This window comes from Erpetoichthys calabaricus, chromosome 3 (assembly GCF_900747795.2).
Source record: "Erpetoichthys calabaricus chromosome 3, fErpCal1.3, whole genome shotgun sequence".
Classification (NCBI taxonomy): Eukaryota; Metazoa; Chordata; class Cladistia; order Polypteriformes; family Polypteridae; genus Erpetoichthys; species Erpetoichthys calabaricus.
In genome coordinates this window covers 307,062,955-307,306,701 of record NC_041396.2, presented here as the reverse complement: position 1 = coordinate 307,306,701, position 243,747 = coordinate 307,062,955, and the positions used below count along the sequence as shown (strand labels likewise).

The 243,747-nt window shown below is 49.1% G+C and overlaps 5 protein-coding genes and 1 long non-coding RNA gene across 7 annotated transcripts; 3 read left to right on the top strand and 3 right to left on the bottom strand.

The window, feature by feature from the left end:
* Positions 1–16,206: 16,206 nt before the first annotated feature.
* LOC114649223 (NADH dehydrogenase [ubiquinone] 1 alpha subcomplex subunit 4-like 2) lies at positions 16,207–25,674 on the top strand. The gene is made up of 4 exons (XM_028798711.2): positions 16,207–16,355; positions 25,174–25,262; positions 25,385–25,445; positions 25,568–25,674. The coding sequence occupies exons 1-4, from the start codon at positions 16,314–16,316 to the stop codon at positions 25,622–25,624; spliced, it is 249 nt and encodes an 82-aa protein (XP_028654544.1). The 5' UTR covers positions 16,207–16,313; the 3' UTR covers positions 25,625–25,674.
* Positions 25,675–26,500: 826 nt separating this feature from the next.
* Positions 26,501–42,426, bottom strand: shmt2 (serine hydroxymethyltransferase 2 (mitochondrial)). 2 transcript variants are annotated; one of them, XM_028798708.2, is made up of 12 exons: positions 42,285–42,426; positions 40,663–40,839; positions 30,279–30,358; positions 29,760–29,960; positions 29,543–29,624; positions 28,957–29,079; positions 28,438–28,577; positions 27,779–27,944; positions 27,386–27,485; positions 27,149–27,304; positions 26,954–27,061; positions 26,501–26,862 (listed from the first exon to the last, which is right to left on the bottom strand). In XM_028798708.2, the coding sequence occupies exons 1-12, from the start codon at positions 42,315–42,317 to the stop codon at positions 26,735–26,737; spliced, it is 1,494 nt and encodes a 497-aa protein (XP_028654541.1). In that variant the 5' UTR covers positions 42,318–42,426; the 3' UTR covers positions 26,501–26,734. The 2 variants fall into 2 exon arrangements, with proteins under 2 accessions (XP_028654541.1, XP_051781356.1); XM_051925396.1 differs by lacking the exon at positions 42,285–42,426 and adding an exon at positions 41,000–41,026.
* Positions 42,427–45,289: 2,863 nt separating this feature from the next.
* On the bottom strand, positions 45,290–56,389 carry LOC114649222 (neurexophilin-4). The gene is made up of 2 exons (XM_028798709.2): positions 55,798–56,389; positions 45,290–46,262 (listed from the first exon to the last, which is right to left on the bottom strand). Exons 1-2 carry the CDS (start codon positions 55,849–55,851, stop codon positions 45,522–45,524), a joined length of 795 nt encoding a protein of 264 aa, XP_028654542.2. The 5' UTR covers positions 55,852–56,389; the 3' UTR covers positions 45,290–45,521.
* A 3,067-nt stretch (positions 56,390–59,456) lies between these two features.
* Positions 59,457–200,886, bottom strand: LOC114649218 (low-density lipoprotein receptor-related protein 1-like). Its single transcript, XM_028798706.2, has 89 exons — positions 200,606–200,886; positions 196,962–197,084; positions 194,937–195,074; positions 193,934–194,053; positions 193,626–193,754; positions 193,279–193,542; positions 181,056–181,218; positions 180,459–180,681; positions 180,180–180,369; positions 179,938–180,081; positions 179,568–179,804; positions 179,248–179,428; positions 178,871–179,093; positions 158,582–158,771; positions 158,365–158,487; positions 158,123–158,263; positions 157,911–158,036; positions 153,533–153,649; positions 153,369–153,449; positions 152,283–152,450; positions 152,011–152,193; positions 151,724–151,924; positions 135,859–136,104; positions 135,569–135,766; positions 135,275–135,482; positions 115,466–115,630; positions 114,434–114,678; positions 113,974–114,105; positions 113,670–113,897; positions 113,419–113,593; positions 105,996–106,090; positions 105,709–105,858; positions 105,484–105,624; positions 105,188–105,313; positions 104,882–105,013; positions 104,650–104,784; positions 104,438–104,567; positions 104,212–104,338; positions 98,615–98,766; positions 98,405–98,529; positions 97,941–98,309; positions 78,200–78,389; positions 77,895–78,099; positions 77,609–77,801; positions 77,241–77,366; positions 77,022–77,150; positions 76,805–76,924; positions 76,614–76,727; positions 74,592–74,741; positions 74,386–74,508; positions 72,819–72,935; positions 72,600–72,728; positions 72,394–72,516; positions 72,173–72,313; positions 71,898–72,085; positions 71,634–71,817; positions 69,371–69,456; positions 69,167–69,286; positions 68,329–68,516; positions 68,031–68,236; positions 67,757–67,945; positions 67,146–67,294; positions 66,967–67,060; positions 66,766–66,882; positions 66,561–66,680; positions 66,243–66,365; positions 66,030–66,155; positions 65,822–65,938; positions 64,928–65,034; positions 64,709–64,841; positions 64,489–64,611; positions 64,279–64,401; positions 64,053–64,190; positions 63,827–63,958; positions 63,633–63,752; positions 63,271–63,542; positions 63,006–63,184; positions 62,802–62,908; positions 62,609–62,728; positions 62,345–62,521; positions 62,109–62,249; positions 61,806–61,979; positions 61,552–61,713; positions 61,304–61,478; positions 61,119–61,223; positions 60,962–61,032; positions 60,784–60,877; positions 60,558–60,702; positions 59,457–60,419 (listed from the first exon to the last, which is right to left on the bottom strand). Exons 1-89 carry the CDS (start codon positions 200,700–200,702, stop codon positions 60,282–60,284), a joined length of 13,644 nt encoding a protein of 4,547 aa, XP_028654539.2. The 5' UTR covers positions 200,703–200,886; the 3' UTR covers positions 59,457–60,281.
* On the top strand, positions 95,780–97,040 carry LOC114649220 (kappa-type opioid receptor). The gene has a single exon (XM_028798707.2). It carries the CDS (start codon positions 95,927–95,929, stop codon positions 96,899–96,901), a length of 975 nt encoding a protein of 324 aa, XP_028654540.1. The 5' UTR covers positions 95,780–95,926; the 3' UTR covers positions 96,902–97,040.
* Positions 199,386–199,720, top strand: LOC127527179 (uncharacterized). Its single transcript, XR_007934482.1, has 2 exons — positions 199,386–199,519; positions 199,554–199,720. It is a non-coding gene; the product is annotated as an uncharacterized LOC127527179 (long non-coding RNA).
* Positions 200,887–243,747: the final 42,861 nt, after the last annotated feature.

Below are 243,747 nucleotides of genomic sequence, written 5' to 3'. Positions count from 1 at the left end.
GAGCCTTGCTTTATAGAGCGCCTTTTATACCGGGAGGTTTCTTGTCCAGTTGGTTAGTTAGCCAATCAACCAGGCATAACGTGGGAACCAAGCGTGAACGCAGTGCCAGTCTGCCACAGGGCACACACACAGAGCCAATCAGAAAGTTCAAAGTGACCGAACACCTGAATTTAGGATAAAAACCTGCAAAGCCCACCTGGACAAAGGGGAAGAAGCAGACAGTGACTGGGCTTGGATTTCCAGCTTCTACAGGGATGAGGGTCTCAGGGGGTGGCGTCCAATCAACTTATGTGCAGCTGGAAGCAGAAGGCACAAGGTGGAAACCAAACCTGGATGTGGTGCCAGCCTGCCACAGGGCACCCACACACCACACAGCCAATCAGAAGTCCCAAAATGACTGAACACACATCTTTGGGATTAAAAACCAGCAAATCTCGGAAAGGCCGACATGGACTATAATGGCTGAGTTTAGATTTCCATCAGGCATCTAGAAGCTGTGAGATATCCATCCATCCATCTATGGTGACGCCTGTTTGCGCCATGTCCTGGTGATAGAAGTGGGCAGGAAGCTACCAGCATGGCGTGCCCATTCAAATAACATTCCATGGCACCTTCCAGAGTGAGGAGCCCATCAGGCTGATTGGCACTTCTTTTCCTGCCAAAGACACCCCTGGCTCAAACAGTCAGACGCCACAATTCAAGTCCATCCATCCATCCATTTTCCAACCCGCTGAATCTGAACACAGGGTCACGGGGGTCTGCTGGAGCCAATCCCAGCCAAAACAGGGCACAAGGCAGGAACCAATCCCAGGCAGGGTGCCAACCCACCGCAGACAATTCAAGTCAATCTTTATTAAATATATAGCGCCTTTCACACTCGGAGAGATGAGGGTCCTAAAGTGAGTTGGTGTCCAGGCAGCTAAGTAATTAACCAGTTAATATGGAGCCAGCAAACCAAACCTGGATGTGGTGCCAGTCTGCCACAGGGCACCCACACACCACACAGCCAAACAGGAGTCCCAAAGTGATGGCACACACGTCTTTGGGATTATAAAGCCGCAAACCTTTGGAAGTCCACATGGACAACAATGGCTGGGCCTGAGTTTCCATCCTGCATCTTGGAGATGTGAGATGTCCATCCGTCCATTTTAAAGCCCATATAATCCAGGTCAGGTGATGGATGTGGGCAGGAAGCTACCAAGATGGGATGCCCATTCAAATAACACACACGTCACTGAAGAACCCCACACAGACATGGGGAGAACATGCCAACCACACAGAGATTGTGATCAGGTCAGGATTTGAACCCGGGGCTCTGCTGCCCTCTAACCACATGGGTGACACAGTGGCATGCCCAACCCACCCTAACTTTCCTTAGTGAAGTGCCAATCAGGGTTATTGGTGATTCTTTGTTTTATATAGCACCTTTCACACTTGAGGGATGGGGGTCTCGAGGGTGTTTGTGTCCAGATGGTCAAATAGAAGGAACGCATCAGAATGGGAAACAGACCTGGATGTGGTGCCAGTGTGCCACAGGGCACTCACACATATGGCCAACCACAAGTCCTAATTTGACTCCACGCATGTCTTGGGGTAAACACCAGCAGACCTGGCGATGTGAGATATCCGTCCACCCATCGGTCCTTTTTAAACACCTGTGTGATCCAGGTGGCAGTGATGGAAGTTGGCAGGAAGCCATTTGGGTGGCGTGCCCATTCAGATAACATGCATGTCACCCAAGTACCCCACAGAGACATGAGGGGGAGATTGCAATCTGGCCAGGATTTGAACCCAGGCCACTGCTGCCCTCTAACTACAGGGGTGACCCACTGGCATGCTCACCTCACCCTTACTTTCCATGCCACCTTCCTGAGTGAGGAGCCTGTCGGGTGGTCACTGATTCTTCTCCTGTCACAGACCCCCCAGATGAAGCAGACTGATGGCACAATTCAGAGCAATGGTTATTTATACAGTGCCACTCAGCAAGTCACCCATCACCCCTGCCAGGCCAGTCTGCCACTCAATACAGAGGACCATAACAAGTCAGTTTTCAACGTGCCTGGCAGTATATAGTGCCTTTGAGATTGAGCATTATGCACTCACGGTCCCCAAGCAGGATGCCAAGTGAACGCCCCCTCCCTTTGCCAGCTTTGCTGCCCGTTTCACGCTGCCAGGTTCCACTTTGCAGATGTTTAGCACAATTTGTCATCGGCGCGGCACTTCTGTCACACGGCAAGTCTCCGCGCTTTGATCACAATGAATGTAGAAAGCTGGCAGAGCAAAGAACATTTTACTATCAAAGCGAGTGGCGGGCGCGCGGATCGACTCATCTCCTCACGCGGGCGCCTGCTAAGTGCTTAAAAGCTCAGGGTGCTGCTGCAGCTGCCATAAACACACACTGTCGTCGATCAAGGAAAGGCTGGCAGGGTGCCAGGCAGGAGCATTGTGCCACCTGTGCCAAGACAAGCATGGCCATTGCACAGCTGGGCCATTCAGGAAGCCTCCACGACCTGCAGGGCTGCTGTTTTCCTGTTGACACGCCAGCTCCACACCATCAGTGCCCATCATGTGCCCAACCCACAAGGCCTTCTCAGAGGTTCAGGTGTAGTTTGTGGTGGGCCGCTCCCCTCAGTGCCCCAGTGTGCTCTTTGTGTTTAAAGGGTCTTACATTAGACAGGTCACTCTTACACCCTAGTGGTGCCCCCTAATATCAGGGTAAAAAACGACATGTGCCACCAGGTGGCTTCAGTGGTTCAAAGTGGGCAGTGCCCGCTGGCCAGCAGCCACACTGTGTCTGTAGATGCCTTAGTTATCCCACTGCTGACTCCATCATTGTTGACTTAAACCCCAGCAATAGACTCTGAAGTGAAGGCTTTCCCCAGGCAGCGGGCACCACCAGGCCAGTTCAGCCACACGAGACTCAGCAGCCAACATCGAGCAAAATTGTTCACTTAGCAGGGTGCGTCTCTCCAATAAATTCTACTTTGTTCCCCAGTCAAGTGAGCTCCTTTCGTAACTCGACCCAAAATGAAGAGTAATGACTCGCGTGCAGCGCCAGGCACTTCTGCTGCGTCGATTGGCGCGGTGCAAATGAGCTGCTGGACTTAAATGCTGAATGTGGAAAAAGCTCTTTATATCAGCAAATTGTCACTTGATTAAGAAAAGAAGGGGAGCATTCATCTAGGAGTACGCCGAGCCTGGCAGGTGCCAGCAGAGGGCAGTGGCGGCCCGCTGCCTGGTCGAGACAGAAGAGCCTGGTCACACCCTCCAGGACGGGCAGCAATTGGACAGTTTGCAGTCACCTGTAGGTGGCACTGCATCGCCTCTTCTGATCTGGGTGGCTCAATGGCACACGGGCTCGGCCAGCTCCCTGTGATCGTCCCCCTTCTGAACTGCAAGCCCCCCATTCTGGTCTCCCCCTGGCGTTACCCTTTTTAGGTTTGAGGTTGCTCTGTTTTTAGACCGTCTCTCATTCTCTTCGTCTCCTGTTTTGTCACAAGGGGATGCAGTGACCTCCTACTGGGTCAAGTCAGAAGAAAGGGTCACACCCTCCAGGACTGGCAGCAATTTGACCTCAAGATGGCACTGCCCATCCACTTCTATACCTGGTCCTGCTAGCTCCCTGTGATTGTCCTTTTACTGCACTGCAAACCCCCCCATTCTGGACTCCCCTGGGCATTGGCGTTTATGTTTGTGGCTCTCAGTTTTTAAATTGTCTCTCATCTACTTCACCTCCTCCTTCTTCTCAGGGAGCACACCCATGACATTGAGTGCCAGCCTGTGCCAGGCCTAGGCTTTCTGCCTCCTAGAAGGTCTCAGATAACCTGGCAGATGCCAACAGTTTACTTGTGCCAGTTCCAGGCTCTCCTTCCGTCCCAAAGCAGGGCGCATTAGGTCACCTTCATTAGACTTGTTGAACAGCAGAGGGCAGCAGAGGGTTCGAGTTTACTGTCATTCAAACAAACAGCTTCGTATTCTATATGGCGCCTTCCTAGCTTTTTACATCTGGGGCACCAACGGGTACGCACTGGCGTTTTTGGTTTGTGCCCACTTAGTTTTTAACTGCAGGACCCCCATTCTAGCCTCCTTCTTTTTTACCTTGTCTCTCTCATCCTCTTCATCATCTCCTTCTTCACAGAGGGCAGCTGCAGGGTGTCGCATTGCCACCTGGTGGAGCCCGTGGCACGGCGCCACTCAAAGTCTGGCTGGCCAGCGCCCCCTTTCTCTCCTTTTTGTATTCCTTTTTTTTTTCAGACGCCTGCCTTTGGGGTGAACGCCATGCTATTTGTAATTTTATGAAGTGCACGAGAATTGATTTTGCGATCTATGATTCAATCAAACGCAATTATGGATTGTTCCGCGCTCCGCTTATTCTGATCCTGCCGTTTTGCTTTTCCTAACTTGATTAAAATGAGCAAAGACCGCAAAATACCTGCAGCAAACCGCGGAGGAGCGCGGGGTCATATCGATCGCCGCACGAGGGCGCTAGAGCGCTCGCCGGACAGACGGACACGCGGCCTGCCGTGCCGCACCTGCGCGCTCAGGACCGACGGCTTCGCCGAGCGCGACTCGGGAAAAAAAAAAAAAAAAAGCATAATTCAGGGGCGATCGATAGCGGGGGGCAGGCACCAATATATTTTTTAATTTTCTATAAGATTTGGTGCGCTGCCTTCAGGCGTTTTCATTAAAATGACAATAAAAATGTTCTTGACTGTCATTGTAAACATCTAGGCTTACATTAAGCAAATGGGGTCAGGGGCCGGCGCAGAAATGCTGAGGCACACAGGAAGAAAGCTCTAATTGTTTTTCCTTTTAATAAAAAGAAGCTGCTTCGACAATAAAAAGGCCGTTTTCCGCGCTTCTTCATTTATTTTCATGAGCGATAAAAATCATTATGGAGGAATCGCTTTGAAAAAAAAACAAGAAGGCTCGTCGCCAGGGCCAGGAGCGCGAGGTGTCACATGCAGGTAGGACTAAGGCACCCAGGCACACCCCAGCCGTGTGATATCCGGACATGGGGCACACCCTTGGGGCAGAGTGCCAACTTATGCCAGGCCTAGGCTGCTTGCCTCCTCGGAGATGCCAGCACTTCAAGTCTTGTGTCAGTGCCAGGCTCTCCTTCTGTGCCATGTCTCTAACAGAGGAGGGTGGCCCCACTGTCATTCAACCAACAAACAACTCTGTACTGTAAGGTGACCCTTCATACCTTGAGTGCCACCACCCTGGAGGATATACTGTATATATCAGGAATGTTTGGCATCTGGGGCACTGAAAGGTAAGCAGTCAGTGGAAAGTGGAAATGGAGCTGGCATTCTTGTCCAACATGCAGGCACACCCCATATGACATCAAGACATTGGGCACACCCTTTAGGCAGAGTACCAACTTGTGCCAGACCTAAGCTTCCTGTAGCACTCAGAGGCGATGCCAACACTTCAGGACTTGTGCCAGGTCCGGCATCTCCTCCTGTCCCAAAGCTGGTGGGCATTAGGTCACCTTCATGAGACTTGTCTAACAGTAGGGGGTGGCAGAGGGTGGGTCTGCTGTCATTCAACCAACAAACAATTTTGCACTCTGTATAGCGCCCTTTCTACCTTGAATTCCACCCCCCAGGCAGTTACATGTTATGAATTTTTGCAGTTGGGGCACCAAAAGGTAAGTAGTGGGTGGAAAGTGGAAATGGAGCTGGCATCCTTGTCCTTCAGAATTCTGCAGCTCAGCCATTGAGGTACAGTGCCAGTTTGTGCCAGACCTGGGAAAGCACAGAGCTGCCTGTCTCATGCAGCACTCGGAGGACCTGGGAGATGCCAATGCTTCAGAATGGGTGGCACTCATCTTCTGCCAGGCTTGGGTGCTCCTTCTGTCCCAGTTGTCTCTCACGCTCTTCATCTCCTCATTCTTCATGGGGGCATAGGAGACCTCCTATCTGGTCAAGACATGAACACACCCATAACATAGAGTGCCAGCTTGTGCCAGGCCTAGACTGCTTGACTACTGCAGCAGATGCCAGCAGTTTAAGGCTTGTGCCAGTTCTGTCCCAATGCTGGTGTGCACTAGGTCCCCTTCATGAGGCTCGTCTAACAGTAGGGGGCAGCAGACAGGGTGTAGCCAGTCATTCAGACAACAAACAATTTTGTTTTCTATATTTAGCGCCTTTCTATTTTTAATACCAACCTTAGGTGGTTACACGTGGTGTATGTGTACAGTTGGGGCACCAACAGCTAATCAGGTGGTGGAAAGCAGAACTGGAACTGGTGTCCTTGTTTAACATGCAGATGAGACAATGGCACCTGGGTACACCCCATATCAGATGCAATCCCTTAAAGTGGAATGCCAACATGTGCCAGGCCTTGGCTGTCTATATCCTGCTGCAGTTTGAGTTGCTGGGAGATGCCAACACTAAGCAGTTACCGTCATGGGACTTTTCCAACAGCAGGGAGCAGCAGAGGGCAAGTCTGCTGTCATTTAAACTACAAAAAAGATTGTTTTCTATATAGCGCCTTTCAGCCTTACTTTATGTTTATTTTATGTATTATGACAGTTGGGACACCAATGGGTAAGAGTCAAAGGAAAGTGGAACTGGAACTAGCATTCTTGTGCTTTACACTTCAGTTACTCAGCTCAACAGGATGCATCTGGAAGATGGCACCCAAAAGTGGGCACTGTGGGTGACGCACCTCACATCAAGGCTGTAGGATTCTGTGCCCATGTCCCCCAAAGCCTGTCAGGGTCAGCAGCACAAGTTATGGATAGCTGGAGCTTCCGCACAAGGCCTGTTACTGCAGTTGGCATAGGTACCCCAGTCTGAGGCTGGGCTCAGGTGCCCGGTGATACACTGGCAGCTTGGCCTTGAACACAATCTAGGCAGTGTTGCTGCGGGTCTGGCAATTTGGGCCTTTGATGCCGCTTTTTGAATCACTGCACTCGAGGGGCTCATAGCTCGGTCAGAGAGGTCAACGGGCCTAAAGGGCCCAATGGAGGCTGGCAAATGATTGAGTTAAGTCACTGGCTCTGCATCAAGAAGATGGCACTGACAGGTGAGAAGAGGAATGGGGGGGGAGGCAAAGGGTCTCACAGCAAGGTACAACGGCCCCCAAAACCAGACACCAGGCTCGACATGGAGGAGTCGGCCAATTGATTTATTTACTGGCAGAAGAGGGAGCAGCGGGGAGCCATTCGCCCGTCGTCGTGCCCGCGCCTCTAATCCTGCCTTTGTTCCTCGTTCACGGAAACGGCGGATTGGCACTCCACGAAACAGAAGCTGATGTGCCGTCACCTCCTCACACGCCCAATTAGCGCCTTGATTTTATTAACCTTCTCAGGCGAGCGTTAAGATTCATTAGAGACGGCGCGAGCGCAGCGGGGCCGCCCAGTCGATTCGTGTAATGGATGTTCCTCTCCCGTATCAATTAAGTGATCTTTGATTAATTTGAATTAGCGCGGCTTATTGGCCGCTTCGCTCCCACGCAATTAAAACTGCAGCCGAGTGCCGAAGAGACGCCAGCAATGAAACGCCGAGGGTCTATTGATTACCCATTAATGGGAGGGCGCCCCCTGCTGGGTCTCTCTGCACCCTGCTGCCTGACCTCCACCGCCCTGCACTCCTCCCCTCCAGCCATCCAAAACTTTGAACCAAAGCAACTTACAAAGCACTTCAGGCATCTTCAGCTTTCAGGCACAGGCATGGAGGAGATGCTCCATCTTTATAGCGCCTTTCACAGTTAGCACTGAGTGCTGAAGGGACTCGGACCGGGATCACCTCTCACAAGTGCTTGGAGTGAAATCACATAACTGGTGGGGCTCCGTGTGCTAAGTGCATTCAAATGAACAGTGAATGGGGGGGGTCCCCCTTGAGCGACACGATGCCCGACCCTAACCCTAACCTATTAGACGGTGACAGATGCATTATAATACATTCAATCAAGGAATGGGGGTGAGTGGGATGTTGTCCCCCTCAATTCAAGCCCGGGGGGGGCAGGGGGTCTTTAAAACAGTGATGATATCCCATGAATCTTCAAGAGCCACATTCATCAAATAGCAAGGTGGGAGGGGGGGGGGCATGATTCAATGATAACCTATCATCCAATAGTATTCATTCATGGGGGGGTCCCCCGAGAAAATACACTTGTGATGGTAACCTTGTGAAACTACAAGTGCCACGTTATGCTACAGGGGGGTGGGGGTGGGATGTTGTCCCCCTCAATTGAAGCCCGGGGGGGTGGGGGGGTCCTCTCTTGCAACTTTAAAAAAGTGATGATATCCCATGAATCTTCAAGAGCCACATTCATCAAATAGCAAGGTGGGGGGGGGGGTGCATCATGCAATAGTATTCATTCATGGGGGGGTCCCCCCAGAAAATACACTTGTGATGGGACCCTTGTGAAACTACAAGTGCCACGTTATGCTACAGGGGGGTAGGTGGGATGTTGTCCCCCTCAATTGAAGCCCAGGGGGGCAGGGGGTCTTTAAAAAAGTGATGATATCCCATGTATCTTCAAGAGCCACATTCATCAAATAGCAAGGTGGGGGGGGTGCATGATTCAAAGATAACCTATCATCAAATAGTATTCATTCATGGGGGGGTCCCCCCAGAAAATACACTGGTGATGGTAACCTTGTGAAACTACATGTGCCACGTTATGCTACAGGGGGGTGGGGGTGTGATGTTGTCCCCCTCCAGTGGATCCCCTCCTGCAATGATACCTCAGGTAAGACCCCCATGAATCTTCATGAGCCACACTATAATACATTCAATCGAGGAACGGGGAGGTGGGACGTTATCCCCTTCAAGTGCCTTTGATGCCATAACATTCACAGATTGAAGAGATGGGCCCCCCCATGACACTTGAAATGTCGCGGTACACTGAGACGATAAGAAAAGGTGACAATACCCCAGGTGGGACCTCCGTGAATCTTCAAGAGCCACATTCATCAAATAACATGGGGGAGGGGGTGGGGGGAGGTGATTCAATGATTACCCATGATCCAATAGTATTCATTCAAGTGACACTATGAATCACAGAATCTTCAAACAGCACAAAACTTCAAGTGTCACGTTATGCTTCAGTCAATTCGAGGAACAGGGGGGGGGTGTTGCCCCCCCACAAGCAAAGTGATACAGTAAAATTCATGAGATTGAAGTGCAGGGGGGTCCCCCGTGAAACTTGAAATACTGTGGTACACAGGATTGATAAGAAAAGGTGACAGTACCCCAGGTGGGACCCCCGTGAAGGTTCAAGAGCTGCATTATAATACATTCAATCTGGGAATGGGGGGGGGGCCTTCATATCATAACATTCACTAGACTGAAGAGCTGGGGGCGGCCCCCCATGACAATCGAAATATCGCGGTACACTGAGAGGGTAAGAAAAGGTGACGGTACTCCAGGTGAGTCCCCCGTGAAACGTCAGGAGCGGCAGGGTGGTCCCCACCGAGTGCCACGTCACAATGACATTCCTTAAGAAAAGTTGCCGTTAGTGGGTATCGCTGAGTCCCTGCCCACTTCAGCAGCGGGCACCACGTTTCTACAAGGCTGAACTGGCACCGCCCAGTCCAATTTCTACAGTGGCATGCACTGCGAACTGGTGTGGCTTTGAAGGCGCGACCCCTGGTCTGCTGGTCCTGAGGGTCCTGAGACTCCTCTTGTGATTCACACCCCCACCGTGGCGGCACACAAACGCATTATCGCCCTCGTGTACACGCAGCTCTGGAATTGCTTTTGCTTCCAGCGGCGGCTCCTCCATTACGTCTCACTTTGTTAGCGGCTCATTTTCTCGTGTCCTATTATTTTTAATCTGACATTCGAGTGTGCAATCCGAGTAATGAAGTCTGTCTCCTGCCGGAGAGGAATCACTGTCCGTTTAATTGCCGGGGTCAGGAGGCCAGAATCCCTGGAGTCACACGACAGACAAGGCGGGCGACACTTGGCACATGCTGTGCTGGGGTGCCCCCTGGCCCTGTCATCATGTTAGGGTTATGGAGCTCCACTATGAGGCTGGCACTCTCAGATCTCAGCACTTCACCGGCTTGCTTGGTCCTCACAGGAGCAGCTCACCAATGCTGGGGCGGTGTGGTGGTGTGCGTTTTGGCTCATGGGTGGGTCACTGTGGTCAGCAGATAATTGGGTCAAGTCACGCTGTCCACCCGTTCCTTCCGCCTGTCCTCTTTATCCCACCGTGTCACTCAAGCTGCCCGCCCCGTGGCCACACCCACCCACCCGGACACGCCCCCACGCGTAGCCCCACCCTTTCCCAGAAGCCCCAGGCCTCACAAACGAGCTGTGAGGTGCAGAGCGGCGTCTCCGAGCCCCTCAGCCGTCTCCTCGCCTGCGTGACTGCAGCTCGTTAGGCAGCTGAGGACCACATGAAGCAGAATAGAGAAGGAGCAGAGCGCCTTTCATTGTGAAGAGAAGCTCTGGCAGGTAGACGCCGAAGTGAGCTCAGGCTGACTGCTGAGGGAAATAAGAGGAGAGGAGAGCAGTTTGAGCATCGTGATAGCAAAGCACAAAGTTTCTCACCGAGAAGAGGAGGAGGAAAAAAGAGAAAGTCAAGTCTGTCATAGCTTTCTGCTGGCTGAGCGCATCTTCAGCATCCGTAACTGCAGCTCCAGGCACGTGAGAAAGGGGCTCAGGCAGGGAGGACAGGTGCCCATCCAGGTCACGGACACGTGTCGCCAAGTACAAGGGCAGCTGTGGCGCCCTCAACAAACCCAGGCGGAGTCGAGTAAACCCCTGGCACTCAGGTGCCCATCCAGGTCACGGCCAGTGTGCCTGCATGTGGTACCAAATACGAGCGCGGACTCCTCACTGAAACTAAAGGCTGACTACATCCCTGACACTCAGATGCCCATCCAAGTGAGAGCCACTGCGCCCACATCACAGCACGTGGCATCAGATATGAGTGAAGCTGCAGCCTCCTCAATAAGGCTGAGTACACCCTGGCACACCCAGGATGTGACCTGGCACGGCGCCCCCCAAATAAATGACAATAAACCGGCACCGATCCCGTTCTCTTTCTCGTTTTACCCGTAAGTGCAGCCTGCCTGCCATGGAGACAGGTACAGAAGACACATCCATAAATTTGAGCTAAAATGCGACAGAAAGAAGATCCAGCTAACTAGCCACTCTCTTTTGTATAGCGACTTTCCCAGCGGCTCCTGTCACACTAAGCGATGACAGCGCAGTGCTCACTGAAATCAAACAATGAAACGCTGCCCGCCTTTAAGAGTGCAGTGACTGGCAAGGACAGATAGAGGCGACCGCGACGAAGACCCAGAAAATGAAGTGTCACAGATAAAGGATGAGAGTGGCAGTTGTGACTGCGGCAGGGAGGTGGCGGCGCTCCCTGCTTCTGAGTGATGAGACTCCGCTGATAAAAATAAAAAAAAAAAGAGGCGCTCAAAGAGGACTGTAGATAGGGGGCGCCCTAACACCCCTTAAACGTGCCTGGCCCAACCAGTCAGAGCCGCAGAGCGGGGAAGGGGGGAATGAGGGGGGCCGTGTCCGTGACAGTACGAGCGCCACCACGGAGGGCGGGCAGTCCCGACAGGGGGGTTAACGGGGAGTGGCGCTCATTTCGACAGGATGTTCAACATAAAAGCCGCTCAGCGCCCTAATGGAAAAGAAAATTACATTGGAAAAGACTTCGGACAAGTCCGATATCGATTAAGGGGGAGCATAAACGATGATGAATGGCGAGCGCGGGGACCGGCGGTCGTGCGACTCGACACCTGACAGCAAGGGGACTCGCCCAGATCCTCGTTCCCGTGCACTTGGCCCCGGGGGTCGGCCTCGGAGGAGGACTGAAGACAAGGGGATGATGAGTGGCGCACGGGGGCTCAGTTAGCTGACAGGGTCGCGCTGCCAGTAGGATCTCAGGTGACAATAAGCTAAGCCAGAAATCGAGCCAACGTCTGTCAAAGGCAAGGAGCGAAAACCAAACACCTCTGTGCGAGGCGCTATATCCCTCCGGGGTCCTATTTACTCCAGAGCCCCCCCATCTCACTCGTCTGTTTGTGTATCTTGGCGCGCAGCACTGAATTAACGGCAATGCTTATAATTACATGCAGTTGATATAGCGCCTTTCAAAAGAGGCCCATTTCAGGTAGTGTGGCGTAGTGCTTAAAGCTTTGGACTTGAAACCCTGAGGTTGTGGGTTCAAATTTGACACTTTGTGACCCTGAGCAAGTCACTTCACCTGCCTGTGCTGGTACTGGAAAAAGAAAACAAAAGAAATGCAACCAATTGATTGTCAGATGTTGCAGGTCACTTTGGATAAAGGTGTCAGCCAACGAATAAGTAATAATATGAAAAGCACTCTATAATAAATCGATCGATGTGAAAGGCGCTATATGATAGATAGATAGATAGATAGATAGATAGATAGATAGATAGATAGATAGATAGATAGATAGATAGATAGATAGATGTAGTGGTTAAGGCTTCGAACCTCAAACCATGAGGTTGTGGGTTCAAATGTGACACAGTGTGACCCTGAGCAAGTCACTTCACCTACCTGTGCTGGTACTGGAAAAAGAAAGCAAAAGAAATGCAACCAATTGTATCTCAAATGTTGCAAGTCACCTTGGGTAAAGGTGTCAGCCAATGAATAAGTAATAATATGAAAAGCACTATAATAAATCGATCGATGTGAAAGGCGCTATATGATGATAGATAGATAGATAGATAGATAGATAGATAGATAGATAGATAGATAGATAGATTCAAACCTCAAACCATGAGGTTGTGGGTTCAAATGTGACACAGTGTGACCCTGAGCAAGTCACTTCACCTACCTGTGCTGGTACTGGAAAAAGAAAGCAAAAGAAATGCAACCAATTGTATCTCAAATGTTGCAAGTCACCTTGGGTAAAGGTGTCAGCCAATGAATAAGTAATAATATGAAAAGCACTATAATAAATCGATCGATGTGAAAGGCGCTATATGATGATAGATAGATAGATAGATAGATAGATAGATAGATAGATAGATAGATAGATAGATAGATTCAAACCTCAAACCATGAGGTTGTGGGTTCAAATGTGACACAGTGTGACCCTGAGCAAGTCACTTCACCTGCCTGTGCTGCAACTGGAAAGACTACAGAAATGGAACCAATTGAATGCCAGATGTCATAAGTCGCCCAATAATAATAAATTAACAGATTAAACCTGCAGCCCAGAGGGCTTCCCAGGGCCACGCCCACCCTCAGCACAGGTCATAAGCCCCTCCCACTCGAGGAGGGCCAAGCCCCTTTCCGTACACGGAAGAGGTGCCCTCTTGAAGCCCACTTCACTATCCGCCCCCCACAAAGAGCCATCACGGGTGGGCACGTGCCATGTGCCGCTTGTTTGCTGCACGCTTGGATGAGTCGCGCGTCTCGGGGACAATATCAAGAAGACTTGATGTGACAAAGAAAGGCAGGCGGCGGCGGTGGCGCGCATGGCGGCACATCAGCGCGTGGAGACGCCTGACACGCTCGCTGCCTTCTTGTGTGCGCGAACATGCAAAAGGAAGCCGCGTCTGATCCGCCATCCCGGCCGGCCAGCTAATGAGTGACAGGCACTGTGCTGTCACCCCTGTCACCAGGGCCGACGTCTGTTCGGAGAGCTCAGTCTCTCATGGGCGACTACCGAAGAAAAGCGAGGCGCTGCCATTGTTTGTGTTGACAGGCTGTGTGAGTGTGGGCAGTGCTGGCCATCAGCCGTACAGCCCCCCCCCCCCCCCACTGCCCCCAACAACACACCCCCCCTTGGCTCTGCTGCCCAAATTCGATTTCTGTTCTCCAGGCCGCTCTGTTTCCAAAAGCAGCTGCTCCTTAATTCAGTTACCGACATAGCAGGCTGGTCTCAGGTGCTCCTGGACGGTCACGTCATTGTCACTGTGGGTGCCATATAGCGCCTTTCACAATGGATTTCAGCTTCTGAAGAGTTGTGAATGAACACTTACCTGCCACTCCGTTACTCGTATAGCGCCTTTTGCAGAGAACAACGGCCTCAAAGTATTTCATGTCTCACCTCCGGAGGTAATGAAGGACTGGCCATTTTCTTACCCGCTTCAAGGCTACAGTTGGCCGGTGCCAGGAAATGCTTAGAAAATGTTGAGGAAAAGTGTCACCAGCCAGTAGCGCCAGTCAAGGTTAAGTTTATATAGTGCCTTTCACAGTCATGGGGCACACACACGTACCTCACAAAACAAACCCACTGACTGTATAGCTTGAACTTGCGGGTGCCATAAGCCTCCCCTAACTTTATATGATGGACGAGCCACAGCCCATGCCACCCTGGCAGAACCTCCTGGTCACTCCTGCCTGGCATCGTCTGTTCTCTTTTGACTGGCAGTAAGCTTCAGTGAACTCTGGGGGGCGCTGCTGCTGACTATGGGCAATTTCACTTGCTGATAAGGACCCTGTATCACTTAACCCCCAAACCCCCCTCCAATTTGTGCCCAGGAGTGCCATTCACTTACAGACAAGGCAGCTTTGTTTAGCTCTCAATTGCCATGTCACACGATTCAGACTGGGAACAATGGGGCAGATCAGGTGACAGGGGGCCGGAAACACAGACTGGCCTGGCACTGTACACGGTGGTGGCGGGGGGTGTGAGAGGGCATGTTGTTTATGAACACATGTGAATGTGTGTGAGGGCACAGCTGAATGGAGATGCACACGTGACAGTGTGTGTGTGTGTGTGTCGATTGTGTGTGTGCTTGTGAACGCGCCTGTGTGTGTGTGTGTGTATACCTGACAGAGTGTGTGTGCAGGATGGGTTGAACAGTGTGCATGCGTGTGTGTGATCACGAGGAGTGAAGGTGTGTGTGTGTGTGTGTGAGCACAGCTGACAGAGGACCTGCATGTCAGTGGACATAAGCACCACTGAGTGTGTGTGTGAACGTCCTCATTGAATGGCAGCTGTCAACTGGTGATCTGACATGACGATGATGACTGGCTCCTGTGTGACGCTCTATGTCACCATGTCCTTTACCCCCCCCCCCCCAAAGGCGGCAGTGTGCCAGCAGTAATGTGAGTTGAGTTTGCCACCCTCTTTAAGGTCCTGTGCCCCTGGACTGAGCAGGTGCCCCTCCAGGATGTGAGGGCAGACACCAACTCTGTGCCTATAGACGTCAGCAGATGGCATCCTCACTGAACTTGCATTCATGTGCACTTGTGTTGACATCAACAGGCATGAGCCTGCCACTCGGGTCTTCGGGGGTCCAAGTTGGGGGCAGTGCTCAGATACAGCACTGGCAGAATGAATTTGAGGGGCCCACCAAGCGCTTTGTGCCTCTCGTCTCCTGTGTGACGCTTCATCGCCTTCCTCTAATCGCATTAAAATGCCAGCTTTTCACAAAGCCTTTGTAGAAAATAAATTCGGGACCTCCTTAAGGCGTGTGACAAACAAAACAATCAAACAAAAGGCTTGACAAGCCCAAGAGAAGGAGGCACCTGGTGATGTGACAGCAAGGCTTAGCAGAAGCCCCAGCGCCAGCAGCTCACCTGCGTGATGCTGTGGTGACCATCTGAGAGTGAGGGTTCAAGCAGCAGGCAACACCTGTGGCTACAAAGGAAGCATCTAGGGCCTCGGCACTGGGCACTTTGCCAACCAGGAAGACAGCGTGGGCACAGAGATCCCCTCCCTGTGGACTCCTTATGTGTGTGTTGCCCTTTGTTGTCCACATACACTGCTCTTTCTGCTATCGTCACACTGTCACTCAACTATGCCATCCCTCACTGTTCCGGTCTCCTACCCCTCCCTTGCTGTGGCAGAGTGACTTGCAATGGAATGCCCCTTGGTCACTTTATGTCCTGCCATGTCCTGATGTGCCATTTGGGACCTCCTGCCCTAGCTCTCATCACTCTGGCTTACATGCTGAGTCCCATCCTTCAGTGGATCAGCCTCTTTTGAATGTCACCCTGGTGTCCCCATTGCCACCATGTTACAAGTGAAGAATCAAACTGAGCAGATTTCAACACGCCCCCAGGTGACCACACGAAGGCCATTGCTTAGGTAACATTCTCCATGGCTGTTTGCAACTGGCCCGGACCGGATTCCCAGTGTCCACAGGAGCAACTCGATGGCGCCGCACGTGCCCCCTAGATCGACCACTTTAGGTGTCCATTGGCAACAGCGAGGCGTATGGGGGGGCGGGCCGAGTCAGCACGGGGAGGCCCCGTGAGCGTCCAGATGAAGCCAATTAGAGGCGCGCAGCTCGCAGGCTCCGCCGCCAGGGGGCGTACGGATACGCAACAGGTCCGACCACCGCGTCAGCGAGAAGACGACCGGAGGAAAGTTCGTGACCACATTCACGGAAAAGTAAAAGATGTTGCGTGTGCTCAGCCGACAGGCCCGGAAGAAGCCCGGAGTAAGTGAGCGCGCCCTCTCCGTGTCGCCGTGTCGCCTTCCGTGCACTTTCAGGCTCTTCTTTCACTTGCAGCTCTTCGGGATTCGCGTCGCTCTGGCGTTCTGGGAAAATCTGCGTGGCCGACTTAACGACATTAATGTGACAGAGAGATACCAGGGGTCGGGGTGGGCACTTCTGGAGACAGTATAGCGCCGCACACTGCGGCGCCTGCACGAGCACCCTTACCGGCGGTGCCATTTCCAGGCTTTCAGGGGGCGACACCATAACGGGAGTGTCATTTGTAACGGGAATTCATGTCCGTCAAACGCATTCGTTGTTCCGTCTTATCAAAGCCAATGTCGATGGCTTCGTTTGAATAAAAAGCTGAAAACAAAAAAATGAGACAAATAGAAAGGGGGGCTGGTGGAGGGGGGCACGAAATTAAGCAGATGGAGACGAGCCCTTCCTCTGTCAGACGGGGAAATAAACAGAGCACTTCCTAAGAAAAATTAAATAATAGGAAAAACGTGAAACAAATTACACGGGGGGGCAGGCGGTGGGTGATGGGCGATGGGCTTCAACCCGCGTTACAGGACCCCTCTGTGAAAGTCGAGCGTCTGTGACTCGGAGGAGCAGCCGAGCAAAGAAAGTACACGAGAAACGCGACACGCACACACACACACACACACAAAAATAACGAAATAAAATAAAGAACAGCCGACAGAGGCGACAGGCGACCACGAATAGAAAGGATGACAAGAAATGGCGGGGCGCAGCGAGACGGACAGAGAAACGAAGAAAAGCGGAACCGCACAGCCCGCCCAGCTCGGCTCGACATCAAACCGGGGGGGGCTGTCTGTGGGGGTCCCTAAAAGTCCCTAAAAGTCGACACGTCCTAGGAAACCGGTGTGTGTGTGTGTGTGTGAGTGTGTGCGCCCTTAGAATGACTCGTACATTATATCCTCGTCTACCTCTACATTTATATGTGCAGTACATCGGTGTCTGTCGCCATATCTGCGTCTTTAGCGTCTCTCTCTGTCTGTATCTACGTGTGTGTCTGGATCTCTCTAGCCATATCTATCTCCGTTCATATTTACATCTCTATATCCATATCTCTCTATCTAGTCTGAGATCTATAGCCATATCTTTATCCATATCTAGGTGTACATCTTGTCTATATCTGCTTTTATATCTATATCCTTAATCTGTAGCCACATCTATATTGATATCGATATCCATCTCTATATCTTTATACCCATATCTCTATATCTAGTTTAATATCTAGATCCATATCTTTATTCATATCTATATCTCTATATATCTCCATATCTATGTTCGTATTAATGTCTCTGTCTCTATCCTAATCTATGTCTCCATATCTTTATTCAGATCTCTATAGATCTACATACACATCTCCATATCTATATTCGTATTGATGTCTCCATATGAACGTCTTTGCTGTATGTGCCCATCAACGCGCCACACCTCGCCAGTCTCTGGTGCCATGATGGCTGAGTGGAGCTCCTCACCTCCAATCTTTTGTCTTCTTCACGCGAAATGTATGGCAAAGTGTGAAGGCGCTATAAAGGGCACCTGGCCAGCTTAGTAGGTGAGAAGGACAAAAAAATAAACACGACAACGGGGGCTTTCGCAATCAGCAGGCCACTGTGCCATCTTTAGTTTTTGATTCTCCCCGCTGTCTTTTTAATAAGTTGTGTTTGTTTTATTTGTATTTATATAAAACACGGGCAATCCCCCCGCAGGCAAACACAGAAATGTAATAAAACAATAATAATGGGGACTTGTGGCACGAGCCACATCCGCATAGGTGTAGTGCAGCAAGCGTAAAGAGTGTCAAACTTGGTAACATAATTAATAATAATAATAATAATAATAATAATAATAATAATCCATCCATTTTCCAACCCGCTGAATCCGAACACAGGGTCACGGGGGTCTGCTGGAGCCAATCCCAGCCAACACAGGGCGCAAGGCAGTGAACCAATCCCAGGCAGGGTGCCAACCCACCACAGAATAAATAATAATAATAATAATAATAATAATAATAATAATAATAATAATAATAATAATAATGGGATTAACCATTACGCAAAATAAGCTCGTGCGTAGGGCATCAAGGTTAGGGGGCTCCGCAAAAATTTTCCATTGCCGGCTTTGCCATGGACCAGAGGATGCCAGACTTCAAAATAAACATTATTTTCCATCTTGCGGTAAGTTTTGTTTCATTTCGAAAAATAAAATTTTATTTTACGGTTTATTATTGTTGATTGAATTAGATCGAAATATATAGGGACATCCTAATCTTTTAATTGCTTAGGGCCTTCTTAATAAATAAATAATAATAATAATAATAGTAATAATAATAATAAATGGGTCGTAGTGGCCCAGGGTTTGATCTCCTGCCAGCTGGTCCTTGTGTAGCTCACGCTCTCCCCCTGTGTCCCAACCTGATTTTTTTCACTCCCACCTTGCCCAGCTGTGTGTGGCTAAATGCCCATAATGGTCCTTTACCCACTTCCCGACCCTCAGCCGCTCATGACGATACTTCAACCTCTATATCTCCCACTCCTATTTGCAATGCGCCGGTCTGACAGTGTTCTCCCATTTTGTGTGTTGTTATTATTGGCGTTACTGTTAATGTTAATAACATCGAGACACCCCGCATGCGCGCTCCCGGAAGGCCTGCCAATGGCTACGCATCGCCTTTTGTTTCCGAACAGCTGATCGCTGCAGGCGGTCTGACGTGCTAGTTAAAATTTTGGACCTCAGACCCTGAGGTTGTTGGTTCAACTCCCACTATTGACTCCGCTGTGTGACCCTGAGCAAGTCGCTTCACCTGCCTGGGCTCCAATTGAAAATGGTATGTCAGATAAAGGCGTCAGCCAAGTATTAAATAATAAGTAAGACAACGGGGACGCGGTGCCAGGCTTGCTGAGCCGAACCGGACATCCCTTATGCCGCAATTAGTCCTCGTGACGTCAGAGCGGGGACTCCAACCTAATAAAATTATGTAGAAGAGTTTGGGGAAGGGGGACGCCTGGACCCCCGGTTTCAAATGTCCACCCCGCCCACTTCTTTCTCCTTGGCTGTCCGTCACGCGGGTTTGGCGCAGGCTCACCGAGATCTCCAAATTCCGATGACGCCAGCAGTTTTCTCACCTTGTGGGGAAAAAAAAGCGAAAACGAAACGTGCGCGCCGCCGTTTCGGGAGAATCGGAGCTGCTCAGGTCCAGGCTGCAGGTGTCGCTGTGGCCCCGCCCCTTTTAGAGATGGAACCCCAGCATACTGTATGCGGCTCGGCGAATCAGATTTGGAGTTGCGTCGCACTGAGCGGGGGGCTCGTCGAGGCGGCTGATCTCATCGCGAGTCACTTCGGCACAATGGCTGTTGTTACAAATGAAGATGTGTGTGTGTGTGTAAAGGGGCACTTGGGGTGCAGGGATCTCCTCAGGTGGTCCAAGACCCACGAGGTCTTCAAAGGCGCTGATGACCGAGCTACACCGCCTTCATTATTCATTCCTCACTTTATGTATGCTCGGCTCTCCAGAACGTGTTTTAAAAAGGCGCACCGGCAATAAATCAATCGATCTTTGTTCGGGGGGGCGCGGCTTCAAATCGCTGAACAGACGAATTAACGAGAGCGGCAATCAAAGAAAGAGGAGAAGGCGCGAGTCACGTGGAAAGAGCCACCTCGCTTGATGACAGCCGCCCGACTGGGGGACTGTGCCGTCCAATGCCTGGTGCACCCCGGGCACACACCCGAGTCTCTAAGTTCAACGACGGTGGCGCCCTCCGTGTCCGCGCCGAGGAGTGAAGCAGTCGCCTCTGTCACATTAGGGCTGATAACGCGGCGTCCCGCAAGTGTGACACAGTGCACATGACGCGGCTTAGACGACATGTTTGAATTATTGAGGACTTCGTGTTTAACCCAAACTGCACCTATCGCTTGGCACCACAAGGCATTTAACATCATAAATAGTCAGCGCTCAACTGGGAGCAACGAAGTGGCGTAGTGGTTAAGGCTTTGGACTTCAAATGGTTTCAATTCCACTGTGTGACCCTGAGCAAGTCACCTCACTCGCCTGGGCTCCAATTGTTGAAATAAATAAATAATGCAACCGATTGTGCCTCAAATGAGGTAAGCTATCCTGGGTAAAGTCATATAATAAGCTATAATACTCATAATAATAATTCACAAACTAACAAGCTGAGCAATGGGGACCCACAAAGAAGACAACGTATATGCCCACACTGGCAATCACCTCGGTGGGCAAGAAAGCCCCTCGGTGCGTCTAGAACTGATCCATTTCAATCTCAAAATTACAAACGTGAAAGGCGCTGTATTGAGATTGATACTCTTCCCTCTTTGTGCATCGTGCCGTATAACCAAATGTCCCGCTTTTAACCGGCTGGTCATTCAATAACCGCTCACGAACCGCCAAGGGGGACCCCCAGACCCCAAACAATTCCATTCAATGTACGTCTGTAATATGTATTAACCCATTCTAGCTCGCTTCATTAATTAAGTTGTGTCCCGTTATGAGAATGTGGCGCGCGGGGAGAGGAGAAGCCTGCCGAGTTGCTGGCAGACTGCCGGTGGTCTGAAACGAGGCGGAGTCGGGGCGGCCAGGCTAGTGGGGTCCTCCGCTTGCTCGTCCCCGTATTAATAGCGCGTGCGGCTCCAACTCGGTGTTTTGAACGTGTGACTCCGCGAGGCCAGCCAATCAGAGCCGAGAGCGTCACCGAGGACCTTGCCAGCAGAATGAACGCGGGTTCAAGAGTGGGAGGGGGCCAAGAGGTTGGGATTGAGAAAGCAGAACCGAGTCAAGGCATATTAAAGCGCCTTTCATTGAGGGCGGGGGTCACGGGAGCGGGCGGTGCAGGTTTTGGACCTTTGACTTATAGTCACGCGGAAGGTGCTTGGCTGGAGAAGGCGCTATATACATCTAGGGTCTCCGCGGGGTTCATTTCACCCGTTAGTTCCCACTGCTCCCAGTCCCTGTGTACAGACGATCGGATGTCGCGGCGCGCATGGTCGCCCCCCTGCCGTGCGCCTTTCATTTTCAATTCATGTTTATAGACAGGCGGCTCTTCCTGCGTGTGATGTTCAATTAGTGAAACGTGCGCGCTTTTTATTTCCCCCAGCCATGTTTAACAAATTGCCGCATTTCAGGTAAGAGACAGTTTTTAAACAGTCGCTAATTACACGCATTTATGGTAATTGCCAAAAAATATATTTACTTTGCATTTATAATACGTTCGTCGTCGCCGAGCAAGCCTGGGATGACCGGACGAGGCGCGTGCTCGCCACGACCTTCGCCCTGAGGCACTTCAGGCCGGGACTTCACACACGCCCCAGGCTACCCCTCCCTTACAGACCCTCATAATTATGTAAATATTGTAGCATAAAGATAGAGGATCGTGCGCGTGTCTTCTATTAAACAGCTCGGGCACAAAGCGAGTGTGAGAGGCAGCCGAAGTCGAGCAGGAGACCACCGGGAGACCACCGACGAGGAGGGGATCCAAACTGACGGGCGGCAAAAGCCAAAAAGAAAAGAGAATTCCAACTTCAGAGAAAGTGCGAATTTCTGGAGGTGAAAGTAAAAGCCGGCTGGCTGCTGTTCCTGTTATCTTTCTCTGCAGTTGTTAGAAATAAAAACTACAGGCGGGCAAACGACGGACTGGAAAGTTAAAAAGGCGCAGGTGGAGTGTGGGGGTCTGGGACAGGTGGTGGGGGGGGGGGGGGGGTCAGCAGAGAAATAAAAGGAACAAGCAGAGAGTACAGGAGCCCACACGGGGGGCTCAGATGGACTTGGTAAGGGCAGACCTCCCTTGGCCGCAGCCCCACTTACCTCCTTAGAAAGCTGTCCGACCCCTTCAAGGCGCTTCATGGGAACTTCAAAGCGCAGCCTTGCTTCTCGAGCTTTCCTGAAGGCCACTTGCTTCGCGGGGCGGGCACCGGGGGTCCTGTTTTGATTTGCAGCCTGCCATGAGCACACGCATGAAGGCGAATGAAAGGTCTGCGTAGCGCTGCCACCTAACGGAACACTCGTCCACCAGGTGCAGCCACCCGACGCATTTAGAGTAAGAGGTGTGCACCTGGGCACTTCATATTCTGCCAGCTGGGCCTCCTGTCCAGTTCATGTCCACATCGGTGTCCTTCCTGCACTGGCCGTTCTCCAAGTTTGGTCCTCCTTCCACTACAGAAAGAGATGGACCAGGATGCAGGTAAGATGTGGCTAACGGGGGGCAAAGTCAGGTGTGTTGATCTGTAAGTCACATGCCCGTAGTCAATGCCAGAAGATCCACTGGCTATACAAAGCTGGGATCTCATGCTGTACAGTGCCTTTCATGTTGCCCCTATCATCGAAATCATTTAGAAAATCACAAAAAGCAAATGCCCAGTCAACGTGGGGAGGGCACCAGCTGCCCTCAGTCTTCACATAGCACCTTGAGGTGCAACCAGGTGAGAAAGTGAAGAGGACAAAAGGGAGGAAAAGGAGTCCAACTGGAAAGGCTCAGGAAAGGAGAAGGAAAAGAGGCGACGAAACAAACGGGCAAAGGCCAAGTCGAGAGTGACCAGGCCAGTCTGACCACCCATGACTAAAGTTACTTAACGAGTCCAGCAGGTCGGAGCCGAACGAGGTGTCCACGTAGACCGGGGGTCTCCATCTCAGACCCCGGCGTTCATGAAACACATGCGGTCTTTGGTTCAGTGGCTCACGGACGCCACGTTCTTCGGAGCACTTTGTCCGCCAGAGAGGCTTGTTGTCTCTCGGAGTGTTTTTGTGAAACACACGGGGGTGCAAACGACCTGGGACTGCCATCTTATTCACATCTCGTTCGCAGACTCCAGATGCGGCTGTTTGACAGAAGAAGTGACGAAGGGTTCAAAATGTGAACGTGCGAGCCCACTGAAATGAATACAATGACCCGCAATTGGTGACAATAATGGAGTGACAAACTGCAGGCCTCCAGGAAGAGAAGACACCTGAGATGAACAGGAGGAGGAGGTGGAGGAACAGCCATGACGGGACAGAGGACAGTGAAATACTGACTGGCGAACCAAACACATGAGATGAAAGGCGCTATACGATACGAAATGGAGCTCTGCATGTTACCACATTCTTATGAATCAATTGAAATAGCACACTTCACGTGTTCTGCTCTCCAACATCCTGCCGTTCACTTCTAAACCCCTGGCAGCAGGACTCGCTCCTTGTCCTACGGGGACACTGAGATCCCTCCTTGGGTGTCTGACCGACGCGCAGCACGCCGCCACTTTCTGGCGCCGTGACAGACAAGAATGGATTGAAATGCAGCGTTTCATTTAGTAATATATGGTGTCTTTCATATCTCTGTCTATAATGGAGTTCCTTTGAAATCTTTTACACTTTTCATCCTATTATATAGTGCCTTTAACATCTATGTGTTAATAGTATTGTCCCATGTGCTGAGTCCAGGGAAATTCATCGGTGACTGCCTGACCAACATGAAGCACTGTAATGTGCCGAGACAGACAAGAACGGGTTAAAATACAGCACTCCATTTAGTATTATATAGCGCCTTTCTCTTTCATCCATCCATCCATTGTCCACCCCGCTGAATCCGAATACAGGGTCACGGGGGTCTGCTGGAGCCAATCCCAGCCAACACAGGGCACAAGGCAGGAACCAATATTGCTCTAGTATATAGCGCCTTACCTATCTAGCATTACACTAATGAATTCAAGTCTGTTTTAGTTTAGGGCTTCTCATACACTTAATGTCTCTAATATTCAGTGCCTTTCACATCTCTTTTATATTTTTTATTCCGTATTTTTCTATGATGTAGTGCCTTTCCTATCTATCAAGAGTTTAAAGCCTAGTTTATGGTATTTTTCAAGTTAATCTTATATAATAGCGTCTTTCACATCTATCATTAATAATGATGATCTATTTTTTCGAGCTTTTGTTATTTTTCTGTTATATGGTGTCTTTCCAAACTATCGTTAATTAGAATTCTTTCGTAATGCTTTTCATATTTTTCAATTATATAGTACCTTTACGTCTGCCTCCCCAACTATTTTGTAGTGCTTTGCACATTTGTCCATTATATAGCGTCTTCCCTGTCTATCATACATACCATGCCTGTATTTCACAATTCATATTTTGCTATTATATAGCGCCTTCAAGTCTATTTTATAGTGCCTTGCACATTTCTTGTATGGTGGTTTTAATAATTTTCTATTAGATGGTGCCTTTTCTGTCTATCATTCATTAATATAGTGCCTTTAACGCCTCTTTCACAGTTCTTTTTCATATTTTTCGATTTAAATATCTTTCCAGTCGGCCATTAATTTAATGCCTTCCAGTCTATTTTATAGTGCCTTACACATTTCTTATGTGGTGATTTGAATACTTTTCTAGTATATAGTGCCTTTTCTGTCTATCATTCATTAATATAGTGCCTTTAAAGCCTCTTTCACAGTTTTTTTTTTTATTTAAATATCTTTCCAGTCGGCCATTAACATAGTGCCTTTTCTATCAACACATCTTTTAGTCTGCGGTGGGTTGGCACCCTGCCCGGGATTGGTTCCTGCCTTGTGCCCTGTGTTGGCTGGGATTGGCTCCAGCAGACCCCCGTGACCCTGTGTTCGGATTCAGCGGGTTGGAAAATGGATGGATGGAGTCCTGCTCTGTCTGACTGGACTAAGGGCGCCCGTCTCAGTACCGCTGAGCGAGGGGTCGGCCCCATGGCCTCCTCGGAAAGCTCAAATAGACACGAGGCCCCCACTAATGGTGGTCTTCTTCTTCTTCTCCTCCTCTCTTCCCTTGCAGCTCATTCCGCTCTTCTTCTTCATCAGCCTGGGGATGGGGGGAGCGGGCCTGTACCTCCTGCGCCTGGCGCTGCGCCACCCCGAGTGCAGGTAAGGCCATATTGCTTTATGACAGAGAGCTGCCGTGATGGCTGCCTGCCACCGGGCAGACAAAGCGGCCATTGAGCTTTTACTCACAGGCTTCGCTTGTTGTCGCTTCTTTTGAATGGCAGCTGGGACAGGAAGAACAACCCGGAGCCGTGGACCAAGCTGAGTCCGTCACACCAATACAAGGTAAAGCCCGACGTCACTCTTACTAACCCCCCCCCCCCCCGGCAGATCACCAGTACCTAAAGGGCAAGGTGGGCAGGCGGCACCCCTTATGACCTCTTGGGTCTTCACTTTCTCTCTTTCAGTTCGTCGCCATCAACACGGACTACAAGAAGCTGAAGAAGGAGGGCCCCGACTTCTGAGTTGGAGGGGCTCATGTGTCAATGCCAATAAACACGAGTGCCCAACCTCAGCTGTGCCCCACCTCTCTTCTCTTTTCCCACGACTCCGCTGGCCTCGTCTCCCGGGCACCCGCATAAAGGAGGCTCTGTATGTACAGACGAGAGCCAACGGGAGTGAGCCGAGCGAGAGCCCCCCGTCCCCCCCCACCTTGCCACGCAAATGAGGCTTCAGCTGGACACTCCATGGTGCACAATGGCGTCCGTGCCGCTGCAGCGATGCGCTCAATCAGCCAGCCTTCGGGCGGCCCGCCACGGCTCCAGTTACTATGACAAACTCATCTCGGGGCTAAATATGAAATAAAGCGCCCCGATGGGGGGCTGGCAGGGGATCCGCCGGTCTAGCGCCACTCATCAAGCATACGAGGGGTGTGCGGGGCTCAGAGTAAGACAGGCAGCCGTCAGTCACACCTTGGGGGGGGGGGGGGAGAGGGGGGTTGCTGTCCTGGGACTAAAAAGTTCGTCAATGCGGTACAGGGGAGGGGCATCGCACACGAAAGGCACTACATCAACACAAAGCACGTGACCGAGTCCCCTGTGCAGGGACAGGCGGCCGTCAGCAGAACAAAAATAAACTGAAGGTCATGGGAAAGAAGCGGGGGCCAACTTCTCAAGGAGCGCGCATCGTGCACGCGCTCCGAGCCTCCCTGTGGCCCTCGGGGACCCCCTCGCTACACGCGTTTGGCACCTGCGACACAGCTGGCGCAGTCCGTGCCGGGCGCAGCAGGACCTCCCTCGTCATAGGGTGTGGTGTGGTGTCGGACTTCGCTGAGCCACAAGGGGGCACTGTGTGCAGCAGAATGAGGAGACTCGTGCAACAAGTGGAAGGCTGCCAGCGACGCGTTTATTAAAGGCCTGCCGCCTCCGCTCCGTAATTTATATGCAGGATTTCTACAAGTTAAGAATAGAAGGAATGAAGAAGTCCAGCCATGATGGGGCCCTCACCGAGAAGCCATCACTCAGCCTTTCCGCTCACATGAGTGCTTTGCTGTTATTTACATGTAAAGAGCCATCAATACGCCATGATCTCTTGGGCGAGGCTACCACAGGTCACCGGTCAGTCCCTGCAGGCAGCTAGCGCTCGTCAAAACCTGGCATGGGGAAGCCTCGGGCAAAGGACTCGACCCGGTGCCGCACTTCAGCCACTCGCGCTTTGGTCTCTTCATCGGTCAGCAGGAAAGATTTGAAGTCCTGGAGCTTGGCTGAAACACAAGTGGTCACAGAGGTGGTCAAACTTGGACCATGAACTCGTTAACGCAACAGTATGTTGTTCTTTTTAAAAAATACACTCACTCGTTTTCTTCTTCACATCCAAAGCAATCTTGATGCCCTCGTCTATGAAATCCACAACTTTCTCAAAGTCGGCTTCGTTGAAGTGCCGAGACGTGAGGGCCGGGGCGCCTACAAGGGACGAGAGCAGTGGAGATGCTCAGGGCTGACCACAGTAAAGTGGGCCAGGAGACGGTGAGCGCACAAAGGGGACCTTACCGAGTCGAAGGCCGCCGGGCGTCAGTGCGCTCTTGTCTCCGGGGCAGGTGTTCTTGTTGGCGGTGATGGACATCAGCTCCAAGACACGTTCAGCTCGAGCTCCATCCATCCCCTGGGGTCGCAGGTCCACCAGCACCAGGTGGTTGTCAGTGCCACCTGCAAGGAGCACAGCTGAGCAGTCAGAAGGCCCACCAACCCACAGGCCCAGACCCTGCGTGGGGGGACCCCCTCATATACCTGACACCAATGTGTAGCCCTTCTTCAGGAGGGCCCCGGCCATGGCTTTGGAATTCTTCAGCACTTGGGTGGCATACTGCTTGAATGCTGGCGCAGATGCCTGAAACAACGAAGCTGGTTAGGACCCCAGCAAACTCCACCACCTCACCGTCACCTGAACGACACGACACAACTCAACCCGCCTTGTGGCACCCCCTGCCGTGACAAGCTTAACGGTGGCAGCTGGCATTCGACGAGCTCTTGCTGCTGCTTGCCGGGGTTTAAAGGATCACAAGTGTGTAGTAATTTAAAAAACAAGTGGACATTTAAAGACAGTCGGCGGCACTAATCGCCAGCTGGAGTCGCCTTCGTGTGTGTGGGGGGGGTTGGCATTGCACGGTCCCACTCACTCACCTGCTTGAGTGCCACTGCGACCGCAGCAATGGCGTGGTTGTGCGGACCACCCTGCAGGGACGGAAACACAGCAAAGTTGATGCGGTCCTCAAAGTCGTACAGGAGCTCCTTCCCCGTCTTCTTGTCCACAGATCTGACGCCTTTGCGGTAGAAGATGAGTCCGGCCCTGCAGCGGAGAAGGAAGGAAGGGTCAGAGAAGGCCGCTCAGCTTTGGGGTCTGCTCACTAATCAGTTCAAACTTTGGGGTCCCAAAAGGGAAAGTTAGTTTGTCAGCAGGCTGTGGAGACCACAAGGTAAAAGGCACCCAAAAATAAATCAATAGAATCGAACAATGAAGAGAAGACTTAGTGAAACCATACGAGGGCCGGGGCCGAGGGACACACAGGGTGGCTCCCTTCAGGGAGCGGGCAGTTTGTCAGCCACGGGCCGACGCTTGTGATCTAATGTGCCACCATACTAGACATAAAAATGAAACCACCATTTTAGATAGTGGGGTGCAACTTACTGCTGGGCACACTTTCCATATTGCGAGTTCAGGCTTTCATTTCTGCCACTTCAGGTGTGAACAAACGCCACGTGGGGGACCCTGGCACCTGCTAATGCCCTGTCCTTTCCGAGGTCGTCATGCACACTCGCCACCTACTGGAAGCCCATCTCACCTTGCCCCACGCAGGGTCTTGTGTGTCGTACTGGTCACCAGGTCTGCATACTCAAATGGTGATGGGATGACCTTCGCTGCCACTAAACCACTGATGTGAGCCATGTCAGCCAGAAGGTGCGCCCTGACCTCCGTGCAGATCTGATGGAGAAACAAAATGGACACTCGGACGTTAAGAAGCCCCCCGTCGGGCCTTACACATTTACTTGCTTGGCTGAAGCCTTACAACATTTGAAGTACAACGGCTTACATTTTGATTTGTCTTTTCCAATTACAGCACAGGTAGGCGGGTGGGCAGCATTTAAATTCACAGCCTCAGGGTTCCAAGTCCAAAGCCTTCACCACCACGCCACACCAGGCCACAGACAGGTCACACCTGACCACTCACCTTTGCAACCTGAACATCCTAATACATCTGCGAGTCAAGGCACCCTGGGTTTGCTGGGGTCAGACTGGACGAAACCAAAAACCCCAAGTGGTGACCACTAAAGCACTAAAGCTGACAAGTCAGGCCACTTACCTCCTTCATTCTGGCGTAGTCAATCAGGCGGGCATAGGCACTGGTGCCCGCGATGATGAGGCGGGGCCGAAAAAGACGTGCAGTCACCTCCAGCTGCTGGTAGTCAATGAGTCCAGTTTGAGGCTGTGTGGACAGACACAACACATCAGGCCTTGTTGCAATGCTTGCTTTCCTCAACCCGCCTCCGCCTATCGCGCCAACACTGAAGTATTCCCCTAAATTCTAAAAGTCTGCCTGTGGGTCAGCGTCCACCCCAAGACTGGCCGGACCGCCGTTTCCACCACAACCTCAAACCACACGAGGGCCAGTGCCTAGGAACGCACTCGGCAACAATCGAAATGGCAAGAATCCCAAGTTGGCGGCCTTGTGGCCAGTGGCTCCCTTCAGGGAGCGGGCGGTTTGTCAGCCACGGCCAGACGCTTGTGATTAACGGCTCCTCGCTGCACGCTTAACATTAAGCAGATCAATCTTTGCAGCGAGGCCCATTGTTCACAAGCGCCTGTCGATTTTCTATTAGTGGCCGCTCCCGTGCCGCCTCTGTTTCCAGCGTGCGCGTTACCAAGGCTCCGTCGTAAATCATACTCACATTTAACTTGTATGGCATGGACTCGAAGAAAATGGATGTGGCCGAGATCCGCTTGATGTCAGACATGTATCCATGGGTCAGGCTGAAAAAGAGCAGCGCTTTTTGACGTACTCACTAGACACCCCGGCCTGGTCTCGCCTACTGGGCCGCCCAGGTCCGATCCCCTCACTACCCACAGAGTCACGCGACGTTAGCAAGAGGAACAAACTTAACGCACTGTCCACCATCCGGCAGGTCCAAGCCCATAATGCGCTCGTGGGGCTGCAGCAGCGCCGTGTAGGCAGCGAAGTTGGCCGGGGAGCCCGAGTAGGGCTGAACATTCACTCCCCAGCGCTCGGGGTCCAAGTCGAAGGCTTCCAGAGCCCGCTTCTGGCACAGCAACTCAATCTGGTCAACAACTTCAGCTCCCCCATAGTACCTGTCACAAAAAAAAAAGGAGACCGCGGGTTAGAAGGGGCAGCTTCTGTGCCAGAAGGGTTAACCTCGGGGGCCCCCCCCCCACACCCCCTGCATGCCAATTTCTCAGAGTATTTAATCCAGGATTCCTGAAGCTTTGAAAGGTATTAAGGATCCAAATCTTCAGGCCGTAAATAAAAGCCTCACTTTAATGGGGTCTGTGAAACAACAGGATTAAGAAAAATTGGATATGTGGCCTTCCCTCGGCTAATCCTGCCAGATAAGCAAACAAGCGCATTTACATGAAAGAGCGGCTGGGCGACAAGACGGCCGACCTTACCTCTTCCCGGGGTAGCCTTCCGAGTACTTGTTATTGAGGCACGAGCCCAGCGCCTCCAGGGCTGCCTTGCTGCAGAAGTTCTGTGGAGAGGCAACAAGTGAGCGGTCAGTCAGTCAGTCAGTCATTACCCAACCTGCTATCTCCTAACACAGGGGGGGGGGGGGGGGGGTCTGCTGGAGCCAATACCAGCCAGCACAGGGCGCAAGGCAGGAACAAATCCCTGCCAGCCCACCGCAGGACACACACACACACACCCCAAGTACACACTAGGGACAATTTGATGAGCGGATGTGCAAAAATACGAGAGCCGGCCCACCGAGCCTTAAAAGCGGAGTGGCGTCCGAGGAACAGGCGCACTACTGAGGCATGCTGGGTGCGTCCTGAGCGGAGAAGGGAGCGACAATGTGAGTGCAATGAGAGATAAGGAGTGCCACAAAACCAGTGAGGGTGGGGCAGGCTGGCATTACAAGGTCACATCTGCCCCACTGGCACTGGACACCCACGAAGGGGCAGCAGGACTTCTTTACATTTATTTTCTTGACAGACACTCCCCCCCCCCCCCCCTCAAAGTGCCTTATAAAAGAAGTCCACACCACTGAGTAAACATCAGCCAGGGGCACTGATTTGTAATCTTATCCTGTAACAATTCTTCCAAAATTGAAAATACATTTTCCTGTTATGTTGTTGGGATTGGCATGTCCCATGTGACTGGTACCTCCTCGTTTTTCATTACTCTGCCTGGGCTCTGGTCCCAGGGTCTCTCTAGTGCTGGAATGCTGTATATTTGTATGCCGATATATACGATTAGGAAACTGGCAACTCGGGAGGGGTTCTACTCCCACCAACACAAAACGCAGCCATCACCACTTCACACAGGACAACACAGCCAGAGTCGTCACCTGCAGGGCCATCAGACAGAAGCGGAAACAGAAAGAGAGATAAATGCCACCTCTGCCCAGCCTCTTGTGGCTGTTACGACTGCCCATGTTTGAACATCCTCTGCTGAATCCATCACAACCATATGCGCGTTCGCTTGGGGTTCATTTCTCAAAATGTTCGGAGTGTGCTTTCTATCAACGCAGGAGTGCGCCTCCCTCTTTAGTCAGGACAGTCTGGCTGTGCGCCTTTATTTCTGAATCCCCTACGTTTGCAGGGAGGGTCCGGTGTATCACCTGCGCCGTTCCCAATTAGGCTTCTTGTTGTAATTTATACGGAATGATGCTAATTGGTAGGATATGTCAAGATGGGCCCGAGACGTTCCCTCCACTATGAATTCATATGTGGGTCTGAAGATGGCTCAGGGCTGAGAATTTCTTGCCATTTCAGAAGAACAATTGAGTCTCTGAGCAGTTTGGAGTCTGAAGTTGGCTCTTCTGTGATACTGCTTTGGCTCATTTGGGGTTTCATTTCTCAAACTGGTCTTGGTGTTTCTATCAAAACAGGAGTGACCCTCACTCTTTAGCCGAATTGCACCGCTTCACTTCGTACTCCCTTAAGTGTGCAGCCCCTGCATTGTTCCCAATAAGGCACGGGTGTCGAACTCCGGGGCTGGAGGGCCGCAGGTTTTCATTCTAACCGTCTTCTTCATTAGTGACCAGCTTTTGCTGCTAATTAAGTTCTTTTGCTTTAGTTTTAATTGACGTGACTCAGGCCGCTTAGCGGTTTCTTTTTTCCTTAATTAGCAGCCAAGTAGATAGATAGATAGATAGATAGATAGATAGATAGATAGATAGACAGACAGACAGACAGACAGACAGACAGACAGACAGACAGACAGACAGACAGACAGACAGACAGACAGACAGACAGACAGACAGACAGATAGATAGATAGATAGATAGATAGATAGATAGATAGATAGATAGATAGATAGATAGATAGATACTTTATTAATCCCAATGGGAAATTCACATTCTTCAGCAGCAGCATACTGATACAATAAATAATATTAAATTAAAAAATGATAACAATGCAGGTGAAAAACAGAAAAACAGACAATAACTATGTATAATGTTGAATGTAAATGTTTACCCCTCTGGGTGGAATTAAAGAGTCGCATAGTTTGGGGGAGAAACGATCTCCTCAATCTGTCAGTGGAGCAGGACAGTGACAAGTAATAATGAGACACAAAACGAGCCGCCACCTGTGCCCATCACACAATATCTGAAAATAAAGAAAGGTGAAGGTCTCAGTAAGGCTGATCTCTCAGGTCACCAAAACGTTTTGAGGGTGTTCTTAGTGAAAAAACAGAAAATCAACGCTTTTGGAAATATCTGCTGTGGCAGAATGGGAGCAGCAACAAGACGTGGAATTAAATAACGGGTTTCATTAGCAGCAAGAATCAGCTTCTCATTAAGAAAATGGTTGGAGTTTGAAGCCCCAGTTTAGCTGGTCATCTGTTGGCTCGTTTCACGTCTCATTTCTGTTTGGCTGCCATTTAATGAAGAAAAGAAATCAATCAGAGGACTGAATCCTTAAAAACAGGGCGCTATTAAAATGAAGGGAAAAGAAGTTAATTAGCAGTGAAAACTGGTGACTGATGAGGAATGAATACCTGCAGCCACTGCGGCCCACCAGGCCCGGAGCTCGACACCCCTGCAATTAGGCTTCATTTTGTAGTTCATATGGACTGACAGATCAAGTTGGGGAGCCTGCACTGGTACAGCATGTTGCCACTCCCACCACACGACCAAACAGCTTGGGGTCCTGGTTGGCAACTCTCCAGGCAGTACTCTCCAAAAATGCCGCAGCTAGGTGTTACGTGGGCGCCCCCCTTGGCCTGGTCCAGCCAGTCGGGTCCTTTCAGCCGGATCACCATCATGGAATGGTGCCGTAAACCTCACAATGCAGGTCATGTGCCTCATCTGGGACTCAAACACTAAGTCAGACCAGCGGTACCCGGGGACACACATGAAGGAGTCCGGTCCACATCTCAGGTCACTGGATAGCGTCCATGTCTCACAAACAGGACTCTAAAGACTTGGAACTTTGTCCTTTTGCAGATATCAGGAACGCCACACACCCCGTTCCAGTGACCTCATGAATGCTCTCCCAGTTTGTCTACCGACTTCATAGGAAGAGTCACATGAATGTCTCTGCCGAGGTCGGTAGACCCCTCTCCGCAGACAGACACACTTTAGGTTTCTCTTTACTAGTCCTCCTGATCCCAGACCTCCTCAGTGTGAATTCTTAAGTGGATCTCAAGATGGCATCTAATGGAAAAATTGTTTACCACATCTGCGGTGGGCTGGCGCCCTGCCCGGAGTTTGTTTCCTGCCTTGTGCCTTGTGTTGGTTGGCATTGGCTCCAGCAGACTTCCCCGTGACCCTGTAGTTAGGATATAGCGGGTTGGATAATGGATGAATGGATGTTTACCACATTCTGATCATGGTGCTGGAGAGTGGTGACATGTTGATTAGCATATGCCAAGTGACAGGGTTAATCCTGGCACGTGTGTAGAGTCCAGTGAAAGTTCCAAGAAGCCTCACAAGCCACATTTGATCAGCGGTGTTGGACAGGGCACTCCATGAGGGCTGTCAACTGATGACCCCTCCATGCACATTAAGGTGTACACAAAGACGCTTTCTCTGGCCTGCCCGATGGTCACTTGCACTGCCTAGTCATGCCAGTGTTGGGTGGAGGGCATAAGAATGCAGTCCCTGTTGTCCTGTACAATCACTTGTGTCAGGTTAGGACTGGCAGTGGACCTCCTAGTTATGCCAGTCATCTCCATTTTGCATAGCACCATTGCTAAAGCCCACCATCATCAGGGGCTCTACAAGGCCAACAAGGGCGTATTTGAAAATAAGCTGCAAACACAGGAAGGAGTTGCGACCACAGGCTCGAGCATCCAAAAGGACGGCCCGTCGTAACAATTCAGTTGAATTAGGAGAAATAAAAAGTGTTAGTGATACGGTCAAGAAGATGAAAGGACTCGCCGCTTGGCAATCCGTGGAGTGATAAGAACAGAGTGAAGGGAGGGCCGTCCACAGAGCCAAATGGGCATAAAGAGAGAGAGTCACAAAACGAGGCTGTGGAATCGGTGCCCTCCTGCCAGCACTTCAAGTGCCTTTACCCCACAGACACAGCAGCGGCCGAGGGACTATGTACTTACGATGTGCACCGCCCATACAGGGGGCATGGTGCAGGCATGGAGATTTCAAGGGCATACAAAGCAGAAGTGAAAGCTGCCAGCATTTCGCAACACTTTCCACAAGTCAGCAAGTCCCAACTGCTGACCACACAGTCCAGAGGATGGTTCTGTGTGGGTTACCGAGATGGCAGACTCATGCACAGCAGCACCCTAGACGTGTGGCATCTGTCACCCCATGGCAATAATTGGTCGCCGAACACCCGCCGTCTCAAGACACTTACAACTCCACAGATGAAAACCAGAATTATGCCGCTGTCTTCTCATTTATTTTTGATGGAATTAATATTCGCATTTGTAGAGCGGCACACAGACAATCCTCGCAGCCGCTGGCGCGAGAAGTTGGGCTCCGCACACTGATGATGGGAAGACAGACGCCAGTGTGTAATTAATGTTTCATGTCTGATGCACATCACTTACAATAAATGCAGGTCCTCCACGGTACACCCACCCACACCAAAGAGATTTGAGGAGACGCCTGACACTCTTAATTAGTTAGCATGGCACCTTCCACCACCTCAGGGTGGCTCCCTCAGTTTGCAAACGCACCGTGGGGTGAGGCAAATGAGTCAGTGAACCCAAAAGGCGTCAGAGGACCAACCACGCAAGACCCTCAAGACCCTTAACCCGCCAAAGCATAAAGCCGGACGGACGTGTTACGACAAGAATCAGGAATCAACTGGCTGCCTGACAGCCTCACTTTGGACATCAGGGCCAAGTGAGTACTTCTCCGTCATTGGAACACATCTCACACAAATCGAAAGTGCCAACAGCCGAGAGGGGGTCATGGATCACCAGGCCCGGTGACAGATAAGGAGAGCGATCTGCGCGGCTTAACAGACTCAATGACTTCAGGGCTGGGCCGTCGAGACAAGTCAGCAGCCAAGAGAGCTTCTGCACTTGAGAAATGACCCATCATGCACATCTGTGGGACCTTCTGTACCAGTCATACCCACTACATCGTAACGCTGAGTCACCACCGCAGAGTGGCGGGGTGTTCATGGTGAGGGGAAAGAATATGAAATGAAGGTGGAATGTAAAATAAGATGGAAACCTAGCAGCAGAACACTGGTGGAGGTGGCGCTGGCAACCCATTAGCAGGTCACAGCTGCCTCACCGGTGACAGACACACCCAAAGAAGCAGCAGGATTCCAGAGATACTTGTTCCTGAAGGCACTGGGGAGTGGAGACATATTGATTAGCACAAACGAGTGAGAATTTCACGGGACAGCATCAGCCCTACACTGGTGCACATTTTGGACGAGAGCCTCACAAGCCACATTTTGTAAGCTGTGTTTAACAACAGGGCACTCCAAGGAGGCTGTCAACTGGTGATGGTGCACTGTGAACATTCGAGAGCTACAAGACGACACCTGAATTTGGAAATGGCGCTCATTCTCTGGCCTGCCTGCCAGTCACCAAGACATCCTTAGTTATGCTAGTGTTGGGTGGAGGGCCTAACAATACAGCGCCCATATTGTCCTGCCCAATGTCTTCTGTCAGGTTAGGACTGGTAGTGGACCTCCTAGTTATGCCAGTCACCTCCATTTTACATAGCACCATTACAAGGTGCTCTACAAGGGCATATTTTAAAATAAACTGGTAACACGAGAGGTTTCAATTCTGTGTTACAATTAAAGGCTAAAGCATCCAAAAGGCCAGCCTGTGATGGAATAGGTGAGGGTTAGTAACAAATTCTAACTGTTTCTCTTCTCGGTACTCAAATGTGCCACTTGGTGCCACTGTCCACCTGCCTGCCTACCTAAGGTAAAGTCATCTGTGATGGAGGATCGTAGGAATCGTCGGGTAGAGGGGTCCTTTCATCGGATTGGCTGACTCAGCAGTGGAATGGCCAATAGGGGGAGGCAGCTTGATGGCCGAGGTCTCCAGGACTCTCAACAAATCCAAATCCTATTATGGGGTATCATCTACTGTGGAGTTCTGCTCTATACTTGTAATATTTCTATTGCACTATTATATTGTATTGAGGAGGACTTGTGTTCTGTTCTGTGTATTCTATTGACCCCCACTGTGTGCCCAACCTACCTGTAAAGGGGTCTCTCCTTGAACTGCCTTTCCAAAGGTTTCCTCCATTTCTTTTCCTACTAGAGGTTTTTTTTGGGAGTTTTAACTTTTCTTCTAGAGGGGCTGTCAAAAGGCAGGGCCTGTTAAAGTCCACTGCGGCACTTCTTGTGTGATTTTGGGCTACACAAAAATAAATTGTTTTGTATTGTAATTATATAACGATCTGCTTGTGTCTGACAGGGCACTATAAGGTGATGCTGCACCATAAAAGCATTAAGGGCTACAAGAGGACGCCTGAATTTGGAACGCTGTTCATTCTCTGGCCTGCTCGCTGGTCACTCGCGCATCCTTAGTTATGCTAGTGTTGGGTGGAGAGAAGAACAATGCAGTCCCTATTGTCCTGTCCAAGGTCTTCTGTCAGGTTAGAACTGGTAGTGGACCTCCTAGTTATGCCAGTCACCTCCATTTAACAAAGCACCATTACGAGGCGCTCTACAAGGCCAACAAGGGTGTATTTCAAAATAAACTGCTAATTATATTGAGGATAATAATAATAATAATAATTCATTACATTTATATAGCGCTTTTCTCAGTACTCAAAGCGCTAATGACTTGTGTTCTGTTCTGTGTATTGTATTGACCCCCACTGTGCCCCCAACCTACCTGTAAAGGGGTCTCTCTTTGAACTGCTTCTCCCAAGGTTTCCTCCATTTCTTTCCCTACTAGAGGTTTTTTTTGTTGGGAGTTTTTCCTTATCTTCTTCTAGAGGGGCTGTTAAAAGGCAGGCCCTCAACCCTCTGCAGTTCGCATACCAGGAGAAGTTGGGAGCTGAGGATGCCACCATCTTCTATATGCTACACCGATCCCTCTCTCACTTGGACAGAGGCAGTGGTGCTGTAAGAATTATGTTTCTAGACTTCTCTAGCGCCTTCAACACAATCCAACCTCTGCTCCTCAGGGACAAGCTGACAGAGATGGGAGTAAATTCATACCTGGTGGCATGGATCGTGGACTATCTTAAAGACAGACCTCAGTATGTGCGTCTCGGGAACTGCAGGTCTGACATTGTGGTCAGCAACACAGGAGCGCCACAAGGGACTGTACTTTCTCCGGTCCTGTTCAGCCTATATACATCGGACTTCCAACACAACTCGGAGTCCTGCCATGTGCAAAAGTTCGCTGACGACACTGCTATTGTGGGCTGCATCAGGAGTGGGCAGGAGGAGGAGTATAGGAACGTAATCAAGGACTTTGTTAAATGGTGCGACTCAAACCACCTACACCTGAACACCAGCAAAACCAAGGAACTGGTGGTGGATTTTAGGAGGACCAGACCCCTCACGGACCCCGTGATCATCAGAGGTGACTGTGTGAAGAGGGTGCAGACCTATAAATACCTGGGAGTGCAGCTGGATGATAAATTAGACTGGACTGCCAATACTGATGCTCTGTGTAAGAAAGGACAGAGTCGACTATACTTCACTAGAAGGCTAGCGTCCTTCAACATCTGCAATAAGATGCTGCAGATGTTCTATCAGACGGTTGTGGCGAGCGCCCTCTTCTACACAGTGGTGTGCTGGGGAGGCAGCATAAAGAAGAGGGACGCCTCACGCCTGGACAAACTGGTGAGGAAGGCAGGCTCTATTGTAGGCACGGAGCTGAACAGTCTGACATCTGTGGCAGAGCGACAGGCGCTGAGCAGACTCCTGTCAATCATGAAGAATCCACTGCATCCACTGAACAGGATCATCTCCAGACAGAGGAGCAGCTTCAGAGACAGACTGCTGTCACCGTCCTGCTCACTGACAGACTGAGGAGATCGCTTCTCCGCCACACTATGCGACTCTTCAATTCCACCCAGGGGGTAAATGTTAACATTATACAAAGATATTGTCTGTTATACTAGCATTGTTATCAATCTTTAATTTAATATTGTTATTATCAGTATGCTGCTGCTGCTGGAGTATGTGACTTTGCCCCTTGGGATTAATAAAGTATCTCTCTCTGTTAAAGCCCACTGCGGCACTTCTTGTGCCATTTTGGGCTACACAAAAATAAACTGTCTTGTATTGTAATTATATAACGATCTGCTTGTGTCTGACAGGGCACTCTAAGGTGATGCTGCACCTTAAAAGCATTAAGGGCTACAAGACGACGCCGGACTTTAAAAGGCCGCTCATTCCCTGGCCTGCCCGCTGGTCACTCGCACATCCTTAGTTATGCTAGTGTTAGGTGGAGTGTTTAACAACAACGCAGCCCCTGCTGTCTTGAGTAATGACTTGTGCCAGTTCATGTTCACCCTGGCAGTGGTCGTCCAAATCATGCTACTGGTCAGCAGCCCGCCTGTCACTTGGTGCCCGACCAGGCTAACGAGCGTAGATTTCAGAATAAACTAAACGCAAGTGTGCTGTGGCCCACAAGGGCTGGGTGTTCATGAGGAGGCGAAGGACAGGAAATTAATGAGGACGCTGCTTTGGACTGATGGGAAAATTCAAATATTGCGCCTGTGAAGAGGTATTTGTATTATATAAAATTTATGAAACTCAGGAGGGTGCAAAGTTTTTAAACAAACTTGTTTTAACAAAGTCAATCAACTAATCAGCCACACCTATATATTGTACATGATTCTATTTGTTTAAATGTTTATGCCTGTTGTTTACTTTATGTAAAGCACGTTGACTACAGCATTGCCGACATTAACGTGCTCTCTAAATAGACATCGACATATCACTCATGTGAAAAAGTAATTGCCCCATAAGTCACTCAGTCAACCAAGGGTCCAAATTTAAATGATTAGACGCACCCAAGCTGGACTGCTGCCAGCCCTACTGAATCCAGACATCACTATCACAGGATGTTTCCGGCAATGTGAAGTTGGCTAAACGGTCTCGACAAGTGCGACACCGTGCCTCAATCAAAAGAAACTCCAGAAGATCCGAGAAAGAAAGTTACTAAAGTATACGAGTTGGGAATGGATGACAAAGCAGCCTCTAACACCCTCAGACTCCAGCATGCAACCATGAGAGCCTTCATTTTAAAATGGAGAAAACGCGGAGCAGTGGTAAATGTGCCCAGTCTAGGAATGTTACCCTACGAGTACATGGAATGCCAATCTGGGAAGTCACAGAACAATTCAGACAAATCATTTATGGATCTGCAGGCCACTCTCTCATCTCAGTTAGTGTCAGCCTTCTTTATTCCACCATTTACTAGGACACTGGTATCCATGGAAGAGCTGCAAGGTGAAAACCACAGAAGATAAAGGCTCCTCTAACACCCTCATTACCACCCAAAACTTGTTCTGTAGACTGACGAGTCAAACGTGGAACAATCAGGCGACCCAACATCTGGTGCAAAGCTAAACGCAGCTTTACGCAATAAGGACATCATGTCTACAATCAAACATGGAGGGGGGAGAAGGTCCTGGGTGACTCACGGAAGCCTGAATTTAGGAAGTATGTCCGGTCATCACTGTGTGATCTGAAGCTCAAGCACAATTGGGTTATGCAGCCAGACAACGACCTGAAGCAAAAGAAGCAAGCCTACCTCTGAAAAATGGAGAGAAAATAAATAAATGCCAGCTTTGGAGTGCCCTAATCAAAGTCCTGACTTGAACCCCATTAGGATGCTGTGGCAGGACCTTAAAAATGGAATTTCATAGTTTATGGCTGAATTAAAACAATTCAGCTGAGAAGAGTGGGCCAAAAGTTCTCCACAGTCTGATCTCCTGTTACCAGAAGCATCTCATTGTAGTCGTTGTCATTAAAGGTGGCACAACCAGGTATAAAGGTCAGGGGGCAATTACTTTTTCACACTGCTGACAGAGGTGTTGAATGTTTATCCTTCACTAAATCAAATGATCAGTTACAAGCTGTGTATTGTGTTTACTCGGGTTGTCTTGCATTTGTTTGGACTTTTATGAATAAGCAAATAAAGAAAGAAAATCAGGGAAGGGGGTGAATACTTTTTCACTGCACTGGGACAGAGGTCAGGGGGGCAGTAAAGATAAGCAGGTCTTACAGGGAGCCATCACGCAGGAGTTGTAATCCCAACAGCGGGGAATTAGGACACGGCAGGAAGTAATGGGCACACATGAGCTGGCAAGGGGGGCAGATCTGAATGAAAGAGCAAGCTGCACAGGCTCTGCCAATAGAAACACCGCAGCAGTGAGACTGTAAACCGCCCAAACCCGAAAACGGCCCACCATACCTCAGAGGCAATGAGCTCCAGGCCACGACACTGACGGTCCTTCTCCAGCTGCACCAGTCGCCACATCTCTGCATCGTCCTCTGCCAGGCTCTCCTGGCCTGTCCAGCGACTGAAGTCAGAGGTGTGTGAGGACGCCGACCTCGCACACAGCCCTCGCACCCCACCACATACCAGGGGCTGAAAAGCAAAGAGTGACAATCATATAACACAGAGAGTCGCAACGCTGCCTGCAAGTCTTCAGAAAGCTGACTGCACCCGGCTGTGTGAATTAAATTCAAATGAGTCTTATTTAAGTCAGAAATGCTGATTTGCATAGATTCGAATTGTAAATGAGCACCCATGACAGCATAGCTCCCACGCTGGAGGCCAGGATACAGGGCACTCGGAACCTGTTCAGTGGCGAGGAGCACGGCCCCTCACTTCACGGCGCAGACAAATGGCAGGCAAGGCCCCCGCCAGGCAGAGCCCCAGTGGCACCGCTGCACAAAGTTCTCACAAAGGACCCTGAGCCCACGTCGTGCCCCACCCTCCAGAGGGCTGCCAGATGCCAGTCTGAGCCGAGCGTTATCTCCAGAAATCACACATCCCGAGGGTAGGGGGAAGGGGTGTCCAAACTGAATGAAATGTAGTGGTGCGGGTCTGACAGATCTGTCATACGTGAATTATAATGAAGTCAGTAAAATCCACTGCTTAAAAGTGCCACCAAACCGCACGTCCCTGCCAGCAACATTGGCGTATGGCCAGAGGAATGGCAACTGCCCTTTGGGGAGGTAGGATGGGGACAGTGCGGGGACTTTAATAATAAAAACAAGTCACCAAAGTCATCAGCACTGACCACTGGACAGACCCTGAATAACAACCCACAAAGGGCACTTTAAGTGGTGAAAGAGATAAGAGCCTCGCGAGTCACAGGGTGGCACAGAACTCATTCAGCCCGGCAGATACAACAGAGGGCACAAGGACCACACTTGATATGGCGCCTTTCAATAGCGCACATATAATTCCTCTTACAGAAATTCATTACTTTGTGCATCCAAGCAAGTTAAGGGACCTTAGTGAGGTCTGAAAACTTTCACCGCTTTAACACACAGAAAAAGAAAAGTAGGAAGTCATCTAAGTGACCATCTGTCAGCTGACCTGGCAAAGCACCTCACCATGATGGGCAGGTGGGTCGTGAAGTCTGTGGGCACTGTGCCAAGAGAGACCCCCGCTGCACTCGATCACGAGGGGCCGTACAAAAAAAAAACAAAAAAACGGGGGTCCCCAAATGTGACCGGAGCAGCTGACACTGCCAGCGTAGCGGTGCGTGCCACTCGACAGGGCGCGTGGAGCTCTTGCCACGTCCTCAGTTCGATACCGGGAGGACGCGTTGCCCGACTGTGGCTGTGTTCGTGGCAGTTATCTGTGCCAGGTGCAGCGGCTCTTTGCCCACCCGCGAGGTGCCAGTTTTGTGATTGCACGAGTGTCGTTAGGCCGAAAACTAAGTGCTGGCGTCAACACGTGGCACGTCTCAGGTTGGGGACCTTTGAACCTGTGGACAGCAAAACGGGCTGAGGATGGGAGGGTTTACATATCCCCCTCAGCCTGACTCCCTCCCCTTACCCCTGAGTGGCCCCGCTTACCCGAGACAACTGTCGAAGACCGAAAGCCAGCATCTTCCTCCCCAAAGTGTCAGGCAAGCAGGAAGACAGACGCGCAAACCGCCGTTTTTAAGGCGCACGCAGGCGCGAGGTCGTCCTACGTCTGATCTTTCCCGCTAAAATGCTGGGATTTGTAGTTCTGGGGGAGGGCTCAGCGCACCACGTTCTTCCCGGGCGGTTTCAGTGATTTGTAGTTCTTTATCAAGAAAGGCATGCGCACAGCCTACTCACGTGACGTGACCCAAGCGCTTCTGGAACTTGTAGTGACGTTTCAGTTGGCGGCCTGACTTCAGGCGCGCTGGTAACATGGAGAGCGAAGCGGCGGCGCACTTGTCACTCGTTACTTCTCATGGGCTCCTCCTTGTTGTGAGGCGACCGAAAGATTTCGATCCACGCGCCAGCAGCTGTGCACCGAGTGACGAGAGTGAAAGTGAAAGCGGCCCACCTAGTGCACTGACTCCAGACTCTAACACAGGGAGACACGGGTGACAAAGTAAGGCTCTGTAACTAGCAGCACTGGCTGACACGTCTGGGGACTGAAAACTGGGGAGCGTCCCCATCTGATGTTCTGTCCAGCCATCTCTTCCATACACATGCGCAGTTTCAAGGGGACTATCACAGCAACAGCTACTTTCACTTTCTGCCACAAAAATCTCATGACTGGTCTATGGCTTGCATTGTCCATGCTAGTCGCCATGCTGAAGGGGCCTACTGTATGAGCCAAAATGTGGCAGTCATTAGGGCATGAAGATGCTGACAACAAGCCAGCATGGGCGCTTTCCATTCTGCGGCCTGGACATCGGGCATCTGTAAACTCACTGGGCATACTAGGGATGTGGCTAAGACACAATTCTTAGGGCTTGTTTAGGGGGAGTGGGCTTAGTGCAGGGGGCGGGGCGTGTGTATCATATGTGAGGGGGAGGGAGGAGCATTCAAGGAAGGTGTTTGGGGGCGTGGTTAGGATGCCGTCAGTCAGTGTAGTGGTGGGCACGGCTACGAGGATGCTTCTCAGTTTTGTGAAGGGTGTGGTTGTGAAGGTGCCATGCAGTGTAGTGATGGGCGTGGCTTAAAGGGGTGCCACTCAGAGCTTTGAGGGGCATGGCAACAAGGGTACCATTCAGTTTAGTGATAGGTATGATTTTAGTAGTGGGAGAGGCTATGAGGGCACCACTGAGCTAGTGATGGATGTCGGGCACCATATATTTTATCCGTAGGGTTGACCATGAAAGTGCCATTCAGTTTGTGATGGGTACGGTCATGAGGGTGCCACACAGCTACTGAGGGGTATGGCCATGAGGGTGGCACACAGTTAGCGGTGGGCATGACCATGATGATGCCATTCAGTGAAGGGTGTGACCATGAAGGTGCCACTCATTAAGTAGTGGGAGTGGCTATGAGGGTGCCACTCAGTTAGTGGTAGGCATGACCATGACGATGCCATTCAGTGACAGGTGTGACCATGAAGGTGCCACTCATTAAGAAGTAGTAGTTGCTATGAGGGTGCCACTCAGTTAGTGGTGGGCATGACCATTATGATGCCATTCAGTGAAGGGTGTGACCATGAAGATGCCACTCATTAAGTAGTGGGAGTGGCTATGAGGGTACCATTCAGTTAGTGGTGGGCATGACCATGATGATGCCATTCAGTGAAGGGTATGACCATGAAGGTGCCACTCATTAAGTATTGGGAGTGGCTATGAGGGTGCCACACAGTTAGTAGTAGGCATGACCATGATGATGCCATTCAGTGAAGGGTGTGACCGTGAAGGTGCCACTCATTAAGTATTGGGAGTGGCTATGAGGGTGCCACACAGTTAGTGGTGGGCAGGACCATGATGATGCCATTCAGTGACAGGCGTGACCATGAAGGTGCCACTCATTAAGAAGTAGTAGTTGTTATGAGGGTGCCACTCAGTTAGTGGTGGGCATGACAATGATGATGCCATTCAGTGAAGGGTGTGACCGTGAAGGTGCCACTCATTAAGTATTGGGAGTGGCTATGAGGGTGCCACACAGTTAGTGGTGGGCAGGACCATGATGATGCCATTCAGTGACAGGTGTGACCATGAAGGTGCCACTCATTAAGAAGTAGTAGTTGTTATGAGGGTGCCACTCAGTTAGTGGTGGGCATGACAATGATGATGCCATTCAGTGAAGGGTGTGACCGTGAAGGTGCCACTCATTAAGTATTGGGAGTGGCTATGAGGGTGCCACACAGTTAGTAGTAGGCATGACCATGATGATGCCATTCAGTGACAGGTGTGACCATGAAGGTGCCACTCATTAAGAAGTAGTAGTTGTTATGAGGGTGCCACTCAGTTAGTGGTGGGCATGACAATGATGATGCCATTCAGTGAAGGGTGTGACCGTGAAGGTGCCACTCATTAAGTATTGGGAGTGGCTATGAGGGTGCCACACAGTTAGTAGTAGGCATGACCATGATGATGCCATTCAGTGACAGGTGTGACCATGAAGGTGCCACTCATTAAGAAGTAGTAGTTGCTATGAGGGTGCCACTCAGTTAGTGGTGGGCATGACAATGATGATGCCATTCAGTGAAGGGTGTGACCGTGAAGGTGCCACTCATTAAGTATTGGGAGTGGCTATGAGGGTGCCACACAGTTAGTGGTGGGCAGGACCATGATGATGCCATTCAGTGACAGGTGTGACCATGAAGGTGCCACTCATTAAGAAGTAGTAGTTGTTATGAGGGTGCCACTCAGTTAGTGGTGGGCATGACAATGATGATGCCATTCAGTGAAGGGTGTGACCATGAAGATGCCACTCATTAAGTAGTGGGAGTGGCTGTGAGGGTGGCACTCAGTTACCAGTGGGCGTGGCCTCGAGGGTGCCCCATATTTTATTGGTGGACATGGCCATGACAGTGCCACTCTTTTTACTGATGGGCATTGGTCAATCCACTCCCCTTGCCCACCCAACCCCCCCATTCCCCAGCACAGCCAATGAGCTCGAGACGCAGAGGCAGGCGTGTTTTGGTTTTATTTTACAAAGCAGGCCATCAGCATCGACATGGGCTCTTTCCCAGGGTACATCATTCGTTTGGCTCACGTTGTCCACTCCAGCAGCTCGCGTTTCCGCGTCAAGACTCACAGTCAGGAATTTGGTGGCCGCGCCTCACGGCAGGACAAGCGGCCGAGGGTGGCGTTCCTCGGGGCAGGGCGAGGGGCGTGCCCTCCAAGAGAAAGCGGAGGGCAGGCGTCAGCCGAAGTAGGGGTGGTCATTCTGGAAGTTGTAGTCCGGGCAGACCTTCTGCACCAGCTTGTAGTCGATGCTGAAGAAGGAGATGAAGATGCAGATGACCTTGAAGGGCTTGGCGCACAGCCAGGCGGCGTGGCTCTGCGTGTGCTCCGAGAAGCAGGTCTGCGAGGGGTCATACAGGCATGGCTTGTTCTTGCGGGCCCGGTTGGTCTTCTCGTACTCCACCCGGCAGTTGAAGGTCTTGGACTCCTTTGTGTCCAGCGTGCTCTGGGGGTGGATGATGTCGAACTCGACCAGCTTGGTGGGTGGCACGATGCTCACGGACAGGTTACCCAGGCTGGATGAGTTGTGCCGGAAGTAGACGCTGAAGGTCCCGTTCACGTGGTCCACGATCTTGCCCGTCACCAGGAGGCTGAACTTGATGGTTTTGATGTTGAAGTAGAAGTCGCCCCAGCCAAAGATTTTTTTCGTCCTGGCCGTCTTCAGGGAGGGCTTGCGTTTGGACCGGTAGCCGGTCTGCTCCAGCAGCAGGGTCTGGTTTCGGGCCCATTCGTACGGGTTCAGGAAGCTGTACGTGGGGGGCTTGGACTTGAGGAAGTCGTCGGCCGTGGAGAGGACGCCGGAGGTGTGGAGAGAGGTGCCCGGCTTGACCCCGTAGGAGGAGGTTTTGATGACGGAGCCCGCCGGCCCGAGGTCGAGGTACTCCAGGGCCTTGGCAGCCTGCTTCTCCAGACACGCGGCCTACGGACACAAGGGGTGAGAGAGAGAGAGAGAGAAAAAGTGGGCGTTAGTGCTGGACCAGGCTCGGATGGGCACCGTGCCCATTGGGTCACATGTGGCATACCCCAAAACTCCCCACGCCAGGGGCCCTGATCATGCCGTTTTATTAGAACGAGCAGGTTGAAGTACGAGGCTCAATGTGGACAAGCAGGCACTGCCAGGCATGTGCCACACAGGAGATTCTCGTGGGGTGCCATCCTTCTAAACAATGATACTGCATTTAAAGTCATGGCAAGACTAGTCTATGGCACATTCACAGAGTCAAACGGGCACAACAAGAAGTAATCATGTGGTCTCCTGAAACATCCCGGGTATCAACACTTGGGGTCACCTCACAGTTAGTCAGGAGGGAGATGGTGACAACGAGGCATTGGGGTGACACGGGCCCACCTGCCTGGCCACATGGCTCAAATGGCCTTGTCTTGTTCAGGCTTTCATCAAGGTCTCCCTGCTCTAGAAGGATGTCTCCTGGGCTATCTGCTGGGCACATTGAAGGGTAGTGCCATGAGAGCAAGAAACTCACCTGGCATTGGCACCTTTGGGCCACCTGAGTCAGCATGAATCTGAGTGTCATAAGGTCACTTGAAAGTGGAGGTGACACCCCTTGGTGGGAGACCCCGCCCTTCTCCCGTCATCATCAGTACTGTGGGGGTGTGACCACGGCCTGGCGTATGACCAGGCGCTCTGCTGTTACCCACCTGAGACCCTGAAGGGGCATCTCCTGGCCATGCCAATTGACAGTGGCACGACTGCTCTAGTGATAGACATTGGCTGACCGATGTCCGCAGGATGATGGATCACGGGACTGTGCCAGCCTCACTGTGCGTATGCCAGGCTCAACTAACAGGTAGTCATGGCCTATTTAAGGGATGTGCCAGCTCTGATGGGTTATCCTGGTTATTCTTGATCTGTCTGCCTCACCTAGAGACCTGGACAACTGGGCATGCCAATTGGCAGAATAGCCAACATTTACTGTCTTGTCTCTGTAGAGATCTTTTATTGGTGCCCACCGGCATGCAGAGGGACGTTTTGCCCGCCCACCAACAGTTTCTGTCATCCCGTCCCACATGACTGCTGCCAGGCATTGCGATTATTAAAGAAATACAATATATATGGAAATGGGGCTCAACGCTGGCGTCGCCAACATGGTGAGGGAGGAGGTGCCAGGCAGGGATCTGCACTCTGAAGTCCCAAAGTTGATTTTTGCAGCTATCATACAAATGAGAGATCACTGGCAGCAACTGGCCCATGTGCCAAATCTGTCCTGGCATGTGGCAGCCTCATCCAGACAGAAACACAATAAAACGCCTTTCAGGACAGACAGAATGCCAGCAGCCTCTTCGACTGGCACTACCTTAGAGAAGTGCACATTGATCCTCACAGGAGAAACTGAAGCCATGCCCGTGGAGGATGCGGGCACAACTGCAAGCCCCTACCAGTTGGCACCAAAATGGGCACAGACAGTGAGGTTTATTGTGTGCCAAAGCTGCATTAAGGACATGTGCTGTTCGTGCCCGCTATAGTGTGTGGCAGATGTAGCGGGCACATGCCCGGGGTTTTTACACTGAAGGCTGAGGCTGGCGTCTTGGTGATGTTTTTGTTATTTTTACGCCTGGGCTGAGCTGGCATTTGCCTACATGTACAGAAGTTTGTATGTGGGATATTCGAGGGCTGTGTGAGGTGGGAGGCGCTATATAAGTTTGGAGGTCCGACACAAACCCTCTGATGTAACCAAGACGTTGGCAGCATCCCAGAAGGACTGGGGAGCGCATGGCACATCGGCAGCGCCAGCTGGAGTCTTGGGGGTGGCACGGTGAGCCCTCTGCAGTGCCCCCTGCCGGCCGCTCTAGTGGTGACAGCGAGTGTCAATGTGAGAGGCTGCTTTACATTTTCGTAGCCTGCAGACCGCGAGTCAAAATTAAATCCGGGGGCCCGCGCCGCGCTCCTCGCCTTTCTGTATTTTATTAATCCGCAAGAAGGTCAGCGGGCGCCATGCTCGCCGAGAAATACAGTGACACGTGCGAGGGGAGGGGGGGGGGACCCCCCCAGTCACGAGGCAGACCCCACCCGGGCGGCACCTTCCAGTCGGGTCTGTCAGCCATCAATCACTGCCACTTAGGAGCCGCCGCTCGCCGGGAATTTTAACTCAATAAACGCACGGGGGCGCAGAGTTCAGCGCGCCGGTATGCAGATGAGAAATGAGAATCGAAGGCGCGCTTAAGCAGACCCCCCGGGGGGGCGCCGCCGCCTTTATTTAGATAAATGATTAAAGTTAAAGCACAGCTGGGCGGCTCGTCCTTCTTATTTACAGGCGAGCGGAGCTGTCAGCGCGTGATGCATTGCTGGCGTGAGCGCGCGGCTCGCCCCCCATGAGGGGCCCCCCGGAGGCCCGCGCCCACTCGCACGCTGCTCAGCTGGGCTCGTAATGAAGCGCCGCTCGCTGCCCATCCGCCGCGCGTGCCGGCCCGTTAATGTCCCTCATTAGCGCTCTCCGGCGCCACAGCGCCCCCCAACTGTGGCGGCGACAGAACGAAGTGGGGAGGGGAGCGCGCTCGCGCGGGAACCCCCCAACAACACACACACACACCTCCAAACAAACTGGCACAGCTGCCAAGCCCGCAAAGGGTTAAACGCCGAGCGCCGCCGCCAGCCGCGTCTCGTTTCGTGGCAGTCGGCAGAAATAAAACGGGAGGCTGAAGAAAGAAAATTGGGGAAGAAAAATGACAAAGATGGAGCGCCGTAGGTGGAGGGGACTTGAGAAGTGGCAGATTAAAAAAGAGACGAGAGAACAAAAATTCAAATTAAATTTCACGGAGCTGTTTAATGCAAAAATATACGGCGAGCGGGCGAGCGAGTGGGGGGGGGGGACCAGGCCTGCTGCAGAGGTGACCACAGCTGTTAAGGAGGACCACCACTCTGAGCGGACAGTCCAACCTTATTCATCAGTCACTTGTGCCCTCCGTCCGCCCGGTCTAACGGGTACCAGTCGCTCACACCTGCCCTCTGCCCAGTGCCACTGGTATTAATCCTTCTCTTCTGCTCTCTGCCCAGTCTACTGATTGGTGACACCTCCCTCTGACGAGTCCAGTAGGCACTAATCAGTCGCACCTGCTCTTTACCCAGTCTACTGATCGGTCACACCTGCCCTGTGCCCAGTCCTACTGCCATTAATCAGTCACTTCTACCCTCTGCCCAGTCAACTGGGTACTGATTGGTTACACCTGCTCTTCCAGCAGTCTAGCGAGAATTAATCAGTCACTTCCACCTTCTGCCCAGTCTACTGGTTGGTCACACCTGCCCTCTGCCCAGTCCAGCAGGCACTAACCATTCACACCTACTGTACTCTTTGCCCACTGCTATTGGTATTCATCAGTTACTTCTGCCCCCTGCCCAGTCTAGCAGGTTTTAATTGTTTGCAGCTGCCCTCTACCCAGTACTTGGATTGGTCACACCTTCACTCTGCCCAGTTGAGGGGGTTCTGATTGGTCATTTCTGCCCAGTGTTATTGGTATTAGTCAGTCTCTTCTGCCCTCTGCCCAGGTGAGTGGTACTGATTGGTCATATCTGCCCTCTGTCCCAGTCTACTGATTGGTCACACCTTGCTTCTTGACCCATCAAGCGGGTACTGATTGGTCAGCAGGTGACTCTTCACAGCCTCTCTGCCAGTCCCGGCTCCAGATGAAAATGGCAAATAAAGAGGGGCACTTGAAATTCCAGAAGGGCCAGGGCATGAAAATGACCCAGAAAAGTGGTATTTGGGGGGGTCTCAGCCCAGCTCAATGACCTCTGCCCAGGGTGACCCCCCAGCTCTGCTCCTGTTGGTCATTTTACTTTCCACTCTCAGACTTCAAACATCCAAGCTGGCATTCTGGCCACTGGTAAAGATGCCACTTGGGTGCCTTGGCACGGACACCAGTGTAGTGTCCTGGCCTGGATTCTAAGGTCAACGCATTCAGTGCAGTGCCCACCTCCTCTTTGAGTCTGAACTCCCACACAGTGCCAATGAGTGCCCGGGCAGAGCGCAGCACCGGCGGGTTCGCACATCCTGCCTGGCTTGAGACAAAGAGGCCTGATTACGGCGTACGGCCTGATTGGAGCCGGCGGGCACCCCGCCGTGCCGCTCCCCAGAGAACAAAAGGCTGCTGATGGGTGCAGAGTCTCCCTGCGGTGCCCGCTGCGCCTCCAGCTTTGCGTGAGAAGCCCGGGGGCACCACTGGAGCTGACGGCGAGTCATCGGGACACACGCAGAGCGCACGGTGCCAACTTTGCTTCGTTTTATTTGGTCGACTCCTGTGAAGGGCGCTATACAGACTGTGACCTATGGTGGGGTGACAGACTCGGTGACAGTACAGCTCTCCGTGCCTTGTGCTGTCCTACTTCAAAGTGCAGGCCTGTCATGTGTGGCACACGGCCCATCGCTCCACCTGGCACAACTTTAAACAAAATGAGGGGGCGCATCCTGAGGAGCTGCCCGTGCGGGTGGTGGCACATCACATGTCTGTCACTTGGGGCTGGAAACCCACCTCATAGGAGAACTTGGAAAGAATCGAAGGCGCGCTTAACTGCTGACCATGAGACTCCTCGTGTCCCTGAGGCTGAGTGGACAGTGACCACCCAGACAAGTGACCTCCTCAAACTGTGACCATCCCATACTGCTGACTTTCCTAAGACCCTGTGAGAAGTGACCGCTCTAAACCATTAACTCTGATGAGTGACCACCCAAACAGCGGACCCCGACGCTCCTCATGTCACGTGTGACCACCCTGCATCCTTCACCCTGACACTCCCTGTGTTCCTGGGACCCTGATAAGAAGTGCCCGCCCCAGACTGCCAACCTCTGTGTTTCTGGAACTTTGTGAGAAGTGACCACCCAAAATCACTGACCCTGCGGTGCGCTATAAGTGTGACCACCGTGACATCGTTGACCCCCCCGCTCCTCCTCGTGCTCCACGCCCCCTAGCGGAGTTTTTCTTTTTCTTCTTCTTTTTTTAATAAGCGCCGAGCGGCCGCAGAATTAACGGGCCCCGCAAACGGCGCCGCTGCCTTATTAGAAAACTAATCCGCGCGCACACGGCCAAGCGGCACGACAACACCTGTGCGGCGCCGGTGACTTATGGCGGAGCCGCGCCGCCGGATTTCTGTTTCATATTTCATAACGCGCAGAAAATCCTCTGCTTAGGGCTCGGCGAGCGCGGGGCGCCACGGCCGCTTTTAATCAAAGTTGTAGAGGAGGAAATGCCAGGCTCGGGCCTCGTGCCCCCTCGGTGCCCGCCACGTCTCCCGAGCCTCCGTGCGTCACGGCGTGTCACGTTCACAGGAGCTGGCAGAGGCGCTGCCGCTGTTTACCGAGCCGGCTGACATGTTGTTGTCTTTCCGAGCCGCGCGTCCTCCTGAATTTTTAAAAAGACTCGAAGGTGGAAGACGAGGAGGCCGCCAGACCGGGTGCGCGTGCACGCTGTCTCGTGTGTGTGTGAGAGAGAGTGAGTGTGTATACACGAGTGACAAAAACGTGCGACACGTGGAGGTGCGCGTGTGTGTTAAGTGTGTCAACGACGGGTCTGCGCCAGTGACAGTGCACGTGTGTGTCAAGCATCGACGGCACAGTGAGAGTGTGTGTGTGTGTGTGTGTGTGTGTGTGAGTGAGGTGCATCAACGTAACGAACAAGTGGAGGTGCAATGTGAGTGTGTCAAGAAGCGAAGGCGGTGTGTGTGTGTGTGATCGAGTGACAAGTGTGCGCGCGTGAACGTGACAAACCACTGAGAGTGTCCACCTGCCTTGGCGTGCGCGCTCGTGTGTACAGGTGTGAGTGCGCGTGTGCGCGCGTGCCTTCCAGTGATGGCCGTGCGCGTCACTTAACACAGCAGGTGTGTGAAAAACGTCAGTCAGCGATGGTGGTGCAAGTGCCCGGCGGGTGGGTGGGTGCGTGTGCCACCATAACGAACAAGTGCCATGGACGTGGAGGGTGTCAGGCAGGCAGTCAGTCAATGTGTGAGTGCCAGATAAGGGGGTCGCTAGTGATGGGCATGTGAATGCGAGTGACCCCACGCAGGTGTGTAAATCCACGCGGGTGAATCTGAGGAATGAAGGTGGACAAGGCTCCTCACCTGTCGTACCCACTCAAGGCCGCTCTCAGTTGGTTGCCAGGCCTCGCTGGACTCCATCGCCCTCAATGGCTCGCCCGTCTGCCCTCAGATTCTTCATATTTGGGGGTCGTCACCCACCTGTCCCGGGTAAGAATGTTGCGGTTGTTCTTCCGTGCGGCTACTGCGCCATGTCAGCCCACAGGCGACGAGTGGCATCAGCGTTCCGTTTTACTTCAGGCCCGCCACCCCAAAGTGGTTTCAGATGCCCAGTGCCCCCCCAAACTCCCCTTTCCCCTGCCAACCCGAGTCTCCCCTCGCGATCGGCCTACGCAGAGCTTCACTCAGACTAACGCGTGGCGGCGCACTTCGACGAGGTCACTCCGGTTTCCCGTGGAGATGTCGGCCATGTCAGCCATGGCCTTGACCCCCTTCGGACGAGCTGGCACATGGTGCCCGGGCCGCGCACGTGCTGGCAGGCTGGCAGGCAGGCAGGCAGACTCGGAGGTGTCGGCTGCGCTTCACACATCTGCCAGGCAGGTGCACAACTGCGAGCGGCGCATCCTAATCAGCACCTCGGCGAGGCAAAGGCTGCCACTCGGAGCAGCGGGCGGTGGGCGGTGGGCAGCGCCGACTGTGAACTAACAAACCGACTCGATCCTGGACCGGGGGCGGGGCCTCCTTGACTGGCGGGGTCACTGGGGGCTAACCTGCCAACGCGACCCCCGAGCGGACGGCGCATTTGAGGGCGAAGGGATGAGCGGTTCGATGCGGCGCTAATGACAAGGGTGCACGGTGGGGCCAACGGCCTAAAGCATGCGGGGGCACCGGGGGGCTGGCACTGTTTAAATTCAAGCGACAGACAGACTGACAGACAGACGCCAGCGCCTCGCAGTAAGACGGGACGGTCAGACGAACAACAACGGCGTGGAAAATGTCGCACCGTTCTTTGTTTTGCCAGTCGTTCTAAATTGTTGGCTTGGGGAGAACACACGAATAAATAAAAATAGAAATAAAAATACAAATAGAAATAAAAATACAAACACAAATACAAATAGAAATAAAAATACAAATAAAAATAAAAGCAGACTTCGTCTATTCGACGCGCTGGTTTCCCTTCTTTCTTCGCGTAGGCTGGCAATGCCAAGCGAGCTTGTGGACGGGCAGCACTCCGGACTTCCCGTTGTGGATACGCCGAGGTGGCAGCGCCCATCGCGGCTCCCCATCTTAGTTTTATCTACTCAGGTGCCCACTGCCCTGGCACCACAGCCCACCCTGCCCTCAGGAATGACGAGACAGTCGAGGGTCCCACGATTTGTATTCTCCTCGTTCGCTTCACACTTCCAATGCACGTATAGTGAAATGTGTCACCTCTGCCGTGTGGGCTTTAGAGACGCCGGCAGTTCGACAGTTTGCCCCCTTTATGTGCCACTGGGTATTTTTATTATTTTTTTGTTCCCAGCTGCGTTTATTTTGCCAAGTTGGGCCGAAATTCTCCGCACCGCCCGCGTTCTTCGACCGCACACTTCAGCACCACAGCCGTGGAAAGCTCCGCGTCGGCCTCCGGCTGCGCTTACCGAACGTGCTGAAGTTGGGGGGCTTGACGAGCTCAGGGGGGAGCTGCTATTGAACCCATGACTTGCTTATGGTAGGTGGACTTTATTATCCCAGAAGAGAGCCACCAGGCAGCTCCGGGTTTGTGGAGACCCTCCATTCAGGGAGGTCAGCTGGGTGGCGTCACTTGGTGAGGATGAGGCGGGCATTATGGCGTAGTGATGAAGGTTTCAGACTTCACACCCCGCTGCTGACACTTGATGTCCCTGAGCAAGTCACTTCACCTCCCTGTGTCCCCACTGGAAACACAAAAAAGAAATTGCATCTCGAATGTTGAGAGTTGCTTTGGACAAACGACTTGAGTATGGGGACAAGATGGTGACACTGCTGACAAACACGAAGAGGTGGCACTTTACACGATGAAGGCAATAATCAGGTATGCGGAGTGGGCTCGAAGTCGGACCGCTAGAACAAGTCGTGGTGACATCTCGAGTGTGTGCGTGAATTTGTCCCCCACTGGGTGTCCATCGTCCCCTGACCCCATACCTTTTGGAAGTCGTCCCCAACATCTAAAGAGAATGAAGGAGCGCGTGCAGTTCTGAGTCACCACGTAGAAGGGACGAGCACAGGGGGACGGGCGAGCTGGCAGGGCTTCTGCTTGTCCCAAACCCTTAAAGTCACTTTGTGCCACCTCAGACACAGCAAATCATAGTCCTTCATCACCGTCGTCGTCTTCCTCATCTTTAGTCACAAGCCAGCCCGGAGCGCGACGTCTCTAGTCCTACCCTATATAGCGCACTCCCTAAAGGCGACGAGCGCGACAATCGAGGGCTTCGATCGATGTGAGCAAAAACGCAAAGGCGCAGAAATGTGCCAAGGAGAAGAATAAACTGGCATGGATAACTGAGCCCACCGTGTGTTGGGGATTCAGGGGTAAATAAGTCCTTCACCCGTGCCACCAAATCGCCAGCGTCACATCCACACCTCGAGTGCCCCTCTGCCAACACAACGCTACGGGGACCCGTGTAACGCTGCCCACTAGTGAGGTTTTTACCCCCCACCCGCCTCAGATCAAAGGCCCTCCTGGTCCATTACCGACGACCACCAAACCCTTCCGAAAAACGGAGGCTGAACGGCGGGAGGCGGCAGGCAGTGTGGCGTAGCGGGTACGGCGTTGGACTTCAGAGCCAGGGTGTGACCCTGAGCTGTCACTTCACCTGCCAGCCTGCGCTCCGATTGGAAAAACAAAAAAGAACTGCAGCCAATCGTACGTCAAGGGCGTCGGCCAAACAATAAGGCAGCAGCAGCAGAAGAAGAAGAAGAAGAGCCGCCGTGATACTCCTGGCACCGGGCATGGCACGGCACGTTACATCAGGTGTTATGGCACAAGACACGAGAGCCTGCCACGCGGATTAAAAATAAATACGCAACATGCGAAAGGCGCTATACACGAGTGCCCGTCAAGAACAGGACGAGTAAAGCGGCTGGTCGCCCCGCGCCGAGGGGGCTCTCGAAGAGGCTGCGGCTGCAGGTGGAACGGGAAGATCACCGGCAGCGCCTCTCAACTCCACTCCAGTTTTAACGGGAGCCCCGTCAGGTAGACACCGAGGAGCAGAAGCGCAAGGTGGGCATGTGAGGAGCTGCGGGTCACTCGGGGTCGACGGAACTCAGAAGATGCGGGGACGTGTGGCGCAGGTGGCAGCGCGCAGAGTTCGGCGTGGGACATGTCTGCCTATTTACTGCCCACCCTGCCCCGCGACGGTCTCCGCGCCCGACCCCCGCAGGTGAGCCCCCTCACGGCACAGGTGCAGCCCTCGCGAGGCGGCGGGCAAGGCAACTTGTGCGCAGCGCCTCCTCTTACCTCGTGTAGGATCCACTGCAGGAGGAGTGCCAGGCTCCAGTGCAGAAACTTCATGGTATCTCCCAGGAGCGCCGCAGGACGAGCTACAGCCCCGCGCTGGACATAAAGGTCGCAGGTGGACGAGCGCTCGAGCGTCCCCAAAAGCGGCGGCTTATCTTAAAGGGGCCGCGCCGTGCGAGGGGCCCTCCAATCCGCGAGCAGCTGCTGACGTCTGGAAGAGGGGCAGATAGGAGAGTGAGAGAGCCGGCGGTGGGCGAGCCTCAATAAGCGCCCCCCACCGCGGGGACACTCTCTCTCTCTCTCTCTCTCTCTCTCGCTCGCTCACTCGCGTTAGCTCTGAAACGCGCACGCGCATGCGCGCGGCCGCTCACCGAAACGGCCTCGACACACGTGGGACCTTCGCGAGGTGGACCCCGCCAAGCCCTCGTTTTTTGTGGGGCGGTGGAAAGAAGCCAGCGACACGTCACCGACCCGGGACAGCCGCTGTACCGGGGCGCAATAAATCGGGGCGGATGCCCGCCTCATACAAAACGGAAGAGGAGCCTCCATCTGACACCAAGTCAACTTTGACGCTCCCCACTTCACCGGACAGCGGCCAGCTAGTCGAAGGGGTCTCAGTGATCCCCTCCTCGTTGAATCGGCCGGACTTGCGTGACCTGTCAAAGGGGCAATCGGACCCACGAAGGCTGGCGTCTTCTCGAATCCGAGGATAGCAGGTGAATTGTGACCAGGGGGCTGTGTCCAGTTCGGCCTTGGCCTGTAGCCTTGAAGACAGCGCCTCCTGCTGGCTGGAACTGGAGCAACACACGGCAGGAATGACCGGCAGCACTGTGCGTGGATTTGTCGCGTGTCAGAAAGAACACCGTGGCAGCAATACCGGGGCAGACCTAACAGAGGAGCCCACCAGCACCTCACAGAGACCATCGGGCACCGCGAACGCTCTCAAGGCTGCCCACCGTCGATGCTCTGAGAGACCCGCGCCTGTCCGACCGGCGAGCCGCCGCGAAGTTTCAGCGCAAGACGGAGATGCGCGCGTCTCTGCTGCCACCTAGTGCTCGAGAGCCGAATGGCAGGCGGCGCAAACAGTCCTAGTGAAGGTAAGAAAAGAACATCTTGGGGTTACCAAGGAGGAGGGCGGGGGGTCCAGGCTAGCGGTGCTGAGGGCTTCAAGGTCTTGGGTGAGGTGGTCCCGCTCATTCCTCAATGCTCCAGCTTCTTATTGAATTAAGGCACGTTTCTGACCTGCATCAGGGGGACGCTAAAGAGGGTCTTGGAACTCATTGGTCTTTGCCAGCTGCTAGTGTGCGTCCAGTTCAGGCGCTGGCCACCGGTCCATCACGTGTGATCTGGGCCTTGGTGTGATGCTGCACATCTGCGAGGTCACAAGTCATGGGGACCCTCATTCACAATCCCACTTAACAAACTGGTGGTAAGCAGCACTGGGGCACCAAACCATTCCGAGGATCCACTGAGTTTGGACCCCAATTAACCACAGAGGTCCATCTCTGGGAATGTTGGGGGAAAACCACAAAAATTCAGAACAGAAACAGACACAGGAGTGGAAGTGAGTGAGTGGTGCCCACCCTGAGGCCAAGACCAAGGAGGACACGTCAGTGGGGTCCTCACCAAGTACTGGGATTAATAGTAGAGGTGGGAATTGGGAAAGGCAGTGGAACTGGTGGGTGCACAGACCAGCTGTGGGGACCGAAGCAAGATCTTCTGACAGGAAACAGAAGTCACATCGGTGGGAACCGTGGGGGTAGAGGGGGTTAGATCTTCAGACAGGTTGGGTGGGGGAACCGAACTGCGATCTTCAGCTGAAGGAGACGGTCGGGTATTGTAGTCACATCAGTGTAAGTTGGCAGAGGAGGAGGAAGAGGCGGCCCATTGTCCCATCAGAGGGAAGAAGGCACTGACCTTGGATCTTCAGATATTTGGTGGGCTGCAGAAATTTCAGACACATGGGTGGAAACAGGAGATGGAACTCTGATCTTAAGATAGAAGAACGGGGTACGTGGGCTCTGGAAATTGTATTCACATCAGAGGAAGGTGGGATTTGGACTTGAATCTTCAGATGGTGGTCACATTGGAGGGAACTGGGGGGGGGGGTTAGATCGTCAGACAGGTTGGGTGGGGGAATCAAACTGTGATCTTCAGCTAAAGGAGATGGTCGGGTGTTGTACCCACATCAGTAGGACTTGGTGGAGGAAGAGGAGGAAGAAGAGGCCCATTGTCTCATGAGCTCTAGACATTATACTCACATCAGAGGAAGATGGGATTTGGACTTGAATCTTCAGATGGTGGTCACATTGGAGGGAACTGGGGGGGGGGGTTAGATCTTCAGACAGGTTGGGTGGGGGAACTGAACTGTGATCTTCAGCTGAAGGAGACGGTCGGGCGTTGTACCCACATCAGTGGCACTTGGCAGAGGAGGAGGAGGAAGAAGAGGCCCATTGTCTCGTGAGCGCTAGACATTATACTCACATCAGAGGAAGGTGGGATTTGGACTCGAATCTTCAGACAGGAAATGGTGGTCACATCAGAGGGAACTGGGGGATATTCTGATAGATGAAGGGGGGCCCATAGGCTGTGGGACTTGCATTCACATTAGTGGGATCTTTAAAGAGAAGTGGACCTGTAGGGTGTGGCAACGGTGGTCCTGTCAGTAGGAACTGGGGGGACGAACCCAGATGTGGATCTTCAGACAGAAGGAAATCGTTGAGTGTAGAAACTGCCATCCAAACAGTGGGGAGGTGGGCACTGATCTCAGATCTTCAGGTATTTGGTGGGCTGATAAAATTTCAGACACATGGGTGGGAACAGGAGATGGAACTCTGATCTTTAGATGGAAGAACGGGGTACGTGGGCTCTGGAAATTGTATTCACGTCAGAGGAAGGTGGGATTTGGACTTGAATCTTCAGATGGTGGTCACATTGGAGGGAATTGGGGGGGGGGTTAGATCTTCAGACAGGTTGGGTGGGGGAACTGAACTGTGATCTTCAGCTAAAGGAGATGGTTGGGTGTTGTACCCACATCAGTAGGACTTGGTGGAGGAGGAGGAGGAAGAGGAGGAAGAAGAGGCCCATTGTCGCATGAGCTCTAGACATTATACTCACATCAGAGGAAGGTGGGATTCAAATCGGAAATGGTGGTCACATCAGAAGGAACTGGGGGATATTCTGATAGACGAAGGGGGGCCCATAGGCTGTGGGACTTGCATTCACATTAGTCAGTCATTATCCAAACTGCTATTTCCTAACACAGGGTCACGGGGGTCTGCTGGAGCCAATCCCAGCCAGCACAGGGCACAAGGCAGGGTGCCAATATTAGGGGGCCTGTGGGGTGCGGCAACGGTGGTCCCATCGGTAGGAACTGGGGGGACAAACCTGGACGTTCATTGAGTGTAGAAACTGCTGTCCGATCAGCAGGGAGGTGGGCACTCAGCCGGAAAGGGGGGCGGCTTGTGGGGTGTAGGAACTGAAGGATGAACAGATAGAAGGGCCCCCCCCCTCTCATAGGCCTTGAGATTTGGAGCTGAACCTTTAAACAGATATGCGGGGGGGGGGGCTTGTGGTGGCAGCCCCCCCAGTGGCGGACTAAAAGAAATAAAAAACAAAAGCAAAGACAGAAAGATGGAGACGAGAGGCGCAGGGCAAAGTCTGTACAGTTTTTAAAATTTTATTTATAACAATATCTGTTTAGTTGTAAAGTACTCCAGCAAAAAAAATATTAAAACATTGTTCTCTTCCCAAAATAGGACCGAGCCACATGCATTTCTACTATAAAAGCCGTTTCTGTAGTCTTTATTAAAAAAAAAAAAACAAACCCTTAAAAAAATGCATGTCGAGTGAAGCTGATTGGACGCCGGGGTGCGGCTGTTACGTTGTCCGAGGTGCATGCATTGAAGGTGGGCAGCAGCACTTGGCCGAGTCGAGGCGCGCGCGTCCAGCGGGACGAAAAAACCAAAAATTCAAAAACCAAAAAAAAAAAAAAAAAATAAAATAAAAATAAACCCGAACCCAACCGGTCGAAGAAAGACGCCCAAGTCTACGTAGCCAGCCGGCCGGCCCTTACCGATCAAGTGAGTGCGACCCCTCGGGCGCCCGCCTGCCCCTCGCCCGCCGGGGAAGCCCAGGTGTTGAGTTAACAGTCGGCGGCTCCAGTGTCCAGCCCTGGGGGGTGGGGGTGGGGGGCTCTGTCGGTGGCACCCGCTGGCATGTGGACGTCTCGCCAGGCTCCCGGACGCTGCAGGCACAGAGGTAGTGGGCATCTGGGATGGGAGGAGGGCCGAGTCGGTAGAACAAAATCCAACACTGCAGCCACATACAAAAGTAGTCCTTCATTTGTACATTTTATACATTTGTCCGTGTTGCCTTTTTTTTTGCTTTTTTAAATTTTTTTCTTAAATCTTTTTTTTTTTGTAAAAGAGAAATTAAAAGAAATGCCAATCTGGCAGCGGTTGGCGGGGGGGGGGGGCACTTGTCTATGCCAGGGGGTCTCCGAGGTCATCGTCAGCCCGGGAGAGCAGCTCCTTCTTCTCGTCTGTGCTGGCCAGTGAGTTTCGGCTGCTGTGCGCGCCCATGTAGAGGGTGGCATACACCGGGTTGGTGAAGTTCGTAGGCTGCAGGCACAGAAATGAGAGAGGGTGAGAGAGGGACAGGTTGGCCGTGCCCACAAGGAGCGTTTCCAGGCCGCCCGCAGTAAATGACACATTGTGCCCCCTTGAGGTGGCGCTCCACAAGCTCAAGCCCCTTCCTACCTTGTCCGGATCGAGGTTGAAGTCCGCGTCAAGCAGCTCCCCGACATCATCGTCGGGCTCCCCCTCGTACATTTTGTAGGTGGGGTTCCCGATCTCCACATTCATGGCACCGTTCGTCATGCGCTGGTGCTGGAAGCCCTTTGCCCTGCAGAGAGAGACAGAGACTGGTAAGACCAAGGCATGTGCCAGCATGGCTACCCCATGGCACCCGGATGCCAGCGCTCACCCTCGCATCCTCCTCTTGTACCAGAACACGGCCCCCGTGATCAGCAGGATAATCAGGAGCAGCACAATGATGGGAACCACGATGGACGCCGTTTCTACGGGAAAGAAATAGAATAAGGGCGAGCACGGGCACCCAAAACCCCAACCCGAGACCCCCATACTCGATGCCAAATACTTACTTCCCGACGTCTTGGCCATTTCGACGTCACTGTACTTCTCGCACCGAGGCCCGGCCCAACCCTTCTGGCACCTGAAAGGCAGAAGCGGCATTTGAGTGTTGGCAAAGGGGCACACAAGCGTGGCACACAAAAGAATCCCCGCCAGGCTGGCTCTTACTTGCACTCGGGCATCTGCATCTGTGGGTTCATGGAGCACTCGCCGTCGTTCAGGCAGTATTTGTCGCAGGTGAAGCAGCTGGGGGCAATCCTGCCGTTAGTGCAGCTGCAAGCAAAGGGAGGGGGGTGTGTGAGAGGGCACTGCCCATGGGCATGTCCCAGTGTGGCGTGTTGCTGCATACTTACTTGCAGGTGACCTCACCACTCTGCTTGTTGAGGTTGCAGGTGCCATCTTTGCAGCGGTCACACTTGTTCTGCTTGCAAAGCTCACCGTCGTACTGCGGGGGGCATCGGCAGAGTTTGGTGTTGTTGGATGCCAGCTGGCACGTGCCACCATTCAGGCAGTAGTTGTAGCATTTACCTGCAGGTGAGAGGACATGAGAATGGTACCAACCTGGCGACTGTCTGACCCCATCTGGGTCTCTGGGACTTACGGTACTGGCACTTGTCCCCACTGAAGTTCTCCAGGCACTGGCAGCTGGGTTGGTTGCCCTGGTTGACCATGCAGCTGGCATTGTTCTGGCAGTAGCCCTTGCAGACCTTCTGATTGCAGTTGGGTCCGGTGAAGCCGTTGGGGCAGCGGCAGGTTGGGGTCCCTTGACAGAGAGAGAAATGACAGTGGAGGTCAGACGGACTGGCAGGGGAGAGGCGAGGGTGGGGGGGTGTAGGTGGCGGGGGCTCGTGTTACCCGTAGGGGACGCTGTGCAGGTTCCTCCGTTGAGGCAGTAGTCTCGGCACTGGTCCGTCTCGCACTTCTCTCCGGTGTAGCGAGGCTGGCAGCGGCACTTGGGCTGCTTGCGGGCGTTCAGGAAGCAGCTCCCTCCATTCAGACACTGAAGGCTGCAGGTTCCGGAGGTGGGCGCTGTTTTTGGGGGGGTTACAAAAATGAGAGTTAGGCAGAGATCAGCGAGCAGGTGGGCACAGTGACAGGGCACTGAGGCGGGTCTTAGAGCCTCACAAGACCCAGACGGCTCCTGCGTCAGATACTTACAGACGGGAGACAGGGTGGGCACGGGGATCTCGACGCAAGTCCCGTTGTCCAACCTTCGGCCATTGGGACACGTGCAGACGGGCCCACTGGGGCTCAGCAGGCACAGCCACTCACACTTCTTGCGATCGCAGGGATTGGTCACTGCAGGAGGGAACAAGAGGCAGACGAGGGGTCACGTTGGTCATCGCCAGCCCCCTCCACACGCGCCAATGCCGCCGAGGCGTCGCCAGGCTTACCTTCGGCCTGCTTGTACTGGTGGTAGAGGACGACGTCCGTGGCGTGGTTGAGCCCCGAGCTCAGGAAGTCCACTCGGCCGTGGCCAAACTTGTTGACCCTGAAGATGCTGTTGTTGGTGTAGGTGACCCCATAGATGTAGTCCTCAAAAATGTCAATGCTGAACGGGTGGCTGAGACCTGGAAGTGGGGCGAGAGAAGGGGGCTCAGCGGGAGGACAGTCCGGGGGAGGGGAGTGGGGGGACGCGGCTGTCACACGATACCCACCATGCTTACTGCTGCTGATGGCAATCACGGGGTCGGCCCCGTTGAGTCTCACGCTGCCGATGACCGAGAGCTTGGCGTCCGCCCAGTAGAGCCTCTCGTTGAAGTAGTCCACCGCCAGACCTGCGCAAAGAGGAGATGGCATCACTCGCGTGTCACAACTCACTGCCATTTGTCACACTGCGGCGCCCCCAACCTGTTGGCCACTGGATGTTGTCCTGCACCAGTGTCTCCCTCATCGTGCCGTCCATGGCGGCGGTCTCGATCTTGGGGTGGTTGCCCCAGTCCGCCCAGTACATGATTCTGTTGGCAAAGAAGTGAGAGAGAGAGCGAGCGTTCAACATGAGGCCACGACCCCTGGCGAAAACCGCAGGAGGGCAGAGAGCCCAGTGCGCCTCACCCTCTTAGGGGATCCACCACAATGGCGTACGGCTCGTCGATCATCCCCGAAATGAGGGTCTTGCGGTGCTCCCCATTGGCCTGGGCCACCTCGATGACATCGCGCCCCGAATCTGTCCAGTAGATGTTACCCGCCACCCAGTCCACCGCAATGCCCCGAGGGATTTTCAGCCCAGGAATCTGCAGAATTAAAACAAAGAAAAGTTCGGTGCCATCTAGGAGCTAGTTGGTCTCGTCAGGCGCTCACTGGCCGGCCCCACACTCACAGTCAGGTCTGTCACCCCGCCGTCCAACTGTCGGCGATTTCGGTTCGAGTTGGAGTTGAGCGGTGACAAGGTCTGCAGCTTGCGGAAGGAGATCTTGCCCGTATGCCAGTTGGTCCAGAAGATCTTGTTGCCCTTGACGTAAATGTCCATGGCATCGATGCGCACGTTCTCGTCACCTTGGAACGCCTGCTCGTAGGCCGAGTTGGGGTTGAAGGGGTAGATGCTGCGGATCTCGTTGTCGTCGGCGATATAGAGCACCTGGTGCTGCGAGCCTGGAGACGCAAGACGGGAAGTGAGCTTCAAGCGGCCGGCCAAAAAAAACGGGCGGTGAGGAATCTGCCCGGACCACCAGCACCACACACCTTCAGCCTTGCAGGTGTGGTTCACCTTGACGTAGAACCTCGAGCAGCTGCACATGAACGAGCCCTTGGTGTTGTTGCAGAGCTGGGAGCAGGTGCCCGCACGCAGGCACTCGTTGATGTCTGCCAAGGAAAGCAGTCGGTCAGTCAGGGGAGCCTCGGAGGACCACCCAGCGCCCCAGCAGAGCCCACCGTACCTTCACACTGGTTGCTGTTGACGCGCTGGAAGCCCGCTTTGCAGCTACAGTAGGTCACGTCTCCCCGAGTGTGGCACTGGGCCTCGGCGCCACACACGCTGGGCGAGGTGGTGCAGTTGGTAGTTCTGGAATCTGAAAGGGAGAGGGGGACAAGGAGTGTCAGGGTAGTCGTGACCCCCCCCAGTACCCCCCCCCCCCCCCAATATTGCTGGGCACTCTCACCCACCCTTCAGACACCGCTCTTCATCAGAGGCTCCGTCCCCGCAGTCATCAAAATGGTTGCAGCGCAGTAAGGAGCTGATGCACTTGCCATTGCGACACTGGAACTCGTCCTTGCCGCACTGGGGCTTCGAGGTGGGGGCTTCTGTGGACACGAGAAGGGCACAAATGTGGGTGAAGAAGCAGGTGACGGCGGGCAGAGAAACGGTCCCCTCCACCCAGCTCCTCCTTACCGCAGTTCTCTTCATCAAAGTTGTCACCGCAGTTGTTCACACCGTCACACTGCCGGCCCACCCACAGGCACACGCGGTCGTTCTGGCATCGGAAAGGCCTATTTGGGGGGCACTGGAACTTCACTGCAGACATTGAAGGAAGAAAACGAGGGGTTAAGAGCAGAGATGGGCAACACGCATGAGTGCCATCTGCCCGCTAAACGTCCTTACAGCACTCCTCGGGGTTCTCGTCCGAATTGTCACCGCAGTCATCCTCGCCATCGCACCTCCAGGCCAGCGGCTTGCACAAGGTGTTGTTGCATTGGAACTCGTCCAGGGGGCAAGTGCGGACCACTAGTGGAGAGACAGGGGTCAAGTGAGAGGAATGGGCAACGAGGTCACCAAAGAGGGGGCCGCCACAGCCACACACTCCAGACCAACGTGGCATTACCTCCGGTGTGGCAGTTCTCCTCGTCGCTGCCATCCATGCAGTCGGCGTCGTCATCGCAGCGCCAGCGGTGAGGGATACAGTGGCCGTTTTTGCACTGGAACTGATCGGCTTCGCAGCGCATCGTGCAGTCTTTCTGCAAAGCGAAGCAGACGTGGCATTGAGGGCAGCAGAGCTCGGCTGGGAGGTGCCAACGTGGCACACGGCGAGAGGGGGGCTTACCTCGTCGGAGCCGTCGGCACAGTCGTGGTCTCCATCACACCTCCAGCGTCCGGCGATGCAGCGTCCGTTGGCACATGCGAACTCGCTCTCTGAGCAGGGGCGCGGAGCTGCAGAAGAGACAAGCAGATGAGACAAAACACGGTGACGTCACCAAGGCAACGTGTGAAGACGGTGGTCGCTCCACGTATACGGGCAGACAACCGCGATGTGAACGGCTGCCAGACCACCGTATCAAGTAGTGAGCCAAGGGGGGGGAGGGGTGGGTTGCCTCTTTACACTGGCCTAGTAAGGCGGGCACCCTGAGTGGCAGAAAGAAAAACTGCAGCCACACCTGCAGAGGCCTGATCAAAGGGACAAAGGAGGTGACAGCAAGAGAGACAGAGAGCAGACCTGAGGTAACCAGAAAAGGGACAGACGGGCAGGCCAAAGCCACGCTGGGGAAAGGAGGGCAGCAGGAGATGAACCCAGGGGGCTCCCGGGGGGCTACAGCGTCCTTCCCCAGACAGAGAAAGAAAGAAGGAACGAGAGAGAGAGAGAGAGAGAGACACGGCCATCATGACATGAGAGGTGCAAGAGCGACGCGGGCAAAGCCGTCTCAAAGTGGAATGGCACGACAGGGATGGGGGGTGAGAGCCGCTGCAGGGGAGAGGAGCTCAGAAACCAAAGACATTTGTACGTTAAGCGGAGAGACCTACCTCTGAACCACCCAAGCGGCCAGTGTGGAATGAAGAAAAACATAAGATGAGGTGAAATGCCATGGCTAGAAAGTCCAACTCAAACCTCAGACTACAGTAAGACACACGGCGAGGAGGCACACGGCACCCCGCTCAGCGACAGGGGACATGAGGATGAGCCGGAGAACGGACCGGGAACGCCCCGCCCCACCCCACGTACTGCAGCCTTCCTCGTCCGAGTTGTCCCCGCAGTCGTTGTCGTAGTCGCACTGCCAGCGGCCGGGCACGCAGCGATTGTTCTTGCAGCGGAACTGGTAGGGCTCGCATGTTCGTTCATCTGTGAAGCAATGCCAAGAAATGGTTAAAAGCGGGCGAGGCCAAACCTCTACGCCCACCCCCCCTCTGGGATCCGGGGACCACTCGCTCACCGCACTCTTCCTTGGGCTCGTCGGAGCCGTCCCCGCAGTCGTCCTCGCCGTCGCACTTCCAGCGGGCCGGGATGCAGCGGCCAGAATCCTTGCAGCGGAACTCGTCCACGCCACACGTCATCTGGGCTGTAAGGCAAGCAGAGGGGTGGGGGCTTTAGCGGCTGAGCGGGGCGACGAGCTGCCACTCTCCGCGTGCCCGGCGGAGGGACTTACTGCAGTTGGCAGGTTCGTCTGACCCATCCACGCAGTCGTTATCCCGGTCGCAGACCCACACCCGTGGGATGCAGCGCTTGGTGATGGAGCACTGGAACTGGTTTGGCGCACACGTCACCTCCGCTGTGGGGCGGGACAGAAAGAGAACCAATCAGGCACAGGATAAACATGAGGGGCGGGGTAGCTAGACATTGCACAAGCTGCCCCTCCCCTTCTTCACATGCCCCTTGTGCCAGCCATTTCACCCTCGAGTTTAAACACTTTGCTCTCCAGCACTACCATGGTGTCGTTATGGCATATAGCGCCTTTCATACTCACGGCAGTCTTTCTCGTCCTCGCCCTCTCCGCAGTTGTCCTGCCCATTGCAACGGAATATACCTGGGATGCAGCGGCTCGGATTGGTGCATTTGAACTGACTGGGCAGGCAGACGTGGATATCTGAAAGGGAGCGGGCCAAGGTGGTCAACGACGGATGCCAACCGACTTAGAAAAAAGAAAAGAAAAAAAAATACAAAAAACCCACTGCAGTTGGCTTCATCTGAGTTGTCCTGACAGTCGTTGTCCCCGTCACAGATGTACGCTGGGTTGGTGCAGATGCCCGTTCCGCACTGGAACTGACCCGGGCGGCATTTAAACTCAGCTGCAAGAGAGGAGAAAAGGAAGAGTGAGCAAGCAAGAGACTGGCAGAGTTCACGCCCAGGAGCGTGCATGGCAGAGCACTCACGGCAGTCCTCCGGCTCGTCTGAGCGGTCACCACAATCGTCCTCGGTGTCACACTTCCACCAGAAAGGAATGCACTTGTCGTTCTTGCACACGAACTGTGGGGCAGGAAAGCAGAAGCATTAGAGGGGCATGAAGGACAAACCTGCCACTACTCTGCCAGAGACCCCAGATGACAGGCACCTGACTGGCCGTGCAGTTGGAGAGGCACTTCTTGCCATCGGCTGCCAGATAGAAGTTGGTGGGGCAGGCGCACTTATAGCCACCCCCGGGGGAGAGGAGACACAGGTTGGAACAGCCGCCGTTGTCCGTCTGGCAGGGGTGGTGGGTCACTGGGGAGCACAAACAAAAACACGGGTGAGTGGGCGCTGGGTGGGTGACAGTGAAAAGCCACCTTGACAACATTCCATCACTGCCGCAGCACACTATCACGTCATCTGGTGGCACGCAGCCCTAAGGTGGGAAGAACCCAGTGCCACCACAACCCCCCCCCCATGCCCCCTTCTGAAATGGTCCACTTCTGTTTTGCGTCTGCCTCTATAATTAAATAAATCATTCGGACCTCCCAAGCAGCCGCCTCAGATCCACAGCAGTGGTCTTCCTTTGTCCATTTTATCCCACAATCTTGACCACCAATCCTCACCGCCCTTTACATTTTTTTCTTCATTTGCCTACTTCAAGATTCTGAAATTGCGTGCCAATAACTACTGAAGCCTGACTTCACACGTCATGATGCCCGCTGTTGGCACGCATGACCATACGAGCCCAGTAAAGCATGGCGCACAGAAACCCACCTGGTGGCTGCCTATAGGGGTGGAAGATATGAATGTCCATGGGGCGGTGCAGGGTGCTGATCAGCATGGTCTTGTTGGTGCCCAGGGTTTTGTGGGCGCGGTTGATCGACTTGGTCTCCCAGTCGGTCCAGTAGATGTACTCCTCAAACAGCGTCATGGCGAAAATGTGGGGGATGTCCTGGCTGAGCACTACAAGCAACACAGAGGCACATGGCATTCTACTTGGTACCGTTAAGACCCTGAAACCCAGCCAGCTCTCGGGGGGCACACTCACCCATGTGCCGGCTAGTCCCATCCAGGCTGGCAAACTCAATGTAGTCCTCCCTGGCGTCGGCCCAGTAAATGCGGTCGTTGATGAAATCCAGCGTCAGGCCATTGGGCCAAGTGATCTTGGTGTCGACGATGACGCTCCTGTTGGTGCCATCCATGCCAATTCGCCCAATGTGTGGGTGATCACCCCAGTCGGACCAGTACAAATAGCTGAGGAGTAATTAAGGTCAGATCTTTTACCCACTTGCATTGTGGCTCTTTATGGTGCCCACTAGTGATTGGCTCACATTGATTGCCCTTACCCATTTCTCACGTCAACAGCTACGGCTCTCGGTTCTCGCAAGCCGGTGTTCACCAGCACTGTTCGGTACGTGCCATTCAGTTTTGAGACCTCAATGGTGTCTCGTCCCTTGTCACACCAGTAGAGGTTTCCTGCCACCCAGTCCACAGCCAGGCCATCGGGGTTACTCAGACTGGTACGGTGAAGAACCTGAAAAGCAGAAGAAGAAGAGGACTGAGGACACCAGGGGCCGGGCCGGTTAGTCGTATCAATGATCACAACCTGCCAGGGTGGCAAAGTGGACATTTAAGAAAGAAAATTCCTGAGGGGGCACCCCAGGGCAAAAGGTGCCACCACAAACCACGGACCAACAGCCAGGACAAGGGGATTTACTCACAGGGACGCCACTCTGCTGCAGGAAGTGCCCTCGACAGGAGTGTAAAGTCTGTCTGAGCAGCGGGCACGATACTGCCATGTGACTAAGGCTAGGTCTAAGAGGGTATGACACACAAACTCATCCCGTCATCATCACACAGCCAACAGGCTGACCTGGCACCATTAAACTGGAGGTTAGAGTGTCTAGGGTCCTGCCATCACAAGAGACTTAGGGCACCAAGTGCCTGGCATAGGAATGCCAGCTGCTGATGGGGCTGACCAAGCATGCAGGAGCTTAATGAAGAAAATTTAAGAAACAGGAGAGACCCCCCCCCACCAGTCCTCCCCAGTCACCTGTGTCACCCAGAGAGGTGGGAGGAGCATGTCGGGGGACACAGTCTCCATTTTTAAGATTAAAAAGGATGGCGGGCTTGTTGTGCCCCGAGTGATTGGGGGGTCCGTCAACAAGCATTCAGAGGACACACCTGCACGTTGCTGCCATTGATGTGCATGCGCCTTATCATGCTCCCCTGCGTGGTGACGTCCGTCCAGTAGATCATCTGCTCCCGGTAGTCGAAATCCAGCGCCACGGCGTTGTTCAGGCCCTGTGGGTGAGAAGCACAGACAGCTCACGGTCAGCCCGGGGAAGCCCCCTTCTTCACCAGAGTGGCGGCGGCGGCACAGCTCACCTGCTTCAGGAGGGTGTAGTTGGAGCCGTCCAGATTCAGCTTCCTCAGATAGTAGCGGTTAGCAAAGATCAGGAACGGCTCCTCATCTGTGCAAAGACACAAAGAGGCGTTAAGAGAGACCACCAGACGAGTGGACCGGACAGCTGAGGGCCAGCAGGCCAAACGACGAGAGGTGCAAACTTCACAAGGCGTGACGGGGCGACTGAATAGTGAGGCACAGACGTCAGATAAGACGACGACAACGTCATTGACACAGGAAAAAAAAATAAACACCTCATGAAAAAAAATAAAAAACACTAAAAAAGGTGAAATAACAAAAGTAACAAAACACGAGGAGAGCAGCAGGCGAACATCTCAGCCGCCCCAGCATCTCCTCCAAGGCTTCAAAACTCCAGGTCTTGGGAGTGAATGTAGCCCCGCCCAATTGATGGCCATTCGAGCATTTAGCCACACCCAGCACACTGTCACTCTTCTATATAGCCCCGCCCAGTCAGCTGCCACTCAAGTATCTCACCCTGTCCAGCCTGCTGCCACATACGACATGCGATGAACATCAGGAGACCATTCAGCCCATCAACTTCTTTTGTTTAGCTGATGGCCAAGCTCACATCCAGCTGACTGGGAGTCAAGTGCCTAGCTCCGCCTAGACCACTGCCACTCGATAGCTTAGCTCCGCCCAGACCACTGCCACTCGAGTGCCTAGCCACACCCAGACAACTGCCACTCGAGTGTATGGCCCCACCTAGACCGCTGCCACTCGAGTGTCTAGTCTAGCCCAGACCGCTGCCACCCCAGAGCTTAACTCCGCCTAGACCGCTGCCACTCAAGTGTATGGCCCCACCTAGACCGCTGCCACTCGAGTGCTTAGCTCCGCCCAGACCACTGCCACTCGAGTGCCAAGCCCAACCGAGACCGCTGCCACTCGAGTGTTTAAGATAGAGGAGCATGTCAATAGTTCTGGAGGGGCATGAGTGACAAATGAGGACCTTAGAAGAGTGTGATGATTGGAAGTGAGGACTCCGGGGTCTTCTTCAAGTCCTCACCTCTTTGACCTGCTTATGGAGGTGTTGATTTATGAGATTAAAGACTAATCCCCCCGGTGCTGCATTGTGCCGATGACATTGAGTTGTGTGGCACCAGAAGTGGAGAAGAAGCTGGACGATTGGAGAAGGGCTTTAGGAGATGAAGGGCTGAAGATGAAGAGGAAGAAGAAGATGATAGGATATCTGGGGTTTAATGACGATCAGGAGTCCGAGGTTAGTCTGCTACTGAAAAGAGTGGAGGAGTTTAAACATTGAGTGTCAGAGGGAGACCAAGATGGAGAAGGAGGTGGCAGAGAGTGGAGAGAACAACTGGAAGAAGTCATCAGGAGTGTTATGGGATCGAAGAATTAAGGTGAAGAAGAGTAAAGGCAAGACGGTGAGGTAAGACCACCAGCCATGATGTGTGAAGCTGAGACACGAGCGATGAAGAGAGAGCAGCAGGAGAAGATGATGAAGAAGATGGAAGAGACGGAAATGAGAAGGTGGAGATGATGGACGTGTGGAGTCACAAAAAAGGAACAAAATAAGAAATGAGACCACCAGAGGGGACACCAAGAGAGGGAGAGAAACAACAGGACAGGAGAGTGAAGTGGTGTGGACCAGGTGATGAGGAGAGACGATGAAGATGTGGGCCAAAGAGTGAAGAACATGCGGACGAGAAAGTGAGGAAGGCCAACGTGGAAGAGGATGGACAAAATAAAAGGAGATCTGAAGGGAAAGGCGCTATACAAAAGCAAAGGGACCAGAATACTTGTTTCCATGGATCAGCACCAGTCCTGTTGTTATCGCTCTGTCAGAAAAAGGGTGAAAAGCGGCAAATCAGAAAACAAAGAGGGTCAACGTCACAACGGGAGACGAGAGCTGTGGTCAAAAACTCAAAGGAGAAGTCACAGCTCGGACAAGGAAGTCAATTCATCCTGTGATGTCACACCCAAAGGACACACCCCTTAGCAATGCAGGAAGTGGAGCTCAAGACAGGGTGGCGATCATGAAAGATACAAGATGGCGGGCAAACGGGTCCAATCAAAAAAGAAAACCAAACCCCCTGAAATTGGTTTTGAGCAGCCCCAAGAATCTCCAAAGCGAGCCTTTGATCTCCATGGGAGGAAAACATCAAAATGAAAAAAAAAAGAACGCAAAAGCCCAAGAAGCAGCAACTCCTGTGCCATCGGGCCAGACTTGTGACCCGTCAGAGCGCCAGTCAGTCCCGGGGGGCTCACCTGAGGTGGACTTGCAGCTGGTCGGGTCGCCAGGCTTCACCTCGTAGCCTTCGGCACAGAGGCACTTGAAGCTGCCGTGGGTGTTCAGGCAGAACTGGGCACAGGGGTAGGTGGTGGTGCACTCGTCCATGTCCACGCAAGTCTTCCCGTCATCCTTAAGCCGGAATCCACGATGACACCTACACTGCAGGGCCCAACACAAGCTGAGTGAGAGGGGAGGCGAGGGTGGCATTATGGTGGGCACGGCGTGGCAGGCACACTAACCTTGTAGCCGATCTTGAGGTCGTCGCACAGCTGGGTGCAGCCGCTCAGCCGCCGGCTCAGGCATTCGTTGACGAAGCAGTTGAGCTCATCAGAGCCGTCCTCGCAGTCGTTGTTCTTGTCACACAGCAGGGTGTCATTGATGCAGTTTCCGTTTTTACACAGGAAGAAGGACTCGTTGCATTTCTTCTCTGGAAAGAGGGCCGACAGGAGTGGTTAGCCGAGGGTGGTGCCACCTGGAGAGCTGGCGGTGGCAGCCCTGGGCCGTCACAACTTACCAGGACCCGTGCAGTGTGGGTTCTTGGGCGCCTCATCCGAGCGGTCGTGGCAGTCCGGCTCTCCGTCGCACTCCCACTGCTTGTGGATCAAACAGCGGCCATTGGCACAGCGGAACTCATTGGGGCCGCACGTCGGGTAATCTGGAACAGACAGAGGGAGGCATGTGGCACAAGCGGGGCATGGCATTGGGCCGAAGGGACAGGGGGGAGGAGACACCCACCACATTCCAGGGACTCGTCCGAGCCGTCTCCGCAGTCGTTGTCGTGGTCACACACAAAGTGCTGCGGGATGCACTGCCGGTTCTGGCACATGAACTCTCCCTGTCCGCAAGTGTTGTTGTAGACTGCAGGGCGAGAAAGTCAAACAATGAGACTCTGGGCGCGTGGGGCCCTCGGCAGCGGGCAGCACTGGCTTGAGGAGACCTACCACAGCCGGCCTTCACACTTTCATCTGTCCCGTCAGGACAGTCCTGGTCTCCGTCGCACTTCCAGCGCAGCGGGATGCACACGTGCGAGTTGGGGCAGTGGTAAGCGTCTGGGCTGCAAGTCTTGCTTTCTGGAAAGAGTGGGGCACACAGGTGAGCAGGGTGGGGGGGCACTCAAGGTGGGTAAAAAAGAAAAAAGAATCCAGGACAAGGCTACTTACTGCATCTGCTGTCCTCGTCGGAGCCGTCCCCACAGTCGTCGGCCCCGTCACACACCCAGCTTTTGGAGATGCAGCGGTGGTTGTTGCACTCAAACTGGACGGCTGTGCAGAACATATCTGGGGAGGCAAGGAAGAAGTGGGGGGGTGGGTGACACAGGGCTCGTGGGGTCTGCCCGGCTGGCACTTGCCAGTCAAAACGCTCCACCCACCCACCTCGCATGTCATCTACAGGCTCCTCCCACTACGGTTACTTGCCAGTCAGTAAGCTCCACCTAACTTTGCATGTCCCACCATTACTAGTTGCCAGTCAATAAGCCCCACCTCCTCACCGCATGCCATGTTCAAGCTCCTCCCACCATTACTAGTTACCAGTCAATAAGCTCCACCCCTTCACTGCATGCCTTGTACAAGCTCCTCCCACCATTACTAGTTGCCAGTCAATAAGCTCCACCTCCTCACCACATGCCATGTTCAAGCTCCTCCCACCATTACTAGTTGCCAGTCAATAAGACCCACCTCCTCACCACATACCATGTTCAAGCTCCTCCCACCATTACTAGTTACCAGTCAATAAGCTCCACCCCCTCACTGCATGTCATGTACAAGCTCCTCCCAACATTACTAGTTGCCAGTCAATAAGCCCCACCCCCTCACCACATGTCATGTACAAGCTCCTCCCAACATTACTAGTTGCCAGTCAATAAGCTCCACCCCCTCACCGCATGTCATGTACAAGCTCCTCCCACCACGATTACTTGCCATCTTCCTGCCTTAAAGGCCCACCGCCCAGCCACATCCTCACAGGCTCCTTCTACCCGCTTTACTTAAAAGGCTGAGCCCCCAAACTCCAAGTTGATTTGGCGTGAGGGGCATTCATTCCTGAGATCTCAGCATTTAAATTCTAGTCTACTGCACCTCCATGAAGCTCTTCGCATTAAAAGATCTGCAGATTGTCTCAAAGAAAAGGGAGGCCATCTTTCTCAGTTAGTGGCCCTTCTCCAACTGGTGGCGGTGACACTCGGTGGCAGTTTGTAAGACAAAGCTGCTTGTTATGGCCGTGGCATGAAACATCAGAGCGGAGGGAAAATGAATCCACCACACCACCATACTGTATACCAGTATGAAGAGAGCGCCAAAGGGGACACCCCGGTGGCCCTGATCCGCCAAACTGGAACTGTGCCTGCAGTGAAGAGCCATCACCTGCAGCAGGTGACTTCAGTGACGAGGGCTGTGTCTGCAAATAGCACATGGTCACTCACCTCTCTGTCCCTGTTCCTTGAGATTAAAAACTAAACTAAACTGAACTTGAACATTTATGACGAGCACAGACCACCCAGACCAACACGGCTCGTCACTTAACTCCTCCAAAACGGTCCCACTGTCCACCACACTACTTGGTCACTTCCTCCACATGTCTGTGGTTCCCCCTTTCTAACCGTCTATCCGAGTCTCCATCTATCGGATTTTACCTTCTCTGTGGACCCCCGAAGGCCCCACTTCACAAGGCACCTTCCCCTACGCTCTCCTGCCACCCTCAAAGCTGCGCACCCCCACAGCGCTTACTCACCACAGTGCACTTCGTCCGTCCCGTTCTCACAGTCATTCTCCTTGTCACATGTCCAGCTCATTGGGATGCAACGGCCGCCAGGACAGCTGAAGAAGTTCACTGGACATTTAAGCTTCTTCTTATCTGGAAGGAGAATTCAGCAAAAAAAAATGATGAGCCACTGCCAGGGAAGCTCAGGGGTCAGCGGAGATGGGTGATGGACCAACCTGGGCAGTTCCGCTCATCCGAGTAGTCACCACAGTCGTTGGAGTCATCACAGCGCCAGCTGGGCGCGTAGCACAGGCTCGTGTGCTCACAGTTGATGAAGTTCACACCATTGGAGCCCAAGTGGAAGTAGTTGGAGCAGTCGGTGGCCGCTGCAGTGGAGACAAAGGGAACCAACCGGTCAGGACATGAGGACGAGCTCGAGCACTCGACCCAACAAGCTCGCCAGCCAGAACTCAGGTCAAGTTCTGAAGCGCCCACACCGACTGGGCAGCAGCCAACCTATCTGGGGTCCTCTCTCTGTGTGAACAAACACTTTCTAACCAGCCTGACCAGTGCCCTTGTGAGAAGAGAAAAAAAAAAAAAACTCATCCTTAAAATAAGAGCCGGGATCAACTGATCCCCCGAGTCCCTTCACAACTGTCACCGATCCTATCAGGTCACCTCTTAATCTCCATTCGCTCCTCACTTGCTCTCTGTGTTCCTCTTCTCTGGGCTTCCTCTTGTTTCTAATATGGAGGACTGCAGACAAGGCCTCACTAGTGAGGAGACATTACGTAGACCCTCCACACACAGGGGGCGCTACATAACCAAGCAGCTCCCTTGAGCAAAATAAAGTATCATCTGATCCTGCCTACTATACTAAAATAAAAATCAATCTGTCTATTATATAGCGCCTTTTACATCTATCTTATCGTCATGCACATACACATATGGGACAGCTAAAGGGTCCTAGTGACCGCAGTTCTACCACCGCTCCAGGGGTTAGCGCTGTGCCCTAATGCCTCTCTGTCTTTCTCCCTCTGCAGACCCACTGATTGACGGCTAGGACACCTCTGATGTCACTTCCAGTGTCCGGCCACCTGGACCTACCTCTTCCTGTCAGAAGCGCCCAAAACCAGAAGCTCCACCACCTTGGAACAGAACTCACGTCTGTAGAGACGACTCTGAAATATTTTACGTGTTTTTTTCGATTGTTGCTACCTCCAAATATATGGGGTGGCTGCCTTGGCACCCCAACTCTTTATCATTGTCCTCTTCTTGTGCACACTGACCAGTCCATTACAATTTCTAATTCTGCCCTGGGCAAAAATAAAGTTCTACCTATCTATCTATCAATTATATAGTGCCTTTCATATCTATCTATATTTATGATATAGGGCCTTTCATATCTATCACATAACACCTGCCTTTCACATCTATCCATCTATCTATCATACAGCACCTTTCACATCTATGATATAGCACCTTTCACGTCTATCTATCATATACTGCCTTTCTCATCTATATATCTATCATATAGTGCCTTTCATATATATCTATCTATGATACAGCGCCTTTCACGTCTATCTATCATATAGAGCCTTTTATATCTATTATATATGGCTTTTCATATCTATCAATTATATAGTGCCTTTCTCATCTATATATCTATCATACAGTGCCTTTTATATCTATCTATCTATTATATAGGGCTTTTCATATCTATCTATCAATTATATAGTGCCTTTCATAGTTATCATATAGTGCCTTTCACATCTATATATCTATCATATAGCACCTTTCATATCTATCTATGATACAGCGCCTTTCACGTCTATCATATAGCACCTTTTATATCTATCTATCATACAGTGCCTTTCACATCTATCTATCTATCTATCTATCTATAGTATGATGCAGCGCCTTTCAAATCTATCTATTATATACAGCTTTTCATATCTATCAATTATATAGTGCCTTTCATATCTATCATATAGCTCCTTTCAAATCTATCATATAGTGCATTTCATATCTATCTATTTATGATATAGCGCCTTGCACATCTATCAATCATATAGCATCTTTTCACATCTATCTATTTAGTGCCTTTCACATCTATCATATAGCACCTTTCAAATCTATCTGTTATATAGTGCCTTTCAAATCTATCTATCATATAGTGCCTTTCACATCTATTTATCTAACAAGGCATGGCAAACGAATAAGGTGGGCGAGCATCAGGTGGTCCACAGGACACTTACTGCAGTTCATTTCATCGCTGGTGTCATCGCAGTCCTTCACCTGGTTGCAGCGGCTCGCTCCAGAGATGCAGGCGCCATCGCGACACTGGAACTCCTCAGCCGCGCACAGGGTCTCTGTAACATGAACAGGTGTCAGTGTGGGAGGGCAGCACGGAGCACAGAGGATCCGGCTGCAGGTTCCCCCGACTCACTGTTGCAGGGCAGCTCGTCCGAGTTGTCTCCACAGTTGTCCACCCCATCACACCAGTGGCTGTAGGCAATGCAGCGTCCATTGAGGCAGCGGCGGAAGCCCTTCTTGCACTTGCGACTCGCTGTGGGCGCAGAGCACACCATTAAGCCTCCCAGCAGTGGAGCGGGCACACATGACCCCCCCCCCCCCCCATACCCACTCGTGCTGCACACACTCACCACAGTAGAACTGCTTCTCGTCCGACCTGTCCTTGCAGTGGGCCACCCCGTCACACGTCAGGTTGTAGTTGATGCAGTCGCCGTTCCCGCACTCAAACTCCATGTGGATGTTGCAGGACGAGTTGAGAGCTGCAAGGTGGACACACCGACATCAGCTGGGTTCACCTGCCACCGCTTATCGATATGAGAGGGACGGCCGGTGGTCGGTCAATCACTCACCACTGCAGGTGTTGTCATCCATCAGCTTGCGGTCACCTCGACAGGTACAATTCACACGTCCATCTGCGGTCAGCAGGCAGAGGTCATGACAGCCACCGTTGTTAATGCTACAGAGCGACTGCCGGCCTGGAGAGGGAAGTGCAGAAAGCGAGGGTCAAATCCAACTGCGGCCCCCAGCAACAAAAGTAAAGGGGCGCCCGAGCCTGACAGAAGGGTGCCTGGTGAGATCAGACCCAGCCGGGCCTTTCAGCCTCCCACCTGCCACTTCGACACCCCTGCTTGGTTGCCCCGCTCCCATTTTGTTCAAGTGAGTCCTAAATGTTAAGGGTGGGGAAAGGAGTCAAAGGTCAGAGTGGTCCGTCACTCACAGCTGTTGGTGTCATTGGCCACGGCGACGATGCCCATTGGCTGCTGAGGGATGTCCGCCCGCAGAACCTTCATGTTGCCGCCCACAAACTTATCAGCCCGCAGGACGGCGCGGCGTACCCAGTCCGTCCAAAAGATGTAGTCGCCATACACAGCCAGGCCAAACGGGTGGACGGGGTCATCGCTCAGAATCACCTGGAAAAACAGCAAGCGGCGGGACATCAGGACCCCTTCCACTCCCCCAACATGTATGCACCCCTCTGCCCGCCCATGAGGACGGTATCTTACGTATCGCCTGGACCCGTCATATTCACAGCGCTCAATCTTATCCAGGGTGGCATCTGAGAAGTACAGCTTTTCGGACCGGTGGTCGATGGCCAGGCCGTTGGGGGTGCGGATGTTGTTGCCGATGATAACCACGACGTTGGCTCCCGCCAGTGAGGCCCGCATGATGCTTGGGCTCTGCTCATTCCAGTTGGTCCAGAACATCATACTAGGAGACAGCAGGTGGCAGTCAGCGACCAACTAGACAAAGCAACCAAACAAGCCCACCGGACCCCCGACTTCCCAGTCAGTACTGGGCAATGACTTACTTCTTACACTCGTCCAGCACAAAAGCACGAGGATGATCATCTCCAGACATGGTGACCACTGTGTCCCTCTCAAAGGCGCCCTGGCGGTTTTGGTCCACCGTATGCCGCGTGATCGTGGAGGTGGTGTAACTGGTCCAGTACAGCGTGTCCCATGACTGGTGGTAGGCCAGGCCTTCGACAGAACCCACGTCTAAGGAGAAGAGAGACACAGCGGCGTTAGGCGGACTCGATGCAAGATGAAGAGGACGACGGGACATTCGATCGAAGCACGTGGTCAGTCACAAGTCATGAGGTGAATGGACAGAATGGACCAGACTGGGGAATACTGGACCTGCCAAAACCTCGAGGCTACTTTAGGTGACCACCAGTAAAAGAGGCCACCACGTGCCACTCTCAGCTGTATGGTCACCTGTGTAAGGGTCGAGGACGTATCACTGATTGCTCACTCCTATTATTAGTATTCATCATCGATTATGTATACTGGTGGAACTAATTCCTTGTTTTGCATTATGCTAATTACATATTTAAATCTCTTTTCATAGATGTGCACCAAAAATGGAACTGGAGGGGGCGGGGCCACCAGACACTACAGCTAGGGCTCCGCCTCCAGGCCTTCAGCATTGACCCCTCTGGATTAGCTCTTCCGGTACGTTCTCTTTGGCTTGTTCGAGTTTTTAACTCTTGGGATTCGGTTCTGACGGAGATGCTGGTTTTTGGACGGATCTTGTTGGGTTTTTGAGGATTGCCTTTTTCGCCTTTGCTTGGCTGTTTTTGTCCACCGGAATTTTTTCGTTTATAAATTCTTTAAATATAAAGGACCTTTGTCTCTTGTTTTCTTAAGGCCTGAGCTTTTCACAATTCCTCTTCCACTTTCTCAACTTTTTTTGCATCTGGATGATTGTGTAGGATTGTTTCTGAATTATCTGGGTTACCCGTCTAAGATGGGCGGCAATCCAAATATTTAATGTAGACCCCAGTGCACCATCTATTGGAATGTATTTTGGAATGCTAGTACTAAACTACATTGGATTTGTCAATCCAACAGATGGCACATCACAAACATTTGTTGTAATAACACACATTTGCTGGAAAGTGGTTTATTACTACTAATTTTTTTTCATGTGCCATCTGTTGGAATGACAGAGACACAGCAACTGGACGGACTCACAGAGACACAGACGCTAGTCATTTTATTAAGGTGGACTAGCCGTGCTACACATCTAAGACTTGTTGAAATCTGAGTATCCAATGTAGACCTTAGTGCACCATCTACTGGAATGAATTTTGTTATGCAAGTAGTGATAAAATGCATTGCATTTGTCATTCCAACAGATGGTGCTTTACCAACATTTGTAGTAAGAAAATGACAAATGCAGTGCAGTTTATTACTACAAATGCTTGTAGTGATACGCCATCTGTTGGAATGAGAAAATGGATTTCACTACTACAAATGTTTGTGATGCACCATCTGTTGAAATGAGAGACATAGCAACTGGATGGACACACAGAGACGCAGACGCTAGTCATTTTATTAAGGTGGACTAGCCGTGCTACCCATCTAAGATGTGTTGAAATCTGAGTAATCAATGTAGACCTTAGTGCACCATCTGCTGAAATGCATTTTGTAATGCAAATAGTTATAAAATGCATTGCATGTGTCATTCCAACAGATGGCACTTTGCACACATTTGTAGTAAGAAATTGACAAATGCAATGTAGTTTATTACTAGAAACGCTTGTAGTGATACGCCATCTGTTGGAATGAAAAAATGGAGTTCATTACTACAAATGTTTGTGATGCACCATCTGTTGAAATGAGAGACATGGCATCTGGATAGACAAACAGATACACAGAGTCTTGTCCTTTCATCACGGTGGACCAGCTGTGTTACTCGTCTAAGACGTGTTGAAATCTAAGTAATCAATTTAGACCTTAGTGCACCATCTGCTGGAATGAATTTTGTTATGCAAGTAGTGATAAAATGCATTGCATTTGTCATTCCAACAGATGGTGCTTTACAAACATTTGTAGTAAGAAAATGACAAATGCAATGCAGTTTATTACTACAAATGCCCGTGGTGATGCGCCATCTGTTGGAATGACATGGATTTTATTACTACAAATGTTTGTGATGCGCCATCTGTTGAAATAGATAGATAGATACTTTATTAATCCCAAGGAGAAATTCACAAATGAGGAACAGAAATGAGAGACTGGATGGACAAACAGATACACAGACTCTTGTCCTTTATAGTGGACCAGGTGTGCTACACATCTAAGACAGGTTGAAATCTAAGTAATCGACGTAGACCTCAGAATTAATGTTTGTAGTGCACCTTCTATTGGAATGTTTTATAATACATGTAGCAATAAAAAGCATTGCATTTGTCATTCCAACAGATGGTGCTTTACAAACATTTGTAGTAAGAAAATGACAAATGCAATGCAGTTTATTGCTATAAATGCTTGTGGTGATGTGCCATCTGTTGAAATGACATGGATTTTATTACTACAAATGTTTGTGATGCGCCATCTGTTGAGATAGATAGATAGATAGATAGATAGATAGATAGATAGATAGATAGATAGATAGATAGATAGATAGATAGATAGATAGATAGATAGATAGATAGATAGATAGATAGATAGATAGATAGATAGATAGATAGATAGATACTTTATTAATCCCAAGGAGAAATTCACAAATGAGAAACAGAAATGAGAGACTGGATGGACAAACAGATACACAGACTCTTGTCCTTTAAGGTGGACCAGGTGTGCTACACATCTAAGACAGGTTGAAATCTAAGTAATTGACGTAGACCTCAGAATTAATGTTTGTTGTGCACCTTCTATTGGAATGTGTTTTATAATACATGTAGCAATAAAAAGCATTGCATTTGTCATTCCAACAGATGGTGCATCACAAACATTTGTAGTAATAAAAATGCCATCTGTTGGAATGACAGAGACATAGCAGCCTGACAGACACACAGACTCGGATCCTTTTCCTAAGGTGGAGATTATTGGGAAGCGCCACTTGTGCAGGCCAAAGCCTACTTGTAGTTTTGAGGGGAAGGTGTAGACTTCAATTCTTCAGGCCAGGCCTCATTTTGTATTTGGAGCCTTTAAGTCACAACAGTAAGGGGACAATGAAAGTGACCAATGTCCATGTGAGCCCCACATCGTCCGCCCACTTCACAGACATAAGAAGGGGTCATTCGGGCCACCACTCATGGACCCCACTTCAGCTAATGTTCATAATGTGTCATCAAGTCAAAAGTCACAGGTCCTAACAGCGCCAGTATCTGCTGCAAGCCCACCCACCTCACATGGACTCATCAGTTTATGCCAGAGTGTCCAGTGGTGCCCCCCCCTGTGTTTGAGATCAAAAAGTGACAGGATCTGCAGAGACGAATGGAAGAAAATCCCCAAAATCCAGGGGTGCAAAGTTTGTCCCAGCAGACCACCCAAAGAGACTCCAGGCTGGAACGGCTGCCACCACTAAGTACCCGGCAAGGGGTCGGAATACAGCTGTGGTGCCAATGTGATATTTCAGCTTCAATTTTTAATAAACTTGGCTTTGCCATTCTGGGGTACCGAGTGTTGTTTGAGGAGAAAGGAAAAATGAACAGAAATAAAATCAGCACAAGGCTGCAGCAAAATACTGAGGGGGGTCCGAGGAGTTTCTGGGGGCCCTGCGGGTGAACTATGAAATTCACGTTGCCAGAACATGAATGAGCTCCTTTTAAAACTTCCACACACGAAAACAAACTGCTTGGTTCTCAGCCTCTGCACAAAGGTGGGCTTTAATGAACCCACCCAAATACTAACATCCCAGGGGGGAGCCGCTCAACCCACGCCCAGAATGGCAACATCAACAGCAAACAGAAGAACATGAGGGTCCGGTGAGGACCCCCAGACCGGCAACGGCCGTCTCTTTAAAGGCGAGGAGGAGACGGTGGGACGGGACGTTTGGGGGCTTTCGGCCTGGAATCTGCTTTCTCGTCACTTGTGGTATTTTGTCTTTGTTACTTTTTCTACATCGTTTGCTTTGCTTTGCCTGCTGCCCTCAGAGGAGTGAGGGGTAGATGGGCAGACAGATGGACAGATTTCACTGCCAACTCCTCCAGCTAGGAGATGTGTCCTCACAGGTGGCGCAGGGGTAGTGCTGCTGTTTTGCAGTAAGGAGACTGTGGAAGATTGTTGGTTCGCTTCCCGGTTCCTCCCTGTGTGGATAGCGCTTTGAGTACTGAAAAAAGCGCTATATAAATGTAATGAATTATTATTATTATGTGATCTCTCCGGCATGTCCTGGGTCCTCCAAGGTCCTCAGGTAGGTGTCAGGTCGTGACTCCCTTTGACGTGGACGAGATCCTGATGACGGTCTGTGCTCCTCACTCCGTCTCCAAGGCTGAGTCCAAGTACCCTAGGAAGGAAGTTCATTTCTGGGTACGCTTGTGCCCCCCAATCGAGTTCTGTCATCACCACCCACCACAGTTTGTGACCACAGATGAGGCCAGGGACGGAGATCAACCAGTAAACCGAGAACTTCACCACGACTGACTGGACCAACCTCCTCATAACTGCAGACCCCGCTCCCTTCTTCCCTCACTCGTGAACAAGACCCCCCGCCCCCCCCCCCCAAGATACTACAGCTCCTCCACCTGAGGCAGACACTTCTCCCCCAAACAGCAGAAGACACGTCACCTTCTGCTAGCTGAGAACCACAACCTCAGACTCAGAGGTGCTGGTCCTCATCCCAAAGTCCCAGTGCGAGTCGAAGGTCACCACTGAAAGAAGCCAACTGGACCACAACATCTGCAAAACAAGGACCCTTAGCAGCACCTAGAACTTGGGCCTATAGATCTATTACAAAGAGGTTTCCCCAATCACTGAGCACAAGACTGACTTCCTGCCCGCTTGCTCCGGCTGTACAGGGACCAGACAGCCCGTACCACCAGACCCCCCGAGAGACCCGGTTGTATGTCCACAAGTCAGATGGTTGAATGTCCTCCCATAAAGCGTTCAGATTCTTGTGCAGGTAAAGAGCTGGTCCAGTGTTTCTGCTACTAATTTGGTGGGGGGAGACCCTAAAAACTTAAAAAAAAATGTCCACTAGAGGGGAAAATCCCATCAAAAACCCTGGCTAGATATTCAAAGGACCAGGCAGAATCTTTATTAAAAACAAGAATTGTCATTACAACAATAACTGCTCAGTAAACACAAGCAGCTCCGTAGGGCACACAAGTAAAAAAAAAAAAACGAAAGGACAATCCAAAGCCAACAAGTCCCGGGACCCAAAAGAATCAAAATCAGAGCGGAGCACAAGCAAACTCACCAACTCCCGAGTGCATTTGAAATGAACCAATAGGAGCTGTGGGAGACCCTCTGGATTTATAGGGCGGAGAGCAGGTGGCCCCGCCTCTTAGGACACCACCCACAAAACAAACAAAAGATAACAGCAGGAGGACTCAAAATTGAACCGAAAAGTCACAAAAACGAGACCCTGAACCCCAGCTGGGGTACGAGGGTCCCGTAATCCCAATCTGTTCCTCTTAAACTCGAGGCCGGACCAACAGGCCTACCCTCCGTGTGTTGTTTCTGTTCACCGTTTTATTTCCCCATCTTCTTCTGTTCATTTTTTGATAGCAGAGACCCCCCCCCCCCCCCATTATGCGCGGTGTGGGGGTCTTAACCTCATGTTGTCTCACAGCCTCCTTCCATTTTGGATCTTCAGGGTTTTCAGATCTCTGCCTGGTTTACTCACGTGTTAACTTTCACTCATCATTAACTCGTTAACATCACTTTTGTCGAATTCTTTCAATTCCTCTCTTTGTCTTTTGAATCCCCCGTTGCTTTGATTTTTTTTTTTTGTCTTTGTGGTTTGATTTTTTGGATTTTCAGTTCAATTTTTAAAAGTCTCCTTTTGTGGCCAGGGGTTTTGATGGCTTCCCTCTCCTTTACGGTCAAACTATCACAATGCAGACCAGAGCTAAAGGCGTCTCTCCCATTTAGTTTGGCAGGGTTAAACACCGCACTGGCACTGAGGAGTGGAAGTTGGCACTAAGCAGGGCATCAACAACCCAGCCTTGAGCGTTTGAAGACCTCGAATGCTGCAGGCCGTGACGGGGTCGGCCTGAGCCCACCACTCATGTAGAGTGTCCTAAGGTGACACGTCTTTTCTCGGACTAACTGCCAGTCTAATGCGAATCGCATTTCAACAGTCGATACAGCATGGTGGTACCACGGGAGACCCTATGGGGGTCGACTCATCTCGTCTTCTGAATCTGTGGAAGACGTCTCAATGCCCAGCTACAGATTCCAGAAGAAGTTGAAGAGCTGAGGGTCCCCGGCCCACTATATCACCTCACTCTTCTGACACACGTTCTTAATTTTGAGCATACAGGCAGCGATCTCTGAATGCCAGCCTCAGACGTCCAGTGGTAGGTACAGCAGGCAGCCACAGGACACGGGGGCTCGCTGTACCCAAATGTGCGGGTTAGACAGGACCTCGCTCAGTCACCTCCTACCTCGTGACAGCACCCCGTCATCGCTAATCGTTTTTCAAGCCTGTCCCCCGGTAGCCACTTGTGAATCGAGATTTTCGGAGAGTTGGCGCTGCCCAATTCAGAGCCAACTTCACGTCCGTGGACAGGTGTGGGCGCCCACAGCCCTGGCATTTTATCTCCTCTTCTGTGAGGAACTTGAGATTAAAAGCTCAGCATCCCGACGCTGGCTGACGCACAGACATCAATTAGTCGAGCTCTGTTTCATATCATGGCGCACGGTACCCGGGGGGCACTTTAAATCTTTCATCGATCTGCGGCTGCGATTACACAGTCAATGTGCAGCGACGTGTCAACGAAAGGCAAAGCGCACTTGGCATCATACTTTTCCTTTGGACTTGCTGCTGCAGTGCCATCGAGAGCGTCACTTGTGGCCATCGGACTTCAGCAGCATCTGTCAAAGATGAGGAATGAGAAACAAGGGAGACAAAGCCGGTGGCCGTCACAGAGGGTGACAATAAAAATGACGCGAAGGACCCAAACTCGGCGATCCCCCCCGAGTGCCCGCACTCCGTATCTGTAAATCAGCAACGCTTCGCAAACATGACGAGGAGACGTCCTCCCTCTGCCACCCGGGCAGTTCTTTATGTCAGTGTGGCTGTGCTGCCAGCGGACCCTCAGGGGTGGGTTTGAGAACAGTTACGGCACCCCGACTTCTGAATGGCATTTTAAACTGGCACAACACCAATGAACCATTGAATTGATCTCTTCTTACTTACTTTACAACAGAACTGCAGTTAGGAGGCATGGGAATAGCCTGAGATACCAGGCTCCAAAAATTAAAAAAAGAAAAAGATAACCCAGTTGTGCCAGGAGACCCTAAAAAACGGCAGTTTATCATTAGCCTTTGATTGGACGGGAATTCAAATCAAAATGCCATCCCTTAGCAAAATGTGTCGGACTGCAGCACCGTGGACCTGCCAGGGGACAACAGCAGCGGCGGCAATCAACACAGGAGCCATGAGGGCACTAGAAACTGCAAACAGACGGATGAATAGGAAAGGCGCTATATAATAGACAGACAGACAGACAGGAAAGACATTCTACAATAGATGGACAAGAAGACAGGCGCAATAAAACAGTCACGGCGATATGAAAGGCACTACATAGCAGAGAGAAAGGCGCCATAAAATACACAGACAAACAGATTTCATTGAGAGATACGGAAGGCACTTTATAACACAGAGAGACCGATTTGAAAGTCACCCGTGTGCGCCTGGGGGGGGGGGGGGGTCTGCTGAGGTTAAGTGACCCCCCCCCACTCCAGGCCGAGAGGGGGCGCCGTCGCCAGCTGCATGCCCGCCCCACTTTCGTCTGCAGACCAGAGACCACGCCCAAGGTGGACACCTGGCCCCGCCCACAGCCGCCGGAGACGGCCCCACTCATTCTGTTCAGGTGCCGTCAAAGTGGGCGGTCCCAGGAAGGTGGGGGTCTTTAAACCTCAATGAGGACTGCGCTCCCATTGACAGCACCTCGTGACAAACAGATAAGGGGCTGATGACAGACCACTTTCTTTTGTGCCGGGCCCATTTTGTTTTCTGTTGCACTAATTAAATGGGGTAAGCCTGGCGGGCACCCCAACATTTCTGCTAGGTATCCACTGTCCGTCCACACAGTCACAACAGATAGGTGGGAATGGCACTACATAATAAATAAGGGTGCGATGTAACAGATACGCAGATCTGACAAACGGGTATCAAAGGCTCCATGTGATTGAGAAATAAGAAAGGTGCATTATAGCAGAAAGGCATTAAAAATACACAGACAAACAAGTAACAGGAACTTTAAAGAGGCAGATAGGAAAGGCACTATATAATAAATACACAGATATAAAGGGCAGACAGAGCGAAAGGACAGGCACTACAGAACAAGCAGACATAAAACAGAGTTGACTGGCACTGTATAAGACAGATATGAAAGCCATAAAGCAACACAGTAAAGTAATACAGAGACACACAGATATGAAAGGCGCTATACAAGAGACACACAAATATGAAGGGTACTATAAAGTACTATAAAGCAGAGACGAGAAGAAAGGCACTAAATAACAGACCAACAAACAGATATGAAAGGCACTATTAAGAGATATGAACAGCATTATACAATAGATATCAAAGACCCCACGTAATAGAGATATGAAAGGCACTATATAACAAACAGACAAGCAGACATAAAACAGAGTTGACTGGCACTGTATAAGACAGATATGAATGCCATAAAGCAACACAGTAAAGTAATACAGAGACACACAGATATGAAAGGCGCTATACAGTGCATCCTGAAAGTATTCCCAGCGCTTCATCACTTTTCCCACATTTTGTTATGTCACAGCCTTATTCCAAAATGGATTAAATTCATTTTTTTCCTCAGAATTCTACACACAACACCCCATAATGACAACGTGAAAAAAGTTTACTTGAGGTTTTTGCAAATTTATTAAAAAATCAAAACACTGAGAAATCCCATGTCCATAAGTATTCACAGCCTTTGCCATGAAGCTCCAAATTGAGCTCAGGTGCCTCCTGTTTCCCCTGATCATCCTTGAGATGTTTCTGCAGCTTCATTGGAGTCCACCTGTGGTAAATTCAGTTGACTGGACCTGATTTGGAAAGGCACACATCTGTCTATAGAAGGTCCCACAGTTGACAGTTCATGTCAGAGCACAAACCAAGCATGAAGTCAAAGGAATTGTCTGTAGACCTCCAAGACAGGATTGTCTCGAGGCACGAATCTGGGGAAGGTTACAGAAACATTTTGCTGCTTTGGAGGTCCCAATGAGCACAGTGGCCTCCATCATCCATAAGTGGAAAAAGTTCAAAACCACCAGGACTCTTCCTAGAGCTGACCGGCCATCTAAACTGAGCGATTGGGGGAGAAGGGCCTTAGTCAGGGAGGTGACCAAGAGCTGTCAGAGCTCCAGAGGTCCTCTGTGGAGAGAGGAGAACCTTCCAGAAGGACAACCATCTCTGCAGCAATGCAGCAATCCACCAATCAGGCCTGTATGGTAGAGTGGCCAGACGGAAGCTACTCCTTAGTAAAAGGCACATGGCAGCCCGCCTGGAGTTTGCCAAAAGGCACCTGAAGGACTCTCAGACCATGAGAAAGAAAATTCTCTGGTCTGATGAGACAAAGATTGAACTCTTTGGTGTGAATGCCAGGCGTCACGTTTGGAGGAAACCAGACACCGCTCTTCACCAGGCCAATACCATCCCTACAGTGAAGCATGGTGGTGGCAGCATCATGCTGTGGGACTGGGAGACTAGTCAGGATAAAGGGAAAGATGACTGCAGCAATGTACAGAGACATCCTGGATGAAAACCTGCTCCAGAGCGCTCTTGACCTCAGACTGGGGCGACGGTTCATCTTTCAGCAGGACAACGACCCTAAGCACACAGCCAAGATATCAAAGGAGTGGCTTCAGGACAACTCTGTGAATGTCCTTGAGTGGCCCAGCCAGAGCCCAGACTTGAATCCGATTGAACATCTCTGGAGAGATCTTAAAATGGCTGGGCACAGACGCTTCCCATCCAACCTGATGGAGCTTGAGAGGTGCTGCAAAGAGGAATGGGCCAAACTGGCCAAGGATAGGTGTACCAAGCTTGTGGCATCAGATTCAACAAGACTTGAGGCTGGAATTGCTGCCAAAGGGGCATCGACAAAGTATTGAGCAAAGGCTGTGAATACTTATGGACATGGGATTTCTCAGTTTTTTTATTTTTAATAAATTTGCAAAAACCTCAAGTAAACTTTTTTCACGTTGTCATTATGGGGTGTTGTGTGTAGAATTCTGAGGAAAAAAATGAATTTAATCCATTGTGGAATAAGGCTGTAACATAACAAAATGTGGAAAAAGTGATGAAGCGCTGGGAATACTTTCTGGATGTGCTGTATAATAAATACACAGATATAAAGGGCAGACAGATAGAAAGGACAGGCACTGTAGAACAAGCAGACAAGCAGACATAAAACAGATTTGACTGGCATTGTATAAGACAGATATGAAAGCCATAAAGCAACACAGTAAAGTAATACAGAGACACAGATATGAAAGGCGCTATATATTAGATAAATATGAAAGTCGCTATATAACAGACACACATATATGAAGGGTACAATAAAGCAGAGGAGAAAGGCACTAAATAACAAACAGATATGAACAGCATTATATAATCGATATCAAAGACCCCACGTAATAGAGATATGAAAGGCACTATATAACTGCTGAATGTGAAAGGCGCTACATAAGAGAGACATGGATAGTAAAGGCGCTATACAGCAAATACAGACAGTCAGAATAGGCTTTATGTAGACGCTAGAGAGACAGTTGGGAAAGGCGCTTTACAACAGGCAGATATCAGAGGAAGTCCATAGCAGACAGACAGATATGAAAGGCGCTATATAACAGTGAGAGCTGAATGCACTCTAAAACAGCTGGACAGATGAGCACCTTCCTGGTCTGCGTAAGTTTGGAGATTTTCTGCTGAGGAAGGCAGAAGTTTCGAGGTCAGGTGGTCCTTCTCGCCAAGCGTGGCACCGGAGAGTGGAGCCGAGCTGCATGTCAATTAGCAGATGTCACGTCTAAACATCTGTATTATATAGTGCCCTTTCACATCCATCTGTCACTCAGACAAGAGAACCATGACAGGCACTATATATGCCTAGGTGTGGAGGTTCTTCTCCCTGATCCTGGTGACATGTTGATTAGCGCCGAGGGCCTCGATGGCCTCTGTTCATGTGGCAGCCTGCAGTGCCACCTCAATGCCCTTCTGAATGGCTGGCTGCTCCTGCCGCTTTATTCTGTATGCCCTTGTGTGCAGCCCAGGGGCACACGTGGCAGGCGGCGGCGTTTGTGTAAACACTTTATGCAACTGTCACACGGTCAGGTGAGGTGTGGTGTGTTGAAAGTCCTCTCTTGGTTAAAGTCGGGTGTGTTAAATCAATAAGCCTGGGACTCTGTAAGCACATGAAGACCTTTCAGGAAGTGAAGCCGTCTTGTAGTTATAACGCAGTCAGTGAGAGGCTATGCCACCTCGTGCCACCTTGTCACCGTCCTTTACCTGTCAGGCTGCTCTTCTCCAAGTGTGTCACAAGCCTGGGGCAGTGGGGTCAACGTGGCACTGCCATGGATGAGCCACTGAGGATCCAGAAACAACAAGGCCGAGGTGAGCAGCAGCGGTCAGGAGACATTGGTCAGCAAGCCACCGTGGCAGCGGTCAGCACTCCTTACAATGAAATGGGAATGAGATGAAGTGGACTGTGGGTGCTATGATGAGAGATGGTCATGTGGGCTGGCATGGAACATGGTGGGGGGCCCTTCTGGCTTCTCCCCCTCGTGACATCATTCCGTTCATCCGTTTATTTCGTTAGAACCTGAACTCCATCTGTCCAGAGAACAGAATCTTAACAGCGGCATAGTAAAGTCCGAGGTGACCAGGGTGTGTCACATAATGTCACTGACTGCTTAGTGTCACAGGAATGGTGTGAGCCGATTGGCTCCACAGGCACAGCACCCAGAAAGAGAAAAGCCCTCTGTGACCAATGTGGAGTTTGGCGTAGTCGGTGGGATTAGCGTTGGCGGGCGTTTGACTGGTGGGCATTAAGAGGGGCAAAAAAATAGTGACGGGAATGGCAGTTCATTTTACTGACTCCATTCTATGAACTTCCTGTTTAAACGACTCGATTATAAAATCAAACAGCTGAACGATTTGAATGATGCATAAACCAGACCCGGGGCCAGCGGCAGGTTTTGGGAGGTGAGGAATGAATCAAAACAAAATAATCAAATAACGCATAGAAACTGATGTGCACGTTAAACATGGCGATAACTCACAACGCGCACCATCTGCTAAGCAAGTAAAAGCTCTGGGGGGTCTGAAGAACTTAGAACTTCACCAACACCAAACTCTAAGCTGCAGCCCACCAGGACCTCAAACCAAGCAACGCTGCTGCTAACCACACACCCACCGATAAGCTGCCACCTTACAAAGTGGGGCCGAGGTTTTGATGAAAGGCAACCGGACACCAAATCCCAGCAGCCGGCCTATGCCAGGTGGAGTGGACAAAACAAAAAAGTCACCCCAGTCTGAACACGGGTGGTGGTCCCAGACTAAGCTCGCCACAATCGGCCTAAAACTAAGAAGAAGAGGAAGTCCTAGCAACGTACGGTGGGCTGAGAGCAGGGGACCTGAGACCACCCGACTCGAGTCTCTCTGCCCCTCATCCCTGTGACCCAAACGTGCACCTGGAAGAACGTGACAAACTAAGAAAGAAAAACAAAAAACAAATGATGGGGGTCTGTGCATCAGTGCCAGCAGCTGAGGTGGGGGCAAACCTGGGCTGACAATGCATAAAGAATGCCAGTCTGACAAACACCAGAGGAGCGCTGGCACACAGACACAGGTGTTATGACGGATGGGCATCGACGTTTCTCTGACCACCTCTCCATCACATCCACAAGATGAGACCAAGCGCTCGGGAGGGGTCCTGACCATCTCACACGTGCCCCTTAAAGTCCCAGCAGGTGGTCCAAAACGTCGTCTATCCGACCGGCCAAGATATGCGCATGTCAGCCCTCTCTCTTCAGGTTGCTCCATTGGCTTCAAATCCTCGATGCCTGCCTAATGGGCTGGCACCTACCTGTGTGCATGGAGACACGGGTGGGTGTCCACTGAGGTCTGCCTGTGAGTGAACAGTGTCTGGCGATGCCACCTCTGCATGGTCCCAAATCTCAATCCAGACTCTTCTCATGTGATGTTCCTGGATGGTTGAATGAGGTTGCCCACTTCCATCCGGTACCACTGAGCCCCTCAATGTGTTTCTACGAGGCGGTTGGAGACACTCCTGTCCCGCGAGTCGTTATCGGATAGCCTCACATGTGGTGGTCAATTTGTGTGCCCTGGACGATACAAGAATAATGAGAACGGCGGGCCGACTCAACACACACGCACACACAGACACTGTGAGGACACCAGAAACTGACACGACGTCACTAAATGGAAACTGAACAACGCACAGCACAACAAACACACACACATCGAGCGACGCCCTCCAGCATACGCACGAAAAAAAACACAAACAAGTGACGGAATGGGAAAAACTCCGAGGAGACCACAGATGAGCAGAGCGACTTGAATAAAGCGTTGGCTGGACTCACGGAGAAGTCTCGGCTGTGTGGTGGCCTCTGTCCAGACAGCGAAGGATTGAAAACAGGTCGGGATTACGCCGGCAAGTTTCCTTCCAAGAGTTTCCGGAAAATAAAAAAAAATGTAAAAAATCCTGGAACGCTGCGGCTCGGCCCCCCCACCCACCCCCCCATTCTCTTTTCCTACCGTCACTTCATCTATGACTGTGCCAAGACTCCTCCCCTTACTGGCAGAGCACGTTCCAATTGGTCCTTTTCCCCGTCGTAATTCTCCGCCCTCCCCTGACATCGTGAGCCTCGCACCTTTGCCGAGATCAGAGCTGACAAACAACGGATCAAGTCACCCTTATGGCCTCTGCTACGCCCCTGTCCTGTCACACTTGTTCCCAAACGGTCCCCAGACGGATGTCACTCCATCATGTTGACCTCCTGTAGTAATTGGTCTCAAGTGTGCCACCGTATTCTGTGAAGTTTATTTCAAAGCCATCCCTAAGTGGGCAGCGGGATGTGGGACGCTGGCAGGCTACTTAATGGCACTGATGTGTGCTGAATCAGCGTGTGGCCAGGGTGACCAGGGGTCCACCGTCTGCAGAAGCCATGACAGATTAGGACAGGGGAAGGTGTCATTTGGGCACAGTCCAGAAGTAACAGAGACGGCTTAGATGGCAGTGCCCATACCTGGCAAAGTTTATAATAAATCCTATGAATATGTAAATATGGGAGTGTGTACATCATGAACTCAGAAGCCCACCAAGGCTGCCCCCCCACCCTGCCCGACCAGAACTCGTATGGCTGTCAGCTTTGGAGATCTGAATGACGACTGCACGATCCAATGGCTGCTCTCCGGCCCAGATACGTCTGGATAAACGATTATGCATCGAAAATTAAATATTTAGACACCTCTCTCTCTCTGTGCCCCATCACTCTGCCAGGGCCACGTTGGGTAGAAGGCTCCTGTGTGCCCCTGCTGGAGACACCACCTCTGTGAGTTAAGCAAACAAACGTAAAGAGATCCTCCAAGTGAAGGGAATGTGTTGGAGGGAGGCTTGTGCACATCCCACCCATAGAGACCACCCTGTCCGAGGTTGGTCCTTTTTGCCATTGGACTCCACAGTTGCCTTTTTTTTCTTCCAGGGGTTTGGTTTTTCCGTGCTCTCCATTTTAATCCACAGCGGGCTGATGCCTTTCAGGGCGGACTTTGGGAAGTCTTCAGTGCGTGGGACCCCACGTTTAAGAAGCGTCTGAAGACCCCTTTGTCTGATGGGCTCCTGCCTAACAGCGATTAGGCTTTGTAATTTAGGAATTGTAGCTCACTTTGTGTTTTGTCCTGAGCTCCTCATGTGTGGTGGTCAATTCGGTCACCTTGTCCTGTCACACTTGTGCCCCAGACTGATTATGGTGCCATTCTTTGTAAGTCGCTTTGGAGATAAAAGCGTCAGCTAAGCAAATAAATGTACATGACGTACGCCACTGAGCCCTCGTCCTTCTGGACTGGTGTAGGACTTGTGTCACCTCCCAAGGATCACCCTTATCGTCTCTCTATACATGCAGAGAAGATCCCAGCAGCAGGCATCACCCATCCACCTTTTGTGCCCTCCGAACTCCACAAAATGGCATGTGAAGCAGGTCTTGATGCCCACCACACACACACACACACACAGATATCTGCGGCCCTTAAGGCGTAGCTACGTTCATGGAGCCCAGTGCCACCTGCGCATGTTCTCCGCCTGGCACACACACACACGCGGCTACACTGATTGAGCCGCACTACTGTAAGGTGCGAGGACTCGGGAGAAGAAAATCAAAACCTCAAAGTGAAACCCGACAGTCAGAAAGGAGTCCAAAAATGTCGAAAGCCAGAAGATGAGAACTAAAGAGAAACACACGGCAGTCTCATGGAGGTCAAGTCATAGGGTCGCATCCATCACATCACATGCGGGCACAGCGGAAATGGCGGAGCCCATGAAAAACAACACGGCATCATGGGAAGATGGCAAGATATTTCAAGCACTGCACGTCAAACGCAAAAAGGAGCCTTAATTGTGAAACCCTCAAAGCCCAACTGGGCAGGCGACAACTTTGAAGCCCGCACGCCAGACTGGCGCGGTGGCACGTCCACTTCACTGACTGGACGTGGTCGGCTTAACTGCACGACATGTTGCTTGTAACCCAGAAGCTATTTTTACATTTTGTGACACTGGTAAACAGGAGACGTGTTACCAGCAGAGTTGACGGAATTGAAATGAGTTCCCTGGCAGCGCCTCACCCTCATTTACATTAAAAGCAGAGGTGAAGGTGCGACTCGAGAGGAAGCGCCGCATACACACACACACACACACCCCACCAAAAGGGGGCGACCTCAGGAGATGGGGGGGCTTGAGAGTCTGCATTAACACGCGCCATGCTCCTCCTCCTCCATGCCAACAGGGCACAGGCGCCAATGTCATATCAAGGAAATACTACTGAACCCCAAACCATCATCACCACATAATGGACTTCCCATCTGGAAAGAGGAAGCCAGCAGCAAACCGGACAACCTGGGACCAGGGGGGCATAGCCTCGGGCATCTATAAGCAACGAAAAGTTTCTGGTGACGGGGGCCACAGTCAACTTCCATCCATTTTCCAACCCGCTGAATCTGAACACAGGGTCATGGGGGTCTGCTGGAACCAATCCCAGCCATCACAGGGCACAAGGCAGGAACCAATCCCGGGCAGGGTGCCAACCCACCGCAGGACACACACAAACACACCCACACACCAAGCACACACTAGGGCCAATTTAGAATCGCCAATCCACCTAACCTGCATGTCTTTGGACTGTGGGAGGAAACCTACGCAGACACGGGGAGAACATGCAAACTCCACGCAGGGAGGACCCGGGAAGCGAACCCAGGTCTCCAGGTCTCCCAACTGTGAGGCAGCAGCGCTACCCACTGTGCCACTGTGCCGCCCGCCACAGTCAACTTCCAGCCTAAAAACATCACCCGCTCGACCCACCAGCTACTCCCCAGGATGGTCCCCGATGACCGGGATTCACGTTCTCACGGTCCCAGTGACTCCCAAAGAACACCCAACATGGAAATCCTGCCATGCCCGGGGGGGGGGGGGGGGGGGGGGTGGGGGTTATGTGGTAATGGGGGGGGGTCTGCTTTCTGTGATTTTTAGGTGAACCCCACCAAAGAGCTCAACTTTTTTCTCTAAATTTCAATCCGCAGCGGGCTTATGCCTTGGAGTCTTCAGTGCGTGGGACCCCATAATTTAAGAAGCGTCTGAAGACCCCTTTGTCTGGTGGACTCCGGCCTAAAAGCGATTAGGCTTTGGAATTTTGGAATTGCAGCTCATCCTGAGCTCTTCGTGTGTCGTGGTCATCTTCTCCTGTCACACTTGTGCCCCAGACTGATTATGTTACCCTTCTTTGTGCCCACCAAAGGGCTTGACTTTTTTTTTTTTTTTAATTCTGCTATCCATGGCTGCTCGCTGAGGACCCCTAGAGCGTGTCACTCGTCATTCCCCTCTTTAACTGGACACCTGGCCTTCCTGCACCCCCACATTTCTAAGGATTCCCCCTTTATTTTTTTGTGTGTTGAACCCGCCGATGCCAACTGGCCCAGTCCCCTCACGTTTACATTGACTTATTGATCTGCCCATTCACTCGCTGAACCCACCGACGCTAACTGAGGGGCTCATGCCAAACCCAGAGCTCGTCCCAGCAGCGCCCGTCCCCCTCACGCGCTCTCGTTTATCTCCTTTGTTCAGTCAGGCCCATCTTGTCACTTTCTGTTGGCACAGACAGCTGGACACGCCCATCGCCTTCGAGGGAAGATAAAAAAAAAAAAAAAAAAAGTGCTGGCAAAGGGCCTCAAGGAAGGCCCGTGGACTTTGAGATGCCTTCAGAGTCGGTTGGCAGGAGGGGTTTACAGCCGCCAACTTCCTGCCTGCCCAATCTTCTGTTTGCACATTCGCTCGGGGGGCCAAGGGGCTCTTCAGAAAGCTGACGTCCGGGACCACCTCTCGATGGAGACCACCCCCGGCACCTTCAATGGCAGCGGCCACTCGCCCTCGTCTGAAAGGCAGGTCCTGCGGGTCCTCGTCCCACTGCTAGACTCCCTGATCTTCGTCACCGGGCTGACTGGGAACGTCCTGGTGCAGAGAGTGCTGATCGGCAGGAAGAAGCAGCAGCGGAGAAACGGGACCAACATCCTGCTCCTCAACCTGAGCGTGGCTGACCTGCTCCAGCTGCTCTGCGTGCCATTCCACGCCACCTCCATAGCTCTGGCCCGCTGGGTCTTTGGGGACTTCCTCTGCAAGGCCGTGAGCTTCATGGGTGTGGCGTGCTCGTCCGCCAGCGTCTTCACCCTGGCCGCCCTGGCCATCAACCGCTACATCACCCTGCTCCACCCCAGCAAGGCTTTCCGTTTCCAGCTCACCTGGTACTTCTGCACGGTGATGCTCCTCATCTGGGTGCCGTCGCTGGCCGTGGCATCCCCCCAGTTTGCATTCCGTGGCACCCGCGTGACGGACTCGGTCTACTGCTACGCCTTCATGACGGACGCCAGCCAGGTGTTTTACGCATCCACGCTCTTCGTCCTGGGCTTTGCTGTGCCGCTGACCACCATCGTCATAATGTACTCCCGGATCTACTGCTTCCTACGCTCCAAACGTGCCAGCGTGCAGAGTCGCCTGACTGACAGGTACCACACTCAGGTCACGCGCATCTCCATTCTCCTGGTCCTGGTCTTCACCCTTTGCTGGCTGCCCTCCTACGTCCTCCTGCTCCTCCTGGTCCAAGGTTCTGCACCACACGGGGCCGCCTTTCCCGTCAGCGCACAGCTACTCGCCTTCTCCTCCACCATCGCCAACCCCGTCCTCTACGTCTTTATCTCTGAAAAGTTCCGCCAGGACCTCCAGAGGCTGGCACTTCCTGGCTGCTGCAGGGCGGGTGGGGTGCAGCCCTCCAGGACCGAGTTGGGCCCAGGGGTGCAGCTCTAAGAGGCACATGCCCTGCGGAACAGGACAATATGGAGAACCCCATTGCATTTCCTTCCTGCTTCTGATTCAGAGCAAGGCAAGCTGCCACCTATGACGTTGGCACAGGGACACTATGATGAGGCACCCGGCTTTCTACAAGACATGGAATTAAATGGTCATATCTGGACAATGCTCTAAAATGGACGGCATTGCCTTTTGGGACACGACTCCTGAGCCATTCACTGAGTGACCACAGCGGGACCTTTGGAGGTGGAAACAATAAAAGTCACCAATTGTGGGTTCTAAATCTGCTCCTGTGTGTCAGTGTGGTCTTCTTTGGTGTGCCATCAGTGTAAGTCCTGGGCCAACGAATCAAGCCCTCAATAAGGGATTCTGCCCATCTGCTCCTCGCTATTCGCTCTGTTAGGACTGCACCTGCTGTTCAAGGTGGGCAGCGCCAACAAAAAGGTTCTGTGCCCTCTCGTGTAGCTCCATTCAAATCTCCCTGACCAGGCCGCTCTCTCTCAATGGGATTCTCATTTTATTCCGTCACACGACACTCCATAAGCTTGTTATTTTTTCAATTCTGAATTTCGCCAAATCCATCTACGCAAAAAGCGTGGTATCTAAATCTGTGCCTGTGTGCCAGTGTGGTGTTCTACAGTCCAGTGTGACACCAGTGCAAGTCCTGGGCCACTTCATTGTGTCACAACCCCACCTGCTCCTCACGCCTCACTATCAGGCCAGGTCTGTTCACTCTATGCTACTCAAGGTGGGCTCTCACACGGGCAGTGCCAACACACTGCACCTTTACCCACCCCAAGTAGGTCATGCAGGCCACTTTTTCTGTTTAATTGCCCTGCATTCTGTCACATCCATCTAAATCATCGCCTGTGTGCCAGTGTGGTGTTCTTCAGTGGGCCATCAGTGTAAGAATTGGGTCCCTACCCGTCAATGAAGATCACTAGAAAAGCAGACTACTGCAGCTCGGTGTGCCAGTGTGACGGTACCCAAAAAAGGAGAACAAGAACCGAATCACGGCGGCATCGGGATCACTTACTCTCAACGATCGTCTTGCGATCCGTGCCATCATCGTTGATCTGCTGGATGTTGCCAAAGTGGATGTCGCTAAAGAAGATGCGGTTGACCCCCTTGCCACCACGGTAATCAAACGCCAGTGCAATGACATTCTTCATGTGCTCAGGGTCCTCGAAGGGCTTTATAGGGGCGTTTAAGTTGCTCTCATTGGAAAGGTGTATACTCTTGAGGATCGTCCGCTCCGAGTAGAGCAAGTAGCCCTCGTAGTCGCGGCAGCTCACCCCGTCCTCGGCTAGCATGCCATGGGCACAGGCACACGTGCGCTGTTTGTTCCCTCGGTACAGGCAAAGTTGCTGGCAGCCTCCGTTATTCACTTGACAAACGTTGGTCCCTAAGTGGGCAACACCAGAGAAATACACCGGGTTAGCCCCATGACTTGTGCCCCCCAAAACTCCAACTACCCACCCTGGCACATCCCAGGCTTACCCTTCTGTCTGGCTCTGTTGAAGACTTTGATGTCCTTGAGCTGGACGCCAATCCCGGTCCTCAGGGACACCGAGTCGGTGGCGTTGTCTTTGTTCCCCCTCTTGATGGAGCCATTGGCATGGGTGCTGTGAACACAAACAGACTAAGGGTCAACCCTTCATCCCTAGGAAGTCAGCCTGCCGTGGCCAGCGACTCCCACCGCCTACTTACCGGTCACTCCAGTAGATGTAACCCTGGAAGACGGACACTGAGAACATGTCCATGTTATTGCTCGCCAAGACCACCTCTCGGTTCTCTCCAGTCTCCAGGTCAATGCGTTCGATCTTGTCTGTCCTCGCGTCACACCAGTACAGCATATCGTCCTGCAAGGGAGTAATGAGAGGGAGGGTTATGGGGTATGGAGGACCCAGACGACCCAGTGGGGAGGACCCAGAGCTTCCCCACGGGCAAGGCTCTATACACCTCTGCTAGTCCGCTGCTTCTCAAGATTCACATTACAAAGGCGTGAGGCCAGGACCCAGCAGGCCATTGTCTCAGAGCCCCCACTTTTAATATACCCTTGTGTGAAAAAGTAAGGGCACCCTCATTTTTATCATGTTTGACCCTTTAAACCAAGATCCTTAGGCAAAAATGGGGCAACTAAAAAAACATTAGGGTTAGGATTACACCGGGACACAGAGTTGTCAATATCAAGTCTTATCTTGAATCTCACTGTCCATACATCTGTATCATTATGCTTCTTTTTCACTTAAAAATAAATTTCTCTTTAAAATAAATTAGAATAAACACGTTCCTGCCCACCAATACCTCTTATAAAAAGAAAAAGCTTCCAACGACATTCCAAATGATATTAAAATTCGGTCTTTTAGAACTCCGCTTTAAAATCCTAAACAGACCTCGAATATCTCTATAAGCTAAATTTCAAAGGGGCACATCCATTCCTATCATAAAGATAAAGTGGCACTTATAGTCCATTAATTAATAATTAAATAACGTGCTATATATACAGAGTATTGAAATATCAGGGTGACTAGGGTTACCAAGGACTTACTTAATCTTAGGGCCCTGTTAGGGTTAGGGCTTTAACATACAAACATTAAGTTTAGGGATTGGGGGGGGGGGGCAGGTATAAAAAGTGGGAGCACGAGGAGCCGTAACATCAACTTTTGTTTTTTTAAGATTAGGGTTGGTTTATTAGCCTTTAAAATTTAGAAAAAGGGAAAAGTTAGGCTTAGGGTTAGGTTAGGGTTTGGGTAGTGGAGATTGAACCTGATTGGGTTAGACACAGGCACACTAGTTTAAGTCATTAAGCATAATATAGAAAATTGTAAACACAACCGTACAATTATCTAATCATTAATCATATTCTTTATCAAGATAAGCTTCCAATAAATATTTATAATACACCAATATTACATTTATAAATTAACTATTAATACAGGGCGGCATGGTGGCGCAGTAAGGGGACCTGGGTTCACTTCCCAGGTCCTCCCTGCGTGGAGTTTGCATGTTCTCCTCGTGTCTGCCTAAAAGACGCGCAGGTGCATTGGTGATTCTCCCTAGTGTGTGCTTGGTGTGGGGAGGGGGATTTGTCTTGCGCCCTGTGTTGGCTGGGATTGGCTCCAGCAGACCCCTGTGACCCTGTAGTTAGGATATAGCGGGTTGGACAATGACTGACAGACAGATGTGAAACAACAACAACAACATTTATTTATATAGCACATTTTCATACAAAAAAGTAGCTCAAAGTGCTTTATAGGCACTATAAGATAGATAGATAGATAGATAGATAGATAGATAGATAGATAGATAGATAGATAGATAGATAGATAGATAGATAGATAGATAGATAGATAGATATGTGAAAGGCACTATATGTGTTAGGATATAGCAGGTTGGACGATGACTGACTGACCATTAATTCTGGTGACTCCATAAGGATGTCTACTGTTTTTTAATATTAAAAAGATATTTACAAAAATATATTATTTAAAAACATATCTTATAGCAAAGAATAAAATCATATTCAATAAGGGATCTCTATAGGGTTATGAATAGCCCAAAAAGACGGACGTAAAATTAGGGCTACTGTTGTAAAATCTTAAGATTTAGGGATAGGTTTATGCGATTTTTAAGGTTAGGATTTGAGGGTTAGGGTTAGAAAGTCTTTTTAACACACACACACACATATAAAAGGGGGATACTTAACATTAGGGACCTATTTACACTATTTTTTTAGGATTAGGGTTATAGGTTGGGGCAGGACATTATAACAGCCATTTGAAATCAGAATCGGCAGTACGCTTAGTGAATTGGTGGCTGGCTATTTTTTAATATACTGACCCCCCCCCCCCAACCTTTAATCCTAACCTTAACCACCAGTGATGGGGGTCCTAAGGTTAATGGTTTTACCTTTAGGATGCCTAATCTTACGATTTTAAGATAGTCAGCCAAATGTTAAAAGTCTTTTATCTTAGTCAGTGGGCCATGTTCTACCCTGCCCTCCTACTGAACATAATTTTAGCGATTTCAACCCAGATCTTTTACAGTCACTTTAGAAAGTCTAATCTTAGGTTAGGGTTTGGGTTTGACGCTGCAACGTAAAATGAATTTTTCGGTCTCTGGAACAAGCAAGCCCAACCACCCAGCTCTAACAGCTGGCACTACAGCACCCTCAAGTTGGCGTTTCCCAAAGCTATCTACAAGCCTCTGGCAGAACGTTCCACCCACTCCCCACTGCGGCTCTGTGATGTCCGAGGGGTGTCCTGTGTGCAGAAATCCCCTCACAGTTTAATGGATGGGATTCCGAGCCAGGCTTTGACTTTGCCATTCTGGAACCTTCCATTTCAATTTTTCAGCCACTCCTTGGTGGATTAACTGACATGTTTTGGGTCATTGTCACGTTTGCAAGGTCCACTTTCAGTTAAGCCTCAATCATTTATTGACAAGCAACCATAAAGAATTCCTAGTGGGTTCCATGATGGTGGGCTGCCCAGGCCCCAAATCACAACATTCCTACTGCCATGCTGCAAGGTTGCTAGCAGATTTCTTCTGTGGTCTTTGGTTCTCGCCAAGCAGGTCTTCTGGTACCGCGGCCAAATAGCACCGCCCTTGCCCTGCCTGTCCCACAAGGTTTCATCTTGGCCCGATGTTCTTTCTGGGTTCCTCCCAGCACACCTTGCATGAAGATCACATTTGTACAGCCTCTTTCCAACAGAACACTAGACTTCACAAGTGGCAAGAGCTACCTGGGACTCATCACTGTTCTCCACGCAGCTCTGTGCTGCCCCTCCTCCTCGCCAGCCTTTCAGATCTTCTTTCCATCCTCTTCCACGTTGGCCTTCCTCACTTTCTCGTCCTCATGTCCTTCACTCTTTGGCCCATATCTTCATTGTCTCTCCTCATCACATGTCCTGACCACTTCAGTCTTCTGTCCTGTCCCTTCTCTCCCCCCTCTTGGTGTCCCTCCGATGGTCTCATTTCTTATTCTGTCCCTTTTTGTGACTCCACATGTTCATCATCTCCACCTTCTCATTTCTGTCTCTTCCATCTTCTTCTCCTGCTGCTCTCCATTCTCCGTTCATGTGTCAACTCCACACATCATGGCTGGTGGTCGTACCTCACTGTCTTTAGATCATTAAACAATCGAGATGAGAGCAGGCCATTCAGCTCACCAAAGCTCACCAGTCCTCTCCACTTATTTCTTCCAAAAAAACATCAAGTTGAGTTTTGAAAGTCCCTAAAGTCTTACTGTCCACCACACTACCTGGTCTCTTATTACAAGTGTCTGTGGCTCTCTGTGAACATAAACTTCCTAATGTTTGTGTGACATTCACCCTTCACAAGTTTCCAGCTGTGTCCCCGTGTTCTTGATGACCTCATTTTAAAGTCACCGTCTGATCCACTGCACTAATTCCCTTCATCATTTTAAACCCGTCACTCAGGTCTCCTCTTCATCTCTGTAAAGGCTCAGCTCTTTTAATCTTCATAACTTGTCCCCTGTACCCTCAATCAGCCTCGTCGTTCTTCTCTGGACTTTCTCCAGTGCTGCTGTGTCTTTATGGAGTCATAAACTGACCACAGGACTCCCGATGAGGCCTCACCAGTGTGTTATAAAGCTCCTGTGACTTGTGCTCCACACATCAAGACGCTATATAACCTGACATTCTGCTTGTCTTCTTAATGGCTTCTGAACACTGTCTGGCAGTTGATAGTCCACTGCGACTCCTAAATCCTTCTCATAAGATGGACTCTCAATTTTCTGACTGCCCATTCTGTATTCAAACCTCAAATTTTTACTTCCTATGTGTAATTCTTTACATTTACTGATATTACATTTCATCTGCCCAAGCCTGTCTGCTGTCCAAGTCCTTCTGTGATGATATAACGGATCCCAAATGATCTGCTAATCCCCCTATCTTGGTATCATCTACAAACTTAACCACCCTGTTCCTTATATTCCTATCTAAATCATTTATAGATATTAAAAATAGCAGCGGCCCCATCACTGCCCCCTGCTGGTCACCACTCTTAACGTCACCCAATTCTGATGAGGTTCCTCACACCATCACCCTCTGCTTCCTGTGTCTGACCCAATTCTGCACCCACGGACTGAACTGCCACTTCTGTTAGTTTGATGCCCACCCTCTCATGTGGCACCTCGTCAAACGTCTTCTGAAAGCATTTTTGCTTTACTCTTCTTCACCTTAATTCTCTGACCACTCAACCCTCCTGATGCCTTCTTCCAGTTGTTCCAGTGGTTATAGAAAAGCGTACTCTTGAAATTGGTAATCTCTCCGTATGAGAAGAGTACTAAACATTAAGATGTAAGAGTTAGGACTTCCAGTTGGTCGGAGATCTTTGGAAATCCCTTCCCAGACTCCTCGGCTTCTAGAACATCTCAGAAGGCCTCAGAGAGCTCTTTTGAGCTCGGCCGGGTGTGATAACTGACACTTCAAACCAAACCAAATGTCTGAGGTTTACGACAGGCAGTTTCAGAGCTGCGCTGGATTCTAATCTGAGGTATCTGAGGTGGAGATAAGTTTGGGGGGATTGGGGGGGGGGGGGTGTGCACTTACTCTGCCCACACATGACATTTGCATTTCTGTTTTGTTTCGTGATGTTTCTTACATTACGTCCATCGCCTTTCTCTATAGTCCATTTATGGGTAAGGGTGGGGTGCACTTAATTTTTCACACAATGCCCACTCTCTCCTCTCTCTCTCCCTCCTGCCCTGTGACCCTGCATCTCTTCACTCTTAGAGGGTCTGCTCGTTATCCTGCCGTACCACCATCAGGACTGCATCTGCTGCTCAAGGTGGGCAGTGCCAACATAGAGTCTTCTATGCCCTTCTGACCTCTCTTCCGAAGGTCATGAGACCCCCGCCCGCACCCCTCCCGTACAGGAATCTCATTTCCTTCCGTCTGCTCGTTATCTGCCCGATTCGGCTCTCCATCTACAGAGATTAGGCTGCCAGCCTCGGGCACAGACGGGATTATCTTCAGATTGAACACACTTGTTTATGAAGTCGTGTCTAGAAATCAAAGAGCAGCGGCCCCAGGTGTAACCCCCCCCCCGAGCCCCCACTTTGCACATGTCCCAATTAATAAAATTTCACGTTTGATGTTCAAGTTATCTCTGCCCCCTATGCGCTCTGCTGCCATCAGTTTAATAATCAGCCAAGGCTGCCAACGCCGTGAGCTCCTAAAGCTAACAGGACGCTGCTGCTGCTACACTGGGGGAGCCCAGGGAGTTGGCACATGTAGCCAGCCACAAGGTGGCACTCTCCGCCTTCATTAGAAACCCACCTCGTAATCGATGGAAATGCCATTGGGCCAGCTGATGCTAACGTTAACAAGCACTGCCCTCTGTGAGCCATCTAGCCGTGACCTCTCGATGCGCGGGTACTGCCCCCACTCTGTCCAGAACAGGTACCTTAAAGGGCAAAACAAAGAGTAAGATGGCAATTGATAGGCCAGTCCCGAGCAGCCTCCTTATATCCCCTCCCCAAACCCATCACTGATGCCATCTCACCCTTTCTCAGGATGCACAGTTATGGCCCGCGGCTTGTCCAGCCCCTGTGAGATGACCACGTAACGGAAGGAGCCATTCAGCCGTGCCACTTCGATGACATCAAAGCCTTGATCCGTCCAGTAGATGTTTCCTACAAGAGCAGGGCAGAGGCTATGAAGACAAGAAGCTGGTGGCACGAGGCTTTGCCCATAATGCACCATCTCTACACTCACCTGCTATCCAGTCGACAGCAATGCCCTCCACCCTGCCAATGCCATTGGTCACAACGTCTTCTCGCCATGTCTGGTCCCGCTTGGCCCTGCTGATTGTACTGAGGCCCATGTCCACCCAATAAATGGTGTCATTTTCTGGCAACACAAAAGATGGACATGGGAGCAGTGGCAGAATGGGCCGGGGGGTCTGCAGCGGTGGCAGAGAAGGCCTACAGGACGTAAAGACACTCACCTTCATGAAAGTCGATTCCAACTGCCAGGGACGTTCCCGAGACAGGAACCAAAGCATCCGACTTGTCCGAGGGGTCGAGAGGAATGCCCCGAATACCTTCGTGAACCGAGTAGAGCAAGAAGGACCCCACTCCTGCAGTAAGAAGGAAAGTCAGGATGACAAGGAGCACAAACACCGCGCTACAAGCACAGCCCCACCTGACCCCACAAGCACATTTCTGTACCCTGCTTGAATGCACATCCCTCAGACCACCCCAACAAATCCGACCCTCGTCTCAGACAGATCACCCACAATTACCACCCTCACCTTCACAGGACTGCTGGCCGCTCTTCAGGCTGTAGCCTGCTGTGCACATGCAGGATCTGCTGGTCTCAGAGATGGGCAGACACAACTGGGAACAGTCGCCATTGTTCTTGCTACAAGCGTTGGACCCTGAGGGAACACAAAACATGAAGGCAAAGAAGAGAAGCTACAAGCAAATCCCAACAGGCACAGAGCTGGGCACACTGGCACATAGTGGCCAACAGTCCAGCCCCAATGGCCCAACCATATGCCGGGGACACCAGCACCAGCAGTCCCCAGCATGCTGGCACATCACGTACCCACTTGCACCGACTCGTTGTACACCTTCATGTGCATCATGGAGGATGTGCCGTTTCTCAGCACCCTCCAGTTTCCACAGTCTTTCTTGTCACAGGTCCCCATCTGATCCATCCCGTGGTCGGCCCACCAGAGCTTGTCACCTGAAAGGAGAAAAAAACAAGCAGTATTAATCTAGAGCAGCATGGCACTGCCCAGGCTCGTCTAAGCCGGAGCATTCCACCTACCCATGATGGCCAGGGCGGTGGCCTTGGTCAGCCTGCTCTTCACCCCATCGATGGTCTCCAGGCCGCTGCCATCCAGAAAGCAGCGATTGATGGTTCCATTGCCAGAGCTGATCCAGTACAGCTGGTCAGTATGAAAATCAATGGAGAGACCTGAATCAGACGGGAAGACAGAGTCTAAGAAACCGTGAGACGGCACAGCTGGGGCCGCTGGGGAAAAAAACACCTTGGCGTTAGGATTCCCAGCACGGCCGGGCTCAACCGAAAACAAGATGGACGCTCTTACTGACCCACGGGACCTTTCTGATTGCTGAAGAGCACGCTTCGGTTGCTGCCGTCCGTGTTGGCCACGCTGATGTTGTCCCCATCTGTCCAGTAGAGTTTGCTGTGAGCCAGGAAAGGGACAAAAGAGCAGAGTTTAGTAACCCGCAGAAAGAGTGAAGGGCAAGCCCTGGTGGCATTTCAATTTGAGACTGGCAGAGCAAGTGCCCCAACTGGATGGCATTCTTGACTTAAAGGTTATAATTGGTGTTGAAAAGTAAGAGGAGGTGCCAGTGGTGATGGCAAAGTGGCAGCAACCCTACTGGACTGGGCAAACGACCAATGAATAATTGACAAGAGAAAGGTGGGCAACATGAGGACCACCACCACATGCCACACACATCTTAAAAATGGACGCTGTTTGCCTACTGACAGTTTTTTATGGTGTTCATTAAGAATTCCTTCTGAACACACTCAAATCACTTCCACTTTGGTTTGGCCCACCCATCACCCCCCCCCCCCCCCCCCCAAATCACCATGATGCACCCCCTTCGACTCATCTTGATGTCTAGTCATGCAAGAGACGACAAGTTTTTTGGGGTTCCCTCTTATATTGGGCCCTTGACACACAAAAAAAAAAAAAGCCTTACTTTTAGGCCACCATATTTGGTGCCTGAAATGACACCCTTAGGATGAAGAGTAAGCCAACCGATGTCTTCAGCAGAAGAACATGAAGTTGTGCAGGCCCAGAGGTTCACCCCCTAATGGGACATGAAGGGTAAAAGATACGCTTTCTCACAAAAGTTTGAGAAATGGGGATCAGTAAAACAAAATGGACACGTGGAGCGTCATTTAATGCCATTTTGTGGTTGCTGGTCACAATTGTGATGAAATGTTTATGTGACCGGTGGTCCGAGCCCACTACGAGCTAGAAGGTTAAAAATGACAAATTTCAAACATAAGCATGTGGGGTATCGTTTCAGACTATTTCAAGGTCACCAATTTCAAATATGAGGTCATTTTTGATTTCTGATCCTTTATTAGCCCTCTATGGACCCCCATCAGAGGGTGAAAAATGACATTTCTACTACAATTAAGAATATTTAGACTTTAAACATTTAAACTGAAAAACACATTTTTAATATTTTAAAAACTTGATGCAACTGTTCTCATTTATTATTTTCTTTTACCTCATGAAGTAACTCATTACATTTCTTATCAACACCACAAGTTAAGGGGGCTTAAGCTAATTCAGACTTTTTAATACTCTTCACTGTGCTGTCTTCCCCACACTAAAACAACTTGGGAGGCTCGCGCCTTCTCTATGCTGTAAAGGGCCGTCACAAAGTCTGCAGACCCCTTCTCTTTTGTCACATTTTGTTCTGCTGCAGCCTTGTGCTAAACTCATTTCATTTCTTCCCTCATCATGAAACACTCGATACCCCAGAATGGCAGCGTGAAAACACGACTGTGAGACAAAATAACAAAAAAATGTAAATCTCACATTGACCCTTTGCTAGGACGCCTGACCATCACCGAGACGTTTCTACACCTTGCTGGAAGTCCACCGGAGGTCAATTCAATCAACATGACTGATTAGGGAAGGCACACACCTGACTGGAGGGGGGAGAAGCCAAGCCGTGAGGTCCGAGGAGCTGTGGGCAGATCTCAGATAGGGTGACATCGAGACACTGTATCTGAGGAGGGCTGCCACAATGAAGTGACCCCCGGGCACCGTGGTCTCTATGATTCATAACTAGAGCTGGCCAATCAGTTCAGAGAGGTGACCAAGAACCTGAGCTGCACAGAACCCGTGTGGAGATGGCAGAAAACTTCCATGCCTGCTGACCTCAAGGACAATCATACAGTATTTTTGACAGAGGACTCTTTCCTGGTGGTCCTAGCCATCTGAGAGCCACTCCCAGATGCTTAAAAATGACAAACTTCAAATCTAAGCATGTGGTGTATCGTTTTACATTACTTCAAGGTGAAAAATTACAACTAGGATGTCATTTTCGATGTTTGTTCTTCTACTAGCTCCTTATGGACCCCCACCAGAGGGTGTCAAATTACAAACTTCAAAGAGTGGTGTTCAACCAGCCAAAATGGCCATCTGCCACTCCTCTCTTCATATACTTCTTAAATGCAATAAGAGAGTCAGGATTTCAAATGGAGGGGTGGGCACCTCGCTTGGCCCACCAGCCCAGAGCTGCACATGAAGAGGGTCTTGGACTGACGCTTGAGACCACGCAGTGGTGGGATCGCCCGACGGCTCTTAACAGCAGATCTGAGAGGTCAAGGAGAAGCAGAGGACCTCCCAAGTGTCACCACGAATGTCGGAAGGATTTGAGCCTCGTGTGCCACCAACTGGGAGCCAGCGTAGTGATCTGAACACAGGGGAAGACGTGTGCCCATGTCGGCTGGTCGGTCACCAAGACAGGCCGTGGCATTTTGAATCATCCGCAGCTTCTGGGTGGCACATGCCGGTCGGCACTCCCGCCAGCAGAGAGCTGCAGTGGTCCAGAAGCCGTGCTGCACACTCCGTCACATGAGGACGGGTCTTGTGGATGTTGTCCAACTTGGCCCCTGAAGGGCAGCGAGTCATCGCCCAGACTTGGCCAAGCTGAACAGGAGACGGAGCGCTGCACGGACATTGGAGTCATCCGCCAAGTCGGCCCACGTTAAAGAGAGCGATTCATTCACTAAGTGGCCACACCTCGCTGGCAGCGCCAAGGGCTCCACTCCCTCCCTCCCTACAGCTCAGCACCTCTCACATTGTCCATTTCTTCCGTTAATCACTACAGCGGGTACGGTTACCTCAGTCATCTGACTCTGTGCCCGTGTCGCCCACCCCACTGAGCGCACAGAGACTCGCTTAGGTGCCCAATTTCATATCAAACGTCACTTTGGCATATAAAATTGTGAATTTCCCATTGGGATTAATAAAGTATCTATCTATCTATCTATTTAAAACAGCACCCATGCCCCTGAATGATCGCCACAGTTTGCCTCTTCCACAACAAATTCTCCAAGGACCCGCAGGACCCTCTTCTCAAGGCCGACGTCCTGGCTTCCGACCCCTTACCCCCCCACTGAGGAGGCCGGCGCAAGCAGAAGGGCCTCACATCCACCGCCTGGGCCACCGCAGGGCTGGAGTGTGAAATTCCTAAGCTTGCCCCCCCCCAATGCCCTACTCCCCTACACCACATCCCAAGGGATGTAAAGGAATGAGTGGGATCTGGGCGCGACAGATGCAGAATCCATTTATTAGAAACAGATGAGGAGACTTAAGAGCGCGGAAGAAAAACAACATGTGTGGAGACGCGGGGCGGGGCAAGAAGGGGCGCCTTGACGCGAGTGCTGGGGGTGCGACTCGTCCTTTGTCAGCCGCCGTTACTTTTCACGCTAGAGAGCAGGAAGGCAGAATGACGCTGTTGTTGTTGAGCAATAAAGAAGAATGGCGTGGACGCCAAAGGATCAGCAGAGCAAACAGCCTGGAGCCTTCAACATGGGAACTTCAACGGAAAAATAGGAAAACCCTACGCCACAGTTTGTGCCAAGGTCCGACTAGACCCCGCGTGAGCTCCAATTAATAAGCCCCCCCACTCACCTCAATGCTGTCACTTCCTAAACCAACCCCCCCCCCACCCCCCTCGTATTCTTGTACTCCGAGACCCTTCAGGCCTCGCTTTGTTATGGCGGGCGCTCTGGAGCTGCTAAACCTCTCCTTGCCATTAGATGGAAGCCTATCCACAACTGAATGCAGGGGGGCACACGGTGGTGATGCCATCTTTGGACACCTTAGCTAAGAGCAAAACTTTATGGTTTCATGCCAAGATGCGATGTCTGCTCTGAGGGTGTTGATGGAGAAGTTTAGAGAAGGTCAGAAGGAGTTGCATTGCATCTTTATGGACCTGAAGAAAGCAAATGACAAGGGTGACTGAGAGGAGCTGTGGTATTGTATGAGGAAGTACGTAAGAGTTGTACAAGATATGTACAAGGAAAGTGTGACAGTGGTGAGGTCTGCAGCAGGAGTGACGGAGGTGGGATAACATCAGGGATCAGCTCTGAGCCCTTTCTTATTTGTAATGGTGATGGACAGGTTGACAGACGAGATTAGACAGGAGTCCCCGTGGACTGTGATGTTTGCTGATGAGATTGTGATCTGTAGCGTGAGTAGGGAGCAGGTGGAGGAGACCCTGAAAAGGTGGAGATATGAGAGGAGAGGAATGAAGGTCAGTAGGAACACCAGGACAGAATACATGTGTGTGAATGAGAGGGAGGTCAGTGGAATGGTGAGGATGAAGGGAGTAGAGTTGGTGAAGGTGGATGAGTTTAAATACTTGGGATCAACAGTACAGAGTAATGGGGATTGTGGAAGAGAAGTGAAGAAGAGAGTGCAGGCAGGGTGGAATGGGTGGAGAAGAGTGACAGGGAAGGTCTATAGGATGGTAGTGAGACCAGCTATGTTATATGGGCTGGAGACGGTGGCACAGGAGACAGAGCTGGAGGTGGCAGAGTTAAAGATGTGAAGATTGGCATTGGGTGTGACGAGGATGGACAGGAACAGAAATGAGGACATTAGAGGGTCAGCTCAAGTTGGACGGTTGGGAGACAAAGTCAGAGAGGCAAGATTGTGTTGGTTTGGACATGTGCAGAGGAGAGATGCTGGGTATACTGGGAGAAGGATGCTAAGGATAGAGCTGCCAGGGAAGAGGCAAAGAGGAAGGCCTAAGAGAAGGTCTATGGATGTGGTGAGAGACGACATGCAGGTGATGGGTGTAACAGAACAAGATGACAAATACAGACAGATATGAAAGAAGATGATACGCTGTGGCGAACCCTAATTGGAGCAACTGAAAGAAGAAGATGAAGAAGAAGCTAAGAGTGAAACTGACGAGCCTCAGCAACTTAATGGTCTCCTCTGCTTTGTCCAATATAACAAACTCGTAGCAGGGAAGGTGGGTTTGACTCGGACCCCCAGAGGTGCACTTGCACTACACTAAGGGTACAACGTTGCGACTGAATGCCAGTGTGGAAGGGGCTACTGAGAGACGAGGCAAAGATGGAGAGAACAGCAGGCACACTCAGGCTAACCTGCTGTCCTGTGGCCCAAAGGCACAAGGGACATTCATAGGAACAACTGAAAGGATCAGTGCGTGGCGACAGGCCACCCCTCAAGCGTTTCTGAACCCCACAACAGGAGACGGTCATAAAAAGCTGGACAATAAGAAAGCCAACAGGATGTCATCACTACCTGTGGTGCCAAGTGAGGCGCCACCCAGAGTATCGGGTACAGATGTGGTCTCCATGTTAGCAAACTGACAAAGCAGAAGCTGGACGACGTCCTGGGAGCAGCAACCGGGCCGACTGCAGGAGGTTATGACTTGAAGAGTCAAACCCTTGGAGATGAAGAGCTGAGCACGACTGGCGCGATTACAGTTAGCAAGGAAATGAGCCCACAGGGTCCCAGTTGTTCATTTAAAATGAAATCAGACGAGAACTTGGCTGGAAAGTTTAAGGGCGGACGTGGCACAGACGCTAGAGGTGGTCACGAGGAAACTCTGAAGGAGCCGAAGAGGTGACGGGACTTATGTGTTTGGGACTGAGAAGGAAATCAGCCCATGTGACCTAAGGCCTCCCCATTAACCCCCTTAGTCCTCATCTCTCCGTGGTCTCAAAAGTACCCTCACGGCTTTACTGGGGTACCATTTTATTAAAATTCTCATTAGGAAACCCCACCCACCAGTTCAGCCCATTTCAGTTTGTGCACAGGTTTAAGTTCCATTTAAGGGGTCTCGGCCCGGGCCTCCTCTGTCACTTTTGCCCACATGATCCGCCAAGGCCATTTCTGCACATGTCCCCCTGTTCTGCCCTCCTGTCTCTCTCAATGCCATCAGTTTGTACCCCCCACCCCCTCCTTACAACATACCACCCTACCCCTTTCTCGGTCCCTGCACTGGTGTACATTCGTATGGTGGGCCCTGTATCTCCTACTAGGTGGTTCAAGTCATGGAGGGTCCACTTAATCCTACAGAAGTCACTAACGAGGCCTCGCTGGACTGCGGTGTGTCGTTTAATAATCCATAATACAAAGACAGACACAGCAGCACTAGAGAGAGTCCAGAAGGAGGGCGACAAGGCCAGTTATGGGGGTCCGAGCTGTGAGAGGAGACTGAACTAGCTAATCTCTTAGAGATTAAGAGGTGACCTAAGTGACATGTTTAAAATTATGAAGGGGGTCCCGGCTGGTACTTTAAGAGTGGAAACTGGTTAAGGGCAGATCTCACTAGAATATCAGAAAATGTAGGGGCTGGGAGTCAACAGTCGAGGGAAAGCTGAATGGACCGAAGCACAGAGAAATCCAGAAGGAAAAAGCACGAAAGACCACAAACTGGGCTGAGGGCTCACAGAGCAAAGCCCACACGAGAGCGGCACAGAGACAGCACTGTGTTTGAGGGGTCAAGCCAGAACTCAACTAAATATCTCTGGAGGAAGAACTCAAAGGAGCCGTCCACCGGCGGTCTCCGTCCAACCTGACCGAGGAGCTCGAGAGGATCAGCAGAGACATGAATGGCAAAAAAATCCGCAAATCCAGGAGTGTCAAGCTTCTCGTATCTCATTCAAGATGACTCCTGGCTGGCATCGCTGCCACGACCAAGTACTGAGCCAAAGGGCCCAAGTAGAAATAGTGGAACACACTGGGCAAGTGGTGCATTGGAGAGCAGGAGCTCAGGGGACATCAGACCTTGGAGGAATGGAGGCGAATAGGATGGATGGGGCCTGTTCTTGTCACATTGTTCCCCCCTTCTAACCCCTCATCGGATTATGCTAAACACCTGCCCATCTGTCTGGCATTTCTGGAGTTGTCCGCATCACAAACTAATGGCGCATCCATAACTGCGTCTTTGATGCCGTTGCTCCGATGGCCTGGTCTGTTAGCGCCACTGCGGTTCATGATGTTAGACATGGGACAAGGAACGGGGCCGTTAAGGGGTGCCATGAGGGTTTACGTCACATGTGGATTGAGTCGCATTTTGACATGCTGATTTCATTAAGGGGGGCACTGGTGTGGTGACACCCTGGTGTTATTTCAAAGTGAGTTGTTAAACGAGAACGCAGATGGGAATGTCCGCATAAACGTGAGGAAGACCCTCAGACTCATGGAATAACAAGACCAAGTGGGGTGACTTTGGAAACATTCAGCAAAATAGGACTGGAGGGCTTTGAGGAGCTGCAGGGGGGCTTCTCTCAAGATGGGTCTAAAGACGGCAATCATCTGGGCCAGCTAGGAAGAATGCAGAACACGGTGACTGTGCCTCTGGTGCCCTGGACAGCCTCAGCTTGAGCAGACGCCACAACACTTGCAGCTCACCATACCCACCCACGCTTCACTTAAGACTCCACCAGTACCCGTGCGTGTCCATGCCACTACCTCTAGCTCCTACTCACCCTTTGATTGGATGGACCACCAGGCAATGAGGCTTGTCCAGCCCCTGGACCACCGCATTCTTGAAGGAGCCATCCAGCCGTGCCACATTGATCTGCTTCTTATTGGCATCGTAGCTTGTCCAGAAGAGATTCCTGGATACCCAGTCCACTGCCAGGCCATGAGCATTGGGGAGATCTGAAAGAGAGACACGTGGGCACAGTTAACACCTGCATGCCCACTGGCTCACCCAAACCTAAGAGCGCCTCCCTACCTGCAGAAACCACCGTCTCCACTCCGGTGCCATTGATGAAGGCTCTCTTGATGCTCTGGGTGCGCACGTCAGACCAGTAAATGCGCTGCTCCTGGGCATCAAAGTCAACCACGGTCACGTTGTCGATGTCCGGCACCGTGAAGGAGATGATGTAGTTGTAGTAGGGGTTGTCGATGTCCACTCCACGGATCTCCATCTGCCGAGCGTACAGCAAAAACTGGCGCAACTCTGAGGGCAGAAATGGGGGTCTAATCAGGAGGAGCGGGAAGTGGGAGTCAAGTCGGTCACTCAGGCTGGCACTCACCGTAACACGTCTTCTTGTCCGGATGCAGCTTCATGAGGTGTGGACAAGCACAGGACACGCTCAGGTTGTAGTTGATGAGGCACAGGTGTGAGCAGGGTCCTCGCCCGTCGTTGGCCGCACAGGGGTTTGGTGCTGTGGGTGGGAATGAAAGGTAATTGGGCCGTTAGGCGTTCACTACAATGGTCGCCTTCAGTAGGCATCTCTGCCAGGACGTGGCACAGGCACTTCCTACACTCCATGAGATGATAATGACCCCCCAAACCCACATCCCCAATGCTGTTACCTTCTTGAACCACACGCACCATTTTCAGAAGAACGACAAGACGAATCCTGACAGATAAACCCGAGTCACCCACCCCAAGCCCACTCTCGCCATCTGTCTGGGATTTGAGATGACACACCATAACATGGACCACCGAGAGTCCTTATAAATCCTGGAGGACCCTCCAGCTGTCCTTACCCTGCGGCTGCCTGGACGGGTGGTACACCTGGAGATCAAAGGGCTGGGTGTTGGTTCGCTGCACTACAGTCACGTTGTGTCCCGTCCACTTGTTCGCTTTGGCGAGCGTGTTGGTCCGCCAGTCTGTCCAGTAGACCTCCCCGCCATACATGGTGACGGCAAATGGATGTGATAGATACTCGTGGCCTCGGAGCACCTCGATCAGGCCGGAGCCGTCGTACCGCGCCGAGTAAATTGCATCGGACCTGCAGATGTGAGGAACACATGAGAGCTTTAGGAATAAGTGACAAATGCGAAACTTTAAAATCAGCCACCGTATGCCAGCTGCTGTGGTCAGGGCCCACATTCAAGCAGTGGCCATGGGGTGATACCCACAATCACCTCTGCTGTTACAGAAATAACCACACACACAGACGGCCATAAGGTGATGACCACCCTCTCAACAGACCACTTTCCTGCACATGGCACACTGAAGCACACGCTTGACCTACGATAAGCTGGGGTTACTGGTGTTTGGTGAGGCCAGCAGGGGGCACTCACCCCGTGGTCTGAATGTGGAGCCCAATGCCACCAGTGCAGTGATGGGGACATAGTGAGATGTAAACCCGAGGTCCTGACTCTCTGTGACCATTAAACATCTCTGGGCATCCTTTGTAAAGAGTAGGGGGACCCGATGTCCTGGCTAAACTGCCCACCATGGCCTGGTCATTCTGGCCCTCTGATCATCCCCTGCCTCTAATTGGCTTAAAGTCTCTCACCACTTCACCACCTAACAGCTCATGTGTGGTGAGTGGATTGGCACCAAAATGGCATCATCCTGCACATTAGTGGTAGTTGAAGTGGCTGCCCACTCACTAAAGGGCTTCGAGTAGCGAGAAAGGCACTATATAAATGTGAAAAAATATTATTATGAAAATACTATGAAGAGGCATGCACAATCTTACTGCGCCCACACACACAGGGTATCACAAAGCAATGCCAGCACCAATGCAGTCCCTGCCACATAATACTGTGAAGATGCCACTGAATTACCGGGCGTCGATCCACAGAATGCGCAGCTCCAGGTAGTCCACCGTCAGGCCGTTGGGCCAGCCTCCACCGTCCACCTCCTTGTGGATGGTGCGTCGGCCCTCGCCACTCATGGACGCTGCCTCAATTCGAGGAAGGTGGGCATCCCAGTCCGTCCAGAACAAGATCCTGGGAAAAGAGAAAGAACATTTCTGTGATAAGGCGACTCTCATGGCGCTTGGCACTGAAGTGAGGAAGGCGCAGAAGTCAAGCTGAAAGAAGGGCACAGCCAAAATCCTCGTCTTCATCACCTGGGCTGATCAATGAGAGGACCGTCCTGAGGCTGCACACACACATACACTCTCTCTCTCTTCAGGCCTGGCCAGCCCCCCACGACTGAATGGTCCACCACCATGAAGTCCACACGTAGGGCAGTCTGCGCATTACAGAAAGCGGACATCGGGTGCACAGGAATGGTCCCCGCTCTGCGCCACACTCGTGTGTAGGGCGGCCGTATTTTACACATCGCCTCCATGACCAGCCCCCCTGTAACTGCCGCTGTTTGGAGTAAAACGGACAGCCTTGTGCTTCTTAAACACGTGCACTATGGGGGCTCCCTGCGCTTCGCTTACATCTGCGCTTGGACAGAGAACAGACTTTTTTTTCCGCTACTTTATCGTATATGAAATTTAGCGAAAGTATTGGAGTCGTCCAAAAATTTGATTTCGAGATTTTGATGAATCTCAACGTTTTAGACCTCCCTGAGTCCGAAAATACCAATCAATGGAATTCTGTCTGTGTCTGTCTGTCTGTCTGTCTGTCTGTCTCTGTCTGTTTCTATGTCTCTCTCTCTCTGTCTCTGTGTGCGAGTGTGTTGGTCTGTGTGTGTGTCGGTCTCTATGTGTCTGTCTGTCTGTCTCTATGTCTCTGTCTGTGTGTGTCTGTCCGTCTCTGTAACCGGAGTTCGCTTTCACTTTGGTCAACCAAATTTTGCATACAAGTATTAAGATACAAAACATCGATTTCTATCAACTTTTGAGCTCTTTCTGCTAACCGGTGGTGGTCCTTTATCTGAAACGTTTCCCCAAAAATATTAAAAATGTGATCATTTCACATCCTATTATGCTAAAGCACCACATTCTAAGCATTTATTGCCCCTTTGCATCTTTTCCCCAAAAACGACCCGTTTTCGAGATAATCACAATTTTCCGTTTGACGTTCAAATGGTGACACGTACCTACATATTTGAGAACTTTTTGCTTTACGTAAATTAAATTTTGTGTCCAATTGTGACATCACACACGTAATTAAAGTCTAGTAACTTGTGACCCCCTTCTGCTTACTGAAAGTTGTCATTTGCCTGAATTGTTTTCTAAACTAAAATCATCATGGCAAATTTTTTTATTCATGCAGCTGTAAAGTCCAGTTTGTTCAACTTTACTTTTCTATTAATTTTTTGATATATTATTAACTAGCTGTCCCCAGGCTCCACCCACCTAATAGTAAAATAGGACAAGCTTTAAAAAAAAAAAAATCAATAAACTACCAGGTATCACTGACTGAGCAGAGGCGATGTGCGCTCCAAAGCCTCCCACTCCTGACGTCACAGGCCCACAGCCTGTGTCTCGGATTAACGCGAATATATCACTCCTGCAAGCAGACTATGATTCTTAGTGCGGTGAGAGAAGTCGCAAAAATCAACCGGAATGTTCAAGCAAATTCTGGAAAAAAATCCCAATCTAACTCTTTAAAGTAGTTCTCTCGTGAAAGTGAACAGACAGACAGACGTTGGACTTAATATATAGTCTAGCAGTTCCCCGCGGCTCTGTGCACGTAGTAGGGGAACAGGACAAACTTTAACAATCAACAAACAAACAGGTATCGCTAGTGGAGCAGAGGCGAGGTGCGCTCCAACACGTGGAGAGAGGTAGAGTAACTCAAATGGAGGCTGGTGCGTGAGTGAGTGAGGAGGGCCCCGCCCCCTCCAATCCGGCTCGCCGCGTCTCTCTTGGATTAGTGCGCATTTATCGCTCCTGCAACCCAACTCTGATACTTAGCAAAATGACAGGAGTTGTGAAATCAACCGGAATGTTCAAGCAAATTCTAGAAAAAATCCATTATGTAGTTCTCTTGTGAAAAACAGACAGCCAGACAGGCAGACAGACATTGCATTTTATATCTATAGGGAGATCTGATTTGATTTGTTGTTGATGGTCCTTCAATGTCCATAATATAAAAATATAATCCTTGTCTTGCGGTTTACTCCTCAAATGTCCATCCCGGTATCTGAGGTTAGACCACTCCCGATTGATTGATTTATTTATTTTTAGCACTTCTCCGGCACTCACATTTCTGTTCCGATTCACTTTTGAACCCGAGACACCCAACTTTATTGCTAGGACTGTTAAGCATCCATCACCACAAGTTCTCAAGGATGACAATACAGCAGAGTCACAAAAAGTCTCGGCCCCTTCACCTTCCTCACATTTTCAGATGTTGCACCAAACATTTGAAGCGACTCTTCTCTTTTACCTCACTATGACCACCCAGAGTTAGGGGGGCTTACTTTGTAACACTTTTCTCTGTCCTGTATGTCCCACACTAACACTGGTCGTTATTTTTGCTAGCGGCTGACCAGACCTGACCGGACCCCACCGGACCGGACCAGACCTCGGCCTTCGCTGCACTGTACTGTTCACAAAGTCTGCGGACCCCTTCTCTTGTGTCACATTATGTTCTGATGCAGTCTTGTGCTAAAATCATTTTTTCCCCTCAACACTTTGGAATGACAAAGTGACAACGGGAGTTTAGAAATTACGAAAAATAAAACAAAACGGATCCAAGTATTGGGACCCTTGGCTCTGACCATCACTGAGACGTTTCGACACTTTGCTTCACGTCCACTTGTGCTCAGTTCAGGTGACTGGACAGATTAGGGAAGGCACCCAGCTGTCCACAGGGGGGTCCCACAGTTGAGTGAAAACCGAGCCATGAGGTCCACAGAGCTCCCTGCAGAGCTCAGACAGGGTCACGTCAAGGCACCGATCTGAGGGGGGCTGCAGGACTGAAGAGACCCCCAGAGCACCGTGACCTCCATAACTGATAAACAGAATAAGAACCAACTAATCCTAGAGCTGGCCAGTTTGTTAAGAGAGGTGAGAAGAACCCGTGTGGAGATGGCAGGAAACTTCCAGAAGGACAAGCACCGCCGCCACATTCTACTACTGAGGGCTTTATGGGAGAGGGGACAGACAGGAAGACGGACACGAAAATCAGCATGGAGTCTGCAAAAAGGCCACCAACGGAACTCTCAGACTGTGACAAGACACAAGATTCTCTGGTCTGCTGACCCCAACATTAGTATCCTGTCTCCAGGAAAAGGGGCATCGCTCATCACCTGTGTGAGGTCAGGATGGTGCCAGCAACAGGGACAGGGGGAGGTCCAGTGAGGGTCAAACAGAGAGAAATCCTTCAGGTAAACCTGCTGCAGAGCACTGTGGACCTCAGAACAGAGGCAGAAGGTTCACAAAGTAAAGACCACACAAGACAGTTCTGAGAGGTTCAGCCAGAGCCTGGACTTGAGGCCAACCAAACATCTCTGGAAATAGCCATCCACTGACGGAGGGGGCAGAAAATCCCCCAAATCTGGTTGTGTGGGCCTTGTCATGGCTGTCACAAATAAACAGTAAGTAAAGGGTCCGAGTACCGTCAAGCGCGGACTTTCGGCCAGCCGTGTTGAGGCAATTTGTAACTAAGACCCAGGAAAAGCATCAAGGCGTAAATATTCACAAAACCAGCCACAGTAATAACTCGAACGTTATCATCATTCATTTTTACAGGGTCTCATCTGCCTCTTGTGGGACCCCTCAAGGTTTGTTTTGCACAAGTTACTGCACTCTCTTACACCAGTGCCTCTCAACCTTTAAGGATCCCACCATCCAGTTTCACCTTTTTAAGTTCGCCGGCAGCCCACAAGCAGCACTTGCAGACCACCCCCTTGGTCAGACGAGCAAGATGGGGGGTCACCCCCTTGGTTAAAAAAGTTAGAAATGGGAAAACGTGTTGAGTGGCGCGGTGCAGCGTGACGTGGCGTGGCACCCCCCCACCCCCCAAAATCACAAAGGTGACCCACTCGCAAACAAACAACTGCAAATCCACCTGGGACACGAACAGCAGTGGTCCATAAACACGGCCTTACGTGGACTCGTTTGATGCGAGGACGCCGAGACTTGAAAATCAGTTTGTGTCACCTGTGACCCACAGACCCTCAATGTGTGATGACCACCACACGGCCAACTGGCCAGTCCAAAATGGAGCCCCAAGTTGGCATATGACTGTATTTTCGTCAGTATTTCCATTTTTATATTGTAATAAAGGCCCGTTTTTGTTTTGTCATATTGGGGCATTTGAGTGTTGTTTGATGTGTGGGGGAAAATAAATCAACCGAGATGATTTTAGCACGAGGTGGTGACATTAGAAAACATGACAAAGTGACTTGGGGCGGGCGGGCTGGAGCACGTTCTGAAGGCGCCGTTATTTCTGCCGTTTCATAAAGCCTTCTCAGTGTCAGAGACGTCTGCTTGTCTACCTTTGCTCGGTCCGAGTTACCCGTCGACTCACTTGAAATAATCAAAAACCTCCTTTGGTCGCCGTATTACACTTGTGCTGCAACTCTAAAGCGGATAAAGAGCGAGAAACTCGGCTGTGGGTGATCTGGTGCCCTCAGCACTGAACTGGCATCCCGCCCTAAGAAGGGCCAAGCCGTTTCCAGCACCCCACATCTCTGGCGCTTGGCTCTGACATTCGCTAGATCCTCAAATGCCCGCTAAACATCTGTAATACACCTCTGCCCCGGCCAGGTGTTCTTCCTACCTTGCTCCCTGTGCCCTGCTCTGGATAAGTGGGTTAAGAAAATGGATGGAGGGACGGAGCACGTGCAGTGAACGCCTGCAGACCGTCAAGATGGCACACTAAAGACTCGAGCATTCAGTGTGTGACACACACATGTAGGCCCCACGGTGCCACCATTCAAAGAGCTGGCAAAAACAGTGCGCCTTCAGGGCGCCACAAATGGTCTCATCTTATTGTTTGATTTTATTTCAGGCACTCTACTCAGTTTCTTTTAAACATCACAGAATTGTAACCAATCAATTCTTTATTTTCTGCTTAAGACTCTTTGCCGATTGCAGGCTCGAGGTGCCATAACAACTTCACAAAGCCTGGCGCTCCACACTGGGCACACCCGGATTTGATTAAACGCACCCTGACTGATTAACAAACACGGGCAGGGGGGCACAACGAGAGCAGCAACAAGTCCTGATATTCAATTAACAGAGAGAATCGACTTCTGATTAAGGATCTGGTTGGAGTGATATTGGCTGGAGTTTGATGTCCTAATTTAGCTGGTCACCTATTGGCTCGTTTCACGCCTCAGTTCTGATTGGCTGCTATTTAATGAAGAAACGAATCCAATCAGAGGACTGAATCCTTTAAAACGGGGCTACGAAAATGAAGGAGTTCATCAGCGGTGAAAACTGATTAGGAAAAGGGTGAGAATGAAAACCTGCAGCCACTGCGGACCACCAGGACCAGGGCTGGACATCCCTGCCTTAAAGGCTTTGGTGGTGCTGGCGGTAATTCCTCACCAATCCACACGGCGGCTGGGTATTCAAATTCCTCCCTCTGCAGATCGGATGACTGACGGCCTCTCCACCAGTGATGTCATTTATGGTTTCCGCCCACCTGAACCCGCCTCTTCCTGCCTACCCGGCATTTCATTTAAATGAAAGTGTCGCCATCTGAGACATGCGTCCTTACAGCGATTACGACATATGGGGTTGCAGTATCCCCCCCAAATCTTTTATTGATACGTTAGTAAGACAACGATACACCATCATTGAGAGCACTGTGGCCATCTCCATCACCATTGGGGTTCCTTTGGTCTCCTCTTTCTTTTCTAAGAGTCGGTTGCAGCGGGTGAGAAACTCCATCGGCTGTGGTCTCCCAACATTCAAAGATCTGTTCATCGGCAGAGGGAAGAAGAGAGCAGAAAAGATGGCAGCCATCTGTTCATTAAGTTGCCAACCCAGAGGAGGCGCCACGCCATCTCGGAGTGCTCAGATCCTAAATAGACTCACACAGGGTGGGCTTCCTCATGTACCACGTGACCGGTGATGGAGCCGTCCGTCTATTTTTGCTCAACTTGTACTATTTGATATTTGTATAATTGTGTGTAGTTTGTAAATGTTTTTGGTTTGTATTTGTAGAGAGGTTTGCACAGTGCCAGGTTAATGGTGGGTTAGAGTTGTCTGGTCTTGTATGCTAACCAGAGTCACTTCTGCTACGTTTCACATGCTAGCAATAAAGTGATTCAGATTCAGATTCGGATGTCTCTTATTAGTCCAGTGTTGCTCAACCACTAGTTCTGGACCCACTTTTGGGTCGCAGGTTGGCATCGGTGGGTTGCGAGTGGCCGTTGCAGGGTCACAAGCACACAAGGGGAACATTTTTTTTAAAAATGTCATTTCATCTACTAAGATGTGTGGAAGCCCACCCAACAACTCCCAGCTTTGGTCCACCGCAGTGCTTGCTAGTGCTGTGTGGCATCTTCCTGTACCTACTCCTCCCAGTTTTTCCAATCCTGCACTTTTCACCAAAGGGGGATCTCTTGCCCACCCAACCTGCTCTTTGATTGATGTCTGTGGGTCATCAGTGAACTTAGAAATGTAAAAGCCGTGTATATCGGAGCACACGTCACGCGTAGCTCTACAGATGTGTTACTGGGGGCATCGTGTCACTGTCACTGTCCTAAGGGGACGCTCCATTGTAAACATCGCTTGGCTTTCTTCAGTAAGTGATTTCTGGTGGGTCGTCATTAAGTAAAATCAGGATCTGCTGCAGTGCCTTGCAAAAATATTCAGCCCCCCAACCCATTCTCCAGATATCAGACGATTTCCCGCCCCCTTACTACACCAAGAAGTATTTTATTGATAACCCAAGTGTTGCAACAGTTCATTTTTTAAAGCCAAAGTAAATAATTTGCCAAAAGTAGATTTCTAAAAATACAAATGACGCTGCTTGCGTAAAAAAATTCAAACCCGTTAAGCGTCAAAACCGTTCCCAGATGACACACTTGCCTCTCATTTGGAGCTCGCTGAATAATTTAAGTTTCTACCAGTGAGCGATTCGAGTAAAGGTCACACGCTCTGAATATAAATAGCCCACCGTGTGGGGGGAGGGTCATTAAACCCCCCCCCTGAGAAAATGAAGACTAAAGGCGTAAGAGACAACGGCACACAAAGGGGTACACAGGACATCAAAGTGTCGGGACGTCCCAGTAAGCACCACTGAATGAGGAAGTGGAAGGCGCGTCCCACCGCCGCGTCACTGTGCACGGAAGGCCACCCACCGTGGAGTCGACGGAAACAACAAAGAACTTCCTGCAAAGTCACACGTCAGTTTATGACATCAGGAGCTCAACAAAACTGTGGGCCTGTCTGGGAGGGCGGCAAGAAAGAGGCCATCAACTCGGGAATATCCCTGAAAATGCCAGTCATGAGTCTGGCACGACTGCAGTTTAATGTAGAAAAGTGCAAAGCGCAACACGTGGGCAGAAGGGGCATCAAGGTGGGAGACACCAAGCTACAAGAAGAGGGTCTATGTTGACATCCTCACTGTCTAAGCACAAAAAAGAAAAGGCACACAAAATGTGACGTCCTATCAGAGGACCGTTTAATATAAATAGAGGGACATCGAGCTTAGGCTACAGAAGAACAATCAGGACGAGGACGGGCCACTCAGCCCTAAAGAGCTCGCTCATCCCACCCACTTCAAGCTTCTAAAATAACATCAAGTCAAGTTTGGAAAGTCCCCTAAAGCTCCCCCATCCACCACACCACTTGGTCACGTGTGTCTGTTGCTCTCTGTGAACATAAACTTCCTGATGTTTGGGTGAAATTCACCCTTCACAAGTTTCCAGCTGTGTCCCCGTGTTCTTGATGACCTCATTTTAAAGTCACCATCTCAACCCACTGCACTGATTCACTTCCTCATTTTAAACCCGTCAGTCAGGTCTCCTCTTCATCACTGTAAAGGCTCAGCTCTTTTAGTCTTCATAACTCCCACCCTGTAGCCCTCAATCAGCCTCGTCGCTCTCCTCAGGACGTCCCCCAGTGCTGCCGTGTCTTTATGGAGTCATAAACTGACCACAGGACTCCAGATGAGGCCTCACCAGTGTGTTATAAACCTCCAGTGACTTGTACTCCACACATCAAGGAGCTATATAATCTGACATTCTGTTTGCCTTCTTAATGGCTTCTGAGCACTGACTGGCAGTCAATAGCTTAGAGTCCACCACGACTCCTAAATCCCACTAATAAGGGTGGACTTTGGATTTTCAGACCTCCCTTTGTGTATTGAGACCTAGCAAGACCTAAACTTAATGCAAGTGTTAGGCTCAGCTCTGCTGATCCTCATAACTCACCCCCTGTAGCCCTCAATCAGCCTCGTCACTCTTCTCTGGACCTTCTCTAGTGCTGCCATGTCCTTTTTGTAGCCTGGAGACCCAAACTGCACCCAGGTCTCCAGCTTGAGCAGAACCTCCTGTGACTTGTATTCCACACGTTAAGGCGCTATATAACCTGACATTCTGTTAGCCTTCTTAATGGCCTCTGCACACTGTCTGGATGTTCATCGTGTTGAGTCCACTACGACTCATAAGGTGGACTTTTGGTTTTCAGACCCCCCCATTGTGTATTCACACCTAAACTTAGTGCAAATATTAGGCTCAGCTCTTTGAATCTTCATAACTCGCCCCCTGTAGCCCTCAATGAGCCCTCAAGGACTCCAGATGAGGCCTCACCAGTGTGTTATAAAGACTTGAACAGAACCTCCTGTGACTTGTACTCCACACATCAAGGCGCTATATAACCTGACATTCTGTTAGCCTGCTTAATGGCTTGTCTGGAAGTCGATAGCTTAGAGTTCACTACGACTCCTAACTCCTTCTCATAAGGTGGACTATCGATTTTCTGACCGCCAATTTTGTATTCACACCTCACATTTTTACTTCCTATCTGTAATTCTTTACATTTACTGACATTAAATTTCATCTGCCCAAGCCTGTCTGCTGTCCGTATTCTTATATTGCGTACACTAAAGAACCATCAACAACAAATCAAATCAAATCAATAATATATTGAGCAATTATTAGAAAAGTAAAACATTTGCCATGATGATTTTGTTTTGGCAAACAATTCAAGTAAATGACCACTTTCAGTAAGCAGACGTGGGTGAAAAGTTGCAAGAGACTTTAGTAACGTGTGTGTGTGTGTGATGTAAATACTTGGAAGGAAAATTTCATTTACGTAAAGCAAAATGTTCTCAACTATGTAGGTATGTGTCACCATTTGACCATCAAACAGAAAACTGCTATTATCGTGAAAATTGGCCGTTTTTCGAAAAAAAATGTTTAGAATGTGGTGTTCTACCATATGATGTGAAATGATCACATTAGTAATATTTTTGGGGAAGCATTTCAGGTAAAGGACCACTTCCAGTTAGCGGAAAGAGCCCAAAAGTTTTCTACCCAATACTTGAATGCACAATCTGGTTGACTTAATTGAAAGCGAACTCAAGTTATCGTGTTTCCACACACACACACACACAGAATTCCAAAAATGGTACGTTCAGACTCAGGGAGATCTAAAATGTCGAGATTCATCAAAATCTCAAGGTCAAACTTTTGGACATTTCCAATACTTTCCCTGTACTTACTTATATACGAGAAGTTAACATAGCAGCAGCCCCCACACTGCCCCATGCTGGTCACCACTTTTAACGTCACCCAATTCTTGATGAGGTTCCTCTCACCATCACCCTCTGCTTTCTGTGTCTGAGCCAATTCTGCACACCACACCCTGCACAGCCACTTCTTGTAGTTTGATGCCCACCTCTCATGTGGCACCTTATCAAATGCTTTCTGACAGTCCTGATCAATCACATCATCTGCTCCTCTCTGGTCGTGTCCTTTTGTTTCCTCCTCATAGAATGCCAGCATATTAGTAGAACACGTCCTCCCTCTTCTGACCCCACGCTGACTGCCCTGTTCTTGCCAGGTGTTGCTCCATCTTCTCCTTAATAATTCCTTCCATTCATTTTGCTCTGATGCACGTTAAGCTTACTGGCCTCTAGTTGCTCTGATCTGCCCGGTCGCCCTGCCACATTAGTCATGGCACCCCTAGAGTCCTCTGTGCAGTTCTGGTCACCACGTTACAAGACAGACAGAGAGCAGCACTTGAAGTTGTGCACAGGTGCATCATGGGAGCTAAGGACATGTCCTGCTGTGACTCGGAGAATTAAACCCGCTTAGTCTGAGCCAAGGACCACATCCAGGTAATTACAGGGGCATGCAAAAGTGTGGACCCCCCGGCTTAAAATGTCCGTCACTGTCAGCAGTGAAGTGAGTGGAAGATGAGCTGATCACCAAAAGGCGTCAAGTTCAAGTTGACACATTAGCGTATTGTTTTGTTTTGTACAAATGTATAGTGAAAAAAAGGAAAAAGCTCTGTGCAAAAGTGTGGGCACCCCAAGTTATTTAAGCTCTCGATAACATCTTAGGAAAAACAAAACCCTCAGAAAAAAGGTTTGTGGTCAGTTGAAACCAAAAGAAAAACCCAAGTGCCAGGTATGGCGTAGACTCAGCACTGCCCATACCTCAATAGACACCCCCCCTAACACAGAAGCACGGTGGCGCCAGCATAACGCTTTACAAGTGGATGGATGGATGGACAGACAGCTAAACACAGGGAAACACGGGAAGACCACCTGGCAAAGTGAGGCGCACCTTCTAACGCAACCACGCCCTCAAGGCCTTGGCACCACCTAGACTGGCTCAAAACCTAACAAAACTCAATGCCCACTCAAAAGCCCTCATCTCAAGCCCATTAGGGTCCTGTAGCAGACCTGAGGTGTCATCCAACCAACACAAATGACCTCAAGAAAATCAGCACAGGATCACCGAGCCGTGTGTAGAGCTGGCCCAGACGAAGCCCAAAAGACCTGGGGGTGCCAGCTTTTATTTTTTTTTTAGAAATATACTTTTGACAAATTACTTACTTTGCTTTAAAAATAAACAGACAGAACGTTTGGGCAGTGGATACAATACTTACTGGGGGAATGTGTGTGTACCTCATGAAATCCAGAGAGCGGCCACAACTTTCATTGGGGGGTTCAGTAATTTTGCGAAAGGAGTTGCTGAAGGAAGCGGCACTTGGAGGGGTCTGGATACTGACCAATAAGAAGAGCAGAGAAGATGCCAGCTGGACAAAAGAGTCGACTTTGGCATGCAGGGTGAGGCGCGTTGGCAAAGCTCTCCACAGCTCAGCCACTCAGAAGAAGGTGCAGAGAAAGGAAACCTGGCAAAGTGATGCGCCCTGGCAGCGTTTCAGTGGCTAAAATGAGGATGAAAATATTGGATGGATGATTATGAGGATGAGGATGAGGGAGAGCACGGACTATTCAGTGAAATCAGGGGGTGTCCTGAGGGGCCTGGAAGCGACTGCTGGGTTTTGGCTCCTGCCGCCAACTTAACGATTAATGGATTGCTGCTGCTCACTCGACAGACTTCTTCGGCCCTTTGACTTTGGGCTCCATTCACACTTGAGCAATGAAAACTTGCAGCACTTGTTTAGTTTTTTTTGGGGGGTGCTCTTCAAGTACTCTTTAGGTGTTTTATTTTCAAAGAAGGGGAAAAATATGACTGATGTCACATCCAAGATGGTGGTGTGAGGGGACTGCTGTCCGGTAATACCAGAACTGAACAACAGGTGCCGTCCGTGTCGCAAAGGGGACTCAAGAGGACAATTTTTTTTTTTTTTTTTTTTTTTTTTTTTTAACTCTTTATGAACTCTGGCAGCACCCTGAAAAATTCCAGGATGACACACAGATGAGCGCATAAGCAGTGAAATGTGAGGAAAAATGAAATCATTGTGTTTTATCACGGCAAAAAAGTTTTAAAAGCGTATACTGCCGTCGGTGCAACGGAACACAAGCGCGTGACTCGGTTGGGCAGTAACAGCTGCTGAGGAAGGGGCCATCATGCGCACAGTGGTAATCAACCCCAAAAGAGCTGAACGTACGTCGTATCTAGCAGTATTCGTATCTGCTAAAGAGCTGCATTTTTGTAAGTTCTTTGCTAAATACGTTTATAATGGCAAGTGTGATCTGGTGGTGGTCTTCACTGGGGGGGCTCAGACTGGGGATGGGTGTTCTTTACTCCTTTCCTTAATTAAGAAGTATTGCCGACACATTTCCAGTATTCACACTCACTAATGCCGATCGATCCAGAAATGCACAGCCGGAGAAAACAAGCAAACCTCACATAGTTGGCACTGTGAGCCAGGAACGCCAGCTCTGTGCTACCACTCTACACTAAGCTTTAACCGCTGAAGGTGCCACGTCATCTGGACAGATGTGACACCTGCAGTATATGCCAGGATGCTCTTCATTGGTTCGCTGAGGAGCTACACCACCTCACCACTGGACCTTGGACTTCCTGACAGAGACAGACCACCCCCCCCCAGACAGTCTGCGTCACAAATGTCATCACCAACGTCGTCCCGCCGAGCACTCGGCTGACTCACAACTGTACGGCCGGGCACAGCTCTGACACCATCAGGACGTCAGCGGACGGCGGTGGGCCTCATCAGCAATGGGGAGACGAGGGGGACGTTTCAAACGTTTTTTTCTTGTGCAATTTAATGACGTCGCAGAGTTTTAACAAAGGATAGCGCTGTTAGTGAAACTTTTAAAACTTAACCAGGCGTCTCACCGTAACCGTGTTATGTGTGTGCACGTACACGCACCCAGTGAGCTGGCAGTGGCACCAACTGCATGAACTCTGACACCGCAATTCAATTTGAACAGGTTGGGCTTGTTTTTTATAACTCTTTCAAAAATGTAACCTATATACACTGTGTATGACGTCTGTCCGCTTTTCACGAGAGAACTACTTAACAGATTTACATCGGTTTTTTCTCTAGAATTTTCTGGAACATTCCGGTTGATTCTGCAACTTCTCTCATCGTGCCAAGAGTCAGAGTTCGCTTGCGGCACCGATTTATTTGTGAGACACCCAGTGGGCTGAGGTGAGGTGGGAGGGGCCCCCTTTACTCATGTACCAGCCTCGGGGCGTATCTCACCTCCGCTTAGCTAGCAAACGAGAGAACTAAACAGATTTAGATCGGGTTTTTTTCTAGAATTTGCTGGAACATTCCGGTTGATTTTGCAACTTCTCTCATCGCGTTAAGTATCAGAGTTTGCTTGCAGGAGCGATATATCCACACTAATCTGAGATGAGGGGGGAAGCATGACACCAGGAGTGGGGAGCCAGGTGGGACCCTCCTCGCTGTCCTGTTTCACTATTAAATGGGCGGAGCCACAGGGGGACGGTTAGTCTTATATAAAACAATGTGCTTCCATCTGGTGGCCAGGAGATCTCATGGTCTCCCTTATCTTTTCAAACATATCTGAGCATTACTCCGGCTCCTGCATTGGTGCCCCCTTGTCTACCGTTGTCCTTAGGGCACCACACGCCACGAGTGTATGGACCCTAGCCTGCCCAAACTTCACCCTCACATTGAGGCCAAATGCAAACTAAGCGCCACAAACTTCACCAACCGCTCCTCTTGGACTCTAAAGTGCTCTGAAGTGACAGTCACCAGTAATGGCAGCAGACAAATCTGACCACTGGTGGCATGCATGGCACAGAGCCAGTCAGCCAGACCCTCAGCTCTCCGATTACATAATAAACTTGAAAGTGCTTTAGAGAGGGGCGCTATATTAATAAATGACTGAAGACAAGTCAGACAGCGGACAGCAGCAGCTCTCTTATCATCCAAGCCAGATGTTCTTATGTGTGTTTGGCGGATTGTTGTTTGCTATAAAATTTTTATTTTGCTTGAGCTTCTGTAACGTTTTAATTTCCACTTGGGGACAATCAATGTGTAATCTATCTATCTATCTATCTTATATAGTGCCTTTCACATCTAATTATTATATTGCGCCTTTTCTATCTATCTATATTTATATCTATAAAAGCCAAATCCCACTGATTCACTCATCACGAAATCTCCCAAACCATGAGGACTTGACATTTGGAATAGAGGTTACCCTTGGCCCATAGATGCTCACTAAGAAACAGTTTTAAAAATTTTGTGGTCCAAGCGCGTTCTGTCTGTTGGTCTGTCCGCTTTTCATGAGAGAATTACTTAACAGATTTCAATTGGGTTGTTTTCTGTAATTTGCTTGAACTTTCTGTTTGATTTTGCAACTTCTGTCATCACACTAAGTACCAGAGTTCGCTTGCGGTACCGATGTGTTTATGCAAATCCAAGAGAGTGGCTGTGGGCCGAGAGTAGGGAGGCGGGGCCTTTCTCATTCACTCGCCAGCCTCCATTCGAGTAGCTCTACCTCGTGCCATCTGTTGGAGCGCACCTTGCCGCCGCTTAGCTAGCGATACCTGTTTGTTCAGCAGACATTGTCATCTACAGATTGTTAAGGAGTAACGTTTGACGTTTTTGAGAGAGAGAGAGAAAGAGAGAGACCAGAGCTCCTTGTGTTTTAGAGGGCAGCTGCTGACTGGCAGAGATATCATGGCCATGTGCTTTTCTCCCCACGCTGAGAACAATCTCCCATCAGAGCTGAACACGATCAGATACAGTGCCAACGTCTATTGATTTTTAAAGTTTGTCCTGTTTGATTACTATGTGGGCGCAGCTACAGGGTACAGCTATTACATAGTGCCTTTCACATCTATCTATCTATCTATTATATAGTGCCTTTCACGTCTATCTATTATATAGTGCCTTTCACGTCTATCTATCTATTATATAGTGCCTTTCATATCTATTATATAGTGCCTTTCACGTCTATCTATTATATAGTGCCTTTCACGTCTATCTATCTATTATATAGTGCCTTTCATATCTATTATATAGTGCCTTTCACGTCTATCTATCATATAGTGCCTTTCACATCTATCTATCTATTATATAGTGCCTTTCATATCTATCATATAGTGCTTTTCACATCTATCTATCATATAGTGCCTTTCACATCTATCTATCATATAGTGCCTTTCATATCTATTATATAGTGCCTTTCACATCTATCTATCTATTATATAGTGCCTTTCACATCTATCATATAGTGCCTTTCATATTTATTATATAGTGCCTTTCACATCTATCTATCTATCATACAGTGCCTTTCATATCTATTATATAGTGCCTTTCACATCTATCATATATTGCCTTTCATATGTATTATATAGTGCCTTTCACATCTATCTATTATATAGTGCCTTTCATATCTATCTGTCTATCGACATCAGACTTGGTGTCTTTCACCTGCCATCACCTGATGCCTCTCAGACCAACCTTCTGGCGCGTCTGCTGCACTGCCAAGCTACTACCCCTGCCCACTGGAGGAGACACCAGAGATGTTGGTAGCCTTGGTGTTCTCTCTACATGTCAGCCTGCCCAGCGTGTGCTTACATACAGGGTGGCGCAAGGAAATGGGAAATTTTGGAGGTAAGTGTTGGCGACCATGGGGCGTCTGGGACCAATACGACCTCGTTTAGGACCCCTTTGCCATTAGTTATATGTAATGGAGTGGTGAGCACCAAGTTTTGACTGTGAATGCCTTTGATATGAATGGTGACAGTGTGACTGTGGCACAAAGGGAATTTCGTCATCATCACCAGTTAGGACCCGTTCTGCTGATGTGATTACAACACGGCTGCCTAATTTCGAAGACACGGGTTTAGCCTTAAAAATAGAAGTCCCCAGGTTGGAGCCACTTCTCATACTGCCTGCTCGACAGTCGATGGCAGCTGTTGGACGATCATTTCACACAACGGTGACATTCCATGGCCTCCGAGACCCCCAGATCTCACGGTTCCCGATTTTTTTTTTTTTTTTACTGTGCCAAGCGTACCGCCACATGTCCTGCAGCCATCACTCAACTAAAAAGGAGGCATGAAGAGGAAATCACTTGGCTGGCGTTCCCCTTGACGTGTGACGTCGAGCAATGCAGAATTTCCACAACAGGTTCTCAGAACGACGGACAACACCTTCATAAAACAATAAACATAAAATGAATATTGATTACCACCATTAATTGCGTATCCTGCACAATACACTTCATCTTTAAATGTATCTTGCGATGTCTTTATTCGTGCACTGAACATCAATTGACAATTTCCCGTTTCCCTGCGCCACCCTGTAGAATGCCCAGGACGAACAGGGAGGGTCCCCCACCTGGCTGAGGTTGTCACACCTGATACTTTGGACTGGTATAACCAGCTGTGGGCCCCCCAGATGTTGACTTCCATTCCTCCGACCTCATTCATTTCCAGTGTTTTCCCCTTCCAGAATTCCTTGTCAGAGCGAATGGCTGCAGATCTTTTAACAAAATGTAACCTTAGATCAAAGGAGCAGAGGAAACAGAAGACCACCCGTCTAAATTGCTACTTTGTGTACTTAAGTCATAAAGTTATTAACACCTGCATGGCCCCCCTAAGTTACTCCCTCCTCGCACAACAGACCAAAGTTCATTAGTCACATGACTACACCTCCCCATATGTTATCCTTTGACTGAAGTTTCTAGAAGCACACCAGGCCTCAAGCCAAAAAAAAAAAAAAAATGTTTAAACTTCCCAACCAGCAGAAAGTGACAAAGCCAACTGAAAGGCCCCTGCGTGTAAGCCATCATCTCAAAAGGGGGACATCAGGAACAGAGGGGAACCTGCCCAGAAAAGGCCGGCCTGCCAAAAATGAGCTCAGAGACGAGCCACTCGTGGGGTCACAGAGGGTCCCACAAGAACACCCGAAGGACCGCAGGCCTTTCCAGCCTCAGCTCAGCTCGGCGTTCAGGACGCCCCAATGTGGTGAGACGTCAATCGAGCAAAATGACCCCTTTGATTGGCTGACTAAAAAGATTACAATACGCAAGCCCCTTGTTCAGGCTACACGTATTTCATTAAGATGATTACATCCTGGGGCCTGAAGTAGGGGCCTGAGTCGCCTCGAACGCCTGCGGATTGTCATCTCAGTGCAGTTAGCCCAGCGGTTCTCAAGTTGGGGTCCGTGGTCCCCTAGCAGTTTTGGTGGGGCCGTGAGAAATGATTGCATATTTATACTATTTATATTTTTATAATTACTAGTCAACCCGTGGCGTAGCATACGCCGCATAATCACGCCGCTCTTTTAATGAGTTTTAAGCACAGGGAAAAAAAATGAACATTTGAAAAATCCGTAATTTAATAAACCACCAAGAAAAGTAACATTGTAACAATGCACGCTACGAACTGACATACAATTGTCCGTGACTGAAAACTGGAGGACCGCCGTCCCGCCTCCACCTCCCAGAGCGAGGGACGGGGCTGGAGGGCGGAACGGGGGGAGAGGGGAAGGATGTCCATTCCGCCCAGGCCCCCCCACCATTCATTGTTCTTGCCGGTTCGGGCTGCTTTTCTATATATAATCCACCAAGTCACCCGACCATGGTAGTAGCGGGGGGTGTGGGGGGGTGTGTACAAAGGGCAGGGACGTAAACAGTTCGACCTGTGTCCCCCAAATGATTCGTGGTATCAACACCGGCCGCTGCGTCACACCGTGTCAGTGTGGACTAAAATGAAACCAACACTTTACTTATAGGTGTCTGTACTCTCTTTTCTCCTCCAATGTGGGACTGCGCCCTGCAAAGGAACGGCATAGCGATACACACACTTCCTGCTTCACGCCCAGTACTGCTGGGATAACAACAACAATGCAATATTACTACCTCAATAAAAGAAGTATTTCATTAACTTACTCGTAACTTTCAAAAAGTAATCGGACTACAGAACACACGCTGCTTTTAATGCGTTGTGCCCCCAACATTGAGGTTGTGCTGCTGAGCTTAGCACTGAACATTGAGCTCATCGACATCAGGTCAGCGGTTTCTGAAATACGGAGACAGATTAATTCAACCAGGAGAAAGAACGATGTGACTGCCTGAGCATTTCCCTCCAGAAGTTTATCATGTGGACAATTACACGCCTGGACAAACTGGTGAGGAAAGCAGGCTCTATTGTAGGCACGGAGCTGGACAGTTTAACATCTGTGGCAGAGCGACGGGCGCTGAGCAGACTCCTATCAATCATGGAGAATCCACTGCATCCACTAAACAGGATCATCTCCAGACAGAGGAGCAGCTTCAGAGACAGACTGCTGTCACCGTCCTGCTCCACTGACAGACTGAGGAGATCGTTCCTCCAACCAAACTATGTGACTCTTCAGTTCCACTCGGGGGGTAAACGTTAACATTATACAAAGTTATTGTCTGTCTGTATACCTGCATTGTTATCTCTCTTTAATTTAATATTGTTATTATCAGTATGCTGCTGCTGGAGTATGTGAATTTAATAAAGTATCTATCTATTATATAGCGCCTTTCACATCTATCAATTATATAGTATCTATCTATTATATAGCACCTTTCACATCTATCTATCTATCTATTATATAGCACCTTTCACATCTATCTATCTATTATATGGTATCTATCTATTATATAGCACCTTTCACATCTATTATATAGTATCTATCTATTATATAGCGCCTTTCACATCTATCTATCTATCTATTATATAGCACCTTTCACATCTATCTATCTATTATATAGTATCTATCTATCTATTATATAGCGCCTTTCACATCTATCTATCTATCTATCTATTATATAGCACCTTTCACATCTATCTATTATATAGTATCTATCTATCTATTATATAGCACCTTTCACATCTATCCATCTATCCATCTATTATATAGCACCTTTCACATCTATTATATAGTATCTATTATATAGCGCCTTTCACATCTATCTAATTTTACACGTCTGCTTGAAAGTGTGTGCGACACTAACCAAGGGCAACAGACAGGCAGTGACTACAGAATCCTAAACTGTACCCTGGCTAAGGGTTATTACTGTATGAGGAAGTCAGGAGTGGCAGAGAAGTACGTAAGAGTTGTACAGGATATGTACGAGGGAAGTGTGACTGTGGTGAGGTCTGTGGTAGGAGTGACGGAGGTGGGATTACATCAGGGACTTTTTTCACATTGTCATTATGGGGTGTTGTGTGTAGAATTCTGAGGAAAAAAATGAATTTAATCCATTTTGGAATAAGGCTGTAACATAACAAAATGTGGAAAAAGTGACACGCTGTGAATACTTTCCGGATGCATTGTAGTTGACGCTGGCAGACTTACCAGAGTATCTCAAGTAAAGAAGTGTGAAAAGACCGAGATCAAATAATGAGAAGTGCTCAGTTGTGATTACTGCCACTTAGGGGCCCGTATTGGAAGTATGGGGGCAGTTACTTTTTCACAGGGGGTGTTGCAAAACTTTGTTCCTTTGAATAAATAAAGTCGTGATTTATACCACGTGTTCCCTCAGGTGCCATTTTTCTAATGCTGCACTTAGTGGATGGACTGTGACCTTTAGACAGAGTAAAACATACAAAAGGAGAGGACAGTAGGAAGGGGGCAAAGACTTTTTCACCACACTGTGCAACTTTCTGGTTCGTTCATATTAATGTCCCAAAATACTTTCCTTTTCCCGTGTGTGCAAGATCATTGCCGTGTTGCTGTGTATAGCGCCTCTCACCAAGTACATGCTGGTGCCACAGCCTCTGCTATCTCACTTCACATGGCAGACATTCAGATGGCATCTGTTTTCCCAAACTCCGTTCTCTACAGACTTGGGATGGAAGACCGAGCGGCTACTCACCCGTAGCGAGGATCAAGAGCGATGGCACGCGGGTGTTCGATGTCTCCGGCCAGTAGTGTATTCCTCATGGTGCCATCCAGCTTGGCCACTTCAATCTGATCCAAATTGCTCTCCACCCAATAAATGTTTCCAGCAATCCAGTCAACTGCGAGACCCTCTGGCGTTGCCAGGCCGTATTGGATGACCACCTCAAAACTCGTAAGGGCCGCTGTTAAACAAACAGAATGCCTCATCAGGATGCCGAATCTCCTCGGGCTGTAACAAAGGCTCAGGTCTTCCCCCTTGGGGTCTTACCGCCATTGTCTGAGAGCTTGCCACGGTAGATCTTGTCCTCCACCACATCAGTCCAGTACAGAGAGCTCTGGTTGAGGTGGAAGTCCAGAGCGATGGTGTTACGCAGTCCTGGCACGAGGACACTGAAGTCCCCCTTGTAGAGGTCAATGCGCCGGATCTCATGGCGATTAGAGAAGATAATGAAGGGCTTGAAAGGATCTAAGAAGACAAAGAGATGACACTCAACACCCACACACACAGCTGAATTATAACACACTGCCCTGCCAAACCCCTCGGCATTTGCCACCTACCCGTACTCTTGCAGCTTTCCTGGTCTGCCTCCAGAACCCAGCCTTCATAGCAGGAGCACTTCACCGTGTTCTTGTCCTGCTCGCAGCGCTGACTGCACTTGAGGTGTTTGGCGCAGAAGCTCTGGATCTGGCACGTCTTGTTGTTCGGACCCAACTCCATACCCAGGGGGCAAGAGCAAGCGATGCCTTCTCCGGGTGCCACAGTGCAGTTGTGACTGCAGCCGCCATTGCCCAGTGCACAAAGGTCTGTGGAGAAGAGCGAAATCATAACAGGTAAGCGGCTGCCAGGCAGGCGGACGAGAGCGGAGAGTGAAGGGTGCCACCGCTTACCACGAGGGCTGGATGATGTTTTCCGATTATTTTGAATTAATGTTCATTCTTATAAGTGTAACCCCCTTGCACGGCCTTTCCTTCATAAGCAGTGTGTGCAAGGCGGCGAGTTCTTTAGTTTGGCGTCGCCACCCAATTGTTAAATTTACTTTCAACCATTTAGCTCATTTGGCTCGTAACAAATCAGACCTTTACCTCAGTTTAAAGAACAGACAACTTTCTCTTTACTTGAAACCAAGAAACAGACAACCAAACATTTGCATATTAGAACTATGTGCAGCATGAAATAAAATACAAAAACGATAAGCTATTTACAAATCCATACGCCGTCCTTTCAACACTACTGGTGAGCTCACCGTTACTATCTATACCCTTTTAGAGCAATTAAGTCACTCTGTTGGGGGTCCTAAACGTAGCTCGGGTGCATCGTGGTCAACAAACAAAAAACAGCACCGACCCCCTTCACTTGCGCTTTACGTCAAGCCACTGTAGCGGGGCCACATAAGTGCTGCTGTTTAGTGTGTTTGCGCCCGGCCGCGTCTCGTCACATCACCCTGCTGAAGGCCTGTGCGCTGGAGCTGGGGGGCCCTCTACAGCGCATCTTCAACCTGAGCCTGGAACAGGGGAGAGTCCCCAGGCTTTGGAAAACATCTTGTATCACCCCAGCCCCAAAGGTATCACGTCCCGGTGAGCTGAATGATTTCCGGCCTGTCACCCTGTCGTCACATGTGATGAAGACCATGGAGCGGCTGCTGCTTCACCACCTGAGGCCACAGGTTCGCCACGCCCTCGACCCTCTGCAGTTCGCATACCAGGAGAAGGTGGGAGCGGAGGATGCCATCATCTACATGCTACACCGATCCCTCTCCCACTTGGACAGTGGCAGTGGTGCTCTAAGAATTATGTTTCTGGACTTCTCTAGCGCCTTCAGCACCATCCAACCTCTGCTCCTTAGGGACAAGCTAACAGAGATGGGAGTAGATTTATACCTGGTGGCATGGATCGTGGACTATCTTAAAGACAGACCTCAGTATGTGCATCTTGGGAACTGCAGGTCTGACATTGTGATCAGCAACACAGGAGCGCCACAAGGGACTGGACTTTCTCCGGTCCTGTTCAGCCATCATACATCAGACTTCCAATACAACTCGGAGTCCTGCCACGTGCAAAAGTTCGCTGACGACACTGCTATGGTGGGCTGCATCAGGAGTGGGCAGGAGGAGGAGTATAGGAACCCAATCAAGGACTTTGTTAAATGGTGCGACTCAAACCACCTACACCTCAACACACCAGCAAAACCAAGGAGCTGGTGGTGGATTTTAGGAGGCCTAGACCCCTCATGGACCCCGTGATCATCAAAGGTGACTGTGTGCAGAGGGTGAAGACCTATAAATACCTGGGAGTGCAGCTGGATGATAAACTGGACTGGACTGCCAAAACTGATGATCTGTGCAAGAAAGGACAGAGCCGACTATACTTCACTAGAAGGCTGGCGTCCTTCAACATCTGCAATAAGATGCTGCAGATGTTCTATCAGACGGCTGTGGCGAGCGCCCTCTTCTACACAGTGGTGTGCTGGGGAGGCAGCATAAAGAAGAAGGACGTCTCACACCTGGATAAACTGGTGAGGAAGGCAGGCTCTATTGTAGGCATGGAGCTGGACAGTTTGACATCTGTGGCAGAGAGACGGGCGCTGAGCAGACTCCTGTCAATCATGGAGAATCCACTGCATCCACTGAACAGGATCATCTCCAGACAGAGGAGCAGCTTCAGCGACAGACTGCTGTCACCGTCCTGCTCACTGACAGACTGAGGAGATCGTTCCTCCACCACATTATGTGACTCTTCACTTCCACCCGGGGGGGGTAAACGTTAACATTACACAAAGTTATTGTCTGTTATACCTGCATTGTTATCACTCTTTAATATTGTTATTACCAGTATGCTGCTGCTGGAGTATGGGAATTTAATAAAGTATCTATCTATCATATAGTGCCTTTCACATATCTATCTATCTATCACCCCATTTAAACTAGTATGTGTTTGTTTAAATGTCATCCCTGTAAGAAGAAACTGGGAAGGCTGTTGCAGGGAGGCAGCGACCCCCTGGAAACGTCACAACCGGAGGTTTTTCCATTTACATCCGGCTCATTATTATTTAAATGGAAAGGAGGGAAAGAAGAGGTAGGGAGAGGAGAGAGAAGGGGATTCACCTAACCGCAACTGATCACCAATTACTGCCTTCATTCACATTGCGACATTTTTCCAGTTTGCTTCTCACTCGGCCGGATTACTGCAACCGCGGTGTTGGACATTATTTTCCACCATCGCCGAGGAATCACGGTGAGATTGTTCCAGTATTTCATGCGGGAGAATCAAACACAAACATTTAGGGACAGCTATCAGTAATTTGGACAGTTATTTACCCGGACTTATTTTCACGTTCATTATCATTTCAGTATTCATTTGTTGTCATTATTTGTATTGTGTGTCTGTTATTCGTGTGCAGGGACAAGGGAGGATTTGTTATTGTGTACAGTCATATGAAAAAGTTTGGGACCCCCTCTCAGCCTGCATAATAATTGACTCTCCTTTCAACAACAAAGATAACAGTGGTCTGTCTTTCATTTCCTAGGAACATCTGAGTACTGCGGTATTTTCCAAACAAAGATTTTTAGTGACGCAGTATTTAGTTGTATGAAATTAAAATCAAATGTGAAAAACTGGCTGTGCACAAATCTGGGTCCCCTTGTCATTGTGCTGATTTGAACGCCTGTCACTGCTCAATGCTGATTACTTGGTGTGATGAGCTTGTTAAGCCTTCATAGACAGGAGTGTCCCATCATGAGATATAAAGATATTTAAGGTTGTCAATTACAAGTTGTGCTTCCTTCCCTTTGACTCTCCTCTGAAGAGTGACAGCATGGGATCCTCAAAGCAACTCTCCAAAGATCTGAAAACAAAGATTGTTGAGTCTCCTGGTTTAGGGGAAGGCTACAAAAAGCCATCTCAGAGGGTTAAAGTGTTAACTGTAAGGAATGCAATCAGGAAATGGAAGGCCACAGGCACAGTTACTGTTAAACCCAGCAGGTCTGGCAGGCCAAGAAAAATACAGGAGCGGCATATGAGCAGGATTGTGAGAATGGTGACAGACAACCCACAGATCACCTCCTAAGACCTGCAAGAACATCTGGCTGCAGATGGTGTATCTGTACATCATTCTACAATTCAAACATCTGTATGGCAGGGTGATGAGAAAGAAGCCCTTTCTGCACTCACGCCACAGAGTCGCTTGTTGTATGCCAATGCTCATTTAGACAAACCACATTCATTTTGGGAACAAAGTGCTTTGGACTGATGAGACACAAATGGAGTTATTTGGTCAAAATATAAAGTGCTTTGCATGGCGAAAGAAGAACACCGCATTCCAAGAAAAACACCTGCTACCTACTGTCACATTTGGTGGAGGTTCCATCATGCTGTGGGGCTGTGTGGCCAGTTCAGGGACTGGGGCCCTTGTTAAAGTCGAGGGTCAGATGAATTCAACCCAATATCAACAAATTCTTCAGGATAATGTTCAAGCATCAGTCACAAAGTTGAAGTTACGCAGGGGTTGGATATTCCAACAAGACAATGAGCCAAAACACAGTTGGAAATCTACAAAGGCATTCATGCAGAGGGAGAAGTACAATGTTCTGGAATGGCCATCACAGTCCTCTGACTTGAATATCATCAAAAATCTATGGGATGATCTGAAGTAGGCCGTCCATCACATTGAACTGAAGTGGAGAGATTTTGTATGAAGAATGGTGAACAAGACCTCCATCCAGAATCAGACACTCATCAAAGGCTATAGGAGGACAGCGTCTAGAGGCTCAACTAAGTATTGATGTCATATCTCTGTTGTGGTGCCCACATTTCTGCACCTGTCTAATTTTGTTATGATGCATGTTGCATATTTTCTGTTAATCCAATAAACTTCATGTCACTGCTGAAATCCTACTGTGTCCATAAGGCATGTCGTATATTAAAAGGAAGTTCAGCAAACGAGAAACAAAAATCCAAAGAATTAAGAGGGGGTCCCAAACTGTTTCATATGACTGTATATATTGCCTTTCACATTGGTGGTCTGGTGGAGGGATATATATATGTACTGTATTACGCTGGGGTTTTGTATTATTGCATTCTTCATAGAGAGAGAGAGAGAGAGAGAGAGAGAGAGAGAGAGAGAGAGAGAGAGAGAGAGAGAGAGAGAGAGAGAGAGAGATAGATAGAGAGAGAGAGAGAGATAGATAGATAGATAGATAGATAGATAAACTTTATTAATCCCAAGGGGAAATTCACAATCTAATATATTAGTGCACTTGATTTACATTTGGATATTGTCTGCTTGTGTTCATCCATCGATTGGGGTAAAATATTATTTGTCAGAGGTACGGCCTGGTAGATTTAGGTTTACCTCAGTAATTTACCCAGGCCACAGGACCTGGTAGTGTGGCTGGGGTTGGCCATTACATCACATTAATCAAACAAACAAGTCACAACCACACTTATTTTAAGTTTGACATTAACTTTATTAACATTCTGCAAAATCTTCCCTGGTTACATAAGTACCGCTTGGTGGAGTCACACAGTCCAGTAAAACAATGAAAATGTTTGATCAGCTGGTCAGGTGTGTCCACTCAAAACCTATTAAAGGATTCATTTGGTATCTTCAAGTCAGAGTTACTTCTTCACAAACATGCTATAAGGGCACTTGACACTCGAAATTCTACCATTTGCCATAAATTTTAAAAAATCTCACCAGCACGGTAGACGATGAATCGTATCCCTAATAGCACTGGAGCTCTGTACTCCTGAACGAGCCCAACAGTATGGCACTCCTGCTTTTCCTACTGACTGACTTGTTGTGTTTCTTGATGGCCTTTGGAAAACACAATTTTATGGGAAACTGTACTGTTCTGAGTTCAAGCAGGCCATTAGTAGGAATCATTGGAATTTGAGGTATACGCGTAATTTCACCTGATAAAAACGGTCGCTTCACACACTGTGATCCGTAATCTCGTACTGTCACAAAGCTTTGGAGGGTCTAGACTAACTACAATACACAGTGAATCGCGCTTTACTTCAACGTAATGTTTAAGGGGGGCACATGCATGAGGCCCATGGAATGACCTGAATGTCTCAAGCCCTGCACACGGAACGACAGCTGAAAAGAAACAATATGGTGAACTTCTATAGTATGTGCAACGAACACCTCTGTCCATGGCGGACCTCAATAGTGAGCTGTGCAAGCCTTTAAACCAGGGGTTGTAGCCAAAGGTTTGAAGTGTGTCACTGTGATGTGTGAGGATTGTTTCATAAATGTTATTTTATTTAAAAATCGGGAGTGGTCTCCCCTCAACTTTCTCATATACTCAGATATGGGGATGGATATTTGAGGAGTAAACCACAAGACAAGGATTATATTTTTATATTATGGACATTAAAGAACCATCAACACCAAATCAAATCAAATGAATAATACATTGAACAATTATTAGAAAAGTCAAGTTGAATAAATGGAACTCTGTAGTGGCACGAATAAAAGGTAAAGGCCCACTTCTGGTTAACGGAAACAGCCCAACAGTTGATGGAAATCTACGTTTTGTACCGAATACTTGTATGAAAAATTTGGTTGATTGAAGTGAAGGTGAACTCAAGTTATCATGTTTACACACACAGAATTCCAAAAATGGTATTTTTGGACTCAGGGTATTCTAAAATGTTGAGATTCATCAAAATCTCGAAGTCGACTTTTTGGACGATTACAATGCATTCCGTATACGAGAAAGTAAAAATGGGTAACTGAGGCCACCAATAAACAAAGGGATAGGGAGATGGGAAGACGACTCTGGCAGGCTATTTAAGAAACGCTGCAGTCTCTAATAAACGTATACCCAGGCGGCGTGCAACCCCCTGCTGGTTAGAGGGGTAAATTTTCCAAAAAAAAAAATAGTTGAAGATCTCGATGAGTTCCCAAAGACGATGCAAGTCTTTCACCAACTGTGCCAAGAATATCCAAAATCGAAGGTGAAAAGTAAGAACGAGCAACTCGTCGACTGATGGGCTCTCGTCGACTTCGTGTGTTTTGTTGTGGCACACCAGGGTCTGCTTGCCATTATAATTTTGAAATAAGTACTGAAATAGCATTATTACATGCTGCTGTTATTGTTATTTACACTTCAAATGTAGAATTTATTTTAATATTTATACTTTTATACTAATATCATATTATATATATATATATATATATATATATATATATATATATAGGGCGGCACGGTGGCGCAGTGGTAGCGCTGCTGCCTCGCAGTTAGGAGACCCGGGTTCGCTTCCCGGGTCCACCCTGCGTGGAGTTTGCATGTTCTCCCCGTGTCTGCGTGGGTTTCCTCCGGGCGCTCCGGTTTCCTCCCACAGTCCAAAGACATGCAGGTTAGGTGGATTGGTGATTCTAAATTGGCCCTGGTGTGTGCTTGGTGTGTGGGTGTGTTTGTGTGTGTCCTGCAGTGGGTTGACACCCTGCCCAGGATTGGTTCCCTGCCTTGTGCCCTGTGTTGGCTGGGATTGGCTCCAGCAGATCCCCGTGACCCTGTGTTCGGATTCAGCGGGTTGGAAAATGGATGGATGGATATATATATATATATATATATATATATATATAAATATAAATATATAGGGCGGCACGGTGGCGCAGTGGGTAGTACTGCTGCCTCGCAGTTGGGAGACCTGGGGACCTAGGTTCGCTTCCCGGGTCCTCCCTGCGTGGAGTTTGCATGTTCTCCCCTTGTCTGCGTGGGTTTCCTCCCACAGTCCAAAGACATGCAGGTTAGGTGGATTGGCGATTCTAAATTGTCCCTAGTGTGTGCTTGGTGTGTGGGTGTGTTTGTGTGTGTCCTGCAGTGGGTTGACACCCTGCCCAGGATTGGTTCCCTGCCTTGTGCCCTGTGTTGGCTGGGATTGGCTCCAGCAGACCCCCGTGACCCTGTGTTCGGATTCAGCGGGTTGGAAAATGGATGGATAGATATATATATAGATATATATATATATATATATATATATATAATGTAAAAATTCTTTTCGCGTTTGAAACGGAAATTACGCATGACCACGCGATACAGAAATTACGTATGACCACAGAACATATTATAATACAGGAACTAATCACTTCGTTTGTGGAGGCCATCGTCTTTACGAATTATTATTATTTGTGTGAGAGTTACTTAACTGATATTGAAAAGAATTAACCACAAACACGCCGATCTATCTCATAGAAGTGCGCCCCGCGTCACCCGCTCCCAGCCCTTCTGTCTGGATTACAGCGCTGAGCCGTCCACCGCGTGGCGTGTTCTGACAGAGAAGTTTTATTTATTCGTCCACGTGACTGTCACGGAAACTGCCACATTGTAACTTATTTTTAGTTGGCAGTACTTGATAGTTGAAGAGATGAGGAAAACAGCTTTGCATGTCTCTACTTTTTAACTGCGCCGAGCTGTAAACAATGTGAAGACAAGACCGCCTTCACCGGCAAGGGGTTGTGAAAATAAATTGGACTCTGGGAGGCACGAAATGTCGGGCTGCTCCGCCGGGTCAAGAGCTTCGCAGTTTCGGGCGGCGTCCTCTCTTCTCGCACTGTTTGGGACACTTCAAGTGCCCTGTCGGCTCCTGGGAGAGTGGAAATCTTTGCGAATGAGCGTAATCTGTGCCATCGAAGCAGGACTCTGTTTGTAAATTACCCTGCACGACTACTTACTGTCCCTTAAGGCGAGTTCGGGTCACTAAAACCCCACAACATTCAAGATTGCTTTTGTGATGAATTATTTTAACAAGTAAATCACAGGCACGTAGTGCAAGATTGTCAGGCAGAAATTTGGACGATCACATAGAAAATGTCATTTCTATACCACAGCGGCCGTGTAGCGCCTTTCACAAGGGATCTACTACCAACAGATGATCCAAATACATTTTAGCTGCTGTTAGTACTAGTTAACCTGTTGTGTTATAGCGCCTTTAAAATGTAGTTTACCCGAAACCACTCCAGTAGTGCTAAATGTATCTTTACTTCTTAAATGTTAATGTTTTACTGTTTAATAACTTACTAGCAGAAGTACCTGGCGTTGCCCGGGAATCTATAACTGGTGAATTTCCCAAATGAAAGAAACAGAACATAGAAATAGAACAAACAGTTTTCTGATTCACATTTTATTGCAGGTTCGTCCAATTTGGATTGTGTCTGCTGTGGCATTTGTGACGCCCTTGAAATAGACTTTTCTCTGGCATCTGAAGTGGACCGTGGAGTTGTACATCTTTTTTTCGGTGGCATGGGTATATTCGCGTAAAGCAGAAGAATTATAATGTGTTACATGGTATTACGTATGGAATACGTCCACAGTGAGATGAATTTACTTTATTTACACTACGTTGGAAAGCGAACAAATCATAGACATATATAGATAGACGCCACATTCACTGTGTTGCCCAGTCGACATGATATGTCGGCGCGTCCACCCTATTGCGAGTGGTAAAAGTGCCATTTAAACTAATACACATAGACGTGGAAACTGGGTTTTCTGATGAAAAAACAATAACGTTTAAAACAGTATTGTTTACATACAACAGATTTTGGCAAATCGTTTAAATGTAATTATTTATATCCATTTATACAATAATAAAGGCAATTTTAAATAATACTATAAGTAACATTTCCCGGACTGCCTTCTTCCATCTCCGAAACATTTCTAGACTTCTTACGCAACACAGTACTGAAGTATTGATTAATGCCTGAGTCACCTCACATATAGATTACTGTAATGCTATTCTGTCTGGCATCCCACAAAAACGTATCCATCGCTTACAACTTCTTCAAAATTTTGCCGCCAGGATAATAACCTGCTGTTCTAAATCCACTGAACATATCACACCGATTCTCTCTCAGCTTCACTGGCTCCCTGTTTACTACCGATTACAATACTAAATACCGCTCTTAACATTTAAAGCTCTCCACAACCTCCCTGATCTCCTACAGACTTACACTCCTCTCGCTCACTCAGATCCTCATCTGCAGCTCAACTTTCTGTACCACAACCAACCAAACTTACTGTTATCTGCTCAAACCAACGCCTTTGGGCCTCTTTTCGATGCGCTGCCCTTTCTTCTTCGCTTAGTCGTTGACGTTTCATCTAGAACGTCTAACATTACTGTCCAAAAAAGGACATCGAAGGAAACAAATAAATTGTATGTCTTGTATTAAATTGAGGAAAATGTAAAAATGTATACAAGCTGAGAGAGCAGGAACTGCGTCTGACAAAAGCATTGACACCAATGAGAGGTGAGAGAACCGCAGGTGTGGGCCGTGAACCGGAAATGGTGGAGAGGAGGGCGGGGCTTGAAATTATCTGTCTGTAAAAGTCACACCTCAGGATATTTTTATATAATAGATATCATATAGGGGTGGCACGGTGGCGCAGTGGGTAGCGCTGCTGCCTCGCAGTTGGGAGATCTGGGGACCTGGGTTCGCTTCCCGGGTCCGCCCTGCGTGGAGTTTGCATGTTCTCCCCGTGTCTGCGTGGGTTTCCTCCGGGCGCTCCGGTTTCCTCCCACAGTCCAAAGACATGCAGGTTAGGTGGATTGGCGATTCTAAATTGGCCCTAGTGTGTGCTTGGTGTGTGGGTGTGTTTGTGTGTGTCCTGCGGTGGGTTGGCACCCTGCCCAGGATTGGTTCCCTGCCTTGTGCCCTGTGTTGGCTGGGATTGGCTCCAGCAGACCCCCGTGACCCTGTGTTCGGATTCAGCGGGTTGGAAATTGGATGGATGGATGGATAGATATCATATATATATTTATATTTATATTTACACACATACATATACTGCATATATTTTATTTTTATTATATTAAAATTTAGAATTGACTTTAAAATCCTGCTGATGGTTTACAAAGCCTTCAATAATCTGCTCCATCCTATATTTCAGAATGTCTCCCACCTTTGTGATGGACGGCCGGCAGCTTATCCCAGCCAACACATCCAGGCCGCTAGATGGAGTCCTCCCTGCAGCATAGAGGTGCCCCGGACTCCCGCAGGGCATCATGGAAGATGGAGTTTGCATTCACAACCCTGCTGAGGACCGTGGGTGCCACCGTGTGACGCTGCAGGGATTTTTATTTTCCTTATAGCCCGGAAGTACTCCCAAGTCATGGGGACGGAAGAACAGAAGTACTTCCGGGCTGAAGAAACATATAAAGGCTTCATCTGACCCGGAAATGCTATTGAATCACATGGACTGAAGGACAGGAGCACTTCCGGGTCAAGGACTATATAAAGGACTATGAGAGACCCAGCAAGCTGTGCCGGAGTTGGGAGGGACAGTGACGGAGCTGCTGGGAGAGGAGGATTGATTATTGTATTATTATTAACTAGCCAATGCCCGCCATAGCATACGGTGGTGTAAGAATAGGAACGGAAAACGGTGAGAAAGGAATTCAGAAATCAAGAAGAAATAAATACTTCTTGAAAGACGTGGTTTCCGGCCAAACAGGATTACATGTGAAAGTGATAAATAAATCAGGCTTTCTGAATTTACGTACTATGGCCATGGCATCCTGATAGTTTTGCTCCATGTATCTTGGACTTTCTGGAAATGTGGACGGTAATCTGATCATTTTGCCTACACGTACGTTATTTTCAGCGTTTGCTTGCAGTGCGTCCGATAGTTCGACGTGCAGATCTTGTTGATGTAATCTGAGATAGTTGAGACGCGCGCCCTCTGTTTTAACATACGCATCCACAATGTACTGTTGGAATAGTTTGCTGCTGGAGTGCAAAATCCTAAATGTATTCCTCATTGCTAATCTGTACACGTAAAATTGGCATTGAGTAAGCCTTATTCGCTTGGCGGTTCTTTTATCGGGAACATGTTGTAAATCTTTGTCCCAGCCAATATCTCCGTAAGGGAATAAAAGTGGGAAAACCACAGGATCGCAATTCATATTGAGCGTGGAAATCTGTTTACAGGAGTTACGTATGGGATAGATACAAATGTCCCTTTCGGCAGGCAGTTCGCCATCTTCTCTGACGAAAATCGCTGCAACATCAGTGTGACACGTCAGGGCATTGTATCGTCGTAAATCCTGCCTAGGGTTTTCCTTGAAAACCATTCGCACAGATGCTGTTAGACTGGACTGAGCGATTTCATGCATGTGTTTGTATGATTTAGCAAAGGGGTTGATGGTTCTGACCATGGAATCTAGCTGGAAAAGTACATTTTCGCTAAACATGCAGAGTTTGCTTTATTTTGTAAGCGTACTTCAGTAGCGTGCGCTGTGTCACAAACATACAACTGTCCATATCCTGGAGAGGTAGAAGTGTTAGCGTATAGTGGAGAGATTTGGTGATCAATTTGCCCGTGTATTTTAAAACAGTATGGTCCGTGGCCAGGAGGTTGAGTTATCTGTGCACCCATGGAAGTGAACGCTAGAGAACAGTTGTATTCTTGAATGTGTTCACGATCATTTTTACCTTCTGATGTTTGCTGTGTAAGAAGCTGTGGTAAAGACACAGGTGGCTCCCGCTAAGGTGGTAAAGCTACTTTACCGTTGTGGCAGCACCTCGAGTACTTGTTGGATGGATTACGCTCAGCAGGCCAGTAAAGTGCATGACATGGAAGAGGACGAATAGGAATCAAGAAATGCCGTGTCGGCTGTGTGTGGGCGGGACCGGTTTTGCAGTGGAACCAGGACGAACCAGAAGAGAAATATATAGAAGAGATTACTGTTATTGGTGGATTGTGGCATGTGTGGTGCTTTTGTGCACTTTAGTTAAAAAAATTAAAATTCTTCTTAGTGCTTTTCCAAGTGTGTCCTGAATGTCTGTCTGTTGGGTTTCATGGGGCAACAGCGACCCCTAGCGTCCACTCATTGACACCTTACACTTCAAATCGTAACCTCAGATCTTCAAATGAGGGCCTGCTTAGAATTCCAAGAGCGGAACTTAAATGAAGTGGTGAGGCGGGCAGGCAGCCTTCTGCTGTTATGCACCTCAAATCTGGAATAGCTGACCAATAGAAATTCGCCAGGCTGACACGGTGGAGCACTTTAAAAACTCATTATTGTAACGTGGCTTTCTCACAGCTTCATTTTAGTGTCACTCTGATATTCTGTATGTGCATTGATTTATCGTTTTTATCACATCTCCACACTCCATACTAACCCTTACTTTCTCTGCTGTTCTTTTTCCAGTTTTCTGTGGTGCCAATCTGCGCCCCCACCACCTGATCAGGGCACCGTGCAGTCCCTACATTGATGGGTGTGAAGGCCAGAGGTCCACATGACCATCATCATCATCATCATCTAAGCCTTAAAACCCTGAGGACTGATTGAGATCATTGATGTTAGGGGGGTAGGGTGGTCTCGTGGCCTCGAAGCCCCTGAAGATTTTTTTCTTGTTTCTTTTCTGACCCCCTGGCCATCAGACCTTATTTTATTCTTTATTATTTAGTATTGCCTAATCTTATTTTTATATTTTTTATAAACTTTTCTTTCTTCACCCTGTAAAGCTCTTTGAGCTCATCATTTGTATGAAAATGTGCTCTAGAAATAAATGATGTTGTTGTTGCTGTTAAAACAAGAAAGTTAAAAACAGTGAATTACAATCCCCCTTTGTTGATTGCTTCATTAAGTATAAAGTTAAACTACTGAACAAAACAGGGTGGTGGGGGGGGGGCATTTAGTTTTAAAAGCAGAACCCCTGGTTTAAAACTGGCATCACGAGGGGTTTGTGTTTTGTGCACCGGAGCACAGCGGCACATTGTGATCTGACTTGCAAGGGGGGGGGGGGTGGCTCACTGCAGTCCCCTGCAATACTCCATGTATTTCACCACCAACTTCTGTCCTCCCCCCCCCCCTCCCCAATGTCACTCATCCCAATCTTCAAAGTTTATGTTGATAAGCCCACTTGGCAATCCAAGTGGGACGCCGTCGCCTCACCCCGTCAGACTGGTGTGCGTGTGTGTGTGTGTGTGTGTGTGTGTTTAATTGCGCACTGTGAGGAGTACGACGAAGACGACTAAAGAGGGGGGTACAGCGGACCTAACGTGCTACCTGCGTCTTCGAGTTTCACCAAACGTCTGTCCTTCTATTTTGGTTGCAGCCTTGATTTGTACAAAGCGGTGGTCCCATTTTTCGGTGCTGATAACAAAGGATGTACTGCCTAAGAGCAGCCAACTCTCTACAGCGGCCTTCTTACTCCTAAAACGTCACCAAATTTCAACCAAATCAGTTAAAACGTTTGAGATTTGGGAGGAATTTAGTTTTTATATTTGAAAGGCAGGTTACCCCTAGATACTGATCTATCAAAACGTCCCCTCTTAGCGGACACCTACTCGCCTGCCCACCTGCTACCTATCTCCTATGTGCCAGCCTGCCAATTTTCAGCTTTTCAGCTAAATTGGAAAAAATGTTTGCGTTGATGAGTGAGTGAGTCAGTGAGTGAGTGAGTCAACTTCACATACACATACAGTATATGCATAGTTAAGTACAGGAGTGGGTGGGCTGCCCTTCCAAGTGGGTTCGAGGATAAGACTCTACCCGGTAATGGAACAAGTGCAAGAATGGAGGCACAACTCGGCTGGAAAGATCTGACATTTCTATCCCACTCAGGTCAGGTCAGGTCAGGGAGCAGGCACTGGTATAGAGTTGTCGCACCCACCACACGATGAAACACATCGGGATCCCAGTTGGTAACCCCCTCCCCAGGTAGACACGCAGTCCAGTCCTATCTGGCTGCTATGTAGGCGTCCCCCTAGGCCTGGTCCAGCCACTCGGGTCCTCAACAATGAGGGTCCTGTGAGTCAGATCACCCTCGGGTAATCGCGCCACGTGGTCGTAAAGGCATAACTGACGCTCCGCTCCCTCACCATGCAGGTCGTATGTCTCATTCGGGACTCAAAAATAAAGTCAGGCCAGTCGTACCCGAGGATTCTCTGAAGAGACAGTACCGCTCAGAAGGGACAATTATTAGTAAATATGCAATTCATCCCCCAGAACAAAAGGTGGCAGTGCTCCTCCGACCGGCTTCCCAGTTCAGACACCCACTGGGTTGCTTTGGATTTGCAGTACGGAAAAGCAACCCTGTCAGGATCCCTGGGTTCCACCAGGGGGCGCTGTCGGGAGAGGACATCCCTGTTATGAGCAAATATTCCTGTGACCTGGAAGTGTGCCCGTCACATGATGCATGTGGCACTGGAAGTGCACCCGGGTCCAAGATAGAGGGAGGTCTCAAACCTCACTCGGGGAGTCGGAGTCGGGAGGCAGAGGAGGAAAACACAATATGGGGTGGTGCTTGTAATTCGGTCTGGAAGGTCAGCCATTTTCTAACTCCCTCATTCCTGAACAGGGGTCGCCTTGGGGGCAGGGGGGTCTGCTGGAGTCTATCCCAGCTAGCAAAGGGATAAGTCCTAAAATAAAATACACTGCCTTTGTACCCTCGACTGGGTTTGTGCACTTGTGTCAGGAGTTGGGGGTCTGGGGCACCCCCTTTTGATCACAATATATAATGCATATATTGTATTACAGTGGAATCTCGGATCAAGAACGTCTCAGACCATGTACAAAATCGGGTTATGACCAAAAAGTTCGCCAAACTTTTGCATCTGTTCACGCATTTGGGTGACGAACAAGCCAGTTTCCCTTCCGGTTCGTACGCGCCGATGATTTCCACATGTGTTCTGTCTCTCCCTGTGCAGCGAGCGAGCGAGTGAAAGAGAGAGAGCGCGAACATGAGCAAAAGAGAGAGAGCGCGCGCATGCGAGCAAAAGAGAGAGAGAGCGTGCGCACGAGCAAAAGAGAGAGAGAGCACGTGCGCGAGCAAAATAGAGAGAGAGAGAGAGCGTGCGCGAGCAAAAAAGAGAGAAAGAGAGTGCACAAAAGAGAGCGCACCCAAGCAAAAGAGAGCCCACGTGAGCAAAAGAGAGAGCGCACGCGAGCAAGAGCGCACAAAAGCGACAGAGTGAGAGCGAGAGCAAAAGAGAGAGAGAGAGAGAGAGAGAGAGCGGGAGCGAGCGAGCGAGTGTATATATATTTACATACAGCTTGTACGGTCTGGAACGGATTCATCGTATTTACATACAATCCTATGGGGGAAATTACTTTGGGTCACGACCAGAGTTTTGGAACAAATTATGGTCGTGACCCGAGGTTCCACTGTATATACAGTATTATATCACACACACACACACACACATTATATATATATATATATACATATATATACATATATATATATATATACAGTACACATACATATACACACACACACACAGTAGATGTTTTTGTATGTACAGTATATGAATGACATTCAGTTTGCATAAATGTAGACAACCGTCTCATTTTTCTCAAGAATAGTTGAAAGTGATAATCGATGTTAAAATAATTGTGAATTGTCCACAAATTAAAAATATTTTATATATATACACATTTTTTTGCCACATCGCCCATTTCTACTCACCGCAAAGTTCACCCTCATCTGAGCCGTCAGCACAGTCAGCGTTGCCATCACACAGCTTCTCAGGTGGCAAGCAGAGTGAAGAATTGTTGGCACAGGAGTGAGAGGGAAGCTTGCACACGAGGGCCTCGCAGTTCTCCTCGTCCGAGCTGTCTTCACAGTCATTGTCCCCGTCGCAAACCCACGCCTTACTAATGCACCTGGCTGTGGAAAAGCAGTAGGAAGGCATGAGGCGGGCACCAAGCTAAACACCCCAGAGTCAGAGTGACGGGCAGAGGGTGTCAACTCACCAGAGTTCCTGCAACCAAACTTGACGCTGGGGTCACAACTCTGTGTCATCCCCTCACAGTTCTTCTCATCGCTCAGGTCCATGCAGTCTGTGTCACCATCACAGCGCCACCTACTGGGGATGCACAGCCCATCCATGCGACACTGGAACTCGTCACCATGGCAGCCGCCGGGGGGGCGCGTGGCTACAGGGCAGACAGAAGCAGTCATGAGTGAGGGGTTCCCACGGATGGACAACATGCAGTCGTAACCCATAAGGTGTAACATCACCTACCAAGGTTGGTGCAGTTGGCGTGGGTCTCATCGCTGTAGTCCCCACAGTCATTGTCCCCGTCACAGGTCCAGTGCTCTGGGATGCAGCGGCCACTGTTGCACTTGAACTGGGCACTGGAGCAGGAGTGGCTGCAGCCAGCCTCGTCACTGTTGTCACCACAGTCGTTGTCTGTAAAAGAGCCACCACGTCATGAGAACGGGCTCTTAAGGCTGAGGGCATGCACCTCGAGCTCCTGCCACCACCGCTGCCGTCTGCATAGCTCTGTTTGTGCACGGTCAGCACACGCCACTGCAGCTGGGTATGTTAGTGTTGGCAGGGGCACAGGGCAGGGCAGAGCAGGCCAGGGGAGCTTAGCTGCCGAAGCCACTGGCCGCTAGTCACAGTAGGAAGCAGGTCGCCCAGCTTGGGTTAGAGCGCAAGGTCAAGGGCGCGTTGAGAGCTAGTCACTAACCGATAAGGGTGGCACAAGTCATTTCATCTGAGCCGTCCCCACAATCCTTCTCTGAAACACAGAACCAAGCAGACAGGAGAGTCGACACAAACACAAACACAAAAAAGGACAGCGCCCGGGGGGACGTGGGACAGACAAAGCAAAGAGGAGCCAAGAGAGGCGGGCAGGAACTGCAATGTAATGGGTGAAGAGGGCAGGGGGGTCGGGTCAGGGTCAGGAAACCAATATAGAGATATAGAGAGGATGGACTAATGGGAGGTGGGGGAGTATGAGAAAAAGACCCAACAGTAGGCCTGGGGTAAGTGAACTTCTTGAGAAAAGGAGTCCCGGGGGGGGGTTTGGGGAGTGGGGAGTGGGCAAGGGCCAAATTAAGGAACTCAAATGGGGAATGAGAGCCCGGGTAGAGTCTGGGCAAGGAATAAAAAGGGAAGGGCAGATAATGGAGTCAGACAGAGGGAGGGGAAGAGGGGGACAATACTGATGGGGGTGGGGGGACAATGGTGGCCTGGCAAACAAAGAGCCAAGACAAAAAGAGAAGACACAGAAGATCACCGGTGGCCACCAGGACAGAAGTGGCCTGAACTGAACACATCAAAGAGAAGCCCGCGGGGGGGCTCCAGGGGTCGCTCACTCACCGTTATCGCAGCGCCAGTTGATGTTGATGCAGCGGCCATTGTTGCAGGTGAACTGAGTCAGTGGGAAGCAGGTGGGATAGGCTGTGGGACATCGAGAAAGACTGAGATAAGATCACGAGTCCACCGGTCAGCCTGGACCACTGGAACTGCATGGGGTCACTTACCGCAGGACACAAACTCATCGGAACGGTCGCCACAGTCGTCATCAAGATCGCAGGTCCAGGAAATGGGGATGCAGCGCCCGCTGGCACAAGAAAATTGATTGGGTGGGCATGTCCGAGCTGGAGAGGATACAAAAGGATAACTAATTAGTCTAAACACAGTGGCGGCAGATGGGCACTGCCAGTCTAAGCATCAATCTGCAAACTATTATACACTAGCTGTCCCCCGCGGCTCTGCCCGTGTAGTAGTGAAACTTTAAAAATCAAAAAAATTAATAATTTGTATTGAGAAGAATTGATATTGATATATTTCACATCCAAGGACCTCTTCGTGTGCAATAGTTTTGGTTTTGTGAGAATGAAGCTGTGATCCGTTTACCAAAAATGTAAAAAGTTCTCAAGGTTTCTCTGGCCAAGCAGAAGGTGGGTACGCTCTAACGTCAAACGTTATACATGTGCATCCGGCGCCGCCGTGAGTGGCAGCCTTTTCAGCAGCTCTGTGTATGACTGTATATGTATGTGTACTTTTCTACTTTTATTTTTCTATGTTTATTTATTGATCACTCCTATTACTTTATTTTATGTGGATTCCTTCCCTGGACACACTTACTTTTACAACGTGGGCATGGATTTTAACACGCCGAGACTCGCCTATTCAAGTACTCAACTTCGGGCGCTGAGAACAAATGTCAGTGCCGGTGTGGTTCCACATTTACCTGACGAGGTAAGAAGGCGGTATCGTGGCAGCAGAGCCGGCACTAAGCTAAAAAAGAAGCAGCTTGCGAGAAAGTGGCGTTTCAAGCCTTCGGTGCCTTCTGTGATTCTGGGGAATGTAAACTCAATCTCAAATAAGATCGACGAACTGGCTGCGCTGGTGAAAAATGTAAGGACCTACAGAGAATGCAGTTTGTTGTGTTTTTGCGAAACCTGGCTAAATAACACCATCCCAGATGCCAACGTGGAGCTACCCGGGTTTAGCACAGTTAGAGCGGACAGAGATGCAAGTACCTGTGGTAAGCACAAAGGAGGAGGACTCGCTCTCTATGTTAATACACGGTGGTGTCACTCTGGACATGTTAACGTCAAAATCTCCACTTGCTGCAGGGATATCGAACTGTTGGCCGTAAGTTTACGTCCCTACTATTTGCCCAGAGAGTTTGGACATGTCATTGTTGTTATTGTATACATTCCTCCTCAGGCAGACGAGGAGTCAGCGAGTGACATCATCCATTCCGCTGTTGCTAAGTTACAAACGCAGCACCCTGAGGCGCTTGTGCTAATCGCTGGAGACTTTAACCATGTGACGCTGGACAAAACATTACCTGCATTCTCCCAGTATGTGCACTGTAACACCCGGGGAAATAAGACAATTGATTTACTTTATGCAAACGTTAAAGACGCATACAGCGCCACCCCACTGCCTGCGCTTGGGAAAGCAGATCATAACCTGGTTCTGCTTCAGCCTCACTATAAACCAAAAGTTAGAGTCCTACCTGTAACCACACGATCATTCAGGAAGTGGACTCCGGAGGCTGAGAATACTCTGAAAGAATGTTTTGGAACTACAGACTGGGATATCCTGCAGGGATCTCATAGTGAGAACATTGAGGAAGTTGTTGACTGCACTACTGACTACATCAACTTCTGTATGGACATTGTAGTTCCAGTAAGAACAGTACGCTGCTATGCTAACAACAAGCCATGGATTACAAGTGACATCAAGGGCCTTTTGAATCAGAAGAAAAGGGCTTTTAAAGACGGTGATCAGCATGAGCTCAAGAGCGTGCAGAAGGAACTCCGAGTCCAACTCAGGGCGGCGAAGGAGCAGTACAGGAGAAAGCTGGAGCAGAAGTTGCAGAATAACAGCATGAAGGAAGTGTGGGATGGGATGAAGATCATCACTGGCTGCAGCTCGAAGCGGGGTGCCACCATTGAGAGAGACGTGAAGAGAGCAAACCAAATGAACAACTTCTTTAACAGGTTTGACCACCCTAACCCACTCTCACCTCGGAGTACTGCACCCTCCACACATCCTTCTGCTGATACCAGCATAGGAAAGACATCCCCACCTATAATTACAACAGCGCAAGTGAGCAGAGAGCTGAGGAGACTTCGTGCCAGCAAAGCAGCGGGTCCAGATGGAGTATCGCCACGACTGCTGAAGGTCTGTGCATCGGAGCTGGGGGGCCCTCTACAGTGCATCTTCAACCTGAGCCTGGAACAGGGGAGAGTCCCGAGGCTTTGGAAAACATCTTGTATCACCCCAGTCCCAAAGGTATCACGTCCTAGTGAGCTGAATGACTTTCGGCCTGTTGCTCTGACATCACATGTGATGAAGACCATGGAGAGGCTGCTGCTTCACCACCTTAGGCCACAGGTTCAACACGCCCTTGACCCTCTGCAGTTTGCATATCAGGAGAAGGTGGGAGCGGAAGATGCCATCATCTATATGCTACAACGATCCCTCTCTCACTTGGACAGAGGCAGTGGTGCTGTAAGAATTATGTTTCTAGACTTCTCTAGCGCCTTCAACACAATCCAACCTCTGCTCCTTAGGGACAAGCTGACAGAGATGGGATTAGATTCATACCTAGTGGCATGGATCGTGGACTATCTTAAAGACAGACCTCAGTATGTGCGTCTTGGGAACTGCACGTCTGACATTGTGGTCAGCAACACAGGAGCGCCACAAGGGACTGTACTTTCTCCGGTCCTGTTCAGCCTATATACATCGGACTTCCAATACAACTCGGAGTCCTGCCATGTGCAAAAGTTCGCTGATGACACTGCTATCGTGGGCTGTATCAGGAATGGGCTGGAGAAGGAGTATAGGGACCTAATCAATGACTTTGTTAAATGGTGCGACTCAAACCACCTACACCTGAACACCAGCAAAACCAAAGAGCTGGTGGTGGATTTTAGGAGGCCCAGACCCCTCATAGACCCTGTGATCATCAAAGGTGACTGTGTGCAGATGGTGCAGACCTATAAATATCTTGGAGTGCAGCTGGATGATAAATTAGACTGGACTGCCAATACTGATGCGCTGTGCAAGAAAGGACAAAGCCGGTTATACTTCCTTAGAAGGCTGGCTTCCTTCAACATCTGCAATAAGATGCTGCAGATGTTCTATCAAACAGTTGTGGCGAGCGCCCTCTTCTACGCAGTGGTGTGCTGGGGAGGCAGCATTAAGAGGAAAGATGCCTCACGCCTGGACAAACTGGTGAGGAAGGCAGGCTCTATTGTTGGCATGGAGCTGGACAGTTTAACATCTGTGGCAGAGCGAAGGGCGCTCAGCAGGCTCCTATCAATTATGGAGAATCCACTGCATCCACTAAATAATGTCATCTCCAGACAGAAGAGCAGCTTCAGCGACAGACTGCTGTCACCGTCCTGCTCCACAGACAGATTGAGGAGATCGTTCCTCCCCCAAATTATGCGACTCTTTAATTCCACCAGGGGGGGTAAACGTTAATATTTAACATTATACATAGTTATTGTCTTTTTTCACCTGTATTATTATCATTCTTTAATTTAATATTATTTATTGTATCAGTATGCTGCTGCTGAAGAATGTGAATTTCCCATTGGGATTAATAAAGTATCTATCTATCTATCTATCTATCTATCTAAACGTTGGCACTGTATCCGTTCGTGTTCAGCTCTGACGGGAGAGCGAGGGGAGAAGAGCATGTGGCCGTGATATCTCTGCCAATCAGCAGCTAAAATACATGTAGCTCTGATCTCTCTCTCAAAAACGTCAAACGTTACTCCTTAACAATCTCGAGATGATAATGTCTGCTGAACAAACAGGTATCGCTAGCTAAGTGGAGGCAAGGTGCGCTCCAACACGTGGCGCAAGGTAGAGCGACTTGAATGGAGGCTGGCGCGTGAGTGAGGAGGGCCCTGCCTGGCTCCCGGCTCCCCCTCCCTTCGGCCCGCAGCCTCGCTCTCAGATTTACATGAATATATCGGTCCTGCAAGCGAACTCTGATTCTTAGTGCGATGAGAAAAGTCGCAAAAATCAACCGGAATGTTCAAGCAAATTCCAGAACAAAAACCCAATTTAAATCCGTGAAGTGGCAGACAGACAGAAAGACAGACAGATGGTGAATTTTCTACATATAGAGATGTGGCAGCAAGAGTGTCATACACAAAAGTGGCACACTATGCCACCTACACCCCTAGTGTAGTGACGTGGAGAGTGTAGGCATAAGAATGTGTGCCAAAGCAAGTGAACTCAATGAGAGGGGGAATGGGCACAACCTGGCATTACCTGCCAAGGCGCTGTAAAATAATAAGACAGTAGGGCAGCAGCACTCCAAGGGGGTGGCACTTATATGTATGACCCATGTAAGTGTCACTCATGGCAACTCGTTACCTGAGCAGGTGGTGTTGGACTCATCTTCATCGTTACCACAGTCGTTGTCGCCATCACACAGCCAGCGGATGGGAATGCAGCGGTTATTCTGACACTTGAAACGGTCGGAGGGGCAGGTGTGCTGATCTGTAGAGAATTAAAGAGAAGAAAGCAGCAATTGGCATCCAAAGCCTAACACCACCCCAAACCCATTCGCCCAGCTGGGTACGTACGGCAGAGCTCGGGGGCTTCATCGCTGCTGTCCAGACAGTCGTTATCTCCGTCGCACTTCCAGCGCTCCTGGATGCAGCGATTGTTCTTGCAAGCAAACTCGCCAGGCTGGCACTGGGGGGGCGGAATATACGATGGGTTTGCTGTGAAGAGAGGGGGGAAAAAAAAAAAAAAGAAGAAAGAGATGCAAGGTGGCAGCCCGAGGCTGGCACTCTGAGTAAGATGCCCCCGAGCCCAAACTTACCTTTGCAGCTAACATTGTCGTCATCTAGGAGTTGGTCTTCGGCACAGGCGCACTGCCGCCCATTCGGGATGGCCAGACACAGGCTGCTACAGCCCCCGTTGTTGACCCGGCAAGCATTGGAACCTGCGACCAACAGAGAAATGCTGCTCAAGTGGCCAGGTGAGGCAACCCTTCACCCCATCCCCAGCGAAGGACCCACCAGCTAATGCCAGCCTACCTTGCTGCTGCTGAGCGTCATACATGCGGATCTCAAAGATGGGTGGGCGCTCGTTACGTAGCAGTGTGACCGTCCTGGTTTTCTGGTCCAGCTTGTAAATGCTGCCACTTCGGTATTCGTTCCAGAAGAGGAAGTTGTTGTAGTGGCAAAGCCCAAACGCGTGGTTCAGCTCATTTCCTTCATATATGGTCTGGTGGCAGAGAGAAGTTCAGTCACAAAAAGAGCAGCCAATCAGATGCAGCCAGTCCTGAGCCCCCACCCCCCCCGGCTCTCACCCACTGCCACCACGTCAACTGCTTGCCAGTGCCACCCCTCACATCATCTTTGAAAGCCCACTCCCTGCCCAAGTCTCGCCCACTCACCCGCCACCCTCTTATGAGAGCCTGGCATTGTAACATCTCGTGTCTTCAACTCACTGCTCACGCTCTTATCTGGGCTAAACTGGAGGAGGGTGCAGGTCTTGGGAAAGGTGGAGCTGGAGATGGGACGTCAGGCAGGAGTGTGCATCAGTCAACCCAGTGGTTGGATGGCTGGTACGGGTGAGCGGCTGTGTAAAAGCCCCTACCCCATTAGTGGCCACTCTTCTCGCTGCCCCCTGGCACCTTGTCCTGAGGGTTGGCTGCTGGTGCTGCCCCTGCAGTCACCTCTACTTTCAGTCTGGTCCCTTCTGATGAAATGCCCGGGTCTGACCTCACGCCTTCTCCAAGCTCTGCCACACACACACACACACACACACACACACACCTCTACTCTCACACCTTCACATTTATGGAAGTGACCTGCTGAGCTGTGGCCCAGCCCTCCCTGGAGCTCACATGCATCACCACCCTGTTAGGAGCCACGCGGACTGAAAGCTGAACGTCGATGTCGTACTTGATCTCCAGGGAGGGCAGGGCCACAGCTAAGCAGTTGGTCATCTCCAGAAATGTAAACTACTTGAACACCACAGACAGGGGGCGCTACATAACCCAATACCCTGTTAGCTTTCTGAATGTCCTGCCACAGAGTTCAGAAACACTCGATGACTGTCTTGTCACTCTGCACTGACCCATTCACTCATTTTTGAGAATGTCCTCCATTAAAACATGTACAGCACACATAGGGGGCGCTATATAGCCTAACACCTTATCAGCTTTCTCAATGGCTTCTGTCCACTGCCTGGATGCTGGTAGTGACCAGTCCACAATGACTTCTCATAAGGTGCACTTTTAAGTGTTGGCCCTCATATCTCATATCTACCATTTCTGCCTCCTTTATATTCAGTGTCCTCATCCACAAATCTGCACAAGCCCTCCTGTAACAATTCAAACTTCACTTGACCATCCAGCTAGTTTGGTATCATCTGTGAACTTAAACAGCTTAAGCCGACGTCACATTGACGCAACTGTCAATCTCATCACCCCGCCATGTCAAATGACACAACCGATAATCGTAGCCCACTCACATTTGTCCACTGAGTGCCGATCTTCCAGCAGAGTAGTAACCGCCCCTTTTTCTCACAGCCAATAGTGTGTTGCCTTTACAGAGGCGGGGCTGAATGAATGATTAAGAGCTGCAGTAAGTTCAGCAGCAAACTCTGCTCTTTATTTCTTTTTTTCCCCATTCTGCTATGGTAAATATAAAATACGAGACATCAGACAGACGAGCTTCTCTTCTGTTTGGGTGGTCCACAGCCACCCCCATGCTGCTTGACAGAGACAGTGTTGTACGAAGGGTTAATTGCTGAGGTCGGCCCTTTTAATTTTTTTCCCCCCATTATGTTTTGAGCATAAAACGTGAGACAGACGAGCTTCTCTGCAACTTGCGACGCTCCAAACATTCCTCGTTGCTACCGTCTACTCATCATACTTCTGGCCAATCATCTACTGGTCGTCAGTTCTCCTGTGTGTACAGTCCACCCCGAGCCTAACGGGATTCGTTGTATTGTAGCCAGCCACAGACTAGCTGGTGGCAGTCGTTAGGTAGGTCACATGTGACAAAAACAGCGCAGACTGGCTAAGAAATCGCCGGAAAAGTCGTCTAATGTGAAACGGGCTTTCCCCGATTACATTCTTATCAGACCATTTCTGTACATTGAAAAGAGCAGCAGCCCCTGCTGGACACCAAATCCCAACATCACCCGATTCTGTGAACGTTTCTCTCGCCGTTAACCCTTCGTTTCCTGTGTCTGAGCCAAGTCTGCCACCCCCCCCCAAACCCCTGCTGGACACCAAATCCCAACATCACCCAATTCTGTGAACGTTTCTCTCGCCGTTAACCCTTCGTTTCCTGTGTCTGAGCCAAGTCTGCCCTCCCCTCCAAGCTCCCTGTTTCAGTTTGACTGCTAACCTCTCGTGTGGCGTCTTATCAAAAAGCCTTCTGAAAATGAGCCAGCACAGGCCGCTGAGCGCTCTTATCGTCGCTGATCGGATGTTAAACTCTGCACCTCTGCGGACTCATCAGGCTCTCGCAGTCGGCTGGGCCACTGTGCACTCCTTTGACAAATCAAGCATCTCATTTGCATGTGGCCTCATTTTATGGCTCAATCCTGACAACTGCTCAAGTAAGCCCAAGATCACGGGACCTCCATAAACTCGCCTGGCTGTCGGCCTCACGCCATTTACCCCCCTTCAGGCTGAGACTCAGAGCAGAGACTATAAGGAACGTACGTCTGATGGCTTCAGCCTAAGAAGACACCTTGTGCTTATTAACGTGCACACGTTCTTTAGGGGATTTGCTCGGGTTACGTCCACACGACGACGTTTTCATTTAAAAACACGGACATTAGTTACTGTACTCTCTTTCGTCTACACTACCCCGGCATTTTTAACGCCTGAAAACAATCCATCCATCCATCCATCCATTGTCCAACCCGCTGAATCCGAACACAGGGTCATGGGGGTCTGCTGGAGCCAATCCTAGCCATAACAGGGCACAAGGCAGGGAACCAATCCTGGGCAGGGTGCCAACCCACCGCAGGCCTGAAAACAATGACTTTTGATAATGCTCTCCAGGGGCCTCGCTTATAAAACTGAAAAATACAATAAAGTGGCCACTTCATTAGGTACACCTGGCTAGCACCGGATTGGACGCCCCTTTTGCCTTCAGGACTGCCGTAATTCTCTGTGGCATAGAAGGTGCTGGAAACATCCCTCAGGGATTGTGGTCCTTATTGACATGACGGCATGGCTGCACATCCATGAGGCGACTCTCCCGCTCCATCACATCCCAAAGGTGCTCTGCTGGATTGAGATCTGCTGACTGTGGATGCCATTGGAGTCCCGTGACCTCACTGTCATGTTCAGGGAAACCAGTCAGAGACGATCCGAGCTTTGTGACATGGCGGATTATCAGGCTGGAAGGAGCAGTCAGAAGATGGCAGTCATAAAGGGATGGACGCGGTCAATACTTAGGTGGCATTTAAATGATGCTCAGTTGGTACTATGGGGCCCAAAGTGAATATCCCCTACATCATTAGACCACCAGCACCAGCCTGAACCATTGATACAAAGGCAGGATAGACCCCTGCTGTTATGTTGTTGACCCCACCATCCGAATGTCACAGCAGAAATCGAGACTTGTCACACCAGGCAACGTTTTTCCCAATTTTTGTGAGCCCCGTGTGTGAATTGTAGGCTCAGTTGACTGCTCTTAGCTGACAGGAGTGACACCCAGGGTGGTGGTCTGCTGCTCTTCTGCACACCTCGGTTGTATCGAGTGCTTATCTGAGTTCCTGTTACCTTTTCTATCCTCTCAGACCAGTCTGGCCATTCACCTCTGACCTCAGAACTGCCCCTCACTGATATTTTCCCTTTTTCAGACCACACTCTGTAACCCCAGAGATGGTCGTGGGTGAAAATCCCAGCAGATCAGCAGTTTGCGAAATATTCCGAGCAGCCCGTCTGGCACCAACAACCACACCACCACATTCAAAGTCACTTCAGTCCGCTTTCATCGCCATTCTGACACTCGGTTTGAACTTCACGAGGTGGTCCTGACAAACTCTACAGGCCTAAACGCACCGAGCCGCTGCCATCTGATTGGCTGATTAGATGTTTGTGTTAACAAGAAGTTAATAATATTAATTCTTTACATTTCTGTAGCACTTTTCTCATTACTCAAAGCACTTTAGCGAGTAGTGAACCACTTCAACCACCACCATATGCTGGAGCACCCACCTGGATGAACAGGTATACCTAATAGAGTAGCTGGTGAGTGTATGGGCACACCAAAAAAAACAGGAAAATACAGCCAAAAATAAATGTATAAAACCAGCCATACGAACATTTACACTGCATTTAAATCACAATCACCTGTGTGTATGTGAACGCTGCCCTGAGCCCTCCATATATGGAGCATGCTAATCAGCCTCATGCATATACATATACCGGCTGGCAGAGCAGCCTCCCACCTGACACCTTGAGACTCCACCCCCTTTCACTCACGACTATCTGGCTGCGCTCTCCTCAACTGAGAGTATAAGATCACGTGCACCATTATAGGAGCTCTAGTCTGTGTTGTGGGGGGGGTCTGCAGAAGGCCACCAGCACCTGGCACGTGTCATGACAGGATTGATGTTACAATGACTCGTGCGGGCCATAGGAAACACTGAGGGATCGGCCAGTCACCTGACCAACAAACCAGCCATCACACGTCTGTCAATGCCACCCTCTCTTAAAATCAATGACTCACGGGCTGACGCAGGCCACCGAGGCACAACGTTTGTCAATGCCATCTTGGCGTCACAATGCACTAATGGAATGTCACCGATTACAGTTAACAAAAGGCAGTTTCACTCTCATTAGGTGCCCTTATTGCAATATGAGGGCAGTAAACCGCTCGGAATACGCCAGGAGAACCCAACATGAATCCAAATGGACTTTTCATGCTGGCAACACACGTTTTATGTATGAACTCCCACACCATATGGAAAATGGATGTAGTGCCGCGCCAGTCCTCATCCAGCACAGCGGGAGTGACACACTGAAGCTTGGCAGAGATATTCCTGACCCCTCTCGTAGACGCCATTTGCCACAAATCCAACCGTTCTCCAAACCTGGATATGAAGAGGCATAGCCCGATTTCAAACAGCGTGGGACAAACTCAGCACAAAGTTCCACGAGAACGACTCAAATCACATTACGATGACGGCTTGGTGACAGCAGTCACTGTGTCATTAAACGGGTTTGGCCGCAGTTCCTGACCTGTCGGCCATTTCACCGAGAAGGGACAACAGGGAGCTTTTATAGACTGCACTGAAGAACTTTTTGGTATTTTCATCAAATACGCAGCATTGGCCCTCTTAAAAGGGAACTAAAAGAAAGTCTGTGTGTCATCGCTTTTAGGGGTGTAATATGTTAGTCACGCGCATTATACGGCTCTGTGATATGAACTGTCTGTCATACATGCGAGTCGTCATTTCCCAGTTTCTCCGATATGTCGGGGACCTATGGGTCAGGGTTTTTGTAAATATACGTACGTTCCCCTGTCACGTTTCTTTTAGGACGTCCCGGCGTTTACATGGGAAGTTGTGTTCACACATTTCGAGCCTCTTTTTGTGCACATGGCAGCTTTATAATCGAGGGACGAGAGCGTGTATACTCCAGAAAAATGAATGAGGACAGGTGAAAAGGTAGACAGTCTAAAGTCGCGCTCTGATCGGTTTGTGCTTATTAAGTTGACCTTCTCTGATTGGATCCTGCTCGTTATGACGTTTTCCTTCCCTTGCAGAGACTCTTCATGGAAAAGAAACAAAAAACTCCAACATGGCAGACGTAGAGGAGCGGCTTTCCACGGTGCTTGTTGTTCTTCTTACCTGTGTGCGTATCTGAATGCTGCATACATGCGCAGAAGGCAAATAATGCCACCAGCTGTGGGCATTTATTGCAAACCAGTAAATTACCAGCCCTTTCAAGGATTTTTTTTCCGCTGATGTGTGCAGGCCCCGTGTTGGTGAACGTCAATGTCATGTGTGTTTTTGGAGAAATTCTTATAATCGAAATCAAAATGTGGTGGTGTGGACGTAGCCCGAGTCACACAGTCACTGTAACTGAAGACTTTGGTGGTCCACACCCCAGGCACTACAGCCCCCTGCTCTGTTCCTGGCCATTCTGATGTCACCTCATCGCTCAGGTACAAGGGACGTAGAGACGGAGTGGTGGCTCTGAGGCTAGGGATCTGCACTGGCAACTGGAAGGTTGGCAGTTCGAATCCCGTAAATGACAACAGGGACTCTGCTCTGTTGGGCCCTTCACCTGCAATTGCTGAGCACTTTGAGTAGTGACAAAAGCGCTATATAAATGCAAAGAATTATTATTAATTATTACAAGACGTGACAACTCACCCTGTAGTTTTTAAAAATCATTCAGGGAAGAAACGTAACCAACATGACTACCCTACCATGTGAAAAAAAATACGACTATCGATAATGAAGACATGGAGGTGTTAATGGAGAGACATGGAGGGTGGCATCGACACCCACAGTCCACTATCACTTAAACATTTGAGATCCGTGGATCAATAATAAAGAAAAGAAAAACCTTCACTAATACACAACATACTTCACACAACAAACTGCAGCCATGACATCTCTGGGCAGTGAATATTCACAACGTGAGCCAAGTCACATAAGTTCCAAAGAAGACACAACAACAGGAGCTCCAGGGACAATAAAAAACACGCCCGACGCATCTGAGACGCCACAGACATTCGAGCAGGCCGAGTTAATGATTGGCCTCACTTCCGTGATCATTTGGTCTGAGAGTTGGCCGTACAGCGTTCCTCACACACACGCCTGTGGTCACGGTGGTAAAGTTTCGACTGTAATCGGTCAGCTTCTCCAGGAGTAAACATGGCCGCTCCGCTCTCCATTTGTGCGAAACAAGAGCGTGTTAGCAGTAATCCACTTCTCGGCTGAAGGTGTACCAGGGGGCCGAGATCCTCGTTAGACCTTCAGAGTCAAGGCGCGGCCCTGCCTGGCAATGTTGTCGTTACTAGATGGGCATCCCACACCTTCTTCATGTTTAATACTTGTCGGAACACTTGAACTTTACGATCCATTCATAAACACTCTGCCGTCTTTAAACGATGTCTCCATATTGTGCCAAATGCCTTCTGTCGATTTCTTTGCAAACAATTATTGACTTGTAGGATGTATAAGGAATAATTTTTCATCCATCTACCAATATCTATATCTCTCTATCTACCTATATTTCTATCTCTCTCTCTCTCTCTATTATAGATATACAGTACTGTGCAAAAGTTTTAGGCAGGCGTGAATAAATGCTGTAAACAAAGAATGCTTTCAAAAATGGAAGTGTTAATCATTTATTTTATGCAGTGAATGAACAAAAGAGAAATCGAAATCAAATCAATATTTGGTCTGACCACCCTTTGCCTTCAAAACAGCATCAATTCTCCTAGGTACACTTGCACACAGTTTTTGAAGGAACTCGGCTGGTAGGTTGTTCCAAACATCTTGGAGAACTAACCCCAGATCTTCTGTGGATGTCGGCTTCCTCACATCCTTCCGTCTCTTCATGTAATCCCAGACACACTCGATGATGTTGAGATCAGGGCTCTGTGTGGGCCATACCATCACTTCATACCAGGACTTCTTGTTCTTCTTTATGCTGAAGATAGTTCTTAATGACTTTGGCTGTACGTTTGGGGTTGTTGTCCTGCTGCAGAATAAATTTGGGGCCAATCCTACGCCTCCCTGATGGTACTGCATGATGGATAAGTATCTGCCTGTATTTCTCAGCATTGAGAACACCATTAATCCTGACCAAATCTCCAACTCCAACTGCAGAAATGCAGCCCCAAATGTTCAAGGAATCTCCACCATGCTTCACTGTTGCCTGCAGACACTCATTATTGTACCGCTCTCCAGCCCTTCGACGAACAAACTGCCTTCTGCTACGGCCAAATATTTCAAATTTTGACTCATCAGTCCAGAGCACCTGCTGCCATTTTTCTGCACCCCAGTTCCTACGGTTTTATGCATACTTGAGTCGCTTGGCCTTGTTTCCATGTCGGTGGCTGCAACACTTCCATGAAGACCGCTTCTGGCCAGACTTCTCCGGACAGTAGATGGGTGTACCTGGGTCCCACTGGTTTCTGCCAGTTCTGAGCTGATGGCACTGCTGGACATCTTCCGATTTCAAAGGGTAATAAGCTTGATGTGTCTTTCATCTGCTGCACTAAGTTTCCTTGGCCGACCACTGCGTCTGCGATCCTCAGTGTTGCCCGTTTCTTTGTGCTTCTTCAAAAGAGCTTGAACAGCACATCTTGAAACCCCAGTCTGCTTTGAAATCTTTGTCTGGGAGAGACCTTGCTGATGCAGTAGAACTACCTTGTGTCTTGTTGCTGTGCTCAGTCTTGCCATGACATGAAACTGTCTTCCACAACCTCACCTTGGTAGCAGAGTTTGGCTGTTCCTCACCCAGTTTGAAGCTGTTTCTGTTTCAGTTAATGACTGTGTTTCAACCTACGTGTGACATTGATGGTCATTAGCACCTGTTTGGTAGAATTGGCTGATCAGACACCTGACTAGAATCCTACAAAATCCCTGACTTTGTGCAAGTGGACCTATAAGAATTGATGCTGGTTTGAAGGCAAAAGGTAGGAACACCAAATATTGATTTGATTTAGATTTCTCTTTTGTTTGCTCACTTTGCATTTTGTAAATTGATAACAATAAACAATCATTATTTATATTTCTGAAAGCATTCTTTGTTTACAGCATTTTTTCACCCCTGCCTAAAACCTTTGCACAGTACCGTATATATCCAACGTCTGTCTGTCTGTCCGCTTTTCACAAGAGAACTACTTCACGGATTTAGATTGGATTTTTTTCTATAATTTGCTTGAACATTCCGGTTAATTCTGCGACTTCTCTCATTGCGCTCTAAGTATCAGAGTTCGCTTGCGGTACTGATTTATCAGCACAAATCCAAGAGAGAGGTTGCGGGATGAAGGGCGGGACCCTTCTCAGTCACACGGCAGTCTCTGTACCTGTCGCCACATGTTGGAGTGCACCTTGCCCCCACTTAGCTAGCACTACCCATTTGTTCAGTAGACAATATCATGTAGAGATTGTTAAGGAGTAACGTTTGACATTTTTGAGAGAGAGAGAGAGATCAGAGCTACGTCTGTTTTAGAAGGTGGCTGCTCAATGGCTACGTGCTTTTCTCCCCACGCGGGGGACGCTCTCCCATCAGAGCTGAACACCATCAGATGCAGTGCCAATGTTTGACGATGGAGTGTACCGGCCTGCCGCTTGGGCAGAATTACGTTTTTATTATCGATTTTTAAAATTTGTTCTGTTTCACTGCTACGTGGGCAGAGTCACGGGGGACAGCTAGTTATTTATACACTGATCTAGAATGGTGATAAGATACTGAACTGTTTGAACTTCCTGTTTTGAACTCTGTTCCCAGCAGAATTTTCCAAGTGTTTGAATTTTCCTGACAGTAAAGAGTCATTGCTCCCCACTGTCTCAATAGCTGGCAGCGGTACCTTTAGCAGCAATAATCGCATCTAAACACTTCTACCGTCTGATCTCAGTCTTTAGGCGGCCCTCCCATCTGTGCAGAGCTGCCTTCACTCGGGCACACTGGTAGGCTTTGGAGTGTCAGCTGCTCCTGCCACAGCACCTCAAGTCAGGACTTTGACCGGGCCACTCCAAAACCCTCCGTGCATTTTTTTTTATTTCTTCTGAGCCGTTCAGTTGTTGTATTTTGGCTCCTTGCCTTGTTGTATAACCCAATGACGCCTCAGCTTTAGGTCAGGACAGCTAACTGGACTTTCTCCGTATGAATACAGTGATCCCTCGCTATATTGCGCTTCGTCTTTCACGGCTTCACTCCATCGCGGATTTTAAATGTAAGCATATGTGAATATATATATATATCGCAGATTTTTCACTGCTTCATGGATGTCTGCGGTCTACAGTATGTGTGCTTCCTCAGTTGATTTGCCCATTTAGATTCAACCAAGAGATGCTATTGGCGGATGGCTGAGAAGCTACCCAATCAGAGCACACGGTTAAGCTCCTGGGTGCTGTGCTAACTCTCAAGCGTCTCGCGACCATTCTACGAATGACAAAAGATCTCCAGACATCAGTTGAAGAACGGGACCCGCAAATGATTCGTTCTTTGCAATTTAAAAATGCTTTTGACGGCGCCACGGAAGTGTATAGGAACCGCTTTACACAAATGAAAAAGCAGTGCCAGCAACTGCCCATCACGATGTTCCTTACACGCAAAACACTGCCTAGTACGCCTTCAGTGGAAGACGACGACGGCGGTGCTACACAGTCACCTGAAGAGGCTCCTTTAGAACAGCTGTGACAGTGCAGTAAATGTCATTGTTATCTGACAAGTTGGTGAGTACCCAAAACTATTTTTCTACGTACTTAGTACATGTATGTACGTTTATTGTAACTGTGCACACATTTTATACAATTTTTTCCTTGCATTGTTGGTATTTATTGCCAGTGGCCTGTCTATCATAATGGCTGTAACAAATGTGATATCGGAGACGCTCTACAGTATCTTTAAAATAACATTTTGGTTTTATGTACAGCATTTACATGTTATAGATTTTTCACGTATTTTTATATTACCTACTCAATTACAATATGTTTAAAACTGTATTACGTATTAAATAAAACTCCTCAATGATATACGATATGTATGTTTGTGAGTAGTATATAAACTGTGTTTACATACATAATTTCAACGAATCTTACCTAATAACTAAGAGAATATAAAGGGTTTATGCTGTATAACTGTACGGGGAATATTTATAAACCACGTGGGAGAGTTTATAAGGACTTAAAATATATAAAAATAACCATATATCTATCCATCCATTTTCCAACCCGCTGGATCCGAACACAGGGTCACGGGGGTCTGCTGGAGCCAATCCCAGCCAGCAATGGCGCAAGGCAGGAACCAATCCCGGGCAGGGTGCCAACCCACTGCAAATAACCATATAAATACATGGTTTATACTTCGCGGATTTTCTTATTTCGCGGGTGGCTCTGGAACGCAACTCCCGCGATGGAGGAGGGATTACTGTATTCTGGTCAAGTGTGAACCTCCTGGTTCCTTCAAAAATGTCCACGTCTTCCAGAGTATTCTCAAACCATGATGGTAGCACCAGTGTGGTTTATTGCAGAGCAGATGTTCCTGCCGTACAACGGCAGACAACAACAACAACAATGACATTTACTTCTATAGCACATTTTCATACAAATAATGTAGCTCAAAGTGCTTTACATGATGAAGAAAAGAGGAAAAAAAAGACAAAGTAAGAATTAAATAAGAGAACACTAATTAACATAGAATAAGAGTAGGGTCCGGTGGCCAGGGAGACCAGAAAAAACAAAAAAAAACTCCAAATGGCTGGAGAAAAAATAAAATAAAATCTGCAGGGGGTCCGAGGCCACGAGACCACCCAGCCCCCTCTCTAGGCATTCTACCTAACATAAATGATCAGTCCTCATTGTATTCAGGGTTCTCATGGAAGAACTTGATGGTGACGGTCATGTGGACTTCTGGCCTTTAATCCATCAATGGAGGGACATCACGGTGCTTTGATCAGGTGGTGGTGGTGGTGCAGACATAGTGGCCAATGAAGACTTCGGCTTGTGACTCCCCTCTTATTATTCCAAAAGCCTTGGGAGTATGTTCAGGTGTTTCTCCTTCAAAAGCCAGATGAGCACGGATGTATTTCTGGGATACCCAAGGTTTCCACCTTGCACCTCTCCTACAATTCCCATTTCTCCCCCGAGTCCTAAACAAAGACGGACCTTAGTTGAGACTGGAGAGGCTTGTGGTTCTTTTGGATGTTCTCCTGGGATTATTTAGGACTTCTCGAGCGAGTTGTTGCTGTGTCCTCAGGGTCGTTTTGGCTGGTGGGCCCATTCCACATGTTCTCGCTGTGGCTACGTCCACACTACAACACTTTACTTTAGAGACGCAGACAGTCTGCCCATTGACGTTTCACCCATACTACCCTATCGAGTTTAACACCTGAAAATGCTCTGCAGAGATGTCTATTCCTGAAAATGCCGGCTCAGCGTTTCAGTGTGGAAGGCGATTACAGAGAATTTTAATCGTGTTTTGATTACACGGCCCTTCGCCAAGTGGGACCTGCTCATTACATTTACACGTTCACCTTATCCTCTTCCGTTATTCTCAATGACAATTCCACCTCAACAATCCAACCCCCTAACCCACCCATATTGGTCATCGCTCTTTTCCACGTACAAATGCAGGCTGCACATGAATGTCTAACGGACATGGAGGACACGCCTTCTTCACGTTTCCACCGATGGCTCCGTCACATGTGTGTTTGGTTGTTTTAGTGTGAACGGAGATACTTTCATAAACGACGTGTAAATGTCAATAGACAGAGATCATTTTCATTTAATAAGACTGTTCTTTTTTTGTTTTGTTTTGTTTTAAATGAAAATGTGGTCTTAGAAATGGCTTTGTAACCCTAAACTGACTGGGACCTCTTTGTGGAACTTCCTCAGATCAACGTGAATTGTCGTGGGCTCGCAACGCAAAGCATCTCACTTTGAAGATCCGTGCCGGCGGGGAACTCGCAAAGCCGCGCTGTCTGGCTCAGAGGTGTGAACTAAATGGACAGCTTCATCTAGTCAGCCGTGCCAAGCCCACCTCTGAACACTGAGAGCTTCTCTGGTCATGCCAGCTGATCAGAGGGCACAACACGAGGCCCAGAGTTACTGCAGAAACCCCACCATCAAGGTCAGAGCACAGGATGGCGAGCTTCAGATTCATCGGGGATGGCTGTGTTCAGTTATGTGAGTTGAAGTATCAATAGACTTTGGTTAGCTGTTTGAGTCAGTAACTAAGAGGGGCAATTACTTTTTCACTCGGGCAGTAGAGGTGTTGGATACATCAATCGTTTTTAGAACTTAGTAATGGATCGGAGTTTCCTCTGGTTCCCTTCATCTAATATTACATTGTGTCCGAACACCTGAAGCCATTCCTTGTGACAAATCTACAAAACCAGATACCGCTTCACAGTGCTGAAATCTTGTGAAAAAGTAAATACACCCTCTCAATTCCAGGATTTTGAGAATCAGGACTTAACTAACAATTAGCTGGTCATCTCCGATCACACCTCAAGTGACAAACAGTACAGAGCAGATTCTACGCTGCCATCATGTATTCAGGGAAAAGTAAGTGCACCCTCACTGCTCCTTTTCAATGAAGAAGGTCATTCCAAGCCTGTCGCGGCTCACTACGAACATTCGATTCCTTGACATCAACTTTTGCTGGTTCAGCTTTGTGGTGACCACAACAGCCTTCTGCAGTCATCTCAGAGCTGCTTCGATCAATTTGTGAAGTCCTGCAAAGGCATCAGAGGTCCATCCCCAGTTTGCTGAGAAGGATTCTTTACAAATTACAACACCAATGACAAGGTGCCACTCTTCCCAAGTGTGGGTGCTCCAGCAAGTTCACCCACAAATGAGACCGTTATAATACATCACAAAGAACCAAAGGGTGGCCAGAGGGTGTCATTTAAAAAAACGTTGCGTGGATTCGAGCGTGAAAGTCTGCATACGGCAAACAAAAACAAACAAAAACCTGGTGTACACACATTTATATGCAATTTACCCTTCACCCTTTTGAACCTTGCCTGGGTGCCACCCTGAAACAACCATATATAGGCCATGCCAATCAACCGCATACATATGCAATCCCACCTGACACATCTAGACAGCACCACAACTGAGCATGTGTGCAATTGAAGCGCCTCTCCTCTGCACTCTGGGGGGTGGGATTGGCGTGAGGTGCCAGCGTCTGAGTGAGTGACCACAATCACCTGGCACATGTAACAACATGGTTAATGTTACAATGAATGGTGCAGGCCATATGAGAAACTAAAGGGGTCAACCGCCTTATCAACAAGCTAGTCTTCAACAAGTCATCTGCCAAAACTACTCTGCCTCAAAATCTATCATATTATATATACAGTCATATGAAAAAGTTTGGGACCCCCTCTCAGCCTGCATAATAATTGACTCTCCTTTCAACAATAAAGGTAACAGTGGTCTGTCTTTCATTTCCTAGGAACATCTGAGTGCTGAGGTGTTTTCCGAACAAAGATTTTTAGTGACGCAGTATTTAGTTGTATGAAATGAAATCAAATATGAAACACTGGCTGTGCACAAATGTGGGTCCCCTTGTCATTGTGCTGATTTGAATGCCTGTCACTGCGCAATGCTGATTGGTTGATGAGCTCATTAAGCCTTGAACTTCATAGACAGGTGTGTCCAATCATAAGATATAAAGGTATTTAAGGTGGTCAATTGCAAGTTGTCCTTCCCTTTGACTCTCCTCTGAAGAGTGACAGCATGGGATCCTCAAAGCAACTCTCCAAAGATCTGAAAACAAAGATTGTTGAGTCTCCTGGTTTAGGGGAAGGCTACAAAAAGCCATCTCAGAGGTTTAAACTGTCAGTTTCTGTAACTGTAAGGAATGGAATCAGGAAATGGAAGGCCACAGGCACAGTGGCTGTTAAACCAGCAGGTCTGGCAGGCCAAGAAAAATACAGGAGCGGCATATGAGCAGGATTGTGAGAATGGTGACAGACAACCCACAGATCACCTCCAAAGACCTGCAAGAACATCTGGCTGCAGACGGTGTATCTGTACATCGTTCTACAATTCAAACATCTGTATGGCAGGGTGATGAGAAAGAAGCCCTTTCTGCACTCACGCCACAAACAGAGTCGCTTGTTGTATGCCAATGCTCATTTAGACAAGTCAGATTCATTTTGGAACAAAGTGCTTTGGACTGATGAGACACAAATGGAGTTATTTGGTCAGAACAAAAAGCACTTTGCATGGCGGAGGAAGAACACCGCATTCCAAGAAAAACACCTGCTACCTCCTGTCACATTTGGTGGAGGTTCCATCATGCTGTGTGGTGGGCTGTGTGGCTAGTTCAGGGACTGGGGTCCTTGTTAAAGTCGAGGGTCAGATGAATTCAACCCAATATCAACAAATTCTTCATGATAATGTTCAAGCATCAGTCACAAAGTTGAAGTTATGCAGGGGTTGGATATTCCAACAAGACAATGAGACAAAACACAGTTGGAAATCTACAAAGGCATTCATGCAGAGGGAGAAGTACAATGTTCTGGAATGGCCGTCACAGTACCCTGACTTGAATATCATCGACAATCTGTGGGATGATTTGAAGCAGGCTGCCCATCAAATTGAACTGAACTGGAGAGATTTTGTATGAAGAATGGTGAACAAGACCTCCATCCAGAATCAGACACTCATCAGAGGCTATAAGAGGACAGCGTCTAGAGGACAAAAGGAGGTTCAACTATGTATTGATGTCATATCTCTGTTGGGGGGCCCACATTTATGCACCTCTCTAATTTTGTTATGATGCATATTACATGTTTTCTGTTAATCCAATAAACTTCATGTCACTGCTGAAATCCTACTGTGTCCATAAGACATGTCAGATATTAAAAGGAAGTTCAGCCAACGAGAAACAAAAATCCAAAGAATTCAGAGGGGGTCCCAAACTGTTTGATACAATTCCATATGTATATCTACAACTACATCTATATCTACATTATATATATATATATATATATATATATATATCCAAAACATATCTAATGTCTGTCTATCAGTCTGTCAGTCTGTCTGTCTACTTTACAAGAGAGGACTACTTGACGGATTTAGATTGTTTTTTTTTTTCTAGAATTTGCTTGAACATTCCGCTCGATTTTGCGACTTCTCTCATTGTGCTACGTATTATAGTTCGGTTGTGGCACTGATTTATTTGCGCAAATATGAGAGACACGCAATGGGCCGGAGCCTTCCTCATTCACTCCCCAGCCTCCATTCAAGTTGGTCTACCTAACGCCACGTGTTGGAGCGCACCTGGTCTCCACTTAGCTAGCGATACCTGTTTGTTCAGCAGACTTTATCCTCTAGAGATTGTTAAGGAGTAACATTTGATGTTTTTGAGAGAGAGAGAGATCAGAGCGTCTGTGGTGGGTTGGCACCCTGCCCGGGATTGGTTCCTGCCTTGTGTCCTGTGTTGGCTGAGATTGGCTCCAGCAGACCCCCGTGACTCTGTGTTCGGATTCAGCGGGTTGGAAAATAGATGGATGGATGGAGATCAGAGCGTGTTTTCCAGTTACAGCTCTCTTCCCAGGAGATTTCTGACCAGACGTTGCCCATCATCCCAAGACAAACTCGCACCGAGGAGGTGGACGTGTGTCTTAAGTGCTCATCTATCTGGAGTGAAGTCGTCAAGCTGTCACTGACCCACAATATGTGCACCTTTTTGTTCGGAGATGGAACCTCAACCACGGCTCCTTACAGACTGGAGACAGAGCTATTGCAATAAGCAATGACGATTTGTGCACCTCGGTTCAAGATTTGAACGAACTTATAACTGCATTATACCCAGACATGCCTTCCATTGTAGACCGTCCTCTTTCTTAGCCTGGGGAACATTCTACCCTCACTGTAAGAAACAACACTGCTGATAAAATTAATCAACTGGTGCTCAAATTATTTGACATGGCGTCTCGGACATACGCTTCAATAAATACCGTTTTAGAAGACAACGATTTGGTTCACTATCCTACAGAATTGTTAAATTCCATTAATCCTCCTGGCATGCCGCCCCATGACTTGGCATTGAAAGGAGGAGCACCGACTATCGTTTTGGGAAACCTGAGCCCACCCAAACTTTGCAATGGTACCCGTCTCCAGGTCTGTCAGCTACAGATCATCATCATAGAGACGATGATCATCACAGGGTGTGGCACTGGCAGGACGGTGTTAATGCCTCGCAATCCTCTAATCGCGACGGACTTGCCCTTTCGCTTCAAGAAATTGCATTTCCCGGTGAAGTCAATTAACAAGGCCCAGGGACAGACCCTCAAGTCGGCAGGGATTGATCTTAGCTCACCGGGCTTCTCGCATGGTCAGTTTTAGGTCGCTTTCTCCTGGGTTAGTTCCCCAAGAAACTGATATGTTCTCACACCGATAGCAAAACCAAAAATATTATATTTCAAGAGGCCCTCAGATACGAAAGCTATCAATAGAAATTCTTCTCAGTATTGATTTTTAATGATTGTCCTGTTTCACTACTACGTGGGCAGAGCCGCAGGGGACAGCTAGTAAATGATCAGTGAATCATTGGCTGACCCAGGCCACCAAGCCATGACGTTTATCAGTCTCCCTCTGGCATCACAGACGACTTGCGCATTACCGGAATTGTTAACTGACGTGGCACCCTTGACGCTACGTGCCCTCACTGCACAGACAATTCCCCCGAATGCGTTAGGAATACAGGACTCCGCAGCAAACTGCCTTTTTAAGTTGGCCTGTCCACCCACACCATACACACATTGCACATGGTGCCTCTTCAGTCGGTTGACGGCTTCCAGCACAGCGGCCATGATGATATTCCTCACCCCGTTTCCCAGTCCCCTCTGGCAGGCACCAGTTCCCAGAACGCCAACCGTTGTTGAAACCTGGATATGAACCGACATGGCCCAATTTCGAGCAGTTGGTCTTTCTAACGCCACATAGTTTCAAGAGAACGTCTCAAAGCGAATTACGACAACAGCCTGGTGACATGAACTATCGTGTGCATGCGAGTCGTCATTTAACAGCTTCGGCTGTGTTTCCCTACTCGATCGAGGGCACCTTACTTTCCAGTTTGTCCAAAATGTTGCACACGGATGGATGTCGTAAATACGCACATGTTATCCTGCCAAGTTTTTTCTTCTTAAATCCTGACGTTTGCACACAATGTTGCGTATGCACGCTCTTTTTGTGAGTACGCAAGTTTTCTAAATACGACCCCAGGTTTGTGTCCATGTATTAAAACAAAACAAAAAATAAACATCTTAAGAGTCCAGCGTCTAAAATGACGATGACAGCAGGCTGTAAGCGCAGGCCTTAAGGAACAAAGCCCAGCACCACATTTGTCAATCAGAGCCAGTGAGCTTGAAGAAGAACCTCACAGTAGTCACCGAGGACGGAGGTGCAGGGGTGACGACCTCTCAATCAGCGCCAACTTCTCTTTAACTCTTTTAGGGCGGATGGCAATGTCTGTCAACAGCAGGGGTTGAGGACGGACATAGACAGCGATAATCAGATGTGAAGGTCAATAGAATTCGCCGTTCCGTTATCGGCAGTCCACCTTTTCTAGGAGGACCATCAGACTTGACGTTGAATCCCAGCACGTGTCTAGAATGGCATCGACATTGGGCGAGAGAGTGAAGCAAATGCACAAAGCCAACTACTCCATGTGCATTAGTCACTTAGTTATTTGTGTGCTATTGCTGAATTGGACTGATTTGGATGTCAGTGATCTGGAAATCAAAAAACGAAAGACAGGGAGCCGTGGGTTTTTGGTTTTCTTCAGAAAGTGCCTTTCAGCTTATGAGTGACGAGACAAACAGGAATCTAATAAATACAAAATACGCTTGTGAATTTACACACCGTACTGGCTCATGGAACATAAAAGAGAGGGACCTTTGTCATAAATAAGCATTTTATGTTGATCTGTGTGTTAAACCATTGCTTGGTACGCTTTTTAGTTGAGTTTTTTTTTTTTTTAAACACTAGGGGGCTCTGCCCCCTGCTCACTTCACTTGCCAACCCCCCAGGTGGGCACTACACGTTAGCCACTTTGCGGTTCTGCTGCTGACGTCTGGGGAAGCGGATGTACAATTTAAACAGATTGTTATTTTCATGGGAATTGTTACATATGGATAATAGAACTAACTATTTTACATTACAGCAAGTAATTAACCATAATAAAAAAATAGTAAAACGTAAATAAAATTATGTTTCATGTTGCATTAGAGGTATTCATTGCGTTATACGTTTTCGTTCTGTTTGGCTTTGAAATTAACACACAAATACTTTTTAAACTTACCCTTTTACTGTAAAACTTCAGTAGAAACAATATTTGTAATTAACTTTTCATCTATCATATCAAATTTCAATTCCGTGTTTGGACTTTCATCGTGACAACGCAACGTATTACTGCTCGTGAGTGAATTTCGTTTCTTTCTCTCCAATTTTTTCAAATGTTTGTCCCTGAGATTTGTTAATTGTCATATCAAAAGCTATTCTAACGGTAAACTGTAAATATTTTAATACAAATGGCATATCAAGATCTCCTTTGGTGTCTAATGTCATTAGTGAAGATGGACTACATTACTTTTCTTGTTGTCTGTTAAAATTTGACATGTCAGAGTTGTTCGACCAATTTTCAACTAATCTTGTCCTACTGCATAGCCCCATCACTCAGACAGCAATTGCGCAATAACACTACAATACGTCCTCCTTTCAACAGTAATTTGGCCGGTGTAAAACCCGACGGTGTTAACGGTTGTAGATATTCTTCGTGATATTGTAAGTTGATGTTTTCATCTTCCGCACCATCACCACCAACTGTTTCAGTATAGTCTACTGATATGAATTGACAATTTTCGCGTTAATTTGTTTGACTTCATCGTTTCCCGGCACCAGGATTGCCCGTGTACCCATTTTTTCTGTTGATAACCCTTCGGGATTAAATTCTTCAATAAGATTTGGACATAATAAGTCTTCGTTTATTGGGAACTTAAAGTGAGGAAAACGTAAAAATTTATAAGAGCTGAGAGCGCAAAAACTGTGTCTGACAAAAGCATTCACATCAATGAGAGGTGAGAGGATCGACGGCGTGGGCCGTGAGCTGCAAATGGTGGAGAGGAGGGCGGACTTGAAAACTCTTGAGTTAAACTCAAGTACTCTGAAGGACAACGCTAAACGGCTGGCGCTCGGACAAACATGAATTGGGCATCACAAGGGTGTCCCCCAACTGCAAATCAGGAACTGAGCGGCCAAAAACAGAACAGAATCACGGCTTTGGAAAGTTCAGATCTCATTGCCACGCAGGGCCTTCAACGATTGTCTGCGTAAACGCACAGCCTCACAGGGCAAGATAAACTTGCAGAGAAAACAAGACCTTCAATGGATCACCACTTAAAGGAGCTTTCCAAGTTACTGAATCACGGGCTGCACCTATCAGTTTACATTTGCCTTTGGCATCTCCGTTAGTGTCCTGTGTGTCACCGGTGGTCAGACTGGGTGATGAGAGTCAGGTCCCAATATGTAAAAGCAGTAGACCTGAAGGTGGGGGGCACTTACTTTGTCACACACTCCCAGAGCCCCATTGAATCCCTTTTGTCATTTTCTCGGTGCAACACTCGCACGCTTCTTACCTTGCGGTCAGTACCGTTCACGTAGACCATCTCGATACGGTCGTAGAAGGCGTCCACCCAGTACAAGATGCCATTGGGTATGTCCAGACTCAGACCATTTGGCCAGAGTACAAATTTGGAGGTGAGGAATATGGAACGGTTCGAGCCGTCCATCCACGCTCGCTCGATCTTGCCTCTCTTACTGTCTTTGGGATCTTCTTCCCAGTCCGTCCAGTACATCCACCTAGGTTGGACACAAAACGACGAGTTTAGATAGAACTCCTTCACCCAACACTAACCAACCCAAAATCACCATAGGGGTCCGTTAAGTGCACTACCATATTGCGGTCCAGCTGGGTGAGGCTTGTAGCAAAGACTACATGGGCACGGAGACTTACCCATTTAGAGGGTCCACCACGATGGCTCTGGGGTGTGTCATTTTGCCTTCAACCAAAGTCTTCCTGGTTTGCGAGGCCTTCTCCAGTCGAGCTACGCTGATGGTCTTCTTCGGTCCATCGTCTGTCCAGTATAAGTTATTGGCCATCCAGTCTACTGCAATGCCCTCCACTGTGTGGATTCCTAAGGAGAAGAAGGACCGAGAGCTCAGACAAATCCCTTAGCATGACGGGAGTGCACCTCATTCATTTTAAGTAATGGCCCGAGACACCTAGAAGGGCACGGGGTTGGCAAGGCAAGATTAACGACACGCTGGACGTACCATCCTTGAGAATCGTCTCTCGCTCCGTGCCGTCAATCTTCTGACGCCCAATGAGGTAACTGGTGGCATCCGCAAAGTAGATGAATCCCGTCTCGGCGTGGAAATCCAGCGCTCGGGGGTTCATCAGATTCTCAATGGGGATCATGTACTCATCGGGCACTTTGGCGTTCATGTCCATCCCTCGGATGATTCCAGGACGACCTTTTCCGTACACCAGGAACAACTCGTGGTCAGGCTCTGAAAGAGGAGATTAGTTAGGATTTGCTGGCTCTGCCGCCCTCCCCTAACCCACCCCCCAAATGGCTGGCAGCCTGGCAGTGCCCACTCCCACCATTATAACAACACCATGGCCCACACCATCTCTACTTACTCTTGCATGATTTGTTATCGCTGCCCAGGCTGAAGCCGGACCTGCAGCGGCAGGTGCGTGACTTGTGGCTGTTTCCTAGTAAGCAGATATCCGAGCAGCCCCCGGCCTTGCCATGCTGGTCTGGCTCACAAGCGTGGCTCCGCACTGCAGAGATAAACACGGACAGTTATCAACCCGCCCAGCGACGTGCTCCAACCTGCTCGCGAACGTCAGAGGCCTGTGTGTTGCTGCTAAAGCCTGACCTGCTGGCTGCCGCCGCTGGTGGTACACGTGCAGTGCTCCTCCTTTGTCAACCCTGGTCACCACCTGGAAGTCGGAGCTGTTGAAGCGATTCACACGGATCACGCTTGTCTTCTGCTGCATGTTGGCGCTGTCGGAGTTGGTGGCATACAGGTAGTTCTCGAAAACAGTCAGCCCATAGAGATGCTCGATCTGTGTCAGGTAAAAACGGCACAGCGGAACGTTAGTCCGAGAGAAGATGGCACATGCATTGGCGCCAGCTGGCCTCGCCTTGAACTCACCAGAAGGCCCTGGATGATGGTGTGACGGTTCTTGCCTTCATAATCAACCACTTCGATGTAATCCAGGTAGGCGTCCGCCCAGTACACGAATCGGTTGACCAGGTCCAGGGTGATGCCATGAGGGAATACGATTTTACTGTCCACCAGTTTGGTGCGGTTCTGGCCATTCATGTCGCAGCGCTCGACTTTGGGGATCTGCCCATAATCCGTGAAGAACACCTTCCTGCAAGAGGGGCACACGAAGTTGGCAGCGTGATGGAGTCAAACGCCCGCCAGAGAGAGCATACACTTCCATCGCCCCACCAAGCTCAGGTCAGATGGGCACAGACACAGGGGCGGGCGAGAAGTAGGTAGAAATGGCCCTCTCTTCCCACCCAGGGACTGCTACACACATGGACCATCAGGTCAAACCACAGAAACCTCATACTGACCCCTAAAATAACTTGTAGACCCCCCCCCCCCCCCATTGGTTTAAAGGATGGTGAGCACACACACTTCAAAAAGAGCCACATGTGTGCCACCTCAACTCGCCCCTCGCCTCCAGCAGGCCAAAGGACAATGAGGGCGCCGAACGAAAGCTAGTTGGTGGGCACTCACCCCATAGCTGGGTCCAGAGCGATGCCCTTAGGGTTGTAGAGCTCCAGGTCAATCAGCGTGACACAGGTATCACCGTTCTTGTTGCACACAAAGATGCGGTCATCGACGTCATCCACGAAGTAGAAATTCCCCGTGAGCCAATCGATTGCCATCTGTTCCACATCTAGAGCAGAATAGAGCAAGGGTCACTCCAAGTGGGCAGCAACACAGACGATCGAGAAGCCAAAACGGTCCCGCATTCACAAACACTCGCACGTCAAGCAGTTGGCAGTGGCGCCAACAACTCTCGGCCCTTTTCTCGCCAAGGCAAATTGTTCAAAGACACTCGGCCGGAGAACTGCCAGACGGCTGCTGCACAATGTTGAAGAGACGAGGAGGCGAACAGAGTGGGCTGCCATAAGGCCCGGATCTGCACAATGTCCTCAGAGCAGTGGGATGCTTTACTGTTTCCTGCACCTCTACAAGCAAACCACTGCAGAAAAACGGAATAAACGAGCAGGAGAAGATCATCCATGGACACACGTGAAGCACATGGGCATACAGTAAACCCCCTGCGCCACTCGTCAGCGAGTTGACACGCGAGGGCTCACCCAAGCGACCTTTTACACACTAAGCACCACGCCAATCCACTGGACTACCGTTTACCAGCTCAGTCGCGTTCACCTCTATGTGGTGCTGTCGTGCCGTACCAAGTCACAGGGGTCAAGTGTGAAACCAGTTTCACCCGAGTATACCAGCTGGGAGAAAAGGCGGAGCAAGCAGCGTTTGGGCAGAGCACAGCCACCGATGGAAGAGAACGCAACTCACACATGCTGGCCATCTTCATGTCGGGCCAGACGGTGGGCCAAGCACAAACTCACATTCTCACGTGACACACCTTTACAAGACCCCTTTACCTACATATATTAGGGTGGGGATAATATGGTGGACCCTCTGTCTATGCATCCGGCGCCGCCGTGAGTGGCAGCCTTTTCAGCAGCTCCGTGTATGACTGTATATGTATGTGTACTTTTCTACTTTTATTTTTCTATTTTTATTTATTGATCACTCCTACCACTTTATTTTATGTGGATTCCTTCCCTGGACACACTTACTTTTACAACGTGGGCATGGATTTTAACACGCCGAGACTCGCCTATTCAAGTACTCAACTTCGGGCGCTGAGAACAAATGCCAGTGCCGGTGTGGTTCCATATTTACCCGACGAGGTAAGAAGGCGGTATCGTGGCAGCAGAGCCGGCACTAAGCTAAAAAAGAAGCGGCTTGCGAGAAAGTGGCGTTTCAAGCCTTCGGTGCCTTCTGTGATTCTGGGGAATGTAAACTCAATCTCAAATAAGATCGACGAACTGGCTGCGCTGGTGAAAAATGTAAGGACCTACAGAGAATGCAGTTTGTTGTGTTTCTGCGAAACGTGGCTAAATAACACCATCCCAGATGCCAACGTGGAGCTACCCGGGTTTAGCGCAGTTAGAGCGGACAGAGATGCAAGTACCTGTGGGAAGCACAAAGGAGGAGGACTCGCTCTCTATGTTAATACACGGTGGTGTCACTCTGGACATGTTAACATCAAAATCTCCACTTGCTGCAGGGATATCGAACTGTTGGCCGAAAGTTTACGTCCCTACTATTTGCCCAGAGAGTTTGGACATGTCATTGTTGTTATTGTGTACATTCCTCCTCGGGCAGACGAGGAGTCAGCGAGTGACATCATCCATTCCACTGTTGCTAAGTTACAAACGCAGCACCCTGAGGCGCTTGTGCTAATCGCTGGAGACTTTAACCATGTGACGCTGGACAAAACATTACCTGCATTCTCCCAGTATGTGCACTGTAACACCCGGGGAAATAAGACTATTGATTTACTTTATGCAAACGTTAAAGACGCATACAGCGCCACCCCGCTGCCTGCGCTTGGGAAAGCAGATCATAACCTGGTTCAGCTTCAGCCTCACTATAAACCAAAAGTTAGAGTCCTACCTGTAACCACACGATCATTCAGGAAGTGGACCCCGGAGGCTGAGAATACTCTGAAAGAATGTTTTGGAACTACAGACTGGGATATCCTGCAGGGGTCACATAGTGAGAACATTGAGGAAGTTGTTGACTGCACTACTGACTACATCAACTTCTGTATGGACATTGTAGTTCCAGTAAGAACAGTACGCTGCTATGCTAACAACAAGCCATGGATTACAAGTGACATCAAGGGCCTTTTGAATCAGAAGAAAAGGGCTTTTAAAGACGGTGATCAGCATGAGCTCAAGAGCGTGCAGAAGGAACTCCGAGTCCAACTCAGGGTGGCGAAGGAGCAGTACAGGAGAAAGCTGGAGCAGAAGTTGCAGAATAACAGCATGAAGGAAGTGTGGGATGGGATGAAGATCATCACTGGCTGCAGCTCGAAGCGGGGTGCCACCATTGAGAGAGACGTGAAGAGAGCAAACCAAATGAACAACTTCTTTAACAGGTTTGACCACCCTAACCCACTCTCACTCTCACCTCGGAGTAGTGCACCCTCTACACATCCTTCTGCTGATACCAGCATAGGAAAAACATCCCCACCCATAATAACAACAGCGCAAGTGAGCAGAGAGCTGAGGAGACTTCGTGCCAGCAAAGCAGCGGGTCCAGATGGAGTATCGCCACGACTGCTGAAGGTCTGTGCATCGGAGCTGGGGGGTCCTCTACAGCGCATCTTCAACCTGAGCCTGGAACAGGGGAGAGTCCCGAGGCTTTGGAAAACATCTTGTATCACCCCAGTCCCAAAGGTATCACGTCCTAGTGAGCTGAATGACTTTCGGCCTGTTGCTCTGACATCACATGTGATGAAGACCATGGAGAGGCTGCTGCTTCACCACCTTAGGCCACAGGTTCAACACACCCTTGACCCTCTGCGGTTTGCATATCAGGAGAAGGTGGGAGCGGAAGATGCCATCATCTATATGCTACACCGATCCCTCTCCCACTTGAACAGAGGCAGTGGTGCTGTAAGAATTATGTTTCTAGACTTCTCTAGCGCCTTCAACACAATCCAACCTCTGCTCCTTAGGGACAAGCTGACAGAGATGGGATTAGATTCATACCTAGTGGCATGGATCATGGACTATCTTAAAGACACACCTCAGTATGTGCGTCTTGGGAACTGCACGTCTGACATTGTGGTCAGCAACACAGGAGCGCCACAAGGGACTGTACTTTCTCCGGTCCTGTTCAGCCTATATACATCGGACTTCCAATACAACTCGGAGTCCTGCCATGTGCAAAAGTTCGCTGATGACACTGCTATCGTGGGCTGTATCAGGAATGGGCTGGAGGAGGAGTATAGGGACCTAATCAATGACTTTGTTAAATGGTCCAACTCAAACCACCTACACCTGAACACCAGCAAAACCAAGGAGCTGGTGGTGGATTTTAGGAGGCCCAGACCCCTCATAGACCCAGTGATCATCAAAGGTGACTGTGTGCAGATGGTGCAGACCTATAAATATCTTGGAGTGCAGCTGGATGATAAATTAGACTGGACTGCCAATACTGATGCGCTGTGCAAGAAAGGACAAAGCCGGTTATACTTCCTTAGAAGGCTGGCTTCCTTCAACATCTGCAATAAGATGCTGCAGATGTTCTATCAAACAGTTGTGGCGAGAACGCCCTCTTCTACGCAGTGGTGTGCTGGGGAGGCAGCATTAAGAGGAAAGACGCCTCACGCCTGGACAAACTGGTGAGGAAGGCAGGCTCTATTGTTGGCATGGAGCTGGACAGTTTAACATCTGTGGCAGAGCGAAGGGCGCTCAGCAGGCTCCTATCAATTATGGAGAATCCACTGCATCCACTAAATAATGTCATCTCCAGACAGAAGAGCAGCTTCAGCGACAGACTGCTGTCACTGTCCTGCTCCACAGACAGATTGAGGAGATCGTTCCTCCCCCAAACTATGCGACTCTTTAATTCCACCAGGGGGGGTAAACGTTAATATTTAACATTATACATAGTTATTGTCTGTTTTTTTCACCTGTATTATTATCATTCTTTAATTTAATATTATTTATTGTATCAGTATGCTGCTGCTGAAGAATGTGAATTTCCCATTGGGATTAATAAAGTATCTATCTATCTATCTAACTATCTATCTATCTAGCGCTGCTACCTCACAGCTCCATATTCCTAATATTCAAGTTTTAACCCATCTGTACTCATGTTAGAACCGCAGAGAGCCCAGGGGAGTGACTGCATCTGTTCTAACTGACCGCGGAACCCCCAGAGGTTAACGTCCCAGACTGATGCTGCACCTCCTCTCCTCCAGGGGTCCCCAACTCCGGTCCTGGAGGGCCCCCAGTGGCTGCAGGTTTTCATTCTCACCCTTTTCTTAATCAGTGACCTGTTTTTGCTGCTAATTAGCTTCTTTTCAAATCCTTTTAATTGACTTGTTCTTGAAGACTGGGACCCCTTAATTAGCAGCCAAACAATAATGAGGTATAAAATGAGCCAAAACAACTGGTGTCCATCATACAATATCTGAAAATAAAGAAAGATGAAGTTCTCAGGAACGCTGATCTGCTCAGGTCCCCAAAACCGTTAACAGAAAATCAGAGAATAAGAGAAAATCCACAATGTCGGACATGTCTGCCATTACACCATAAGAGCAGCAACAAGCCATGAAATTAAAAAACGAGTTTAATTAATGACAAGACTTGGCGCCTCATTGAGCAACTGGTTGGAGTTTGAGGCCCTGACTTAGGTGGGCTCCAGTTGGCTCCCTCATGTCACGTTTCATTTCTGTTTGGGTGCCATTTAAGAAAAGAAATGAAGCAATAAAGAGAAGCAAACCTTAAAAAACAAGTCAATTGAAATGAATGGAAAAGGAGTTAATTACAAGCAAAAACAGGTCACTAATTAAGAAAAGGGTGAGAATGAAAACCTGCAGCCACTGGTGCCCTCCAGGACCAGAGTTGGGGACCCCTGCTCTCCTCCATAGTTCAATGACAGTTAACAGGTCTAAAACATCGAGATTCACCAAAATCTCGACATTGAATTTTTGGACAATTCCTATACTTTGTATAAGAGAAAGTAAAAATCAACAGCTTTAAAGTCTATTTGTTTCACATCTTCTTGCCTCCTCCAATCTCTCATTAGTTTCTCAGATTCATTGAATTTTGTTGCAGCAACGCAGTTAGCAATTTCTTTTGCTACTTCAATGACGTTCAATTTAAAACCAGCTTCCTATTTTCTTCTGATCGTAGATAAGGGATGCTCTTACGATAAAGGTGTATGAGAGGGTGAGATACAAAAATCAGTCCAAATGTTGCTTCAGAATAGTTTGGGTATTACCATGTGGTCACGTAGGCACAATACATGTGCCCCGTGGTTACTCTCTCAGGTGGGCGACAGCATATCGTAATCTCTTGGACCAATAGCATCAGTTTTCCACATTCAACTTATACTACTGACATTATAAAAGGCAGGAAATTATACGGTAAAATCATATACACACAGGTATATACAGTAATTCCAAAAATGGTATTTTCAGACCTGTGGCGGGCTGGCGCCCTGCCCGGGGTTTGTTTCCTGCCTTGCGCCCTGTGTTGGTTGGGATTGGCTCCAGCAGACCCCTGTGACCCTGTAGCTAGGATATAGCGGGTTGGACAATGGATGGATGGATGGTATTTTTGGACTCGGGGAGGTCTAAAAACATCGAGGTTCATCAAAATCTCGACATTGAATATTTGGACAATTCCTATACTTTGGATACAAGAAAGTAAAAATCAACAGCTTTAAAGTCTATGCGGGTCCAAAAGGGAGTTCTTCATAACACAGGACGGCATGCCTCAGAGTCCAAAAGAAAGGCAAATGCAGAAAAAGCTACTCTGCAAGTAAGCAGCAAACAAGAGGTGCCCACCCAGAGGCTGCCATTAAAGCGACCCGCACAAATAAGAACTTAAGAAAAGGGACAAACGAGAGGAGACCACTCAGCCACAGTCCCGTTTGTCACTCGCTTGTTTAGCTAATGGCCAAGCTGTCCCCAACAGCTCATCCAGGTCCTTCTTAAAAGGTTCTCAAGGTTTCTGCCTCAGCTCCATGGCTTGGAAGTTTTGTTTCCAATTCCCATAACTCTCTGAGTGAAGAAGAACATCCTGGCGTTAGTCACTAGACAAGGGAGAAATACCAAAGGACTAGAAAGTTGACTCCGGTCTTCAAAAAGGGAGATAACAATGGACCCTGGCAACAACAGACTAACGAGTCTCACTTCTGTACCACGTAGAATTACCAAAACTACGAGGGACGATCAAAAAGTTTCCGCATTTTTATATTTCCGTTGGAAACGGTGACGGCGGCAGGAGTAGTAATTGGGAATAGAAAAGTGACAAAATTTGTTTTTGAAATTCTTAATAGAGTTAAAAAAGAGTGCGGAAACTTTTTGAACGTCCCTCGTAAAATAAGAGATGCATTAGAAAAGTCCAAACTAAACAACAGCCTGCACGGACATATGAGAGGAAGAGCCGGCCGGCCGGGCCAATCTTTGAGATTACTTTTGAAGTTGCCTGTTCAAACAGACAAGAGCAAAGCATACAACATCATGACTGGGCCTGACATTCACAAAGCCTCTGAAGACTTGGGCGTCCCACACCGAACTTCGATTCTAAAACCAGAACATGAGAACATTCTGGAGGAGAACAAGACATTCAAGCCCAGCAAAGCTCACCAGTCCCATCCACTATCGAGACGAGACTTTTAATAGAGAGATTTTATCAAGTCCCACGAGACGAGACTTTGTCCATGAGATGTTTCCAAATCCCGCCCACCTCTCCACTATTACCCGTTCTGGCCCACGCCCGCGGTCCTCTCACCTCTCATTCGTGAGAAAGCTTTTGTCATCACAGTTCCTGCACTCTCAGCTCTTATAAATCTTTACGTTTTCCTCATTTAAAGTCATTTATGAAAAGTCCTCCGTTTCATCCTTTAAAGAAGCTTTTCTGAGCAGTATTTTTAGACACACAATCTATTCGTTTCCTTCAATGGCATTCTTTTCTGGACAATAATTCTTCTTCTTTCGGCTGCTCCCGTTAGGGGTCACCACAGAGGATCATCTTCTTCCATATCTTTCTGTCCTCGTCGTCTTATTCTGTTACACCCATCACCTTCATGTCTTCTCTCACCACATCCATAAACCTCCTCTTTTCCTCTTACCTGGCAGCTCTATCCTTAGTACCCTTATCCCAATATACCCCTTATCCTCTGCACATGTCCAAACCAACACAATCTCACCTCTCCGACTCCAATCTGAGCTGACCCTCTAATGTCCTCATTTCTAATCCTGTCCACCCTCATCACACCCAAAGAAATCTTAGCATCTTTAACTCTGCCACCTCCAGCTCTGTCTCCTGTGCCACCGTCTCCAGCCCATATGACATAGCTGGTCTCACTACCGTCCTGTAGACCTTCCATGTTACTCTTGATGATATCCGTCTGTCACAAATCACTCCTGACACTCTTCTCCACCCACTCCACCCTGCCTGCACTCTCTTCTTCACTTCTCTTCCACAATCCCCGTTACTCTGTACTGTTGATCCCAAGTATTTAAACTCATCCACCTTCACCAACTCTACTCCATCATCCTCACCATTCCACTGACCTCCCTCTCATTCACACACATGTATTCTGACTTGGTGGTCCTACTGACCTTCATTCCTCTCCTCTCATATCTGCACCTCTCCAAGGTCTCCTCAACCTGCTCACTACTATCGCTAGTCAACGACTAAGCGAAGAAGAAAGGATAGTGCGTCGAAGAGAGACCCAAAAGCATTGGAGAGAAAAGAATTCAAAAAGGAACAATAATAATTGAAGTGCAAATTCACAAAATAAGGAAAATAATAATCAGCCGGGACCAAGTGGAACTGAAAACCTCGAAGGTCCAAATGAGGACGGAAATAAAAGACAAAGAGCAGAAGACAAAGTAGAACGTTGTAAAGAGGTTCAAAAACGTTGGTGCAATACACATGGAGAGCAGGTTAGAGACGATGAAAGTACGAAAATTCAAAAGTCTCAAAAAACTGATAGTAAAGATCGCACTAGCGCTGACAAACGGAAATCATTACTCAGTGAAATAAGGGAACAGCGACAAGAGATCGAATAAATGGCCATGGGTGATATGACAGAAGGATGGAGATATTGTTCGGCTTTAAGTTTAATTCAGAGACTTGTAGATCGTCTAATTCGTGTTGCCATCAGGGAAAAGTAGCGTTGCCTCCCAATGAAGAGGCGTATCGGCGAGAATCAAGAGATTTGTTGTTTGGCGTATGTTTTTAATAAAGTTTTACAGTAAAAGTGTAAGTTTAAAAAGGTATTTGGACGTTAATTTCAAAGCCAAACAGAACGAAAACGTATAACGCAACGAATAACTCTAACGCAACACGAAACATCATTTTCATTCAATTTAGTATGTTTGACTATTTTTTACTGTGGTTAATTACTCGCTGTAATGTAAAATAGTTAGTTCTATTAGGCATATGTAACAATTCATGAAAATAACAATCTGTTTAAATTGGACATCCGCAAGGGTTGGCGAGCAGGGGGCAGGGGCAGAGCCACCTAGGTCTTCCAAAAAAACATCAATTTGAGTTTTGAAAGTCCCTAAACTCTTACTGCCCACCACACTACTTGGTCGCTTACTCCAAGTGTCTATCTTTCTTTGTGTAAAGGAAAAACTTCCTAATGTTTGTGTGACATTCACCCTTCACAAGTTTCCAACGGTGTCCCCGTGTTCTTGATGAACTCATTTTAAAATAACAGTCTCGATCCACTGGACTAAACACTTCAGTCAGGTCTCCTCTTCATCACTGTGAAGGCTCAGCTCTTTTAATCTTCATCACTCACCCCCTGTACCCTCAGTCAGCCTCGTCGCTCTTCTCAGGACCTTCTTTAGTGCTGCTATGTCCTTTATGTAGCCTGCAGACCAAAACTGCACCCAGGACTCCAGCTTGAGCAGAACCTCCTGTGACTTGTACTCCACACGTCAAGGCGCTATATAACCTGACATTCTGTTAGCCTTCTGAATGGCTTCTGGACACTGTCTGGATGTTGATCGTGTCAAGTCCACTACGACTCCTAAATCCTCCTCATAAGGTGGACTTTTGGTTTTCAGACCGAACCCCCATTGTGTAGTCACACCTAAACTTAATGGAAGCGTTGGGCTCAGCTCTTTTAATCTTTCTTCATAACTCACCCCCTGTAGCCCCTCAATCAGCCTGGTTACTCTTGTCTGAACTTCCTCCAGTGCTGCTGTGTCTTTATGGAGTCATAAACTGACCACAGGACTCCAGATGAGGCCTCACCAGTGTGTTATAAAGACTTGAACAGAACCTCCTGTGACATCAAGGCGCTATATAACCTGACATTCTGTTAGCCTTCTTAATGGCTTGTCTGGGAGTCGATAGCTTAGAGTCCACTATGACTCCTAACTCCTTCTCAAAAGGTGGACTCTCGATTTTCAGACCCCCATTGGGTATTCACACCTCACATTTTTACTTCCTATGTGTAATTCTTTACATTTACTGACATTAAATGGTTAAAAGTCTCAACTCCATCAATCTTTCCTCATAACTCACCCCCGGTACCCTCAATTAGCCTTGTCGCTCTTCTCTGGACCTTCTCTAGTGCTGCTATGTCCTTTTTGTAGCCTGGAGACCAAAACTGCACCCAGGACTCCAGCTTGAGCAGAACCTCCTGTGACCTGTACTCCACACATCAAGGCGCTATATAACATGACATTCTGTTACCCTTCTTAATGGCTTCTGCACACTGTCTGGATGTTGACCGTGTTGAGTCCACTACAACTCCTAAATCCTCCTCATAAGGTGGACTTTTGGTTTTCAGACACCCCCATTGTGTATTCACACCTAAACTTAATGGAAGCGTTGGGCTCAGTTCTTTTACTCTTCATAACTCCCCCCCTGTAGCCCCGCAATCAACCTCGTCGCTCTTCTCTGGACTTTCTCCAGTGCTACTGTGTTTTTATGGAGTCATAAACTGAGCACAGGACTCCAGATGAGGCCTCACCAGTGTGTTATAAACCTCCAGTGACTTGTACTCCACACATCAAGGCGCTATATAACCTGACATTCTGTTAGCCTTCTTAATGGCTTCTAAACACTGTCAGGAAGTCGGTAGCTTAGAGTCCACTACGACTCCTAACTCCTTCTCATAAGATGGACTCTCGATGTTCAGACCTAAACCAGGAGACCACAACTGCACCCAGGACTCCAGATGAGGCCTCACCAGTGTTTTATAAATTTTGAATATGAAGAAACTCCCGAGACACGGAGTTGGAGTAGAAACCTCGACAGCCTACAAGACGGATCTGCAGGAGATGACAACTAAAGAGACAAGTGACAAATGGACACAATGGCCTCCTCTCACTTGTCATATTTCTCTTGTATTTCTCCTTCACTTCCACTGGAGTGCAGGGTGGGGGGGGTCCTCAAGCGGCTCCCACTTTCCTCTCCTGTCATTTCCTGCGGGTGCGCCTAGAGGGTACCATCCATGTTCTGCTGACGTCAGTGGTACCACAATGATGGGATGAGAGGAGGCGCTCACCCTAACTGCTTCTCCCTTTCCACCCGCAACTCAGAGAAGCCACCGAGTGAGGGCAACCGACCCAAATGCAGTGCCAAGAGCTGGCACTACCCTTCCAATCAGGACTTTATAATGCCCAGCAGTCCACAGAGGACCTGGACAAAGATCCTGTGCGATTTCTAAGACTCCCTAAGGGGAACCTTTCTCTTTTGAGTCGGCCACTACGTCGTTGTTTACTGTTGCTGGTGCCATCAAGTAGGTTTTTGTGCCAATTTAAATGGGGACACACAGGTGGTGCCCTAACAATTCCCAGTGTTCCCCCAGTCACAATTCCCATACTCAGCCCTGCTGCCTTTTACTGCTTGGTGTCCCTCAGCTTGACGTGAAAGGCACCACAGACAACGACAAAGGACCGGAATGTTTGCTGCACAAAGTAGTCGCGGTGCTCGTGAACATCAGATTTAAAGATATTGAGGATCTGCGGGTGCCCGGCCTACCAGGAGGGCATTACAGGTCAGGCCACAAAGTGCAAACATACAGGGACCTGAAAAACACAACAGAATCCCAAAGAATGGGGTATCTGCTCATTGCCCACAAACTGCTCTTCTGCTTAGGGTGGCCGGCGAGAGCCAGAGGGAGCGCATTGAGCTCTGCAGCCGTCACACTTCATGCTGCATTAACCCACGGGCTTACGTGTTTGGCACCTAATGGAGGAGAAGATGGGCACAAAGGCCTTGATTAGGCGAGTGGCACAGCATTCCGCCACAAAAGCCGGGCTGACAGACCACCAAGACGGCGCTTGTCGAGTCGTCACATCCGTTTCCGTGCCCACTGTGAAAGACCCCAAAAAACGGGTCTAACGTGTCAAGGCTGCCTCCTGGGATTAACACATGGACCACAAGAATGAACTTTTAACATTTCATTTCTAACCCCCAGAAAAGCACCTTATGTAGTTTTGACAGCAGATTTCCAGCGCAGGATAAAAATTCCTCCGAGGATTATGAGGCACTTCCTGTGAAGCCGGGACGTGCCCAGAGGGGACCTTCTACAGTGCCACCACGGAGGACTCCCTACAAAACACTTTCATTTCAGTTACTTATTTGGCGGACGCCTTCACCCAAGGCATCTGAGGTACAGCAGGTGACATTCCCTTTGCATTTCCAATTGGAGCCCAGGCAAGTGAAGTGACCTGCTCGGGGTCCTACAGGTGTCAGCAGTGGGATCTGAACCCACAGCCTCAAGGGTTTGACATCCACTTTACCACACCGACTGCCTAACAAGAGGTGGGTGTCACTTCAGCAGAGCCACGGGCCACATCAGAGTCACACACTGCCCATGCCAGGCCCCCCAGTGCCAGCGCCGTCACTACCAATCTGTCCTAGCACAAGTCCCCTCAGCCAGCAGCCACTCAAGTCACATGGAGCTTGATGGCCGCTTAACGAGAAGCCATGTTCTCGTAATGCCCTGGTGACCGTCTGCTATTCTGAGCACATGATGAGAGCAACAGGGAAAGCTGGACCTAGGATGGGATTCCTGGCCAGATTTAATCATCATCATCGTCGTCACGGCACAATGAACCCAAACACACACACACACACACACACAGCTGTCCACACCCCTGACAATCTTTTTCCATCCCCTCCCAAAGTGGATGACTCACGGTGCAGGCTCAGCGAGATGTTGATCTGTCTCTCGTCAGTGAAGGCTTTCAGGTTGGTGACCTTGGCACACTTGAGGATGGTCCCCGTGGCCGTGTCACCTACGTGAATCCAGCAGACCGTCTCCTCGGCATAAATAAAGTCCATGGCAGTGGTCTGTCGCGTACTGGCAGGTGCCAGGTTGGGCAACTGGGCTCCGCTCAGCGACGTGGCCAGGATGTTCTGTGAATTGGCGATGAGCAGGACAGACGGCCGCTCGACGGGCTCTGCGGGGGCAAGAACAGACACGGGTGAGAGAGAGACAGCAGCGGAAAAGGGCACACGCGGACCGTTTTGCCCAGCTCCGTACCGTTTTTGGCCTTGCACGACCGGTTATCTGGTTGCAACAGGTAGCCCTCCACGCAGCGACAGTTGTAGGAGCCCTCGGTGTTCACACAGGTCTGGCTGCAGGTGCCGTACACTGAGCACTCATCAAAATCTGGAAAACACGTGAAAAAGACACGGGCAGAAATGGATTACCCAGCGTTTCAGGCTGCCCGTCGGCTGCGTACCTGGCATCCCGGACCCCGTGCCACTTCCTGAGAGCCAGCAGCTGAGGCCCGATCAGCAGCCCCTAACCCACACAGGCAGCGGTCATACGTCTGCCACTTTCCTCACCTTTGCACATCTTGCCATCAGCTGCGAGCTCGTAGTTGGTCTTGCAGAAACACTCGGGACCATTGAGCGTCACGGAACAGTTGTACTGGCATCCAAAACGAGAGCAGTTGGTAGCCAGCTCTGTAGAGATGGAAAGGAGAGGAGAGAGGAACATAAGAACATGGCAGACATGACAAAGCATCTGATCAGCTGACAGCGAAGACGTCTCCTCCTTATCCTCCTTAAAGATGTCCGGAGTGTCGCTTGCCCAGTCGGCGCCCCCACAGACTCGTTTTACCATCAAGTTGTGCCAAGCAGGACTCTTCTGGTCCGGGCACAGCTTGGCTTGCAATGTTCAAAGGCAGGTCAAGATGTACTCTGAACCGAGGTGGGCCTGCAGGGTATGTTGCCCGGGTAGAACTGCAGTGAATAGGGTGGGGGGGGCATCTGTTCAGGCAAACTGCAAATTTGTGTACCGCCGATAGGCTTCATGTGCCGGCGACCTGCTCACATCTGAAGAGCACACGTGTGGGCCCAGCAGGTCTGAGCGCAGATGCCAGGGTGCCAACAGCATAGCTCAGCACCACAGAAGAGAAGAATAAAAGAAAAAGAAGGCCCCGCCAGCACCACTTCCTCAAAGCGGGCTTGGCCAATCGACTCCTGGGTAATGCACATGGTTTGGCACTTGGACGCTCCCAGTCGGTAGTGTTCAAGGGTCCTCCTTTGCAAACAAGAGACCCCTTTGTCAGCGTGGCAAAGAGCGGCCTCCGTAGGCAAACAGAGGAGCCCGTATCAAATCAATTTCAAAGAGCAAACAAAGAGCCAAGCCAAGATAAACGCCGTGGCCCACAGGGAGGCTGCCGCTAATCATGTCCGCACACCCACGGCACTTCCAGGTCACCCAACTGCACCTCCGCTCGAGCTCCTCTGCCTGGTCCAGGGGGGGTCTAAGTGGGCCATGCAGTGGGGCCAGGTTCACACACTCGACGAGGTGGGCACGGATGGTGCACTGAACAGTATGTACCTCTGCAGTGGGGCCCCTCGTCATAGCCGTCGCTGCAGTCCCTCACCCCGTTGCACATCTTGCTCAGGTGAATGCAGACCTCGGTGCCAAGGCACTGATGCTCATTGGGCGGGCATTTGGACACTCGACTGTGCGGGCCTACAGAAGGAGAACAAAAAAAGAAAAAGAAGTGTTTAGTGTCGACGGCAGAGTGACCGGCGGGACACGTGAGCAGCCACAGACCGGGACTGCCAGGTCAGCTCATTTGGGCAATTGAAGGCTTCCTTCCGTAGCTTCGCGCCGCTGTCAGGAAGTGATTAAACACTCCAAAGGCCATTACTGGCCTCCCAGTCGGCGCAAGTCTGGCCGAAGCCACTCATGAGCAGAACGAGGGAGCCGTCACAGGCAGCCCACGAGGACAAAAAAACAAGGACCCCTGTGGCCGCTCTCACCCCTCGTGGTTGAGCTTCAGCGGGCGCTCCTTTAAGAGGGTCCTCCCTTCAAGTGTCTCCAAAAGTCCCCGGCCAAAATTTTGTTATTCCTGTGCGCTCCGCCGGTGGCTCCGCCTCCCGGCTGCTTTTTTTTATTTATTTATTTATTTATTTCGTCCCTACAGTGCCTGCCAGAGAACAAGATTCCTCCTAACAACTGGTTCGATTGTGCGGCTGCCCAAAATGAACAAAAAGCACCAGTGCTTTTGAGCTGTGAAAGGCCTGATTAGCATCTCATTAGCATACCATCACCCAACTCCCGGCGCCTACAGCAAAACCTGCGACGCTCCCAGATGTGCCAAGGGTAAGGAAGGCAGCCGGTGGAGCGCACAGCCCGACCAGCAGGGGGCGCCAGACCCACCGTGTTAGCCCCCCACCCCATATGAGTGCTCAGCACATCTTCGCAGGCGCAAATTCCTCTAATTACACGTGTCAGCTAAGTGCACAGTCAGATAAGTACAGGGTGGCGCGGTGGGCAGGCGGGGGTTAACGCAGAGAGCTTTTTCCAGCCTGTCTGCAGCACTTCCTGTGGCAGCGAGCCCTGCCGTGGATTCTCTCCAGCAGACGGACGGCAGCGATATCAGGTGAACACATCGTCTGCTCCTGGCCTGCCTGCCCGCCCGCCCGCCTGGCTTCTCGTGACGTCCCGCTGTTTTTTTGGAGGGGCTGTGTTTGCAAACAAGAGGCAGGATCTTCACAAGCCAGGGGAAAGAATTGTGTGTCAACATGTAGAGAGAGTGGGAGCGCGCCCAGGAACATATGCCCGCATGTCTCAGATGGCCTTCGGGACTCCACGTGTATTTCTATGCTTGGGGACGACGGGACACACCCAAAGGGTCTTCAGCTTGTGTATGTGTGTGCGTACAGGTGTGCCCAGGAATATCCTCGTGGGTGGGTGGGTGAGGTCGTGAGCAAGCCTCTGCATGCGAGTGCATGTGCGTGTGTGAGGGCACGTGAAGATCCGAGTGCGGATGTGGGCGCCAGGGCAGGCAGGCAGGAGTGCTGCGGCATGTCAATGCTTTCGATTTGGAGATGGCCGTAGGTGTGAGGGCGTGCGGCGGAGTGGGCTCACACGCGAGTGTCTACATGTCAGTCACTCTCTGAGGGCGAGTGAGTGTGTGTGTGTGTGTGTGTGTGTATATACATGCGAGTAAACAGCAAACTGAAACGGGCAGCCCCGCCACGTCCAGCCAACCACCATCATGACACAGCCTGTGGGCGGACTGGCACCTTTTTTTTTTTTTTCTCTCTCCACACTTAAGGTGACGTATCCAGCCGGCCACCGGACTAACCGTGTGGCGTACGGGAGGGAGGTCCTCACCCTCGCTCCAATCCGCCCCTGTTGACGAGCAAATGTGCCCATTCTGGGCAGCCTGGCCTCCTGAAACACAATGTACCAAAACAAGAGACCTTGGGCACGGGCCAGACAAAACTCACAGTGGGCCCCCGGGAGATCAGCCCTGCAGTGACCTTGTGATGGCGAGGGACCTGACAAAAAGGATAAACAAGGCCACCGCCTGCCTGCCTGCCCGCCCGCCCGCCCCGGTAGACTCACAGACATCTGGAGACTCGTCCGACCCATCAGGACAGTCCTTCTCGCCGTCGCACCTCCATCCTTTCGATATGCAGGTCACTTGGTCCTTGCATCCGAACTGTTTGGGGCTGCAGGTCTTGGGTGCTGCGGAGAACAAGAGATAAGTTGTTAGAGGCCAGGACGCCAACTGCGGTGTTCCCCCATGATGCCCGCCCACTCTTGAGACAGAAGGCGCTATACACCGGCCAAGCTCGGCGAGACGGCATTAGACTTCTGTGGCTTCTGCAGCACCTGCCAGCCAGTGGGCACCATGATTAGCATCCCTTAAAGATTCAGGATACAGAGGCCACCATGTTGTACGCGGCGGCAGCCAAAGCTGATGGGAAGAATGAGGCATTCATCAGTGAGACACAGCTGTCAGGACTCCCAGTCCAAATGGTGCCCCCCCCATCCCAATTCAAATCAATCGGACTGGCAGGTCCAGTCCAGTCTCCACGTTCTCCTATCTTACTTATCTTAGAGCTCCAGTTACAAGTGGCACTGCCCAGTGGGCCACACGATCGGTCACTCCGATCAATGGGACGGACAGGCCAAGAGGAGTGGGGAGACTGTAATAGTGAGGAAGAGGAGGGTGAGCTCATTAGCAGAGCACCAGCACCTCCTACTGAGCAAAGGGAGCGTCAGCCTAACCCTACGGACCTCGACAACAGCTGATCTCACCAGGACTGGGACCCTGACCACGGTGCCCACACACTCGGATTAAGACACAAATGCTTTTCAAGAAGTCGCCTTTTTATAACTTTCAGTCCATCGAAAAATAATCTAAAAAAAAACAAAAAAACAAATCAGAGCCAGCAGGAGGGTCAATGGGGACGAGTGACCACAGGCCAGGGAAGTGTCTGCCCTCACTTAGAGCGTTACACTCGGAGGACAGCGGCCCGATTTTCACACTCAGACTAGACATTGCATTGTGTGTGTGTTTGTTTTAACGGGGATGTGCGCCAGGGGGTGACCAGATGCCTGGGGTTTGTGGGTGGACGGCACCCGTCCACCTTAGTTCTGGCAGTGGGGGTCTCCCAAAAGCACGCCAGCCGCTTCTCAGGCAAGGCCCTCCTGCAATTAGACTCGAGTGACACCAGATCGTGTCATGCCATGGGGCAGGATGAGAGGGCGTCTCCCGATAAGACCTATAATTAGGGACCACCAGCTGAACACAACAAGCTATAAACATGGCCAGGCCCGCCAAGGAGCACCTGCTGAGCCATGCCAATTGTCAGAACCGACACCAGAGGGGCTTTCAGCTGTGCCCCGGACAGGCGGGAGTGAGTGCCCATGCAGAGCTCACCTGCTGGTTCCTCCTCCAATCTCTGGTGCCCCTCTGCCTCACCTGCAGGCCACTCCCACTTTTGGAAGTCACCACCAAGCACGGAGCCGAGATGTTGGTCATCGATGGCCTAACCTCGATTTCCGTTGGGTTTCCTGCCAACCCGCACCAAACTGCTGAGCCAGCACTCGTCAGCTCCATGACTAACATTTCGTATGAATCGCTGCTTTCAATTCCCAGTTCTTTCAACACCACAGCTTCCCGTTTCTGCAGCCCCTCGGTGACCACCATCCACATTGAACCCAGTTACTCCACAGGAGCACTGGCCTGATGGACCGCATCCTTCAGACTGTCCTCATGCCAGGCCCGTGCTGACCCGCACCTCACTGCAGCCCTCCTCTTCCAGGGGGGATGGCACGGGCCTACCACATCATGAGCTGTGCGAGACCACTGATGCCAGGCACCGACTCTACCGTACTGCTCAAGTACGCCATTCAGATGGGACAGCCCTCCACACCTGGTGCTGCCAAACCCTACACAGGGCATCTGAACTGGCATGGACAGCTATCCTGTCAGAACAGCATGCCGTTCTCAATGGGATGCAGCTCCATGGCGCACAGCCTACTGCAATCAATTCCATCCAGATGTTCCTGCTTGAAACGCTGGAGAGAGACATTCCAGCACCGAGGGTCCGCCCCTGAGCAGTCCTGGGGGGGGGGGGGGTGTCTGGCAGGCGCCTCACCTCGGGTGCCAGAGTTCACAACCCCGCACACCCTCCGAGAGTGGGCCGAATGTTCCGGGAAGCCGGGGGAAGGGATTGCTCAATGAGAAATGGCACGAGGCGGACAGGGTTGCTCAATCGGCGAGAGAGCCTCAGTGAGGCAGATGACCCTCGGCCCCCAGAAAGCATTGCAACACCGCTGGCAACGCGACCACGACGGGCGGCCAAGCCACATGCCGGAGGCGTCCGGCCGCTCGCAGAAAGAGGGACGCCCAGGGGACAAGTCATTGGTGACTCACGGGAGGCACAGCTTCATTCCCTCTGTGCACCGTTAGGTTAGCTTTCTGACAGTCAGTTGGCACAAAGATGCCCGACTGCTCGGCGAGCGCACACCGACGGGCAGCCGAAACGGTACCCACGCAAGAGGTTACCAACATCTGTTTCTTTGTTTGCCAAAAGCATTTCAAGTATTTTCTGGGGCATAATGTGGGCTGCAGTGTGTGTGTGTGTGTGTGTGTGTGTGTGTGTGTGTGTGTGTGTGTGTGTGTGTGTGTGTGTGTGCGTTCAGCAGGCACAATTCAGCGCATCTATGAATTACTCGTTTGTTTGGAGAGGAGGTGGCTGAGGGGCTCCAAAACAGGCCAGGAAAAATCAGCTTTCGTCCTTATTCTGTACACTTGCCAGCGCGAACAAAAAAAAAACAAAAAAATAAAAAGAAAGAATGAAAGAAAGAAAGAAAGAATCACACCCCTCCAGTGCCTCAACCACAAAACCACAGACTGGTCACAGATATTCCTAAGCAAAACTTCATAGTGAAGAAGGCCATGCGGGCATCCTCTGCAGCCAGTTTCAGACTTTGCCCAAATTCGCAGAGAAGGAGCACACTTATTGAGCCCAGCGCCAACTCACTCGGGCAACCCCAGCACCAACAGGCACGGGACAGCCCCACAGCCTGCCATTTCCAAGGGGGGGTGGGCCCCCCAAGTGCCAAGTCGCTCAACAGGCCACTACGCTGGCAGGGTCACCCCTCTCAAGCAGCTGGCCAGCCAGGCCAGAGTTAACACGAAGGCGGTACTGGATAATTAGCTCCAGACGAGCAGAGACATGAATGGCACCACTGTGCCAGGCCAGCCCCGTGTCAAGGCAATCAGCACGCACCGATGGATGGACAACTGTAGACATGGCAAAGTGAGAGCAGCAGCCGGGAACAACGGCGAGCTGTCAAGGCGGGCGGCACAAAAGAGGGGCAGATTCGCGCAGGCTGGCACAGCGCGGGCCCCTCCAGGAGGGCGCAATTGAAGCCTGGGAGTGGCGGGCGCGGAGGGCGCCGGTGAGCATCCCGCCGGTCTACACGCCTCCGGTGCCACGCACATCACAGTGCCAAGTGGCGCCGCTTTCACCGAGGCCATTGTTCTGGCGGCGGCGGCGGCGCGAGTACCGCCGAGGACGGGGCTGACGCCGAACTCTGCAGCCTGCGAGCCAGTAAACGGGACGGCCGACGCCAGCCGAGCGGACTATCCATCCGCGCAGTTGACACGACGGCGCTCTCCGGCTGCACGTCTCCCATCCGCCCGCCCGCCCGCTCGCTCACGCGCGCGCTCCGAGCCCTAGGCGACTCACCGTCAATGGCCGTGGCGGGCGCCAGGACCTCCAAGCTGTGCAGAACCCTCAAGAACAAGACCCCCAGGGCCAGCAGCTCTGCCCGCGAGCACATCATTGGGGCGGCGCGGGTACTCAGCAAAGCGGCCGAAGCTCCGTGCTGCTGAGGGGCCCTGCTGGGCACACTGGCAGCGCTACTCGTATTGTTCCCACCGCCTCCGTTGCTGCTGGTTACAGATTTGAGCGGAGAGAGGCAGCGGAGAAGGGAGGCAGAGGGCGGGGAGGCAGCGGAGGGCACAGCCGCCTCGCTGACGTCACGCGCCTGCGCACCCGCGCTGCTTCGACCCCCCGCCCGCCGCCATGTCGGCTCCTTCGCGCGCAGCGGTGGAGCCAAAATGGCCGCGCTTTGCCGGGCTGAGCGCTTTGTTGATCGGCGGAGCGGTTTGCCTGGGCGTGAATGGACGCCGAATTTACGAATGGCCAGGAAAACGAGTGAAGGATGACTGGGAGATGGCCGTGTTGGTGAGCACGTACTTCTGTAAGGTTGGCGGAGCTCAAATGGACGGCCTGGCCCATCTCTCTTTTGAAGTGCAGACCTGAGTTCATGGATGGAGTGTGAGGAAAGCAGGTGGCACTCATGGTGACACTTACGCCCATGTCACATTAGGCACCTTTTGCAGCGATTTTCAGTCATAGCCTTCAATTACCTAATCTTAGTGCATTAGAGGCAGTTGGCGTTGTGCTCCTATGACTCCGATCGTCTAATGTGTCATACCCAGTGACTGCGGATCACCCCCTCGAACAGTCTTGGTGGCATCTCTGATGGCATGAGAGGTCTGCCAGGCAATGAATGCTCCTCCTGAAGTACGACAAATAGAATGTATGAGGAATGAGGTTTGGACCTCAGAAACACAAGAGAAAGCCATGTTTTAAACAGAATGGAGGAAAGGGCAGAGACTGCGGCCGACCTCGCCGTCCCTGATAACACTTCCTGAAGCACCAACTCCAATCGGCAGCACGTCATTGGCTATCACAAAAAAAGGGGCGGGCACAACTGTGCTGGAAGGTCAGTACGGCAGACATGGGCAGCAATTATAAGTCGTTTAAATTGACTGTGGTGCAGTGTAGTGTTGGATCGGTGCTAAAAGTCACATTTCGATGTCAACCCCAGCTTTTGGACCTCAGTACCGGCACTAAAACGGTTCTGAAGTAAAGGACGGTTAACTCCAGAACTCCCCTTAAAGCTGGGAAGTACTGAAAGCATTGGAGCAATGAAGTGAAGTCCTGATCACATTGAAGTAACCACAATGAGTGTCAAGAAGGGGGGAGTTGGGGGGGGTTGAGAGGACAACTGGCATTTACTTCCAGTAAAAAAAATGCTGGCACCCTACCATTTTCAGTGCCTTTCCAGTGCCAGTATACCACGCAGTGACAAGATCAGTGCCTGGGGTCTGACATACCCCAGGACTAGAAGTTGCGTCATGTGACATCAGCTTTACAGAATGAAATCGGTGGGATTGTGGAGTGGGCACACAGCTGTCCAGCAGGGATGGACCAGGGCGCCAGGCTTCTGGGTACTGTTATTATTGTCACTATTTTTATTTATTTAGCAGACTCCTTTATCCAAGGTGACTTACAAAGCAACAGAGAACAAGATAAGACACCAAGCACGATGAAGACGTCCTACTTCCAACCATTATCTAAGTATACCTCAGCTAGTCTAAGACACACCTCAGCGTCCCGAACTCCGTCCACACATCAGCAGCCGTCCTGCAGAAGACACTAAGCAGCTCCAAAATGTTTGATGTGAAGGTGCGTCTTCACAAACAAGAGGACAGTGGGCGCAGTTCAGATAGCCAAAGGGAGGTCATTCCACAGCCTTTGCCTAAGAATGGAGAGGCAGCATCCTCTCATGGCACACTGAGGAAGAGGAGGGACAGCCAGCGGATGAATGAAGGGACCAAAGACCGGAGACATGGAAAAGCAGAGCCATAACTGGACCAGGAACCCTGCAGTAACTGGAAGCCAGAGGAGTAGTAGGAGAGAAATGAGGACTAGGGAACTTCTGACAGGAGCTGGAGGGGTCTGATGGCAGGTGAAGGAAGTCTCACCAGGAGAGAGAGAACGGGAAGCTGGACAAGAAGTTGTGTGGCATAATTAGTGAGGAAGAGTCACATCCTCGGCTATATTGTGAAGAACAAAAGCCCAGGATTGGGTCACTGGAGAAATGAATTTGACAAATGGAAAGGATGAGTTCTAAGTCTCGTTGAGATTCCTGACCCTGACTGATGGTGAAAGGGCAAAACTTAGAGACAAACCTGAGGAAGGAGAATCAGAAGGTACGTGCAGGAGATCTCACTGGTGAAAGGTTAGGGTCCTGGCGAGGCATCTGGAGGTCTGGGCTGAAACCTGTGGGTTTTAAGAAGGAAATGAGAAGAACATCAGTGTGTCGTTGGCATGAAGGTGGTTGGAAAAGCCATGTAAGGAAGTGACCAGATCTAAGGAGACAACACAGAGAGTGAAGAGACGTGGGACCCCTGTGGGGAGTTTCTGGTGGAGAAGACAAGGAGTTAGAGCAGGAGACACAAAAGGATGAGCCAAACAGGGAGGACTTGAAATCGGTCCAAAGCAGAACCACAGAATCCAAGATTATCGAGGGAAGAGAGAAGGAAGTGGTGGCTCACGATACTGAGAGCTGATGAAAGGTCGAGAAGGATAAGGAGCGAGGAGCAGATGAGGGAGCGTTTGTGACAGCAAGCAGGACAGTCTCAGTAGGGGGGGACCCTTCAGCTGTCCAGACTCGAGAGGGTCCAGCAGATTGAGAGATAAGAGGAGAGCTGTTCATGGACTTTGACTTCTGGAGGCTTGGATGGGATTGGCAGATTCCCATTGGTTTCTACATCCTGGAGGAGAAGTAACAAAGCTAGCGGCCTTCTATGGAACCCTACGTGATGCCAGGCATACCCTCCCCATGTCTCCTTCTACCAGCTGAGGCCGACACCGGTTTGATCCATCACTTCTGATTCTCCTACTGCAGGATCACGCAAGGCTGGTGCCGTCACCAGAAACAAACTCCATATGGGATGCCAGTCCATCACGGGCACACGTACTTTCTTCCATACTGGGCCGGTGTGTCTTTCGGGTCTGAGAGGAGACGGGTGCACGAGTTGAAAGTCCACATGCACATGGGGAGAACATGCAAGCTCCACACAGACAGGGGATATGCCAGGAATCAAATCCGGGTGCCAGGAATGATGGCCAATCAATCAGTCTGGCATCATAAGGGTAAACAAAATCATAACGCTGTACCAATGTGATAATAAATAAACAAAACAGCAAGACAAGTAGAAACCAGAATGGGCACTGAGGGACGCTGAGACATCAGAACAGGCTGAGGGTGGTGTGACGCTTGTCAAGTCAAGAGACGCCACGGGAAAGCAAAGCACTCGAGAGCCAAGTTCAGGGTGCCAATGAAGGTCGGTGTGCCAGAGACCCCCGTACAGACCTCCCTAGCAGACCTATGTCACTGCTGAGGTGGCAGCCCCTGAGGGCACAGGCGGGTCAACAAAGTGACCAAGACGTCCAGCCAGCCTCTCCCTCCACTGCCTTTCCACCAGTTTGCAGACTGGCAGGCGAGCTTGTATCAGGGCTCTGGCGTCTGTGCCCTCAGACTGCTGCGTGTGACTGGCGCCGAAAGTCAAGAAGACTCCGCAGGGACACCGAGGACATGGGCCACTCCCAGCATGTCAGACATTGCCCGTGACTCGCCGGGTTGCTTCGAGGCAAGTGGAGCTGTGAAGTCTAATTAAAGGCACTACGGCGGGCAAGAAATAAATAAACAAGTGGAAACAGGCTCGCCATGCCTCCCCACGGAGAACCGGAGCCAGCGGCTGACTCACCGGCACCCACAGGGGCCTGCGGCACTGGGTGGGCGGACCGGAGCGCTGCTTCCACTGACTCCTGTTCAGGGTGCTCCCACAGAGTGGCACTGGAGCTGGTGGCACATCGCCACGGAAACAGTGCGTGTAGTCTTTAAAAAAGAGAGAGAGAGAGATAACGCGGTCACCTGTGGGGCACTGGCCCGCCTGGCACAAGCCCACCATGAGATGCCCTTTCTGACTTTCTACAGTGCACAGGTTTAGGTGCAGATGGTAACGGTCACTCTGTGTTTTTATAGCGCCTTCAACAATGGTCCAAAGGAGCAGAGGACTTTACAGTGTGATGCCAAATTGATGGCATAAGAATTCAAAAGTTACGTTATATTCTGAAATTAAACTGAAGTGTTTACTGTGTGTGTTCACTAACACTGCGGAAAGCCCCTCAACTCCATCAACCTGGCCATCAACCCAGCCCACCTGCACCAAGCTGTTCTCAGCACACAGTGCCCTCTAGAGGTCGATGTCATGAACTCGAGATTTCTTAAGCCTGAAGTCCCAAAAAATGACTCAAAATGCCCACTGGACGGAGGAGAAATCATCACACAAAAAGGGCAAACATGGTATCCAGCTTAAAAAAAGGATAAATGTCTATGCACAAGTGTCTCCATCTGGTAGCGATGTCTCAGTCATTCCAACAGATGGCGCATCACAAACATTAGCACCACTTTTACTAAAAGGGGTAAAAATCATCAACCCCTGCTAGTCATATAAAGGACAAACATTGTATCCACCTTAATAAAAGGATAAGTGTCAGTGTATCTGCCTGTCCGCCTGGTTACTGTGTCTCAGTCATTCCAACAGGTGGTGCATCACAAACATTTGTATTAATTAAATGCATTATATTTGTCATTCCAACAGATGGCACATCACAAACATTAGCACCACTTTTACAAATTCCATGCCAAATAGCATATAACAGAGAAATATGACCAGCATTTGTTATTCCAACATGTGGCACATCACAAACTTTTGTAGTAATGCATTTTATTACTATAAATGTTTGTGATGCACCATCTGTTGGAATAACAAGCGCAATGTTTTTTATTACTACATGCATTGCACAATACATTTTGATAGATGGTGCGCTGCAAACCTAAAGCCTAAAGTCTCAAACAGTGACTGTAAATGCCCACTAAAAGGGGGAAAAATCATCAACCCCTGCTAGTCATATAAAGGATAAACCTTGTATCCACCTTAATAAAAGGATAAGTGTCAGTGTATCTGCCTGTCCGCCTGGTTACTGTGTCTCAGTCATTCCAACAGGTGGTGCATCACAAACATTTGTATTAATTAAATGCATTGTATTCGTCATTCCAACAGATGGCGCATCACAAACATTAGCATCACTTTTACAAATCCCACACCCAATGGCATGTAACAGAGGCATACGCTTTGCATGACAGGCTGCAAACATTAACGCTGAGGTCTGCGTTGATTATTTATATGTCAACCCATCTGACACAGGGAGCACAGCTAGTCTTTATAAATGAAATATTTATTATATATAATGCTTGAGAGCAGTGAAGCTCCAAAGAGTACAGAAAACTCAGAAGACAATGCCTTCAAATAGCAATCCCATAAGCGAAGACAGAGCAAAGGTCACAAACCTCCAGTAACTCACAATAACCAACAAGACACAGCGGAGCTCACCACCACCACCACAAGCACATTCAGTGAATCACAAGGGCCCTTTATAGGGCTGAGGGCTGGCCCTTGTGCTAATGGGCAGGTGACCCCGCCTCTTGGGGGACCCCCACAAAAAACAAGGAACATAGCAGAAGATACTTGGAGTTATAGAAATGGTGCAGTGGTGGCTCTGTGGCTAAGGATCTGCGCTGGTATCTCGAGGGCTGCCCGTTCAAATCCCGTTAACTGCCATAAGGGATCCTACTCTGTTGGGCCATTGAGCAAGGGCCTTAACCTGAAAAACACTCCAGGGGGCGCTGTACAATGGCTGACCCTGAGATCTGACCCCAAAGGTCATTGACAATTTCCCCTCTGGCATTAGTCAAGTATATCAAATTAAAATAACAAAATAAACTTTAATGAGAGAACCACAGCTGAAACGTGACAGTTGGGGTCTCAGCCATTCTCGGATTTTTGCTCCTCTGCATTCTTTTTTCACTCCAGCATTCCCGCAGAGTGGGGCGGGCATTGCACCAAACCATCCCGATGTTTGCAGCTGTTCCACTTCCCTGCCCTCCATTACCCAAGGTGGGCACCGCCATGCCTGTCAGTTGGCTGCAGCACATTTTATAGGTGGCAAGAACGTATCTCAAGGCCATAAAAGGTCCAGTCTCATGCTGTGTGAGTTTGGGAGGTCAACTTTGACCCCTTTAAATGTTTTAGGCCTGCGGAGCAAAGCAGAGCCCTCACCCCACCCCATTCCTGATGGTGGCCACTCTTTACAGAAGTTGTCCTGTTTTGGCCGCTGTGGATTGCAGGCCATCGTTTGCTGATCTCTGACTCCCCAACTCCTAAAAATGTGTCCAGCAATGTGCTGGTCAGCTGAGGAACCCACAATAAATGTGCAACATTGGGGTCCTTTAGGTCGTCCCCTACATGTCTTGAAGCGGACCCCCCACCCCATTTGTAAACCTCTGCAGTGCCTTTGGGCAGAAGAGTCTCAGGTGACATGCTAAGATTTAAAGAGTGCCAACAGAATTGTGATGACAGGAATATGGCCCTGTATATATGTGGACCTGTACATATGTGGACCTGTATATAGCGCCTTTCACACCATGTTGTGCTCCAGTATCTGTAAACCCAGAAACACTCTGGGGCTTGTCACAATAGGCATGACATATTATTCCAGTATAATCCCAATATATTATATTATATATGTTATATATACTCCAGTATAATCTCCTAATGCCCACATGTTAAATGCTCTGGTGTGAAAAAGTATTTGCCCCCCATCTGTTCTCCTGTGTTTTTGAGTATTTGTCACAATGAATGGCTTTGTATCTTTAGACAAAATGTAATAATAGATAAAGGGGACTGGAGGAACACAGAACACCATCTTTAAACTGCTATTTATATACTTACTACATTAAAGTCATAAAGTTATCCAACACCTGTGAAAAGGTAATTGCCCCCCCCCCCCCCAGTTCTTTATTAGTTCATTGACAATTCGATTCCACTGACTGAGCACAGCCTGCCCTGTCGACTCTGAACCGCCCCATATCCCCCTCACCATGAGAGTGCAGCCATCACCACAAGAACACCAAGTCTCCATAAATGGAAATTCAGAAGAGATGAGCAAAAAAGTTGCTGAAACATCTCAGTCAGGAAGTGAAAGCCATTTCTAAGAAACCAAAGTGAGAGGCATTATGTAGAAAACGGAGAACATTTGGAACTGGCTGTTCTGCTGGAATGACTCAAAGGGGACAGTAACCTCTCATCAAGGTGTCACAGAGGAGCCCAGAAGGACATCCAAAGAACTGCAGTTCTCTCCATCTTTGTTCAAAAAAAAAACTTGCATGAGAAAAAGAAATGGAGGAGCAAAGCGGAAACCTCTGCCATCCAAGAGGAACAGCAATGCAAAGAAACATCTGCATCGCTCTGAAAATGTGACAGACAAGTCAAAAGTAGCACCCTGTGGACCACACAGGACCCACCATATCTGGCATTCAACCATCAGACCTACAATAAAACATGGTGGTGCCAATTTGATAGGGTGTGGCCAGGTATTGTGCCCTTAACCAGGATATTCTTAAGAAGACTGCCCAGTCATCTGTCTGTGATCTAAAGCTGAAGAGCCATTGGGGTTATGCAGCAGGACAAGGAGCCCAAGTATAAAAGCAAGTTGATAAACAACTGCCACAGAAGTGTTGGAGTGGCCAAGTCAAAGTCCTGACATGAAGAGAGGACCTGAACTAAGCAGTTGATGCCAGCAGACCTACCAAAGCATCTGCATTAAAGCAGTTCTGAAGAGACGCGAGGGCGATGTGAAAGGCTGAGATCAAATGTTAGGACATGTTTGGGTGTGATTACTGCTATTAAAGGTGCTCCACCAAGTACTGCAACAATGGGGGCAATGACTTTTTCACACAGGGATGTTGGACAACTTTCTTCTTTGAAAAAAGAAAGTCCTGATTTCAAAACAGTCTTGTGTCTTCACTCGGGTTCTTTTTCCATAATTTTGGGTTTTGTCTGAATGTCTGTGGTCATTCAAGTAAGCAAAACAGAGGAGATGAGGAAGGGGGCACATACTTTTTCACAGCACCGTAAAAATGACAGCAGGACTTAGCAGAAGAAGGTGTAGTCAGATATTTAATTGTGACAGAAGTGGGCTCTGACTTTCTGCCCAAATCCCTTTTGCTTGGACATGTAGAGAATTTGCAGACTGGCCACTTTCTACTGTACGTACCCTCAGGGCTACTGTTGGCACATTGGCATCCTCCCTAATGAACTCCCTCCTGGTCTCCATCCCCACTCCTGCTCTTTACAGCATCCTGCTGCTGCCACATTTGCTCCACCTCTTATGGTGGACTCCACCGTGCTTCACGATCCATGGAGGGTCTCTCCTGTCTTTCTCCTGCTCCTGTAGATCTTCTGTTATCTCCTGGCGGTCTGCAAAAAATCAAACAGGAAGACCTGACTTTATTTGGAGCCAATCAGAACCCATTCTGTCCATGTCAGGTGATGTCATAGGGGACTCGGCATGTGATTGGTCAAATCTGAAGTGGATGTGCACATCCCATGCTGCTGGTGTGTTCTGAGTCTCTCATGGAAGTCTTGCATGGTTAGCCTCACACATGGCAGAAGAGACCTGACGTGATCTTTATGGAGCCACCATGTAATTTTATGGGTAAAATGAGTTTGACTGGTAAGAGGAAGCCACCCGTCGGCGTGTTGCTTGTCTGGATAGCCAAAGGCCCATCCAAAGTTGTCCTGGCTTCTCTGATGGGTCAGCCTGATGCCCCCCTCAACTGGACTTGTGAACATGGTGACATCAGCAGAGATCAAATGTCACAGGTGAAGAGCCAAAGGAGAGGACAATGTGAGAGCTTCAGACAGGGGGCACCACAACACATTGCAGTGCAGTGCCATGCAGCCATTTTATGCCAGTGACATTGGCACACTTTGAGTCGGTTTGTTGAGGTTTCACCTCCATCAGTGCCTATAGCCATGAAAGAAAGGTAAAGATGCTCATCTGCAGTAAACTGACCACATCTGCTGAGGGTCCAGCATCTCTTTGTGGTTCGCCATGCAGGGTGCCAAGGAAGCTTACAGGCCTTCAGCTTTTGAACCGAACAGTCGGTAAAAGTCAATCAATGGGGGACATCAGAACGATGTGCCCCTTGAACCCAACACCCCACAGAGTTGGTGAACACGGAGGCGGCTGTGGATGGTCGAATGTAAGGAATTTAGGGCATAAACCGGCCAATCAGCACGCCTGACGTCCATCTTGCAAGTTTTCTGCCGAGGGTTTGTGCTGGTAAGGCGGACCTCACTGCCGTCACAATAAAATATCTGCATAAACCTTCTTGTAATAAACTCTGTGTTCATTTTTGCAGTGTTGTGAAAAAGTATTTGCCCCCTTCCTCACCTCTTCTTTTTTTAGTTTACGGTACACAAGGAATGTGTCCGTACCTCTGACCTTCAAAACCAAATCCAACATTACTGAAAGGGAACCTGTTAGTCAAAGGACAATGTTATCCAACTCCCTGATGTGAAAAAGTATTTGCCCCCTTCCTCACCTCTTTTTTTTTTTTTTTTTGCCTGCTCTACACAAGGAATGACCTCTTACCTTCAGACAAAATCCAAAATTATACAAAGGGAACCTGAGTGAAGACACAAGACAGTTTTGAAAATCAGGGCATCCATTAGTCAAAGGACAAAGGTATCCAACACCCTGATGTGAAAAAGTGTTTGCCCCCCCCTCCAAATATCTTCTAGTTTTTGCTCGTTGATGCTTATTTTTAAAGTTGGCAGCTCTAATTGTGAACACAACAAAAGGTGAGTTCATTCTGAGCACTGGTGTCCTCAACCAGATAACTTTGGATCTAACGGCATGTCCCCTGAGTGGACCTGCTGTATTCAGATGTTAATACCTTGAAACGTCACCCAAGTGGTACATCTGGACAGGGTTCGCCATTTTTCTGCCACCTGCAAGCCAGCTATTGACAGCAGCAGCTCTTCACCCTCCAAGTCAGATGTTCCACTGTGTGTTTTTTGGGGGCAGTTGTTTGTTTATTCTGTCTGTTCTTTTATTAACAGGCAAAAGCTGTCGCAATCCAGCGCGTTTGTGATGGCTGATGGGTAGTTGGAACTCTCACCGCGTTGAAGCCAAGGTCACTTGAACATGGACAGACTGCACCAGCGCTGACAGCGCTGTGGGCAGATGGAGTGAAAGCTGCTGAAGTTCATTGAAGTATGGTGGCCTGCGCAGATCAGTGAGCGGTCTGGGTGCCCATCTTTGGGTAACCATTAAGTCATCCTGCACAATGGCGGCTGCAGAGATCCAAAAAGTGCAGCGACATCTGTCCACCTTCTCTGATGAGGACATTTGCCATGTCGACGTGTGTGTGTGATGTTTGTGCTTCGTCGGCTGCGCTTGTTCAAACCTCTCTGCCCATTCAGAAATGTTTTGTTGAGTCCTGCTGTTTTCACTTGCGTACTGAGCCAACATCTGGGGTCACTTTATGGGCAACGCTCCTTGGCGGAGAGCTGACCCGACTTTTAACAATGCAGAGTGTGGACAGCAGGCTGTTTAATGCGCAGCAGTAATTCACACCCGTAATGTGGGCGAGTGTGTGTGTGTGTGTGGGTGGAGGGGGGGTCCCTCTTGGTAATTTCAACCTGAAACACTGCACCTCCCCCCACTGGTGATCAGACCCCCTGGGCACAGGCCATGATGTGTCTGTACCCCCCGACCACAAACAGGCGCTGTCGCGTCTCTGCCTTGTATTCTTCTGAGCGCGTCTCCATTCTACGCCCGTCCACTTTCTAGGGCTCCATTTTATTAAACTTTATACAGAGGGCATCACTCGTTACTGAGTGCCAACGGGTAAATTCTTTGCTTTTATTGTACGTGAACAAAATGCACTTTAGAGGTGAGCAGCGCGATAAGCACCATGGAAAGCAACGCAGGTCACATAGAAAAGGCGCTATATACATAACACATGTGTTATTAGGGTTTGGGTTTGCATCCGGCGCCGCCGTGAGTGGCAGCCTTTTCAGCAGCTCCGTGTATGACTGTATATGTATGTGTACTTTTCTACTTTTATTTTTCTATTTTTATTTATTGATCACTCCTACCACTTTATTTTATGTGGATTCCTTCCCTGGACACACTTACTTTTACAACGTGGGCATGGATTTTAACACGCCGAGACTCGCCTATTCAAGTACTCAACTTCGGGCGCTGAGAACAAATGCCAGTGCCGGTGTGGTTCCACATTTACCTGACGAGGTAAGAAGGCGGTATCGTGGCAGCAGAGCCGGCACTAAGCTAAAAAAGAAGCAGCTTGCGAGAAAGTGGCGTTTCAAGCCTTCGGTGCCTTCTGTGATTCTGGGGAATGTGAACTCAATCTCAAATAAGATCGACGAACTGGCTGCGCTGGTGAAAAATGTAAGGACCTACAGAGAATGCAGTTTGTTGTGTTTCTGCGAAACGTGGCTAAATAACACCATCCCAGATGCCAACGTGGAGCTACCCGGGTTTAGCACAGTTAGAGCGGACAGAGATGCAAGTACCTGTGGTAAGCACAAAGGAGGAGGACTCGCTCTCTATGTTAATACACGGTGGTGTCACTCTGGACATGTTAACGTCAAAATCTCCACTTGCTGCAGGGATATCGAACTGTTGGCCGTAAGTTTACGTCCCTACTATTTGCCCAGAGAGTTTGGACATGTCATTGTTGTTATTGTATACATTCCTCCTCAGGCAGACGAGGAGTCAGCGAGTGACATCATCCATTCCGCTGTTGCTAAGTTACAAACGCAGCACCCTGAGGCGCTTGTGCTAATCGCTGGAGACTTTAACCATGTGACGCTGGACAAAACATTACCTGCATTCTCCCAGTATGTGCACTGTAACACCCGGGGAAATAAGACTATTGATTTACTGTATGCAAACGTTAAAGACGCATACAGCGCCACCCCGCTGCCTGCGCTTGGGAAAGGAGATCATAACCTGGTTCAGCTTCAGCCTCACTACAAACCAAAAGTTAGAGTCCTACCTGTAACCACACGATCATTCAGGAAGTGGACTCCGGAGGCTGAGAATACTCTGAGAGAATGTTTTGGAACTACAGACTGGGATATCCTGCAGGGATCTCATAATGAGAACATTGAGGAGGTTGTTGACTGCACTACTGACTACATCAACTTCTGTATGGACATTGTAGTTCCAGTAAGAACAGTACGCTGCTATGCTAACAACAAGCCATGGATTACAAGTGACATCAAGGGCCTTTTGAATCAGAAGAAAAGGGCTTTTAAAGACGGTGATCAGCATGAGCTCAAGCGCGTGCAGAAGGAACTCCGAGTCCAACTCAGGGTGGCGAAGGAGCAGTACAGGAGAAAGCTGGAGCAGAAGTTGCAGAATAACAGCATGAAGGAAGTGTGGGATGGGATGAAGATCATCACTGGCTGCAGCTCAAAGCGGGGTGCCACCATTGAGAGAGACGTGAAGAGAGCAAACCAAATGAACAACTTCTTTAACAGGTTTGACCACCCTAACCCACTCTCACTCTCACCTCGGAGTACTGCACCCTCCACACATCCTTCTGCTGATACCAGCATAGGAAAGACATCCCCACCCATAATAACAACAGCGCAAGTGAGCAGAGAGCTGAGGAGACTTCGTGCCAGCAAAGCAGCGGGTCCAGATGGAGTATCGCCACGACTGCTGAAGGTCTGTGCATCGGAGCTGGGGGGTCCTCTACAGCGCATCTTCAACCTGAGCCTGGAACAGGGGAGAGTCCCGAGGCTTTGGAAAACATCTTGTATCACCCCAGTCCCAAAGGTATCACGTCCTAGTGAGCTGAATGACTTTCGGCCTGTTGCTCTGACATCACATGTGATGAAGACCATGGAGAGGCTGCTGCTTCACCACCTTAGGCCACAGGTTCAACACGCCCTTGACCCTCTGCAGTTTGCATATCAGGAGAAGGTGGGAGCGGAAGATGCCATCATCTATATGCTACATCGATCCCTCTCCCACTTGGACAGAGGCAGTGGTGCTGTAAGAATTATGTTTCTAGACTTCTCTAGCGCCTTCAACACAATCCAACCTCTGCTCCTTAGGGACAAGCTGACAGAGATGGGATTAGATTCATACCTAGTGGCATGGATCATGGACTATCTTAAAGACAGACCTCAGTATGTGCGTCTTGGGAACTGCACGTCTGACATTGTGGTCAGCAACACAGGAGCGCCACAAGGGACTGTACTTTCTCCGGTCCTGTTCAGCCTATATACATCGGACTTCCAATACAACTCGGAGTCCTGCCATGTGCAAAAGTTCGCTGATGACACTGCTATCGTGGGCTGTATCAGGAATGGGCTGGAGGAGGAGTATAGGGACCTAATCAATGACTTTGTTAAATGGTCCAACTCAAACCACCTACACCTGAACACCAGCAAAACCAAGGAGCTGGTGGTGGATTTTAGGAGGCCCAGACCCCTCATAGACCCAGTGATCATCAAAGGTGACTGTGTGCAGATGGTGCAGACCTATAAATATCTGGGAGTGCAGCTGGATGATAAATTAGACTGGACTGCCAATACTGATGATCTGTGCAAGAAAGGACAGAGCCGACTATACTACCTTAGAAGGCTGGCTTCCTTCAACATCTGCAATAAGATGCTGCAGATGTTCTATCAGACAGTTGTGGCGAGCGCCCTCTTCTACGCAGTGGTGTGCTGGGGAGGCAGCATTAAGAGGAAAGACGCCTCACGCCTGGACAAACTGGTGAGGAAGGCAGGCTCTATTGTTGGCATGGAGCTGGACAGTTTGACATCTGTGGCAGAGCGACGGGCGCTCAGCAGGCTCCTATCAATTATGGAGAATCCACTGCATCCACTAAATAATGTCATCTCCAGACAGAAGAGCAGCTTCAGCGACAGACTGCTGTCACTGTCCTGCTCCACAGACAGATTGAGGAGATCGTTCCTCCCCCAAACTATGCGACTCTTTAATTCCACCAGGGGGGGTAAACGTTAACATTTAACATTATACATAGTTATTGTCTGTTTTTTTCACCTGCATTGTTATCATTCTTTAATTTAATATTATTTATTGTATCAGTATGCTGCTGCTGAAGAATGTGAATTTCCCATCGGGATTAATAAAGTATCTATCTATCTATCTATCTATCTATCTATCTATCTATCTATCTATCTATTATCCATCCATCTATTATCCAACAGGCTATATCCTAACTACAGGGTCACGGGGGTCTGCTGGAGCCAATCCCAGCCAACACATGGCACAAGGCAGGAAACAATCCTGGGCAGGGCGCCAACCCACCGCAGGACACCCACACACCAAGCACACACTAGGGCCAATTTAGAATCGCCAATCCACCTAACCTGCATGTCTTTGGACTGTGGGAGGAAACCCACGCAGACACGGGGAGAACATGCAAACTCCACGCAGGGAGGACCTGGGAAGTGAACCCAGGTCCTCAGATCTCCCAACTGCGAGGCAGCAGCGCTACCCACTGCGCCACCGTGCCGCCCGTTGTATTATTATTATTATTATTATTATAGCCAGGGGTTCAAATCCATGTCTCTTTTTACATCGATTACGTGTGACATTCTTTAGTTTTGTTTTTTATTTGTCTGTGTATATTAGCTGACTATGTTGAAATTGTGTGTGTTTTCTGGGTGGTCTCCACCTGCCACTCACCACCAGGAACTGCCCTCCGCCCTAAAAATCTGGAGGGTCTCCCACAGTTCCTGGTGGTCCGTTGTGCATGCCCTCTGGAGTCGGTGCGTTTTTTTGTGAATTTGTGGATTTTTTGTTTGCTCTGCGGGCGGCACGGTGGCGCAGTGGGTAGCGCTGCTGCCTCACAGTTAGGAGACCTGTGGTTCACTTCCCAGGTGCATGGAGTCTGCATGTTCTCCCCATGTCTGCGTGGGTTTCCTCCCACAGTCCAGAGACATGCAGGTTGTGTGCATTGGCGATTCTAAATTGTCCCTAGCGTGCGCTTGGTGTGTGTGTGTGTGTGTGTGTATGTGCCCTGCGGTGGTTTGGCACCCTGTCCCGGGATTTGTTCCTGCCTTTTCCCTGTGTTGGCTGGGATTGGCTCCAGCAGACCCACCGTCACCCTGTAGTTAGGATATAGCCTGTTGGATAATAGATGGATGGATGGATGTTTGCTCCGCTTTTGACCTCTCCTGGGATTTGTTCTCCTTGGATTGTCCGGGCTGGCAACTCCTTTTTTTTTGTCTTGTGTGTTCTATGGCTGAGCTGTTTGTGAAGTAAACCTTTTTATTACCACGTTTCATATTAGCAGCACCTGTTTGTTGCCATCGATATTTAACCCACTTCCTATTGTCCAAATGACTTGAAATTTTTGCACAGTTACTCACTTTCACTAATTGATCAATTAATCCATGTTAATTAAGAAATAGAAGAATAGTTCAAGATTTCACCAAGAGATGGCACTAGTAACTGCATCTTGTATGAAGATGTGTGCATAGAAAGTGCAAAATTATACTAAAACAAACCCAAGACTAAAAAGTTGAAAATAATATACATATAAAAAACACTTTTTAAAAACTACACTTATATTAAGTTAAAAAGTGCACTAAAAAGTAAAACATAAGTCTTTCATATATCACTCGTAAAATAAAAGCGTGGGCGCTTTTCATCAATCAACATTCAAAAAAGCAAAGTATTTTTATATATATATTATTATTGTATAAAGATGCAGTGCTTGCCCTTATTACTGGGCCGGGGTTTGACAGCGATATCCCCCTCTAGTGCTTTTGGAGCTCGTTGAGACTTGTGTGCTTTGGGACTCCTAGTCTATAACAGTAACTCCTCTACGGCCGCCATTTTGAAATTTCAGTTTCCTCAGGAAATGAGACGTAGTCCAATCAAGGAACAGCCATCTAACAAGCAACCAGAACGCGATAAGGTCAGCATTTACAGAAACCCTCATTGTCACCCAGCCCCACAGCCCTGGAGCTGCACTTTTAAAAATAATCAATTTCGACATCTAAGAACTCTCGGAGTAGTGAGGACGAAAGGCGAAAATGGAGACTAATGTCTGCAATCTCAGTGCAGTAGTGTGGATTGGGCCTAAGAAGAATAGTCGTCATTCTGCCCAGCCCAGAAAGACACGGCGCGCCCCCTACAGCCACCAGCCTTCACAAGTGAGACGTCCCCGGCTTGTATTCTCCACAAACAGGCCTGAGAAACACAAAGTAGATAGATAGATAGATAGATAGATAGATAGATAGATAGATAGATAGATAGATAGATAGATAGATAGATAGATAGAGTGAAAGGCACTATATGATAGATAGATAGATAGATAGATAGATAGATAGATAGATAGATAGATAGATAGATAGATAGATAGATAGATAGATAGATAGATAGATAGATGTGAAAGGCACTATATGATAGATAGATAGATAGATAGATAGATAGATAGATAGATAGATAGATAGATAGATAGATAGATAGATAGATAGATAGATAGATGTGAAAGGCACTATATGATAGATAGATAGATAGATAGATAGATAGATAGATAGATAGATAGATAGATAGATAGATAGATAGATAGATGTGAAAGGCACTATATGATAGATAGATAGATAGATAGATAGATAGATAGATAGATAGATAGATAGATAGATAGATAGATAGATAGATAGATAGATAGATAGATAAATGTGAAAGGCACTATATGATAGATAGATAGATAGATAGATAGATAGATAGATAGATAGATAGATAGATAGATAGATAGATAGATAGATAGATGTGAAAGGCACTATATGATAGATAGATAGATAGATAGATAGATAGATAGATAGATAGATAGATAGATAGATAGATAGATAGATAGATAGATAGATAGATGTGAAAGGCACTATATGATAGATAGATAGATAGATAGATAGATAGATAGATAGATAGATAGATAGATAGATAGATAGATAGATAGATAGATAGATAGATAGATAGATAGATAGATACTTTATTAATCCCAAGAGGAAATTCACATTCTCCTCAGAAGTAGGCCTCTTAGGCCTTTCAAAACTCGAGAAGCAGGCTTTGAGGCCTGCATCAAACTAAGCTCAAAAAGGGAGAGGGGGACCGTAAAACCCGAATAACCAAAGCAGAGATTCTCAATGATGAAGAGTTCATTTACATGCATTTAAAAAATGCAAAGTAAGGATAAAATAATAAAAAAATAACAATAAGGAAGAAAAGTTTGCATTCAAAAAATTCAAGTCAAGTTAAAAAGGTGAGCTCTGGTCACGCAGGGCCAACGTTAGAACGTGTGTAGTGAATGACAGAGATGAAAAGGCTCCGCCCCCCCACAGGTATTCCTCCTTAAAGGCCCGCCCCCAATTCCTCCGGTCCTTGCACTTTAAACGCCTCAGGGTTCAGGGAGAGAGGAAACGAAACTAAACCAAGCGCTTAAAAGCTACACTCGCTGTCATGTGTCGCATTTTGCCGTTATATTGTATTATCTATGTGACACTTGTGACGGGCGCCCACGGCCATTACCCGCCGGCAGGATGGCACACAAGGCAATACCTTCCCCAGGACGCTACAGGGCAGCTCTCCTGGGTGGATTCCTGCAGGGCATGCTGGGAGTTGGAGTTTGGGAGAGCCCTTTTGGGTTCCCCTCGGGGGGCTGCAGAGCCCTACACTGGGCTTCCACTACGCTGATGAGCCACCTCGAGCACTCCCAGGAGTCGCATAAAAGGAGCCTCTTCACTCCATTCGGAGAGCCAGAGTCCTGAGGAAGAGGGCGGCGCCTGCCAGCGGGGGCAGTGGAGGCGGACGGAGAAGGAAAGAGAAAAGAAGGGAAGTTCATTTAGTGCCGTGTGCTGTGCTGTGAAGGTGGGAAGTGAGGGAAAGTGTTAAAAAGCGTGTGTGCTGCGTCCGGAGCGCCCCCTGGTGGTCACAGTCTAGAATTGAGAGCGCCGGTTTGTTAATTCTCAATCCCTTATGGCTTGGTTGCTGTGTCTTGTTTTTGCGATGTTTTGGACGCCATTTTAGGTCTTTCTCGCCGCCATTTTGAGTTCCTACCATTAGGTCTCCTTCCTTGCGTTCCCGGAGGTCGTAATCGACGCAACAGGACAGCCGGGGATCCGATTTCCTTATCTGATCAGAGGATACCAAAACGCCATCAAAACGCTTTGATTGAAATATTTTTGCATGTTTCGCTCGGGTTTGATCTCCTGTGGCCTGTTCTTTCATCTTCCATTTGGTCTCTCGTCTTGGCCTTGTGTTCTAATTGCGATCTCCCGGCTTGTCCTTTTTTTTTTGGTTTTCTTTACCGCATCTCCTGGTGCTCCTCAGAAAGTTTACTGTTAGGTTTGCGTCGATGTTAAAGGTCAGTTCACACAAGCTTCAGCTTCCCTACAATGTAAATCACCCTTAAGATTCTGTTTTACCCCCCGTGAACCACCAGGGGGCGTTGCAGCACCCTAACCGCAGACCCAGCCTCACAAACACTGAAGTCTGAAGTGCCATTCACATCAAAGTGGTTTATCATCAGCTTTACCTTCCCCAAAGGCCCCAACCATCTCTCTCTGGTTCTCCTCCTCTACACCCCTGAGGTGGGCTTTGTCCACTTCCACCCGACTCCGACTCCCCTGGATGAGGTCGAGTGGCCTCTAGTATCTCAGATGGCACAACCTGATGGAAGTGCCTCCAGGTTCAATTGGATGTCCCACAGTATAGGGATTGTTAACCCCTTCAGCTCCCCCTGGCAGCCCCCACAGGGCTGCATCAAGGAATTACAGGGTCCACCATGCCCTGCCAGGGAGTTTGCCACCTAACGTCCTTAATGTCCACCTAATTGCCACCCCAATCCTTCCATTATATAGGCCTCCATTATTCTTGGATCCCACCTAGCTGGGCCACCAGTGTATTCGTTCTGGCATCGGCATCCCCTGCCCATCTTCTGGGAGAGGTAGGATTTTCTTTGCCCCATTTCTCAAGATGGCTTTGGGCAGACCTCCTGTCCCATTAAATAACCACCCTCCTTCCTGGCCGGGATGCTCTCCCATGCATATCGCCCATCACACCCCATAAGCTGGCATGTTCGTGGAGTGTTCTTCACGTTCTGCTTGACGTCTGTGAGATGAAGGAATGAACTCGGAATGAAGGCTGGCAGCTTGAAAGAAACACAAACTGATGGACAGAAAGACACAGAGTTCTCTGACTGTGACGATGGTCCTGGCAGTAACACATCTGTGATGACCAGCGTGGTGTGCTGGGCTGGTCACTTCACTTCAATGAAAAGGGAAGGCTCAGTTATGGGACTCACTCCGGACCCCCAGAGAGAGAATGAAGACAGAACCAAGTGCCGTTATGAACAATGCTGCACAGCCCCTCTATGACTTTCAACAAATGAGTCATTCAGCAGAAGTGGGTCCTTTATACCAACGGCAATACTCCTGTAGGGCACCTCACTGGGACTGGGGCTACCTGTAATCCCGTGAGAGAGCCCAGTTGGGGTCCGTGGGGGCTGCCAAGGGGACATGATGGGATTCACAAACCCTGCTTGTTGGGAAGGAGGGAAGGAAAAGAAAAGGAGAACAATTGTGTACTTTATGGTGCTCTTCAAGCCTCTGAATACAGTAAGGTGCTTTTATTTATATTGGGCTTGTGACTGTGGGGTTATGACTGGGGTTTGGGGTCCCTGGTGGTCTCTCTCTATATATATACATATGTGTGTGTATATATATTATGGTGGACGATTGGGCCTCTTGCCCAGCCGGGATGCCTGGAGGATGAAAGGACTGGGACAAAGACAATAGCTCCACCCCCAGGACACGAGAGGGCACCTCCCCCTAGTTTGCACCGGGGCCACAGGATTGGAGCTGTTAGGGAGCACATCCTCACTCCATTCGGGAGTTGGCATCAGGAAGCAGAGGACAGAGCTGGTGGGAGAGGAGTGAAGGCGGCGAAAGAAAGAAAGAAAGAAAGAAAGAAAGAAAGAAAGAAAGAAAGAAAGAAAGAAAGAAAGAAAGAAAGAAAGAAAGAAAGAAAAGAACTGTGAGCGGCTTGTGGCGCTTTGTGCACTGTGTGGACTGTAGAAACATGAACGTGTGTTTGGGATTTCTGGGTGTCCTGTGACTGTCTGGGTCCCGGCTAATTCCACTATACATATAGATACAGTAGATATATTTACTAAATGCATGTGGTTTTTTGGGACAAAAACACAACCTGAAGACCCCCCCCCCGCAGTTTTACTGTATTGGTGAACTTGGAGGGACGTCAGCTAACTTTTAAGAATGACCTCAGGCAGAGGACATGTGCTTAAAGTCCCTTTGGTAAGGAGACGCTGGCAATGCCATACCTTAGCCGTATCACAGGGCATATCAGTCCTGGTAATCTCTGTCTCGAGAAAAATCAGACAACGTTTTTAGTGAAAACTTCAAGCCTTGCTGTGGTGTTTCATGCACACATTGCTGAGCCACAGCGATTGCCTCGTTCTGATGTTGTGTCACTTCATCAGCGTCATTAGCACCACGTCATTGTTGTGTGGTGACGTTTGCTGCACTCTGGTCCTTTGTAGCAAGAAGTGTAAACGTGGAAAACAACTGAGATCAGCTAACATCACATTATATGCGACCCTGCGAGATGCTCTGGACGCAGTGGCTCCCCTTAAAACAAAATAATAATAATTCTTTGCATTTATATATCACTTTTCTCACTACTCAAAGTGCTCAGCAATTGCAGGTTAAGGGCCCAACAGGGCAGAGTCCCTATTGGCATTTATTGGATTCGAACCGGCAACCTTCAGACTGCCAGTGTAGATCCCTAACCTCAGAGCCACCACTCCATGCACTTGATCAAAGCACATAGAAACTCTCCCTGGTTTAATGAAAACACTCGAGCTCTTAAATTAGAGTGTCGAAAACTGGAGTGCAGATGGAGAACAACAAAGCTACAGGTCTTTCAAATTGTATGGACAGAGAGTGTTAATAAATATAAAAAAGCTCTCTTTAAAGCTCGGTCAGAATACTATTCTACAATAATAGACAGCAATAATAAAAATCCTCGAGTACTGTTTAGAACAGTTGCTAAGTTAACAAATGGAAATTCAGATCAACAGTGCAAAATACCAACAGATATTAGCAGTACAGACTTTATGAACTTCTTCAATGAGAAAATTAAAAATATAAGATCCCAGATCTCTGCATCACAGTACACACCACATACTAGCGTAGCAGACCCTGTCTCACACTGCACTCAGCACTTTAGTAATTTTAATCCTGTAACTGAGCAGGAAGTCTTAACTTTAATTTCTAAAATGAAGCCCACTACTTGTTCCCTGATCCAGTGCCAACAAAACTAGTAAAACGTGCAATGGATGTTCTCGCAGCGCCTATTCTAAACATTATCAATAGTTCATTATTGTATGGCTCAGTACCAGATGCACTAAAAGTGTCAGTCATTAAACCATTACTTAAAAAGTCAGACCTTGACCCACATATACTAAATAATTATAGGCCTATTTCAAATTAACCCTTTCTCTCTAAAATACTAGAAAAAGTAGTCGCCAGTCAGCTTCAGTCACACCTTACGCATTACAATTTATTTGGGACATTCCAGTCTGGTTTCCGCACTGGTCATAGTACAGAAACGGCACTAACACGGGTTGTAAACGACATTCTGATATCCTCTGATGAAGGAAACTCCACTGTAATTATGTTGTTGGACTTAAGCACAGCGTTTGACACCATCGACCATTCTGTTACTGCACAGGCTAGAAAATGATGTTGGGCTCACAGGCACCGTGCTCGCTTGGTTTAGTTCTTATTTATCAAATCGATTCCAATATGTACAGAAATGTGCTGACAGGACTCCATCATTACACACAGAAGTTCAATATGGTGTCCTGCAGGGCTCAGTACTGGGACCTTTACTGTTTTCACTTTACATGCTGGGTGGGATCTCTCATTAGATGTTAATGTTCACTCGACACCCAGTTATACCTCTCATTTAGATCAAATGAAGTTTCTCAGATGTTGTCTTTAATTAGTTGTGTTAGCGAATTAAAGGAGTGGATGGATGAGAACGACTTGTCTTTAAACAGAGATGTTAATTATTGGAGGGAATGATGCTGATCACAACTATATTTTGTCATTGTTTAACTCAGTTGGAATCCCAATTAATTTTACTGAATCAGCCCGCAATCTCGTTGTTATCTTTGACTCTAGCATGTCATTTAAAGCACATATTACAAAGTTGTCCAAATCAGATTTCTTCCATCTTAAAAATGTTGGGAAATTAAGGCGCTTTCTAAATAAACAGGATTCTGAGAAATTAATTCCTGCATTTATCTCTAGTAGGATTGACTACTGCAATGTGGTGTTCACTGGATGTTCAAACTGTTCTTTATACAGCCGCCAGTTAATCCAAAATGCTGCTGCAAGAATTATTACAAGAACAAGAAAATCTGAACACATAACTCCAGTTCTTAAATCCTTACACTGGCTCCCGGTTAAGTTTAGGGCAGATTTCAAAATCCTCCTTTTAACATATAAATCATTAAATGGCCGAGGTCCGGCTTACTTGTCTGAACTTATCATGACTTACAAACCTGAGCGCACATTAAGATCTCAAGATGCCGGTCTGCTTATGATTCCAAGGATTAATAAAATAACAGTGGGGGGTCGAGCTTTTAGTTACAGGGCCCCTAAACTGTGGAGTGGTCTGCCTGCTACTATAAGAGATGCCCCTTCAGTCTCAGCTTTCAAAGACTCACTACTTCAGTTTAGCACACCCTGACTAGAGCTGCTGATCATCTGTACAGACTGCATCTCTGTTGTTAGTCATTAGCACTGAAACATAAGTAACATGACAGTTAGAATTGGATACTAACCCTCCTCACCTATTCTGTTTCTCTTCTCGGTACTCAAATGTGCCACTTGGTGCCACTTGGTGCCACAGCCCATCTGCCTGCCTAAGGTAAAGTCATCTCTGATGGAGGATCGCAGGAATGGTCAGGTAGAGGGGTCCTTTCATCAGATTGGCTGGCCCAGCCCTGTTTCAGCCATGGAATGGCCAATAGGGGGAGGCAGCTTGATGGAGGAGGTCTCCAGGACTCTGAACAAATTCAAATCTTATTATGGGATATCATCTACTGTTAAATTCTGCTCCATACTTGTAAAATTTTTATTTTTATACTGTATTGAGGATTTGTTCTGTTCTGTGTATTGTGTTGTGTTGTATTGACCCCCTTTTTCTTTTGATACCCACTGCACGCCCAACCTACCTGTACAGGGGTCTCTCTCTGAACTGCCCTTTCTTGAGGTTTCTTCCATTTTTTCCCTACAAGGGTTTTGTTTTTCTCGTCTTCTTAGAGAGTTAAGGCTGGGGGGCTGTCAAGAGGCAGGGTCTGTTAAAGCCCATTGCAGCACTTCTTGTGTGATTTTGGGCTACACACAAATAAACTGTATTCTATTGAATTGTAAGTGAGGTGGGGCGGCACAGTGGCACAGTGGTAGTGCTGCTGCCTCGCAGTTAGGAGACCCGGGTTCGCTTCCCGGGTCCTCCCTGCGTGGAGTTTGCATGTTCTCCCCGTGTCTGCGTGGGTTTCCTCCCACAGTCCAAAGACATGCAGGTTAGGTGGATTGGCAATTCTAAATTGGCCCTAGTGTGTGCTTGGTGTGTGGGTGTGTTTGTGTGTGTCCTGCGGTGGGTTGGCACCCTGCCCGGGATTGGTTCCTGCCTTGTGCCCTGTGTTGGCTGGGATTGGCTCCAGCAGACCCCCGTAACCCTGTGTTCGGATTCAGCGGGTTGGAAAATGGATGGATGGATGTAAGTGAGCTGCAGACAAACAGTGAACACATGCGCCATCTAGTGGCTGTGGTTGAGCGTAAGCAGAGCGGACTGCTCCACACACACACACACACACACACACACAGGTCTGTGGTTTATACATGTCTAATATACACAGCCACACATTTCAGTTGAAGGGCTTTGTGAATGGTAATTCCCCTCCGATCCAGAGGTTGGCGCTCTCTCTGTTGATGGCCTGTCTTTCCATCCCTCTACACCAAGGAAGATTGACAGCTCTCCCCCTCTGACATCACTTCCAGGGTTCACACACCTGGACCCGCCTCTTCCTGCCCATACACGTCACCATTGGGCTCAGTCATCCTGCGAGACTCCAGTCTGCATTTTCTATAAAAGTAATTGAGACGCGTAAGCCTCACACACACAACGTCATAGACAGGAAATTTCCCTTTTCTTCATTTTTTTTTTATTCGTGTTGTAACTGGTGTGTGTGTGTGTGTGGGGGGGGTGCCCCCAAGCCCCAGACTGCAGACACAGTAATGTCCAGCACAATTCTGGGTTCAAATAAAAGATATTTTTTTTGCCTGCCTCACTTCTCCAATACTCACACATGAAGAGATCGAGAGTGAATGAAGATTTTCTGGAAGCGTCCTCCCTCCAAGAGTGTCACCTGCTGCATCCTGATGTGAAGCGGTGGGCTCCATTTGAAGTTGACTGTTTCCAGTGTCACCGCACTGCTTGCCAGTGTCACTTCCATGTCCCCCTCCCAAGAACTCTGACGGGATTGTAACTTCCGCACTCCAATTCCCAGGCTGCCCTGCGGGTGCCCTGATTGGGATCAGCCTTGTGGAACACTGCCACCTTCTGTGTGGGGGTATGAACTGCTCCCAGTATCCACAGTCACCCAGTCCACTTATGACAGCCCGATCCCAGCTGGGGTGAGGATTACATGGTGTTTTGACCCAGTTGTGTCTCCAGCCCTGCTGTCCTCTCATGGCCAGCCGAGAACTCCATCTTGTCACACGCGTGCACATCAGAGACGGTTCACAGGCTCAAATAGTGTCACTTCTCGGCCGGACCGGGGGTTGGCGCTGCCTTCTAATCCTCTCTCCTTTTGTCCCAATTGTGACGTCACCTCCAGCACCATATGATGACACCCTAGCCAGTCCACAATGCCCCTCTGCAGACATCACTTCCTTTTCCGGCCTCCTGAGACTCCGCCTCTTCCTGCCTTTGTTACTCAGTTGCGTTTTGAACTCCGTTCTATAAAGACGTGACTTTTGTGCTGCTGCCTGATTTTTCGGTATACGGGGTCGCCGTCCCCAAACCTTCATCTGACTCCGACTCTTTTTCTAGTAGGGTCTCCATCTTGGTCACATACAGTGCGTGTTATCAATTTTCTTCTTTAAATTTTAGAGTGAATTGTTTCCTAAAATGTACAAAATGAAAGCACTTGGACGGTGCACACGGGTCCCACTTGTCTTTCCAGTGGCTGCTTTTTGAACAATTTGGACGCACTGTGCTGCATTCATCACTCCAGGAGCTCAGTAGCACAAGGAACGTCTGTACGTTACAATGACAGACAGACAGACACTGAGACCACTTGGCGCCACGTGTTGGAGCGCTGCTTCTGTCTGCTGTGACGTCTTTGTGTCATTGTGACTCATACAGCACGCCATAACAACAGCGAGTCGAGCTGAGAGGCACCTTGTGGTCTGCGGATGATCCAGGTGTCCAAACGTCACGCCGTCTTTGAATTTGCAGTTAGCCAGCGATGTTACCCGCCCTTCGTTATCAGGTGGCTGCTGTGCTGAAATCTGCGTCTCCGGGGCTCTTGTCCATCAGCTCTCTCTCTTTGACACGTCGTCTAATGTCACTTTCAGGAAGTTTTTTAGGACTTTTTTTTTTTTTTTTTACCCGGTGGTGTTCTGTGCCCCCGTAACCTCCATTATGAAGTGCCAGTTGTGAAATGATGAGCCTCGACACAAGACAGAGGTTTGGGGCGGTCACCCCGTGTACTTCACCTGGGCTGCAAAAAGGCAAAGTGCTCAGTACAATCGAGTACAGAAGTGAGTCCGGAACAGAACTGCCCAACGGAGGAAGGACATTGGGAGGTTTAAGGAAGTGATGTCATCCTCGGGGCCGGGACAGGAAGTGATGTCGTCCTCAGAGCCGGGTGTGGTCTGCAGGGACACATTAAGGGGGCTGAGTGCAAACGGGGTGTTGTGATGTGGAATTCTGCATACAAGTTGCTGAATATTTTGTACGTCTTTATTTGTAACTTAGCGTTACATTATTGATAAGAACAGCAATGGTTTCAGAACCCCTTCACCCCTTTTAGGACTGAGTCTCTTTGTAATTGGTGGACGGGCCTCAAACCAGTTTGGCCAGCGATTCTCTTCAGAACTCCCAGTCAACTCCCACAGGAAAGCCAGACTGTCTAACTGCCAAGCTTTACCTTAACACCTGGTCTGGAGGGCAGCTGTGAGGGTCCGACGTACGGCTGTTTGGAAGTGTCTTGTGTCAGAAGCCTTTTAGTACCACGATGTCCTATTGCAGCGGTTCTCAAACTGTGGGGCTCGCCCCCCTAAGCAACAAAAAAGGGGATGCGAATGTTACCATATGTGGCGTAATTTTGCTATTTGTAGGGAAATTTTTAACTTGTGGCGGTGTATGGGCAGCAAAACATTTATTAGGGTTTCAAAAAAACGTTAGGGGGGCGCAATTAAAACTGTTATGAAAACTCGGGTCGCAAATACGTAAAGGTTGAGAAACGCTGGCCTATTGGCTGTAGGGGTTGGACAGAACATCTGTATAAATTTGCTCGCTCCCTCGCTTTCTCTCTCTCTTACCAAACTGATGAAAGACCATCACACACCATGAACTGAAAAGGACAACACAACTCGGCAGCCATATTGAGACAGGCGTGCGGCCTGCTCTGAAGACAGCTGACCACCAATGAGGACTTAACTGGAGACATTTACAATAACTGACAAGTCGACACATCGGCATTCATCAGGTTGTATGGTTGCCAGTGTTCACTTGTGCTTTGCATATTGCTATCCATCCATCCTTTATATCCAACCCGCTATATCCTAACTGGAGTCTGCTGGAGCCAATCCCAGCCAGCACGGCGAACAAGGCAGGAAACAAACCCCCGGGCAGGACACCAGCCCACCACAGCCTATTGTTATTATTTATGAATATTATCAATAATACATTGTTTAAATTGTAACTGAACTCCTGCTTGTGTTTTACTACAGCTAATCACCTGAGGTTATAAATGTAGAAGGGAAGGTGGGGAGACGTTCTGTGGTACAATAGCTTATAAACAGGGCTAAGTCTGGGAGGTTTGAGGCCTTCTGACAAAGGCTACATAATAATAATACAAAAGGGGTGTCGTACCCGGATGGGGGTGGTACTCAGCTGGGACGCCCGAGAAGACTGGAGGAGGGCTTGTGCCCCCTCCAGACCTCGACGGGGTGACCGCCCTGGGGGCTGCGGGTACAGACCCTGTAGGGGCCCATGGTCACCACCAGGGGGACCCCAATACCTGGAGGACCCTGGACCTCAGCACTTCCGCCACACCAGGAAGTGCTGGGGGGAAGATGAACAGGGACACCCGGAGTGCTTCTGGGGAGACAGAGACTGAAGACAGAGAGAGAGAGAAGGCATTGTGCTGGCCTGGACTGTGGGGTATTGGGGGTCTGTGAGTACTGCTTTCTAAATATGGAAGCCCAAAATAAATGTGTGTGGGGTGATTACAACGTGTCTGCCTGTCTGTGTCCGGGTCAAGTTCCACAGGGGAAAGGAGAGCAATATAATACTCTACCAAGACAAAACACGGGCCGGGCATGGAATTCCCTTCTTTTGGTCCCTGTGGCTGACTCCCATACGCGTGTGTGGCAGGATGCTTTTAATTTCAGACCTATTAGGTGAGAGAATACATGCTGCCTCTTTAATTCATGATTGAGACCTTTGACATTCCAGCTCAAAAAGTTCACTGTTTGGTCATAGAGACATTGATTTTGTTGTCATAGATAGATAGATAGATAGATAGATAGATAGATAGATAGATAGATAGATAGATAGATAGATAGATAGATAGATAGATAGATAGATAGATAGATATGAAAGGCACTATATGATAGATAGATAGATAGATAGATAGATAGATAGATAGATAGATAGATAGATAGATAGATAGATAGATAGATAGATAGATAGATAGATAGATAGATAGATATGAAAGGCACTATATGATAGATAGATAGATAGATAGATAGATAGATAGATAGATAGATAGATAGATAGATAGATAGATAGATAGATAGATAGATATGAAAGGCACTATATGATAGATAGATAGATAGATAGATAGATAGATAGATAGATAGATAGATAGATAGATAGATAGATAGATAGATAGATAGATAGATAGATAGATATGAAAGGCACTATATGATAGATAGATAGATAGATAGATAGATAGATAGATAGATAGATAGATAGATAGATAGATAGATAGATAGATAGATAGATAGATAGATATGAAAGGCACTATATGATAGATAGATAGATAGATAGATAGATAGATAGATAGATAGATAGATAGATAGATAGATAGATAGATAGATAGATAGATAGATAGATAGATAGATATGAAAGGCACTATATGATAGATAGATAGATAGATAGATAGATAGATAGATAGATAGATAGATAGATAGATAGATAGATAGATAGATAGATATGAAAGGCACTATATGATAGATAGATAGATAGATAGATAGATAGATAGATAGATAGATAGATAGATAGATAGATAGATAGATATGAAAGGCACTATATGATAGATAGATAGATAGATAGATAGATAGATAGATAGATAGATAGATAGATAGATAGATAGATAGATAGATATATGAAAGGCACTATATGATAGATAGATATGAAAGGCACTATATGATAGATAGATAGATAGATAGATAGATAGATAGATAGATAGATAGATAGATAGATAGATAGATAGATATGAAAGGCACTATATGATAGATAGATAGATAGATAGATAGATAGATAGATAGATAGATAGATAGATAGATAGATAGATAGATAGATATGAAAGGCACTATATGATAGATAGATAGATAGATAGATAGATAGATAGATAGATAGATAGATAGATAGATAGATATGAAAGGCACTATATGATAGATAGATAGATAGATAGATAGATAGATAGATAGATAGATAGATAGATAGATAGATAGATAGATAGATAGATAGATATGAAAGGCACTATATGATAGATAGATAGATAGATAGATAGATAGATAGATAGATAGATAGATAGATAGATAGATAGATAGATAGATATGAAAGGCACTATATGATAGATAGATAGATAGATAGATAGATAGATAGATAGATAGATAGATAGATAGATAGATAGATAGATAGATAGATAGATAGATATGAAAGGCACTATATGATAGATAGATAGATAGATAGATAGATAGATAGATAGATAGATAGATAGATAGATAGATAGATAGATAGATAGATAGATAGATAGATAGATATGAAAGGCACTATATGATAGATAGATAGATAGATAGATAGATAGATAGATAGATAGATAGATAGATAGATAGATAGATAGATAGATATGAAAGGCACTATATGATAGATAGATAGATAGATAGATAGATAGATAGATAGATAGATAGATAGATAGATAGATAGATAGATAGATAGATAGATAGATAGATAGATAGATATGAAAGGCACTATATGATAGATAGATAGATAGATAGATAGATAGATAGATAGATAGATAGATAGATAGATAGATATGAAAGGCACTATATGATAGATAGATAGATAGATAGATAGATAGATAGATAGATAGATAGATAGATAGATAGATAGATAGATATGAAAGGCACTATATGATAGATAGATAGATAGATAGATAGATAGATAGATAGATAGATAGATAGATAGATAGATAGATAGATAGATAGATAGATAGATAGATAGATATGAAAGGCACTATATGATAGATAGATATGAAAGGCACTATATGATAGATAGATAGATAGATAGATAGATAGATAGATAGATAGATAGATAGATAGATAGATAGATAGATAGATAGATAGATAGATATGAAAGGCACTATATGATAGATAGATAGATAGATAGATAGATAGATAGATAGATAGATAGATAGATAGATAGATAGATAGATATGAAAGGCACTATATGATAGATAGATAGATAGATAGATAGATAGATAGATAGATAGATAGATAGATAGATAGATAGATAGATAGATAGATAGATAGATATGAAAGGCACTATATGATAGATAGATATGAAAGGCACTATATGATAGATAGATAGATAGATAGATAGATAGATAGATAGATAGATAGATAGATAGATAGATAGATAGATAGATAGATAGATAGATATGAAAGGCACTATATGATAGACAGATAGATAGATAGATAGATAGATAGATAGATAGATAGATAGATAGATAGATAGATAGATAGATAGATAGATAGATAGATAGATAGATAGATATGAAAGGCACTATATGATAGATAGATAGATAGATAGATAGATAGATAGATAGATAGATAGATAGATAGATAGATAGATATGAAAGGCACTATATGATAGATAGATAGATAGATAGATAGATAGATAGATAGATAGATAGATAGATAGATAGATAGATATGAAAGGCACTATATGATAGATAGATAGATAGATAGATAGATAGATAGATAGATAGATAGATAGATAGATAGATAGATAGATAGATATGAAAGGCACTATATATGATAGATAGATAGATAGATAGATAGATAGATAGATAGATAGATAGATAGATAGATAGATAGATAGATAGATATGAAAGGCACTATATGATAGATAGATAGATAGATAGATAGATAGATAGATAGATAGATAGATAGATAGATAGATAGATAGATAGATATGAAAGGCACTATATGATAGATAGATAGATAGATAGATAGATAGATAGATAGATAGATAGATAGATAGATAGATATGAAAGGCACTATATGATAGATAGATAGATAGATAGATAGATAGATAGATAGATAGATAGATAGATAGATAGATAGATAGATAGATAGATATGAAAGGCACTATATGATAGATAGATAGATAGATAGATAGATAGATAGATAGATAGATAGATAGATAGATAGATAGATAGATAGATAGATATGAAAGGCACTATATGATAGATAGATATGAAAGGCACTATATGATAGATAGATAGATAGATAGATAGATAGATAGATAGATAGATAGATAGATAGATAGATAGATAGATAGATAGATAGATAGATATGAAAGGAACTATATGATAGATAGATAGATAGATAGATAGATAGATAGATAGATAGATAGATAGATAGATAGATAGATAGATAGATATGAAAGGCACTATATGATAGATAGATAGATAGATAGATAGATAGATAGATAGATAGATAGATAGATAGATAGATAGATAGATAGATAGATAGATAGATATGAAAGGCACTATATGATAGATAGATAGATAGATAGATAGATAGATAGATAGATAGATAGATAGATAGATAGATAGATAGATAGATAGATAGATAGATATGAAAGGCACTATATGATAGATAGATAGATAGATAGATAGATAGATAGATAGATAGATAGATAGATAGATAGATAGATAGATAGATAGATAGATAGATAGATAGATATGAAAGGCACTATATGATAGATAGATAGATAGATAGATAGATAGATAGATAGATAGATAGATAGATAGATAGATAGATAGATAGATAGATAGATATATGAAAGGAAATATATGATAGATAGATAGATAGATAGATAGATAGATAGATAGATAGATAGATAGATAGATAGATAGATAGATAGATAGATAGATAGATATGAAAGGCACTATATGATAGATAGATATGAAAGGCACTATATGATAGATAGATAGATAGATAGATAGATAGATAGATAGATAGATAGATAGATATGAAAGGCACTATATGATAGATAGATAGATAGATAGATAGATAGATAGATAGATAGATAGATAGATAGATAGATAGATATGAAAGGCACTATATGATAGATAGATAGATAGATAGATAGATAGATAGATAGATAGATAGATAGATAGATAGATAGATAGATAGATAGATATGAAAGGCACTATATGATAGATAGATAGATAGATAGATAGATAGATAGATAGATAGATAGATAGATAGATAGATAGATAGATAGATAGATAGATATGAAAGGCACTATATGATAGACAGATAGATAGATAGATAGATAGATAGATAGATAGATAGATAGATAGATAGATAGATAGATAGATAGATAGATAGATAGATATGAAAGGCACTATATGATAGATAGATAGATAGATAGATAGATAGATAGATAGATAGATAGATAGATAGATAGATAGATAGATAGATATGAAAGGCACTATATGATAGATAGATAGATAGATAGATAGATAGATAGATAGATAGATAGATAGATAGATAGATAGATAGATATGAAAGGCACTATATGATAGATAGATAGATAGATAGATAGATAGATAGATAGATAGATAGATATGAAAGGCACTATATGATAGATAGATAGATAGATAGATAGATAGATAGATAGATAGATAGATAGATAGATAGATAGATAGATAGATAGATAGATAGATAGATACGAAAGGCACTATATGATAGATAGATAGATAGATAGATAGATAGATAGATAGATAGATAGATAGATAGATAGATATGAAAGGCACTATATGATAGATAGATAGATAGATAGAATCCGAACTGAATCCGAACACAGGGTCACGGGGGTCTGCTGGAGCCAATCCCAGCCAAAACAGGGCACAAGGCAGGAACCAATCCCGGGCAGGGTGCCAACCCACCGCAGGATACTAGTCTCTCTATATATAATTACAGTATATTGTAATAAAAAAGCACACACAAGTATAAAGCTTTGGGGTCTTAGCCCCCTTATACTGTAAAACAGAATATGAGCTCATCAGTGTTTTCTTCGAAGTACAACAGACAGAGAAAACTAATGCAGGTCAGACAATATATAACGGAGGACAGGAAATGATGAAGTGATGGGGAAAGTCATGATGGTTGATGGGAATGTGATGTCATCATTGAGGGACCAGAGGTTAGAAAGGACCCCAGAAGTGGGTGGTACCAAAAGACTTCCGGGACTGTTAATGGCGGCGGTGCTTTGGTCTTTCTGAAGGAATAAGAAAAGAGAGGTCAGTACCCCAGCATTGTCCCCCAGCACGGCTTGTCGAGGCGCCCGTCGGGTCCTTAAGCCGCTCCCCATGTGCTCGTGGGTGACAGTATGTCTCTCTGTCTGTCCACTTTTCACGAGAGAACTACTTAACGGATTCAGATCAGGTGTTTTTCGATAATTTGCAAGAACATTCCGGTTGATTTTGTGACTTCTCTCATCGCGCTAACTATCACAGTTCGCTTGTGGTACTGATTTATTTGCGCAAATCCGAGAGAGAGAAGCAGCAGGTCAGGGGGCAGGCCCTCCTCACTCACACACCAGCCTCCATTTGAGTCGCCACATGTTGGAGCGCATGTTACCTCTGCTTAGCTAGCGATACCTGTTTGTTCAGCAGAGTAAAGGAGTAAACGTTTGGTGTTTCTGAGAGAGAGATCAGCGCTACGTGTGTTTTAGAGGGTAGCTGCTCATTGGCCATGTGCTCTTCTGCCCATGTGGGTGATGCTCTACCATCAGAGCTAAACACAATCAGATACAGTGCCAACATTTGACAATGGAGTGTACCTACCTTCATCTTGGCCAGAATTATATATATATATATATATATATATATATACCACCTGACACTCACCACCAGGAACTGCCCTCCGCCCTATAAATCTGGAGGGTCTCCCACAGCTCCTGGTGGTCCGTTGTGAATGCCCTCTGGAGTCGGTGTGTTTTTTCTGAATTTCTGGATTTTTGTTTGCTCCACGGGTGGCATGGTGGCACAGTGGGTAGTGCTGCTGCCTCTCAGTTAGGAGACATGGGTTCACTTCCTGGTTTGCATGTTCTCCCCGTGTCTCCATGGGTTTCCTCCCACCATCCAAAGACAAGCAGGTTAGGTAGATTGGCGATCCTAAATTGTCCCTGGTGTGTGTGTGTGTGCCAGCCCTGCCCGGGGTTTGTTCCTGCCTTGCGCCCTGTGCTGGCTGGGATTGGCTCCAGCAGACCCCTGTGTTAGGATATAGCGGGTTGCTATATTTCCAAAATAATATTTGAAAGACAATAAAAAGATGAAAACAAACAAAATCCACTCCCTGACTGAAATATCACAGAAACAAACCGCTGACCAACCACCACTAGCAAAATCCCGAGGTGCCACCTGATCTGCATTGCTCTCTGCCTGGCCAGCCAAAAACTGGCACAGCCATTGGGTCGGGCAGGAAGTCATCAGCCCGCTGACCTGCGTTTCCATTGGCCTGGCTGCCATCGTCACATGAGGACATTAAGGAGCAGCTGCATATAAAAGTTAAGCTGGGAATTCACAGCCAGTGCCAGTTGTCATTCGAAAGTATTTTGGCATCACCTTGGCGAGGAAGGTGTGTTGGTGAACTCTGTGGGCTCAATGTAGCATCCTCACCAACTCCACCAGGTCCGTGGAACACAGCAGCATCCTCAGCGACAACAGAAGGACAAACAGAAGACAAGTCCACCATCCCGCCCAGTCGCTGGCACCTGTGCTGATGGCCTGAAGGACAGCCATGCCACTCAAGTACCAAACTTCACATCCAAAGACAACAGGATAGCAAAGTCAATGCCAGACTCCTACCAGACGCCATGAAGAATGTGGAAGTTGAAGGGCACCTCTCTGCTCAACTTAAAGTCCCAACAGCAATGGCATGGCGAGCTTTGTCAACCTCCAACAACGGGACACGGGCAGAGACTGTCAGCCACACCTTGTGCCACCACCAGCACCAGGACTGGTTTGATGAGAACAGCTCCAAATTTTGGGAACCCCTAAGTGCTGAATGTCACATAACAATTGCTTCTGAAAGTGGAGATCACAGGGTTAAAAACATCAAGAGCAAATGGTGTGAAGAGGAGGAAGAGGAGGAAACACAAAGTTTTGTTGACCACCACTGAGTTTCCTCCAGTCAATTAGGATCCCACTTAGCGCTCCTGGACCACAAGGCTATGACCTTGCAATGCTGGACTAAGCACCCAAAGTGACCAATGATACCATATAAAGGAATCTCTGGGTCAACCACCAACCCCACAAGAGATCCTCAGATGAGTGCCAGCAGATGCCCATTCCTGCAGAGAGGCTCATTGGCGCCATTGTCCGTCTTCACAGGAACACTAATGAGAGCCTGAGAGGTGGCCACGTCCCACCAGACTTGTCACCAGAAGGGCAACCAATCTGGGCGTGTAGGTACATGGGCACTGCAAACACCTAAGCTGCCCACCTCCAGTGGCCAAAGACATCCTCCAAGATCTGTGGAGCCCAGCAAATCCTAAGAAATGCTAGGAGTGGCACAGAATCAATAGACAAGAGGGCGTAAATGGGCACGAGCTGTCAGATACACCCTGAGAGACGCCGGGCACAGCAGAGAATCAATAAAACCCTCAACACGAGGCACATCTGGGTAACCGCAACCTTCTGAGATTAACGGGCATCACAGGGGGAAATATAGGAAGGGAAAGATGGAGCAACACACGGTGAGAAAAGGTGTACAGGTGGGCAGCCAGCAGATGTGCAGGTCATGTCGGACTGAAATGCTTGAGTTATGTGAGGAGAAACCAAAGAGGATGACCAGGGATATCCGGAAGGCCTCTGATCAACTGAGAGAAGGGGGAACTGAAGGCCCGCTGGGCAGATGGGTACAAAAGTGGCGTAAAACACTGGAAACAGCAAGTTGTGGTGACGAGAACTTGAAAGAATTAGGAGATGGCTGAAGTGGGGACCAGCAGGGGGCAGTGCAGGGCCACTACATAAATGACCTTCCTTAGGCACCTAATGGAGAATCAGGCCGGGGCAGATTTGGGGACAATGACATATAATGGAAATAATTGTAAAGGGTTACACACAGGAAGTGGAAACATCACATCTGAATACACAATGGGTGGTCTGGGACTTCGGAAGAACCCCTGAGGAGAAGGACTCTGGAGGCGAAGTGGACTGGTCACCATCTACATGCAAAGAGTGGAAGGAAACCATCATGAAGGCAGGCCAAAGGCACAGTGGGCATGGTGGGGTATCATCAGGACCCCAGCAGTGCAGGTTGGGTGGGCTTGGAAGGACATCATACACTGACTGGCTGGGTCCTGACTTCCACAGTTGTGCCAATGACTTCTTACGGGCAGTAATTTGGCCTCAGTTGATCCAGGCTCCCTGCTTTGCCATGCGTTGCCCTGCTGCGCCGTTCCTCTTCCATCTCTGCATGGATCTCTCTCTGGATCAGCTGACATCTGCCCCACCCTCCCCACCCCAGTGGGCTTCTTATAGCAGCTGGTTCTGCTGCCACCAAACCTACCAGCATGCAGGGTCTCAGGCTCGCTTCTGCCTGTTCAGCTGCCTCCTGTGCCCCCCTACGCCCTCCTGTACCGCCTCCAGAGGAGAGTCTTGGGGCAGTTGAGTCTCCATAACCTTTGACCCCTCTGGCTCTGGTGACCTTAAACTCCTCTGACCCGCCAGTGAAAGGAAGCTGCAGCTTGCTGGTGTGCCCATGAAGGTCTCTGCTGTGTATGCTCTTTGGTAGGCCTGGCTGATGTTTCGCGCGAAGCCCCCCACAATGGCCACTGGAACTTCTTCTATCAGCAGTGGAGCATTCGGCTCCATGCGAGTTGACTTGTCTGAGTCTCTCAGCGTCTCTCAGGGTGCAGTCAAAGATTTCCCTCTGGCGTCTGCATCTCCGGCGGGATTTGGCCTCCTCCCAAAGACAAGCAGCGCTTATCAGAACCGAGGACTTGGATTTGGCAGGTCTGAGGCTCATGTTATCAGCCTTTGCAGCCCTTTGAGGAGCCATCGGCATCCTGGCACTGATGTTGCTGTGATGGTCAGGTCAGCCTTAGGATGCCCTGATCGGAGGTTGATGTGTGCCAGCTCTGGACCTGGCGGTGTACATTCCGATTTAGCTGCCTAGACAAGTGTGTTCATTGCCAAGGCAAACAAGGACACTGATAAGGTACACATGTTGACAGTGCCTTTCACAGATTTTGTTGTCCCAGAGGTGAACCTCAAACTGAAGCTGTTGTCCAGCATGAAGTCCTTAAACTTCTCTGGATTGTGGTATCTTGTCAGCACTGGTGCCACAAGCTTATGAGGAATGGATCCCTAAGCACTCTTCTCCTCTCTCTTGGTCACAACTCCTCTATGGTCTGTACAGCCTGGCATTCCCAGGACTCTTCTCTTCTGCTCGGTGGTGTCCATATTGGAATTCCTCAGGAGGTACACAGTCAGCTGGATTATCAAGAACCCTGAAAAAGACTTTGTCCTCCACACTGAGTGCAGAGATGGCCAGGCTGATGCCACTCCAGACACTTTCTGTGTGTCCCCACTGCTCTCCACCACACCACCCCAATGAGTCTCCAGAGTCCCTACAGTAGTCCAATGGCCAATGCATCTGCACTTTGAATGGCACTGCACTCGCCCCTGGGGCTGAGGTGGTCCGTGCTGCTTTGACTAAGCCTGACCCTGACTGTGACTGTGACTTCTTCCTGGATGTTAAGCAGGATGGAGGGTCCTGTGGTGTTTCTGGCTCTTTGCAGTACGCTAGGTCTTCCTCCCTCCTGGTAGCCGTGGACGTTTCACTAAGATGACAGTGAGTGTCTTCTTCTTCTGCCCAAGCAGCTCCTTCATGAATCCCATGGGGTTTGCTAAGTAGGCAGCGTGCTTGCGAGTCCTCCCTCTGCCCCTTCTCCTGTGCCACTCAGCACATCAGAGGGAGATGAGCTTCCATCTTAGGATGTTCTGAAGCTCAGCATACACCGGTCTGTCCTCCTCTCCTGCCTTCCTCTCTGGATGTTTTCTGGGTGATCCTGAGCAGATTGTGCCAGTTTGGCCTGGCTGTGATCTTCTTGGCGTTTTTTGGTTGTTTGATGCCAAATCTCTCTGCAGTGATGCTGATAATTAATCAGAGTGCTGCTCCACTTTCCCCCTTTGATGAGGCTTCGAGGGCAGCATCAACGTCCTCCTCAAACTGGTGCCCCTCAGCCTCCTTGCATGTGGCAGACCCCAAGACCCGCCAATGTCCAGCTCGTCTGCTAGGTGCAGCACGTGGAGAGCTCGGAACATCTGGACACACCGGGATGTCTCCAGGCCCTGCTGTCCTCCATCTCAGCAGGTGCAGCACTGAGCACTGACCCACTGGGCATTACTCCACTTGCCTTCTCCTCGTCTGATGAATCCTCAGGTCCCTGCAAAAACAGGTGTCGCTCCTGATTCTGCCTTGAAGTTTTGTTTTCCAGTCCAGATCTTCTCTCCCCCAGTATCCTGCTCAGGGCCCCTGTAAGCTGATTGGAGACCCCAGAGTGCTAACAAGGAAATCAGCTGACCCACCACCTCTGCATGCTGATGCACGGTCAGCCGATCTCTCCATCAACATCTGGATCACACTCATCTACTGGACCCTCTGGACCCCAAACCCACTGCACCACCATCTTCGGGCTTTCGCTTATGGCCCACTGACCATAAGACCTGCATCGGTCTGTCGTGGTGAAAAAGGAGCTGAGCCGTAAGGCAAAGCTCTCAATTTACCGGTTGATCTACGCTCCTACCCTCACCTATGGTCATGAGCTATGGGTAGTGACCGAAAGAACGAGATCGCGAATACAAGCGGCTGAAATGAGTTTCCTCCGCAGGGTGTCTGGGCTCTCCCTTAAAGATAGGGTGAGAAGCTCAGTCATCCGGGAGGAGCTCAGAGTAGAGCCGCTGCTCCTCCGCATCGAGAGGAGTCAGATGAGGTGGCTCGGGCATCTGATTAGGATGCCTCCTGGATGCCTCCCTGGTGAGGTGTTCCGGGGACATCCAACCGGGAGGAGGCCCCGGGGAAGACACAGGACACGCTGGAGGGTCTATGTCTCCTGGCTGGCCTGGGAATCCCCCCCTGGGAAGAAGTGGCCAGGGAGAGGGAAGTCTGGGCATCTCTGCTCAAGCTGCTGCCCCTATGACCGACCTCGGATAAGCAGAAGAGGATGGATGGATGGTTGGACCACGGGGGTCCCGTCTGCTCTGTTTGTTCAGCTCTCTTGGCCTCTGCCAGCTCCTCATGTCCTGTCACTTACTTTGCTCCTAATCAGGTAATGACAGACTGATGGAGAGACAGACAGGAATTCCTGAAATTTGGATTTTTAGCGTTATGACAGTGAGGTCATTATGCTGCCAGCTTGGGATGGGATTTCATTGCTAGATGATTCAGTTCATGTGAGATTTCACTAATGCAGCTCATCATATTGGCGGTTGGCACAACATTACTGATGGCGATGTGATGTCATCGCATGTCGGGTATTTAAAATGGTGACACGCTGAAGTTCGAGTTCTGAATTTCTCCACTCCACACAAAAGGCCTGACCTGGCCGCCTCACAGGGTCGGTCCAAATGGAGAGAGAGGCCTCACCCCAGGCAGCTTAGACCCAAACTCCAAAGGCAGGCCCATAAAAAAACACAAAGTCCTTAAAAGTTCACAAAATGCTAAATGTGCATGGAAAGGAGGAGAGGAGAATCCTGAAAACCTCCGGTCAAATGATAAAACGCATTGACTAACCCTAACCCTAACCCTAATTCAAAAAGGAAACACAAGGAGAATGAATGAGGGTTTGCCTAAATCATAGAAACTTAAAGCAAACCCGGAAAGACCCGGAAAAATCCACCAAGAATGAACGGCAAATCCATCCATCCATCCATCCATCCATTTTCCAACCCGCTGAATCTGAACACAGGGTCACGGGGGTCTGCTGGAGCCAATCCCAGCCAACACAGGGCACAAGGCAGGGAACCAATCCTGGGCAGGGTGCCAACCCACCGCAGGACACACACACACACCAGGGCCAATTTAGAATCGCCAATCCACCTAACCTGCATGTCTTTGGACTGTGGGAGGAAACCCACGCAGACACGGGGAGAACATGCAAACTCCATGCAGGGAGGACCCGGGAAGCGAACCCAGGTCCCCAGATCTCCCAACTGCGAGGCAGCAGCGCTACCCACTGTGCCACCGTGCCGCCCTGAACGGCAAATCAATGCAATAATGTTTAATTAATAAAGCACATCTTTATACAAAGTGTTAACCCTGAACGAAACTTACTTTGGGTTTATTTGCTCTTTGTTTAGTTTTTGAATTATGAATTATTACGCACGTCTTCTTCTTTTTATTACTTTATTTAAATATTGTTTAACTCTTTGAGGGCTGAATATTTTTTTCCAAAACACTCAGTTTTCTTAAAAGCATACAATTCAGTATTTTCACTCAAAAATCAACCTAAAGCATCTGGCGCTGTGAGCTGTGGCTGCCAGTTTGCTGTCTCTTGTGGCCTGAGCCGCTCACGGGCAGGACGACGGTTGGCAGGAATGTGTGGCAGCGTGGCCACCAGGCGGTCTTCACGAGGCAGGGGTGGCAGCGGAGGTCGTGGTTTCCGTGCAGTGCAATCTGGTTTGTACGTCGTGTCAAGTGGCGGTGCTCTCAGGTGAACGTTGCTGTACCCGTCATCAGCTGATGCCCGTACCACACTCTCGCTTTCAATCTCGACCTTCAGGGCAAGTCCGATGCCAATTCAGAGATGATATGCAGGATGCCACGCGTGGAGTACTTTGCTTTGCTTTGCATTCACTTCAATGTCTCGCTAACTGGCGATGCCCGATTATGACGTTCACGTCTCAAAATACCAACCACATGAAAACGGGTCTACGTTTTCGAATTGCTTGCCCGCTCTTTGGTATTTCTTATGCCTGTCGCTGTGTTTTCTTGTCGTGACTGGCATTTTTCTGGCCTCTCTGCGTCTTTCTATTCGTGTTCTGGAGGTTGTTATTTCTGACGTTATGTTCTTGATCAGAAATGTTATTTAAAAGTCAATCGCTCTCAGCGCCATGGCGTTGTGCCCGATTAAAGCTGCCATCTTGGGTTTTCACAATGGAGACAATCCCATAATGCACTGGGTCAGCGTGGCAATGACTTCGCCAGTGTGCTGGTCTAAAGGTCGCCCGAGCTGTTCTTCGGCCATTTTGTTCCGTGAGCATCGCACGTTCCTTCAGGCCCTCGACTTCTGGTTTGCGTTTTGGGCTCCGATGGTCGCCTTTGTGACTTCGCCGTTTTCTCTTTAAAACTTTAACTGGTTTTGTCCAATCAGCCCAGTTTCTAGGCTCATTTCAATGGCAGCTAATCTTGCTGCTGACTTTGCGCTGATGCCACCTGTGATGCCATCCCTGGTCCCATGTCTTGATGTCAGCATTATTATTATTATAATAATTATTTAAACTGCACTCTCTGACTGAAAAGCTTGGTTAGAGCCTCTCAAGTACAAATGAAGGGCTGTATGCCAAGCTGTGTGCCCCTTATGCCAGTTGCTAAGGCTGGGCTCGACATCAGATCGTATGGACTCCTAGCGTCTCGGCGTTATCAGATGCTCAGACATAAATGCCAAAGTGGCTGTCTGAGTGCCCACGACCACAGGTGAGGTAAACCCGGGCACAACACCGCAGTCCACTACAACATTCACCAAACTGCTGCCATGGCACCAGTTTGTGGGTCACCCCTGGCTCCCACTTGGGGGCGCAACCATCGCTTGCCCCGTTCCTTCAGGGCTCGAGTGCCAGTTCTCATGTATTGAACCACTCCTGTGCCCACCACACATGGCACTTCGCACCTGCAAGCACCAGAGAAGCAGACCTTGGGACCCCCAAACTGGTGACCCTCCACAGCTGTACTCAAAAAGAGAACAGGAGTCGAGGCTCCCCATTGAATGGACTCAACATCCAGGAAGAAAATGCCACAGCCTGCGACAGGATGGCATAGGTCACCCCGGGCACATGTGTTGGCTAATTCCCATGACCCCTCAAATACCTGCTGGTCGATGGTTCCAGACACAGGAGGTCTGAGGGGTTTGATCCCTCAGTCTTTGGAACACATCCTCATGTTAAGAAGGCCCAGTCTGCCCCACCATCCACTCCGAAGCCCCCCACAGTGTCCAGGACTTTTCCAGTCAGATCCCACCTACCACGCTGTGGAACTCTTTAATCAGCACAGGCTCAGAGATGGCATCACCACCAGCCAAAGGCTCCTCTATTGAGTGTTGTGCCCACCTCAGAGTAGAGTCCTGGTGTTGTCCAATGGGCACTTCCTAGTCTTCTAATGGTTTTCAAGGCCCACTTTCTGGCCGCCCTAAAGCCCCCCCACCTTCACGCCCTCCAGATGCTGCCCACCAATCAATGCAGAGGTCTTGAACCCACCCACCCAGACCAGAGTACTTCAAGATGTTGGTGATGCCCTTCATGAGGTGCCAGTAGAACTCATCCTGAACAGAGACCTCCACTGGCCCTTCCCAGCCCCGTGGCGAGTGGTTCTCAGCTGCCCTGTGTACCCGAGTGTCCAGGATATGCGACCTCCGAGCAGACGACTGTGAGGTTCACCAGTGAGTGACCTTTAGGTGGGTTTGGAGGTCTTCATTATGGACGGTCCATGTCCTCCACAGATACCCAGTACCAATTCACTGCTCAAACTCCTGATGACCACAGGCCCAGGAGGTGGGACCTTTTGGGGTCCCCAGTCCAGCAGCACACAGAACAATCAAGGAGGGTTCACATTGACATATATGGGGGCTTCTGAGTATCCCCAGGCAACTCCGAAGCAGGGAACTGACCACCCGCGGTCAAGACTCCTGATCCAGAGATGTGCCCATCCATGTGCAGTGGGCATTGTTCAGTCTCACAAACCATTTGCCATCACCAAGGTCTACTGTAGTATGTCTACGTCTTGCCTGTCACCCAACTGGCATTGTACAGTACCCACCACTCCTTTGCCTTGTAGGTGGTGAGCTCACCAGTTGGCACCTGCATTGGCTTTATGGATGGAGGCCAGTTGACTACTGAGCACCGGTCCCTGGGTACCTTGTGCCAGGTGGTGCCCCCTGTCCTGTTGTTCGTCTGCTCCTCACCTTGGACTCAGGTG

Bases quoted from the DNA above. Each gene is read 5' to 3' on its own strand.
- LOC114649222 (XM_028798709.2), bottom strand. From the start codon at position 55,851: ATGAAGTTTCTGCACTGGAGCCTGGCACTCCTCCTGCAGTGGATCCTA. The intron at 46,263-55,797 runs GTAAGAGGAGGC...TTGTGTCCGTAG, and splicing joins TGCAGTGGATCCTACACGAG to GCCGCGTGTCTGGAGAAGCA.
- LOC114649223 (XM_028798711.2), top strand. From the start codon at position 16,314: ATGTTGCGTGTGCTCAGCCGACAGGCCCGGAAGAAGCCCGGA. The intron at 25,263-25,384 runs GTAAGGCCATAT...TTTGAATGGCAG, and splicing joins CTGCGCCACCCCGAGTGCAG to CTGGGACAGGAAGAACAACC. The intron at 25,446-25,567 runs GTAAAGCCCGAC...TCTCTCTTTCAG, and splicing joins GTCCGTCACACCAATACAAG to TTCGTCGCCATCAACACGGA.
- LOC114649220 (XM_028798707.2), top strand. From the start codon at position 95,927: ATGGAGACCACCCCCGGCACCTTCAATGGCAGCGGCCACTCGCCCTCG.
- LOC114649218 (XM_028798706.2), bottom strand. From the start codon at position 200,702: ATGATGTGCTCGCGGGCAGAGCTGCTGGCCCTGGGGGTCTTGTTCTTG. The intron at 72,729-72,818 runs GTAAGTAGCCTT...CACTCTTTCCAG, and splicing joins CGACGAGGACAGCAGATGCA to AAAGCAAGACTTGCAGCCCA. The intron at 72,314-72,393 runs GTGGGTGTCTCC...TGTCTGTTCCAG, and splicing joins GGACGAGTCCCTGGAATGTG to ATTACCCGACGTGCGGCCCC.
- shmt2 (XM_028798708.2), bottom strand. From the start codon at position 42,317: ATGCTGGCTTTCGGTCTTCGACAGTTGTCTCGG. The intron at 29,961-30,278 runs GTAAGGTCGGCC...TTTTTGTGACAG, and splicing joins GAAGGCTACCCCGGGAAGAG to GTACTATGGGGGAGCTGAAG. The intron at 28,578-28,956 runs GTAAGTGGCCTG...TTTCTCCATCAG, and splicing joins ACTACGCCAGAATGAAGGAG to ATCTGCACGGAGGTCAGGGC.